This window comes from Apteryx mantelli, chromosome 21 (genome assembly GCF_036417845.1).
Source record: "Apteryx mantelli isolate bAptMan1 chromosome 21, bAptMan1.hap1, whole genome shotgun sequence".
NCBI classification, from domain to species: Eukaryota; Metazoa; Chordata; class Aves; order Apterygiformes; family Apterygidae; genus Apteryx; species Apteryx mantelli.
Window position 1 is genome coordinate 6,372,074 of NC_089998.1, and position 283,320 is coordinate 6,655,393.

General features: G+C 45.3%; 9 protein-coding genes across 27 annotated transcripts; 4 read left to right on the plus strand and 5 right to left on the minus strand.

Annotated features, from left to right (window-relative positions):
• Positions 1 to 8,682: 8,682 nt before the first annotated feature.
• GPR107 (G protein-coupled receptor 107) lies at positions 8,683 to 51,357 on the minus strand. The gene is made up of 18 exons (XM_067309334.1): positions 51,247 to 51,357; positions 45,629 to 45,754; positions 44,718 to 44,768; positions 44,399 to 44,487; positions 43,311 to 43,474; positions 41,509 to 41,543; positions 41,254 to 41,310; positions 40,283 to 40,393; positions 38,629 to 38,762; positions 37,651 to 37,726; positions 36,543 to 36,616; positions 35,847 to 35,964; positions 34,700 to 34,830; positions 32,230 to 32,273; positions 23,863 to 23,912; positions 23,034 to 23,117; positions 22,100 to 22,224; positions 8,683 to 14,354 (listed from the first exon to the last, which is right to left on the minus strand). The coding sequence occupies exons 1-18, from the start codon at positions 51,355 to 51,357 to the stop codon at positions 14,258 to 14,260; spliced, it is 1,677 nt and encodes a 558-aa protein (XP_067165435.1). The 3' UTR covers positions 8,683 to 14,257.
• A 5,678-nt stretch (positions 51,358 to 57,035) lies between these two features.
• FNBP1 (formin binding protein 1) lies at positions 57,036 to 165,817 on the plus strand. 14 transcript variants are annotated; one of them, XM_067309265.1, is made up of 18 exons: positions 57,045 to 57,105; positions 74,502 to 74,586; positions 91,027 to 91,142; positions 97,733 to 97,789; positions 100,419 to 100,566; positions 111,615 to 111,677; positions 112,509 to 112,613; positions 126,043 to 126,171; positions 127,975 to 128,121; positions 133,892 to 134,089; positions 135,483 to 135,665; positions 144,583 to 144,597; positions 148,592 to 148,701; positions 151,620 to 151,752; positions 152,902 to 153,023; positions 153,503 to 153,642; positions 154,516 to 154,674; positions 165,285 to 165,817. In XM_067309265.1, the coding sequence occupies exons 2-18, from the start codon at positions 74,542 to 74,544 to the stop codon at positions 165,353 to 165,355; spliced, it is 1,941 nt and encodes a 646-aa protein (XP_067165366.1). In that variant the 5' UTR covers positions 57,045 to 57,105; positions 74,502 to 74,541; the 3' UTR covers positions 165,356 to 165,817. The 14 variants fall into 14 exon arrangements, with proteins under 14 accessions (XP_067165371.1, XP_067165366.1, XP_067165368.1 ...); XM_067309267.1 differs by having other exon boundaries at positions 153,506 to 153,642; XM_067309271.1 differs by having other exon boundaries at positions 135,513 to 135,665.
• Positions 165,818 to 167,521: 1,704 nt separating this feature from the next.
• Positions 167,522 to 191,783, minus strand: USP20 (ubiquitin specific peptidase 20). 5 transcript variants are annotated; one of them, XM_067309021.1, is made up of 26 exons: positions 191,641 to 191,782; positions 189,626 to 189,667; positions 187,629 to 187,732; positions 187,103 to 187,216; positions 186,669 to 186,722; positions 184,553 to 184,615; positions 184,269 to 184,400; positions 183,586 to 183,682; positions 183,317 to 183,386; positions 182,594 to 182,707; positions 181,389 to 181,467; positions 179,627 to 180,068; positions 178,532 to 178,669; positions 177,172 to 177,284; positions 176,549 to 176,721; positions 175,969 to 176,063; positions 175,340 to 175,373; positions 174,840 to 174,885; positions 174,387 to 174,567; positions 173,767 to 173,893; positions 173,487 to 173,656; positions 172,735 to 172,816; positions 172,226 to 172,334; positions 171,725 to 171,827; positions 170,852 to 170,923; positions 167,522 to 169,800 (listed from the first exon to the last, which is right to left on the minus strand). In XM_067309021.1, exons 4-26 carry the CDS (start codon positions 187,181 to 187,183, stop codon positions 169,640 to 169,642), a joined length of 2,736 nt encoding a protein of 911 aa, XP_067165122.1. In that variant the 5' UTR covers positions 187,184 to 187,216; positions 187,629 to 187,732; positions 189,626 to 189,667; positions 191,641 to 191,782; the 3' UTR covers positions 167,522 to 169,639. The 5 variants fall into 5 exon arrangements, 4 of the variants coding, with proteins under 4 accessions (XP_067165122.1, XP_067165124.1, XP_067165126.1 ...); XR_010886137.1 differs by having other exon boundaries at positions 169,738 to 169,800; positions 170,477 to 170,923; positions 191,641 to 191,783; XM_067309023.1 differs by lacking the exons at positions 187,629 to 187,732; positions 189,626 to 189,667.
• Positions 191,784 to 191,828: 45 nt separating this feature from the next.
• Positions 191,829 to 199,001, plus strand: C21H9orf78 (chromosome 21 C9orf78 homolog). The gene is made up of 9 exons (XM_067309026.1): positions 191,829 to 191,955; positions 193,832 to 193,891; positions 194,622 to 194,673; positions 194,883 to 194,953; positions 195,241 to 195,318; positions 195,789 to 195,986; positions 196,491 to 196,627; positions 197,402 to 197,500; positions 197,999 to 199,001. Exons 1-9 carry the CDS (start codon positions 191,873 to 191,875, stop codon positions 198,088 to 198,090), a joined length of 870 nt encoding a protein of 289 aa, XP_067165127.1. The 5' UTR covers positions 191,829 to 191,872; the 3' UTR covers positions 198,091 to 199,001.
• Positions 199,002 to 199,572: 571 nt separating this feature from the next.
• Positions 199,573 to 205,334, plus strand: LOC106486066 (torsin-1A). The gene is made up of 5 exons (XM_067309010.1): positions 199,573 to 199,779; positions 200,205 to 200,470; positions 202,237 to 202,412; positions 202,504 to 202,631; positions 203,921 to 205,334. Exons 1-5 carry the CDS (start codon positions 199,575 to 199,577, stop codon positions 204,169 to 204,171), a joined length of 1,026 nt encoding a protein of 341 aa, XP_067165111.1. The 5' UTR covers positions 199,573 to 199,574; the 3' UTR covers positions 204,172 to 205,334.
• Positions 205,335 to 207,413: 2,079 nt separating this feature from the next.
• On the minus strand, positions 207,414 to 212,135 carry LOC106486073 (torsin-1B-like). The gene is made up of 5 exons (XM_067309015.1): positions 211,950 to 212,135; positions 211,558 to 211,823; positions 210,598 to 210,773; positions 210,002 to 210,129; positions 207,414 to 209,556 (listed from the first exon to the last, which is right to left on the minus strand). Exons 1-5 carry the CDS (start codon positions 212,128 to 212,130, stop codon positions 209,279 to 209,281), a joined length of 1,029 nt encoding a protein of 342 aa, XP_067165116.1. The 5' UTR covers positions 212,131 to 212,135; the 3' UTR covers positions 207,414 to 209,278.
• A 1,247-nt stretch (positions 212,136 to 213,382) lies between these two features.
• LOC106486074 (torsin-1A-like) lies at positions 213,383 to 217,689 on the minus strand. The gene is made up of 5 exons (XM_013944608.2): positions 216,962 to 217,689; positions 215,521 to 215,789; positions 215,259 to 215,434; positions 214,144 to 214,271; positions 213,383 to 214,009 (listed from the first exon to the last, which is right to left on the minus strand). The coding sequence occupies exons 1-5, from the start codon at positions 217,146 to 217,148 to the stop codon at positions 213,765 to 213,767; spliced, it is 1,005 nt and encodes a 334-aa protein (XP_013800062.2). The 5' UTR covers positions 217,149 to 217,689; the 3' UTR covers positions 213,383 to 213,764.
• Positions 217,690 to 233,938: 16,249 nt separating this feature from the next.
• PTGES (prostaglandin E synthase) lies at positions 233,939 to 243,603 on the plus strand. Of its 2 annotated transcripts, XM_013944609.2 has the most exons (4): positions 233,939 to 234,106; positions 234,876 to 235,062; positions 237,053 to 237,135; positions 241,050 to 243,603. In XM_013944609.2, exons 2-4 carry the CDS (start codon positions 234,955 to 234,957, stop codon positions 241,297 to 241,299), a joined length of 441 nt encoding a protein of 146 aa, XP_013800063.2. In that variant the 5' UTR covers positions 233,939 to 234,106; positions 234,876 to 234,954; the 3' UTR covers positions 241,300 to 243,603. The 2 variants fall into 2 exon arrangements, with proteins under 2 accessions (XP_013800063.2, XP_013800064.2); XM_013944610.2 differs by lacking the exon at positions 233,939 to 234,106 and having other exon boundaries at positions 234,831 to 235,062.
• Positions 243,604 to 251,891: 8,288 nt separating this feature from the next.
• On the minus strand, positions 251,892 to 276,062 carry PRRX2 (paired related homeobox 2). The gene is given in 5 exon segments (XM_067309167.1): positions 251,892 to 255,012; positions 255,731 to 255,909; positions 256,124 to 256,308; positions 275,818 to 275,896; positions 275,898 to 276,062. Coding segments are annotated over 5 exon segments (744 nt in total). The 3' UTR covers positions 251,892 to 254,876.
• Positions 276,063 to 283,320: the final 7,258 nt, after the last annotated feature.

The following is a 283,320-nucleotide window of genomic DNA, read 5'->3' on the forward strand; positions in this document are numbered from 1 at the left end:
ACCCGTCTGTAACAGCACAAAGAGCGCAGCGCGAACCGCAGGCGGCTGTTTGCGAGGGGGGACGAGGAGCGGCGACGGCGGTGCTGCCTCTGCACGCAGCCCAGGGCTGCCTCGTTCTCCGTTCTCCCGGGAGATGCTCCCACAGGAGACGTTTCTAAAACACATAATCCTCTATTATCGAACCTTCCACAAACGAGCTCATTAAGGCAGCAGAGTTTAGAAACAGCAGCTTGGGCAAACGACAGCTAGCGGTGGCGCACCCCTGCCCGAATTCGCAGCTCCTCTGCTGTGCTATAAACAGCAGTAACTCCGCCGAGCTACGCGGGACTTGCAGCCTATAAGCAGGGGAATTTAGCAAGGCTCCTATCGCCCCTCCAGCATCCTTCTCCGTCAGCACCCATCTCTGTCCGGCCTTTAGAGAGAAATGGCCGTGGGCAATTCAGGCATGGGCCTCCAGCACACTGCGGTTCAGTCCCCAAGGCTGCTGCAAAATGCCCTGTGCAGCCCTGGTGAAGTCATTTCCTTAGCTGCCTGCCAGCAAAATACGAATTTTTAGCAATATTTCCCTTCTTCTGTGGTCACTCGCACTGTGATCACGTTGCAGCAGGGGTGTCTGTGTGTGTGCAGAGCGCAACTGAGCATGACGCGTCCTGAGCCCGGCCGGGGCCTGGAGAAGTTTCCATAATAAGCAAGGATAACATCCCAAACCTTCCCCTCGTAGCCTAGGCATTTTAGCACAAAGCTCTTCTGATGCAAAAGCGATGTTAAAAGGGATTTATTTCTATTTAAAACCCTCCCCTGCCTCCACCACGAAGAATGCTGAGGAGAGAGCTCAGATCACACGAGGAGAGGATGAAAGTAATCGGAAACTGTGCAAGCCAGTCAGTTCCTCTGCCTAATTATTGGCTTTAACCCCGTTATTGCTCAAGTAACAAGACTAGCGGCATTTTCTGGGACGCAGTGACATTTCCGCAGCTAGCAAAACACAGCCCCAGCCTGGAAAGATTCCTGAGGCTGGCGGACTCAAAACTCGGGCAGCAGCTGGGGCCTGCAGTGATTCTGTCTGACCGAGCGGGAAGCGCTCGGAGGGGATCCATGCGCCGGCGAGCTAGCCGGGGGATCCGCTTAAGGAGGACGTTTCACGCGGGGCCAGCCCCCAAAAGCGGCCGCGCTTTGCAAACTCCCCCGCGTGTCTCTTCGCAGCGCCCGCAGCGCGCTCTCGCAGCCTCAGCAGCGCCGCCGGGCTCGCCGGGCCCCGGCAGCCCCCCGCGCCGGCCTGGGTTTTCCTTAAGCGGCTGCGTGCGCTGGGAGCGCGTCCACCGCCTGTTCACCATATTGCAGCGCGCTGCCACGGAAACGATCGCTCGCTCAGCGACAGTCCTTCGCTGCCGCCGCCACTCGGAGCAGCTTCTCGCCGACGGGGAAGCCGGCGCCTCTCCCACACCGAAGGCCCCGCGCACGCTCCCGGGGCTGGGGCAAGGGCTGGGAGCTGCGTGGCCTGCGCAGCCGCGGCCGCAGAAAGCTCTTCCTTCCTCGGGCGGTTACTTAGAAAGCGTTTGGTAAAATCACCGAGGTCTTCCTCCCCGGGACGCAGCGAGGCTGCTGGGCGCCGCCGCGCAGCCGCTGCTCCACGTGGGCTCACCGCGCTGCATTCGCTTAACGAGCGTCCTCAGGCGCCATCGCGGGGGTTTTCCAACGCACCCACGTTGATTTAATTGTTGGAAGCGCAGTCATCGGAATAGCACTGCGTGCAGGCCCCCCTGCCTGGAGCAGCCGCTCTCTGTGCTTCCCCGCCGAAGGCCTTTCCCCCTGCTCTTCCCGCCGCGGCTGCGCGCAGGCCTGGACGGCAGCGGCTGCGGGGGGCCCCGCGCCCTGAGGACCTGCACCGGGCACCGCCGGGGGCCACCAGAGCAGCTGCTGCTTGGGGATGGGCAACACCCTGCACCGCGACAGCGCCGGGAGCCTCTGAGCTGCACGGCGCTGGGCGCTGCGCACCGTGCAAGGCGCTGTGCACCCTGCCGGCCCCGCGCGTTGTGCAAGGCGCTGCGCCTCGTGCCAGGCCGCGTGCGGTGCTACGCACCCGCCTAGCTGCTGCGTGTTGCCTTAGGCCCTGCGCGTCGCGCTAGGTGCCGTGTGCGGTGCTGCACGCTGCGTTGGGCACCGCACGCTGTGCCGCGCCAGGCTAAGCGCTGCGCACCCTCCTAGGCGCTGCGCACCGTGCAGGCCCTGCGCATTGCAGCACCCTGCGCACCCTGCCCGGCCCCGCGCACCGCGCTCGGCGCTGCCGCCCGGGGCCGAGGGGGCGGCGGCGGCGGCGGCTGCCTCCCTCCGCCGAGCCCCGGGAAGCGCCACGTGGAAGCGGCACCGGCGCAGCCTCGGCCGCCCCCGGCCGGGCCCCGCTACTCACCGCGGGCGCGGGCAGCTCCGCCGCCGCCGCCTCTCTCCTCCCCTTCCCGGGGCCGGGCGCCGCCGCGCTCCCACCCCCCCCCCGGGCCGCGCTGCGGGCAGGACGGCGCACGGCTGCCGCTGCGGCTCGGAGCCTGGGCTCGGCGGCTTTCCCTTTTTTTCCTTCCCTTCCCCCTTTTTTTCCCCTTTCCCTTTTTTTCCTTTTTTCCCCTTTCCCTTTTTTCCTCTTTCCCTTTTTTCTTTTCCCCTTTTTTCTTTCCCTTTTCGATTGCACTGCAGTTCAGAGCAGGGTAAAGCCATGCTCCGGTAAGTTTGTTACTGCAGTCTTGGCAGAGCCCCCCCATGGCCTACATTACCCCCCCAGACCCGCAGGCCTGTGCGTTGGCTTGCACCCATCCCTTTCACAACCCTCCCTGCACCCAAAGGTGCTCCAGGAACAACCGAAGCCACGAGCGAGAGATGCGGCGCCGGAGCCATCAGCTGCGAAGCCAAACCCCCTCGGCCCGGCAGCAAAGACACCGCGCAGGGCCCAGAGCCCGGTCCGTACTACGCCTTGCCGAGGGAGGCCAATTTGGGTGAGAGCTTTCCTGGACCTGAGGCACATCAGGAATTGGCCAGGAGCAGGGTGGCAAAGGCTCAAGGCCTAGGATGGGAAGGAACACACACACACACGCGCACAAAATTAATTATGTCAGCTACAAAAATAGCAGCTATTTTAGGATTAATATTTAGCAATCTGATTCAGTCAGAGAAAAAGCCAAAGAAATCATTGGCATCAGCGTTGGCCGCTCCACCAGACAAGCTATGGTCATCGCTGGCCCAGAGAGCAAACGCCGGCGTTGTTCCTGGAAGCGGTCCTTCCCTGGGGGTACCACCCCGCCGCGCCACCACGCACGGGACGCTGGGCTCCGCCGTCCTGCTGGATGCACCGCAGAGGCCACTTCCAGCCTCCCTTCTCCCCACCAGGAGCTTCACGGAGAGCAGCCTGCATCGCGTCTCATACAGACACAGGGACAAATTCGCCCTCCGAGAGGCTTGGTGGGAGGTAAAAGTCTCAGCACTTTGCATTTGAATTAGAGTCACGAAAATGGTCACTTTTTGAGGAGTTTTGAAAAAATTCCTGCAGAGCGAGTCCAATTGCCTGGCGCAACAGCCACAAGCAGGGAATGCAGGAATGCGTGAGCGGGTCTCGGTGATGTCCTTGCCTGGGCCTCGGCATCCCAGGGATCGCCCTCATCTCCGATTACGGCAATTTTACGTATGTGCATGAGTTCAAGAAAAGGGTGGATTAAGGGGACAGTGGTCAGGTTTATGTAGGACTCCACCACGTTGAACTTGCCAAGCTTCAAGAGGCCACCGGCTGATAAGGTAAAACGGTGCTGTTCTTGCTCGGCCCCCAAATTTCACACCCGGCCACGTCAAATGCCAAACACTACAGAAAGTCCTGGCAGCCAGTTAGCATCGTGATTGCTTTGCTAACAGAGCTATATACGAGTAAGTAACAAAGCTCTCAGAAATCAAAATTTATAACCCAAAACACTGAGACTTGAACTGTAGCAGCCCTACTGGCTCTCGCCATTATAAATTAATTTTAGGTAGTAGAGCATTTTAGCGCCAATACATAGCATTGCTTTAGACAAAACACAACAGAAACAAGACATACCAGTGCGTCATGTAAATGGCAGCAGGCTGGTGTCCTGCCGGCTCTCTTTTCCAAGGAAATGGAATTGCAGATGTTGAAACCATGGCCAAGCACAGAGGAAGGTCTGGAAGTCAGCACGATGGTACAAAAGCTCCATGCACAGCTGTCTTCCAAGACCGACATGCAGGCGCTGTGCCAAGTGCTACAATTTGTTATGCTGTTAATTTCTCTGATAAATTCTAGTGTATTTTTTTTAAAGACTGCATTCTCTTTACAGCCTCCAGGGCTCTAATTATTATGCTAATGTGGAAACCCGGAACCGGTGGCTGTGGTGAACTAATCAGCTCTTCTCTGCTTTGCCCGTCTTGCAAAGCCAAGCAGAAGGAGGCGGTGTGAGCTCCATGGCGCACCACAAATCACAGCTGGCAACTGAGAAACCACCTTCCTTCCTGCTTCTGCCGCACTCATCCTGCAGAAAGGAACCGCAGCCCATCCTACCTGCCTTGAGCTTCAAATAAGGCTCGATACTAGAGCCAGGCAGCACGTTCGTGAAGATAGAAAATGAAAGGCTCCTTGTAATGACAACAAATATGTGCTGTGCAGGTGTGTCTGCAGGAGATAAGATCACTGTTGTACAGGTAGCCGCAGTTTTGGGGGGCAAAGAGAGCCTGAACCGTTCACCGGGACAGTCAGGGCTGACAGAGGTTGGGAGAGGTTGTTCCCCACGCAGCGCATCTCAGCAGGTGATGTGCTGTGAGAGGCTACTTGAGCATTGGTTGTACTGTCCAGCTTCAGTAGATGCTTTTACTCAAAAAAATCTCTTAAGTGTCCCTAAAACTGCAAAATTGGGATTCAGAGCAGAGCAAAGCTTCTTTAAAAAAAAAAAAAAGCCTTCAGCCTACAGGGAAGATGCAAATCTGCCAGCTGTCTGCTTTCCTGCCCAAATCTCCACTCTGAAGGTAGTTCAGGTCCTTGTCCATTAAATCCCTAGTTGAGAGCATTCGCAGACAGCGCAGGGGAGCAGTTGTGGTGGTTCCCATGCCCTGAACCAGACAGAAGTCAGCTTCTTTCAAAGATTACTTATGAGTCATATTAGAAGAGCAGCTTTCTCGGACCGAGGAGCCTGCCTACTGCACATGCACCCCACAGCCCCAAAAGCTGCTCGCAGCACAGCCATGCAACAGCCTGACGGGCAGCCGCCAGGTTTGGTCACTACTGACCTGGTCTGGTTTTAAGATGACCTCCTTAGCAAGCTTTGTGAGCAAAGTGCACTGGCAGCAGTGACTTTCGCCTACCCAAAGCTTTCCTCCTTCCAAGCCCCACCCTACAAAAGTTGAATAAAAAAAAGAAAATCTACTTGTGCCTATTTTTCAGTGCCATAACAGGTTGCACTGTTGCTTCCAAGACTGCTCTGATTCATGGCAATCCGCAGACATTGGGGATTGGTAACTCTCAGCAGATACTCCTGCTCAGCTTTTGCAACAGTTAAAGCCCTGACTTACCAGGAACACCGATTAGGGAACACACATACCAGCTTCATTTTAATGTATCGCGTTTATGTCCTGCCTAGGTAGCAGCTGACTCAAGGCATGTGCAAAGTTTAACAGTAAAGCAAAAATGAACCCCCAAACCAGAAGTTATGCATACAACACACTTCACGCAGAGATAAGCAAATGCAAAAAGACCAAGGCAGACGCTTAGTCCAGCTCACGGCCGATGCAGGATTGTTCCCTACAGTGTATTTAGTAGGGATTTGTCCAGTCTAGCCTTCATTACCTGAAACAACACAGAGCTTCTTCCATTCCTCCAGGGAGGTTGTTTTGCAGCCAAACCAATTGCACTGGCAGAAGGCTTCTCCTGACATCTTGTTTTCCTCCTCTTTCATTTCATCTCACCTCTCCACATCTTAGGCCTTGAACCACACTTAATTCCCCACCCATTTTCCGCTGTTCCCCCATGTGCGGCCATTTTGCAGAATGTTACATCTTCTTGGCTCTTTTTAAGCATCACTTAGTCAAGCTTACAGCTTTAGTTCTTGTAATCTTCTTTCATAGCCCAGTTCTCTTGCCTCGGTCACTGCAGCTGTTCTTTGTAGTCCCTCTGATTTGGCTACGGCCTCCATGTGTGAGACCCATCCCACCATGAACAAGTCTGGCTTCTGCCAGGAGATGCAGATCGATACTTACTGCAGCCATGCCAGGTGTGGGATTTCTTCAGCCCTCACAAAGCTCGTGCAGAACAAAGCGATCCAGAGGAGCTCTAGAGGAAGAGAGGTTGCCAACGGGATATTGGGCCACCCTACAAAAATAGCTTACAACTGAAGATGGTATAGAAGATCAGCAACTCAGTGCAGTCTCCTCTGGGAGAAAAACCCTATTCATGCAGGGGATGCATGCCATGAACAGCTCCTCTCACTGAGGATGCTGGAAGTCTCTTGCCCAACTCAGCACTATCATCCCAAGGGGGAGCAGGAAAAGGAGTTTTAAACCTTCCCCTCCATTTTGATTCTCACCTATGCTCACTTAACACCACTGTAACAGCCCTGCCTTGCATGCCTGTTTATTTTTTTCCCCTGCAATACGAGTCATCTCATGCACTGTGTCTCAGACATCTCACAGGACAGTAAAGACAAAGCAAGGTCACCCCAAGTTACATTATTGACCACGGAGGGGAGGGGGGAGAACAAATGGATGACATGCATTTGTTACAACCTAAGCACAGGAAAGCCTTTGGCTCCTACCCGAGGAGCCAAGCATCAGGATCAGCTGTGCCTATACAAGCTGCGTTATTACCTCTTCTGTACAAAGCAATTTGGTTTTTATTGACCATTCACTATATAGGGCACTACAGCACGCTCCTGCTCATTAGAGTTTGTCAGTCAGAAGCTAAAAGAAGGTACAGGCAAGATTTAAAGAGAAGGCAGTTCTTTGCAGTCATGAAGATAATCTTGCTAGAGCAAGAGAGCTGACAGCACACAGGCTAGACTGCAACGAGGAGCAGCAAGCGATCAAGACTCTTCAGAATTTCAGACACAAGGCGACAAATCCCTCAAGCAGGTGGAACGTTACCTCCTGTGAACATACAAATTTACATCCAAACATAGCACATCCAGGAAAGGTTTGTTAGGGTTCTTTGGGATTTTTATTTGCTGTGCAAGTCTACTAGATGATCTCTGCTTGCAATACACATTAACTCTTAGGATTGTTGCAGTTAATTTCCCCCACACACACCCTTCAGTGAGGGCAGACAGGGAAACCACGGTTCTTCTCTCATAACCTACACCAGGTCTTGAGCTCAAGGGACTCCTTCCACAGTTTAGTCCCATTTTACACACCCCAACCCTAACATTTTGTCTTTCATTATGTCCGAGTGATTTTTGGCCTAGTGCAACTAACTCTGCTGGAGCTCTGCGTGCTTGCGGCAGGGATGAGCTTGGCTGCCACCACTTTAGGTGGGTTTGTTTTAAGGCCAATTATACAAGAGACAAGAGTCAGTGGATGTTCAAGTTTGGAGAAACTGGATATTCAAGAACTACCTACATAAAGTAGATGCAGACTACCACAATGGAGTAACTGGCCATCACCTTCACCACATGAGGTTTATTTTATTCTAAAGCAAAATGTTTAGGTTATTACTAAGTCCAAAAACCGTGTACTTTTTATAGCTCAGTTTCATGGCAAAAACACCACCCACCTAAAGGCTCCAGGCAATGCAGAACTGGCTGCTTCGGTTTTCAGAGTAGAGAAGTCAGTCCATTTTTAGCATTAGCTCTCTGTGGTAAGTTAAAAACTATAAGTTAAAATGCAAGAAACATTTTATTTTAAAGGCCTACATTTTGTGACAAAGGGCACATGCTTCAGGGGAAGGGGTATTAAGAAAAGCACTTTACAGAAATACTCCAAAATCCTTCATCCCTGCCATCACAACCAGTTTGCAGAACTGAAATGCATGGTTAGGTTGTGACACCTCAGGAAGACAACACTTACAAAAGCTCCAAATCGCCCTCAGTCTAGCCTAAAACAAACAGATCAAGGACTGCCTCTTTCACTAAGGCAGTACTTTAGATTTCCATGGAGATAGTGCGCCAGATCCACAGAGGGCATTACCTAAAACACAAGCTTCTACCCTTAATTTGCACCTGGTCCCCAAAGCTCAAAGTGCTGGCTCCTTGTCCTTGCATGGCAAGTCAACACCAAGCCTTGTGGAACGAGGAGACCCCAATGCCGGCTAGTGGCAGGGAGCCCTGGATGTGTCTGCCTTCCTGCCTACCCAGGACTGCAAGGCTGTGCAAAACAAGGCTATGAGAAATGCCTCTATTCATCTGAGAGCTCAGAAACCACTGCTGAAGTTTGACTTACAAAACTAAGAGGAGCTAGGTACCTACAAGTACAGCTATAGCACTGGAGGTCTCGCAGCTCACAAAAAGGCACCTCAGTGAACTCAAGTGGGTCACTGAAAGGAAGGTTTTTTGTAAATGACAGGTACACAGAACTTTCATGATTTGGCCCTGGAATTCAGGATGCAGATGTTAACAGCTAATGGAAATCAGGCATAGGGAAATACAGACTTTGGAGTCCACGGGGCAACTTGGTCACTAGTAATTCAGAAGCAGAAAACAACAAGATGCATTAAAATTCTTTCTAGTCAATCTTTATTTTACACATTTGCATCACAGCAGGGAGACCAAGCTATACAGACCATCCTGATTTGCATCTACCTTGCTTTTCTTCAAATACTGTTTGCTGTTCATTTAATAAAGATAAAAAAATACTGAAAAAATCCATTTGTGCATCTGAACATGAACTAAAGAATAGGATATTTACAGGCCACCAAAAACCCTAGAACAGGACCTGGCTGTACAGAAAAGTCTTTTCGAGTTCTTTTGGAGGTCATTTACTAAATGAATCCAGAGCTACATTGTACAAGGTGCCCTAAAGCTGCTTAATGACACAAAAGGATCTAAAATTAATTATTAATAGGTATTGAGGGGAAAGGGAAGCCATTCAAACCCATCCTCTGTTTTAACAGAACAGGTACCACCCCAATGCTCCAGTATCCTAGCTACCGGAGGAAGTGCCTCTGATAATGTGGAGGTCAGGCTCTACTTCATTATACAGAGAGCAGAACACCAAGTGAAATCCCACAGGGAAATATTTATTAAGAATTGTCTTTTCTACAGGATTGCTGCAGTCAAAACATAAATGGGTTCTTGAGCCAGTCAACATACAAGGAGTGACTCTTTTCTCAGCCACTTTCTTCTGGTACCTTCACTTTACATGTAAAGTGAGTATCTCAACAGTGTATTTTTCTTAAATCCTGTTTCAGCCACCTGAAGTACATACCATGTGGAGTTCTTAGAGGACCATTGCTATATCCAGGCAAGAAACTACAAGGAAGAAAATGCACAGCTTTCAATATTGCTAGGTAAAAGTGATAAATAAGCCAAAACAGCATCATACCCAGTGGCTACAAGAAAAGCCAGATTAATCCATTTTAGAAGAGTATTTTCCAGCAATCAGCCCCAGGGAACACAATGAAACAGTGGTCAAGCACCTCTGGGGAGCACCACCTCAGTTTTCATGAAATGTTCAGGTTACTGAAGTTACACACGAGGTTTCAGATTTTAGAGAGTGTGTAGGTCCAGTAAAGTCTCAAATGTCCCTGTATCTTCCAGCTACTGTAGACCACATCACCACGCTCTTTTTATAAAAGTGAAAAATGGGGAAACATTTTATGATTGAGATGGAGGTCACAATGCAGAACCAATAAAATACATTTGCTTTAACTGCAGTCTGCTAGCTATTGTTACAGGTCAAGCTGAAGGAGAAAAACCATGTAGACTGAAGGAGTAAGGGTTTCTTTCCTTCAATACCTGCACTTTTATCTGATTTTTTTTTCTTTTTTAAAGAGCTATGCAACTTCAGCTCTCATTGAGCTCAACAGAACCTACAAATACCCAGTATTTGCTTCAAACGCAGCCAATCAGTTCTCAAATGGACAACAAAAGATTTCTTGTCCATCTGGAAGTCCCTGGCCAGACTGCATTCCTCTTCCCTATGAGGAGTGTACCAGAAGGAAAGAGAAGAGTTAATAAGTTAAAAATCTGCCACTGGCCTCTACATGTGCACACAGGAGCTGGTCAAGATGTGCCCTTTCATGGTCAGAAGGAATGTTGCAGTGCTTAAGGATACTTGGTGGATGCACACTCACTTTACAGAGTCCACCTAGCTTAGAAAAATACATCTTCCATGCTACTAGCTCCAAGACAAAATACTGCAATGCAGCAAATTTTTACAACATGCTCCCAGGGTATGCCAGAATGGAAATCCAGGAACAGGGCACTCAGCTGGAGAGAAACACTGAACAATGCGCTGCACAGATCACGACATGCTGCGTTAGATGGCAACATGAAAGAATATCTTAATAGGACAGCATGTGTCTTCTTCAGCTAGAACGGCTGCATTCTGAGGAAGCAGCAGCAATGTTCTGGATGACCCCATTATGTCTTGTTTTCTTTTAATATGTCTCTTGATAAACCATCAAGGAAAATATTCTCAAGCCTGAAGAATGCAAGAGCCTGGCATTTGCACTGCAAGGAGGTTTCCTGTGGAAGACAGCTTGCTGAACAGTTACAGCAGTAAGGAGGAGTGTATCAGTGGCATTTGCATGTCATCAGTGGGGATTTATTGGGGCATAAACTGCATTGCAACTAAGAGCGAACTGATGTCATTCTAGTCTGCAGAGGGTGCTGAATACTCCACAGCAGCAACGCGTGTAACTGCATTCACAACCATTTATTCTGAATTGCACCAAACCTGCCTTTCCCGGACTCCTGTCGGTTATACTGCTGTATACTTGCAGCGATTGTTTTGGTCGCTCATCTCAGTAAAAAGCAAAGACAGCAGAGCTTGACAGCCTGTATCCTAGAGTGATCTGTACAGCCACAAGCAGCTCTTCTACCTTCCCTCCCCATGAAAGGCAAAGCTTCCTATGAGATATACAGCAGTCAGCATTTGAAAGGCAAGCACTGCGATTATCCTGTCTGGTGAGCTCCTAAACTGCTGCTGTTCACTAGCAATAGAAATAGCCATGCGCTCGCAAGTCATGCAGACGTGGGCTTGCCTCGGGAGGAAGAGGGAGGGAGCAGCCCTCCCTTTGGTGCTTCCTGGTGCAGCGCGTGCTCCACATCGTGCAAGCAGAGCAACTGCAGCCATCCTCTCCATCCTCCAACATCCCAGCCACCACCCAACCCTAAAGACCACTTTTTTTTTTTAAACCTGCACCAAGGACTGCTATACAAGAGAAAGGGGAATTTCTTTTGAAAAGGCTGCAGTAAGAACCTGTCACTTTTTTCACCCCAACACCCATATTTTGTTTCCCTTACTAATACTTAGGCCCAACTTGTTACTGCTGTACTGCTGGTTAGCATCCAGCACCAAGTGCCAGCTGAAGTTGGTTGTATAGTTGACTGTTTAACCTCAGGTCTGAACATGGAAACACCTCTTCTAAAAATGCTTTTGAAGTCCTACGATGGCTTTTCATGACAAGATAACAGAAAACACTCATTCCTTGGCCTTTGACTAAGGAGCCAGGGACTCAATAGGTAAACCTACACTGTACACAAATTTAGCAAAAAATCGCATATAAAAAAGAAACCTGAGACTAAGGTATAAAGCACTGACCACCTCAGCAGCTCCACTGATGCTGAGGTACAGAATAGCCAGCTGTTTGGAACCACTCAGTGGCACATGCTGGGATCCCAGTACAACCACTGATGTTTTGGGGGTGAAGAGCTGCACCCATCAGAATTTCACATCTCATTCATAAAATGTATTAACAGTTTCTATGACAGCATCTTGTCTAGATTAAGAATGTGTTATTGCACTTCTGTTCCTGACAGAAAATCCTTATGCCTTACCTGACTGCCAGACTTCAAGTCTCTAGTAGACTACTCCAAACAGAGTTTACAGCCTGTATGAGTAGCCCTTTGGATGCAGGTAATGACATTTTCCATGGGGACAGAGTAACTGCACAAAGAACATGAGGATCAGTTTTTCAGGTATTATATTTAAGTGTATGATGAGCTGGGACTACCTACATGTTTGTTTACACTACAGTTCCTCACATCTCGACCATTTAATATGCAGAAGAATTCTTCATATGAAAGGTCTAAAAGCCTCATAGATCACATAACAGCCTTTCTAGTAGCGTAGGCACTCTATTTCCACTAAAGCTGTGTCTTTGCAAGACAAGGACACCAAAAGTCAAACCATCACTGCTGACTATTATGCCATTACAGCTGAAAAGGAAAATAAAGAGGATTTTGTATTGGGAGAAGAGGGCTATTCTCATATTTTTTTCTGAAGAGAAACCAATTCCAGGTACCAAAGCAAATAGTTTCACTTCTAGCATTTCCACAATCAGTAGAATCAACACCAGGGAAGAGAAGTGGCAAAAGGAGAATGCAAAGCTGCTCTTAAAACAGTAAGCCTTGAACAAGTACAGACTGCTCGCTTAAGAGTTTTACAATCCCTGCTCAAGACTGAGAAAGCAGCGGTTCAGCGTTCCAAAGAGATAAACCCTCTTCTAAACTTACTAAAGCAATGAGAAATCCTCTGATCAGTTACTCAGATATCTAGTCCCTTCAGACAAAAAGAACAATTCCTAATGAGCTAGTAAGAGATGTTGGCACATCTGGAAGCTATTTGATGCTGTCTATCCCTGTCACACTGACAGAAGCACTTTGCTTGACAGCACCATATATGTCTAATGTTTCTACATGAAGATTAAGGCTTCAGTGGGTCAATGAGTCATACTTGATTTTTCTTTTTTCCTTAAAGCTTATCCCCTGTTACATCAGTGAACAACTCCAACCCCCCCCAAAATTAATCACTTGCTATGCCTCACTGCTATAGCTAGAGGCACCATTTTGCCTTACTAGCAAAACCAGAGCACTAGAGGTAAAATGTACATGACATTTTAACATGTCTCTGAAGACTCCACTGCAAATTTGCAGCTAATCATTAAGACTTCCATATTGCCGGATATTGAGAGTGCTCTGGTCATAACCCTCTCCTTTCCTGACAAAACCATTTATGACTGGGAGTTGCAGTCTCCTGGTTTTGACAGCAATTCCATTTTGACCAATTCAGCTCATCTCGGACAGCAATATCACTAATCTTACATAGCCAGAGAGGTACAAGTAGCCATCCAGAGAGGCCGAGATGAAAGTGAACCAAAGATTTATGCTGCAGTAGGTTCGCCAGACAGAATTCCAGTGGAGATTTTGGCACTGTTTACACAGTGCCAGAAAGGAGTGTGCCTTTTGAAATACCTTGAAAATATTTCATAACGCAGATCAAAGTGCTCTGAGCCACAGCTTGAAATTCAATGTTTAAGATAGCATGGCAGACCCCTAAAAAGCAAGCAATCTTACACCCCTTGTGTATTTCTTGTCAGGTGGGTGTGAATCAAGAGCAACTCCATTAACAGTGGAGAATTCATACTAACACTTATTGCACTATGGGCTAGTGCTTTTTAATGGAGAACAGCTGCTTGCTTCCTGTATAGCAACACATTTGAAAACCTGACGCATTCAAGTGGATACCTGCACAGATTAGACAAGACACTTACCAACCTTCCCACTGATATGAGGAGTGGCAAAAGCCATCTGATCCAATACTCCATTTAGTCTCTCTGCAGTTGTTTCTATTAATTTGTTTTTCAACGTTTTGTCCAAGCCAAAAGGAAAGTTCATAAAAAAAGAAAAACTTACATCTCGTTTTCCTATCTTCTGTGACACTTTGTAATTCCCAGCATACATGTTACATAGCATGTGTGTATATATATGCGTTATATAAAATATATACTTTACATACACACTAAAGGTCTCTCTTCACATTAGTATAACACATTCTGAAGAATGCAATTGCAAACAATTTAGAATATCTAACTGATCCAGAAAGGGAGGGGGGAAAAGAATAAGCTACCCAAAATCCCTAGGAAAGCTTCGCACTCCTTGCAGGTACCAAGAGATCCCATTTTCTTATGATCAGAGGAATAGTTAGATTTTTGCACTGCTTTGCTCCCCCTAGACATACCCCACTCTGCAGTTTCAGTGTTGGGAAGTGCTAGTTGCTCCCTTTCCACTGAGAGTAATATTAATAAATTAAAAAAGTTTCTCTGAAAGTGCTGCCTTAGTCCGGTCCATCATGCCGTGCTCTCCCACTCGCCCCGTGTCTCTGCTGAACCATTCACCACTTTCTTGACCTTCTTCATGCCCTCCATTACTCCAGAAGTTGTCACCCTAGAGAAGAAAGAAACACCATTTCAGAGAACAGAACTTCAACTATGACATCCATTTCACCAATATCCCAGGCTTGTGTTCTTGCATATGTCCATAACACTTTCTTCAAGTGTCTCTTTACACAGACCTAGCAGTCTTCATGTTCTCTCTTTTCCACTGCTACCATTTTGCAGGCCAGGTATCATCTTGGACACAACGCTGATGGGAGCTGGGAGCAAGGCAGCTGTCCTTGAGAGCCTCAAGCACCTCCTCATCTGTCATTAAAACTAAGATGGACCTATGTAGACTGGCTTGTCACTCCCTGTTCACAGACACAGCAGTGATATAGGGCCAACCCTTCATGCCTGGTAATGGGAAAAGAGTAATGTCCTGAGACACTGGGTGTGCCAGGCTCTGGTATAGCTGCCTAGGCAGTGAGAACTACCACCAGGACTGGCTGATCTAGTTGCCAAGTTTCACCAAGACTGTTGTTAATCCATTCAGGCTTTACAGGATTCGGATCACAATGAACTACAGCATATTTTTTTAAAAAAGGCTCATGCTTATTGACCCGTATGCCCAGAGCAACCATGCCACGCTGCTTTAACCTCCAGCTGCCTCCAGAAGTAATCACCCACAACCCATCCAACAGACCTAAAAAAGCAAAAGTAGCAGGCTGCATAGGAGGATCAGGACAAGAAGAAACTATAGCATCAAAACAAATGTTTACAAGATTAAAACATTTGTATCTCTACAGTGAATGTGGCTCCTTAGTTAAAGCCTCTTATCATGGTGGTGGTGGTGAAGAGACCAAGATGGACTGCTAATAGACAAGGTCTAAACTGCACTCAGCTTGGAAGTTTCTTCACATGAAACCACTGCATGCTTCAGTTTCCTTCTCTAATGCTAGGGAAAGCATTAGCAGCAGAGCATTAGAAAGTCTGCAGCAGAATAAGCATTATCATTACTCGTACTTGAGAGAAAAGAGCAGGCAGGGCTGGTTAAACTGACACCAGCCGGCTTTTACTGAAGTTTGAGCAGCTTGCTTAAAAACATTTTCCTATACAACTGAACACCCTTAGTTCTGTGCATTAAACGTTTTCTTCTGCATTTGCTATGCTTTTAATAGGTCTAACTTATTACACAAATACACACACAGTGGACACTGTCCCAAATGAACTTTATTAACTTAATGCACACTGAGTCCTGTTAATAGCAACACTAGTCAATGAACAGCAAGATAACAGAATAGAGGTCATCCCTACTAATCCAAGCCTGGATTTGTCATGGCAATCTGACCATTGAACTATAAAGCCTCATAATACTGTTCAAACATTAGACAGACTGATCTGTTTATCCAGCCAGAACAGTATCACTACTCTCAGAACTACCCAGACTACCCAGAAAGCTCTTCAGCCCAGTATCTTTCTCTGCTGCTGTATAAAACAGATTATCTGCATGTATAACCCATTTGTTTTCATTCTTTTGCACAATATGATTCTCATTGCATACTAGTATTTTTTCATACAAACGTGCTGCAGAGGTTATTTTGGATGCTGAAAGCCAGGTAAGAGTGCCAATAGCACAATGCAGTCACAAGGGATGCCTGGAAGCATAAATAAAACTGTCTAGTTTGAAGATGCAGCCTTCAGTCTGGGTACGCTTTCACCTGCTGTTCCCATGTAAGACTACTTTACTTGATCACACTAGCTAGCAGCATCTTCACAGCATCACTCAAGAGTGATATCTCAGGATAGTATCTTCAGATACACTCTTCTGATAATGCCTTTAGTTCCACATCAGATATCAGCTTGTGTTCACCTACTGTAGAAATACTTTATCCAACAACAACAAAAAAAAATCAGTATATCCAATGGCTCTAGCGGTGGCACTATTGGGATGGCCAGTAGTTCAGACAAATCAGAGTGGGTCTAGATGATCTAATGTTTAAGGGAAGAGAGAAAGCAGCAGAAAAGTGTAGATCAAGTAGTAACTTTATTCCCCATCAAAATTAAAAAAGAGAAGAATAAGGAAGCAGGCTGCTTAAAGGAGAAAGAAGTAGCAAACAGTAAATGGATTTGCCAGGAAGAAAACATGTCAAGTCTTCTAGGAGAGAAAGCATGTAGTAGATCTCTAAGTCTTCCCTCTTCACAGAAGTTTTCCCACTGTCACATATGACACTTTCCTAAGTAATCTAGGGAAGCATGGGCTAGATGAAAGTGTCATAAGTGGATGCATAACTAATTGGAAAAGCATACATTGAGATGTACTTAATGGTTTACTATCAAAATGAAAGAACATTAAGCATTGTTCCAGAGAGGTCTGTCCTGGGTTCACTTCTGCTCAACATTTTCAGTAATTGTCTGGGTAATGGAATAGAGAGCTTGCTTATTAAATCTGCAGAAGATATTAAGAGCTACATATTTGAGAACAGGACTAGAATGCAGAAAGATCCTGGCAAACTGGAGTAATGGTCTGAAAAAAATATGGGACAATTCAGAAAGACAACTACAAAGTTTACTCTTCAGAAATAATTAACTTCATAATTACAGAATAGAATAAAGGGCTAAGTATCAATTCTTCAGAAAAGATGTGAAGATTACAATGGACTACAAACCAAAAGTGAGCCACTACCATACCATTGAAACAGCAGACATACTGGGATATATTAATAGGTGTTTTGCATAACACCAAAGTAGTCCTAACACTTGACTCATAGCTAGTAAGATCCCACCTGGCACATGGTCTAGAATTTAGCACTGCACATTAGTACAACTACAAACCCATTACACATCCAGAAGAAAATGATCAGAGGTTACTGCAGTAAAAGAAATGATCTGCCCACAGCAGGACAGGATGAACAGCTATCTACTGAAATTGCAGCCAGGTAAAGTCAGATCATTTGTTATCAGAGAGTCCGCAATGACAGCAAAGCACTGGGAAAGACTTCTTGGAGGAGGTGGATTTCTCAACAGTGAAAGCTGAAGACCATCTGTCTAACGAGCACTGATCTTGTCTCATGACAAGCAGTGTAGCTCTTGAGGCCCCGTTTCCTAAGACTGCTCACATACAACGGGCAATTCCTTTCCCTCTCAAAATCAGTTCAGACAACATTAGTGCCCAGTAAAGATAACAGCACTATCAAGCACTCTGCAATTCTCATTCTAGTCCTCTGAGCAGTTTCAGAACTTCAGTTCTGACCTGCAACACTGCAAGTAAATATTCCTTAACTGCAGTTTGCCAACCTGCATTTCTAGCCCATAAATTAATGACAGCTAAAATACAATGAATCCTTCTCACTAATTTTGTCTCTCTCTAGAGAGAATTTTTATGACTGTCAAAGTGGTAAAGAACCTGTCACAAATGAGGCAGAAAAGCAGTCCCCTGAACACCCCATTGTACAGGCTATGGAAATTCAGTGTTTTTGACTGTTCTTCATTATATACAAGGTATCAAGGGATTGCTAAATATCCAGAAGCATTTTCAGTCTTCCACAGTGGTGCCTTTCAACTGTCTTTTTTCTCCTATTTTATAATCCAGCTGGAAAGCAGACAGCAGCCAACCTTCACAAGTTAAGTCTCCGATACTGCAAACTGGAGTGAAAACTGATCTGCTATTGAACAAAGCAGCTGATCTCAGCATGGGAAAGTTGTGTTAGGTGAAGAAAATCACTTCCAGTGGAGAACATCATGAATCAGTCTGCCATGAAGCACAACCTGAGAGAAAGTACAGAAAAGCAACCAACCAGGACCTCGAGTCTCAGTACAGAATAGGCTGCCTCATAATGCAAAGAGAAACTCCAGATCCCAAGACATAAAGCAAACGTAGGTCAGTGTCACCACATCAGTAACTATGTTGGTGCTGCTCTGAGTGTTAAGAAAAAATAAAAAAACCCACAGTCTCCATGCACTTAGTAAGATTTACTGAATCAAAAACATAACCATTAATGGCTTTTCTTGTAATTCCTCCTCCAGTGAGGATATCCTCACCCTACAAGCATTTCTGAACATCATCTCCAGACCTGTAGCAGAACACTCTGGTACCTGACATTTAAAGTAACACTCATTGAGCTAATGGAATAATTCCTGCAGAAGTAAAAGAACAAAACTGCTTCCTTTTCCCCTTTCCTCACCCATCTCATCTACTGCACTGTTTATATTTTAGTGTTCATGCCCCAGAAGTGACATTAGGGCTGGAAGCCCGGCAACCCTTTCTGCCAAGTGTGGCTGCACCTTTTCAAGCAGAGCACTTTAATCTAACAAAGTGTCAGTGATGTGCCCACATACTGACAGACCAGGCTCGCGAGGCTGCCCAGCACAGGATACACAGAAAGCCACTTTGTTGATGCTGAACGGCTATTGACCCTACTTGAAAAAGAACAGACTGGTCCTTAGTTCAAGTTTAGTCATACTCTCCTCTCCACCAGGGCAATTTCTATAGAGGCTGGTATAACTGGGAAGAGCGACCTATAACAGCTGTGGATGTTTTACACTAACCAGCCTCTGTCTTACAAGAAAGCAAACAAAAAACTTTGCAAACTTGTTACAAGTTACTTTCACTGATCTTAATATATATTTTATTTTTGAGAGTTTTATGAGTTGACAGAGGGAAGATTTGTACCTTATGTTGCCTTTGTCACAGACATCTAGTCTTTGGATTTTTTTTAAACAGATTTCCACACTTTCCTTACCAATATTTACAGTTACTGCTAGACAGAGCTTTGTATAGTTTGTACTCTGAAAGCAGTTATAAACTAGAGCTGTGCTTAAAACACCCTATTTTTGCTAGGAAATTTAAGCAAGCCTGAATAACAGGCTTGATGACCTCAGCTCTCCCTTCCACTGGCTCATAGAAGTGTTGAGTCTAAAGAAAATGAATGCTTCTGCAGCAAGTGTTTTAAAAAACCCTGATTTTAACAAAAACCCTCTGGGAGAGGAAAACAACCATAAAGCAAAGTGCTTTGCATTTCACCTGTAAAACACCAACCTGGAAATCAGACATAGCAGAATACCATGAAGTTTGAAATTTGCAAGCTTTTAATTTCTGCCATAGCCTCTGAAAACAAGTGGGTATTTTATAACATGAAAAACAAAACATACACTCAAACAATTGTTAGTCGGGATGCCGTCAGGCACTTAGTCACTTGCTCAAATAAGCCTTGATATTTTTCCCCACAAAAACAACAGTTAATATCTATAAAAGCAAAAATAGGACCAGCAAGACCAAGTCAACAAGAAATTTAATACTCTAACTGCAGTGCTTCACCTATCACAGAATGTGTATACACCATGATTTTTAAATATGTGTAAACTTAACCTCCCTGATGCAGCTGGGGAAGGGAGAACAGGACTCTTCCACAGATGACCCCCTGCCAAGTGTCCAAATGGAGTAAAACTGACAGTGAATCAGATGAGAAGAATCCCAGCAAGGCTATGGGGAACAAACCACAAGGCACAACAACGGGAACTCCCACGGCAAAGAGCAAAATGCCTTACTAGGAAAAAAGCTCACAAAGAGTTCTGATCCTCCAGTTTCGAGTAAGGTCTCTTTTGCTATGGCAAGATGACAATCACTTAATTAGTTCATTACACTTTCTCCGGGTTATTCCTAGCAGATTCTCTTAAATCTAGCAGCTTCTCCAGCTTAGTGAATTCACCACATCTGAAAGTTGCCAGATTAATAGCCCTAAAAAAATTACACGAGTAAAAATTCATTGAGTATACAATGCAGAGTTGAAATGCACTCTACTAGGCAATCTAAGGAGAAAAGCTCACTTTTGTGCAATCACAAATCCCGCTACATCTTCTAGTTCAGACAGCACCTTCCTAATGTGGATGTTTGTTTACCAGCACCCAAACTGAAACCAATTTCTTACATAAACCATCTAAACACCTTTAAGTGATAGTGATTTTAAAGTCATTGCCTACTAGTTGGATTCAACTTGTGACAACAACAGATTAGTTTATGGACCCAAAACAAATAAAAATCAAGCACTCGGAAAGAAGATCTTGGTTTCTAAAGACATTTCTGAGAATTAAACTCCTCACATAACACTTCAGGCTGGATTCTACCCCATAAACCTCCTTGTAGCAATTCCCCAATAAGCTCTATTTCCTGAGCTGTGTCAACTATGAGGTTAGCAAATAAACACATTCTGCCTTTTTTCAAAGGAAAATTGGAATGTTGACTTGTCTTACCCAAAACTGGGTAAGAAAGGAGAATTGCCAAATTGGAAGCAAACTCTTAGGAAGAGATTTCTGAGCCTGTATGCGAATTGCAATTATGCATGAAATACATAACTGCTAAAGAGATTAGGTTAGCTCTATTCCTACTAAGGCAACAGAGTCTGCAGTAATTAAAACTGTATTCAATACTTCCAGCATGCTGAATTTCTTAGGGCAGCTTCCACTACAGAAAGTGAGTAGCATTTCTGAACCTAAGTCCTCAGAAAAAAATCACTGCAAAGAAAAGGACAGGGGATTGGCTTGAGCCCCACTTTATAATTTTTCCAGACTAACTCAGCTCTTACTGCTTGTGGTACCTTATTGTTTAGCAGCAAGGAATGGAACAGTAAGGAGTATTAGTAAAAATTTGTCTGCTCAGCTCAACATTGCTTAAGATAGCTTCTGCAAAGCTACAGGCTCAGCTTCAAGGGGGAAAGGACCTTACATCGCATTCTAGTTGCTCTGCAGATGAACAGAGCAGAGCTTAGTGGCTGCAGTGAAACATATACCCGTACAAAATTCTCAGGACATTATGCCAGCTGGAACCCCAAAAAGCTCCTACCACTGATCACACAGAAAACACCAGTGAGAAGCGCAGCAACCCAGGCCAGCTCATCTTGGTCTTCTTGTTGGAGATTAAGCAACTCTACATCCACTAGAATTAGGGATCTCTCAAGAACCGTCTGAAGCTATTCCTCATTCTGGGCAACAGCTGGAGGCAGTGGGCTAGCTTTTAAAACCCTCTTCAGCCAGCCTCAAACCCCTTCTCTACATAAGCATCAAGAAACAATCAGATATAAAAAGGGCAGAGTGACTTACTGGGGTTCTTACAACATAAGGCAATTTCCCACAAAAAGGCAAGTGTGACACCACACTGCATGAGTCCTACTATTACCCTGACGATCAAACAGTCTTAAGGGTAGCCAGCATGTATCATTAGCATGACACAAACCCATAAGCAAGCACACAGCAAATCAAGAATAATGTAAGGGTGCCTATATTCATCCTCTGGTCAAGTCCACAAGATCCCAGCAAAAACACTGGTGAAGTACTGACCTTAATGTGCTGCTCACATTTAAAAGGTCTGTTTTTAAAACAAAACACACTAGAACACATATTCTGTAGATTGTTATGTTGTCTGGGTTTTTTTTGGGTTTTGGTTTTTTTAAAGCATGAGGACTTATTTTCAGGCATGACAAACATACAGCACTAATGACAATTCACAAGACTTACTGATGATCAATACCACAGATTAAACAGAGAAGCTGTTTAACTTGGCATTTCCATGGGCATCTTCTTGCCCTGTGAAATGCTTCATCAGCTTATTCCACACCACTGCAATACCCAGCTCAGGTTTTCCTATGCATATCACAAGCCTCTCGTTGTTTAACAGATGCCTCGATCTTTAAACATGATAGCAGATCTTAATCTTTTTGGAAGAAAGACTTCTTAGAGACATGAAGTAAGCTGTTTTTAAGCATTACTTTTCTCAAAGCAAGTGAAGAGGTAAGAAAAAGTGTGTTTGTGGTGGGGTGCTCTTACACAGCTTCCATCTCCAAATCATCCTCATCATCTTGAGAGAGCTGTAGATAAGGGTTGTCTGATGCTGGACGGAACTTGTACCCAGTGAGGACAAAGAACACAAGTGTGGCCATTTCATCTAGCAACTGCAAGTAAAAACACAAAATTGAAGTTTATTCTTGTAATCCTTCACAGTCAAAGCATTTCTCCTCATTCATAAGGTTCAAGATTTAATGGCCAAGAAGCCTGTACCATGGCAGAAACGAACAAAGCAATTCCCATCCTGTTATCATTAATCCCAGGTTAAAGGCTGTCAAAGCTCTTTGTTCTTTCAGCTTTCCTTGTCACTTTAAATATAGTTACAATTCTAGCCATCATTCCAGTGCTTTTAAATAACTAAGGCAAAGCTTGGCTTTTAAATGAGAAAAAAATATATACATCCCTAAGTTTTTTGGTACTTCCAACAGTTAATGTATTCCAAAGACTCCCTGCACAGTTACTTGGATTATACGTTAAGAAACCAAGTATTTAAAAGTCACTAGGCAAATAAAGCCTGTAAATGGAAAAGCGAAAGCCTATTTCACTGGCTCCTGGGGACTTGATTACACAGGGCAAACCTGACTAATTTTTTTCTCCTTTGTATGTGCTTGATTAATTTCCTTCAGACGTTTTTAAATTGAAAGACTAAAATCAATAATGCAATTACTTTCAGACATCTCATGTATAATCCAGTAGCCTTGCTGGACAAACACGAAACTAAAAATATATTCCTGCCACCCTATGGGCATTAGTGCTAAAAAAAATCAGGAGGAGCCAGAGCACAGCACTGCACTTTTAGAAATTCTATTACAACGTGTAGAACAAATTATGGAAATTTTTTTGTGCAGTTACACTTAAAGATTAAAGAGGGATTAAAATTCAAGGGATGGATGTATTTTCCTTTACTGGCAAATACCTGGTACAGCCATTTCCACTGGAATGGAACAGCAATCTTTATGAGAATTGCAATGATCCGTGTGAAGTAAATGTAACACACAATCTGTGGGAGGGAAAAGGACAAAGCATGAGTGAGATCAATAGCATCATCCTTGTAGAGCCTCTTTTCCCAGAGAAATAGCTCAAACAATTCCCAGACAACTCATCATGTCAGATTAGCCTTATTATACTTCTTGATAAACATGGAAGATATAGACCGAGGGCTCTGCTGCTTGTTGAACATCCAAATGACTCAAGCTATTACTAATATTTAAAGTGCTTTCCTGCTCTAAGTATTAGGATTTTATAGAACTCAAGAATCAGGATTGTAATTTATTACTCTTACCACTTATAAGAGTCTGAAATGAGGCTGCTGGAAACCATTAAGAAGGTTATGCTCTCTTGGGAAGTATGCTCACAGCTCCCACTGACTTCATCAGAAACTGCATGCCTGCATCTCAAGGCACCATTTGATCCCAAGTTTAATTTTTAGCAAGTTTATAGTACGTTATTCAAGCCCATCAATTCAGGTGGCAGCTCAAGCTGTCTCCAGAGGAAATTAATTAGCATTACAAATAGTTGAAACCAATTTAAGGACAGCCAGAAGGATGCAACCACTAGATATAGAAGGGAAGTTACTTTGAGAATTGTAAGCCAGTCGACCAAGATACCAAAGCACAGCACTACCACTGAACTAGGAACATCTCCACCCCATCCACCAATTACAGCAGCTTCCAACAACTAATCCATCAAAGTGCTTGAAAGGCTTATAAGTGTTCTGTATACATATGTACAAGTTTCTTACTTACCATAACATAGTAATGCCTGAAAAGCTTCAGCTTTGCTAGGTTAATGGCAGCTGCCAAGAGAACACAAAAGTCCATTAGGAAATTTGTTAAAATTAGACAGTTTCTGTTGATGCTTGTCTACAACGTAGACAAGTGGTCAGAATTAGAACTCAAGTAATCCCAAGTTAGAAGCTTTGTCCCACAAACTGTTGGATGCTCTGAGAAATGTCAGCCTGGCTTATTTTCATAGTGGACAGTTCCTACACTGGTGTGAATTCCCTCTTAAAAGGCAACTCAATGAGATCACCTTTATGCTAAGTTTTACATGCATACGCTCTGCAATAGACAACTTTTATCTAATGCTTATCTGTATACAGCCAACTACATACTGTTGCCTCACTCCTGCCACAAGCCCTGGCACTTCACTTTACCTCAGAGTCATTCAGAGCAGCTAAAGACACAGAAGGGGTCAGGAAGTACTCAACAGAAGACAGCAATTTTCTAGGCGGTAATCAGGGTTCGGAGAACTATTGCACCTTGTTGAACAGCGGCAGAAGTATTTCAGCACCTAAGCTGTGTCCTCTATCATTCATGGCTCAGTCACAATTTACAAGTGAAACAGAAACGCATACGAAACAGTTCTTATGACAAATGCATGCATTTGAGTCAAACCATGTAAGCTCAGGCCCCAGGCTAACCTACACTTATTGGACAGATTACATCAGCTCTTGAGGAACACAGCATATACTGATGGGAATGAGCAGAGGTCAACAGATGGAACAGCTGTCAACTCTGGTTTGAGAGTCAGGTTTTATAGGTGCAGCAGGATTACAAGCGTGGACCCCTGGTGTTTCTGTGACAACAGGAGAGGCAAAGAGTCCAAGATATGTTGACAGCATACACAGATGCAATATATTTAGAGCCAGTGAATACAAGTTGTCAGTCAGACAATACTGGCACATAATTACTGGTATTCCCTCCAAACCCTCCTTATGCTTTTAACATGTGTAGAAGTGCAACACATTGTGCTTAAGTTTACCTGCACTCCCTCAAAGAAACCACCCACTACAAAAAGCAGATTCGTAAAAGGCTCTGTGTATTTTCACATAAGATCTTCCAGGTTCCCAATAGGGCAAAACATAGTATTATGCATCAGGATGAGGAGGGCTAACAGCTACGAGATGCTTCATTTCCTGTGACAAGAACATTGAAACTTTTCCTATGAAAAGGCAATGTAAAATGCACCACTTGCAAGAGAAGTTGTGCTACAGATTCCCACTACATAAATTACAGCAAATAGAAACACCACTATTATAAAACTATTTTGTGTTATCTAAAGATCAAGAGAGTGACTTCCCCAAACAGTTACCACAGACGGTAAGCTACGGACACCATGAAATAGATATAAACCCTCCTCCAGTAGACACAACATAACAACAGCACCTGACTAACACAAGGCATAGATAACTGACAGGTAGATAGAAGTAAACTAGTTAAGAGTGGCTTTGATTTAGGAATAGGTAGAGGCTTCTACACTTCCTTGTCAAATGGTACGTTTAACCTCTGACAGAGTGCATAGCACATCAGTAAAAGAAAGCAGCACCAGAGCCCAAGAAGAAAAGACAACCTTTTCTGTGCAAGACCACCAAACGCGCATGCGAGTAAATGCATATGTGTGTAAATCTTATGGCACAAACAACATGTCAGAGTAACACTGGTTCTTCATTTTGAGAGGGTACTACGTTTTGGACTGCTATATGAAACACTAAATATAGAATAGTATCTACTATGCAGTACACAGTTCTGGACTCCAGAAAACACTGCCCAAGCTCTAGTCTTGCATTTGTGGAGTACCAGCAGTCAAGTTCTAAGAGCTCTACGCTAGGCAACAGATGCCAAGACCTGTAATTGCAAGAACAATAATCTAACCAAATCCTTAGTAGTTAAGCCAGCTCTGAGACATTGGTTTAGCTACTTCTCCCTCATTTTCCCACATCCCAGAAGCTAGTTTCTCATATTTAAATAGCAGAAACTTAGGGATTTTCATGGGTCTAATCTCCTATCAGACAACTGAATGTTGAAAGTTCTTCATAATATAGTTGAAGAAAGACTAAAGCATATATATATGCAAGATAAATTCATTAGATCTTGAAGCAGAAAAAGCAATGTTGTCTTATTTAAAGAGCAACTACACACAGTGTGATCACAAAGATCCTGGGATTTACCACATACAGGATTGTACATAGAAGGATCTATTTTAAACTCAATGCATTCATTTTCTGAAGGACCACCACCAACTGGTGCAGTAACAGGCCATGAGGATTTCCAGGCTTTGTAGTTAAAGGAGCATCAACTCAACAGCTATGATTCAAACTGCCAGTCCACCAGTGCTTTACAGCCAACAACTAAGTGAACTGGGGAGTCATTTCTTTCTGATTCATGCAGTGCATAGGAGGAAAGGATAGTGAAGCCAAAGATCTGGCTGCCAACCGAAGTGCCACAATGCCACCTCTCAGCTGACTGAGCACAGCTCAGAAATCTCACCTACTCATCACGATAATCAATACAGAAGAGTCATAGGTTGGCAATTCTACACCTAGATATCTAGAATGGCTCAGTGTGGAGGAGGAAAAGGGTAAGGGGAGGAAAAGGGACAGAAAAACATCAAGTAGAAAGACTGAAGAGCCAGTTCCAGAAGCTGGCTTACTCAGTTACCTCAGCTAGGTGCCTTCCTCCAGCTGCCTCAGTTTCAGCAATACTTCACCCCACTGTCAGACATTAGCATCAGTGCTAACGTACATCTACAAAATTCTGTTTCTCTGAACACCTCAAAGCTACAGCACACAGTTCTGGAGAGAGTCTAAAATCATCGTTGCTTGGCATCAGCAGCTCATGACTTGCCTTTTCACAGGCTAAATGTGCCCCAAACAGCAACAGCTGAGTCTTGCTATGTTGGACACTTTAAAACTTAGGTTCACCTAGCCTGGCAGTTCAGACAGAGCAACACTCAAGGGGAGAGGCTAGGCCAGCAGCTGTCATTTACAACTTGAATCACTTGCAGACTCAATCTGTAAAGCTGTGATAACACAGCAGCAATCACAGCATGTAGTAAAGGCTGGGTAAATTTGTTATGCATATGATAACCCTTCTTTAAAGGACCAGTACTTAACTGTAGGGTAGAAAGTAGAGACTCTCTACTAAAAGTTTCAAACACAAATGCTTACTTGTGCTCCACCTCTTTCACAGGGTAATTAAAAAGATAAAAGCCATCTTCTGAGGAAGGTTCGATTCTTTGGTTTGTAATAGCATTTATACCTTGTTTCTCTCAGTTGCCCTCTCCATCACCATTTACTTAAACAGCCTGTATTTGCAGCAGTCTGACCTGCATTAATCAAAACATGGCATACCACAAAGTTTTGGAAGTCAGTCTCTCTTTGTCAGATTGCCGACTATGCCAATTTAAAATGCTGAGACAGCTTAGAAGATGGGTAAAAAGAAGGTCAGACCAACTACACCCCTGCCCACCAGAAGACAGTATTTTTTTGATGGATAAATCTGACCTTTTCAGAATATATATGTAATAACAATAAGAGGACTGCAGCTGAGGGCACAGGGAGCTCAAATCCAGACAATACAGTATGTAAGGACAAACCATAATACATCTGGAGTGAACACCCTAAAATACAACTAAAAATATTCCTGCAGTGCACTGCTTGCTATACTGATTGGCACATTTGAGATGCAAACCTTGCCATTACCAATTAATAAACGAAAGTTTTCCAAAAAAAACCCTTTAAGAATGAAGACATATGCAGATTTAGACCTCAAAAGGCAACTACAAGAGTAGCCCAAAAAAGTATGGCCTATAATCTCTACAAGCACTCTTCTTAAAAGCATTCCTGTGCCATAAAGAAGAGGTCGAGCCAACAGATAACAGCAGCTCTCCTACTCTGTGCAAGTAAGATCTCACACTTTCTCATGTGCAAGAGGATGGCAGACTGGTTAACCCTGAATCTTCTGAAACACATTAGCCATTTGGCACAGAAGTTCCCCATCACAGCCAAAAGAAATTAAGTGCAGAATTATCAATAGCAATTGCTATGTCAACTCTGTATAGTTATCTGAGATACCTAGAAGCAATACACTGGAACATAATAGGCCTCCTTCATTTCTCAATTTGCATCTTCCCAGTGCAATCTACTGAGGTCTGGATACTTAAATCACTAAGTTTTATCTCAAGGTTTGAGATGTCCATGTACTGCCTGGAGCACTCTTACCCCTGCACTACTTCCTCCTCCTCAGTGGAGGGCTACAGAGGTGTTTTAGCACTGGTCTCCACAAAGTCATCACCTCCAGTATCTGCTGAGCTCAGCTACACAGAGGGTGTTTCTGCACCACACAGGACTGGGCTCTTTGTTCACAGTGCTTTCATGGTGCAGAAGCAGGAAGACACTGAATACAGAGCATGATTTTTCCTGACATGGGGGCCAGCATGAAAGTATTAATCATCATTTGCCCACCGTACAGCACACAGAGAACGTTGCCTGGGAGCTACACGCTGCAGTGTATTTCCCCTAATACTGCTGCCAACTATGACGTGCTACAGTGCTTCAGGAGAATCGCTAACCATTCGTGACCAGGCTGCACCAAGTTTCATCTCTCTCCTCATATACAGAGGTATGGCCAGAACAAACACTGCGGTGGTGCTTCCAGCTTTCTACTCCTCCCTCAAGCAGCAGATGACATTATATGTAAGAGGAGGTTACTTGAATTGAGAGGTACAGTGATCAGGAATCCGAGTTTCAAACAACAGTAAGTTTACTAAACCGTATTCCCTCTCCTCCTTTTCCCATGACACCTTTAGATCAGATTTAGCAGCCTTCCAACCAAACACTTCTATCTCAGTTTGCAAGGCTGATTTTCTTAAATCTGTAAGCAAGACATTTGTAATGCAGATCTAGAAACGGACAGACGACATGTTCCTCTCTGAAAGGAGATATAGTGACAGACCAGAAGAGGTGTAGCTAGGCACTTGTTTAAGTCTGAAGGTGGCTAGTTAAAAAAAATTGGAATGGGATATTTACACCCTTTGCTATACAGGACAAGGAGCCTGTAGAGATCAGAGATTTTACCTACGCTAAACATCATCTTCAAAGAAAAAAAGCAAACAACCAGGCAGATCAAACACAGTTGTATCAACACTATGGCATGCCTACTCTTCACTAGCAATCCAAAATACCTGTGCATGTAAGGTCTTCCTGGATAAGTTATGGCTCTAGGTCCATTCCTCTACCTTTCCCACTTTAGAAAATCATCTAAAATCAAGTTTAAATGAACATTAGCTAGTGACACCAAATCACTGCTACCTTTAACAAGCCTTTTAAATAACTGCACATAGCGAGTTCAAGAGCCTACAGCAAGCACAGCTATAACAGATTAAAAGACTAGTAGTCAGGCCAGCCTATTACTTCATTTCTATTCTAGTCAGACTGCAGTCATGGCTGCACTTAACCTGGGAGGGGGGGCTGCCTAATAGACAGGTTGTGGAGTAGCTGAAAGAGGACAAGACAAATAGACAGTCAGGAGACACCACCAGGATACTGAGCTGTAAAGTTCTGGAGCTGATAGTTCTGAAGGACACAAGGAAGCCATTTTCCTTAGTCTTCCTCACCAGTGAAGAGGTCACCAGAAGACCCAGTGCCAGGAAAAACAGCTACTGAATTTATAGTATATAATTCCCTAGGACACCCTATAAGTTAATGAAGTCTGTGTGAGAGAAATTGAAAAGCAGCCTCTGAGGTAATAACAGACAATAAATCCTGGCAAGCAATAGGCAGTCTGACCAGGACCACGTTTGTAGATGCAAGATTCAGTCAGCTCTAATCACAGGGTAGGCAGTGCAGCAATTAAGCTGCATGTGAAAGGATCCACTAGCTTTCACCACTTAAAGAGAAAACCATTGTCATTTGTGGAAAAAAAATAAATGCTGGTGAGCTTAAGCGTTTCTGCTAGTCATATTTTCCTTGTGAAAAGGTAAGACATTGAGCAGCACCCACTGCAGAATAGGGCCTCCAAAAGAAGTCTACAGAATTAAGAGCATATGCATCCAGTCAAAACTATCCATTTATAAACCTAACATGAATGATTTTACCCTATTACAGTGCAAACCAAACCATCTTCAGTTTTCTCAGCCAGGCACACTAGCAGGGTGACACCATCAGGCAACTTTCTGCTTCTCTTATCACATTCTTGTTTGCTTGCTCTCCACAGGCTCCTATCAGCAGCCTCTAAATACCTTAAGAACATTGTATCTGACAAGCTAGCCCCATTTTTACGGCTGTCCTGGCCACAATTTGATGCCAGTCTACATACTATTTTCCCTGGAACACTTATTTTCCTTAGTTATTCTTTTATTATTAGTGCAGCATAAGGTTGCTGCAAAGTCCCTCTCAACAATTATCGAACTTGCAGGGTCTCCGCAATCAAGCATGCAAACAGCACTGAGCTACACATGACATTCATGGTGAAGAGCACCATTATCCATGCAAAACAGGCATCTACCAAAACAAAGGATTAGGGAACAGTCCTACAGACAAATGTATATAACTGACTAGCTATAAAGATACATCCATTTCTTCTCAGACCACCTTTTTCTTTTACCATTATACACTACAATACGTCCTTCAGAATGAGAGGGCAGCAGCAGGCTTGGGTTTACTCAGATCTGGATTCTGCCCATCACAACAAACAGTGGATAGATCAAGCACCTTTAATGTTGAACATCCTTGCTGTTGGCAACCTCACTTTTCTTTCAGTCAGTATGCTTTGAAATTATGCAAACTCCATAGCACCATCTTGTGATAAGAACCATCAAGTGCAAGGCTATATGATCACCATAAGGCCACAGAGATCCAGTGGTTTTCTGTCTTAGTTATATGCACTAGCCACTGAATACTCAGCACTGGGAAGAGGCACAGAACCCATTGCCACACAGCAGTTCTACCTTAGTTACATGAAGACTGACCCATTTGTATTGTAGTTGCACACAGTGGCTTTAGCCAAGAATCAGGCCTTACATATGTGAAATCCTCAGCTTGGAAGAAAGTGACCCTGCTTCAAAGAAGCTTCATGTTTAAGCAGACATTGTGACAGTAAGTGTAAATGTACTCCAGGATAGCAGAGGTGGACAAGGTAAAACAAATTAATCAGTGAAAATCACTGGATCAGTAAAAGCATGTTGATCAGAAAACTATCAGTAACAACAGTCATGTTAGATTATCAATAGTAACCTCTTTCACATCAGTATCTAGTAGTAATTAATACTTAACTTTTTTCCAGTCTTGAAGCTCAGAAATGTTGGGCTCATCTTTAAGTATTGTCTAGTTTTACAGCTGGGAAAAAGAGACCTAATCTGTGTTCTGTACAGAGCTGAGCTCTGTAAACAACCTGACACTTCATCCAATAGATCAGAGAGGTAACCTGCACTAAAATGCAAGTGTCTCACCAGAAGCCAAGGAATGGCTGGAAGAAGCATCTAGACCTACGAGAACATCTCCAGGAAGGAGAGACAAAAGTTAAAGGATAAGACTGGGTTTGAACAGACAGGATGAGCCAACAAAGGTCCTTCTCCAAATAAAGCTTTCAAGAACAGTTAGCCATCAAATGACAGAATACCAAAAAGGCTGCTCACTTCCAAGGAAGTCAGCGCTATACTTCATGGATTGAATCTGCAGCCAACTGCAAACCAACAGCTGATGAACTATTTCAGAAGAAGTGAGAGGACGAGGCAGAAAAGCAGACACTATAGAAGCTGTATTAGGCTTGACTTTCCACCCATCATGTCATTTTACTGCTACATTAAACATAATTCACTGGTACACAAGCAATCCCTTAAGCTGCTGTACAAACATACAAGCTGAGGAGTGTGCCAATTTATGTTTTGTTTCATAGTAAGGCTTAATTCCCTCCTTCCCGGTAGGGACAGATTTCTGAAGAAATTGAAATAAGGTGGTCTGGTTTGACTAGTAAATAGCAATTCTGAAATTCATTTCTGGTTCTGCTTCTGAACATTTGAGTCTGAGAACAGAAGCAAGGCTGTCAGATGATTTGCTCTAGATGTCATGTCTAGCTCAAGAGTATTGAGAGCTGTGCAAATACCAGAGACTGATTTCTATGTATGAGTTACAACAGTCAAGGCAATGCATGAAAAGGGTCATTTTCCAAAAGCCATTCATACAAGCCCACTGAGGAAAATAAGTAAGGTAACAATAATACAGTATAGATTTATAATTTTAGTTTACATATTTTAAATCAACATCATGTGTTTGAAATTTTGGCAACATTTCATGGCATGTAGCATAAAACATCACAGAAAATTAGATTACTTGCCTTTTCCATCTGTTGCTGAAGCCTCCTGTAAGTGTCTTATTGACCTAAAAAATCAAAAAGGGGTAGATTAACTATAATTTTAGCACTCCCTTTTCACTGCAAGCCTCTAGAATTCTGACAGTTTTGTTAGCTCGTTGTGCTTGGGTTTTGTTCCTAATTAAATGCACTTAGCACTGCATATATATCACCCCCATCTCCTCAAGTCAGGCAGTTAGTTCAAGTATCTGCATCTCCATGTGATTAAAAAAGCAGAGTGCTAAAGCCTACTTCAGCCTACAGAAAGCTCTGTGGGAGGCAGGGAGCAGAGTGAAAAACTGGGGCATTTTCCAGCATAATAATTTCCACTAGTTCAAGTAAGCTGAGCTACTATTCAAAGTTCTACCAAGCATTTGGCATCTTACTGCTCTTTTAAGCTCTTTTCATTTAAATAGTTGATTACAGCTTGCATGTCTACATAGGCAGCTTATGTAACAGAAGCTACCCTGCAGGAATGGATTTTCAAGGGCCAAGTCTTAGTCACCTTGCTCACATGAGTCATCCCACCAGCTGTAGCAAGACTATCCAGATGAAAAAGGGTCAAGATTTATGTCCTAGGCTTAAGTTCAGTTTATGTAGGTATCCTGACAATGCAGGAACACTGGCTGCACGCTATAAACAGTTACACGACAGTTTGCCCAAATGCATTTGTCCTTCAGATATAGCTGCTTTCTGGAAGGCAAGTTTGCACCAGCTTATCACTAGACAGGACATTCGGGGCATTACGCAGTAAGAATTATCACTGGAACATCACCTTTATCACAGGAAAGAAAGGCTCTCTATAATGAAAATTAGTATTCCTGTAGTTATTTATTATACCCAAATGTTCTCAGTCTCAGAAGAGCTGCAGTGTTTTCATGGGAGCAGGGGAAGAGGCAAGTGGGTACTGATACACAAATGTCTTGGAAGGCATTTCACAACCTTGGCAGAAGGCCACTAAGGCTTTGTGTAGTTTGATCTTCACACAGAGGACAAATGGGAAGGCAAGTCCAGCTGAATCCACCCTACTAAGCCAATCTGAAGCTTCCTGCTACCTACTGAGCAATATATACATGTTTATATACATATACACATGCATATATAAACAGAGATAACTATATACTTGATATAACACATTGCATTGTAGTATATGATATATGCAAATATAATAAAATATATAGGAGATGTGAATTTATAAGTATATAACAAATATATATTGCTCTGTATTTTTATATATTTGTATGAGCATATATATATTTGCATTGTTATGTGTGTGTATATATACACACATATATATGCATTATGAAACAGTACCATGCTAGAGTGATGACTTGTTTACTAGATGCACATTTATATTTCCTCTGCATTACTGAGAAAATGAGACGGAAAGTAAAATAAGAATATCCTGTTTTTATGAACTAAAGCAGCCAGAAGCTCCTTCATTGCCTCCTTTAAATCCAGCTGTTTATCCAATTAAGACTAAAAATGAATTTAGAAGATAAATGTTCTGACTACCTGGCAAGAACTAACAATAGCATTTATCTGAGTTATCTGTTTTAGTGGAGTTTTATATAACCAACGTTTTTTCTTGCCAAATATAGTGGAAGGAAGGGCAGGGAAGTGTTCCCTCTGGGATTATTTCTTCTAACAGTCAAGTAAATATGCAGCTACTCTGGTTGAAGGCAGCATTGGTCATAGACAGCACTATTGTTTCAGTACTTAGTAGCTAAGTTTCAAAACTCACTCAGCAAAGCAAAACCCCAGTTCTCAATGCAAGAGATTCAGCATTTCTGAAAAGTTCCAATTTTCAAAAGCACCTATAGTCTGTTTGCACTGCCTTATCCACACTTTTTAAATCAGCCACTCTAACTTATCAATTCCATGTCTGTTTTTTCAGTTCTGTTTCCACTTTCAAAGGCTTAGAATTTTTTCCTATATTGCTCCACTGATACTCCTCAACCTTAATTTGCCAGGAGCCTCTAAGCTAGAGAGGATAACCAACTTCAGTGTTTGTATGCTTTTAGCCTTTATTGCCCCCTTTAGCATCCTAACAGAATCAATAAGCACCACTGAGTGATGAAAAAGAATAGAAAATCAGGTTATTTCTCAGAAGCCATCACATGGTTGCCTACTAGCCTTGATGAAACTTGCACATAAGCACAAAGGTTTGATGCCCATTATTAGCTCTCCATACAATTTTTAACTGAAGATGACAGCCTGCTCATTTCCAAACGAACTGTCTTCCACAACATAGGATTAAAAAAAAAAAAGGGGGGGGGGTTAAGACCAATACATTTTTTTTAGGAGGTTAATGGAATACTTAACTCCACAAAGGACTGAGATTTTCTTTGCTTCGGCAGTTCCTTAACCTCTAACTAGCAGCCAATACCCATCAGTTCAGGAACAGCCCTAGCCATCAGGGCTCAGCAACCACGCATCATATACAGCGACTCACCATACCACTGGAAACAGAATGGCTCCACAACATAGCAAGTCTACCAGGAACAGAATTTCTTTCCACAGTCCATATTCAGTTGTTCCCTCTTCTGTAGACTCTATGATAATGTACGCCACATTTGCCAGTACCTACAGGACAAGAGGTGTTTAATGGTTCCAGAAGCTTTCCAAGAAGAGACTAGATATGGGCTGCCAATTCAGCAAAAGCTGCCTTGTACTTGCAAGAGCCCATTAAGTAACATCAGTAATAATTCTGTATCTCTATGTCAAAATCACATGTTCAGCAGCATCTTCACAGGTTTTACAGAAAAAAACTGATTGGAATTTATTTCTGCTGACATTAAAAAAGTAGTCCTTTCTGCTATATACTATGCTGAATCTACCGTACCAGTAGAGATAAAAGGAACAAAAGCTATTTATTAATACACAGAAATAGGACTCTGCATATACACAGATAGTAAACACAGACTAAACGCATTATTCTAAATTGAGCAAATAATTCAGTTTGGTCATTGACAGTGTTCTGTACTCCATACCCCAGCTCTATAGGGACCCCGAACACTTAAGTATATACTTCTGTTTTTGCAGGTGGGAACGAGACTCCATTCTGAAAGGCAGAAATTCTGTTCCATGTACAACAGCAAATACAAGTGCCATCCTCCTATTTACCTCAGGTCCTGGAGTAGGAGACAGGCACTGATCATTTGAGCATCCTGGGAATATTTCCCTCAGACACAATGGGCCTGCAAGTCTGTTTTTTCCTTTAAGCCCACTGAGCAAGCATTTCAGAAACAACAACTTTCATCTAATGTCTCTGCTTAGTACCTCAGGACTATTTTGCAGCCCAAGTTTTGCCCCAGCATGAATATATCTACCTTACAGCTACTTGTTGATTTGCTGACACTATTTGACCACTATTATCACATAGTCAATATGGGGAGAAGAGCGGGACAATTATACGAGTAGCTTCTGGCCCTTTCACTGCTCCCCAAGAAATTCTAACTTAACTTATGCAGTAGAGGCTAACCGATAGGTTTTATGAAGGCAGTAACTGTATGGCATATTGTTTCAGGTTCACTGCTTTTACAGTTTCCACAAGCAGTTCTCCCACAAGAAAGCAAGTATTGACACAGCTTGGTCCTCACCTGAAGTGGGATGACAATCATGAAAATTTTTTTGTCTTTATCTGAAAGGATGTGCTTAATGAAAGCCCAGCCTGTGCCAATGAGGGCAATAGTAATGAACAGAAGAGCACCCTTCAGTCTGAAAGAGAAGCAGATACCACAGTGAGAGACTTATGTCATCATACTCCTTCCTCTGCCCAGGTCATCTAAAGCCACTAACCCAAACAACTGCACTGCAGTCCACAACTCTGACAAGTGCCTGTCCTACAACAGTGAGGCAGATGTAGTGCTTACAACTGTGCATCACAGCAAGATTAGATTTCATTCACAACTGTCAATACATGCAATCTTTTCCTGGAGAAGTCATCCATTTACCACAGTGAAAGAGAGAAAACACTGGCAGCTGCACCCTCTCACCATTCACACCATAAACAAATCAGATACTTGAATATTAGTATGAACAAAGAAAAGCAAAGTATTTCTTCTCCTTTTACTCCTCCACCCACATAAGCACCAATTGTCTGCAGCTGCCCTCTACAAGTAGAGCTTTCCCCTTTTCACAGGGCTGATTGTTGTCTTGTCACTCAGACCATAGTGCCAAAGAATCAGCAATTTCCCAGTTTGTTAGAAGGGGCGGGGGGGGGGGGGAGGGGTGTCAGGGGGATAAATTCAGTTTCATTCTTTGAATCTATCAAAACAATCTTTTGACATACTTACAGGTGAGTGATGTAATAGACAACAGCCCAGCCTTCAATAGGAAATCCCTGAGAAGAAATGTAGTGATAGTCGATCTGGAAGCAGAAAATAGAATGTTGCACCTTATAAAAAACTTTTCATGAGCATCCCACCCATTATTATAAAATAAGTCTGCTCTGACCGCCATCTCAAGTTTCAGTTTCCATCAGTGTGCACAAATTCAGCTCTGTTACATCTCAGAGTACTTCCTCCCAACCTGTTCTAATTTTGTTTAGCAGCAATGAGGTAGTTTCCATTTGTTTTATTTCCAAAGTGTTAGTGAATGTACCTTTTATACAATCTACATCCTTCCTACACAGCTCCCACACTTAACTATAGTTGATCACCTGCATTCAACTTATTCATATCAACTTTATTCATTCATTTTTCAAACTCACTTGCATTAGGTGTCTAGAGGCTTTCTACTTTTACCTTCACTGGAAACCAGATTCAAAAATGTTAGCTACTTCAAGTTTGTGGCAATTATCCCAGCATGAACTTGATGGTGGAGATCATGGTTGGCATGAACATGGTAGGATTAAACACTTGCCATTATCATATGAGATCTTTCAAGTAGAAAGGCAGAGTAAATACAATTCAATAGAGACTTTGGGTAGTGAATGTGTTAAACCTTGTAATGTTAGGTCTGTTACGGTATGGCATAGTACGTCATCTAAGGTAATAACCTTGAATTTCAGACATTCATCAAGGTTTCCATTCACTAGTACTTACCATAAGCCATGTAGCTGCAGCAGCACCATAACTCAAGTCTTCAGGCGGCCTCAGATGGCTGAAGCATTAGAATTCATGGAACTCATTCAACCCTCACATATACGCTTGCTGCCACACCACTTCAGGCCATTTCACTTGTATTTCAGAATGTGAATTTGTATTTCAGAGTCAGAATTTGCTGATGAAAACTGAATCATTTCCACCAGACATCTGCAGTTCAGTACCAAAGCTTCAACAGGGAAGATACTACACACACACACACTCCCGCTATGATACAGATTTCTCTATAACAGCATGCCCTGGATTCCACTTTTCTACTTTCCAGCTGAGCAACTTGAGGCAGAGAATATATACATACCGCATGGAACACTAAGGACAGAGATTTTGTGAAAGGAAGGGCTGCCATTAGCCAGTGAATCTTAAACACATCATTTCTGGGAAGAAAAAAAAGCATCAACTAAGCCAGCATGAAAATATCTTAGTTCCACAAGGGTATTTCTTTGTCATCTATAAATGCCAAACAGTAACTCCCAGGCTGAGCTAACTATTAGAGGAAAGGGATTTTCTTTACTGAATGCTACAGTGTGAATTTTTCCTACACCCTGAACATTTCAACTAGATGTTCTACAAGACTAACATCTGGGTTAACTAAAAAGAGCAATTCATAAAAATATCCTATACATTTAGATCATAACTGTTTTTAGAAAACTTATAGACATAATTCAGATGGGTAATTTTTTCCTAAATCACTATATCAGGCCACCAGCCAAACTTCAGATCACCAAATAACCAGATCTCAAAGTGAACTCCAGACTAAGTCAGAGGTAAAGTTAAAATGGAATCGTAGGAGTTTCTGGCTTCTGATGCTATGTTTTAAACTATTAAAAAGTGCAGTTTTCAATTAGAAATTGCTATTGCTTTCAACTATAATCATTCTTTATGACTCCCCACTGCTGTAAGCTACCATCCCCCTTAAGAATTTGATTAAGTTTTCCTTGTTACTTAGCACTACTTTCAAACAACATTCTCCTCTTGTCACTGATTACAGGAGTTCCCTGTTCAGTTTTCTCCATAAGATATTTGAATATGTACACCACAATTTCTTTAACATTAGACTTGCTAACTTTGTAAAAACGTTCTGCAAAAATGATACTGATGGAAGTCTTTTTTTTTTTTAAACTAGAAGCTGCATGGATTAGACATACAAGACTGAGCCAGATTTGGAGTTTCAAGTAATTTAGTCTGACAGTGAATTGTGTACAATAAAAGAAGGACCAAAAAAAAAGTCTAATGAACTAAGTTCATACTTTTACTCACACAGAACTAGTTTGTTTACCTGCGTTTACGAAGTATGTGGATCCACACAGTCCCAGACAGGAAAAAGAAGAGAGCCATAGAAATGTAAAGTTTTGGCAGTGGGATCTCACCCGCTGAGAGGTAGCTTTCAGGATTCTTTTCCGTAATTTCTATCTGAATATTAAAGATGTTATGTGTACAGTTGAAAAATATTTTGCTAAAGCACCAAGTTAACAATTACAGTTCACAGTCAAATTCACTCTTTTAAAATTAACTTTCCTGAAGCTGTAACTTACGAGACTCTTAAAAAAAAAAAAAAAAAGCAGTTTTTCATCCTGAAGAATCTCAAAACATTTTGCAAGTTACTCCTACAACAATAATTTCCTTGAAAAGCAGAAAAGGACAGAGGTTCCTTCTGGTACTTGAGTTATGGAACAATTTAGAAAGCCAAAGTGATATTTCCCAAATAACAGTTGGTCTGTATCCTGAACTTCAGAGTTTGCCCACATTTGATTCAGAAATGTCATCTACAACTTGCATAAACAAGCAGGTTTTTTTATCATAGTTCTGATTTTTGATGTGGAGAGAGCCTACACAGCTGTAAGAACTCACTCTTAGGTTGACTACAGTGGATTTCTTCACTTGTCAAGAGAAAGGAAACACTCTGCTGCAAGCCTGTTACCCTGTGACTTAAAAACCAGAAGCTTTATTTAACATTTCATGTATGCCCCTAAACTGCTTGGTTGTACATGCTAAGATTTCATTAAAACAATCTATCAAGATCAACTTTCAGCAATGAAACTATTCTTTAGATAAAACCAAACAGGCTGGTTATCCAGGTTCTCTTTTCTTTTCCATTTCTTCAATGGGTCAAAGCAACAAAACAGCAAATGAAACAAACTTAGCCTTTTCAATACACAACCTTAGGGAGCAACTGTACAATAGTTTAGGCTGAGGTAAGCTAGGGCTGCAAAATTCTACCCCCTACACATTCCCTCACCTTTCCTTTGCACTAGCATCAGCACAACCACGTAATGAGCAGTTCGGGGGGCTGAAAGTTACCTTGGTCAATGAGAGATTCATTTCAGAATAGCTCACTACCCAGCAGCACGAATGCTGGTATGAGCACAAGGAAGTGAAAGCAAGAGCTGTTCTAATGTACTGCGGCTTAAGATGGCATAGAACTGAACCCTTGGACTCCTCTCAAGCTGCTTCAAAAAAGATGGGATGCATGCTGTAATGCATAGCTTTTAAAAGGCTGCATTTAACACTGTACAAACGCATCTTAAATTAGACCAGAAAAAGCAATGACAATGAATTCATGAAGACCAATAATTTAGATTGAAGCAGCAGGCTGAATATCAGCAATTATGTAAAGGAAACGAAAATGTTTATTATAAGAGCAGCAAAACACGAAGAGCTGTTTTAGATCTAAAATCATTACAGCATGAAGTCATAACTGTGTAGACTGAACCCAGCCTACATGCAGGCTTCAAATTTCCACACATTTCTCTAAAACTAGTATCTTAATTCTTCTTACTGTAGTTGCTTCCTTCAGAAATGCTACTGCAGAGATTAAATGCACAGCTCCGAATCATTTCCTATTCCATATATACTCATCTGCATACTGTGTTCTGCATACAAGCTGGAACTGAAAACGAATGAGTTAATTATACCTTAGAAGCTATACTCACATCAAGACTAAATAGCTGGTGATCATTAGTCTGCCCATCTCTGCCAACACATTTATGAAAATACAGGCTGTAGAGACCTTCTTGGTTATCAGAACTGATGTTGAAAAAAAACTGAAAATAAGGAAGAGGAAAGTCAGTATTTTTATCATTCACAAGGGGGTTGCCTTGATAAGCAGCCATCTCCACTGGAGCATGAAAAGGTCAGTCATTTTGTGTCAGTTGGTTCCTTTCAGCAACAATACTGTTTTGAGGCTACCAGCATACCTGCTGGTATGTCTCAACATTTCAGATGTAGGGTCATTACATCTAACTCTGATTGCACAAGCTGGTAATCCAAGACCTTTAGGCATTGGTGTTTTAATTACTTCACCATAGACAAAAGATAACAAGAAGTGTCCTATATTTAACATGGTGAAGCATAAAATTATTTTGATCATAATACTTGCCCTAAAACATAAGCAGCTATTCTGCTCCTTCCCCAAATATACAAGCATTCAGAGCTATGTGAACTCCCATGTGACACACAACACATTCAAAATACATTTGTCTCGTGTTAACCAAATATCCCAACTGAACCAGCACGCTGAAGCAAAGCATTAGTCTGGTTTCCCACAGAAGAGAATCACCCCTTAAGTGAATCATCAGTTCAGGCTATTGTTGTTAGAATTCTGTATACACTAGTTGCATCACAGTAAACTTTAATACACTGAGGGTCACAGATTACGATGTTTGGTGGGACTGCACCATATGACAGGCAATCTAAAACAGCCCCTGCACTTCATAAGGAGTGAGCTTTCTAGCATTTATTCTCACAAGGTTCCATCTGAAAAGCTTACTGAACTATCAAAGACACATCTGTACTAAGAAAACAGGGATTACAGTAGGGAGCAGCAGACTTCTGCTTTTTGGTAAGCAGTACAGTGAGGGAACTGTCTGTACATGTTGAGACTAGACATTGACAGAAATCATACCTGAAATGAAAAAGTGCCTCTGTCATTGTGAACAGGATGTGCTTGTTCTACTATGCTCTGGGAAAAGGAGGAGACAAGCTTTTAGATTTTTAAGCAGGTAATACTACATTTGACTACATCATCCAGACAACCAAAACTATTTTGCACATTTACAGTGGAGGTGAGAGCAAGGAGTGGCATGGCCACTTCCCGGCCATGATTGCATTGGAATACTCCCCCAGGTTTTCTGAGAGAAAAGCAGATAATTTCTCTTACCTGAGAGGATGTTGTACTTCGTTTGGACTTCTTATCTAGAGATAAAAGCATTCATGGCACATTTAGAGTGTTTGTGCTTAGACATTCTCACAGACTACCAGCTTTTGCACATTACTAATACCTTACCCAAGCCCTCCTACTCTTGTCTGCATGGCAGTTTCCTAGACAATCATTAACAGCAATTCTCCCCCAATCCCTCCTTACTCTCCCAGGACTCTTCCCTCAACTGCATTTGAGGATTAATTCAGAATGAATGCTAAAATGGGCTTCCCTATTATTATACTTTCTACAAATCCTTACCCAAGGAATCTTTCCATCCCATTCAACCACAATAAATGCAACACGAAGGTGACCTACATCAGATGCAGGCTGCCACTTTGTTTCAGTCTACAGCTATATGACTTTTAATGTTACTACTGAGAAACATTAATCTGCACATTAATACATGGCCTGACAAACACATGGAAGCCCTTGGGAAGGAAAAAGTTAGCTCTTTACTAGGCAAGGTCCCAGTAATAATTAAAAAAAAAAGTGACTTGCTCAGTCAAGATCTGTTCTGAACTTGAAGAATTTAGGTTGATGGGTAGACTGATTGAGCAGCACATCAAGTTCACAGCCTCACTTCAATAAACCCTATAAGAAGCTTTCCAGACATCAGGTTATTCCATCCCACCGAGATGCAAAAGTTCAAGACTTAAGCTTTGCTTTTGGCTCTTGTATGTCAGCACACTGTCAATGTGAATGCTACACTTCCTAATGCATGAAAAAGCAAAACTAGACCTGTCAGATTTGCAAACCAATTATCTTCAGTGACAAACAACTTTAGCTCTTAATTTGTTAGAACAGCTGTACAAAATGAGGAAAGCATACTCTACTTTCCCTTATATCAAAGTTTGTGAACACAACACAGCAAGAGAGACGTATCAAACCCCACTTCAGATCAGATTGCTACATTTCTGAACTCTTCCAGGAAGGGATAACACGAACTGTTTAGAGCTAATCCCATCACAGCAAAGATTATCAAATTGTTTCCCCTGCTCGTCTAGAAGCCAAAGATACACGTCTCCACAAAAGGTTACTGGTATAGTTGCTTTTCCCTCCCCATAACTTCTAAGTGATGGACTGGATTTTGACTCTCTTTAGACAGCGAAGATCAGACTCAAATGTTGGTTGAAAAGGACCTGTACAGGTCTTTAATCCAACCTCCCACTCAAAGCAGGACTATTGTCAATACTAGATCAGGCTGGTCCTGGCTTTGTTTAGCCAAGTGTTTAAAACCTCCAAAGATGGAGATTCTACAACTCCCGTATGTGACCTGCTACAGTGCTGCAATAACCACCTAGGAAGGAGGTTTTTCCTAACATCCTGAGTTGCCCAAAACCTAACAAGGTGGCAACAGTCACAAGCAGCAGCTCGGCACTACTAAAAAGAGCTTGGCTCCACTGCCCTTCTAACTCTCTTTTTGAGTAGTTGTAGGCTGCTATAAAATTCCCCCTTAGCCTTCTCTTCATCAGAGGAAGGACAACCAGCTGTCTCAATCCCCTCCTCATAGGTCATATGCTGTAGGTCTCTGACCATCTTCTTAGGCCTCCATTGAATGAACAGAACTAGATATATGCATGGCGCTTCACCGAATATGAGAGACCAGCCCAAAGAGTAACTCTATGCACAGGTATATACACAGGGCTGCATGTCAAACCATAGCCTAAAGGGACCCTGGAATCTGACCACAGCACACTTGGATGCACATCAACCAGAAACTAGCAGTGAGAGAACATACAGGTCGGGTTTAGCAGGCTTACCTTTGCTGGCTGGATTTTGTTTGGTCTCAGAAGTTTTGCTAGAATCACTGCTCTGTTCAGAAGTTTTTGGAGCCTTGGTAATCAAGGCAGTAACATTTTCCTCAGACACGAATGAAATTTTAGGTAACAGGGCAGCAGCTTCTGCAGAGAACCGTACTTTCACACTAAACGAACAAAGAGTTTTTGAACAAAATGAAAGCAAATCATCATTCCTAAAGAGGCTATCTGTCATAGTCCACAAATCCTCAGTAAAGGAAAAACCAATTTCTTATCAAAATACTACCTTGGGAAAAAAAAGGAAGCTGCTAGGAAAAAAAAGTTTGAGCATTTCCACTCCTGAGTACCATTAAGACAGATATCTTGCAAGATCTGTTAGATCAGTGTAAAAACTAAGCAGTCTCTAGGGAGTGATTTCAAGTCTGGAATTAGGAGCCCAATTTCTCCTATTGCCCACATAGGAAAGTTAAATGTAAGCAGTGCAAATATTACCCTGCTTAGTTTTCAGAACAATACAATTCTGCGTGTCTTGACTTGCTCTTTTACCACTGAGAACAGGAAAAGCACCAGACCATGACTTAGAGCAGCCTGGTGTTCAACAGACCACTGTAGGAGAAGTGACACTACACAATTATGTCAAATATGTGCAAAGCCAAAGAAAAATAAGTTTCTCCACCTTCGATAATTAGGGGCATTGTTTTCACACAAACACAATTAAAGTTGCTCTTGTAAAAGGAAGGGATATAGCCTTGAAGGTACTTCCATAAAAGAAGCAACCCAAGACAAAGAATCAGACAGCACGTTCACAAGAGCTGCAAACACAACCTGGGACTTCAACTTCATGTCTTCAGCAGTAACTGTTAGGGCATGCTCGTGTCCTATGTCCCCTTATACCTCCAACATACAACAAGGATTCTTGAATCACTTTATATCTCAGATTTTCTTTCACTGTCATCTCCACCCTACTCTCACGTAACCCATTAAGAATAAGACTACATGCACAGCAGCTTTCCAAGCCCCTAAAGAAACCTCATGAATCTTAAACTTCAGCTACAGAAATAACCTAAAAATAGTGTACATCATTTACTCACACTTCATTTTTGAAGTCCAGAAGTAAGATTACAACTGAAACATCTTGCTCTGGTTTCTTTTTCAAAATACAGTAATCCACTTCTTCATCCTGGCAACGTAACCAAAACATTTTTTGAGTGCCCTCCTGTTAATAAGAAACGAGGCATGCTCGCCCCCTGGTAGAGGTTACTGTTCTTAGTCTAGCAAGCTGTAAAACTGAATCATCCTTAACAAATTGCCCGTGTTTACAGCCCTTTTTTCTTCCTACCATTCCTGGAGTAAGGCAGACTATGAGACGTCTCCAGTTTAGCAAAGAAAGTCCACATGCCTTATTCTTACCAGGTAAGTGGAGAACCCATCATTCCTTGTTCGATCCAAACTGAACCCCACCTAAAAGACAAATTAAGACGAATCTATCAAATTAAAACAGCTCAGGTCCTCCCAATACCAGAAGTCAAGCCATCATTGAAAGAGTTGAAGATACTGCTCTTGAAATAAATTAACTTATGTTTAAGGCAGAATCCAGGCATTTGTCTCATTACTTAGACAGAGAACATTATTCCAATGCAACAAAGGTGCTGCTTCATCCAACCACTAAAAATAAAAAATATATTTGGCTCAAACCCAAACTAATCTAGAGCTCAGCTCAGACCAGTCCAGGTCCCTCCTGGCACCGGTCCCTTGTAACTTTGTTATTTTATTTCCTTTCCTAATGTTTTTGCATGAGGAAAATAATTAGTAATAAAGAGGTAAAAATAGGCATAGGAATAAGAATACAGATCTGTTTTTTACCCTGGTATTCCAATATCTCTATTAAAATCACTAATATAATGTGCTACATACTCGATAATGTGAAAGTTGTCTGAAAATCAGAAGACAGTCACTGTACTGGGAACCCGTTAATATAATGGTTACAAGTTGTATTGGAACACAACAGGACAAGAGTGTGATCATCCCACATGAGAGGCCTGTTTAGGAAACCTATGTTTGATACAGGTTATATATACACAGACTCCTCAGGTGAGTTCAGTAGAGGATCTGATAAATTAAAGATTCTCCTTAAAATAGAACAGGTAGCACCCAAGGATAAATCTGACAATATACATATCCTAGCAAATGGCTGACAATGGGAAACAAAGCCAACTGCAGCACCGGTTAAGAGCTAACACCTCAAATAAGTTAAAGAAACCAGTGCAAAGGCAATTTTACAGGAAGCTCACTACAGTCTTTGGGCTTACAAAGTAACTTACTGCTGAGCTACTCTTGTCATCAGAGCCCACAGGTGGCTTCAGTGAAAGATTGCTGACACTGACTTTCATGAAACCATCCTTGAAGAAGCCAAAGGTATTCAGGTGCACTTTCTGCCTCACATCATCCTAAGAGAAAGAAAAAATAGTTTACAACAGTTTCATATACAGTCATCTGCAGCAGCAATTAAGGAGGAAGAGGGGATAACACAGATTGACATTTAAGTATTCACTTAAAGCATCTATCTGAGCACCCCAAGAGCAAATTTCTTTAGAATACTGTCAGACATATCCAACTACTTCACAGGAAGCAATCAACTCTTCCAGTAATTTGGACAAGAATTTTAAACAAACACATCTTTGTTAATTATCTGGCCATACTCCCGACAGAGATGAAAAAAGTCTGAAGGAAGTTAAGCTTCTGGCATCACTGATTAAATAGAATATTGCTACAAAAAAGAGGAAACTGTAGAGGAATCAAGACAACCACTCTTTGAACCCTAGCTACCATCATTGTGACAGACTGAAGAGGAAATAGGAGACTACAATGCACTTATCTAATTGACAGCTGGATTTTGGCTAGGTGTGTAATAAATATCACAGTGTATTATCATCCCATGAGATCTCATATTCTAGGCAGGGTCAATGCTTGGACTGTTAAGAACCTAACATGCTGGAAAACTGTGCACAGCGTGGAAGAAAAATTCCTTATGTAGCCAGTTTCCTTCAAAGGATTTTGAGCAAGACCTTTACTTACCACTTGAATGTAACTGAGCGCACTCTTGTAAGTAGGCTAAATAAAGAATATGGTGTATATATGGGGACAAACAATCCCAAGGTACCTTCAGAGCCTGGGTTAGTTCCTCTATAATATCAGAAATCCAGCTCTCACCCCTACTCCCTGTTTTAGTTGTGGTGTAATTTCCCTCTTTTCTTAACCAGAAATGGAAACACTGTAGAAATTGATCCCTTTTCATACCTTGTGCAGCTGATAAAGGGTCAAGTACACTGGGCTTTTAAAAAGAGAAACAAAAAACCCCACCCACTGCACAGGTCATGAGGGACCTCACATGAAAAGCACTGAAGCTTACACACAGAGCTGCCACATCAGATGAGGAAAGGTCATATCCTTGTTACTTGGCATTCATACAATCAATAACTAGGTACACAGTTGGGCCCTCAATTCTACAGGATCTTTAATTGGAAGAAAAGGAGTAGAACAACAAAAATTAAAAAGTATATTTAAAACCTGATTTAAAGCACTTTTACGAGTCACTAAAACTTGTTTCCTCCATTTCTCACATCATAAGTGAAAAAGAAGAGATTTTTTCCTCCACCAGAAAGAATACACTGAATACATGCAGTGTAAAGTTTGTCAAGTATCATAATTTTTATAAAGGAAAAGATATTTGGATTGCAGAATATCCTAAGCAAAGAAGACAACTGCTAAACGCAATCAGACTATTCTGGACCAGGTACTGGAAGACTGAGCTAATAATCCCAAAAGGATAGTAAGTTGTATCTTCTTTCCTCATCCCCAATATTAATTTTGATATCTCTCCATCAAACATTCCCTACACATAAACATCACAGACCTTAACAGCAGAACACTAATCCTGACACAACTAACCTGTAGTCTAGCTGTAATAAGAGATAGTCCTAATAGAATTAAGTTAACCTTGTAAATAACCAGATGGTTCCCTTAATGCTCAGAGGAGAAAAAAAGTTAGTGACACATGGCTCACAGCAGATGCTTTGTTTAACAGAGTATTATAGCTGCGCTCTCTTTGGGTTCTGGGTCATTTACATCCTTGAAACAAGAGTCCATCTGGTTCATTTAGTAGTGCTATCAATACAATTTCTTGTTCAAAACAGAATTAATACTAGCTCTTCAGCTATTACAGCACGTATATATTAATCACATCTGGACAAATAAGCATCTGCCTGGCTGATGGAGGCTGGGGGGATTTAGCACTATCCAGCTGGTTAGTGTTTTACACCTTGTAAACATAACCAGACACAGCTGCTTAACTCAGAGTACTTGCAAAAGCTATACAGTTTAATTCAAGTTCATTTACTCCACTGGTTCACTAATGCTCCCCACCAAAAGATATTCAATACACAATTCACACACTTTCCTCCCTGGTTTTATCTCAGCTTTAAGTGCTTAGAGTTTACAGATTTAGTTCACAAATCCTTCAGCTTTACATGATCCCGCACACAGCCGCTGGTTGCAGACAAGCACCAACACGCCCTCCAAGAGCATCTATTGCTCCACATATTGACAGCCTAAAGATGTTGGCTTACTAATAATTGTCTCACCTCTCACAAGAGGTTTAACAGGTTGGAAAAAATCTGGCTTTTATTTACAATCACTCAGCTTCTCACTTCAGAAATATTTGATCTACATTTACAACAAAGAGGTGAACCGGTACAAGTAAGTAGAAATACTTAAGTGTCTGAGTTGTTAGCATATGCTGAATTTTAATTTATGTAGGATGCATTCAACAGTTAAGCCTGCCTCTATAAGAACAGGCGATCTGGGACTCATCACTAACAGGTTACATTCAGACCCATACAGGAAGCAGTCAGCTATTTTCCATAAAAATCTTCCCAGACTCTTTTGCTCCTTTAGGATGAAAAGTGATCCTACACTATCTGAATGAGATTAAAGGAAAGTAGTATCCCAGATCCATAGTCCAGGATGGACAGAGAAATCACCTTCTTTGACATTTTAGCCAAGATCCAACTGGGATCATGCTGCCAGTACCATGAAAGCTTTAACTGATAATGCTTATTACATGGACTGAATTTTCTGCATACTAGAAACAAGCCAGGATTTTATGACGTATTTGTCTAAGACCTGTATAGATGATTTTAAAAGTCTTTCAGACTTGAGCAATTGAAGCCTGAGACCTACCAACATAAAAAGGCCAGAAGTATTTATGAGCAGAAACAAAACACAACACATAACTGAAAAATAACATCCTTCAAATAATAATTTAACATGAGATGGCGATCTTGGCAATGTCACAAAATAAGAGAGGTTTTACTTCTCCCTCTTGGAAGCCAATGAATAACAAAGATAACTGACTTCAGTCAGAAGCTAACGCCACAAACTGCTACACAGCTTTGTCACTTGGGTTGCTCCTCTTGACAAATCACTGGAAACCTGCAAGTTCAACTGCTCACGAGCATTAAACTTAACTGCTTGCCTGACAAAGGCCTCATTTAGACCAACTTCCCCATTCTCTGAAGCAGTTTGTCCCTGCAATCATGCAAAACATAAGGCCCCAATATTGTATCATTCAACTGTTAAGACATTAATAAAGTCGCTGCTTGGTTAAGCGACTCCTGCTCATGCAGGGCAAGGCACTGGCATTACCAAGCAGTTCAATAATGTAAGAGTGAAACACTTCACAGCACAGGAAAATCCAAAATGCTCAGCAAGCCTGAAGATCATAATCAGAATCAGCATACACTGTATTTTCGGCTAACAGAAACATTCCAAGTGTCAGTTATTTCTGGAAACCTCTGAAAATTATTACCCTGAGTCTTCTAAAACTCCAATTTTTGAAGAGTCTCTTTTATTCATTTATTTTAAACATACCACATTAAGTTAATGATAACATTAAGTTAATGATAACACTGATAACACAGGCTACACAGGAAAAGTCTCTCTGATGACATGTTAGTCTAATGGCAAGATTCAAAGAAATCATTTTTCCCCCTTGAAAGAAAAAAAAAATCATTTTCCATGTTTATCAAAACATACAAAGAAGTTATTTTTAGAACAGGAAGCCACTCAAACCACTCAGACTTTGGCTTGCTTTTTGACAGCAGAAAAAAATTCACCTTAGCATGCTAATTACAAAGACTCAAGAACAAGGCTTTTCTAACTAACTTAAACAATAACAGCTTGTTTGAGGAAGCCCAATATCAAACATTCACTCAAAACTGAGGCCTTTAGCTTGGCACAGTGTCAAAACATACTTACAAGGAAGGAGCCAATAGCAAGAACAGTGGAATGGAGATTTCATTGTGAAAGTGCACTGTTGTTGGAGCCTGATGTTTACACAAATGCTATAAACCAGCAGATGAAGTAGAAATGGAGAGACTGTACTCTGACAATTAAACTCATGTTTATACAGGAGGTTGACAAAGGCATTAAGCACTTACTTTCTTCAGTGTTTGTTAAGGCAGTGCTATAACTAAATCCATATCCCAATTCCACCGATTACAGAAATTGGTAAACTAGATTTAGCAATTAATTTAGGTAGTTTGGAGATACCATGACAGGAACTAGAAGCCACATTTGCTGCTGAGATTTGCTCAAGGCCAGTTGGAAAGCTTTTTGTTTTGTTTTAATGGAAGGGAAAGGTATCGCCCCAGGAGAAATTCTTCCAGCATCCAGCTGTTGGTCACAAATTCCTCAAAACAATAATGTAACTAGCACAAGTCCCTTAATTTATTGCTTCAGAGAAAAGTTTTCTTTTCTTGAAGCAGAACAATGTTCATGCAGCTGTGCATTAGGCAACTACATACTTTGGAAATTTCCCTAGAGATAAATAATGAATGTTTTCCTGTTGGTCACGGTATTCCAAAGGCTGAAGAGGGGCTCCTGGAAAGTTTTCGCACCCTCCCTAAACTGCTAGAAAGACACATACAATTTTATTAATTTCTGGTGTTTCTATTGACAAAATAACTCACACTGGTGATAACAAAAACAAAATTAACACTCTTATGCTAAAGGATCACAGAGTGCTTCATGAACCAGACAGAAACTCTTGAAAAGCCTCACCCCAAAGGGCTCGGTTTCACCATCACATAACCAGGGCACAGCTTTTTGTCAAAAACACAACAGGCAGCAGCAGCCCAGAGTTACAGGTCTTTGCCACTATCTGGACCACTACACATCCAGCACCTTGAATAACTACTTTTCCTCAAACATAGATGCAAGACCACCACGTTCAAGGTGCAGCCAAACACCTATTAAATTTTAACAGAGAGCTGTCAACATCAACACGTTCTTCTGCCTCCAATTACCGTTTGATTACCACAAAGAAAGTACTTCAGTAAAACAAGTTATTTCGCCCTTCAGGGCTGTGTGACCGGTATCAAGACAGAAAGACAACTACAGGACGCAGATTCAAAGCAAGCCCAAAACCCGTCCAGAAGCCTCCCTCCACCCTCCCCAGTAAGCGCTATGCCTTCCTCATCGCACCGAGCTTTCCCTCTCGCTATTGACAGGACGGGAAGGATCTGCGCCCTCGAACCGCTGCGTTTTTGGGGGCCCTCCACGCTTTTTCCTCAGGACTAAGAAACAAATGGGCACAAAAGCGGGGGGGGGGGGGGGGGGGGAATAAGAGGATGCGAGGGGGAGGGATAACGGCAGAAACAGAACCAAACGGCGGGGCGGCCTAAGGGGCAGGGGGCAGCGAGCAGCAGGGGGAGCCGGGCCCCAGAGGGAGGCGGCGGGTGAAGCCAGAGGCCCCGGCCCGGGCGAAGGGCGGCCTGGCCTCGCCGCTCTCCGCAGCCGGCCCGGGGCGGGGTGGGGCGGAGGGGAAAGCCCGCGCTGCCGGGGGCCGAGGCGGCGGGGCCGGAGGCGGCGCAGGCCTTACTTTGAGGGTGAGGTGATGGACGCGGGCGGCGGCGCGGCCCGCCCAGAGCAGCGCCAGCCCCAGCACGGCCGCGGCCCGCCACAGCGGAGCGCGGGCGCCGCGGGCCGCCATGTTTATTCCAGCATCAGCATCCTCTTCCGCCTCACTTCCGGGGTCAAGGGGCGGCGGGGGCACGTGACCCGCGGCCGGGGCGGGGGGCGGGGCCGCCCCGTCGGCCCTGTCACCGCCGGTTTGGACCTGTCACCGCCGGTTTGGGGCCTTCCAGCCCCTTTCCTTTCCTCCGGGGCCACGCTCGATGCTGGGCTCTGCTGCGGTGCCCCGCTGCCCGGGGGCTGCCCCCAGGGTCCACTGTCACCTCAGGGGGTGGCCAGGGCCATGGAGGCCGCCCTCCCTGTCCCTGATCCCCCACACCCCCGGGTGGCCCTCCCTGTCCCCGGTCCCCCAAGCCTCCCTCCTCGCAAGGGGACACCAGTCTATAGACACCCCCCCCCCCCAAGCCTCCACCAGGCTGCCCTTTGTGGAGGCTCCGGCGGGGCCTCAGTCCACCTGGAGGCACTTGCAGGGCTGGTCCAGGTCCAGCCGAAGGCCACAGCCCTCCCCTCTTTAGTCTTTTGCCATGCAGCGCCTGATATTTTATAGGTAGGTCTGGGTTGGTCGCTTCTAGGTCAGTGGTGGATAAGCCGGCCTGTTTGGGCTTCTTGCTGGGAGCTTTGGTGAGAGCAGATGTCTGAGAGTCGGGTAGTCCACACAACTGAAGAAACACCACCTTTCTGTTTAAAGCTGGATTTATAATACTAATTTTAAATATGATAAAAAAAAAGTCATAAAATGAAAGGGTTTTCTGCTTCCTTACTAGAATGGTTTTGAAAGTATTGGACTGTTTGAAAACTATTTGCAGCTGGTAACTATAGTCCCATTTGAAATTAAAGGATAAACAAATTGAGCCTGCCTTCAGTAACTTCTTTGTTGCTCAAATTGAGGGTAATGCAAGAAGCAAACAGGGCAGGAACAGGGGCGATTAAAATGTTTTTTAAGCTAAGACATTGCTAAACAATTTTTGAAATAATTTACAATTTCTTCCTTATAGGAAGCCACCAATGTAAATAAATATAATTCTTCAAAAGAAAGTCCTGTAGGACGTGTCAGCTCTTGAAACTCAAGGATTCTGATTTTCCCCTTTAGCGTATGGAGTAGCAACTGTGCAAATTTCTCCATATAGATCCTAGTGAACAACTAGACTGGAATGGGTGAGTAGTAAAATGGAAGAGAGGGTGAATAGGTAGAGAAAAATCGGTAGTCTTGATCTTTATAATAGAAAGATCGTGCAAAATGTCACATCTTTGTACAGAGATGTTATCTCTTACAGTTTCGTTTCCCTGTTTTCCTTTGATACACTTGATAAAGACACAAATCTTGCCAAGAAACCTGAACTGATACCGAAAATATCTGGAAGCAACAAAAACATAACGTGTTTTTTTCTAATAGGATTTTGTCACCAGGTAGTAACTTTTAGCGGCCGCTAGATGTCCTTTCAGCATCAAGCCTTGTAGTGAACTTATCTTCACTGCGCAGATTGTATGAAGTCTACCTAATTATGAAGATCAGGTAATTTAATTTGAAAAGATATCTCTGATCCAGATATTTTCTTGCAATTAATATTTTTCATGTTGTAATTAGTATAATTATTGTGCACAGACCAGCCTGGGAGCCCCTACAGGCTTATGACTCCTGTGGAATAGTTGCTTGCAGACACAGCAGCAGTGCAGGTTTTCATGCCTTGCTCCACTACTGTTTCAGTCCCACTTTAGTGGTCAAATAGCATGAGGCTTTCTCCTATAACTTGGGGGACTGGCTCAGTTGAAGAGCTTCTCTGAGTCTGAATATGCTTGCTAATAATGATCCGGAGTTTCATGCCACAGACTCAAAACTGTCTGAACACCTTTTTTTTTTTTCATGTAACTCCCCACCAACTATTAAGATAGTGTAGTGACTTGTAGACCCTACTTACTTAGGCTAGATGACCTGGAAGTTAGAATTTGCAACGTTTACTTTCTTTGCCTATGCATTTTTCTAAATATATATGTTAAAAGATATCTATACATAAATTTACATCCCTACCAATATACAAACTGGTCTATGAATGTAACAAGCATGTTATATCAGCAGCTCTCATGTTTACCTTGATATGATTTATTGTAGCTTCCAGACAAGCTTCACCTTGCTCTAAATAGGCTTCCCAGCAGGTACAGTTATTTGCAGCTGTGGTTAGACATATTTAACCTGGATGTCTTTCTTTTACTCCTCCATTGTTTTTTTCCATGTATAACTGAGCATCTCATTAGGACCCCTCACAGAATTGTTGGAAGCGTATCATAGGCAGATGGGAAGCTCAACTATTAAGATTGGGTGGAAGGCATCAGAAGTGTTGGGAAAATCTTGGCACGCATATAGTCTACCGGTATAGCTCAGTAAAAAGTGAAGTAGATTGAATATCAAAATACTGATGTACTCCACGAGCCAAGATATAATCATGTTACAGAGCAACAAGAGCCGGTTGCTCTGTAAGGGACAGGTAACTGAGCACTGTGACACAGCTGGCAGGGCCCAGTCCCACAGCCTGGCAGCAAGGCAAGTGGGGCAGAGATGCAGCAAGGGTCAGCTAAGAGCCTAGATCATCAGGCAAGGTCATGGTGATGAGGCAGGTCCAAGGCTGAGCTAAGAAGTCAGCCCACAGATCAGGGTCAAGCCTGCTGAAAGCAACCAGGATTAGACGCAGTCTAGCAATTACCAGGCAGGTCTGTTGTTGTGATGAGGCAGGTCTAGGGTCTTCCTAGGAAGTCAGCCTGTGGATCAGAGTCCAGACCAACAGGGCCCAGAGCTAGGCAGGGGCACAGCTACAGCTAAGCCAGGGAGCGGTACTCTTACAACATAGCCCAGACAAGGACTTAAGGCTCAGGCCTGAGCTCAAATGGGGCTCCTGGGTGGGTGGAGGCTCCGGGTGAGGCTGGTCAGGGCCATTAAAGCCTATTAGCACCTTCAGGGCCCTGAAAGGGCATATCGAGAGAATTGGGGTTCCCTGCTGTGTATGTGAATGACCTGGGTGGTATTAAAACAGCAGAAAGGAAGCAGCTGTAATGGTGGTGGCCTTAGGGAAAGGTGTGTTCTCTTCCTTTCCTAGTGCTGTTTTAGTCCCACTGCATGAGAGGTTATTAGTAAAGCCTATGTTCCTTGTCTTGGACATGGATAATCTGGGCGAAATTATAAAAGGGAAGCAGCTGTAAGGGTGATGACTCTGGGGGAAAGGTGTGTCCCCTTCCTCTTGTATCCTGGAAGCTGGAAATGTTTGTAGTGTTTTTGAAAGTTTGGATTTTTTTTTTTTGCCTTGTATACTGAGAAAACTAGCCCAGAGAAAAATGGGTTAGCTTGAACTATAATTCAGAGATTTATTTTACCTTCCCTGGCTGCTAAATTATTTAGAAAGCATTCTATGAGATAAACAGAGAATTTATGGTAATAGGCGCATACCTGGGTAACAGATCCAAATGGTCCTGTTCTCATTGCATTTGAGGGAAAACTCCTGCTACCTTCTGTACTGCTCTGATTTGGATTCTGCAAATTAAGTAATGGAGTGACAGATAATCTGTTTTCTAAGTGCCATTTTGAACTGCTCTTTTGGGGCTGGGACCTACTAAGACTTCCAGCTTTATATTTCAGCATAAAGGGCTCATAATGCTCCCATCATCCTTAATTATACTTGTAATTAAGGACTCACCAAGCAGCAGGCCCTGCTGGTTTTGGCACTGTACAAATGAAAGTAATAATGTAGGTAGCAGTCACTGTCTTTGAGAGTTTCAGGCTAAGTAATAAAGACAAAGATAGTGAAAAGTCTCTTTCCAGAAATATTTGGATTTTATTTGGTTTGTGTCTTGAAAAATAGTAAGGCCTGACCACACAAATTTTAATAGCTTTTTTTCTTTTTTTTTTTCTGACGGCTGAGGCTGATTCTAATGTGCCATCATCATTAAGACTGTTGCATTTCTGGCCTTTATCTTTCCATAACTAGTTAAGTGTTTTTTATCTTCTTTCAGTGTGGACAGGTTTCCCTGCCCATGCTGGTGTAACAGGTTTGCCTTGTTCCCCTCCCAGCTCTTTGTGCAAAAGGAAATTCCAGAGCAAATTTGCTTCAGATGATACTGTGTTTCATCTCCATATCCTCTTTTTGTTCAAGTATTTATGGATTAAGTTCTCAAAATGTTCCAATACCACTATGTTGTCTGGTTTTGCAATGAGTTCTGGATGGACATAAGTCAGTGGGCTTTGGCATTGCTTCTCTGAAAGTCTGTGAAGGTATAAGGCCTTGGAAGACTCTGGTTGTGCTTAAGGCAGCATGGCAGGCTCAGATATTTAAATGTGTTGGCAATAGCAGGAAGGAGTACTGCACAAAAATAAATTGAACAACGTGTCTTTAAATTGTTATGAAGTCAGTCCTTAAAAGTAATAACTTTCAAGGATGAACAAAAGCATTGCCTGCTCTCTGCCTCCTTCCAAAGGCAACTGTGTGAGGAGCAGCATTCTACTCTTATGTTCAAATCAATTGAACTAACTAGGATAAAAATAAATGCAGTGCAGTAATTAACATAACATTTGCTTTCACTGTTGTTCTAAATGTTGGAATCGCTTCCTAAGTCAGTCTCTTCTCGTTCTTTCTCATGTGGGTTTATATCCAAGCGTTAAGAGAGTGAAAGGAGAACTGCATTAATCTAAAGTTTAAATCTAAGAATTGACCAGCTGCTACAGCAAGGGCTGTCTTCTGACATCATCACGGGGATCCCAGCCCTCCATAAGCAGATAGTTTTGTTCCTCAGGTGAATACATGGGTTTTTTTTCCTACTGTGAATCTTTCATGAACAGATGCAGCAATAAATATAAGATAGCAATCTAAAGCCCTTTTTACATTTATTGTAGCTGAAAAGCAGGAACATAAAATTAGATTAAGTGACCCAGCTCAAATAAATGGTGTTACAGAGGAAGACGAGCACAAAGTAAATCTCACGTCTCTGGCAAGGAAATGAACCCTTTTCTGCAAGGCCCACACAATTGCTACAATATCCCACACCGATGTAAAGACAGATAATTTGATTATTTTTCTGCGTGCTTGTTGACTGCATTGGTGACAGACGGTGGATTTAACATCGCTGGATTTGGGTTATTTTCTAGTTTGAAGGACCAACTAGATTCCTGCAGTCAGTTTTAAGGGTGGGGTGTTTTGTTCCCCCCCCGCCCCCGGGCAGTTGCCTCCCTCTAAATGGTGAAAACATGAACATTTGTTTAAAAAAAAAGGAAGAAAAATAATAATAAAAGGAACAATCGCAGTGGGGAGCAGCTGTGAGAGAGCGGTAAGAAAGGGGGAGGCCGGACAGCGGGAGGGGCTGCACGGGGGGAGCCGCCGCCGCCGCCGCCGCTCCCGGTGCGCGGCCCCGCCGCGCCTGCGCACTGCGCTCCCTCCCCCCCTCCCCAGCCTCGGGCCGCGCCTGCGCACTGCGCGGGAGCTGTCAAGCGCCCCCCCGCCCCTACCCCGCCTCTCCGCGCGGCGCTGCTCGGGCCATTTTGCGGCGCGATGAGGCGGGAGCGGCGGTGAGCAGCGCCCGGCCCCGTCGCGCTGCGCTCCGCACCGCCCCGCCGGGGCCCGGCTCGGCACTCCCTGCGCGGGGAGCGAAGGGGAAGGAAGCCCAGCCGCGGGGAGAGGAGAGCGAAAGAGCGAGACCCCGAGCGCCCCCCGCCCGCCCGCCCGCCCTTGCCTCAGCGCCGGCGCTCGGCGGCGGCGCCGCGGGAGCCATGAGCTGGGGCACGGAGCTGTGGGTGAGCGAGCGAGCGAGCGCGCGCGCGCGGGGGGCCGCGCTGAGGGGGCGCCGCCGCGGGGGAGCCGTTGCGGCCGTTGCCGCGCAGCGCCGCGCCCGCCCCGTGTCATAACGGTCCGCGCGGCGGGGCGGCGGCGGCACCGCGGGAAGGCGCCCGGTGCGGCGGCGGCGGCGCCCGGGGCCGCTGCCCTGGCGGCGCGGTGCGGGAGGCTCTCCGCGAGGTCTGCCCTTCCCAGAAAGTTTTAACGTGCGGCGGCTGCAGGGAGTTCTCACCCGGGGTTTATTTATTTTCTTCAGCGAAATAAATACTCAGGCGCGCAAAAACAAAGCGTTGCAATTCTAGACCGGAGAGAGGCTTTCAAGCAACGACTGTTCTGTGTGTGTGTGTGTGTGTGTGTGTGTGTGTGGCTTCGGCAAGAGGCTGGAGGAGAGGCTCAGAGGTGCATTTATATACAAGGGGGTCCAATTTCAGGAGAGGGAGCTGCAGGGAAGAGAAGCCATATGATAAAATTTCCTTTTGCTGCTGTGGGCTTTTTTTTTTTTTTTCACACTTCTTTTGTAGGAAGGACATTTTTATTAGTTTTCTGTTGTGTGTAAATAAATATGTTTTCAAGGTGAAGAGGGTTTAGATGTGTAGGCTCCTTGGTCGTTTTTGAAGTGAACCTGGAAAGTGGGAAGTAAAAATGTGTTCAGTTTGCACTGAAACATTACTGTAAAATGTCTAACTGTTAAAAGGGATGAGAAGTAGAACGATAATAGTAATTTTTAAATGGTCTCTTGCTAATCTGAGAAAACCGGGGTAGGCAGATAAAAGTCCTAAAAGGCAAAAGAGAAATACATACTCAATCACAAAGAGGACATGATGCAGCCATGTTTGGCAGCATGATGGTGGAGCATGGAGCAAAACCTATTATCGAGGGCTTGTAATAACGGATTGGAAACTGTGCACGTGGCCAATAAATGAGGGAGGGGTGTTAAAATTCTTTGGACAAATCTGTGATTTGGGGGAAAGGGGGAAACGGAAATAGTGTTTTGAATGGGGAAGTCAAAAATGAGTGATGGAGTGTCATCTGGATTGCAAGGTACTGCAGGTTTTCAGTCCTGTATTCAGGTATTTATAACTGGTATTCAGTGCAATTTAAGATGTAAACACATTTAAGCTTCTAAACTGTCTCAGTATAAAAATGGTTATTTTAGGTGTGCTAATTGCTGTCTTTCATGGATGTGTTACTGGTCTGTTCTGACAAAGAGTTAAGTAGGCATCCCAATTTGATGTGACATTGTACTCATGTTGTAGCTAGAGTTGGTGAGAACTGGACAGTAAATTAAGGAGCAAATCCTGTATGTTCCAGAGAAAGAGAGATGATATAGATTGTTACAATATTGCAGTGATGCTACATTGATTCATCAGTGTTTAAACACCTCTACACACCTCTACTGCATGGAAATTTTTATGGGAAAATCTGCTGTTGCCTCCTTTTTCTGTATCTTGGTTGTTTGGAAGGGGGCAGATTAAATAATCTAAATGGAATTAAAGTAATGAGTATGAGTTCTTATAATGCTTTTTAATAGAAAAATAAGTTCTGAATTCTTAAAAAGGACTTAAAAGTTATTTTTACATTCTTAAGAGTGTGCAAACAATACTGAAATGGTTTTGCACAAGAACAAATGGGCAGAGTAGTGCTTATAAATAGACATTTCTATTCTATGTAATCTATGCAGGTGTCTCTGCAGTCATATATTTGTATTCTGTAACAGTTATGAACTGCTTTTGTAACAGTTTCTTTTTTCAGAGGTTTTGTTGGTGAAATACTGCCTTTGGTGTCTTCAGCAGAACCAAAATGCCGTTGTTCATGTCTTCAATGTACTTTGAAAAGTGTAGCAGGTTACCAGGGAAAAGGATTGAGCATCCAGATTGAGTGATTCTAGATGCAAAATTGGTAGGAGTTGCATTATTTTAAATTGGGCAGAGCTTCAAAAATCTGTCGGTTTCCAGTGCTTTGGGTATCTAGGCCAAAGTACTGATTTCTCTCTCCATATTCTCCCCTTCACAGGGAAAGAAACCACACAGACAACCTCTATTTAATATATACCACTGCTGTTCATTAATGATAGTGCTCTTTAAACAAAATTAAGTTTATATTTACCTTAAAACTTATTTAAGTAGTCAGGGAATGGACATTTAAAAGCAGGAATTGTAAAGGACAAATACTTATTTTATGATGTTACAGGTATGTGATTTTATGCAACCATTTGATGGATTGAAAGTTGAGGTAGTAACAAGTGTTTCCAACTGTAGTTTAGAAACTTGAAATCTACTGGAAAGGTGAGCATTGCTTGTGCTGGTCTACCAGACTGGATACATGTTTGTGGTTCACCCCTTTAAAGTTAACAAAGGAAACGTAAAATCGAGCTTGTTCTTTAAAGCGTATAGAATGTTAATGCACATGGATCTATGTAGAATTTCTGCTCCTTCCTGCAAAAAAAGCTGATTGCTGAAAGCCTAACACTTCAGAAGAAATAAAATCTCTTCAGCAATACGTAAGCTATTCCCAAGACAGATCTTTAGCTGTGTGCTATGATGTGAGCATATTCTGTTCCTCTGCTTTGCAAATCTGAAGTTCCTATAGAGATTTTACTTGAATCACAACTTCCATTCTGAGTTTCGTCTGAGGATTAGCCCTGTGAGTGTAAATGGACCCAAACCACTAAATGTATTAGAGATACTGTTGCTGCACTTATATCCAGTATCAGGTTAAATGCTCAGGATAATGAGATCATCCGGGGCCTCCAAGCAATCCAGTGTTACAGAGCAAAACCTGAAGGTCTCATGTAACCGTCTGTTTGCGAGGTTACTGTATGTAAGTGTGTAAGGGTTGTACAGGATAGCAGTGGCTGCTCTGTGTGCTGCGCTGTTTGTGCAGTCTGCCTAGCCCCTGCAAAAGTCTCTCTGCCTACTGTACTTGAAACCTGCTGGAGGGGAAGGGTGGTGAGTGAAGAACAAAGTACAGTCATAGGACCCACCCGCTTTGTTTTTCACCCCAGTTCAAGAGTAGCTGTCAGCTGTAGGGGCTAACGGGTAGGATATCATAGGTACTTATTTCATATTTGATTCTTGAAATTGGTAATAATATGCTGCTTGAAACTGATTGTTTTCTAAATGCTTCTATTAATGTAAGTGGTAGGTAAAGATTATGTATACCACTATACAGACCCCACTCATAACTTCAGTTAACTATTCTTTTGGGACAAGAGGCTATAGAAGCATCTCCTTGACCTGTTCCTCCATTAGGTAATGAGGAAAAACATGGGTATGAGTATGACACATCCAACTGTTCTGACTGGTCCTTCAGCTAGTAAAACATTAGTATGTTTTCACGGACTTCCTACCAGTATCCTTTAGTGTGGGATCAAGCCCTTGAATAGTAAGTGGTAGGAACTGCATGGCAAACTAAACTGAAACTAACCTCAGCACTTCAGTCCTTGTCTCTTGAATGGAAAAGGCTGTGGCTGTGTAGTTGGTATATTGAAGGGAATGAGCTTTCTTGGTGATGACTTTTGGTACTTCGTGTAGTTTGAGGGAGCCACATATAAATTTGTGGTTAAGTGGTCCTTCTTTCTCTGTGGAAAAACTCTTGCTCTCCAGAACACTATCCCACAGCATTACAGGTGCAGTCAGTAAAGTGATTACATGTGGGGAGATTCATCTTTTTGTTATAAATGTTTCAGAGGTGCAGATGCTGTGGGATTTTTTGTTTGTTTTGTTTTTTTAACTCTGAATGTGAAGAAGAGGTCAAGAGTTTGGGGGACGGGACGGGACATGATTTAATCAAAATCTCCTTTGAGCTTTGTAAAAGGCTGGATGCCTGCTACCAGCTGTCCTTTCAACCAGTTTAGAAGGTGAGTATTCTGTATTTGCAAAGGACTTAATCTGCCACCTTAAGCAAAGGGCACAGCTGGCTAGCTCTTCACATGACTGATATTTTGAAGGCTGTGTCTTGTGTTTGTAGAGTGTTCAGAGACGCTTTATTATGAAAAATGCAATTTGTGGGTATGTTTATATTGTTATATGAAGTTCACTTCCATTTATAAATGTGAGTTGTTTCTAAACCGTGAAAAGTTTAGAGAGTATTTTCAGTGTTAGTAATTTCTTAATTCACAGTATTAAAACGAATGGGATTCTTGTAGACCATGTTCTGTTAACTATGCGCTCATTGTCAGACAATGAAACATTGGTGCAACTGAGAACTTGAAGGCCCACTTCCTATCTTAACTGGTATTGTTTCCTCTTTCAGTACTTACGTCTCTATTTCATCAACAGAATTTGCCTTTAAGCAGCTGTAATCATAAATTTCCTAAATTTGCTTGAATGTACTGTTGTTCTTTAATAATACTTAAAATGTATGGGTATTACATATAGTGATGATTCACATTCTGAACTGTCTGGAGTACATAGGTGGTTTTGACCTTGATGGTATTGCATAGTGTTGTTATCTGGGCACTGTAGTCAAAAGTGATCTTCAAGGAAAGCTGCTCTTGTCAGCTTGTTCCCTCTAAGAAGATCTGCAGAGCTGGATCTAGGTTTGATGTATTGATTCTTTTCTTAAGCCAACATCTACTTTTATTGTATGCACCACTGTAGTTCATTACATCAAATTAAATCTTTGTTCCGTGTTCTCCCCCTGACGCACACACTCACATAGACGCACATACATGCAATTCTTGTTTTAGGATGTTATCTGTTGCACTCCATGAGTGAAAGGAGAAGAAACTGATTTCTGATGGGACAAGGACACAGATTAGAAGTATTCAATTTTGTATGCTGAATCACAGCTTAACTCTGATTATAAGTGGTGAGAGGGTTTTCTTTATATAAGGTGGTGGGCCTAATCTTGAAAAGATGATTGGATGAACTGTTTGCTATCTAGAAAATCCTCTTCTAAGTGGTGTCAAATGCTCTTCGAAAAAGTGAGTTTTATTACAAATTGTCTCTAAATTGTTACAACTTATTTGGCATCATTCAGACAAGTCTTAGAGGCAGAATTTTGCATCCCTGACTCCTTTCCCTCTGCATTTGATAGAATCTTGTTTTCTACTTAGTAACATGTTAAAATTTTTGTGTGTTTCAAAGGGGTTATAGTTTCACCCACAAAAGTATACTCCCAGAGTAAGGTACCCGAAAAACAAATACAGTGAGAGGTTGAAAAAAATGGAGGCCAGGATTAAATGCATCATATTTATAGTTTTGTCTTTCTTGTTTATTCTAAGGCCCTTTGTAAAAGTCATATACAGAATGCCAGAGATGTGTACTTCAAAGCAAAATAAACTTTTCATTAGCTAAGTACTCTGCGTAGTTATTTGGACAGTTTTGAGGTGACAAAAATGTCTGACACTAACATCTTGCTCTTATTCTGCAGTGGATCACACACTGTTTTAAGTGGTCAACCAGTATAAGCACATTACTACTGAGTGAGAGTATATTATTTATAGAAATGATGAATCATTATACAGTATCTTAATTCTGCGGTGCACACCTTCATGTATTTGCCCAGCTCAGGGTGGTATTTCAGGCTGTAGCATCTAGTATCTATGTATGTTTTAGAATTTAAGCTAAGGAAAAGGACTATGACAGCATTAAAGCAGTTAATTTTTAAAATTAAAAAAAAAAGACCTATTGTGTGGAAAACTGCCCTGCTGCTCTTAGAAGTGGGAGCTGGGCTGTAAGAGAACCAGGTTATGTGTGTGAGTCCCCTGGATACACCCCCTTGGTAATTCCAGACCCTGAGTAGAAAGATTCCCTTCTTGTTTCTAAAGGAGTTGCTGTGTCTTTAATGCATGAATGTCTGAGCAATTTCATTTACCAGTTTGCTTTGCTTTTAAGAAAGAGGATTTCTATAATACTGTCACTGGCCTATTCTTGTATTTTCTACCTATTCATTAAAGAACAGGGGATTTACGATCTTTCAGCATGAGTCAAGACTGCAGAATACTTTTTTTCCCTTTTCAGTCTCAAACTCTTCCCGTTTGTATTGTGGCTGCCCAAGATCCCCCACTTTTGTGAACCATGTGGGAAGGCAGTCAAACATGAGATGATGTTTTTTTGGACTCTTTGCAGGTCGTTAGTGTTACTCACGTTGTGAAACATTCTTTTAAAGCAGAATTTCAAAAGCCACACTCCACATGAAGAGCAGCCATTTCTGCTCTGTAGCTTAACAACCTGCTTTACATTATTGTCTTGGTTGATTGCTGGAAAGGTAACCTGCTAATGAATTTTTGGAAATTCACTTTCAACCTGTTTGAAATAATGTTTGTCAGATTGGTTATACATTGTATCTAATTCAGCTATCAATCCAACCCTCTGTTGAGAGTTTTCTTAGCATTCATATAAATATTTTAAAGTAACTTCCCCCTTGAAACAGTCTTTTGCTTTTCAGATGAAATTTCTCCTCCTTCCTCCCTCAGAAACTCTGCTTTCCTATTTTGTACGTTAATTTTTTACAGTGAAGTAGTTAAATTGGCAAAAGTAAAGGAGCTGTTGTCTCTCAACATATTGCAATCGTTATTTTCAAACAATGGTTTTGGCTCTAAAGTGCAAAAAGAGAAATAGTACTATGTATGTTGTGCCTATATGCTGTACATGTATATGTAGTGTATGACAGGATTAGTCTTTCTGCTTCTCAAGCAGGTACATTAGGGGCGATTTGGAACCTTTTGGGATTTTGCATGAGTGCTTTTTCTCGGTGTTGTTTGGATAGTCTTATTCACCTAGTTGATATCTTCTTTCGATTAAGTTTATTAAGAATGATTTGTTGGTATTTTTCAAAGGTTTCTCTTTGGGTCCAGCAATGAAAAAATCTAGGTGGGAGTTCTAGATTATTTACAATATGGAGTGGTATAATTAAAATGGTCATCCAGACAGTCCATAATCTTGAGGAAATGCTGTAGTGGATTATTACTATTGTTGCTGAAATGACACGGAGGGGGTTGTATTAAATGTGTGTCATTTGGACATCTCTACTTAGTATTTGTCAAGTGTTTCTGCTTTGTAACTAAAAAGAAAGTTTTAAAGCATAAGAATTTACATGATAGGAATGTAAAATAGTTCTTTCCAGCGTTTCCATACTGTATTAAGGTTAAATTCTGCCATTGCTTAATAGTGGTGCAGGCATGAGTGCTGCTAATAGCATTAATATATCTGAATGGGAAAGGTGGTTTGTAGTGTTTACACTTGCTCCTCTCTGAGCAACAGGTACAGTTTCTCTGATATAAATTATTTATTTTATAATTTGAAAATTTTACTTGCTTTGCACTGGGTCTGCGGATATACAGATAAGAGTACTATCTATATGACAGGAGAATGATAGTCGTCTTAGAGATACTTTTTATTAATTGAACTCTTGGATATTTTGTTGCTCAGCTCCCATCAACTCTGAGAAATAGCTTATTGAGTGCCTTGGACAGTTTTCTCAGTCTCAGCCTGTATTCTAGACAGAGCTGGTAGTTCTACTTATGAAGGTCATTTAACACTTTCTGTTGAAGTTTTCTATTTTATACAGCTTAAAATTTTTTCCAAGTTGGAGTGCTCAGGCTACAGTTTTCCTTTTTCTGTGCATGCCTCACGTCTTTTGCGTTTCAGTTAGTCAGGATTATTCAGTTGTTATCAAGAACAGTGTCTTGCACACACTAAATGCTTATGCGTCTCTTCTTGGAAAGCTGTAGCGCTCCCATTGATTGGAGCAAGGTTTTGAAATTTGGCAGGCAATGGCTCTTGAACAGGGTTATGCCTTTTGCCATTCCTCAGAAAATCTGCCCAAATTAGGCAAACTTGTAAGCCTTTGGAAAAATACCACTTTGCACGTACTCAGTGGAGATGTTAGTGCTGAAATCCTCAGAGGTTCCAGTGTGTGCTAAGTACATTTTGGCCTTGGAGGTTTTTGTGTGGGACCAGGCTATGTAGTCACCCAGAGAGTAATTGAACATGATTCAGTCCAGTCCTTGCAAGAGTGAAGCCAGACTTTTCATATAATGGCTGCTCGAGGCCAGGGTGGAGTCCGGCAACTCTTGTGCTCTCACAGATGACTTTACTGGCACCCAGCTGTGTGGAGGAGGAAGCTGGTTAGAGCACATTGGCACAGAAGTAGGACTGAGGCTATGTAAAGGAGGAATAGTGTGGGTCAGAGAGTTGGGAGAAAGTGGACTACAAGGGAGAAGAAGAGGGGGTCAAAAGCACAGCTGCACTGAGTCATGCTAAAGGTCCATCTGGCCAATTATGCTTCTGTGTCAGTGGCCAACAAGGGAAGAGTGTAGGAACTGAGCAAACTAGGAGCGGTTCTTCTCCTGTTAGGTGTACCCAAAGGTGACAAACTGGGGAGGAGGTGCTAGGAGCAGATAGGGAACTAGCTGATTCAGGAGTCTGAACGTGGTGGGGAAGGAGGAGTAGAGCTCAGACTAGAATCTAGTTTCAGAGACGTGGAGCTGGTTGTCTAGAATCCATTCCTGAGATTGGAGCGACGTGCCAGGAATGATCGGAGTGGGGGGTCATTTGAGGAGAGACAACTGGCATTGGCAAGGGATATGGTCCTGATAGTGAACTCAGGGAGGATGAGAGAACTGGGACTAACTGAGCAAAGGAAATTGTGGAAATGAGTTCAGGAAGAGAAAGGGAGTTTAGGCCCAAAAGTCAGGGAACCAGTAATGAAGAGACAGCATAGCTGGAAGTATGTGGGGAGAGTGGGATTGGGTTCTGGGTAGGGCAGAAGAGTTAGGTGAGATTGTGACTTGCTGGCAGACAGGATGTGCAATAGGGTTAGGGCATTCGGAGTGCCAAGTCAAGAATATGATGGGATCAGGAGGCAGTGCAATGGGTGCACAAGAGGAAGGAAGTGTGGGGCAAAGGATGAAGATTAGATAAGAAACAGAAGAGACAAGTAGTGAAGGGACTTAGCTGTCCTTTTGCATGCTTGGCTTTGTAGCCTATTTTTATGCAGCTCTCTCTCTCTGTAATATTTAAGTAGAGTTGATTTACTGGTTTGAATGTATGCACATTGATTTCTGTGGTTGCAATTTGCATCTTTACTCGCTGTGGAAGAGTATTGGACCAAATCCCAAAATGAGAACTTTATCCAGCAGCATGTGCACTGCTGTTTTACATCCACTCATTCTATGCACAAAGCTTTGAGGAACTGTCTAGCAAATAGATTTAAAATACACTTAGATAGAAAACATAATTCAGAGTGAAAAATATTCATATGCAAAAAAGCTGCTTTAACACATTTATCTTTTATTTATAAAAAGAAAAAAAATGATTGGCATGCAGCAGCGAGTGAATGAAGGTGTGTGTTTTATCAAACAAAAGTTAAATGAGGAAGGGAAATATTTCATACCCTCATGAGGGCTGTTGATTTGTCACATTTGGGGCTTATAGGAGTGGCATTCATTAAAGAATGTGTAACTAAGATTTTGCTGTAGTGAAAGGAAAACTGGCAGTGGGTGAACCAAGAGCTGTGATACAGCACTGCATATATGTCTTTTCACCTATCCTGCCTGTCTCTTGCAACTATAACAGTCTGAGATATTCTTGCCCGTGTGTTGTTATGGGAAAGGCCTAAAGAGAAGGGTTAGAGGAAAGGGCTTTGTGTATGCTGGTCAACAACCTTTACTTCCTTACAGCTCTGTTTAAAGTGAGACACATTTGTGTTTCACAGAAAGTACTTTCTGGCATATGGTCTTAACATATCATTATAGCTGAGAAACTCTGTAGCAAAGCTTTACTTCAGTTTTTGGTGTGTGAAAAATTCTAAGCAAACTCTTCAGTAGTGCATATATTGGTTGATGATTTCACTGCTGCTTTGCTCAAAGCTGCTGTCATCAGCTGGTCAAGAAGGCTACAAAAGATCCTCTTGGAGAACAGTCTACTCACAATGATCCTGCCATTCAACATGTAGAGAAGAGATTACTGTTGCATGCTTTACCTGAAAACCAAAATCATAAGCTGGGCAAATGCACCAGTCTATCCTTTAGGTAATGAGAGTGCATATCACATGATATGTATGACTTGGTTCCTATTTAAATCAGTGCCCCAGGGATTTACAGCCTTATTTTTGGAATGGGGGGATAAGCTTGGAACCTAGCTATTTAAAGACAAAATAATATTCCTGCGCCTGTGTGGCTGCGTGAAGCTTGTGAGATGCAAAGTAGTAGCCCAGCAAACAATCCTGGAAGGGCAGAAGCATTCATCCATTCCTGGTACAGCACAGTAGGAATTACGAGCACCAACTATGCCTCGTCTGCATGACCCTGGGCTATTTTCCTTTTCCCATTCTGGCTTTTGCTCTGATTTTTGTCTGCCTTATCCTAATACTTCTCTTATGTATAAAATTGTTGAAATGTCTTTTCTAGAGGTTCAGTATAATTGGTATGAAACTATTTTTGAAATAGGAAAGTTGTACTGGTTGGAAGAAGACAATTTTCTGCAAGAGGTATGCTGTTGTGAAACACGTGCACCTAATTTGGGCATTTTTGGAGAGTGGTTCTGAGTATTTGTTGATGATCCTTGAAGATACTTTGTCCTAAATAGAAAGCTCAGATGTAGTGACAACATGTAATATTTGTAGGAGTCTGTCAAATTGTTCTGGCTAACAAGCCTTGTCTGCGCTATGCTTTACAATATAAAATATTTTATTTAGTTATTAGCAGCTCAGTTGAAATACTTGATGGTTAGGAACAATGTGACAAAGTAGTGCATTCCGTTCACACAAAGATCAAAAGACTTTTTTGTGATGTACTTTTTTTATGCATATGGGCATAGAAATTTACATTGACTTGAATGTCAAATCTGGTGTTGGCTTGGTGTAATGGTATCTTTGTGGTTTGTTTGTGGGTTAACCTCTGGGAACAAAAAAGCCTGGAATATTGACAGGGTAGTAAAAAGCTTGAGAAGAATCCATGCTTCTGGAAGAGTTGAGCAAGTTAAAAAATCAAAGAAGGGGAAATTCAGAATGATATTTTAAAATTAGAATACAAGAATTAAGTGCTTTTTTTTTTTCTTTGTTCATTATAATGTGCTCTGTTTGGAAGTTGCTGGTCAGTGGAGCAACATGGATTTCCCTCTGGGGGCAAGTCATTCATCTAACCTTCTCAGCTGGGAGTGGGACTGATTCCTTAATCAGAATAGCAACAATCCATCCTGAAGCTTCCTTAAGGTATTAGGGTTAAATTAAACAGTCTGGGACTAGTGTGTAAGCCCTAATGCACTTTGAGAGGCTTTCCCAGATATGGAGAATTTTAAAAATAATCAGAAAATGAACCCAAAACAAAGAAAAAAGCCATAGGCACAAATCACCCTTACAGAAGAGGACTAATACATCTTCTTTGTGTGTTGCAGTGCTTAATGCTCAGATTCTCTAAGGGAAGAAAAGAAGATATGTATGAACTACATAGTTCTATTCATGGCATTGCATTAATAACTTGTTTTCCATCCTTTGTATGTGTGTTCCATTTCCAAAAATAGATAGGGACACAAATACTAAATTTGCAGAATTAAGCTTCTTGAAAAGCCAGGAAATACACCTTTTTTACAACAGTTGCTACTGTGGAAGTCGAGGCTCCTACGCATATTGTATTATGGCTTAATTTTGCAAAATTTTAAGGTTGTGTCTGCTTGTGTGCATTTAGAGTCTACAATTACAGATGAGTCTCTTGAGGATAAAAATGTCATAGTTGCATGCAGCTTTTTTGGAAATCCTTTCATTAACTTTTCAATGAGGAATGAAACAGTATGGCTGAGTTGCATATGAGCACTTAATATACAGAATACAAGAATTAACTATAATATTCAAGTAGTCTTATTGGATATGCTTACTGATTATTATGACTATCATTCATATACAGGAGTACTCAAAAAAAAAAAAAAAAAAAAAAAAGGGAGGGTGACTGTGTGCCATTTATTCTGTCTTGCTCTTTGGTCTTAACCACTTTGCCTCATTCCACCTCAGTCTGCACAAACCAGGTAAGCAGTATTTTTCCATCTTACAGCATATTGGGATTCTTTCCATAAAAGAACAATATATCCAAAAAGCCTGAGGACTTTATGAAAGTTGAAATAGTTGAGGGTGACTCTTTATTAATAGTGTTTGTGAAGACATACTTAATGTCCCTCATGGAAATTGGCAGATGCTTCACCTTGAAGAAATATGTACGTGCTTGTCTTCTATTGACCTCTGGTTTTGGAGGTGCCTCTGCTAAAGTATTGTAACATAATAAACTTCCTTGGCTCTACAGGTTCACAGCCCACCAGTTTATGGTGGGTGAAATTCCAGCCGTATAGGGCTGGAACTCAGTCAAAACTTTGTTTTAGGGAGAGATAGGTTTAAACTTTAGTGTTTGTGGAAAAATAGGCTCTTTACTTTCCCTTTCTTGGCTGACGGCAATAGCAGTTTCAAGTCAACCTTTGGACCAGATGTATAGGTTTCCAAAGACTATTTTAAGTGGCAGGTTCTGTCACTATGGCAGTTTGAGAGCACTGAATGGACCTCATTGTCCTTGCTGTGGGAGGGGATGCTCTTGTCAAGTTATGAGAAATTCCCTTTCTTTCCCTTGCCCTCTGTATACGTAGGTAAACATGCGTTTGTTTTCTTCTTTTTCCTCTCCCTTGTATCAGTCTGGTTCAGGGGGCAAGCTTTCTTTCTCTGCTTGGCAGATAAAGCATCTGGTAGATTCAAGTCAATATCCTCTTTCATATTTTTTGGATGACACAACTGTTCATCAAGCAAATGGTCTGTCTCTCGGTTATAAAATAGTTGGGGAGTCATGGGACATTCAGGGAACTGTGCCTAGATGCTCTGGTTGCTGTATGAAGATCAGTAACTCTAATCCATGCAAGGCAAAGGATGGACAGGAGATTCCAGTTTATTCTTCTTCAAACAAGGACTTTTTTTCTGTGTTCAGAGTGCTCTTTAATCCAACAAAGTTGCAGCAAAATGTAGTGGATGAAAACTGAAGTAAGTGAAGCACAGATAAGAGGAAGAGTGAAAGGAGAAGAGGAAGAAGGCAGAGTCACTTTTTTTTTAATAGTAAGTTGAAATGGATTACCAAGGAACTGATAGACTTTCCATCACAGAACATCTGTATTTCAAGGTTGGATTCTCTAGGTCTACCATAAGCTTTGGAGATCTTTGAGCCTGTTGTGCCACAAGTCACATGGATTTGCTGTAGCTGTCACCCTTTGGTTATGGGCTTTTCCTTTCACCAAGCTTACAAATATCGAAGTTGCCATCGGTCAGTGGTCCTGCAGAGGAGTTTAATCTGCAAATGACTGCTTTGAATGGCTGGTGCTAAATGCTTGTGATAGTGACTCGATTCATTTTGCCTAGGTTAGATGCTCTTATTTCTTGAAATGGCTTTCAGGTAAGCATTTCTGAGATGAACGTTTTGAAGATTTACGTTTTATGTCTTGTATGTTTATGTCTTGGAACATTTGATTTTAAAATTGGCAAACCATGTATTTTTCTTCAACCTAAACAGAAAAGCACAATGGAATAGGAATGATAAAGGTGGAAAGAAGCAGTCAAAGACGTGAAAAATATATTTACCTTTTGGGATTTTATCTGTAGTGAATCTTAGCTATTATTATTATTATTATTATTATTATGTACCATGGTTCAGTTAAAGCACATTTATAAAAGGGGTCTGGAACTTGTTCTTTAGCCCTTACTCCTGTGAATAATCTCAATTATTTGAGGGCAGATAAGAGAGAGGTGCATAGTCTCTAAACAAAAAGCTTAGCCCTTTATTTTGTCTGTTTGCATTGTGGGTCTTTGGCTGTGTTTTTTTCTTTTGTTTTGTTTGTGTTTTTTGAGTTTAATTAGAAATTTAGATCATTGTGCTTAATTTAGTAATGCTGACTCTGCTCTCTCTGAACATGTGTCACTCTGTTTGCATCAGTATCTGCAAGGCAGGGCAATGTTCAGAACCTTAAGCCTAATTTCAAGCACGTTCTTCCAAAGCGTTTGTGTGTTCAGTGTCCTTACTATGAAACCGTTCTCCTCCAATTCTTTGTGTAGATGCCTTACGCTTCAGTCTTGAATTCTGGGAGAACTGATTCCTTTTTCTGGTGTTCTGCAGCAGGACCAGTTGTTTGTTAATATCCCATCATCTTCCATTGTTGTCTCCCCTGCTTATGTTTTGCCTTCCATCAGTAGGTTATTTATACTCAAGGCATTGTTCTTTTTTGTGCATCTTTTGCATTACTCAAAAGGTTATCTCAAGTCACCATGTACTTTAGAATTTGAAAGTTATGTTTCCAAAAATGCCAACAAATTGTAGTGCAATGACCTCTTGCAGGCTTGAGGCCCCAGTCAGGAAAAGTCACATTTAACTAAGGAAGCTTCCTAAGGATTGATTGGATATTGCAAGTGCCATAGACGTAGAAATAATTTCTTTGAATCTGAGGCTGTAGAGCTTTGGTAGGAAACTTGCTAATAGTAACTTGCCTGAATCTGCTGTTGGATCATTTTGGGGAGACTTAAGCAGGAATTGCTGAGGTTTCTGTTTTATTAGATACTTGTAATGATGATGAAATCCCTGTGAGCGAGAAACCACGTGTATTTCTCCTCAGAAAACATGCAGTAGTTTTAATGATGGTTCTGCAGAAAAGCAGTGATGAAAACAATTATTTTAGGCTCCTCTGATACTTTGTTTTTATCAGTTGGGCTTAAACAGATAAATGTATTTCATAGACAAAGATGTTTCTGTTGACATAATATGGATTAAATTGAGATTTTTTTTAAGAGACTTCGGAGTTCATGTTATGGGGTTATCTCATTGCAATCAGCTGTTTGAATTCAATGTTAATTTTTAGGAAATGTTATTTTAGCAAATATTTATTTTGATTCTTTAGTTAAAGACAACTTTATTGCGTGTCCTTCCTGACAAGAGACTGTATTTAAAAAGTACTCAATACTTTTGGAAGTTTGGCAATGTGAATAGAAATTGTCCTCAGCTTATATATATGAAATAATAAAAGAACAACCCCCTGACTTACTCCCCTTAATGGTAAGTTTTATTGTGAAATACATGTGAGATGATTTCCTTCCCTCTCCCTCCACCCTTGTTATGATCCAAAGTAAAATTATGAGAACTCACAGAGAAGCTGAATTTTCTGGTGCTTCAGTGTTCAGATACATGATTGGAGGACAAAATTAAGACAGGAGTAAAATATCTTAAAGAGCTAAATTTGCATAGTGCTACAGGCATTGTTGTGTGAGGGAGGTGGGTGGCACGCTGCATCGAGTGAATGCTAGCAAAATTACTTTTAAGTTTATGCTTTATGTTTAACTTAAAAACAAGTGACAAGCAGTTATGTGCTACTCCAGGAACTAGTACATGAAGATGGAAACAAAAGTGGGAATGGAAAGCCTCAAGAATTTTTTTTAGGTGAGACAGTGAGTATTGCAAATTGTCACTTTTGTTGTTGTTGTTTTCTGTTGTTGATTTGTGGTTTGGAGTATTTTAATATAATGGAAAGACTAAAAAGGTGATTTTTTTCTTCTTCTTTTTGTCCAGGTTTTGTTTGTTGGAATGAACTGTAATAGTCAAAGTCAGACACCTCTTATGCAAGAGATGAGAACACTTTGCCTTTGATATCTTCTACTATGATGCTAAATACTCTAATACAACCTTATTGCCATAGTAAATGAATTTGAAGTGCGTTTAGCAACACTTTCGAGCAGTGCTTCTCAGTGTAATTTACAGGATGTCAATGCTTGTAGCATTTAGACATCTGTTTTAGTAAGTGCATTGCTGAAATAGGATTTATTTTACTGTCAAAATTGGGCTCACCCTGCCATACATTCATGTGCAAACTTGTAGAAGTATATTTACTTGTATTGCCTAGCTCAGTGGTGCTCAGCCTTTTGTCCCAGGTGGGTCACACGGACAAGGCATTTGAGTATGCTGTGTTCCCATCCCTTCCTTAACATGTCACTGGAATTATATAGCACTCATGACAACTGCCAGCGGTTCTCTTTACTTCAGGAATGCATTTCTGCTCATGCAATGACTTTGCATGTTGCAGATCTGGCCACTTCACAGGATGTGCACCCACCACATGGTCAAAAAGCAGGCATGCAAAAAGCTAAATAATATGGTGGGACATGCATGCCACCTCTGTGATAGTGATATGCATGTTTACTGTGTTCCTGTGGCAGGCACTTGTCTTCTGTTGAGTGTGCCTTTATTCTGGTCATGCAAGTGATGCACTTGTCATGACAGAAGATAGCAATGGGACTTCCAGCTTAATAGGGGTGTCATGGAGAAGCCGTGGAGCAGATGATTTGTTCTTGTTTGGACCCTGGCTGCAGGTCAGGTATTCTTGTCATAGCCTCTAGGACTCAACCTTTCTTAGCTGTTAAATGTGCTTTGTGCAGGAGAACTTGCTAAAGGGTTGTGCTGTTCCAGAAGTCCCACTTCCTTTTGTTACGAACCTGGGAGTTGTTGTCATAGTAGTTGTGGCTGGAGATAAAATTCTTGTTGTGCTAGGCAATGTGTAATCCAAACATTGATGAGCCCTGTCTTACAGACTGTGTGATCTGAGTTAAAGACAAGCAAGATTGGAAGGATGCAACACATTTCTCACACAGATATGGAACTAGTACACAGGTCTCAGACCTCTCATATCCCTCTCATAACTCTTCCAGTCTGGGGGAAAAATAATAATATGCTCTTGCAAATACATTTGTTAAAAAGTTCTCACTTGTTGTAACATCCTAAGCTTGTGAATAGTTGTACTGCGTCAAAGTTAAAAATTAAAATAGAGGGTATCTATTTTATTGTATCTTCTTAAATTGAAAATCAATATAGTATGCTGATAGATACCCCAAATAGCTTCTCTTTAGCAGAATGGCTGCATTACTTAATGCTATTAAAAGCATTTCAAAGAATTAGTTGTCCAATATACTAATTCATTCCCTTCAGATAAATAACCATGGAAAAATGAAATATAACATCAATATGTAATGGCATCTGCCTAAAACTCTCCAGGTCTAGACTTTCAAAGTTGTGTGTGGGCAATACTCATGCATCCCTGATAGAGGATAGAATTTTTTTTTTTCTTTCTTTTTTTCATTTAAGGAGTTAATTACCTACTCCTTAAAGGCATAATTGTGAGAGACCCTACATGATCATGCTCAAAAATAGTGGATTGTAGGAAATGGCTTCATCCCTCTTCATAGGCTGTTGCATTGCGAATAGACATTCGGACATTACCAGAAAGCCAGTTTGTTTCCTGCCCAGGTGAATGGGATGAGCTGAGCTCCACCTTTCAGCCCTCGGGCTCCTCTGGTTGAACCAAATGTGCACAAGTAATACTGAAAATGGGCTGTTATTTTTCTCTTGCTTCAGGAAAGGGCTAGTCCAAGTGACTGAAATCTTAACTCTGCTCATGACGCTGTTTCCTGGTCTGCTTCTGGAACAGTGCAGCTACAAGGTGACCCATATTTATGCTTCTCTTGCAAGGTGCCAGTCTACTCTTGAGCTATTTGCAGTATTTTTATAAGTGAACTGGCTGTATTCATCATTATTGCTATGTTATCAGCTGCTTGTTTTGAATAGCAGGCTTATGGGGAAGTGAATTTGTAACGGATTTGCACATAATTTGTGGGCACTGTTTGTTCCAAATAGACTTTTAGAGTTAGAGAATCCATTACATTTTGGAAGTAAAGCGAACATTTGTTAGATTTCCTCCCACAATACTGGTTGGAAAAGAGCAGCACTGTGCTTGTCTTCCTTTTTGATACATTATGGTTTGTTATTGCTATGATAGGAAAACACAAACAGCACATTATAGTGTAGGCATTCCCTTTCTGTTTGTTGTTGTTGTTGTTGTGATAGTCGTCTATACTTGATCTTACTAGAACGTGAGAAGAGTGGAAACCAGGATTGTGTAGCTGTGTAGTTTTTATTCATGAAATTTCACCACAAGTATTCTGTGCACAGCAGCAGGTACAAGTGATGCTGCTCTGGTTCTGACTCTTTTCTATGGCATTGTCTTAGTAAAGCATTTCATTAATAAATATTTCTGTAGAACATGTTGTGCTGTGATCCTGACTGAAAACTTGATCAGCAGCTCTCCATTACTTTTATTATGAAGCTTTTATTAACATTGAACCCTAGTTCATGTTATTACTTTAACTAATAACATCGTGGTTTATGTGGTGGTCTTTGTTTTTCTTTGTCTTTAAGAGGAAATGCTTTTTATCATTGTCCCCGTAAGCAGTCCAAAGTACAGCAAGCTGCTTTACGCTTGAGAAACTGTAGCACCCTTTCAGAAAACGTCTGTGGCGCCTCAGATTTTTTCAGCCTGCTAACACATTCAGAACACAGGACAAGCAGCTTAAGATCTGAATGAGATTGTTCACCAAATGAGTTGGTGCAGCATATTAATTTGCTAGCACTTCTAAATGCCTTCAGTGTTGCAAGAGTCTGCAATGTCACTAAAATACCAAGAGCTTTGTTAGTTCTAAACTCCTTAAAAGAGAGTTTTAAATTCTTGTCTGCCTGCCGTAGCCTTGCCAGCTTTATAAAGAATTTCAAGATCTGTGTTTGAAAAATGTTGTGCATCCCATGCTTAGCAAAGTTAGTAAGAATCTTTTCCTGGGAGTATTAGTGGTCTTGGAGTTTCACTGTGCTCTAGATTTCATTGTGTAGCTTATTATATGAGGCTCCTATTAATGCTTTTTACCTAAATGGCAATGGCATTACATTGCAATGGCATTACGTTTGTGTGTTTTTAATATGTATTTAATCTCAGTGGACCATCTAGGATTCATGTTGAAAACACAGTTCTCTTTATGGTTAGGTTGACTAATATAACATCATTTTAGTGAGACTGAATACATCAACCTGATGTTTTAATATGTACTTTCCATTGCTCCATCTGATATTTTAGATTTGTAAATTGGTATTTAAATGCCAGAGTGGATCCGATACGAAACTAAATTATTTTTCCTCTTTGTGTATTAAACCAAAAGAATTTGAAAACAATACTCTATGTGGCAGTTTTTGGAGAAGAGGGATATGAACAGATTTTTCAAACTTCAAAAAGCTTTAAACTTTTTAGAAGGGTTGGGTTTTTTTTGGGGGGGGGGTCTTGAAGACGGATGTTTTTATTGAGAGACTGAGCCCAGACATTTCAGTGAAAGCTGTCTAGATGGGTGAAGTATTATTTTGTTATCTGTTGCATCAGAACTTCAGTCCGAGTTTTATGAAGCAATAGCAATGACAGTCTGTTCAAAATTGAGAAGTGAATGTAAAGCTGTTGCAGCTGCATGTGCGCTGATGTTTAGGAATGGGATTTTTTTTAAAAAACACTTAGTGCTGTCCCTTGTTTCAATGATATTGGACTTGGGCCAATGTGCAGTACCAGGAGATGAGACAGGGGAAAGAAATGGTCAGACTGGTGAAACAGAAATATGTGGCTTTTACTATGAGCTCTGATAAGCGCTCTCTTAAATTATTTAGAGGTTTTTCTTTCATGTCTGTCTAAACATTAGATTAATAATAATAATAAAGAAAAGTTTGTTTGCTGATGTCATTCCCACTGGTATTGTGAAGATGCACATTTATTCAAGCATTGTGAAGGCATGGAGTCTGTATCATGGTATCATTATTGTTATTATAGCATGTGTTATAAAATATTCACATGGTTTGTTTTGGAACCTGAGAACACAAGATTATTGTTAACAATAGCAAGCAAACTGAATTATTTTGCTCAGCTAGACTTGCCTGTCTAGAATATGAGCAGAATATCCCTGCAGAGGGAAGCAGTCCTTATCTGAAGGATGAAAGGATGTTGTATGGCTTGTTTAGGATGGTGAAACTTTTTTTTTTTCCCCCTGATGCTGAGGTTCCCAAGTCCTTCTGTACTGGTCACAAGAGAATTTCATTGTTGGTTTGCTCTCATAAAACTTTCCGACTATCGTACTTTGAGAGGCTGGAGGTAATGCAGAGAGCCAAGCTAGAAGGCTTTTACAGTTAGTAGATGCCCTACTTACTTTCTAGAAACTGTAGTTCAGTTTATCTTTTTATTAACATACTGAACTGGAACTTTGTCTGTTGAGACTCAGTGTGGCCTTTCTACAGAATCTCTGTGACATTCAGCAAACCATTTTGTCTCACTCACTGTGCTGCGGTTCCCCACTTCTGCCTGGTTCGTCTAATGTAGTAGGGACTGCTCAGAGTAGGACCCTGAAGTAGGGAATCCTTGCTTCAGAGTAGGGGATCTTTTTATTAGGTGCATAGGCAGCATCTCCCACGAAGGGGGGCTACTGCTTAGACCTGAAGTATCTTTGCTGCTGCTGTCACTTGCTTCGAATGGGTTAGTGGGCATTTCAGATTTACAGATGGTAGAGATAATTGCATTGTAAAACTCTGTAGTTCTGTTTCAATGTCATGTTTATAGTATGGAAACCATTTCTTTCTTTCTCCTGTTTTACAAAGCTCAGTGACACATGATCTCTTTACTGTGTTTGTATGAATGTGTGTTTAGTGTAATGGAGTTTACCTTTTTCTCTTTAGATGCTTATAATTTTCTCATGTCTCTTAGAGAATCTCAGATAGTGTTGAATGAGTAGCTCAGATGGCTCAGTCATAATCCACAGAACATCGTGGCTTGGCTGTATGAATGCTATTCTATTGACTCCATTGCAAACATGAAATGTGTGTGGGAGAACTTTCTTTTGTATTGCAGCATGTAATTTAATTGTTTGTTTGGTAATTTGCCTCAGATTAAATTATTCGTTGTCACTGCTGAACAAATGCTTTGTGTACTTCTGGTGGGTCAGCATTTTGTACAGTATTTCCCCTCCTATATTCCACCTACTTCACCGCATTCATTTATTCTTGCTGGGATCTTATTAGTGAGAGCTGAGAGGGGCTTCTGTTCCAAAAAAGAGGCTTTATGCAGTGGTCATTTGGTTAAGGGAAATGCAATTACTTTCCTCAGATTTAAACTTTGATTTAACACGAGTTCACATTAGAGTTAGTGGAAGTTGTACCACAGTACCTGAGGACAAACTGGATAGAAACAGAACAGAACTAAGCATATAACAATGAGTATATGGTCTCTTACTCCAAAAGAAAAGATCCTGGCACTTAAGTTACCAGGGAGTCTTTATTTGACAGTAGTGTGTTCTTTGACATGCAGATGGATGTTTCCAACCTCTGGCAAGAGATGTCAATGATAAATCTGCAGATTAGTTTCTGTTTGACCCTATTTTAGTTTGTTACTCACAAATTAAGTAAAGACAAAAGGCCCCACTGTAAAAAGTACTGCAGAGCTGTGCAAATCCAGCACAAAAAAGTTAGTCCCTTTTCTGAAGAATTTATCAGTTAAGCTGAGATGGGAAATGATAATAGACAGGTAACAGGAAAATGCTTAACAAAACGTTAGCTGAATGACTTTGTTGCTGTTTTCATAGCTGTAGAGAGGATTGAGTCATACTGAATTAAAAAATAAAAAAAAGCTGTGTGGCAAACCCCAGTAGATGGATTTAAGAAATAGTCTCTCTTTAGCTACTCTTTAACTCTTTGCTTATTTTTTACTTCTGGCCTAATTCCAGAATTCACCTCTTTTTTTTTTTTTTCCCCCCCCCCTTTCTTTCTTTTTTTCCCCTATGCTTCTTGCTCTCATATAGAGCATATAAGTGGATAATACTGAGTTATGAAATGCATTTTTGAGTAGGCTTTGATAAGAAATTTTGAAGAGATCAACTTTGTGCTTAAAATTTAAGTTGGAATTATGCCTATGTTTGCAGACATTCAAAATGCTATGTACTTGGAATTCCTTCTTGCAAGAAGGGAAACTGTCTTTCTACTTATTGCATTAGATTTCCTGAATCATTCATGTCTCTGATTAAAAAAAAAAAAAAAAAAAAAGGGAGTCTGAGATGTCTCCTGTTTCAGGAACAAACTAGTTCTTGGATCAGAGCAGAAGCACCAAATCTGATTTCTGGGTTATAAACAGAATGTAGTGGCAGATAGAAATACTTCAGGCATACAGTAATCTTATTTGGTCCTGAGTGTGAAGTGGCCCTTTAAAAATCTATGACTGTATTTGTGATGTCATGGTATTTAAGATATTAAATGCTTTTTTGAACCCCATCTGCAAAGGAATACTTTATTCTTTATCAGCTGCTAGTTCCATTTAATTTAGAGGGGGGAAAAAAAAAGAAAGGTCAGCTTGAGAGATTTTCACTTTTGATTTGAACTTTAGGGAAGCGCTGTGGGGACACATGATGGCGGGGGGAATCTTACTTTTTTGACTCTAGGTATTGCCATTGCTCCAATTTAAACAGAATTTAAAAATGCAGAAAGCATTTAATGATTCTAGGAGGCAGTCTCCTGCTTAAGCAAAATCATATAATTAATTTTACAACATTTTTATTTTCCAGCCTTGTGCATAAACATTCTGTAAGGACATCATGCCTGCAATGGAGGTTGGTAGTCCGTCCTCAGATCGCTTGACAACCAAAAAAAGTGGCAAAGTTGAGTCAAAGGAATAAGGGCTGCTATCTCTTATTTAAAACACAAAAGAAACAAAAACCCCCAAAACCAAACCACTTTGATGCATTAGCAGCTATATAGAAAGGAGAATCACACATGCTGAATTCCATGCTGAGTTATCTGACAGGTCATTTATTTAACGGAGATTATTGAAAATATGAGGCATGCATTGTTAAACCATTAATTTCTTTTTAAAGGTAGGCCACATGCATTACAATTAAAGAGAGAGATCAAAGACTTTATTTTGCAAGGTTTAACATGGTCACTGATTTTTAGGGGTTTTTTTAATATATAAAATCTATTTATATAGAAATAAATGTGTGTCTGTAGTCAAATAACTCCTCTAAAGACAGTGAATGGAATGGGATTGAAATTCAGGCATTCTTAAACTGTATGCTTAGAGCAGCCTTCATATTTGAAAAGATTTGATATCAGATTATTAACAAAATCATCTACTTTGACGATGCATAGAACCACTTAGATATTATAAATGATGTATCCAGTATGACACTGGTTCACCAAGAAGTTGGGCAAAAAGCCAGTTTGCCCAGAATACATTACCACAGACAACTACATTTTGAAGTGTTGTTCTTGTGGATAGTTATATTCCACTATTGTAACTCAGTATGATATTGTATAAGAGGCAGAATTGCTTTTTTTGGTCAGCAGGCTTGTTTATTTTTCCTATTCTAGTTATTTGTGCAATGAGCAGGAACTCTCTGCAGTTCATTCTTAATAATTAGTACACAGATGCCCAAAGGGAAAACTGCGTGGGCAAGAGATCTTGTTGATCTTTGTTTTAACAGCTGGTATTATTAAGGGAGAGCTTCACAGAATGGAAAAAAAGAGGATGAAAATCAGTCAACACTTAGTCCAATATATAGCCAGGCACCAAAAGATTTACTGGGAGTTGGTTTGAAAATTGCATCTGTCCAAATTATTTCAGAATAAAAGAATGGCTGAGTATTAAATCAGGGAAGTGGGATGGTGCTAGGCAGCAGTGAAAAGTTGCAACACTGTCAACTGAAAACATCTTAGTGGAACAACAACAACATATATTTAGCATTGTTACCATGCTGCAACTCCTGCAGGAGCAGCTCAGATGTGGAGCTCAGTTTCTGGTCATGATTTATACCATCCTGGCAGCAGAGTGATACACACCAGAATCTGCTCATTTTCAAAGCTCTTGTTTATAACACAGAACAGAACAGTGAATACCTCTATGTCATTGCAGTTTTCAGTCTGCTGCTCTGGATACTGTCAGCAAAAACTGAATCTCTTTCCCACTCCTATTCCCCCAGGATGAGCAGAAGAAGAGGCTAGCATTGTTTTTCATTTTGTTTTGTTTCTTTGTTTTTTAAATGAGCTTTGTGGGTGTGGGTATCATTAATACTAATGAGAGAGTTGGAGGGATCCTCTCCCTGGGGCCCAGTAGGTTTCAGCAGTTATCAGCCTTTGCTTAGCTAACGACTCTGAGGAAAGTTATCTGGATTTTGAGGTCTAGATTCTGCTTTCTGTTTATCCCCGTGTCTATTAGGAATAGGTCCATTTAAGTCAATGAAATTGTGCTAGTATGAAAAGGAGAAGCAGCATCTGCATGTTTGTCTTCAATTTAAATAACATGTAGGAAGAGATTGGAATGCAGTTATTTAATCAAGGTAGTTGGTATTTCTGACCTTACTTCTGGCATTAGTTGAGTTTTCTTTATTATTTTCATCATTAAGAGCTTTCTAATATCCTTCACTTCTGAGTTGTAGTTTGTACGTTATAATGTACTTTAAAACAAAACCCTAACCCATTCTGGGATTTCTTGTGTGAATTTTATAAGCAGAATTGTATGCTTGAAAAGGAGTGTTCATTTCTGAACAGTCCGCTTCTGACACATGGTTCTCATTGTGGTGAAATCATGCAGTGCCTCAAACCTCAAAACGTATAAGCTTATTTGAGGGAAATGAATTGCTGCCGCAGCATGGTGATCTATGAAAAGTATCTTTTGGATATTGAGAACAATGTATTTTTTGTGAGCCTTACCTTTTTTTCTAAGAAAAATAAAACATTCCTTCTCAACAGTGTGGCGTTTTGACATCTAAGATGAACATTTCCTCATGTAGGAGATGTATGCAACTTTCTTTGAAGCATCTCCCACTGATACCAAGAGGTGCCTTGTGTGACGTCTGTAACACCTCTGTACAACCTTTTCAGGAAATCATTGGTTTGAATGAAAATGAAATACCGCCCATAAATCCATCTAGTGAATTGCATTACATGTTCACCCACCCAGGCCAACCAGGGTGTGTAACCAGAGAATTTTACATCAGAATCTTCTCTGTTCTAGGAAAGCCAGGCTTCCTGCTAGTCTGGTGTATGCAAAAGGACAGCCTTGTTGTCCAAAACTATCTAGTGACCTTTGATTCAGTTTCTGTTTCTTTTAGTCACCTATGGCTCATCAGCTCTGTCCTACTGCAATTCGGGTATTCACTTCCTCCTGCCTTCCTGCTCCCCAGAATTAATCATTCCCCTGTGTTGTCTCGCCTCTCGTAGCACCCATTGAAAGCCACTGCAGTACCAGCAACCACATCCCCTCTCAGATGGCAGGTTTCGCACCTTCCTTCCTGGCTGCTGTGTTAGCATTGTTATTTGCCCAGTTGCTATGGAGGGACCACAAGTTCTGCTTCACCACATCCTTTGCAGGATATATCAGGCTAAGGGGGAGGTTCTCCTCAGGCTCAGTTTGACTGCAGGATGGCAGAGGGTTTGGGGTCTAACATGATTTGGGCTGTGGTGGGGAAGGCTGTGTTTGCTGTTGTGGTAAGAGCAGCCCTGGAGCACAGACGAGGCTGCTGCCGGCCTCCTGCCCCTGCCTCGCGCAGCTGCTGCATTGAGGCAATCTCTGCCCGCACCCGCGGCCCAGCAGCAGGAGTGACTCAGGCTCCCGCCTGCTGCAGGAAGCAGTACAGCTCACGGTTTGAGCTTTCAACCGAGAGCTAAACATCCCGTGTGTGTGTGTGAAAACCTGGCAGCTGATGACACTGGTTGTACTCACACAGGGACGCTTCCTCCTGTGAACTGTGTGTGTCAGGTTTGCAAGGCTTCCGTAATAGGTGTTAAAGTGGGTCACAAATGCCAATGGTTGGGCTGTGCTCCCAGTGACCTGCCAAGCAGGCGGAGGTGTCCCGTTGCTGAACTGAGATACCTGTGCTGTTTCTGTGGGAGTCGCTCTCCCTTTCTCCCCTTCCCTCCTTTCAAAACTTGGTCTTTCTCGTTTTGCAGTGCTGTTCCTTGTCAGGAGCTCTGCAACCTACTACTGGGTTTTAGGGACTGTTGTGAATTGCCTTCTCTAGCGAGGCTGTAAGCTGCACTAGCATGAAGACAAACTCAGCGTTTTAGTTAGTGGATGATGGACCTGTGTGGCTTTACTGTAGGTGGGAGAACAACTGACCTCGCTCAGCATGTCTGCGAATTTCGTTTTGGTCTCCTAAAGCTGCTCTCTGAGCTGTATGCTCAGGTTGCTTTCTTTTCCGGAGTACTTCTTGTTTGTCATGAGTGGAGTTTCTGTCAGGACAGGATTAGGGTATGGCCGAAACCTGCGTGTGAGATAGCACTTCTGCGTAATCGGCAGGAGGGGTCACTCTTGAGTTTGTGGAAGGTGGCTTTTTGGGTGGGGATGAGTGTGTTTGGTCTCAGGAGCAATTAAGCAGGGTTGGTCTGTGTGCTGCACTTTGCTGTGCAAATGGCCTTGCTGTTGTACTGGGGCAGCGTTATTTTAAATCCAAATTAAAATTGACATAAAAATTAGAGAACTTGGTTTGCTTTACAGCTTCGGCAAAGTGCTAAAAAGAGAATGATTTCATGGTTGAAATGTAGATCAGAAACTGCTTAATTCCAAATGTTTATTGGGATAAGTAGGACAACTAAAGGTGAGTTTGTCTAGTGCAATAAAAGATAATTCAACATAAAACAGTCTGTTTCCACTCTTGATTGAAATGCACTTGGTTGCCCAGTGGTGTAGCAGAGAATCTTGGTTTTATTTTATTTTCTTGTGTCCAGATCAAGTCCTGAGGTGAATCTGAAAAGATAAAAGAATAGTTAAACATATTTCAGGCTTTAGGGAGAATGACTTTAAAGGATGGAGATTAAGAGGAAGTGGAGGTGGGAGAGTAGGATGGATTTTTCTGAGGTATTGATTTAACTCAAGCTGAAATATTATGCCCGTTTAAGGTGAGAGGTCAGGAAGAATTTATTCAGTACTTACAGGATAAAATGAAGTGGAGCATGCAGATGAATGGGAGAATCTACAGGAAAAACATATGTGATAAATAGTTTTGTGAATGAGAACTGGATGTAGTAATCCATCCTTCCACTGCCCCTGTAAAACAACCATTAAAACCACAGCAGCATTTGAATGTAGAACAAAAAGGAATGGTCTCCCCTTCTCATCCTTAGGTATTCTATGGTGCTATTAGTTCTTCTTATCTGTGCTGCATGAAGCAAAAGGTTAGTGTCCTGTACTCCATTTCATGCTTAACATGCTTAACATGTGTAAACACAGATGTTTGTTTAGTTGTCATTAACTGAGGATTTCACTAACTTTAACCGACAAATTTTGTGTGGGAAGTTGCCTTTCATCAGGAGTAGGTGAGTCAACAGATGCTGAAGTGCTTTTGTATTTTCTTCTCATCTCTGCTTTCTGGAAGGCTCTTGCAGTAGTATTCTACAGTTTATAAATTTTTCTTTATTATTAATTTGCCTGAAGACTAATGTATTTGCATATAGCTTCATTGCAAGTCTCAGTATCTGTGCATCTAAATTTTGTTGTATCCTGCTAGCACTCTAGTGCCATATGGGACTTAACTGAGCCTGTGAAGAATTACCATCTTGATAATTCCTTTTTTTTAATTTTAAGTTTTTAAACCATAGAATTTAAAAGCAAAAGAAAACTAGGATTCAAACACTAATATATTTTTGATCTTCACTGTAATTCTCCTTTTTTCCTGGGGAAATGGGTGAGAGAGTTTAAGAAAAAAAAAAAAAGGAGGGGGAGTGAGGGAGGAAGGCATGAAACAGGTGAAAATTAATGTTTAATTCCCCTATTTTAAATCGTATTTTTAGGAGGGTGGATAAACAGTTTTTTTCAGAGGAAAGAGAATGAAATTCCCCGCAGGGAGACAGTATAATGTCCTCAAATATTCTTAACCTTTAGTAAACACGGGTCTTTTATAATATTGCTGGATTAAAAATGTAGAAGGATTATGCTAAATATAAAGGCTTTGTTCTTCTGTTATTAGCATATGAATTTGCAGCATACTATCTTCCCTGCTTGTGTCTGTACTAACATGCTTAATTCCCTACTCCTGCACTGCTACCTGTGAAAGCAGCAGCAAGAATGACAGTGCAGCCTGGTTCCTGGTATATTAGTCTGCCACCTGCATCTGACCTGAGCAGGTTTGCACAGATGACGACATGGTTAAAATTCCAGCAGTTACTGACAGTGTCCCAGGAGCTAACGTTTTGTTCACAATAGAAACCAAATTGCAGTCGCAGAACTTCTGCTCTGGCTGTATGGTGAAGTTCGACTCCAAGTCATTAGCCTTTCTGTTGATGAGTAATGCTTACCAAACATGAAGAGCACAGCAACGCATAAGCGAATGCTGTCTCACTGCAGGGAGCCTGCAAGTATAACTGAAGGGAAGAGCGAGCCCCACCACCTTTGTTTCAGTAGATAGTAATGCTGAAGCCTGCTGGTGACAAATTAAGGTCCCATCCATCATAGGATTTGTATGAGCCTTGAGTTGAACTATTTCACAATAGATGAAAGCATTCTTGAAAGAATAAGCATCAGCTCTTTGAGCTCATCTTCAAAAACCAAATAAATTACATTTTCTTTCTTTTTCTTTATTGTTCAGTAATTGGTTGTACTTCATGTTATGTGGCTTAGAAGCAGGAGGAAAGCTTTCTTTTGATGGCTAACTTTCTTCTTCCCGAAATGCTTTGCTTCCTTCGCTGGGGAATGCGATTTCAGCAGAACAGTGGAGAAGTGAGAGAATTTGCCAGTTTTAAGTAGCAGTTACAATAAAATGAGTAAAAACAAATAGGCATGGCTGTTTCCATTCCAAGCATTGTCAGTGTAGAAAGCTTGCAGTAGAGTTTCAAAAGGAATGCGTGCATGTGAAGTTCTGGGGGCCGTGGTAAAATACTGGGAGAGAATTAATGGAAATAGAAGTGAAGTTAGAAACACACACAGCCTTAGGGATGAAGCTTTCAAAGCCCTCCGGGTATTTGGATGTCCGGTTCCCATTCAAATTAATGACTGAAGTTCTTTCTTCTTTTGAGCTTCATTTTTTTAATACCTGCTCAAGAATGTGTTAAGCAGTGAACAAGTGTGAATGCACTGGGGGGGGGGGGGGGGTTGTTTTGTTTCCAAAGTGCTTGCAGTCAGAAACTCTGGTTTTCCACCCACACATGGGTCAGCTTACACATTCAGACTCCTCCATCGTTTGGGGAAGGCAGGAAGCGTTCGTACTGGCTAGCATAGCTGTCCGGGGAAGCCAGGGAGTCTGAGGAAGAAGAATACATTACAGCTCTGTGAGCAGTTTAGTTACCTGCCCATCTTGATTGTCAATCAAAAGTCTACTTCTCCTTTTAATAAGCTGTTGATAGCACAACGAGTGAGTCAGTACAAAGACTTGGGAGCAGGAAATGTTGAGGTTTGGCAGACCGGAAGGCCAAACGATATAGACAATAACATGAAAGCTATGGTGGGAGCTTGCTCTGATACAGGGCTCCGTTGTCAGTGCAGTATTTAGCTCAAGAGAGTTTCTGTGTGTAAGCCAGGCTCTGATTCAGAGGAAAGCAGAGAATGCTTCTAGAAAAGACTTCAGTGTTTCTGTTTTAAACAAAACAAATGCAAGGTGACCTTCCCCCCCACCTCCCCCATCCCCACATGCATAGCATGGGGTCTGGTGGGAGTGTTCTCCCTGACCACTGCGTCATGCTTCCTGCCTTGTTTTCTTGTTCTTCTCAAAGCACGTAAAAGCCTTGTGGAATTTGTTTTCTAATGCCATTCCTAACTGGAGGGATGAGGAGGCTGCACAAACAAACAGGAGAATGTGCAGATTGAAATCCAAAGCTGAGACAGCAGTTCTTGAAGGCACCTGAGCCAGCTTCCAGCTGGTGCCTGACCCTGTGTAGCTGTAGTGGCACACTTTACTTGCTGAATGTGTATCCAGCCTTTGGCAAGGATGGTGCACTGTGTGCTGCTGTGATTAGACTGCTCCTGATTTCAGAGCAAGCTCCTTCAGAGCTAGGACAGAGAAATCTTCAAGTTGCGCTCTTACTCCTTTTTTAAGGTAGATGCATCCCTAGCCATCAGCCTCTTACTGGTCCTCAGTGGGACATTGATACTTTATTGATCTTTGTTTTTGAAAATCCTCCTGGAGTTTTACAGTTTGAGTACAAAAAGCTTATTGCACGCAGTGCTGCAAGTGCTTAGGTTAACCAAGGTGCTGATTTACCTGCTAGTGTTGCCCTCGTCATGATTTCTTTTCTGCTGGGATTAATATCAATTAAGAAATTGTTTTGAGCTATGAAATGATTCTGGAGTTCAGTGAAAATTTCAATGAAACATAGTACTGGAGTATAGGGGGTTTGAAGAACTTCACTCAGTTTTCTAGTAGGCTGCTTTTAAGAAATTTTGGATGCATAGAACAGTCTGTTGTGCAAACAGATGAAAGTGCTATTGTTTGGGCAACTAAAACTAGACCAAATTGCTACGAAGAAGCTAAGTTGTTTGTTTGTTTTAACTTTCAGATTCCAAATGATAACACATTTCCATAATAAACTTTGCTGGAAATTTTAAAGATTTTTTTAAAAATGACTTTAATATGTTGATTGCTTCAAGGTATTGTTGCTAACTGCTCTTCAAATCTCCTTTTTCACAAGCTCAGTTTCTGCATTTACTGTGTGTACCACAGACTCTGGGATTGCATGATTTAAAGGTTACGCTTTTCGATCAAAGCGTTCCGTACTCTCTTTTGTCCCATGCCTCATTAGCTTTAACATACAGCCTTTGCCTGCCTTCAGCTATGAAATTTGGGCATGTGAGTGTTGGGGCCCTCTCTCTGGCTGCAGTGTCTTTCCCTTAGAATCTCATGCTCAGCAAGCAAAGCTGTTCCCAGTTTTACTGACCTCTGTTTATCCACAGTGCATCCTTAAGAAACATGAAAAAGAGAACCGAAAACAGAGAACTGACCCCAATATAAAAACATCAACTGTGGGGCGTTGGCTGTTTAGTGAAATGGCACTCTGGACAAAACCGTTCAATGCCCAGAAAATGGCAGAAACTCCTATATTTAGCAAAAACTACAGAAAGGAGCTAAATTCCGACTCATCTTTGTGATAGTGGAGGTCAGTGCTTGCATTTTATGTAGTTAAGGTTCTTCTGGTTACTGCTCAGTGCAGGGCAAGTGTCTTTGTTCACTTTTATAAATAGAAAGTTAGCATCTTCTCATGGTTAGTCTGTCAGACAGCTGCACCACTGTGCATTCACCTCTGCACTGCACATCATGGAGTTTTCTTTCTCCAAACTTGACTTTGTCAGGCCGCTGAAACAGCCCTGCAGACTGATCTATGGGATAACAGATCAAACCGAGTCAGCCACCTGGGGCCATTTTCAGGTTTTTTTTCATATTCTGATCTAAATAATGCTCTGAAAATACAGGCAGGGGTGGTGGGTGGTGGTGAGAGAGATTTGTACTTTTAGAGATTTTTGTTTAACAAATAGAACCATAGGCAAGCCATCACCAAGACTGCTTTTTAAGGATGAATCTGCTCTATCTTTCTGTACAGTCAGCACGGTTTTAGTTCTTTCAAAGGGCAAAATCTCCCTGAAAGGCATTCAACCCTAATGGGAAACTCTGACCTTTCCCCTTTGGATAGGGTTACAGAAAGATGCTAAGTTACTTTCTTGCTATTAGTGTGGTGTATCTGATAAGGGTGGTGCAACTTGCTTAGAGGAACGAAGGGAGTTGATTTCCCTCTCTGAGACTTTTCTTCACAAAGTTGGGGCAGGTGGAGGTGTGAATACATGTAAAGGGGGGTAATTGGCTGCCTGGTGGGGTATTTATTTTGTGTGCATATGTTTATGTTAAATAATGTAGGTTGCGGAAGGGAAGGTTTTTGGATTAACTATGAGTCCTCTTTATCAGAAATCTTAAAGGCCATCTGTGCACTGCTTGCTTGACGCCAGCACAATCTGAGAGATTTAGAGGTTGTATATTTGAAACTGGGAGCAGAAGGTGACTCTTTGTGCTGGAATTGTACTACAGACAGCACACCGTGTTTCTTCACAGATTTCTCCTCTTCCCAGACGATTCAGATCAGGATGTTACCGTGTCATCTTTGTATTCTTCCCAGCTGTGAAATTGTCTGAAATAAGGGTTTGTCTATATGCAAATACGTACGGGCTTAGTATGCATCTTCCCTTTCTGCAGAAGGCATACATCCTCTTTATATCTGAAAGATGTTACTTTGGTTTAAGGGTGACTTATTTTGCTGGACGTCAGGATTTTATTTGGTGTACTTTGAATCTTTTCCAGTTGGCCTTAACTTTTTTCTTAGTTCCTGGCGCATGGGTCTTAGAAGTTCTTTACTATTTCTGTAACTTTACGCTATTGCCCTTTTGCTGTACTCCCCCCAGTGCCTCTTTAGTTGACTAAAGCTAACTTCATTTAAACTGAAGCCTGGTCTGGTTTGCTTGAACTGGTTTAAAATCGTCCTTGTGTTAAACCAGGGCAAACTTGCAGATGCACAAACCCTGTGTGTCCTATTCCTTGCATTCTGCCTGCTGTTTTAACTCGCTTCGTGGTAGAATTTTGCAAGTTTTCCTTCAATGTGGTTCTGATTTCTTCCCATCAAAATACAGCTAGGACAGTTCCGTTAGCAAGTAGCAGCTTCTGTATGCGTGATTATTTTGTCTTGTGCTGGTAGGATCTCTCCTGATAGCAATCTGGTTTACATTCAGAGACAGATCTGTTACAACGCGCAAAGTGGTGTTTGCTTAGAGGCAACAGATTCATGTACTAGGCTTTGTAGTTGTCTTCTCTGTATTTCTGTTCTGTGAATCTGAGGAAGTGGGTTTATACTGGTTTGATGATATTTGATGATAGCTCTACAGACTGAAAGTCGCAGCACCAAATCTTTGGCCGATGGAAAGAAGCATCACATCTGTCAGAAGCTTGAGTTAGAGCAGCTAAGCATCTGCCCGAATCTATTGCTGTGTACAGATTTTGGAAGACATTGTAAATCTAACCTCTGTACTGCAGATGTACAAAGCTATATTTAACATTCCACGTGAAACAAAGTGACCTGATGCAAAATAAGTCAGGCTGATAGTAAAGACCTAGTTTACATCATGCTTCTGTCAAGATAAGTATTTGGTATATCACAATTTAACACATTTCAAATATTGTAGAAACCTGAACTTTGGAAATGCTGTATGGTATAGATGAATGTGGAATTTGAGTGCTGTTGAAGTAACTAAATTGAAAAAAGTAAGATAATCTTAAGTAATTCTACTACTAATAAGTAGTTGGCTTGGATAATTAATCTGGATTTTAGGGTTGCTTAATTTCTTCTGGCATTTGGAAATCCCAAACTGACTTGTGGAATGCTCTTGATTGAAGAAGATTTCAATGAAAGCATGTGTGACTGTTTTTGAGGGCAGCAATATTTTGAAGAACAAAGTAGCATCTGTATATAAATGGAGATAGACAAGAAGACTTACTGTAAACATAGCTAACATCATTTTTTGTGATATCATTTGTTAGCATGTTTTCTATTTTAGAAACAAACATGAGGCTGTAGGGGAAGTAAATTCTGTTCTGTGGAAAGATGTTTAGCTGTTCTAAACAATATTTTAAAGCATGACGCTGACAAGTCTTAAGTATAAATCTATATTTTTCAGCCTAAAATCAGAATTATTAAGTAGGAGTAGACCTCAAATTCATGGGATTTATATTATCTTTTCAGAATAAAATAAAATGCTGGTGAGAGTTTCCATTTCTTATCTTCTGTTTAAGTATGTCTTTATATTAGAAATATTGCATTCGGTGGAATTGCCAGGATTTCTGAAATGAAATTGGTTCAGAAATGAGGAATGAAGAATGTTGCTGAATTGGTCTCATATTGAAAGATAGACTTCAGTTGATTAAAAAAACCTATGCTTCAAAAAGTTCTAACTATAATAGTGGAAAATATTAGCACATTCTTTATGGTGATGTGCACTTTGGAAAATTTTTAAGTTATCTCTAAGCTCAGTGAGACTAAACTTTTTTTTTTTTTTTTTTTTTTTTTTTTTGATTCATTGCAGGACCAGTTTGACAACTTAGAAAAACACACGCAGTGGGGTATTGATGTTCTGGAAAAATACGTCAAGTTTGTAAAAGAAAGAACAGAGATTGAACTCAGCTATGCAAAACAGCTTAGGTAAGTTGAAATAAAAAGTTCAGGACTGTGAATTGTATCTGTTTAGTCCCTAAATCTACTCAGGCCCATCTGTAAGCTCCCCATTTCTTTGATGGCAATTCATTTGGTTTATAAAGATTGCTTTTAGCTGGAGAATAACTTTCATTTAGAGAATAGAAAGCTAAAATTAATTAAAGATACTGTTCTTTTATTATCCCTGCTAACAAATCATACGCTTTGTAAAAGAAACTTATTTAGGTGACTGAGTAGCATACTAGGGCTTATTCATGATTTGCTCATGGTTAATGGCTAAGGTTTTGAGGGTTCTTTTTCATTGCAACTTTTTCCATGAAATTGGGACTGCACAAAGGAGCCAAGGGGTTTAGGAATTCAACAGAATATTTAACAGCAAATTATCTTAAAGTTTAGGGTTTGCATTCATAAGAGAGGCTCTTGTTGTACAGGTGCTGGAGAAACTGCAGGTCAAAAAGTCAGTCTCCGCCCTTAGAAACTTAGTCAATATAATTAGCCAGATTGCAGCATATGATTTGATTTTTGACAGCTGTGTAATCTTGCTACTGTTGTTGTGATGTGTCTACTGAACAGAGCAGAGATCCTGTGTGTTTATCTCAAGTAGCTAAATTACTGGAAATTCCCGATAGGTATTTTCTACTTTTTTGGTTGGACCATCAAGCTCAAGGTAAGAATACAAATAATGTGATCCAGACCCCAAAAATGAATGACTCGAGGTCAGATCCAGTGTAAATGGGGAAGGAGGGGGAGGGAAGAGGAGCTAAGAACGCTCCCACAGCGGGTAGTCCTGCCCTACTTTCCCAAGCGGGGTGGAAGAAATGGGGCCTGAACAGGGATTAGGACTGCGTATTGTGGCCTCTCCTGCTGCTGTGGAGAGAGGCCATGGTGCAATACGGCTGGCAGTTGCTAGTTCCAGGGTGATAAGGCAGAAGTGATGGAGGAGGAGATGGATGGTAACTGGGGAGGGGAGTGCAGGGCTAAAGCTTCTTAGCCCCTCCTGTACCTTTTTCTACTTGATTGTATACACAGAGCTCCTCCCTTCTTCCCAGTATTTATAGAGATTGAGACTTGAGATTCCAGTTGATCTCTGTATACCTAAACACAATGTCCATGGAGGGGAAAAAAGATCGGACAGAATTTTTGATGCTTCTGTTAGAGTTGCTTTTGAGATGCACAGTGACCTATTATTTACACAGAGCTGGTATGTTGCTAAACCCCTGCTTTTATGGTTATATGCTTTCTCGGGGGAATGCCCCAAGGATTCCCCGGGGGGTTCTGCTACAGACAAGCAGGAAATAGAAGATGAGTTGTATAGGAACAAATCACTCACATCCTATGGCAATGAGAAGAGATTGAATTACAGAGGCAGAGTGAACTGAAATAGTTTGAGTGGATTGGGAAACTCCAACAGAGTATCTGTGTGATTTGGTCTATCTAATGAAACATATCTTAGACCCACTGAATTTATTGAGATGGTGGATTTTAAGTGTGAAGAGTTTAATTAAGGAAGACCCCCCAAAAAATTTAAGGAAAGTGGGAGATAGTCCCAGATACAGGAAGGTATCCTGAGACTCCAAACTGCTGAGTTGTGTTCCTTATTCTGTACCAGACTTCCAAAACAAACTTGGTCAATTTGTTTCTTCTCTTTGTATTTTAATTCCCCATGCATAGTTGCATTTCTCCCTTCAACCATGAGTATGATTTGAGGATGAATACATTCATCCCTGAGGAGCCATTTGATACAATGGCATTTGGAGCCATGTAAGAAGTTAGAGATGTCAAAGAAAAACAAAAATGTAGACCTGTCAAATATTGAGATAAAACAGTCCTGGCCATTTAAAAAAAAAGCATGTGCTTTTAATATATCTTCCCCAGCCTGTGGCAAACCTTTCTTGTTTGTATCACATCTATTTAGTGTGAAGGGACTGCAGCATATCACTGCACGTCATAACATGCAGGCATACTATTAAAAGGGACAAGCTAACACAAGATACACTGGTGGTGAACTTAACTCAAAGTTTTATTTTTAATGTAAGAAAAAGTGCTGAACTTCTTCAGTTTCTTGTGAAATTCGTGTTTTTTGTTTGGTCTCTGGACTCCCTAGCTAGCTATTCTTCATATCTGACTATCAATATCTCAACCTGCTCATATATTGGAGCCTAACTGGCTTCTGTTTTAAAATTTTTCTGTGCTTTGTCTTTATAGTTCTGCAGATATTTATGTAAGACTTTGTTTACATCTAAGTATTTTCAGGATACCTCAGATATATTTAGTTATACCAGTGGAAAAAATTCCCCAATGTCACCTCCTTATGCAGTGTGCATGCACTATTCAAGTCCTGCTTGTACCATTTACAGTTAGTCCTGATTTGATAGTCCACTTCAAATTCGTCATGATTGTTTTCTTACAAATGGTTTTATGTTACAATTGTTGACTCACCCAACCAGATTGGGAAGGAAGGGATGCAAAAACTATGATATAGTGTTCATTTGTTTCTGCATTTTGTTTTGACCTTCAGTTGAATCTTGACATGTTGGATGCTGTGCTTGGAGTGTTGAAGCAGTGTTGCATTGTCCTCCTGCCCTCATCACTTATTACTTTATAGCGTACAGACTCTGCATGTCAGCAGGCCAGCGTGTCAAAAGCCTGGCCTAATACGAGGCTGACTGATTGCCTTGACAAAGGCATTCTAAGAAGTGCTTAAGATACCAAGATAATCTGAGAGTCAAGAACCTCTGATTGATAATAAATTGTGAAAAAGAGAGAGGGAGAGATATGAAAGAAGTGGAAACGAGGGAGCAGAGGAAACAAGCTGGAAAGACAGAAAAAAATGATGCAGAGCAAAAGGCAAATAGAAATGTGAATCGGAAACAGGTGCAGCGGCTAGCACAGAATCTTCTCAGAACTGCTCTTTTATTCCTGATCTTTGTTCTTATGTATTAGTTGCCTCTTTGATAGCTGTTAGATTTGAAGGTGTCATGGCTTCATGAGCTTGAACCTGGGAAGTGCCAGTGTTCTGGTTCTGACACTGCATAGTTGCATGCCTGTCTTCAATAGGTGAGAGTCTTATTGGCTCTTACTGGATTCAGTATCACTCCTGTGTGTGTGTGTATCCTGGTTAAAACCCTACACTTTTTTATTTTAGATTAAAAATAAAAGTTGGGGGAAAAAATCTGAAGAACCCAAATATATTTATTTTATATGTACATTATAAAGTACATAGAGAATCAAATATGTTTAACCCTGTTGCTAATCCTTGTCGTATGCTTTCTGAATCCTTTTTCTGTGAAAGCATACTGTTTCATTTGTTTTGTTTTGGTTTTTTTTTTTGCCTGAACCCAGAGGCGTTTCTGTACTTGAGAGGTTCACAAGACTACAGTAGTTGTGCATGTCAGGATTAATTGGGCAGCACAGTATTGGCAATGCAGGGAGATGTACATTTTGAGTGTGTGTGAAAATGTCTTACTAGTTTAGTCTTTTTGTACTTTTTCTTTTTCTTTCCTCTTTAGCAGGTATGTGCAGGCATTCCTATGGTGTATCAAGAAGGCTATAAAACTTACCTTAATCATTCAGAACAGTTTCCAGAATTATTGCCACACTGATACTTTTTGGTTGAAACTGCTGTATGCAGAAGAAGATAAGTTCGTTGTTTCAGAGAATGGAATGGGCATGCTTATTTGGAGGCATTCTAGTAGGGATAAATGTTAAGAAACACATACCTGTCTTTGCAAATTTGCTGTGATTTTTGCTAGAACGCCATTTGGGCAGATGCTTCTTACTTCCCTTGCAAGAATAAAAGGAATAGGAAAGGTGAGACAAGAGGCCCTGCTGTCTCCCTGTTAACTGTAAAACCAACATGCAATAGGAAGTGACTTATATCTCTGGAAAAAAGACAGTTTATTTTCAAGTGGACACGTTCTGGGAACCTTCTGAAGACTTCTGTATAGACAGATCAATGAAAATTCATAGCACTTGTATGTTTTTCTTAATGATTAAAACAACCTTGTAAAGCTAAAATAAATGGTTTCCATTTCACAGCAGTGCAACAGAGAGGGGCTAGCGGACTGCAGGAAGGCACAGAATAATAGGGCTGAGTTTAGGGTGTGGGAGATCCTGGTACCGCAGCACAGAAAAGGTCCGTGCTCATTTTGCCAGTTATTTCAGTGTCTGTCTTTCTCCCTTTCCTGTTCTCTTGCTTCCTCATAAGCATCACGCAGATATTGTTAGTTTACTTACTAGCAGCCTGAAAGACATTGCGCTAGAATTATTCTGACTTCAGAGGTATTCTTCATAAACCCTGCCACAGATCTATCAATAGTCTTGTCATCTATATGTCCGATATGATTGGTTTTCATCTATATGTCCGATATGATTGGGGCCAGACTCTTTTCAGTGGTGCCGAGCGACAGGACGCGAGGCAATGGGCACAAACTGAAACACAGACACTTCCATCTTAACATGAGGAAAAACTTTTTCACTGTGAGGGTGACAGAGCACTGGAACAGGTTGCCCCGAGAGGTGGTGGAGTCTCCTTCTCTGGAGATATTCAAAATGCGCCTGGATGCAATCCTGTGCAATGTGCTCTAGGTGACCCTGGTGGAGCAGGGGGGTTGGACTAGATGATCTCCAGAGGTCCCTTCCAACCTCAGTGATTCTGTGATTCTGTGATTCTGTGGTTTTATCATTACTACATAGATACTGCTGTTAATAAAGCGCCCTTGCTCTTTATGAATTTCAGTGTGCTGTAGTTAAAATCTGTCTGAAATCAGAATTAAAGGAGCAGTTCTGTTGTGATCACCTCTAGCTGAAGAACAAATTCTAGGAAATATGGTGGTTAGATAAAACAGGAACATAGGTAAAAGTGAGTACTTTTTTAGTTGTCTTTTGAGCTGTGAAACACTCCTTGGCCAGGTTTTGCTTTCATTTACAGTGGTGTTGATGAACGTGACCTCATTAATTTTAATAGGTAAGCATGACTGCAAATGATAACACAGCTTGCCCAACTAATTTTGACAGAAGCTGTTTCTGTAGGAAGTGGCTAAGAGAGCTGAGACAAAATGGGCCAATTTCTCCATGGCATTTTACTATTGAAAACCTATGTGGTAGGAGCAGCAGCAGCCAGTCACTTCAGAACTTACTGATAGTCAGGATACCTCCTTAAATTTGGTGTATTTCATACCTTAGCTTTCTGTCCACTGTATTGAAAATACACGTTTTCCTCTTAAATGTAAAAGCTTCAGTCCAGACCATTCAATAGATGACATTTTTCATAGTCTTTTTCATTAAGAAATGTCTGAATAGCTACAGTAAAATATCTGTCCTAACATACTGGTTATTCTTCCCAAATAAAAGAGAGAGTGGATATAATCTTGTAGAAGTTGAGTTGATTCTGATTGATATCCTTGGTTAGAGCTGAACTCTGCTCTTAAGTAAAGGCGCAAGTAGGTAAAGAAAAGAAAATGGTATTTATTGTAGGAACCATGGCTGTTTATTTCTGTGGAACTGATGGGGCAATGCTCCTGGTTTGTGTCAAGAGATCTATTTAACTTGTATTTTACCTACGGTTTCGCACTGGTTTCCTTAAAATTGCCAAATAAGATTTATTTCAGCTATCAGGTTTGTGTTACGTAAAAGGTGTGTGGTGTCACACTGTGCTACACTGCAAATATATGTCATAATTTTGAATTTTAAGTATAAGCAAAGTACATTGAGGGTCTGCTGGACAGTTAATTAAATCATTAATTAAATTCATTAAATCCTTAATTTGCCACTGGTTTGGTGTGTTTAGTTCCTGTTTTCAAGAAAGGAAAACGCTGTAACAATGCTCAGATGTGCTGAGTTATATTCAACCTCCTTATTTGAGATATGGTCAGTTGAATAACACATCAGTAGTTTAAAATGGAATCATTAGTTTGATAAGCAGTAATAAGAATTAGTCATTTGTGGTAACTGGGCTAATCAAATTTAACATTTCTCCCAGTATCAGTTGATAATCACAAAATGATCCCCCTTTTATTATCCTAGTGCAGCCTCCCACAGCTTTGCCAAGATTGTTCCTCTTGCTTGGAAACACCCTGCAAAAGGCAGCCAAACTTCATGAGTGTCATCTGCTGCGGCAAATCACACTTCAGTGAGCTGTCTGGTCTCTGAGTATGGAGTAGCACCTTCTGCTGGGTGGAGTTTGTACAGCTTGTCTATGCGCCTAAGACACAGTATTGATAAGGATTGTAAAAGGTCTCTGCCTTAGATCAAGTGGAGGGGACTTGTGCATCAGGAGAACCAGAACTCAGGTTTATTGATTTTTATAGCCTTAATTTATGAACTGTTCAGCTTCAGAATCTGTTACTTTATTGCAGTTATACAGACTGAAGCACAGTGGGGCCTGGTGCTCTGGGTGCTGCTACAACATAAATCAAAACCTAATCATACTGAAGAATCATACTTCTGACAAGGTATCTAGTCACTGCAAATAAAACTGAAGCTCCACAGTATTTGAAAGTATGTGCATGCAAAGACTGTCCAGTTATCTTGAGGGAGTTTTCTTTTTAATTTATATATGTGTGTATTTTTGATTTTAGGAACCTTTCAAAGAAATATCAGCCCAAAAAGAACTCCAAAGAAGAGGAAGAATACAGGTAGGTTCATGATCTACCACTAGGTGAGCATGCATTGATGGAGGAAGGGGAAAAAGGTTAGGTCACCAACTAGGATTTGAGTTGTAAACCAAAGGCTCTGTAAATGATAATTAGTAAGGATGTAAAAGAAATCATACATGCAGAAGAGGGCTTATTAGGTAGATATTAAGGAATGGATTTTCAAAGAAGTTTGTATTTGGTCTGTTAACTACTCAGTTTTCTTTAAATGTCAGAGTTGCTAGATGCATTGGGGCTTTTTTTTAGGTACGTTAAAAAATTTCCAGCCAGACTGGATGATCCTGATCCTTTGAAGTGAATGACCAGACTCTAATCAGCTTCAGCAGGACTAGAAACACTTGTTAATACTAGCATAAACCTTGAGCACTCTGTATAAGTATTAAATCACTCAAATGGACCGACAGCACAGACGAGCAACTTGCTAAAGGGATAAGTTATGACACCTCAGGAGAAATTGCTGATTCCTGAAGAATAAGGTGAAGGGACTTAGTTGCACTTCCAGAATCCTGGAATGGGTCGCCACATGACTTGCTGCTGTTGGAGGATATTGTGTTGCCTCAGCTATCTGCCGTTCACTTAAGTATTCAGAGTGGATTTCCCTGGTGGAAGGGGACTAATGTAGTGCTTACAGATAGCGACAGCAGCGTCAAAGCACAGCTCCTTCACTGCCGGACACTAGGGAAATGCATACGGAGGATGATGGATCACATGTCGTAAGGAACGTACCTGCCCTTGCCTAGAGCAAAGATGGTCTTTAGGACAGCTTTTTAGAGGAGAAGCCTTCCAAAGGACAGTCCCTTAGCTGGAGTTGTAACCTTTTCCTTAGAGCACTCTGACTTCTTTAAAGTTACTCAACTTCAGCGTTTGGTAACGCATCAGCTTGGAAGAAGGCATTGCAGAAGATTCCAACTCTGGAGCCTTATATTGTGGGAGGCTGCTCTGTATCTTTAGAGCCTGACAGCACACTTGAGCCCTTTACCCCAAAATTAAAAAAAAAAATCAAACGAGTTTGAATTTGGATCCAACTGTATGATTATATTAATTTAGACTTTTGGGTCAGACCCCCCAGCTGCTGTATACAGCTACTCTAGTGATTCATATTAACTAAGATAACAACTTAGCTTTTTTTTTTTTTTAATTTATTTTTAGTAACATTGTTTGGAATTAGCTATTTAGGTCATTGTTTCCTGAGACATTGCCACTTACATGAGGAAGCTTATATATTACAGGGATATGGGTCCAAATAAAGACTGTTGTGAGAATGGTTATTTAGGAAGAATGGGTATTTTGAGTTTACTGCAATCTTTTTTGACACATCTGTCGTGGCTGGAAAAAGGATATTGGAGTTAAATGGTCCATGTGATGTAGCACAGCAGATCCTGTGTATCCTTTGCCCTTTTAAAGATATTGTTCACCTCATATTTTCCACAGTGCCTCTAAATAATGGCTGGTGGTTTGTCATGTGACCTTTGGGTACCTTGGAACACTGTCTACATTTAGATTGTCTAAAAATGATGCATTTTCAAGCTTATTGTTCAATCTGTACTTCAGTGGCATTTATCCCATATTTTTTGCAGCTGGAGATTTCTCTTGAGACAGCATAACTTGACTATGAATGTGGCTGCTTATATTGGATTAGATTTTTGGTCTTGTCTCTTGGTTTCTTTTTTGTCTGTTTTGCTCTTCTCTGATGCCTTTGTCCATCCGCACTCATACCACTCTATTTGCTCTACATCTCTCTGCTTTTGCTTTGCATTTTCTCCTTTAGGTGCTGCTAATGGTGCAGACTGCTACCATCTAATATTAATAGTTTTTCTAGTATGTGCAAGTGCAGTGCTTCAAAGCTGCTCTCTTCCAATTGACCCACACAACAAGCTGTCCTGGGGTATTTAAATGCAGTTCTGTTGGGTCAGTGCTGTGTATGCCAGTAGTGTAATCTGCTGTCTTTGAAATTGTGTGTGCAGATGTTTATTTCCTCCTTTTAATCTCCAATATATCATTCCATGTATTATTATTTTATATGAAAAATAATCTTGCAATGGAAGATACTAAAATACATGGATTGACAATGATGAACACCCAGCTGACATATCATATCTTTTTGAAAACGTTATCATAAGTTGTAGCTAATCTAAATCCAAATAACACTTTGAAAAGTTTTCTTCTCTGTGCTATACTAGCCAAATGTTGTTGTGGTTTTTTGTTTGTGTGGGAGTTTTTTGTCTGTTTTTTGTTTTGTTAAGATCAGGGTACACTGACTCTGTGCACTGAATTGTAGGTCTTGAAAAAGTGCAACTAGAAAATATTTGGTGAATAGAGTTTAGAATAGTGAAGTCCCAGAGCTGTGCTGATAAAACACCCGAAACTCTAAACTATGGTATTTTAGTAGCCAATATCAAACTGTGTCTATATAAAGATTAATTTATCAGAGAACTGTCAGTGTATGAGGTAGGTTTCCTTTTGGGAGATTCCTTCAAGTCAGTGTATGCTAATCCATGTTCAGTCTCGCGCAGCAATACTAAATGCTTAAGAAGGACGCAATGTCCCTTTGCAGTGTGCATGTCCTGAAAACAAAGGGATTAAAAGCAAAATGCGTTTTTGTCCTCTGCAGGTACACATCAACTAGAGCCTTCCTAGCCACTTTAAATGAAATGAATGACTATGCCGGACAGCATGAAGTCATTTCAGAGAACATGACCTCTCTTATCACTGGAGAGTTAACACGCTATGTGCAGGAGCTGAAACAAGAGAGGAAATCGGTAACTGATTGTTTTTTATTATTCAAAATTAATTCCTATTTAAGACAGATAATTAGTGATAGGGGAGTTCAATATTATGTAGATTTAGTATGCAGTTAATAAACACGAGCTTTGCTAATGAACCGAGCATTGAGGAAAATGGGTTACATGTTCCGGCCAAGTCACCGAACCATTTGAATCATATGTTATAAAATCAGACAGCGATGCCTTCGGAGAATGCCTGCTAAATAAGGTCAGAGATCCATCTGTGCTTAAGGCTCTGTTAGCCAAAAGCTTGTTTAGGGAAGAGTCCAGTATTACTGTGTAGAGCATGACATAAACAGAAAAGCTCTATTTCTGAAACTGGTTGAAAGAATTATTAGGAACTTGAATCACATTTTCCTACTTTTCAGCCAGATGTAGTCAACAAAACTGTCAAAAATTATTTCTAATGAGAAATATGGGGTCCTTCTAGTTTTGCGGTGGTAGGGTATCTGTTTTTCAGCCTGTTGTCCTCCAAGACTGCTAGAATTAAGAGTTTTATGCTAGCATTCCATTTTAGGTAGCAGTTTATGAACTCACGTGCCTTCTATGGTATGTTTTCAAAGCTGGTTAATTTACATGTCACCAGCTCTGAAAGGCATATAGCTGAAACATGATTCTTCCCTGCCTTGAACCTTTTTATCCCTGGGATGAGCAGGCATAAAATAGACTTCAAGTGTTACTGGCACAAATACTCATAACTCAGGTATAAATGACTAAGCAAAGTGCAACAAGGCAAGGGGGAGTCAGTCCACTGTATTCCATTTCCAGACAGAAGCCAAACTGTCAGTCCATTATGGAGAGTGCAAAGTTCTCTTGCTCAGTTCAGCAGAACTTACGCATTTATGTATAGTTCCACTAAATGTTAAACAAGTGTTAAAGTGGTGTGCAGGACCAGAGCCTGAAATAGAGGTAGTAGGATAGCAAGTCTGTCAGCAGGAGAACTAATTTCATTTGCAGAGTGGCGTGTAATCTTTTAGGGACGTTATATTTGGGCAGCAGCACAGAAGGCTATTTTACATGTAGCTCTGAGCAATATTTTCTCAACTATTTCCATGGCCTTTTATTCAGCATGGATTCTGTAGCATTGCTGTCTGCCGGTTCTAGTCTTACTGGTAGGCACAATCATAAGGGTTTTGCTAATGGTTGAAAAGAGAGGAGAGGACAGGGCAAAAGGAACAGCAAGAAAAGACTGCAAAGCCAAAAAAAAAAAAAAGGGGGGGGAGGGGAAGGGGGCATTCTAGTACAGCATTCTTCTGTCACTTGTAATGTTTTATTTGCAATTGTAAAAGTATATAAACCCATGTCAGTTAATGCCAATAAGGTGACTGGAATATCTATTAGACTTTTAAAGTAAAATGAAGAGAGACTTGGTATCTTTCTTGTAAAGAATGCAAGCAGTAACTGTATCGGGTTTTTTTGTTGTTGTTTGTGGACTTTTGTAGTAAATATGGCTCATGTAAATATCTAATGGGTAAATGACAGACAAATTATTGACACCCAACATATAACACCCAACATATAACAAGCTGTGACACCCAACATATAACAAGCTTCAAATAATATATGGACTCTATGGATAGTAGCCAGTGACAAGGGAACAGCAAAAAACAAATGATGGTAAATTTACCTGCTGTTCCTGATAACTTAGCCTTTATCAGAAGACAGTTGTCAGTCACAGTGGCTGGTTTTGTGGTTGTAACATGAATATAAACTACATATACTATGAATCCTTGTCTGATTCCCATAGATTTCTCATCTGTGAGCAAGTGGTGTTGAAAAGAAAACTGCTTTTGCCTTCAGGCTTTTTTTTGTACATAGTCTCTCTTACTTCATACTGTAAAACACAAAGAATACATCGATCATGCTGGTATCTGCAGGAGGGGAAGGTGGTTGTTGTGTAAATATCACAGAGGTTTGATACTCTTGCAAAACCTCTGATGTTACAAATTGATGAATGACTTGGGATTTCCAGAAGTTCTGCAGACTCACTGCTTTGTATGTAATCAGCTGGCATGCTAGAAGTTGCTATCAGCTATGAGTAAAAATGATCATACCTGGGACTAGCGCCACAGGTAGGAATGGGGAGATCTACATTGTTGTTCACAGGCTCTTGTGTCATCTGGATTGAGTCATTCAGGTGTCTTAATACTTTTAAAGTGGTATGAACTTCCAGTTGTTTCAGTATGACTGAGACAGATAGGGACTCTTGCTCTTTTTGCCATAATTCTCCACCTGGGAGATAGGAATGATATACAGAGGTGTCATAAACATGTAAAAGGTGTACTTGGGCATGATGGCAGAAAGTGGTCAGGCAAATCTATCAGTCTTCAGAGGTTCCATTTCCAACGGGAACTTCTTTGAGATACAACAGGGATTATGTGTTTAATAGAGGGCATGGGAGTTGAGGGTAGTGATTTTTAAACATGTGGACTTTGATGCATGACTGTGTTACTCCATTTCCATGCTCATTTAGCTCTATTGATTAAAGTGGAATTACACCAGCAGATGATAGGAGTCACAAACAATGAATCATACTACTTTGTTTTCCCCCTTGACCAGTACGAGCCATAACCTGTAAGTAGGCAACACAGAACCTACTAGTTGTATAAAGCCTTATATTGGTTCTGTGCTGGGTAAAATTCATCTCATATCCAGTTTTCAGGTATGTTGGGTTTGTTTGAGTGCTGTGAAAGGTGTAACTGATGGCTGCCTGTATAATGTTTTCCATATATGATAGTTGCTAATGGTGATAATATGGGAGGAAGCAGCTCATCAATATCCGGCAGGACACTTTGGAGGTTGGACAAGTGGGACAGTTTGCAAATTCATGATGGTTTGGCACTGCTGTTGAAAAGACAGATACCTCCTTTTTCTCTGGCGTAGTTTGGAGCTTGGGACAGTTCTGGGTTGCCTTTATGCTATGACGGATCACATGCTTTGTTGCATGATGTTGTTTTGATCATCAGAAGGCTGTAAGAAAAATCAGTCAAAGACTATTTTTGTGAAATTTAAATATCTTTAGCAGCAAAGGTCAATCAGTGTTCCCAGTTTTATCACATTATGCATCTTTCTTCCATAGGATAGTCCACCTAAATATTTACAGTTACAGATGGTTTTTTGCCCTTGCAGTCACTGTGGAGCTATGCTTACATCCTGCTTGTTTTTCATGTGCAGTGTGAGAGCATGTAGGAGGGAGAACTCCTTGCGCTGTTTCAGTTCTTCCCAGATGTCCAGTGAAGTGAAACTCATCATAGTATAGGTTCCTCACTTTCACTTCTTCTTGCGCTCTCTTGATCTTAGTGTGTCTGTGCCCTCGCGTGAGTAATTCTCATCTTCAACCAGGATCTTGATAGCTGCCTCAAAGATGACCTTTTGGTCCTAAGCTACATATGAAGGTCATGTCCCATCTACCTTCCTCTTGAGGCCGGATGTGCATGATTGAATTCCACGTCACTGTGGCGAGACCTCCATCACCAAACAACACAAATGATCTTTGAAAGACTGTTTTGGGATGAAAAAAAAGGAAGTGTTTATTATCAAAGTTTTCCAAACATTTTTGGGTGGGAAACTAATAGGAAGATCCAGTCCAGCTGAAAGGTACAATGTGAACTTTAAATTGTTAGCAGGGTTAAAGTTTAAAGCACTGGAATTAACATAGGTTTTTCCCCATTTTGAAGGCCTTGAAGTCCTTTAAATTAACTCCTATTTATTGCAAGAAGGATTCTCATCATGAAAACAAAATGTAGTTGATATAGCTTACATTTTCTGTGAATTAAGCTGAACATTGTACCGCACAGCAACAACCTGTTAGAGATGAGATGAAAGTTACCTTCTATACACAGTAACACTTCCTGCTCAGTGCGTAACTGAAAAACCTGAGGGAGAAAGAGATTGAGTATAGGCAGTGTACGTGGTTTTCCCTTTGTGCTTTATCCGGACAGACATTGGGATGGGCCTTTAATGAGAGTGAAAGAGCAAAGATAAAACTGTGGTAGTAGTACGTACCCTAATTGTGTGAAAATGCTGTTTATCTGATGCCTCAGATGCATGTGATATGTGGACATGTTAACTAAAACCCCAGCTAAACATTCAGTATTTTTTATACCTGATGCAGGTCTTAATACACATGTGTGGGTGTACTTGTACATTAGCACTATATGAAAACATCTAAAAGGTGGAAGCTCTCTAAAGAATTATCAGGTATTTCTTTGCCTGTTGGGGCATCAGTTGTACATCATCTAGTTTTCTTATCACTGCAAGGCTTGCACAGAATTGTCACAGATACCATCTTTACGGAGGGTGGAGACATTTGGTTTTGATGGCATCTCTTGGTTTTGGATCAGTGGAAAAGAAACTTGTTGGCAAGATCTGGAAGGCAGTGTTTACTAGGAACTAGAAGAACTAGAGGCCAATACTGTGTTCCTTTATTCCAGCCCTTGTTGAAGGATTTAAAAACCAAACATCATCTCTTCTTCCTCCCTAGTTTTTAGTATTAACAATGGATCACCCTTTGAGAAGCCCATGGGTTAGATCTCTTACAGCTGAGTGCACAGCTTTTAAGGACATGATTAGTCCCATAGAAAGGATTTGAGGGTGGGGGACACACTCTCCAAATGAACTGGCATGCTTGTATTTGAGCTCACAGAATCCATTGCCAGCCCTTCTGGCCTGCTGCCTTGAAGCCAGATGGTTCAGCAGAACCACTCAAAGAGCGGGCCAGCCTCGCAGGCTCCTGCCAGCATCCCTGTAGCTTTGCTCCCGCGGAGTTGTTTGGCAGTGCTGCTCTGCTGAGAATAAGAGTGCAATGCATAGTTGCCTCCATACTTTAGAAGAAATTACTCAGAACTGAGTAAAGATTTCCAGCAAAATTTCTATATAAGGACTTAAGCTGTCATATGTAGCATGAAACAGCAAGTTATCATAAATATTACTGCCAGGAAGTATCTTTTAGCTTTATGATTGTTTTCTTATTACTGTTCCTGTTGGCCTATCTCCTAGTAGGCATGAGCAGCTAGTTCTGTTTGTCCTGTGCAGCTGATAGAGTCTTTGTCTGAAGCCTGAGAAACTTTGGTCTTAGTGGTCTATAACTGTGGTTCCTTTGAAATGTGTCACTTCAGGAGGAGACAGTTCTGGTCCAATTAACATCAATTTTGATTAGATATTCATATAATCTGTGTCATGGTAGACCTAGTTGATGGTGGCATATTACAAAGAGTAATACTTGCTTTGAAGATGGCCCAGGAGAGTGGGGTTATACCATAATATTAAGAATTAAAGCGTGCAAATATAGTCATGTATTTCATGTCACTGTTCACGGGACTGTGTCTTGCTTATGCTACTGTTATAAATGAGAGAGATAAGACCTCAAGAGCATATTGCTATTCTTGGAAACAAAGATTTCTTCTCTAGAGGCAGTTTCCTGTCTTTGCAGGTCAGAAGAAAAACATTTAACAAGGTTTATTGCAAAATTTAAACAAACTGGGAAAATGGAGGAAAAATAAGTGTTCTCTAATTTCAGTCTCCGTATATGCTTTAATCACTGGTCATTATTTTAGGAATCACTTGTAACAAAAATAGAGTTTAGATTGAAGGAGGAATTGCCACATTAATAGTACTAAACTCCACTGACTATTGATATAAACTGAGAGTGCCAGTTATAAGTCAAAGGCAACTGGTTTTTCAGTATGATCTAGTTTGAACACAGAAAAAAGGAAATAAAGAAAATGAAGAGGCTTTGTTCCATATCTCTTTTGAAAATTCACAGATAGGATGTAGTCAAATGAACCATGTGCTGTGCATATAAATTAACAAAGATTATTTTTTCTGTCTACTTCTAATATAAACAGACTGTAGATGCACAAATCTTAAATTTAATCCATGGGGTCAATTGCTATTTACTTCCCTGGGAAAAACAAGGCTGCTTTGTTATAGCCTTTCATAAATAAAATGTTTCAGATGGTCAGTTTTTGATATGGCATAAGCATCCCTGTCGTCTTGCTGGTGTTCTGTGTGACTTGGGCAATCCTTTCATTTAAAATTGGACAACAGTTCCTCAGCAAAATCATCGGACTGTAATATCCTTCATAAGATACTTTTAGCTGCATCTTGCTTTTCTACTAATGTGCTCAAAAGGTCGGAAAGAAGCTAAGAGGCATCTTCTACCAAGCTTTTGTTGCCAGCTCTTGTGAATAGTGCGGTTATGTATACCCTTTTGTGTAGCAAGGAAGTTTAGCAAAAATATCCCACTGCTCCTTATTGTAACAGTGTTGGCAGTGACAGGCGCTGTGTTGTAGGTAACTCACTAGCTGCTCTCAGCGTTTTGATCACCATGGATGAAATCTGAGCCCAGCAAAAGTCAATGAGAGTTTTGTTTTTGATTGCGCTGCAGCCACGATTTCTCCACAGCTGTTACAAACCCAGTCAGCGTGGCAATGGAAGGAGCATACAGACTCGTATGATTTGATTTAAAAATAAAAAGGAATTAAGCATACAGTGTGCCTTTACATGGGTTCCCTGTTCCTCCTAAAACTCTTCTTCCTTTCCTTCAAATCAGTACTGCAACTATTTCTTGAGCTAAGAGATTTTTAAAAAATATTCTTTATATTCTGAAAAGTTGATCTAATCCACAGTCTTTTCATATGAGCAACTTAATAGTGTGCTGAAAATCTCTCAAGTCTTCACAGCTCTTGTGAGATCACCCAAAACCTAGATTATTGGGCCTTACCCTGTGAGCTCAGTCATGGATGGAGAGATCCAGTGAAAATGTGGCCAAATATGGATGGTTGAGAGCAACCTGCAATGTCTTAGTTATGTTGTGTTTTAACTCACAGAAAAGGAGGACAGCAGTGGTCGTGCAGCCAGTATGGTCTGGTTTTGGATAGTGCTATGTTTTAAGCTATTTAGTAGGTCTAATGCTTGGATAAAGTATTTTTCAGAGAAATCTTAAAGTTGGTATGGTGATTGCTAGCCTATTTAGATGCCCTAAATATAGGTTAAAAGGGGATTTGGGGAAATGGAGCAATGAACATTCATGAAAATAAAACTTTCACTTTAGTGTACACAGAATTTACCTGCTTGTGGTTTTTCGTGTGAGCTAAGGTTGTAGCATGGGCCTCATAACATCTGAAAATTGTGCACTTTGTTTGGGGGAACAGTGCTTTTAAAAAGAACATTTTTCTTGTTACGTGTTCCCCTTGTATTTTCTTCTGTTAAAGGACTTTGTTTTTCATAGTCTGTTTCACTGTTTTTTGTTTTTTTAATCTGCAGCAGAGCTAAGAACATATATTTTTGCACTGCTCTTTTACATGTGCTTTGATTGGGGTGGATATAGAAAAAAGGAGTCTGGAGGAAATCATGGTCCATAAACCACCACCACCACTGTTGCAGATGTCTTTCTGGCATGTTTGAAGTGTGATGCATTCATTTAGTGTCTTGCTTGTAATCTGAGTGTTTTTAAATAGAAAGCCTGATTAGGGTGCAGTTTGAGCATTCAATTTGGAAAGAAAGGCAATATTCTTTACTTTATCAACTGCTGTAAGCACATCACTGCAACTGTGCTGCTGAAATGTGTATGACTAATTAGGGATGGTAGTTTTCCATATGACTTACTAAATCATTTGTCATGTTTCAATTTTCTGAATCACCAAGTGTAGATTAACCAATTAATCTTTTATTTGATTAGAAAAAAAATCTTTAGAACTTCTATTTTGAAACCTCATCAAGAAAAAATTCTTAAATCTTAAAAAAAAATCTTCAAGTTATTTTTACTAAACACCAAAACAGAGAGCAGGAAGACTTTCGCTGCATCAGAAGATTTTCAAGTCTGTTAAAGGAAGTGAGTTTGCAGAAGTTGAGGATAGTACAGGGTCTGCGGAAACAGGAGGCTTCCTGTATGACTTTAAGCAGATCGCTTAATCGTACTGTCTTGATTCTCTTATCTATAAAATGGGGGTACTGAAGAAATATAGGTAGCTGGAAGGTACTAGCTACTATCACTTAGATGCTTTATTTAAAAATGAATTTTCGGAAGACAGAGATTGTTCTTTGAGGATAAAGGATTTGCAGAAATAAAAGTACACTCAATACATATGACTATTATCACATGTGGCTGTCTCTCTTGTAGCGAGGATGTATATGTGATAACACAAAAAGAATTTTGGGTTGTAAATATATTTAGAAAATAGTTGAAATAATACCAGTATTTCAGTGAAATCCTAAAAATGTGATGCACCTGTATACATCAGACTGTCACTCCACATCATAAGACATTTTCCTCAGTTTTACTCTTCAATAATCCTCAGTAATGCCCATTTTACGTCTTCTTGCTCCATTCCTGTAAAGGAGTTTCTCAAGAAAGTAGCAAAATCTGAAAAGAACGGAGTCTTACTGCCCAGGCTCACTGCTGCTTTCCCATGTAATTTAAGCAGTTTGTAGAGTTTGGTTTGCAGAGAAAGTAAATTTGGAAATAGGATGAATGGCTTATGCAAGATTAAAACTACGTTGTTGATTAGCTTGAAAGTGGTTTAAAAATATGAACTCAAGTTAGTTTTATCTGGTATGCTTTTGATTTCAGGTTTATCATCCCACCCAGGGGAGATAAATTTAACAGTTGCGTTCTGTTAAATTAACCTGGCATGTTGGGGCGCGCGCGTGTGTGTGTATCTGTCTGTCCGTCCGTCCCCAAGGCTTATGGATCAATGACAGGACTAGGTTTCAAGCAGGCCGGCTGTTCCCGAATCAAGTCCCTTCATACTCTCCAGCAAAGTCAGAGACAGAGAACAGGGAAGCACGCAAAGGAGGATGGCGGCTGGAGGCGGGAAGTGCAGTCTGAAGACAGCCGAGTAATTTTACTTGCAGCTTCACTGTTAAAAATTTCCACATATTCCATGCTCACTAGCAAAGTGTTTAAAAATGCAGTGTTAAATTGCAGTTGTTCCTTGGGACTGTTTTCATTGCGCATTTGGACCGTTTTCTGAAACGCTTAATTACAAAGGCAGGCCTGAAATTAGGAGCGTTTCAAAGCCCTTTAGCAAGGAAGATGCAGTATCTCAGTCACATGCAGACTTTAAAGGAAATGAGAATTTACAAAAGGAACCAAATTCCACTTGGAGTCGTGTTTCCCCCCCCCCCCCCCAGCAGTTTTACAGTTACATACTTTTTATCACATCACAAAGCAGTGAATGAGTTTTTGGAGAAGCCTGGGATGGAGGTAGAGGTCTGAACTGCCCAAGCGTCTCCAGGGTTAATGGCGAAGGACGGCTCTGCAGCGCTGCCAGCCTTTCCGCTGTGCTGCCTTTTATGGCCTGGCTGCTTCGCACGCAGCGTTTCCCATAGGTAGGAGCACGGCAGGCAGAGCCCAGCGCTCCTTGTACCCATAATTAAGTGTTGCTGACATCGTGCCTCTCTTCTGCGCGCCAAGAATTTTTACATAAACACTCGCCCCTAAAGCTGTAGCGTGCCCCCACGTTCAGCAGTAGGTAAGTGTCCCTGCTCGCCGAGCTTTGGCACTGCAGGTGGTGGTGTCTGGAGCACCCAGAATGGTGTGCTGCTCTCCTGCTCGCACAGCTAAGCTGAAGGTTATTGTGATTTTAAGGCAATAGAAGTCTATTGGACATTGCATGAGACAGAATTATGGTTTTCAGCCTGTGAAAGTTTACTTCTCGTATGTGTTAGGGCTGGCTTGTCTGGTGGGGTCAGAAAGGCTGCTAGGAAATGTCACTAGCACGTTTACTCAAGAATCCTGCCTCTGATGCAGGCAAATACCAGTTGCTTTAGTGGAAGATGCAGGAAACCCAGTAGCAGCCAACTAAAATGCTTGCAGGCACTTCTAATCTTGGCAGTTTGTGGCAGGTTACTGTTCTGAAGCTAAAACTTTTTTAATATAATATTTGCATAAAATATATGTAATGGTGGTTGATGCATGGGCCAGACGATGTATCAATTTTGGTGAGTTGTAGTGGCCATGTGAGACCTATAGCTTTTAAGCTTACTGGGTGAAACTGTTTGTATTTGAATAAAACATCCTGGTTGCCAGTAAATAATACAGTGGAAAGGCCTCTCTCTCTTCCTATTAATAGTTTTTCTGTATTATTTATTTTGAAAGATGTTTTGTAAGGAGAGCAACCTGTTCTAGCAGTCAGTTGGGGACTACATTAGAATTCATGATCTCTATTTACAGCTTTCATTGACTCACACAGTGATCTTGAACAAATCGCTTCTCTTCAGGAAAAGCGAGGCAAACAAGATAGAGGGAATAATAATACCTAAATAAAGAGTATTGTGTAAGGGCTAAGAGTTGTTATTTAAACTGACTAACTAAAAGATTCTTGCTGCAAAAGGCAGCTGTGCACTGTTCATGTAAGAAGTTCCTATGTTTTGAAGAACATTATCGTTTAGTATGTAGCTGACATTTCAGAACTTCTCTAGCACGTTAATGCGCGTGCGCGCGCACACGCACACCCAAATGTATGGGAGAGGAAGGTATCTGGAGGGACGCAAAGTGTTGAACACCTCTCAAAAGCAACAAACAGCTGGCTTCTCAAACACAGCCAGTAACTAGGAAGAAAAGATTTTCATGTTGAGATTTAATGAAAATCAGGGCAAACATCAGTTGCTAGAATATGTCAATCAGTGGCGTCTTGGTAAATTCCATGTAGAGAGAAATTTTAATTCAGCTCTAGTGTTCAGTCAGTAACCAAAGAGATCCTCTTCAGATAAAAGTACTTAAGATTTCATAGTATAGGAAACCAATAATTACAAGTTACAGTGAACAATGCAAGGTAGAATTGCTAAAGGGATTAATTAGACTTTGTCTAAATAACCACTATAATTGATGCAAATATACATCTGCAGCCTGCTGAGACATTAGATAGTCATCGTACACCTGCTCAATTTTCCAGAGCTGCAGAACACAGCTGTCAGAATCATTTCTGTTTTTTTCTCTAGAGCTTCTTGAACATAATTGGCTGTTTGTTCTTTTGTTGTTCAAAATGTTTTCTTTTTCTTTTCTTTCTTTTTCTAAACAGCACTTCCATGATGGCCGAAAGGCACAACAGCATATTGAAACTTGCTGGAAACAACTTGAAGCAGTAAGTGGAAACTTCTGAGATGTGACATTTAAGCCATTTTTATACTGTTTTCATAGACATTGTTCCAAACGTGACATTTGAAAAAGGAGGGTATATGAATAAAAGCTCTGAAAACTGAAGAAATGTGATATTTTAAACCCTGCTGTCTTAAATACACTGGGAGGCATGAGAGAGTCTGATTTAATGGTACATTTGGCTTTCCCTGGGATCTGTGTGTATCATGAGTAGCATTTCATTTGATATGACTGGAAAAGTGTGTTAAGTGTTCCTGGAAACTCAGAGTCCCTAAGGTTCTCTTTAGATATTCCTCTATAAGCTGAATAGCTTCCTACTGCCTGAATACCTTGAATAGGACCATCTCTTGATTAAGGTGCTGCTCCTCAAAAGTAAATACATCTGAATTTGGGCCTCAGCATTTGTTGTATGAACATGTGAGAAACTAAGTAGAGAAGAGGATAAGGAAAGGAGACAGTAGTAACTAAAAGTCCCACTTGCAAATGCGTGCATCTTAGTAGCTTGCTTGTGTATTCTAAAAATGAGGGAGTTAAATGTAGGAAAGGAGTGATTTGGAAGACTAGAGCAGAAGAGATGTTGGTGTTAATAGGGAAAACATTGAAATACCTATGATGTGTGAAGATTGGAGCAAAAAATGTATTTATGGCAACTTTGTTTTTGCAGTTCTTTAATGTGGAAGTATATGCCAATGTCAACAAGCTAGTCCTAAAATCTCCTTGCAATAGTTACAGCAAATCAGTTTAGGGGCAGGATTTTAGGTTGATTTTCAAATCGTGTTTCTTTTTCAGAGCAAAGGCTTCTATTTTTCTTTTTCAGAGTAAAAGGCGGTTTGAACGTGATTGCAAAGAAGCTGATAGAGCACAGCAGTATTTTGAGAAAATGGATGCTGACATCAATGTTACAAAAGCAGATGTTGAAAAGGTAAGCCAGAGGGAGGAGAGCCTATCTGTAAGCAAGGATGTGGTAGGATCAATTCCTTAATCCTGCTGGTAGTATAAACCCTCTGAGGCTTAATACCTTGCTTAAGTCAGTTCATAGGCTGATAAAAATAGAGATATCTCTGCAGGGGCCTGCATTTGCATAAAAATTGTAAACAGATACAGTCAAATTTCTTCAGTGTAATGGTATCTCAGTTTAACATAGCTGATGTGGCTCCAAATAAGTTTATGCAAAATGAGTTTTAACTAAAAGCCCAGATTCTGTGACAGATAAGCTTTCGAGGACTCCCCAAAGACAACAGGTGCTTGCAGTTACCCACATGTTGTGCGATTCAGGTAGAACCAGACTTCATGTGTTGTTGAGCAACGCTTCAGATGTCCTGATGTCGTCGGTTGCAGTGAAATATTGCCAGGATGGCTGTTCTGATGCTAGGTTTACAGCAGGACAGCTTTTCATGTTGTGGAGAATCCTGGAATTCTTGTTTGTCACAGATGGCATGTAGCTTTTATTTTTATTTCACATTTGCTGTCTGGTTGCAGAGCTGTTTGTGGCTTTCTCACATTGACCCCAATTCAGCAAAGCTTCTGAGCTGATACTTAACTTTGAACATACATTTAAATGTTTCAGTGCTGTTTAGTGTTTTCTCTCTTTAGTTAGATATTTGAACACTGTACATCCTTCTGCACATCCAATTCTGAATCAAAGTCCAGTGATGCCCCTGTAACTTAAGAAAGCAGCGGGGAGGGAGAAGGCACGTTTAAATTGCTTCTGTTCTTGGTGTTGCACATCTGCTCAGATGATATAATGTGGTATTTCTGATTAAGATTGCTGCAATGTGTAGGGGTAGTTTTGTCTTCTATGAAAGTTTGATTCACATAGGTAGAAAACAGGACATTTGAGCAGGTCAAAACATGGTATGATATGCACGTTTCAATTGTGTACCCTGAAATAGTGTAGAACTTAGCACCTGTGGAAAATCAGACCAGAAGTGTTCTGTCTTCATTTTACTCTTTGCTGAAATTAAATTCTTGTGTAAAGTTCAGACCATAGTGTCAGAGGCACTACTGTTTTATGTGAAGATCTCTAGCATTGAAATCTGAGTTTACAAAGGATTCCTTTAATGAGAAAAGGAAAAGGGGGGGTGGGCCCTCAAGTTAAATATACCAAGCCTTTTGCTGCAGGAGCAGGAAAGGAAACTAAATTATACATAAGGAATGATTTATAGCCCAAAATTTCCATTGTAACATGTAGGTTTTGCTCTTCAAAAAGTCCACTTCATTCCACTCTGTTAATTCAATTCTGCAAAACTATCAAGTGCAAGTTTTCCTTAGATCTGTGTAATCTTAAAATGTTCCCAGTATGCTGAGCATCATGGAAGTTGGGTAGCAGATAGCATCAAGGATGCATATATTAGAAGTAAGGACAATAAATGAAAAACAAGCTCGGAAAATTTCCTCGGAAGTGTTATTGAATATCAAAGAAAAGAATACGCCTGTCATCTTATCTTTTTTTAATTCCGTATCACCTTCTGGGTTTACCAGGGTACTTTACGGATGAATGCGTATACAGGGACGTTGAAAATGTAATGCCACATGCACTTTTTCTGCCAGGGAAAGATCATCTCTGCTTTATCTGTATGAAGTGATTCTCTTAGTTCTACATCTGTTTCTAATGCTGGCTTTTTTTGGCCAGAGTGAAAGGCTACGTAATGGTTACATATCAGAGAATGTTAGGTAAATTCCAGGAGGCAATCTTTGCCCTTACGTCCTTTCCCTGTAGAATGGAGCAGAGGGACTTCCCTTCTGAATTTCCTTAGCTCTGTGTTGTATGTATTTGTAATTTATTTATTGCAAAGTAGGCTCAGTGGCATCTTGAAGGCAAAAAAAAAAAAAAAAGAGTCTGCTAGGGCAGTGATGTGTGTTGGCTAATCTCTGGAGAAGGCATTAGTCGACTTCCCAGTTATGCTGTCAGTCAGTGGGGTAGATGGAGAAGGAAAAGGTTATCAAAACGAGTGGAATGTGAAATAATATTACTGAACAGAGAGAACAGTGTTTTCTAAGTGCATGTGTTAAACTGGGTTCATCCCTGTCAGGCTGAATAATGCCCTTTCTTTGCTGCCCCTTGCCCATGTGACTGGGGCTGCTGTTACATAACTCCCAAGTGCAAAATAGGATATTGTTTAACCAAGCACTGCTGTTGGGGGCAGCTCTCACTGACTTGCTCCAGGGAGATGCAGAAACTGCTCAGCTTCAAATAAAGCAAGATGATGACTTTTTCTTTCCTCCTCCTATTGCAGTGCTTCTGATTTCACTTGCCCCTTATGGCTTGGTTGCTGCAGTCTTGCTCCCAGAAATCCTTCTGGCCAGAGAAGCAGACAATTTGGCTGTGTTCAAAGCCAGTGCTATTCACTTGTCGGCCGAACAAGGCGCTCTTCAAGCAATGTGATCAGTTGCCCTCATTTCTTAGGCTTGAGATTGACACCTTGGCTACTTTAGCTTGTACCTGCAAATATGAGAAAACACTAGAGCTATTTTTTGCATCACGCATTACAGAGTAATGGAATTAAAATTCTGCAGTGATCATAATGACAGGTATCTATCTATATAAAACTGCAACTCCCTAATGCACGTAATGCTTTGAGGCAGGAGAACCATATGAGGCTCTGAACTGCTAGCGCTTCTGCCTTTCAATCGCAGTAGCCTTTGAGAAGTGCAGCAGGAAATTCTATGATAGAGCTGCCGCTTACCAGCACTTAAAATGGCCTTGCCGAAGGGATAGCTCTTGGTATTACAACTTGCTAGGATTAAGTAACCAGAATAGTGGTAGAGAAGCAAATTCAGAGTTACTTTCCTCCTTGTTTCTTCAGGCTCCAGGACTGTTTAACCAAAGGATGGTGAAGGGCCTCAACTTTGTACTTAGAGGCAGAGCTGGGTGGGCAGTACAGGTGTTGTGTGTGGAGATCCAAGCTGCTCATGCAGAACCAGCTCAGGTTTGATGCATGTAGGGTACGTGCCATTTCTGCCGCTTCTATGGCCATTATGGGTTTGTTCAGCTTTGCAGCCAGCCCGTTTGGTAGTTGATATAAAAGATAGCAGGGCATTTAGCTTTGCTTCCTCCCATCTCCTTTTTTGGTGCTGGTTACACAGAGCAAAAGACTGTTCAGATCTTGGTGATGGTCACAGTCTTTATGCAGGAATCAAAAAAGGGGAGTAGATTTAGGACCCTTGAGTCCCCTTTCCCGTGTTTGCACTGAGCCTTTAAATTACAAGCAGCCGACATCCGCAGAGAGGATGCGCAAGTGTGAGCGCACAGTGCAGGTTGGCACAAACATTGTCAGTTCAGTTTAGCAGAGTGAGAGTAGAAAACCGTGTTGCAAAAAGCCGTACTGTGAAAGTACATAAACTAAGTAAACTGCGTAACATGTTGATGCTAGCAGTGGGAAAGCTTATAGGTATCACTGCAGGCTTTAGCTTCATTTGGATGGGGGTGGCATGGATGCTTTTAAAGGAGTTCTCTTTCAAAAACCACAGCGGAGTTGCTTTAATTTTTTGACCATTTGGGGAAACAGTGCCTGTCACCAGTGTCGAGTCAGTGTACATATAAGGAAGCGCTCTAGTGTTTGTTCCTTCGCTTTGGAGCTGCAATCGCTAAAATGCTGACATCTTTATGGGATAACGGGGCACCCAGTGGGGTCTTTGCAGACTTCACGCAATTAAAAAAAAAAATAAATTAGTCAACTGGTTTTTCTAAAGGTTTCTTTTCAAAGTACGTTTTACAGAATCTGCTTTTAAAGAGGAAGTGGTTGAGGCCGACCGTGGGAGGGGATGAGCGCTTTTGCCGCTTTTGATTTGCATAGCAATTGAAGGGGAGGATGACACTTTGCAGGAGATACTCAGTATTGGGCAGGGTCTGCCCATTTGCTGATGAGTAGCACAGCCATGTGTTGGGGTCCTAGCTAATAATCGTTTTGCCAGAAAATAACATTCACTTCAGCTTTGAGCAGCATAAACTGAGCTCCGTGTGAGTTCCCAGCACTGCAATCCTGAAGTCAGGGCTAATCACCTAGTTTCACCTAGTTTTTGTTTCTGTTGTGTTAGGAGGCTTCGACCTCAAGCAGTTTTGAGATTAATATAAATGTTTTGTGGATTTAGGAGGTAGTAAAAGACTTGAAGAGCAAACTTGACCTTAACTCTCACCTACTGAGAAGCTCCTGGCTTTGCTATTATAAACTTGTGTGGTTTGTTTTGTTTTATTTTTTTTCTGGAGTGTTTTTTGTTTGTTTCAACTGGTTCATATTCAGCAAGTCTCTGACCCGCACCCCGAAAGGTTGAGTTTGTTTTAAGATTTTATTCATATCCTGTGATGTTCTGACATCTCTTCTGGTGCTGTGGGATTTTCCTGTTCAGTTTGCTTCCTTACATTCTTATAGCTGCTTGAGCTTTTGGAGCTGTCAGTTTGAAATCAAACTTACTCCAAAATACAGAATTATTGTACCCTTCCTTTTTTAGAAAATGATGCTGCTGCTTTCCTCTCTTCTTTCTCATACTGTGTCATATCTGAAAACAGAGGAAAAAACTTTATGGTTTTATTCCTGTTCTGCCTCTGAGACATTTAGGAGTTTATTAATAATCACAAGTTAAGACGTACTGGCTCCCCCCCCTTTTTTTTTTCTTTGAAATGGAGAAACTGAGGCAAAGGGAAGTAATTTCAAGTTTATTGAAAACTCTGGGAACTTTCCCCATTGCTCTCTATGGCTTTCAGATGAGGTTATGCCTGCCTTGTCCAAGACTCTTTGAGTCCCAGAGTGGTATAATATTTGCATAAAGCCATAAAACCTCATAAAGTAGTATCACTGTGACATTAATTTTCTAGTTGGTAAATATAAGTACAGAAAGACACTGACACTTGACAGCTGAGGCTTCATTCTCTTCTCTTTTCTGACCCCATGTTCCCCAGGTGCTTGTTATCAATTTTAATGCAATATAGAGTCTGTATCTCCCCCCTTGCCCATAGAAGACACGTCCACTTACACAGCACTGGGCAGACATGAGCTGAATCACTGACAAGGTCTTATTGAACATAAATGTAGAAATACTGCTATTTAGAAAGATTCTTGGAATAAGCTGATCTTCCTGCCTTGGCAAATGGAGTTATGCTGTCGTGTTAAACTATTCTCCCAGCCTGTAGGTTGCTGCTGCCCTTCAGGACACAAATCTTTTCATTAAGAATTTACCCGTCCTTACAATGAAGGATACCCGAGCTGTTTTTACTTAGGCCCCAGAGAAATCTCTGATCTGCGCTTCAGCGCTGTCCTTCATACACCATTTACAGTATGCTTTTTCAGAGTAGCAGACAGGTCACAGTACAGCAAGATACAGTGTGCATCACTGAAACCTTTCAGGCAAGCCATAGAGAAACATTTTTAGCCCAGAGCCAAATTACGGCAGTGTACGTCACCGAGGTTTTGATCAGTTAAGACTGTCAGCATTAAACTCTGCAGTACAGCCAGAGATTTTGGGTGCCTTCCTTGTGCACACCAGAACTGCTTAATGGGCTTAATTTTTCAGGAGGCGCTGAGTTATCTGCCCTGTGACAATTGGGCTTGTCTTATTCCCTCCTTCTCTGGCCCAACTCAGTGCATACTGGCATACTGAATTTCTCAGCACTTTAGAAAATGTAGTGCTATGCGAAGATGATGTTAGAAGCTGGAAGAGCTCCGCAGTATTTTTGTCATTAATACAGTGAATATTCTTTCACGTATTGCAGTGAATAATTCCAGGGGCTTTGCTTCTCCTTGCCTGCTGTGACTTTACGAAAGCGCGTCAGCAATGTCTCAGTGCAATCTGCAGGCTTAGGTGAATAAGGCTCAGTCCAGCACATAGTTCAAGAGGGCCTGGCCTCTGCATTTCTTATTTGAGAGGCAGGTGTTGCATACGATTTCCCCCATGTTCTCTGCATAGTGAGTTTTGCATGTATTGATTAGGCAGCTGCTTTTCTCTTGCTCTGCAGATGGAACTGGCTAAACCCTTCTGCGGCTCTGCTTGTGACTTGGGCCAAATTCCCCATCAATTCAAGAGCAGTCTTGCCTTGGTAACATGATTTAAGACCATTAGTTTACGCTAACATAGTTTTTATGGGTTTTGCAGCCATCTGATGATCTCCTTTTGGAACTGCTTCCTTCCTAATGGGCAATGTAGTGTGAATGCAGGGAGTCCCTCAGGACAGTCATTTGCATTTCTGGGATAGTAAGCCTTGTTTACAACTTGTCATTAGTGACACTCAGTGACGATACAGCAGCTGTTTTCCTTTTAGACTCGTGACTAATGTATGAGTTTTGATTTCTAGTAAATAAAGAGTTAATGACTGTAGCAGGATAATTTAATATCCTTATGTATCCTATGCAGATACTGTGTTTGGTGGTAAGAGATGAAGGAACACAAGTATCAGTTTTAGCATAAGATAAGGGAAACGCATCCAAACCTACATTTCCTCTTAGCAGTGCTCTCAGTAATGCCCTACATAGCCATTTGACTGAGTTTCATAGAAACGCAGCCTTATTGGGAGGGGGATTACGTTGTGGAGCAAACATGTTAAGGAGGGAAAGGAGGTGCTTCTGAATTAAGGATCAACTCTAGTTGAATCAAAAGTGTAATATAAGAAGCATTCTTCTTAGGTAATACAAAGCAATTAGTTTATGCTTAGATGCTTGGAAAACTAATTTGTAGTCATTCTTACTCTGTCAAAATATTAGAATAGCTTATTTTACCTGTGTAAGAACCAAGTGAAAATGAAGCAAAAACATCAGGATTTACCTTATTTTCTGTAAGCTGTTCGATGTAACAGTGAATGTATTGTAGCTCTAAAGTTAGGCTTTAAGCTAGCGAATTCATATCAGCAACTGTCTTCAGCCCTGACTATGCATTGTGCATTGCCTGTATTTGTAAAATCTTCCCCCAAGAAAGATGATTAGAACTGTGTCCAGTATTCCAAGTGTGAACTAAGCAATCTGTTATACAGTCTTGGGATAATTTCCATTATTTATATTCAATACGTATGTTTACACACTGCAGAATTTAATTTGCTTATGTTAGTACAACTAAACAGCTTTCCAGAAATCATTTAACCTTTATCATGCCCTGTCCCAGCTACCTCTCTTCTTGTCACCTCCTCCCTCCATTCCTCATGTCCTTCCCCCCACTGCGCGACTGCCCCTTTCTTTGGTAATAACTCAGACTTTCCTTAATTATCCTGAAGGAAGTGGATTTCTCCAGACTGCAGGCTGACTACTGCACGGAAACAAGGATTTCCCTATCAGCAGCCTGGTCACCAAGGCAATTTGCGTATTTAATCTTTGTGGCATTAGAACTGCTGTGCAAGAAGACAAACTTCTGGTTTCAGGACATAATTAATTCATTAGGGCCTTAAAACAGCATATTTGAGTGGTGGTACTTTTCTGGTGTATGCCACAGTGGCACTTGCTGCTGTTCTTATTTCTTAGGTGATGGTCCTCCTCTTATATAGCCTTTAGACTACACTGAACATTTTGCAAACACAATTGACGAGATAAATTGGACATGATGGAAAAGAAATATCTATGCCCTTGCTTTTTACGTGGGAAATGAAGCACTCGGAAATTTGTGCAAGGGAGTCTGTGGCAGAACTGAGATCTAAAGCCAACCATCCCAAGTCTTGGGCTGCCTCACTTAAGTAAGTGTTCAAGTTAACCTGCAGCTGTCAGACCCCGTTAATCAGCCAGCTACTGCATTTGCAATCATGCTGCAGAACTGGTTGGATGAGTATAGGACTGACACAGTTAGGTGAGTCCTTGTTGCAATATATATATATCTATATTTTAATAGTGCAGATAGGACCACAACAGTTTAAGAGCTGTGTTAGGGCCTTGCACAGTGTCTTACTGTGCTGCTCGCCCAGCTCTGTAAATTTGGTCCACCTTTCTCATTAGAGCTTCAGTGATGTTTTATTACTCCAGCATTTCTCTTGTTAGTGTGCACTTATAATCTGGCAGAATTACGTGGAATGCTAATGCAATAGATAATGTTTCCTGAGGTTTGATCATGAAGGTTTTCCATTCCCTGTCGGCTGTTTGCTCATTTGTGTATTATATTCAGCCGAGGGATTTCAGGAATACACAGACTGTCAGACTTTTTTTTCCATCCTTTCTAGTGTTGAAAGTAATGATCTTTCATTTTCCTTTTTCCTTTTTGCTCCTTCTGCCTGTTCTTTTGCCCTCCCCATTCTACCTCCTCACTTTCCTTGCTTTTAGGAAAATGGATTTTGAAACCTTTTTTTGCTTGCCAACTCAGAGAGATCAGACTGATTCTTGCAAGATAGTAAACAATGGAGCTTGATTTGGAGGCTATGCAAATCAGAGCCTGAAATCCTGGCCCTGTTTTGAAGTCCATGGCAGAATTCCCACTATTCTTAATGATTCTGCAAACACTGCCAGTGTTGCTGCTACCAGGAGGCGCCCCGCTGCCTTTGGTGATAATTCCTACTCGTGGCAGAGAGCAGCTATGTGAGAGTGTCTGTGTAGGCAGGACCAGAGGCTGCAGCTGAAAAAATCTGGGAGCAATTGAAAGCATTCCTGAAATTGGTGAAGTGTTTCCGAGTCTGCCTTTATCATTAACTTATTTTGAAAGATTTGGGTGGGTTTTTTGAGGGGGGATGTCTTTTTTTTTTTGTGTTTGCGTTTTAGTCTGTCTTTGGTAAATCCAAGATCAGGTCTATTTTGGCAGGCAGTGTGTGTGATCTATCTCACATGCTTCCAAGCACTGTTATTTTTTTAAGGGGAGGGGGCAGGGAGAAAAGAAGAAAGCAAGTCTCACCAAAGTTTCATCTGGAAACTCTGCCACTCTGGATAAGAGTAACTGCTGAGGAGTTGAACTGTTCCACTCAGTGTGGATCAGCTGAATAGTAGCCAAAGCTTTTTTTCTGCCCTTTTCAGTTATTCATATCACTCCCACCACAACAGCCTTGAGGAGTTGCATTTTTTGTCTGTGTAAACCGAAAAGACAGTGTGTCTATTGACCCTGCTGCTGTTTCTGGAATGTGTCTTAGAAAATTGTTCTCAGCAAAAAATATCCCTCATTCTTTACCGTTGCTGCAGACTGAAATGGCAGAAAGTGTACCTCTGTCCTCCTCCCCCCCCCCCCAATTTCTCCTACACTTAAATACCAGTTTTCTTTCACATAGAACCTAACTTTGGGGGGATAAGGTGTATGCAGGTAACACAGTACAGGAATTTGTTTGTTTTTTAATTCTGTGAAGCATCATGTTATGCCTGGCAGTGTCCTAGCATTTTCTCACTCCTCCAAGATTGGCAATGCCAGTCATAAATGTGTGAATATCCTCTTTCTCTAATTTGTTAACTTTTCCTTTTGTGAGCTCTGGTCAAAGGCAAAGTAACTAGTTTTGATTTCAGGTCAGTATATAAGGCTTTTATAGTACTGTATGTTTGCAAGGACTGTTGAGAACTTTCCCTGTCAATAATTCTTCTCTCACATTCTCTCACGTACAGTGACTGTCCCTGCAAAGTTGCATCATGTTGCCAAACTGCCGAATTTTTCAAGCATATGTCTTACAAGTGACAAGTAGGTTCAGGCTAAATATGAAATTTGAAAGTAAATTGCCTTTCTTCTTCTTCTTCTTCTTCTTCTTCCCCCAAATCCCTTGAATGTATATGCTGTTCTCTGATTTTTCGTGATGCAGAAAGGTAACCTCATCCTTTCCCCCTTTAAAAGGGGGAGCAGATGTTTTTTGTTGCCTTACAAGTACCTAGTCTTGACATCTCCCTTACGGCTGAGAGAAATCTGGCGGTCTGTGGAAGATCTGGACTGTGGTTTCACATGTGGCGCCGGAAACCCGAGCGCTTGCTCAGTCATCCCTGCCCGCTTAAAAGGAGAGAGGATGTTGACTGAAAGCTGCATGACAATATCATCCTCTCATATCTGAAGTCATGGTCTAGTTCTCTAGAAACTGGCTATTCCAAGCCTTGTTCCAGAAAATAGCATTCAGATCAAATATTTTAAGGTTAATTCCAAGAAGCCTGAAAAATACCCTCTCTGAAGCCATCTGTGTGCAGTAAAGAGCAGTAAAGAAGACAAAATTGTATTTGGTGTTTATTTTCTGTGAAGCTTAACTAGAAATTGCTCCTAAAATATTCTGTTCCCTCCATAAAGCTCCTGTGACTCCAGGCAGCTCCAGGCCGCTGCATCCGTTCCTCTCAATGTTGGAACTTAACGTCACCATCTCATTTCTATCATTCTGTGCTTCCAACAGAGTGCAGGAGCCTAGCTATAAAATAAATTCTGTTAATACTAAAAGTGATGATGTTCGAGTAAGTGACACATTCAATGAAGTAATAGAAAAAAATTCCAGGCTTTTTTATATTTTTATTTTAAGATCAAAATATCTCACTGGAAAAACATTTAAGCTGTTTCAAGCTTGCCAAATGCATAAAATGGCCAGGAGAAACAAAACATCACTGGGGCTCTCATACAAAAAGTCTTGTTTTTTGGAATGTACCCAATCATACTTACTCATCTGCTGCCCCTTTTATTTGAGGCCAGTTAAGATAGTTTTGGAAACTGAGAGTCTACTCCTGTATACATTTAGCTCCGAATTACTTTGCTCATATCCAGCTAATGAGCTTGCTCATGAGAATGAACTCTGATAGCTTAATGCTTGCAGGGTCTGGCTTGAAATGTGCAATAATGGATTTCTTGTTTTTCTGTTTCAACAATAGAGTCGAGGGACAAATTCCTGAGTTGTGCTATTTCAAAAAAAAAAAAAAAAAAAAAAAGCAGCTGGTATAAGTGGGCTTGGGCCTTCTGGAGAAGTCGGCTCGAACAATGGGTCGCTCTTAGGTAGCTGGAGAGAATGGGCCTCACAAATGAATATTGATCTGTAGCAGCTGGCTCCTGAGCGAGGGGTTGGGAGATAACTGTACATTACTCTTACAGCTGTCAGACTTTCCATGGCTGACTTTGTTTTGCTGGTATATTTGTGTTTGTTGTACAAGGCTGTATTGTTTTCCACTCATGTTCAATGTAGCTCATATGAGTGTGTGGATGAGAAAATTTAATAAATTATGTAGCACTCAGGCACAAAAAAAATATACAGCTTCTTGGAATTTCATTGCTGCAGGTAAATTTTCTGAGGTTTTATGTGTTCCCTTTACAGGAGTTAGTGGTCAGTTAAAAATCCTAGCGGGACTTTTTTTGGTTCATTTATTTGGTTATAGTCACAGTCTTTTCCATTTGATGCTACTGTTTCATCTCCTGTTATGCACCCTGTACCCAGAATTTTCTCGCTGTGCTTGAATTATTCTCTTTGTAAAAAGAATATGAAGGGGATCTAGGAAATTCCTACAACTGACTGCACTTGCAAAAACAATAGCTGAATTGAGGTGAAAGAAATTATTAGGTGAGATGTGTGAGCTGGACAAATGGGAGGGAAACCTATTTCTTTGAAATTGAGATTTGAAGCCTTCTGGCAGAATTTGCTACCTTCCAGTTCTGGTTACTAAAATGTTCCATGATTTGGTATTTCAAGGATTTATTGTCAGGAAACTATTGTCTGCTTGGAACAGTTCAAATGATAACCTGATTCTGAACCGTTTTTAGTGGTAGCCCCCTTCTTAGAGTATGTTAACACCATTTGTTGAACTATTTTCCCTGAAACACCCAAGAATGCTTTAAATGATTTCTAAAGCAGTCTCTCCTTCTCCTTTCTTAAAGGGATTATTCTGGAATGAGGAAGCGATTGAAACACAGCGTTCAAGGAGTGTTCTCAGCACTGGTCCAGGGTTAGGTAGACAGTGGTAGGTGAGGAGACTTCACGACTGCCTGAAAAACTAATGTGAGCAGGAGGGCTTAGATTTACAAGGCCACATCCCAGGCCCACTTAAATCGATGGCAAAACACTTAAAACGATGGCAAAACTCCCACTGACTTCCCTGGAGCAAGCGTTTGGTCCATGGCCCTGGAACAGGCTCTGCTGGGACAGGTGGGAGCGTGTCAGGTGGAGAAGGGCCGCATGAGTGCAAAACGAGCCACAGCGCTCTGGCTGGCTGAACGCAGGCTCTGTGAACGAGTGGGAGAGAGCTTCAACAAGTGAGCACGGGATGGGGAATGAAGGCATTTGGGTGCCGGGAGCTGGGCAGAAAGGAAAGAGAAGGAAGAGCTGCTGTCTGGAGGCCAGCAGCAAGGAAGGAGAAGGCAGCTAAAATAAACAGATGGGATAGACAGCAAAGGAATAATATGGGGCAGTGAAACATGACAGAAGGCCTCAGGAAGAAGAATTATAAAGAGAGAGATCTGAAAATATGAAAGGGTCACACAGGGACAGATTGTACCAGGGAAAGAAGTGAGGTTAATTGCCTGCTGCTCTGCTAGGTTAAGCTGGGTAGCAAAGCAAATCATCTGCATGGGTAAAAAAAATAGGAAGGGAGTTGCATCTCGGCTGCTGCTCAGGCTCCCCTTTCCTTGTGCGGTTCGTGCCAGCCCTGCTCAGGGAAGCGTAGACACAGGAGCTTTGCAGTGAGCCCTGTGGGAGCCTGAATTAAGGTGTTCTGTCTTGGTGATGTGACTAAAGAATGGGAAATAAGACAAACGCAACCTCCTCGTCCTTCTCCCCTCCCTTTCCCCAAAAGATGCTGCTAGCCAGCAGGCAAGTAGTTCATTAGAAAAAAGCAGGTGCCATCCAACAAGGCATTAAGTGGAGCAGGAAGAGTATCCATAAATGTACAGAAAAAGTTTGTGCCCCTAAGCAGGCTGCTAGTGGGGCAATTTTTTACAGTGTTTTAGGTGCGGTAGGAGGAGAGGTGGTTCATGGAATGCAAAATGGCTCATGGAAATAACACGTTGTAACAAAAGCAAAGATCAGTCGATCCAAGAATAATATGAGACATGCTAGTTGGGGAAATGGGCTGTTTTCTGTTGCAGGTCTAGCAGAAAGACTTGCTCTTTGTTTAATGTAGATGGAAAATGACGGGAGATGTTCATTTTGAGGGTACATCTGAGCTGTGAGAACTGTTACTTGTTAGGCAAACTAGGAACACAGGTTTTCCATATGCCACACTTTCACTGATTTAACTGAAAATTCTGAATTTTAAAGACAGATGTATATGCCAGTTCAACAGAGGGCAAAGCCATGCCCCATTTGACAGAAGAACGAGGACTGAAGTCCAGCAGTGCACACTGGATCCTTAAGCTTGAAGTAGATGAAATAATTACAGGAGATAGCAATAAACCAAAAGTGGAAGTGTTCAGAGCCCCGTATGCTAATGTTTCTGTACTGCCTGTTGACAAGGATAGCAACACTAGAAGCAGTGCAATGCAATTTATTTCCATATAATACAAATTCTAAATTTCTTTTGGCATTTCTTTAGGCAAGACAGCAAGCCCAGCTGCGACATCAAATGGCAGAAGACAGCAAAGCGGAATACTCTTCCACTCTACAGAAGTTCAACAGTGAGCAGCATGATCATTACTACACACACATACCAAATATCTTCCAGGTGAGGGCTTTTGGCACTAATCTAGAGTAGGCCATATTCTTTTTGTGATAAGAAGAGAGGGATGTATTGCACATTGGTTCAATTCTATGACCCTGTCTTTTACTCTGTGTCGATCTTGTCTCTGTTAGCAAATTTTATTTGCAATTTACCAATCCAAGAGCTGGAGAGCTTGGTGTGATAAATTGTCTCCATCTCTTAAACTAGGTACCAGGTGATCAGTAATGTATGAAGTACGAGACATTGGATTGTTGTGACAGATTACAGTAGTCTTTGGAGTTGCTCACAGCCTCGTTCCATTAAACTCTTGTGTCCGTGCAGCTGGGGAATGAGACCGTCATTTGCATTGTTGGGAAAGAAGTCAGCTGGGTGTCCTTACATCTGTAAAGCCTCACAGTCCTTTCTAACCTCTTTTCAAACCAGACTTTACAGATGTTTAGATTTAAACCACAATAACTCTTGTGATGGTGAATGTCAGGGCTTAAGTAAGTTTGCTGATTATGTCTTAGGATGCTTAGGACAGACTGCAGAGAAAGAACAAAAAAGTCATCAGATTTATACTGACTGAAGATCTGAGTTTGTGCTTGAACAAAGAGAGAGTAATGTAGTGGAACAGAGGTCCTAAATGACTGTTCCATTGTAACGGGTCATAAAAACCAAGAAGTGGAAAATATAACCTCTCCAGGAGAGAGGTTCTCACATGTTTATCATCTGATCAGAAATAACTGATGTTTGCATAGCAAATAGACATTTTCTTATTCATAACTTCAACTTCTGGTTAAATATGCATCTATTTATTCGCTTGATGATCTTTCAAACCAGAATTTTGAGATAAATTATTCCTGGCATCACATACAGACTTCTTGCAATATTTTTGTATTTAATACTAAATCTGATAAGCACTCTGATTTGTGGGTAAGCATGCCTAAAGTTCTGCAGAAGTATCCTTTTCACTACCAGTACACCAGAAAGCTCCAGTATTTTAAGTGTTGAAATAATGGTTGCTTTTTAGAAAATTGTCTGTTGTTTCCTTTAATTGTAGCTTTTTATTGTTTTTGTTGGCTTGTGGATCAGTCAAGATTATGCAGATTTTTTTTTTTTAATTTGACAACGTTCCATTAGATTCCTGCAGTCTAATGTGAAACAGGCAGTTCTTGTTCATGCCCTTCTGCACCCTGTTATAATCTGTCATAATAGTGTTGCGCCACATCCGCTTTCCCCCTGTTCTAAAGCACAAGTCTGTGGAACAGGTACTGGAGACCACAGCACTGAATCTAGTGACCAACAGGGAGTGTATGTTGAGGAGGTTTGGCGTAAATAATACTTGATATATAGGACTACCTGCAAAGCAAGAACTCTCCTCTTGGGTGGTGGTGGTGGTGGGGAATGTCAAGTTTTTTGATTGTTTGGATTCTCTATTGGAATGAAAATAAGATCTTTCAGAACATGTCACAAAACATGAAAAAGCATTCAGCTTTCCAGGAATTACATGAAAAGCCTTAGGAGCCATCCTTACAAAAGTCTAAGGCTGGGGTTTTGACAGATCAGCATTTTCTAACATTGAAATTTAATTGAAAAATTCCTAGTTACAGTAATGCAAAGAATACTTTTAGAATAGCATTTTGATTTTTGAGGGAACAATGTAAATTGCTGCTTTCATGAGATCAGCTGTCCTAGTTTGGCTGTTTTTATAAAATGTATTTAAATCATAAATTTAAAAGGAGCTGGTATATGCTAGGGAGAGAAATTCTTTGAAACTGTGAAGTTACTTTTGATATTTGATCAAAATCAAATGTGATGTTCTAGAAAATACAAGAAATGGAAGAAAGAAGAATCGTGAGGATAGGTGAATCCATGAAAACTTTTGCAGAGGTCGACCGCCAAGTGATCCCCATCATTGGAAAGTGTCTGGATGAAATAACAAAGGCAGCAGAATCGATCGATCACAAGAATGTAAGTGTTGCGTTGTTTGAATTGTTGATTGCCGTCTTTACTACTGATTGCTTTGTATGGAGACTTAAATCCTGGGTCTGGGCCACAGTGTGAGGGCTCCGTAATCACACAACTAAAACAAGGAACACGTTCTTGTTCCAAGTTGCTTTATGTCTCATGCAGTGTTAGCATATGCTCAGATTATTTTCCAGATCTACTTAACATGCAGAAATGCATCTATTGCCATATTATTTTTTTTTCCAAATTTTTTTTAGAAATATTCTCTCCTTTTGGTAGGATTACTACTTTTTGAGATACTGTTATTGAAAAATAGGCTTCTTCCTAGAACAAGAAGAATGGTGGACATCATTCCAGATATCTAATCATCACCAATTCTCATACAGATGGGTTTTCTTTATAATGGTCAGACAATTGAATGCTGCAGAAACATCTTTATCTCAGCTTTTCTTATAATAATGGAAGTACTTACAATGTTGGCTACATAAATAATTGAATACAACTTTGGCATAATTTGCTGCTTTACTTTAAATTCTTTCTTTGAAGATTTGAGACTTACTGAACATTATTGTAGGAGTTAAAAATAATAATAATAATACCTTATTGGCTGATGAAGAGTTTCCTGATGTACAGTCAACAAACACAAGGGCAAGTATGTTTTCTGTTCAGTTTTCAAAATGGTCTGCTCCATTTGTAAATGAAGTCTCCGCCTGTTCTTTCAACCCTTCTCATGGATCACATTAGTGCTTCAAATACAAACAGCATGTGTCTTGCTGGCTGTTTGAATTTCCCATACGTCTTTTTCACTGGAATCCTTTCTGTGCTATTCATTGCCCAGAGCCTGGAGACTGCACTTAATTGGCGGCATAAGCCTTAGGCTGAGGTTTTGAAATGAATCCACTACTTTCTGCTCAGCAGTTGCTCTCGCACAGAGCAGCATGGGAATAGTATGCCAAGGAATATGAAAGTTACTGTTTCTTTTGGGGATGGGAGAAGGGTGAGACAAGACACTGAAATCCATGTTAGAAAAGTGTACCCCTTTGGGGTACCGTTCTTGGTGCTGCATGTTGAAAATCATGTTAGGGCGAGATTCATACCTAGACCTATGCTCTGCTCAAAACCTTTAGGGAGACCTTCAGTGAAACACCCAAGGTTTAAGCTAGATTTTTGAATGAAGATGAATTTTACATTCAAGTCAGTCCTTTTCCCTCCCTTGCAGATATGTCAGATGATTGATGGTTTGTGTGCACAAGTGACATTAGGACAAGATGGTTTTGAGCATCGATAACAACTCAGGGATATCATGTAAACACTGTGCTAACAAAAATAAATTTAACAAAACTTGTCCCATCTGAACATTTAAGAGTTTAGCATATTCTATCTGGAAAACACTTTATGACCACAAAGGGTTCTTTTTGCTGAAATATCATCAAGGATTTTTCATCTACTGGACCAGCAGGTCCTAACCTACTTGGATCCTATAGAAGTGATATGCCTATTTCTGCCCTTTTGCAGATCCTGCTACTTGGTAGAAGTGGTCATAGATGCACACTGTAGCATCTGCAATGTAGCAATTTACATCTGTCACCTTCTCTATTTCCAGATCATATCCTACTTTATCCAGCCATGCAGCCTGTCCCATCTCACCTCTTAAAATTTTAAGAAGCAAGTTTTGGTACTCTCAGCCTAACAGGAGAGTTTCTCCTTCTCCTGAAAAGATTCAAATTGAAGGTTGTCTTCTTTACTCATCTTTTTCAAGTCTGAAAGAATTTGGATAGGAAAGTCTAACTAGATCTGAGCTGTAGTCCACTTTGAATATGAGGTCACTTTCCAGGAAAGCTGAATGCAAGGACAGCTGGTGATAATACAGCTAGCACAACAGTGAGTAAAACCAAGAGCCTGCTGAGCAGGAAACACTTTGTGTGAAACTCTGGGCCCACACAGATGTGTGTTTCCCAGCTGGGAAATCTCCAGGATCTGGTAATCATAAAAACACCACTACAGTATCACCAAACTTGAAATGTATGAGTTACCTTACAAACCATGAAACTGATACAAGGCAATGACTTATCTGAAGTTCTTTTTTAGCTCTTGACTGGCGTTCTTTGTTTTTGTTTTCACTTTTTCTACCCAGAAAAATCGCATTCAGAATTACTGAAGAAGGGGAGAGGATAAATGAAAGCTCTGCTCCTTATGCATTAACTCCAGTTCAGAATCCAGGGCTTTAGATGGAATAACAAATACAGGAGATGTATTGGTCAGAAAGAAAACAGTTGCAGAGAAAACTCTAGTTCTAGCACTTTATCACTTTACCTTTTGTACTGAACTATGAGTAAACTCTAGCTGGAAGGATTTAAAAACCTAAGTTCTGCAATGTTTTTCACTGCCAGTAAAACATTGCCAGCCGATGCTAAGGGGTTACTGTTTAAAAAAAAAAAAAAAAAAAGAAAAGAAAAGAAAGGCAGTACTTTTACTTTGCACTTCATCTGGGCATCTTTGAGCTTTTTGGTATTCAGTTTTCAGCTTCACGTAGGTGGGTTTTCTACTGCATCCATGAACTCCAGTGATCTATAGCATCAGAACTGTGTAGTACAATAGCAAGTAAGAATGAAGTTATATAGCTGTATTAAAGCTTTGGAAGTGCTGGCTCCTAACAGGCCTCTTCCACTGCCAGCTGTGTGTTCCCTCCCTCTATTGGTACTAGCAAGAACTTGGAAATCACTTCTTTCCAGAGCCCCTATTTCATTGGATGGTGTTAGAACCAAAATGATAAATGGAATAGATTAATATTTTGTAATATTTAAGCTACAAAGAGGATAAAGTCTTGCCTCATGCCCAACTTGCAAAACAGCCAAACTTTTAGGCTTAGTTACTCCATTTGTAACGGTTTAAATAGGATTGCTTTATGCCCTCTCTGAAGCACGTAAAACTCCCACTAATACTGGTGGAAGCTGTCAGAATTTAGCTGGGAGTACTGGTTAGCTCTGTTTCTAATATGCTGCTTTTCCATCTCCCCTTTTTATAACAACTCAGGCAAAGCAGAGGTCATGTTTCAAGGGTAAGCTGTAGTGACTGCTAAGTGAACCAATGCAGAATTTGCTTCTGAAAGCTCTAGCAGCAGATAGAATTAATTTGTTACGGTCTTCAAAGTTCCTGTTATGACATTATCTCTTTCTGATAATGTATAACCAGTGCATGCCGGTTATTTTTAGCCCTATTGTAGTGGAAGGATGTTTTGACTAAATGGAAGGAACACTGTACAATTAAAAGAGGAAAAAAGAAAGGCTCTAAGCATAGGATAAAATACCAGTAGAGTATTTAATGTAACCTTGTATTTATTTATTTATAGTCTCTTCTCTCTTCCTTCTTGGCCTTGTTTTCATGATTAGTATTAAAAAGCTCTACAAATGTTTAGAATTAAGGAAATTTTAATGTCAGACTAGGATGAAATAATTGAAAGTGGTGTACTTCCCTTAAAAGTTGTTTGTGAGTTTTACAGTGTACCTGATAGATTGAGGATATCAAGCCTTAATTTGCTTCACAATCCCCTGGATGCTTTTACAAAACTTTTCCTGTATCTGTTTTGCTTAATTGAGCCAGGCCTTTGGATATGTTTATAATCACACTCAACTTTTCATGAATGCTGTTTTACCTACAGACACATTCAGTCTTTCAAAGCAGCAAGTTCACCCTTTTTCTCTGAACAGCATGGTGGTGGTCTTCTCTAGTGGCTCATGAGATATCTGCCTGTTGTAGCACAATTTCTCTAATGATCTTTGAGTGAAAACTCTTAAAACAGTGTAATATAAAAAGCTCCCTTCCCAGGAAGTCAAATAGGTCATAAGTGTGTTAAAAAATTTTTTTCCCTGGGGCCATTAGATTTAAATGCATTTTCTGAGCTGAAGTCTGAGTCTGAACTTATGTATAATTAATTGTGTTTGTAGATCTCGTTAGGAAAAATATAATATATTGCTCTTGTTTTCCTTGATATCTGCCAAAAAAAGAGCAAAACCACTGCATGTAGTGTATGGCTGACTTGCCTCTAGTGCTCCTAATAAAACCAAAAGGGTAAGTGGCTTTAATCGCAGAGCAATTGGAGTTGGAAGGGACCTCTGAAGACCACCTGGTCCAGCCCTCCCTGCTCAAACAGGGTCAGCTAGAGCAGGTTGCCCAGAACCGAGCCCAGTTGGGTTTTGAGCGTCTCCAAGGATGGAGACTCCACAACCTCTCTGGGCAACCTCCAGTTCCAGTGTTCAGCCACCTCACAGTGAAGAAGTGTTTTTTCTTGTGTTCAGATGGAATTGCCCGTGCTTCAGTTTGTGCCCGTTACCTCTTGTCCTGTCACTGGGCACCACTGAGTCTGGCCTCGTTCCTCTCTACACCCTCCCATCGGATATTTATAAACATTGATAAGATCCCCCCAAGCCTTTGCTTGTCAAGACTGAACGCTCCCAGCTCTCTCAGCCACTCCTCGTACGAGAGATGCTCCAGTCCCTTAGTTGTCGTCGTGGCCCCTATGACAGCGTAGAGTTACTAACCGCTACCTGCCCCAAGGTGCCTGGCTGCTTGCGTCACCTTGGATTGCTCCAGTTGTGAGGTTAAGTTCACAAGATAAACTGCTGTCGTTTACCATAGCTAAGTTCCCAAGCGCTAACTTCCTGACTTATGGCAACGTGATTACTCGAGAGCTGCTTAATATCAGAGTATTTATTGGGGCTTTCCAGCAGCTTGCTTACAGCTGCTAGACATGCCAAACAATTCTGTACCTCAAATTTTTGTTATGAGTCTCTTGATTTAATGAGTCTCTATTTAGTTACTGAAGTGTGATTTCTTTTCTAATAAATAAATTAAAAATAATAAGCTCTTAGTCACTTTCACCAGCAAACATCAAAAAGCCTTTAAAAGGTGATTGTATAATAATATTGATGTTTGTGTGGGAAACCAAAACAAAGGGAAGCAAAATCGCTATGTTGTTGTCAGATGACCACTCAGTAAAAGACTGGAATGAGGAGACCTGAGTTTACCCTTCTTCAGTATCCTCTCCCGTTAACTACAATGACTCATCCTCTGATGATGGTTATGTACTTTTTATGTCCTTAGAGTTTAGTCCTCTGCCTCATTAACTATTGGTATTTTAAGTAATGATTGGTCTCAGTGATGCCTTTGCAAAATGGACTAGGGTTTCATAACAGGAATAATGGGCTATTTGAGAGCAAAGCTCACCATCTTCATTTTGGTAGGAGATTTTATTTAGAGAGGTATTATGAAACTGAGATTGCAGCCATATTTGCTCCCAATTGCAATATATTCTGACTGACATAATTTTGAGGCTTTGTTCTGTTCGGGGGTGTTGGGTGGTGGGTGATGTGTGTGTGGTGTGGTTTTGGGTTGGTTTTTTTTTGTGTGTGTTTTGGGGTTTTTGTTTTGTTTTTTAATTGCATTCATCCCTGTAGTATCTGGCAGTATTAAGCTCCACACAGTGGAGTGCCTTGCTTCAGTAAGATGATATGCTCTGCATAATTTTTAAAGTACATCATGGTAGTGAAAACGGGTCCAAAAAAAGTGCCTTAAACTTGGAGCAGAAGGTGGAGAGTTTTGTCTCGATTCTGAGCTCTGGAAGGGTGCTCATTCCCCAGAACGAGACTGCTCTCTGGAAAGGTTGTTTCCAGCATAAGCGAACGTTATCGTCCTTGTACTGTTCTCTTATGCCACCAGTCTGGTGACAGCTTTCATTTGAAATGTTTACACTTATACTGGTTCTCTCCCATTTTAGGATTCACAGTTGGTAATAGAAGCCTTTAAATCAGGGTTTGAGCCTCCAGGAGATATTGAATTTGAGGACTTCACTCAGCCAATGAAGCGGACTGTCTCCGAATCCAGCCTTTCAAATTCCAGAGGGGATGGAAAATCTGAGCCGAAGTTTGGTGGCAAATCCAAGGGCAAGTTATGGCCATTCATCAAGAAAAATAAGGTACTGACTTGCAAACTTCAGCTTGGTGCTAGTATACTTAGTCAATAACCTCTGCCTTGTTTAGTAATCCTGGCAATTACAATTTTTTTTAAGAGAATTTTAGTTTCAGAAAGTTAATAACTAATGTCTTAATATGGTGTTTTGTTGTAGTCTTTGGTTACTTAAGGATTTTTTTTATATTTTTAATTTTTTTTTCTTGTACAATTTCTTTAATTATGTTGCTGTTTGTATATTTATTTACCTTTAGTTGTCATGTCTTTGCCATGGTCCATTTCTGTTCCTAACTTGGAGAAGGAATTGTATACCACTTACATAGTGCCATGTGTGCTAACTAACATTGTTACTTTTGGGCAGCTTTAATGTGGCATTACTGTCTCGACACTTCTAAAACTCTCCTTGGCTTTTCATTTGCGTTGTCTTTTCAGTCTTTGTAGTGGGTTCAGCAGTTGGGTGGCTGGGAACGAGGAATTGCTGTGATTCATTCTTAATTTAGCATAACTAACTGAGCATAACTAACTAAGCAGTTGACTTCTTCAAAAAGAAATGTATTAACTTATGTGTCCATTTTTTTGACCATTTCATTGTCATACTTTACACCATAATGCATGGCAGCCTTTACCTGGGGTTACCAGAATGTATCAGGTTGACTGGACTAAATCTGTTCTCAGTAACACTGATGCAAGCCTAGAGTAGCTTCACTGTTTTAATCTCACCCTTGTTGCTCTGACCCTTATCAAGCTGCTTGCACTAATCACAGAGTGAGTACAAAAATCTACCTGATCAAAATGGGTCATCCTGTTGGGATAATATGAGAGAACTCGTCTCTCTGGTGCTTACATCAGTGTAGCCAGAAGCAAAAACCAGGGCTAACAACTCCTGAGCAAATTCATAGAATAATTTTTAAAAGTGAAGTTTGATGCACATTAGAGGTATGATTTGAAAGCAGGAAGGAATGTGGTTTGTTGTTTTCCAGATAATAGAAACGCTACTGGGCACTAAGGTACCTTCCTTATCTGATCCATTTAAATTCAGGTATTTGAAAGCTCTATCCATATGCATTATTCTGAGCCGTCCACAGAGCGAGGACAGGGCAATTTATGGGGATAGCGTTGCATGGAAAAGTCTGCATGAGCTTCCTGTCAAAATACTTCATGTTACTCTTCTGTTGCATCATTTACTAAAAACTCCCATTTATCACATTCTTCATTTAACACAACTCTTAAATACTGCTTTCCTCCCTCTTTTGAACCATGGCCTTTAATATTTAATTATTTGTTTAATTGTTTTTTTTTCCTCTGGATTTCAAATATTGTTTTTGATGCTTATTTTCGTTTTGTGTTTTATCTTTTTATTTTGGTTTTTATTCTGTCACTTCTCCATCTCTTATACGTAGCTTATGTCCCTTTTAACATCCCCCCATCAGCCCCCTCCTCCTCCCCCTGCCTCTGCCTCACCCTCTGCTGTTCCCAACGGCCCCCAGTCTCCCAAGCAGCAAAAGGAACCCCTCTCCCATCGCTTCAACGAGTTCATGACCTCCAAACCTAAAATCCACTGCTTCAGGAGCCTAAAGCGCGGGGTAAGTTCTCCTCTGGATACCTCTCTCTCTCTCTTTCTCTTTTCTTTCTTTCTTGCGCTTTTATTGCACGTTCTGTTATGTAAAAACTTGTTTTGTTTTGTGAATGAACCCATTGTGTTTTATCATAACATGCAGACAAATCCAAGGAATCCCAAAGTAGAAAGTCATTTGTAGTCAAAAACGCCACAATGAAACCACAAAAAATACACTTCCCAATTGAAATTACCTATTTTTTTTTGAGGGGGAAGGTTGTCCAAAGTACGGACGGAGCAGCTCAACATTAAGTGATACTCACATGAAAATCCAAAGATAAACTAAATCATTAATTTAGTAGCCCTGCCTATATCTGCAGCAGAGCTGGTTTGGGGGAGTGCCATTGAGAAGTTTCGTACAGTCCTGATGTTGCATGTTTCCTCCCTTACTGTGAGAAACCACCTTCTCTTCAGGGTGGATTCAGCTCAGCATCTGTGTCAAAAGGAGGAAAGTAAATTAGGAGGGGTTCTAGGGAATAATCCTTCTGACTTCAGTTGGGCAAGTTCAGGCACTTCACTGAAAAGATCTGACGTCTCTTGCTGGAGCGGTGGGAACAGCACTTCCCTGTATTTTACAGTTAGGGATGCTTCTGTGCAGAATTTCTGGCTGCGACTCAGCCTTAGAGACGGTGCTCAAGGGCTGGAGTCTTTGCTTGTTCAGTAAGTCCGACTCTTAAAACAGGTGAGACATGAAACCTGAAATGATTTTAGGTGGCAATAAAGTAGCTTTAGCTTATAAGGTATGGGTTTCCTTTAAATCAAGACAGTCATGTTGGTGACACTAGGGAACTGGATTTAATGTTCTCTGCATCTTCTTACCTACATTGATTACAGTTGGCTCTCAACTTTTGGGGCTGATACTTCCCAAGGGCCTTAACTGCATCCTGGAGAGTGGCGTTTCAGTAAGAGGAGAAGGTTTGACTTGATTCCAGACTAACAAGCATATATGCGCACACATCCTGATGTTTACAGGGCTTAATCCCAAATTAGCAGTTAGTCACACACCTATGGAAAAAGAAATACATAGAAGCAGCTGACGAACTGCGGAGAAGAGGACGTGAGAGCATCTGTCCAATCCTTCCTTGAGTCAGCAGTCCTGACTCACGTGCTTTCAGTGGCTTCCTTTGGGCACTTGGGGTTCTGTTAGTGAGCTGACATTAAGGTGTTTGTGTTGAAGTAAGTTAAATTAGACCACCATTAGTGGTCTTTGTATGTTGTAGTTGTTAAGTAAATAATAGCTGAGATGGAACTTCTCTTTCCTCAAAGAGAACAGTTTTTCTTCCAACAAGCTCTCACACAGCACTGAGAAGCCGCTAGCATCATATGGCTTCGGCTCCTAGGTTAGGATAATAGAATTATTTCCTCTTACAAAAATTATGCCAAGCAGACACAACTGTTCAATATTTAAAATATTTTTTAGAGCAGGCTGCAATGACAGGAAATAACTACTTTCAAAGGCCCAAATTCTGCTCCAGGGACTGCACTGGCATTTAGGCTTAGAGGCTGCAGTTATATAAAAGTAGAGATGATTTCACTAGGGAACTTCAGTGTTGGTTAGCTACAGAGAACTGAGACCAACGCTGTAAACAGTATTTTAATTGTATCATCTGGTTACAGAAAGTACATTAAGAAAACAGACAATTTTCTTACGTAAAAGTTTCTAGTTCTTTCCTAGGGAATTGCCATTTAATGGGGGTATGATTCAGACTAGAACCCAAAGAATTGCATTTCTGGTGCTTTTTGATGGGGAAGCCAAAAGTTTCTAAGCTGTCAGAAGGTGTATTCTGTAAATATGCCTCCTTCCCTCCCCTCAGTTGCACAGTTTGGCTCATAGCATCTTTTCTCAATGGCTCTTAAGGGGGAAAGCAGTCTTTCAGTTCCGCTTCTTAACAGCAGATTTGGAGGATGTGCTGCTTGTGGGTCTCTTGAAGGCAGCTGTTAGGTGGGCTGGCTTCTGCAAGGCTTGTCCGTACCGCATTGCAACGCGGCGCTTGGAGAGCGAAGGCGCTGCTGAAGGGGAGCGGTTGTATTGCGGTCTAATGCTTCAAGAGTGCCGCTCGCTGAACGGAGTGCTCAGAACAGTGCTGAAGGTTTTTAACTCAATCTAAAAATATTTATACTAGTTTATAGTTCTCTGGGCACTTCACGAGTTTGTATTTCAAATGTACAAATTCTTATTTAGTGAGTATTTGGCTGTATAAGCAATTATGACTAATTGCTTTTAATATTGCCTGAAGAGGGGCCATTCTATTACGTATTACTTATTGGAGAAGTCTAAGTGAGCCTTTTGTAAGGTTTTCTCACCTCTTCATATAAATTCACTTACTAATGCTGCATACCCTATTGTTTTTAACTGATTTGTGTGAAAGGTGAAATAATGAGGAGAAGTCTCCTGTAGTTTTCCCTGGAGTCTCCTCTAATTTCTGCTGACACATTCATTAAAATGCGAAAGGAAAGGCTCTTGCTAAATCTTCATTTAAACCTTTCACTGTTCTTTTTCTATTTCATTTCCTTCCCCTGTTAGCCACCAGGATGTTTGTGTGTAAATAGTTTTCCTGCCTGAGTCATCCGGCAGAGTTGGAAGCCAGTGTTCAGATTATCACATCTTTTTCCAGAGGGGCAAATTCAGGCCATTTAGTTCATCTAGAAATACAGAGCAGGAGAGGCTGCTAAGCTCTGGCAGCTTGCTCGGCCTGTTTTGAGAACTTGGAAAGGTCACGTTTCATAGGTCCTCGGTGGCCGGAGCTAATGGGTGAAATGCTGTGGTTTGTGTTGTACACGGGGTCAGACTGAAAGGTCGCGGAAGTGCCTTATGGCCTTAAAAAACAAAATAATAAGTTAAAAATTCTATCCAGGCCAAAAAAAAAAAGGAAATCCCATCCCAAAATCCTGTTAGTTTGTCAGATAACAAAGGAGTGGTTAGCATTAGTTTCAGCTGATATAATCTGATATGGCCCCCGTATATAAATTACAGCTAGGTAACACTGTTAATTCTGCTCTTACCATATCAGTTTTCTTTATAAGAGTTCCAGTTCAAGTCCTCTCTATTGCAAAATCCTAAAGGATATGAATTTTGCACTTGAGGATGAGTTATAATGTTGCAAATACTGGGTTGCGATTTTTACCGAAGAAATTAGGCAGGAGGAAGTAGGGAGAAGCTGTCTAGCAGAAGAACATTTGATCTGTGCAGAGATGCGTAAGTGTGAAGCAACCCTTGGAAAGGAAACTTGGGGAGCCAGCAGGACAGTACAGTGAAATGGATGTTTGGCTCTGCGCGCTGAAGAATTTCATTTGATCTGAATATCGTCTCTGCACCACTGCTTTTGTTCAGACAGAAATCCCACTCCAGCCAGACACCTTGCCGTGAAGATAGCCACAAGAGATTTTAAATATTATTTTAGATTATGCAACGAAGTTGTCCGGAGGCAGATCCTTCCCAGCTCTATGGATGAACTGAGCTGTTAACTCCAGCTAAAGTCAGTGTAACAATTTATTTCACTGCAAACTGGATCATACTCCTTTTCTGCATTAGCTTCCAAGGGAGAAGTGCAGGAAAAGGAACTACTTACTGTGAACAAGTCTAGTAGATGTCAAGACCTTAACAGGATAAAATCAATGGGAGCAAAACTGCACATTGTACTTGATCCTTGAAACATAAGCGAGTGAATAGATTCCCATACAATTCCTCCACAAAACCTTTGAGATCAAAACGTGTCTGGATAGGTAGTATGTTTTAGTAATTTCCATATGAAATTTTGGTTTAGCGTGTTATATTGCATTTGGAAAGAGAAATTAGTACATTTAAAAAAGCAGAAAAATCACTGGTGACTGCTTAAAAATTAATTTTATAACTACTAATGATATGTCCTGTGCCCAGTCTGGTTTTAATTTTGCTTCCAAACCAAAAATCCTATGAATCTTATTTTTGTAGAAGGAAACAGATGCCTGAACAATTAATTTACAACAGATGCAAGGTTAATGTAGAAGAGCCAATACGAATATCAGTGGTCACTGCCAATATGAAATCCTAGTCAGGTTTAAAAAAAAAAAAAAAGTTTTAGGTGCTGACTCTTGTCAGTGTCTATGGTTTTCTAATCACATTTTCCTATTTTCCTCAAGTTTTCTTTTTTCTAGCCCTAGCAGCAGCAGAAATGTCCATTATAGAGAGTGCTGCAGAACTGCTCTAGTACTTATCATAGATCAAAACTAGAAAAGGAGGGGAAAAAAGTGTTTCTTGCACATAATTTTGGGGAGTGCTGTTTCTAATAACTCTTTAGAAGGACAGTATAAAAAAGAAATACACGTAAATCAACTTGTCTCTTTAGGGAAGTTAAAGCCAGAAGAGCACAAAAAATGAGGAACCGCTTACATAAGTCATGGCTTCATTTATGCTTGCTCTGCTTTTTCTAATTCCATTTAGAGGACAAAGAAAACTCAGTACTCTGCTACTTGATATTAATTTTGTGTTCTTTTGTTTTATTGCTATAGTGGCAATAACATCAGCTCCTTTTTTTTTTTTTTTTGAAGAGCCGTACTTCTACACGAAAAAAAATCCAGGGGTAGAACTTACTGCTTTGAATTACGCTGTGTGGCTTTACACAGACCTGCTTTGCCTCCCTCAGCTCAGACGGGGCCGCGGTTAGGCAGAGGGAAGGTGGGTTTGGGAGCGGGGACGTGGCTCCCGCTGTCGTTACCCAGGCTCCAGCCTCCAGGCTGTCCTGTTGCACACGGCAGAGGAGGGATTTTTGTGGTTTCCTTTCTAGTGGAAATTGTTGACTTCATTACAATGTAAAACTTTGTTTCCATGCACCGGTTAATGTTTCCCGTACCATCTCGTCTTGCCTCTGTGCGTGCTGTGTTCCCTCTTCCCCGGGCGCGCGGCTTGTGGTCTGCCCGAGCGATTCGTACTTCGTTAGTCTGTGATCGCGCAACATCAGCAAACAAAAACCAACCTCTCTCTTGCTCCATCTGTTCCCTGGCCGTGGGAATACTTGTTCTTTTAATATATATAAATATATCTATGCCAAGACGAGGGTTTTCTGGAGGGTTGGGGTGGTTAAAGCCTTGGTTTATGCCAGCCTGGATGATGATGTTTTCTGATCTGGTGTGTTTAAGCTAGCCTTTAAAAGCATGGCACTTAGTTACTTTTCTTGTGAAAATACTGAACTCCCTGACGCTCGCCTAGTTGCCAGCACGTTTCCCCTTTGCACTTAAAGGCTAGTTAAGCACCAAGCTATCTTTTGCTGTAGAAGCAGTAAACGCAGAGGTACTTTGCTCGTCTCCACTGTAACAGATGTGTTTTCTCTTGCTGACTCGCCAGCAGACACAGTCTTTGTATTTTCACAAAGAACTCATGAAGAGGACTTTAGGGACCCCCACGTGTGCCATTGAGGCTAGGGAATACGTTGTAAGTCTGTGTATGGTGTGATCAGCCCATACCGTCGCTGCACAGTCGCTAACCCCACTTACAACGCCCTCGGAGTGTGCTGTGGAAAGGTGCTTTGTAAACGATGAAACCACGAGTTTGGTGAGCGGCGAGCTGCAGCTCACCGCGCGATGTGCAGGCAACATCTATCTGCTAGTCGCAGAAATGCTGAAATTGGCACAGTTAACGGTTGGACTGGGGAAATTCGGGCTCCAGTGTGGAACCTGCTTAAAGTGCCCTTGGCTGCACAGCAAGGGTAAGAGTGGAGAAGTCCTAAGTCATTTCTGTGTTCTGGTACGCTCTAAATTAATTGGAATTGTAGGCTGAGCCAACTTCTGCTTTTACAGCAAAGTTGCTCTCTGTAAAAAGTAACTACAGGTGGGTTCCATGCATTTATCCGAAATCATTTGTGTGGGTTTTTTGTGAATATGGTCTTGACCATCATTAACCAAACCTCCGAATTTATGGCAGTGCAATGGCGCATGGAGCGTTTTGTGCCCTGGTGGCAGAGCACTGTGGCGCTTCTGAAGATTCCCTGAACTTTCTGTAACGATGATAGTTCATGGAATCAAGATTTGTGACTTCTAAATCTGATATTTGGAGAAAGCAGAATAGAGGGGAGATTGCTACAGGACCACTAAGAAAGAAATTTACCTCCTGGCCGTGTGGAAGCCTCGGGGGTTATTGCAATCCCGTCCTCTGTAAGTGAGGTTAGTGTCTGTGACTGTCCAATAACACATGGACTTGCTGCCTTTCATGCTCTCTCATGTGTTATTGAAGCTTGTGGCTCTTAGGCTCTTCGTTCCTTCCCTGCAAGACTAGGCTAGATTTGATTTAAATTGATGGCTTGAAACAGATTTGCTCGTTTTATAGAAATGAGGTTACTTGATTGTTCGGGGGGAGGAGGGGGGAAATGCTGCTGCTCTCCCAAGAGCTGAGCAAGCTGCTAGCTGTGAAAACCCATCAGAATCGGCAAAAATAGTTATTTAGTGAATGCTTAATGCAGATTTATTTTCAGTCTGCTTATATTTGTTTATAGAAATTGAATTACTGACATATAACATTATCGATACATTTCAGAAACTGAAAACTGTGAATATGATTTGTTTCAGCATTTCGTTGTTTTCAATCTATGATCTGCATTACTGGTACTGGTTATAACAATCCCTGATGTACTATTTGGATGGAAATGCTATTAATAAGCTTTTTATTTTTATCATACTTAACAATGTAAGAATTTGGCAATGCGGTGTCTGTAAACCCTTTGAAATTTGCTGAATTTACAGCAAAAGAATAGTCTCAATGCAGATGGTTCTTTGCAGTAGTGTAGTGGCTTTAGAGTGAGTAGTGTTTAGAAAGTAGCGCATGTAGCATACATTTGTGCCTTTTATAGAGTGCTTTTGTAGGTAAATATTTTTTCTGCACCGTGAATGTTGTCTGTATAAATGTACAAGAATCTTAATTTGTGCTGATCATGTCTCTGCTAAAGTTCACAGGAATGCTAAAGCAATTGTGCAAATAAAGGCTGCCGAGACCAAATTCCTTCAGCAACATGTTTTAGCTCATTCTTTTCCCTTCTTGTATGATTATTCCTCTTTCAAAAATTGATTGTTTTTGTTTGGTTTTTCAATGGCCTCTTAGCTGAGAAAGTTAATTTGTCTATTGCTCTGTGGTTATCACTGTGTATTTATTTACTAATGGGCTGAACCTCAGAGGGAAGCTGAATTGCTGCATTGTCACAATGGATCGCTTCAAATGGAATATTTCACTATTTATTTCACAGCCATATTTTTTCATTTGATGGTTGTACTATCTTATTGTATAAATTCTGCTGAGTAATGCTAATGCTTATATTTGAAAATTTTCATACTTCTTAAACCTGTTATCAAACACATTGATGGAGCTACCTTTATTTTAAAACCAATCCTAAAGAACTGTGTTTTGGCTAAAAATAGAGCATCAGGAAGTGTGAGAGCACTGTATCCGGGAGCTGTTCATGTTAAAATTGCAGCAAAATCTTGAATGGAAAGATGTGCAGAAGAAGTCTGACGATACAGATTATTGCCTACAGTGGGAGGTGTTTTCTAACTTTCATTTTTTGTTTGTCTGTAGCACAGAGCAAATCCAGTTATGCATTTACAAGTTCATTGCCTAGGTTGAGCATTTCACAGTTATTCCCCAAGAGGTGGTAACACAGCCACAGCGCAGATCGCTGGAGGAGGAGGAGGCCGGTTACAGTTTTGATTCTCCCTTTAGACACTGGTTTCATGCCTTGAACAGCAGCTAACTTAGGCTCCTTGGCACACAACAGAAAGGCGCTGTAATGCTGTTAGTCTCCCTGTCTCATGGAAAACCTCCTGAGCTAGTTTGCAGCACTGGAAGAGGGTTTGGGTAAGTCAGGTGGTCAGCTGCCCATGCGCATTTGTTCACCTGTTGGTTTGAGGCCCTACAGCACTGTTGAGAGCTGCGTGTGTAAGTGAGGTAGGACAGAGGCAAACCATGCTAGTGTGCAAGATTTGGGGGGTTTTTTAAACACACACCTCCCTTTTTACAGTCTCCTACTTTCCCAGAGTAGCTAGAAGATAGTGTTTTGGCTCTGTACCAGGAAATGTGGAAGTCTTTAAAGAACTAGGCAATGTCAGTCATTTAAGAGCACGGATAGCGGCTTAGGATGCTGTCATAGAATCAACTGGATATAAAAAGAGGCTTTTTTTTTTCCTTCTTTGTCCTGACATTGTCTGACCACATAGCAAAGGGAAGTTTGGTTCACTGAGTATTTCTTAATGAATCCTTCAAGAACATAAAACATCTGAAGTAACTACCCAGAGGACATTGTACGCAGCGCTCATGGATAGTTCGGGGATATTGTCCTTTGGACACAGGCCTGAGAACTAGGGTCTGTCTGCCTGAAATCACTGCCGATCCCATAGTGCTTTTTGCAGCAGGAGTCCAAGTGTAGTACCTTACCTCTTTGCTAAATTCTGGCTAGGTGTTATTGCACCCTTCACCTAAGACCTTGCATAATGTGGCTGATACTTGTGACTGCATTTCAGCACATTTTTGATCTTGAGTGACTTGCATATATGTGCAAATCCTGAGGTTTTTTTTTCCTACATCAAAGATGTTACCTTAATGAGAGAAGCACTGTTGTTGTCATAGCAGCTGTAAATAAATCAACCCAGGCCACGTATTCACCTGCAGTACCAAAGCACATCTGCAGAGGTACAACGCTTTTCCTTTTCTGCTTGCACCAAGGAAATGGCAGCTGATTGCTGATGCTGGCCCATCTTGTGAACTTTTGCACAGATCTGTTAGTGTTACCCATTTCGCGTTCCAACAGCGAGGGGGATGTGTGTCATTTTATTGTAACGTCGGTCTGAAAAAGTTCCTCTTCTACTGATGCACTGTTGTTTTTTCTCTTTTTTTTTTCCCCCTGTATCTCTCCAATTTTTACATGAAGCTTTCTCTCAAGCTGGTAAGCACATTTACAGCATGCATGTCCTGTGTTTTAATCACGATTTTCTGTGTGTTTTAATGTGCACTGTGCCACATGTGACATGACACTGAAATTAATTGTTAAATTTGTTTCTTCTTTGTGTTTTGCTTTTTTTGCTATTTATCAGATAACTCTGAATACACAGGTCTGGAGTCTATTAGAGGTGATCAGAATTCAATCTTTCTAATAAGCTGCTAAAACATTAACTCTAATATATAGTTTAGTTTTTATTTTTATAATCTAGGGCTATGAAAATGTAGAAAAATATCATCATAATTCTGCTACAGTATGAATATACCTTAAGGCATTTAAAAACTAAAGGTCTCGGTGTGTTTGTGGGACCATTTATAGAGAGAAATGCAAGTCTTTTGTGTAACTGAAAATAGCTGCAAAGTTGCTTTCCGTGTCCAGGTATTACTGGAAGTTGGCATCATTGTCACCTACATTTTACAGCCCTATGTAGTCCTCCAAAATAACTAATAATTATATTAAAAGTTCTGTAAACCTTAACCAAGAAGGTTAACTCAGTCTGATTTGAATTTGCCAATGATGATGTATATACGAATCCTAAATTCTGTCTTGGATGCAGCTGGGAAGGTATCTTGAGCTACGGTAAGCAAATATGCTACTGAGTTGGAAAGGGAAGGGGGGAACACATATGGGAAAGCAAATGCCGTGCTGAACTTTACACTCAAGGTACTGTACTGCTTGAGTAGAGATATTCCACACCTTGATATGTTTGTGATAGCTTGCCTACGTTCCTTTGCCCTAACCGAGTCCCGTCACAAGAACGCGACTATTGCTGACCCACTTCACGCAAGCATGCAAGGGGCGCGAGTGACTGATTGCAACTTCAAGAGCTTCAGGGATTCGGCAGTAGCTCATTAATTGCATTAGCTCGAAGGTTTTCTTTGTCCTTGTCAGTCAGTGCCTTTGGGGCCTCTCTCCCTGTTGTTTCTCTCCTGACACGTACATTGATCCTGGGTACACCGTTTTGGACCTGTTCTGTCATAGCAGCTTATTCTGAGGCTGTGTGTTGCCACTAAAGCTACCTAATGTGGCTCTGATACGTCTTTGTGGGTGTTTCAGGCCCTGCTGTTGCACTGTACAACACAGTGACTTGCTCCAGCTGCATTAGCTGTGTTGCTTCTTAATGAAGACCTGCGATAGACCTGAGGATTAAAGTCATAGAAATCTCCAGCTTACTCACAACTTGTTTTTCAGCTGTTACCAAGCCACTGGCCTGGTAGTCTAAAGTGTTTATACCAAGGGTTTCCATTTGCTGTTTTGCTGGTCACAATGCTGGTGTGTTGTGCCGCTGAGTCAAGCCTTCATATGTAGGAATACATCCTCCCAAGTAAATGGCTGACCTGGCCTTTCCCCCAAAACTTCACCAATCCCAAAGATGTGCAGAGAGAGCTGAGACCTGTGAGTGCCTTGGGAGGAGGAAATTGGCTTGTTGGTAACCTTTTATTGGCTCCTAGCTGTAGAAGAGCCAAAACTAGAGCTGATAAAGCACTCTCTCTTTCTCTCTCTTTATGTAGCTTCACCCAGAAGCTGGTCCAGACGTGGCCGCTTTTTTCACATGGTCCTTCACTTTGTGACCACAGTTTACAATTTGCATCCTAAATCCCAGTACTTTCATGCGAGGATATCTAGTGAGCACTGTCTCTGCTGTTCCTGTGACAGCACATCAAAAATATCACAGATTCCCCCGGCCGCACTGTAAAGCGTTTTTAGGAAAGTACAGGCAACCTTCACTACTTGAAAGTCCCTGGGGTGTTTTGCTTGAGAGCATGAAATGTACCCAGCATGTGCAAGAAGAGCTCCTTGACTCCTCCTTTTGGAGGAGGAACTGTAGCCTCTGTTATGACGAGAAATTATTGAGCATGGAATAAAACCTCGGTGAGATCACCTTTAGTCTCAGGCATGCCTTTCTATGCAACAGGAGTGCTTTGGTCTGAAGCATTGTGAACAAAGATACAGAACTTAGTGCAGGCTTAGGCTTTTGAATGAACTGGAGTTGCAGAATCAAAACTGAGTTTGAAGAAGGCTTTTCCAGGTTTGACTACATCTGTCACATACAGCTAAGATATGACTGGGGCAATTATCTAGCATCTGTCTCCTTCAGTTAGAAGCAGAAAAGAACATGTTATATAGTCTTTCTTGTAACTACTTATTTTTCTATCTACAAAGCTGAATCCAGATGTTTTGCCTTACAAAGATATGTATGGTTTTAATGTGTATATTATCTGTAAAATATATTTAATTGTCCTAATGCCTAACATGATATGGGAGTTAGTACCGAGCAGAATATTATCATCATTACAGAATGAGTTAGAATAGAGCTTACCTGTACCATGCACAGCTAATATAATACAAGCAGTAATTCAGAAGTGTTAGGACTTTGTGCCTAAAGTTTTAGAATGTGAGTATGATTGATTTAGTTATTTCCCTCATTCTTCTTAAATTTACTTTCTGGTTATCTTATAAAATGGAACTAAGTGTACTACTATGCAAAAAAACAAGCCTTGGCTAGATGCAGTTGCTGTCTTTTAACGCAAATCAATATGGCAGCAATCTCAATTTGCCCGTTCTCCTGCCTTTTTGAAATTGCTGGCCAGAGGAAGAAACGATGACCTGTCTGTGGTTGCCCTCCATCCCCTTGACACCTGCGTGCTTTCTCTCTAAGCTGCATGTTCTGCGAATGCAGAAGAAAGTGCCCTGTCTCAGGGGCACATTCAGTGGAGAGTCGAAGGGATCTGACAGGTGGCTTTTTGTGGCAAAGTGTCCACTAGATCACACTCCTCTGAGAAAGATACTCAGCATTTTAGTAAGGCGAGCGTTGCAGTTTTGATCACAAGTTTTCAGTAAGCTGCTGGGCCACTGAATTGGGTCACTTGGTTTTGTATTTGTTCCCCTTCTTTCTCCCATACGCCCATATCCCCTCTTAGAAATGACATGTAGAAGGAGCAGAAACCAAACCAAGAAAAATCTATACAAATTGGGGATTATATATGTGGACTTGATTCTTTTATGGTGAAGCTAATTAGCATTGAAATGTCTTCAGCATAACCCACCAAAACCATCCTTCTTGTCCTCTTGCCAGCCAAACGTAGGTAGTACTTTGAAGAAAATAGTATAGACGTGTTATATATGTCTTCTGTCTGCTATACAAGGCTGGAGCAATCGGGAAGAGGCATAGCGGTTTGAAGGCAGAAAGGGATTTTAGTTCAAGCAGAATCCCACAGGAGTAACCACTGTAGTCCTGAAAGCTTTTCTTCAGTTACGATTTCAAATGAACTGATTCTGTGGCTTTGATAGCAGTCCTGGTTTTATGCTGGTATAAGTGAGAGGAGAGGAAAGGCTAAGAGCCTTTGGCATGGGGCATGGATCCTGGAAAGTGTGCGACATGCTTTTAAATTGCAGAGGCCCAGAGAAAGCACTTCCATTACACACGTGTGTTCAGCAGAGTCTGACATTAAAGTAACTGTATTGGACCAGCACCCCCAACCACTGTACTGGCAGAGCAGGCTGTGCTTGGACTATGCAGAGTGAGTCTGCGATTAGTAGTGTATAGGTGAAGCACGACTGACACAGGAGTAAAAGCAGCAACTGCTTTTATGGCGTTGCCTGCAGCAGAGCTGGGGAAAGTGTGAAAGATTGGTTCCTGATGTTAAATCAGGATAGAAATAGATTCTCAGCTTTGCCATTGAATTCTGGCATTCTTTAGTTAGTGGTCTCCCATTATCCATTTGTTATGGAAGTGGGATATGGTCCTGGGATTACTTCTAAAGCATCCAGTTTCCAAACCATTCCAGGACTGAGTGCTCTCAAGACAAACAGTGACAATGCTTCAGACCATAGTGATTTTGCACAGATTTTTCTGTGTACTGTTTTCAAAATGCAGTTCTGACAGGTTCTTTCAGGCTCTCACTTTTCCTCTTTTTTTCCTCCATTCCACTCTGTGCAGGGAGCAGGGCCAGAAGATTTCAGCAATCTCCCACCTGAGCAAAGAAGAAAGAAACTTCAACAAAAAGTTGATGAACTAAACAAAGACATTCAGAAGGAGATGGATCAAAGGTAAGCCAGCCCCCTGCAATGAAGAATGAAAAAGGTAGCCTTGTTTAGGAGAATAGAAACAACTAAAATACAAGAAAGATCAAATACAAACAAGGTTCTAGGTTTGTTTGAGGTGCTGTTCCGAGAAGAGAAGACACAGAGGGTGCTATATGAGTCAAAACATCTAAGAGAGTTGCAATGCGCTGCACAACTCAAGTTCTGGTATCAATTATTTAATTTTGGCTGATGTAGGGGTCAGAGCTGGAGGAAGAGTTGGCTTTCTGCTTATTCCACTCTCCCCCCTGGGTGTAATGCATATCCTGTCTTTGCAGTTGTGAGATGAGAAGATCCTTGTATAAAGATGGGAATGATAGAAGTGAAGCAACTGGAGAGTTTTTCCTTCTTCCTGGAGCTGCTTTCTTGGGCCTTTGGAGGCACTAGCAGTTTAATTGCGAGCCAGACAAGGATCAGTGTGGATGTACTAGCTAGGCTTCTTGATGTGAGCAGCTCCTGAGGTTTTTGAAGGAAGTACAGGATCTAAATACTCTCAGTCAAAAGTGTAATCATAGACCTCTCAGCACTAAACAGATCATGTCTTAATGTGACAGGCAAAATTGGGCGTGGGTAGATCCCAATGAGAGAGGTGGTTATGAGCATGATAACATCAGAAGTGCTGACTGAACGCTACATGTCTTAGGGCTCTCTGATCTGTAGCATATGTTTCCTGGAAACAGAAGAGATGATGAGTCCTGTACTTTTGTTGGATGTGTTTTTTGCGAGGCTTCATTTATCGTTCTGATTGAGAACAAGGCCCTTTTAGCTACACGCTTTTTATTGATTCTGGCAGCCTGTATTTGCTGCTTCCAGTGTTTGTTCACATTCTGGCTTCTGCAGTTACGTTAAAGATTCAGCATGTTGTGTTTGCAGGAGACAGAACTTTTCTTTCCTGAAGGATTTCAGGACTCAGCCTCTCTCTGATACTAGTCTGTCCCTAAACATTGCTGATATTTTGTGTTTGCACAGATGTGCCTATATTTTCTGCTCGTTTGCTTTGCAAATACCTGCTTATTTTGGTCTGATAACCCAAATTTTCATCTTTATATTTTATATCATGAATAAGAAAGGAAGACAGCACATAGGTGTATCGCTTTTCTTTACATATGCCTTTTTTTTTTTTTTTTTTTTTTTTTTTTTTACTGTGGTACCTTGTATTTGTCTCTATACAGGTTTTTCCTTTATGTTCTTTATTGATTCCAAGGTAACCTAATGTTAAAATCTGGTACAAAATCAGAGCAGAATGAGGTTATTTTAAATAAACATAGCATATAATTGAGTAAGGAATTAGCATCAGCAGTTAAATATAGAGTTTTAAAAAAATCATGACTCATATATTTGAAATATTGTCCCCTGGGGCTCCAACCACAGAGCAGTCCCACTTCCTTGCCACCCACACTTCTTTCCCAGTTTTTCTTCACACAAAGCAAAAGCAGGCACAGGACTGCAATTGTCAAGAGTTTGGTGGGAAACTCTAAAATATAAAGATTGTTAACTTGAGTCGTGGGACCAACATTAACCTTTTTCCCCCCTCAAATAATGCCTAGAGAAAAGCCGAATAGTTCTGTCAGAAATACAGGAAATCAGCTCATAAGTCCACCCATTTCTAAGCTCTAAAATATTCATCATCATGCTTGGCTTAATTTATTTTGTTTTTAAATTTAAGCCTCAAGCTGCCCCAGGTCAAAGGTAGCACATTGCTTCGGTGACAGCTCCACAGGCTTCCCTAACTGATCTCCTGAAGGCATGTACTACATTAACGTTGCCCTTATGATACCACATTCCTCATAGTAAGCCCTAAAATTAAAATCTCTGAAATCCTAGGCATTTGGCAGCTGAGTTGATATGATATAGCCCCCCTAAAAAACAGTCTAATAAAAAATGCTGCATAACTTAATAGGATGCAGGGTCACATTATGTAGCCCGCGGTCCATCTGTTGCTGCCCTGTGACAAATACAAACCATCTGGGTTTAGCTTCATTTTAAGCAGTGGGAAATAAGTATCTTACAAACGATTTGCAGTGCAAAAGATAAATAAAATGCAACAGGCAGGGTGAGAATTTCTAGTTAGCACTCCATTTTATTACTAATAGGTTCACATCCAGTTCTTTGTCCCAGTTTCTAAACTGGAATTCAGCGTGGTATGGAGAAGAATGATGCAACCATTTGTCTATGCCCCAAAAACTGGAAAGATATTCATCTAAAAAGTTGGAGTTGTCATTCCTTGCAATGATTGCAAGATTTCCCATCCTCCCCCCCACCCCAGGGTGAGCAAGTGGAAATCCTAGTACTAAATAAAATAGCATGTGAGGCTAAAAGTCAATACCATGCTTTAAATTCCTTCTTTTGCCTTGCAAAAGGCCGTTGTTGAGGAATTTGGTCAGTTTGCTGCTGAGATTCTTAAAGCGGGGCATTTAGAGCTCAAATCCTTTGATCTAAATATGCTGCGGTTTGTACCAGCACAGCACATCTCTGTGGCTTAACAAGTCATAGGTAGGGCTCGTTCAGCCGATGTCACTCGCAGTGAAGAACCCCCAGCTGCCTGTGGAGTAAAGAGCCCCTTTTAATGTAAGGGGTGAAGAAGTTTGGCCTGTGCACAGTGTGTCTCATATCACATTGTAGGTAAAGGCTTCACTCCGTTTTTTCATCTCTTGATGTATAACTCTCCTCTGGCAAGCAATTTTACCATTACCGTTTATAAATGGCTGGCTCTATACAGAACAAAAATCCCTGTCTGGATGTTGTTACCTTTGTGACAGCGAAGGCTTTAACCATAGACTAAGAAAAGGCAGTTTATTATACTTTCATTTTCCCTCATTTAGAGAATGGGATTTGCCCCCAGCTGCGTCAACATTTACGTGTTTTATTTTTCTTCTGTCTGTCAGAGATGCCTTAACGAAAATGAAAGATGTGTACATCAAGAATCCACAGATGGGAGATGCAGCGAGCGTGGACCACAGATTAGCAGAACTTGGACAGAACATTGAAAAGTTACGAATAGAAGTTCAGAAATTTGAGGTATGGGAAGTACAGAAGAGCAAATGTACTTTTGTGATGCTGATCTCAACAACTATGCCCTGCTTCAGTACAAAGTAGTTCAGCATTTGCTTAATTGTAAGTGGGTGCTTCGGTGCTTTTGCAGGTAGAGGTATATTGAAGCATTTTCTTACTATGTATGGGTAAGTGCTGTTTAAGCACTTGTATTAATTGAGATCTTTGAGCCTGTTTGTGTAACATAGATATGCACCAGCCCTTGTGATTGTCAGCCAACAACCCTGCTGTTTAATTTGCCACAGAAAGCAAATTATGCTAAGTAGAGGATGAGGAAAAAATACAGTGTTCTCTGAACTGCCCAGAAGAATTTGGATGCTTATTTAAGGAATAACATCACATTACAGCTGTCTGTGGAAAATATGATGAATGTTAATGAAAAGTACCATTTAAAGTCTATCAGCAAGATAGAAGCCGTCAGATGAAGTGTGTTTTAAGGAACAGTCTGCCATTAACAGGAAGCTTCTTGGAGATGCAAAATCTCAGGAGCGTAAGAAGTATTTGAAATGACTGAAGCCATTAGAAGTGTCTACCATTATAATTACTCTAGAAGGATTATAGAGTTGAGGAAAGACTTCACTAAGTTGCGCTATGGACATAAATGGATATGGCCAATTAATTTTAGATGCTTCGTACAATTGCTTGCTTTATTATCCATTGCTTGCTTCTCCTTTTGAAAATGACCAGCTCTTTCTGTGCCCCAGCTTTAGGCCTCTTGCACTCAGCAGTCACTGAGATTGCCGTGTTTCTGATGTTATTGAGACTACTATAAACTGCCACAGATCTTTTTTTACTTTATTGTGACTAGAGCAGCAACATCACAACAGCTGTCATTAACTGCTGCTCTTAAGTCACAGTGCTTTCAGCACCCTGCGCTGAAAAAGAACTAAGTTTTCAGCAAGTGTGTGGGTTTTTTGCAAGACTGGTGTTTTTAATATGCACTTAGAATACAAATTGTATACCCTCTAACAACTGCAATTCAAAGGCAAATTTAAATGTTTACACTGTTTTTAGTTTCGCAGTCTGAATGTCAAATATAACACAGCAAAATAAAGCAACGTGTATCCCCTTGCAAGTCGAAACATCAGAGGCATGGAACGTGCTTTCCCTTTGCAGGGCTGGCTGGCTGAGGTGGAGGGCAGGTTGCCCATGCGGACTGAACAGGCCCGACGACAGAGTGGACTGTATGAAGCCCAGAACACTTCAGCAGTAAACAGCTGCGCACAGGACCGGGAGAGGTACAGTATCTGTATAGAGCTGTCCTGTTTAGACTGACAACCTGCTTTCCTTAGCTTGTTAATGAAATGTTTTCTGTAAGGGAAACTGTAGCTCTGCAGCATTCAGAAGCTGATTCCATGACCAGACTAAAGGCAAGCAGTCCATGAACTTAATTTAGCATACTAATTTTAGCGTGTAGAAGGTACCAAGCTTAAGAGCTGCTTTTCTGCATATGATGAAATGTATAATAGCCCCCTGCACTCACTACTCTGAAGGTGAGAGAGGTGCTTTTTGCAGGTCTTAATGGGGAAAAATGAGCTGTCTCTCCCATCGCGTTGTGATAGCGGCTCCTGATAACAGCCCATTCTGAACATGCTTTGGAATTGCTGAGCTGCTCCAGCTGCAGTGGCTCACCTGGCCTTGAGTGTCTGGTAACCAAGTCATTCCCTTTGCTCCTGAGGCTGGTTGCTATAGTTGCTGTGTATTTTCCTCTCTTGAGCAGCCCGGATGGCAGTTACACAGAAGAGCAAAGTCAGGAGACTGAGATGAAAGTACCTGCAACAGATTTTGATGATGAATTTGACGATGAAGAACCACTACCCACTATAGGAACATGTAAAGCTCTATATACATTTGAAGGTATCATTCAACCTTTACTCTTACTTCATTTGTTGTTCTGCTTAGTTCATATCACAAGTACAACTAGGAAACGCTCGTTTAACCCCTGCAGTGCTTAAATAGACAAAGGGCAAGAGGCTTTGTTGCTATTCCGTGTTGTAGAGGGGCACTAAGTGATTTGTCCCACCTTATATGGGGACTCTGAGCAACAAGAGAATCATGAAAGAGAGAATATAACTGGTTTCCGTTTTATGCATTTCATTCCCTCCATGTGATTCATCCCATATTTACTGAAGGTCCCCCTGAGAATTTTTTCACTGGGATTGCTTGCTGGGGACAAGCTTCAGATCATGTCATCATCCAAGCACTTTATGAGCTGCTGTTACCAATGGAAAAATCTCTTATGTTCTGTGTTTAAGAGTTCCACTGTGAGGAGGAGCGTTTATGTGCAGATTATGTAATTTAGGGGTATGGTACTCAGCTGAAGATGAGTGAATAAATTTTTTATTAATGCTTTATGTGGTAACTTGTAATTTTATCTTGCCTATGGCAAATAACCACTCTAGCCTTTAATCACTGCTTCCTAACAAAATAGTTGTAAAAGCAGGCAATTGGTTACAAGGAATAGTTTGTGAGGAGAGGCTCAAGTTCATGATATGCGAGTGCCACCTTTCTCCTGATGGCATTGGTATTTCTTATGGCAGCTCTGATGTCACGATCGCGTTTTTCTGGCTCTTTGAGCACACGTTGTCTCCAGAGTCATGTGTCCTTGTTCATGCTGCTAGTAATATACCGAAAGTTGTGCCAGCACATTGTCAGTGTGCTGTGAGCATCTACCTCTGCACCTGTTTCCCCTTTGAACCCCCCTAAACTGCATGTTACTGTGTCTTTCAGGTCAGAATGAAGGAACAATTTCTGTAGCAGAAGGAGAAATGCTCTATGTAATAGAGGAAGACAAAGGTGATGGGTGGACACGAATCCGAAGGAATGAAGATGAGGAGGGTTATGTCCCTACGTCATATGTTGAAGTCTATTTGGACAAAAATGCCAAAGGTGCTATGACTTATATTTAATACTACTATTACTACTTTATTTGCTTTCAGAGAAATCCAGCCCTGTAACTGCTCTATGTTGCAGATAGAGCCTTTTAAAGGATTGCACAATGCCACAAAGTGCATTATTTTGTACACGGACTAATATGACTTGCTGTACTGCAAAACATGCTTTTTATTGGTCAGAGAAGAAAGGATAGTGTAAAATTAGAGGGGAAATGCAGCCTTTCCTAGAGAGTGCTTGTTCAACAGTAACTGCCGTTGCACATCCATCTTAGTGCAAGAAACACAAGGCCATTTTGAACAGTTACAGGCTCTCTCTATATGTCTGAGTGATATCTTATAGCTACATCTCAGCCATATTCACAACTGTTTGTCCCAAACTGATTCAGTGGAAAGTTATATATGAAATATTTAGACTGCTGTTTTGTGTCACAGTGTGGTAGCTTTTCAGAGCCTAATGTACTCCGTGGACTTTTTGAATTGAAACCTGGTCTTCATTTGGTTTGTTAGTGTGTTTGATAGGGGAAAAAGAGATCTTGCCAAAACCTGTCTACACAGCACTCTGTGATCCTTGATAAATCAGTGAAACAATGACGTTAAGGAAGATTCCGTATTCTTTCCCTCCTTGACACATTTCAAAAAATGGTCTTTGGGATGTATTTGCCATTTCAGTTTAAATACACTTATTTCAGATGAACCACAAGTAATGGTTTCATCTTCTGCTCACGTACAATCAGTGGAGACATTCTGAGCCTATGCTCACATATCTTCTGTTTCTCTTTGCTGCTTTTAACACCTCACAAATAAGGTGTGTTGTGTGAGCAAGCAGTGCACATAGGGGAATCCTGGTTAGAATATGTGCTAGCATCATGAGCACCTGGTAACGTGATACACTGAGAAATCAAAAGATTTTAGTCCTCTTTCAAATCAGGAAGTGTTTGAAGTTTGCTGTTAAATAGTGTATGGGTTTTTCAGTCATTTAATCCTTCAGGTGGTTGTTGTCTTTCATAGATCCTAAAAATTCTTAGTGTGAAACAAGCTGCCTCATCCAATTTAAAAGAAAGCTGAAGCATTCTCATTGGGGATTATGGACAATAGGAAGAGAGCAGTGAGTAGGCTTTCTCTGTGGACAACATCATAACATGATCAGCTGTTTCTGGATTCAGTATTAAACAGTGCAGTGCCATGTCTGTGGCAGATGAAAGCCTGGGGTCTTGTTTTATTTTGCATAATCCAGTAGTCTTATATTTGTGTTGGCAAAAAGAGGGTCAGCTGAGATGCAAAAGAGTGCAAAAAGCTCACCCCCACCTCTGTCTGCTTTTATTAATCTTGGAAAGAGGGATGTGGGTTGTACATTTTGCTTGCTTCATTCTCAGAACAAGGCAGAAAGCACAGAATGAGAGATCGCACTGATCATCTCTGGGTTCTCTTCTATGGAGATTAAATGCACTGCATGTGGCAGTAGTTGCAAGCAACATTATTGTTCTGCTGCAAAAATTGTTGGTCAGCACTGGGGCTGCTTGAAACAGCTACGCTCGTGTGCCATCTAAATCTACCTTAGGTAACAAGTGTGGCTTTCTTGGCCTCAGATACGCAGCACGGTACACAGCAGTGGAACGTTATCGCAAATCACCTGTTTGAGCAAAACAGCAGCTTGGATGGGAAATGAAGCAAAGCGTATCCCTGGGTGGGGTGAGAACTCCTGACACGGTGCTGTTAACTGGAACTAGCAAAACTTTGTCTTTAACTCATCCTACTGGAGAGAAGCATCACAGCACCAGCCAGCAAATCATATTAGTACATTAATGGTATTAGGTAAATTATAGGATTATGCTCAATGACTGTAAACATGCAGGCTGTGCTGATACAGTTGCAGCCATTTCTGTACCAACTCTGGGGGATTTTTTCAATCCTTTTAAGTTTTTCTATTAATTTTGCTGGACTTTGGCAACAAAACCAAATGCGTGTGTGAGTATCTAATGTAAAGGGGCTTTAATATTTAGGTGTTTGGGGTTTTTTTTGTTTGTTTGTTTTTTACTTCTTTCTAAGAAGAAAATCTAAAAGAGGATTTCCCATAAGATGTCACAGTAGCAGTGTAAAGATTTGGGGAAAATGCTGCTGTGTTTAAAAGACAAATCTTGTTGCAAGTTGCAGATTTCTCATTTGATTTTAATATATCAGAGGAAGTGTTTCTATTTAGCCTTGAATATTTAAAATTGAAACAGTGGCTTTCTTGAAAATGAAACTAAGTGCTAAAGCATTTACAAACTTTGATAGTTCTTTCCTATTTTTGGAAAGAAGCTTGGCAGCTGGTTATCTCTAAATGTTAGCTGAGATGAAATGCAAGGGCATCCACACCAACACTGAGTAAATTCATGACTCCTCTAGCCAGCACAATCAATATTGGCTCAGGCCTGCTCATGTGGCTCATTGTGCCTGTGTCACGAGCCTGACGTAGCTTTGCTCGAGAAATGTGACACTTGAATGCTTTGTGAAAGCCCCCCTGGGACCTGGTGTGCTTTTCCAATCAGCTCAGCCTGTGTTGTCAGGGGTTCAGTGCTGCTGTACCTGAGATGGTTGGCAAAGGTAAGTCGTGTGCCGCAGTCACCCTTCTGATTGTAGCCTGCAGACCTAGCTTGGCTCATGTGAATGTTCCTGCGAATGCTTGTGTAAGGGCTGTTTGCGAAGTTTTCAGGGATACCTCTGGTGAGAGGGTTTTAGCAAACCCTATCGCAGAAAGAACAGTAGTGTCTATCCTGTTTTGCCTTTTTTTTTTTTTTCTAGATATGTACAAATCACTTCAGAAAATATCTGAGTAGGTTTGCATAGGCCTGTTCACCTTTTATTCCACTGGTTTGCTGCTACGATTGTTTTAAGAGATCTGTTGCAGAAGGTTTTCTTTAGAAGATGAATGCACATGTCGTATCTCCATCAGTGAAAGACTCTGTTAGGTGCAGTTCACTCAGCTGATGCATGTATAGGTTCTCGTCTTAAGTTTAAATGTGCATCACTACCAATGAAAATCCTGGCCCAGTTGTATGAATTTAGTTACAAACAGCATTCTTGTCCTTCCTAATAAAAATGAGAGGCAACACAGTGGGTTCATTCTCTTTGTGACACATGCAAGAAACAACCATAAATGCTAGAAATGTATAGACTAAGAACTGGATCTCTTGGGTACAAACTCTCATGTTTTTGGGCTTATGCCAACCTATAACTGCTAGAGGATGAGGAACAAAATTTCCGTGTGCACACATTGCCATAGCTTGTTGCAGGGCTTTTCTGCACCACTGCCCTACTCCCGTCCTCTTGGTATCTGGTGCTCAACTAATCCTGGAACTAGTTGGACCTTCAGTTTGCTCAAGTCTGACCGTGCTGTGTTATTAGATATGGTACCTCATAATCTTCTTGGGAACAAAACTCTCTTTCACTAAGTGAAATTGTGAAATAAAGCTTGATACGCAAAAGAACTTGCATAGAATAACCATCTTTATATAAACTCCCTGTTTCGCCCCAAAAAAATGCCGTGTTTGCTTCCACTAGAGGGACCGGCTGTTTGGGTGACATGGCACGAATAGAGACTGTTTTGTGAAGTTCTGTTTCCCGAAACAAATGTTGGAGCCGTGGGCTGCTTAGCGTTTCAGCTCCTTCGCCGCTGTGGGTCTGCTCCTCTCCACCCCGTGCAATTATATAAATAAATCCGTGTAGATAGCTCAGAGTCTCAGCGTTGCAGCTCTGCTCTTTGTTTGCTGTAACCATTATGCAGGGCCTTGACTTAAATAAGTTAACCATGCTGACGCACTTTTTATCTAGGATATATCTGATTATTTAATGCTTGCCAAATGATTTAGGAGATGGTAATTATAAACTGGACTGTGGCTTTTTTAAATCCCTTTTGTTAAATACTTGTCCTTGTTTCTCCTAGTTTAAAAAAAATGTATATAACATAACTTAAAAACTAAAGTTACTTGAATTTCAATTGTTTTTATTCTTTTTTTATATATATAAATGGTTTTATTGGCTGTTCTTCTACTTAATCATTTTGATAACTGCTCAGTCCCTCTTATGTTGATAAGCTTTTTTGGTTACTCAACTGTCTGCATCTGGTTGGACTTGTATAGAAACTTCTGTTTTGTGTTAGTTTGTTAAATCTGGCCAATGTGGTTGTTCATTTTCTTTTTTTTTCTTTTTTTTCTTTTTTCTTTCTTTTTTTTTAATCATCATCTGTCAGGTCTCTCCTTATAGCTTGCTGTACCATGGTGTCATCTTCTAATAAACATTTTATTTTCTCATTCCTGTGAGGTTTTTTTTAATGGGTATTCATTTAAGTTTACTGATGCAAAGCAAGTGTCCTAGAGCTTCTTTTCACCTGGTTCCCCCACAGAGAACCTCTCTAAGTATAAATGCAGTTCCTTTCCAGGAAAATTATTTTGCTGTGGCTCCATGAAAACGTTTTTTCTGTTACCTTTTGGGGGATTTTTTTTCTTTTGTTCTTGTTATAGAAGTGGGTGCAAAGGAGATCAGAAGGTTCCACTGCCCTCCTAAACGTGAGGGGGGGAGTTTGGACTCATATCTGATACTCCCTTTGATACAGCAGTCGTTTTGGCCAAATCAAACTGCTGGATCCTAGCTTCATTTGGCCACAGAGAACACTTACCCTGGATCAAAAATCTGTGGCTACACAAATGTGACGTTACTGTAGGTTTAGAGGCTAAGACTGCTTTCACTTACCTGTTCATTTCAGAACTTTCCTTAAGAAGGAAGGGTCTTCGCAGCCTCTTGTGTAGTGGGCAGCTACTGTGGATCCATCTGCAGAATTTCTTGTGTGTTAGCTGCTTGTTATTCTTCACTATCATTCGTGCTCTTCGGCGCAGTCACTTGAACAGATACACTACTCCTCCTTTGCAGGTTGAAAAGAAAAAAGCCATTTTTCTTCTCTGCTGTTGCAGTGGGAAAGTGCTGGCAGGGTCCTGCTCCTAGGTTTGCATCCTCCTTGTGGGAGGGCAGTGCTCCCAGTGATGCTCTTCTCCCATGCTGGAGGGAAGGGCTGAGGAAGAATGATTAACTGTTTTGAGTGCTGGCAATTTAAGCCTGAGTTTAGGAGCTTTTCTTAACTCTTGGTAACCTGATAGATGCTTGGGTGCTGTATTTCCCTTTAACCTCCTGCAGGCAATGCTTACTCTTAAGGGATCCCTTTTTCCCAAGTCTCTTTCTAATCCAGTCTCTTTCTTTTTGTCTTTCTTATGTTTTAGATTCCTAAAGGTGTTTGTGCTGGTGCAAGAACCTCGGGGCGAGCTTGTCACAGAAGGAGAAACAAAATGGTCTGTTTACCCTGCAGGCAGTTAAAACATACCTATGGAAAACCAGACTCAGTCTTGTCTGGAGTTCCCACTTGAAAAATTCAGATCTAAATTCCATCCCAATATCATTCAGATGCTTGCTCTTTTTTATGGCATGCTACTTGTGGCTCAGATTAACGTGTCAGCCTTCCCCACTCTTCTGCTGGCTTGGTATGGCCTTTCTGTAAAACATAACCAACACTTTCCCCAGCCAGTTCCTCCCAACACAGTCAAAGAACTGCTGGCTGCCCTTTGATGCAAAGGGTAACCAGAGAGTCCCAGGCATGTACTGGTCTATCTTCTATCCTCCCTTGTCCCTCAGTCCATCTGAATGCATGCACTGGTCCATCAGCTTTTCATGTGGTGCCTTTAGTGCTAATCTTGTGGGTAGTCTCATCAGATAGGTGGGGAAGGAGGTGCATACACGTGAAAAGCCACCCTTGGGAGAAGTGTTACAGCAGCTGGACTGGGCTCTGAATTTGCGGATGTTAAATTTTATGCACATGCTTTCCCCAAAAGGTCGCTAATACTTGTCAGCCTTTATTTTTTTTAATTTAGGCTGATGCTTGTTCTGAGTATTAAATACCCATGACCTTGCTGTTTCTTGCAAGTCTTCAAGTTCATGTATGTATGCTTGCTTTCCTGCTTGCGCTCTCTGCCCCTGCTTCTCTCTCTCTCTCTTTCTCTCTCTCTGTCTCTCTCTTTCTTCGTCCCTCCCTTCCTCTTTCTCTCACACACACACAGACACACACACAGGCACACAGAGACACTGGCATTTTGGTTTGAAGCCCCATCTTGCTCGTCACAAAGACCTCCGTTTTGCTCTTGTTTCAGTCTGCATGCTCGCCCTGTTGCCTTGCCTGTGCCCACCTTCCTGAGGGCCACGTTATTTGGTGGCTCATTGTTGATAATCTCTTTGCAGATTTTTTTTTTGTTGGTTTGTTTTTTAGCATTTCAGACCTGCCTTCTCCTTTTGCATGACCTCTTGTGCGTTCTTATCAGTTAATGTTTGAATAACAGAATTTTTTTAGAAAAAGGAAAAAGAAAAAAGAACCTGCACTCTCTTTCATTCTCCCACCTTGCCTTGGACTGGACCTCAACCCAGCAGCCAGACAGGAATTGCGACTTACTCATCAGCCATCCTGTTCTCACATGATTTTATTTGAAGCAGAAGTAGCATGATAAGTGATGCTGCACCTTATGTCATGCAGTGGAGAGAAAGCTGTAATACCTCCAAATATCACATGATCTGGACTTAAACTGCCTAAAAAGGGGTTGATTTGTTTTTCTAAGCTTCCATGCTGTAAATGTATTGTTTTCCCCTTAGTCTTTGCCATTACTATTACAGTAATCCTGTACCTGTTTGAGGCCTGTAAGAGTCAGTTGTCACTGATAGTTCCTGGGGGCCTAACTTATTCATAGATCAACAAATCTTTTGGGGAAATCCACTTATCTTAGGAGACTTCAGCATCTTTTGTAATATCCCCAGAATTAGAAAAAAATTAATACAAAGCCACTATGGCCAGTCACCCTAAAATGAAGCCTCTCAGGTTTAGTTTGCAGACAGATGTGTGTGTTACTTTGCTGCCTGCTGTGTTTTTAGGCAGGGTCAGCATGTAAAAATGTGTCCAAGAATCATATACTTTTCATGTCGGGGATTGCTTAGGTCTTCCTCACTCAGGATGAAGTTACTTTGGATTTAAGTTACATGTTGTGTTCATAACTTTGTCCCTTTCTCTCCCTTCATAATACCAATCTTTATTTTTGATAACAAGGGCCCTCATTCCTGCTGTTACAACTGTAGCTGTTATATTATGGTGCTTAATATCTGCAAGCATCAGTCGGCAAAAGGGTTTTTTTTTAATCTAACCGAAATGGCTCAGGAGCCTGCATTGTCGAGCAGATGATGCCAACACCGAGGCTGTTCAGCTGCGGTGTTACCGGAGTCGGAAGGATCATAATCAGCTGAATTACCATCCTTATCATTGCTGCTACTGTGTTCACTTAACTGTTTAGATCCATGAGCCTCTGATAGCAGCATGTGATTGTGATCTACATGGTTGGCACTTGTAGCTTTGCACAACAATTTGTGACGTACCTGTGCAAAGGCTTTGTTGCACTGCAAAGCAGCATGTCTCTATCAGGGGATCTAAATGGTTAAGCAGTTAACAGGTGTGCAAAAATATCTTTTGAATATTTTTAGCTGCAGTATTTTTATTCTCTTGTGTCTGATGCACTGTTGAATCAGCAGCTGGAATAGTTCATTTTCACCTATTATTGTGCCATCTATGTAAAAATTAGATAAAAGTTTGCTTTTATATATTTAATCTAGGTGGACAGTATATTATTGTCAGCCTCTGTGGAACATTTGAACAATTGCAATGTCTGTGTTGCTAAATAGCGCTTTAGAAAGAGCATTAGCTTTAGCCGACTGATTTTCTTCAAAAGAGTTTTATTAAAAGACCATGTATGGAGTTTTTATAAACTTGGTAACTAGTTCCCAAAAGCCTGGATCTTAAAACTTATTACAAGAAAAATTAGCAACAGTCATATATTGTGGCCTATACATCTTTATTCTGCTGCCTTTATTCAGGGTAAAGAATGGGTAATTTTTGTAGAATTTACCTTTTACAAAATCTAAAGGACTAAATATGTGACTGGTTTATAAAAACTCTGCTTGAATTTACTAATCTCACCCAGAAGTGTGGACTGTACATTCTACAAAATGAAATCTCATCCCCTGCAAAAGTCTCTAATGCCCTTTCTTAACATCTGTAAATAGAGAAGAAACATATTTACTGATACTGAAAGTTGTGTTTAATGCTGAGTATTTTTCAGAAGTTCATTTAGTTTGATGCATATTGTTCTTTGTTTTTGTTTTCCTGCCTGAAGTGTCAAAAGACCTAAAAGAAGCCAAATTCTATTTTAACATGACGACGTCGAGCACTTTTTTATTTGTATATGTGTGTGTATGTGTGTTTGAGCACTGAACTTTAGATTTTGGTGGCATCTCAGTGTTGTGATTTCATTGCCAATGTACAAGGTTCTGGTGTTGCCCATTCATTTCTGGAGACAGAATTCAACCAAATAAAGTGCTTCCATTTGAAAGCGAATATTGACCTTGTAACAATGAAAGGAAAGTCATCCACATATTTAAATAAACATTTAATTCCAGAAATATAACTTCACTGGACCCTTTTGATCATCCAGAGAAGAAGAAAAGCGGTTTTGTTGTTTATTTCCCAGTCAAAAAAGGCTTGTGCCTCTTTGCTGGGGCTGCTTCTCTGATTTGTTGAGGTAATATATCCATTGCTCTCCAGCGACCTTTTTGCCTTACCACAAATATTTCCAGCTGGGAATTTAGCTGTGGCTTATTGTTTTAGCCAGATACAAAATTTATAGCCTGAAACTCCCCTCGGCTTCTCTCATATTCCTCAGCATTCTCCTTGAACTATGGAATGGATTTTGGTTTCACGTCCAGCTGTAAAATTCTCAGTAAATAAGCAGAAACAGCCAATTCCAGTGCTGTGCTTGTGTATAGCTGCTGTTTTGTGAAGAATGATGAAAAATTCTTACTCGTAGTATTTTTTTTTTTTTTTTTAATTTCATACCTGATTTTTCTGGCACTTGGGGTATTCATTTGGGTCTGCACTAGGAAGGATAGTGCCCTGAGTAATTATGTCCCACATATCTAGTTCCCAACAGGGCACTTTGAGATATTGCAATTTTACCAAACTTTTACCTTTCCAGCTGGCACTGAACACGGAACGAAGTGTTTTCTGGAAGCTTTATCAGAAACAATGTAGTCATTTGAGAAGAAAGAAAAATGCATTGTTCTGGTTGTAGTTGTTGGGTACTTGGGAAAGACAGGTGGTTCTTGGGTTGTTGGGGTTTTTTTTTGTTGTTTTTTTTTTTAACTTCCCCACTTTAGTAGGAGGCCACAGGAACTGGAAGTTTGGGGGAAGCAATTCCTCTTAAGACAGAGCTGTACCTTGTAATACCCATAGTGGGTGTGTTGGTTTAATCAGAAGGGGCTCAGCAGATTTTTTGATACTAGTTGTTTATGCATTAAATGCGTTGTGCCCCTAGCAAGTAATGCGTTCATGCATGTGTATGCATACATGTGCGCACACATGAATGAACTACAGTAGTATTTCCCTTCTCTGAATAATCTGCAAGTCTGGATAAGATTATTTGCAATTCAGTTTTAATATGCAGGGGGTGGGGAATAGTGGATGGAAGGGCTCCAAAGAAATGTTTTGCCGGGCTGCAGGTGCTAGGGGTACTGTGCACATAGTGTGCTGGAGCTGGCTGTCTTGAGCTGTGATTTATTTTCCTTTAGAGGAAGGGGAAAAAAACCCAACAGATTGCATTCTGAATGTCTGATGCTTGTCGCAGCCCCAGAGAGGGGAATCTGAAATGAGTACTGAGGTGCTGCCCTGCTCCCCGAGCCTGTGCACATGCTTTTGAGCATTTGCACGCACGTATCCCCCTTCTCAGTCCAGGTTTGGGGGAAGGTGGATAATCAGAAGGGAGAGGAATGTGTCTTCCTACCAAGCACCTTGATGGTGCAAAATGAACAAGATGGAAGGAAACAGCTAAACGCAGCAGTCAGTGGGTTTCCACTGAGGGGACCGCGGCAGGACAGGGGTATTGAGACAGCTCCTACCTGCCTGTATCTTACCGGCTGTAGGAGGTGTGGTGGGGGAAGGAGCCAGACAGCGTTTGTGGATAGGGCTGTGCGCACGCTTAAGGCACGTGGTTCAGGGCTCATGCAACTTGTGAACTTCCTTTGGCAACCTTAATTTTGCTTTGGTGTTTTTGTCCAGCATTAACAACACAAAATAACTGTGGCTGTGGCTGGACAAAATTTTCTTTCCTCTTTTTGGAAGAAAGAAACAGCTTCCGCCAAAGAGGAAGAGATCCTCAACTGACAGATGGAGGGTTCCCTTAAAAGCTCCCTCAAATGCTGTGTCAGGAAAGCCGTTGCTGTATAAAACAGCATGTGATGGAAGTACAGAGAAACTGGGCAGGTAGCTCAAGGACAACACAACTTCCCTACTCCATGGAGAGCAACACATCCTACTACCTCTGCTTGGATGCAGGGCTATAGCAGTGTGCTGGGTTTGTGGATGGTGCTGTCTGCTGCTGTATTGCACTGTGCTGCTCTGCTGATACACAGGCCTTGCTATTTAGCTCTATATTGACCTAAAATTGCTTCTCTGTCCTTAAGAGCATTAATCTAAAAATTTCTTCTTCCTCTCTCTAGCTGAGACAAAAAGTCTGACTAGCTTCTGGACAGCTTCTCCGTCACCTGTTAGTCCAGTACATTGGAAATAGCCTCATCTAGGAGCCAAGAGGATTTGCAGTTGTGCAGCTCATAGTAGGTGGTACTGAGTAATATCTGACTGTCAAATATGGACTAATGAGGCTTCATCTGAAGCAGCTATATAGAGATTTTTTCTAACGTCAGATTCCCATTTATTTTAATAGAACTTTAGTTGTTCTTTGCCAGCACTAATTATCATCCCTGTCAATTCAGGGCAAATCAGTATTGTTTATGAAACAGTCTGCCAGAAAGAATGCTCAAGAGTACAGAGAAAACAAGGCTGAGACATATGTGCTTCATGTCTTTGCATTTTTTGGAAACAATGAACAGCAGGGGGTGTCCGTCTGGCTCTAACTTTGATTTATCTTAAACAGTATTAGCATTGCTAGCTTTAAATAGAAACAGAGGAATGAAATTAGTGACTGAAGGCTGGAAGCTGAAGCCAAGCTGAGCAATAACTAGGAAGAAAATAAAATGAGCTTTAAATACATGTCACTGAACATGTCACAGTATACAGAATGCTATTTATTTTGGTCATTCAAAAGGAGGGTGGAGAGGTGCCACTGGCAGCTGTGGGCTGCAGAGTAAGGCTGTGGCTGCATGACCATGGAGGGTCAGCTGTGGGGTAGATTTATAATATGTTGGCCTCCATCCCTGAAGGAAGAGCTATCTAGCTCCATCTTCCATGGGTTGAGACATGATGCGTATGCATTGTAAGGTAAGAGTACTTGTCATTCTGTGTATCACAGCTTCAGCTGTATCAAACTGATGTGTTCATGAGACCATAGTCTAGGTCTTGAGAATATTCAGCAGAAAAGCAGGACCTCCTGTAAACTGAATTTATGTATCTGTAAACTTCCCAATACTCACAGAAGACTGTGGGGGAGGGAGAGCAACTAATACAAATAGAGTGAGGTTTGCTCAATCAGTTCAATGCATGAACAATTCTCTCATCTCCCCATTTTTGCAATCAGCAAGGGACCTGATAAAATAAGGAAAAAACAAAGTGTTTATGCAAAAGGAAATGATCTAGCTTGGCCATAAAATCTAGCTCACAATGGCTCCCACAGCTAGCTGTGTTCAGGATAGGTGCTCAGAAATACCATAGCTACCTGCTACCAGAGTTGGAGAAAAGCAGCACTACAATCAGATTTCAAATCTAAAATGAAGCAGGGATGCACAACAAAGCTTTGAGTGTTTAACAGAGGATAACAAAAAGTACAATTAGGGTTTTGCCAGTGTAATACTAAAGCTGTTTGTCTAGACACTATATAATCCCATCCCTAGGGGAAAGGAGTTTGTTAATGTCTTCAGGAATGTTACAAACTGTTCTGCAGTTGCTGAGGTTACAGAGTTTGTTTGCTAGATGAAAGTTTTGAAGGATGACTTAAAGTCGCTAGAGTACAAGCTGTATGTTCTTATTAACTGAACTCCAGCCCTGTTTCTTGTGATGTTTTGGGCTTCAGCTAATAAGTAAGTGGTGAGGAGGAGAGAACCCTTCTTAACTTCCAGCCCCTCAAATGTGAGGAGCTGCCATTCATATCATCTACCTGTTTTAGCTACTCTGTTTTTCACAGTGGTAAAGCTTGGTAACAGGCTGGCAAGAGCACAGTGGTTCCTGGGGCCTCAGGAGCAACAGGGCCTACTGTCTGCATCATGCCCCTGAGCAAAGCTTCTCTCACATAAGTGTTGCTAAGGGAAGTGGACTATTGCAGTAGAAAGATCTTCAGCCAGACAACAGTCAGACTGACACACAACTTCATGGGCTCTATTCTAGAAACCTAGAACAGCTCAATGAAACTTCAAGCTGCTCCATGTGCAAGTTACTTTCCTAGCACTGATGGTCACGAACAGCACATGCTTTCCAGATGACATGGGCTTTCTGAGACAAACCCAGCTGAAACTGTACCAGACCTGAGTAAATGAAACACAAAGACTTCCTGTTCATCCTAAGACGCTGAAAGGAGCAGGTGCCCTTGTCTGAATGACTGCAGTATGATTTAGTGGACTGCACTACTAAAGCTTGCTGCTGCTCAGAAAGATCTGTTTTGGAAGGCCACTTAGCAGCAGCAGGATGTTTGTTGGGTTTTTTTTTTTCTTTTTTCATTTTCTTTTCATGCTGTAAGTTCCATGGAAGCTCTGGCCACGCAGACAGGCAGCAGTCATGCAACTTGTTGAATGCACATGTATTTATTGTGACACATTTTCAGCACAAAATAACACTTAAGCACAGGAGTGTTATTACAATCTGTACAGCATCCTCTGAGGGGCACAGACACAACACAGACATGCAGCCATACAGGCTCTGCAGCAGAATCCAAGAAGGCTGCAGCAGTGAACAAAGACAGCTTAAAACAATGAGAAATCCCAACAGTGGCTCATTCTCTGACCTCCCCTTGGGCCTGGCTGGGTATATACAAGCATCCAATAAACAGGATAGTAAAATTAACATGCTGAACCATTTACAGAGACTTTTTTAAAGAAGAATTTGCTGTTTGCAGCAAACATTTGGTCTAAAAAAATCTGAAGGCCACATTTTTCATTTCAGAAACTTTTCTCCCACACCCTTTCCACTTCCTATCTGTGAGTCAAAGAGCAGCTTTCCTCTCCCCCTCCCTCCCTTTCTCTTCTACGGGAAGAGCACAGTGTGTGGGAGGTCATAGCCCCATGCTGGAATCTGGTACCAAGGCCAGACTGATGCTGAGGAATCATGAAGGTACCAGCACCATTATGAACATACAGTTTGGTTTTTCAGCCCAAGAGTTTGCTTAGGCCCAAGGGAGAGGCTACCTTCACCTTTTCCAACTTTGCCTTGCTCTCCTTCCATCAAATCTTACTCAAGGGTTTGCAGAGTCACATGGGATTTACTATTGCCTTACTGGCTTAAAGATGAATGAAGAGGAGTTTTGAATAGCCCTGTTGAGAAAAGTAGTGTTTAGCCTTTTTCATCTTCATTCCTCTCTCCTCTGCCTGTTAATTGGACACTCTGTGGCTGCATTAGCAGCAGTAGATGATTGGGGAGCAAGTTACTTCTTCTCATTAAATGAGCCACTGTATACACAAATGAGATCTGTGTTGAGAAGCTAGAATGAGCTCAGCACACACATGGGAACTTGTTTGCAGAAAACAAGGTTAAGAGGCTGCTTCAACAGCCTGAGGCCTGCTCAGCTGGGCACCTTCCTGTCCAGGTGACCCATCTGTACAGAACAAATGCCTCAGAGGGTCCTCCTCATCCTTCATGCACCACCCATTGCTTCTCATAAAAGGTGTGAAGATAGAAGGACCCTGCTGTAAGCCTAGACCTGAGAATGGGGTCTGGACAAGCAGATGGGGGAATTTCATATGAACCAGAACAGGAGCCCTAAAGTCTGCATCAGAGCCATCTTGTGTCCAGCTCTGGTGAAGTCTGCCCATCTAACAAACAGCTTTGCATTGAAGCTGTTCATGTACCACCCCTGTGAGCTTAATACCTAGAACGCTGCATCTGTGTATCTGTGTCTACAAAGCTGCCAGGAGCTTTAGAGGAAACAGTACAGTGGGAAGCCATTGTGAAGGAGAACTCGTCTTGCAGCTTTGTTCTCTGAAAACATGCTGAACACATGATACCAGATACAAGGAGGAAAGAATTCTGCAGGATCATGAAGGTGTAGCTATGGCCGGTGGGGGGAGAAACAGCCTCTTTCAAGATTTCTTAGTTGCAACTGAAGTTGCAAGAATTAGATAAGGAGCAAAACTAGGAAGTTGTGTCAGCTCTGCACCACCAGCACAAAACTATCAGGAGACCTTGTGGCTGTAGTCAGCTTCAGATAAACAGGTTTCTCTAGTTGCAACATTGCACACTGGAAACATAAATGACATTTCATCTTTATACATTGGATTAAAAAAAAAAAGGTGCCAGAAGCAAAACCTGCAAAGGAGCAGAGAGATTCAATTCACTGGGGGCAGGCTGGGACCACTGGCTTCTTGTAAGCAAACAAAAGGGAGAGGGATCAAGTCAAAACATTTCCTAGTGAAGTTTGGCTGCAGCCTCCCCACCATGGCTTTATCCACTGGGGCTGCACAGATGAATTACAGAAAAGTTGATTTCTCCTGGTCTTTTCCCACACTGTGCCTATAGTCAAAACCACATGAAAGGATGGTGGAGGAAACCTGCCTTCCCCAGAAGTGGTGGTCAGCACTGCACACACCTTTGAGTACCAGACAGAGGAAGAGGTTTGACTCCTCAGGATTCCCCAGCCTTTCAGCCCCACATGGACATATTTATGCCATACCTTCCCTGCCCCATCCCGCACTGTTCACACAGCCCGGGTCTCCGCTTCAATCTTCTGCTCCCCATGTAGGTTCTCCAGTTCCTGGGCCTGGGCCACATTCTGTCTGATAGCAATTTCTGGGCCCCCTCCATATAGTGTGCTTAAATAAATCCACGTCTCCTCAGAAATCTGGCCATAATCAGCACCTGAAAAGGACAACAGCAGTAATCAGACATGCAGCCAGGTCCCCAGTGCGGGTGCTTGTTCTGTGCAGCCATGATGCAGAAAGGCTGGTCTGTCACAGCATGGAAGACATCCTCTCCAACCACCTCTCCCTACTCAGGCCCATGACCAGGAAAAGTGAGGCACTGGAAGGCACGAGTGGTACCTGCAACTTGCACTGTCCAAATGCAACCCGAACATCCCCCCCTCCAGTGGCAGCTCTGCACTATGCAGCTGTAGCGACAGCGGTCCTGGCCAGCTCTCTGCAGTGCCACCTGCTGCTAGAAGCCACTGAGGCTCCATCGCAGTTTAGCCCACTGCTCTGGGTGCCTGCTGCAGTCATGTCTTCATTCTCCACAAGAGGAACTAAGCAGCAACAGCCCACGATTCAAGGGCCTACCTGACCCCCTCTCTCATGCACAGCACTGAACAAGCTCTGACAGCCCAAGGGGCCTACAAAAATGCACTCAGACACATCAGCCCCAGGCAGTTTGGCTTCCGCTGCCAGAAGAGACTGAAAAAACACCTGGGAAGGACAGCTTAAAGTAGTCAAAGCACCAAGTGGGGAAAGTAGAGAACTTTGCTATGAAGGTTACAGGAAAGGAGGAAAGCAGAAACAGTTGTTTTGAGAGAGAACCAAGGTATATATGCAATCTTTACCTGTTTGGCAGGAGAGGTCAGCATAGCATAAACAGTTATTTCACAGGCTGAACCACAGCAGATGCTGAAGTCAAGGGCAACACAAAGACTGAAGCTCCATGCTGGGCAAAGATGATGATGGTGGAAAGGGCTTGGGGAACAGCAACAACAGCAGATGGGGGACTGCAGGTTTTACTAGTAAGACACATCAGCAAGTGGGTCATGCAGGAGCTGCCAATCGGAGAGTTGAGATGGCTCACTCAGGGCAGTCAGCACAGAGATGTGCAGAGAACTGCCATCCTCTACAAAACCATCTTGCTGTGTTCCTGCTTTATGACGGACAGATGGATGTTTTAGGAACAAAACTTCAAAGTCAGCAAACACAACAAGCCTTACCCTGTTTAACTTGCACGTGGCCACCTGCTTTTGTAAGTGCAATCTTGCTGTTGTCTATTGGTCCAGGAGGCTCTGTAAGAGGAGAACAGACATGTTAGAAAACCATTCTGCTTTCCACACTTTCCACCCATCTTCTGACCATCTGTCATAGAGGCAGCAGAGCCAGTGAAGACTGAGAAGAGGCTTTTGCTAGACTGTATAATAGTCATATTAGAGAAATAATAAGTTCAGGGGGCTTTGTAAGTGGCTGATGCCAACTGGTGTGTGGGGAAGGCATCATTCATGGAGGAAAAAGCTCAACATTAACACTAACAATATACAGAATCAATACACTGCCATCAGGTATGGAGGGCTCTAGTTACAGAAAGTGATATTAAACACAAAACCCTACAGAAAAGGAATTTCCAAACAGATAGGGAACTCTGACCTGCCAAAAAAGGCAGTAAGAACAGCAACAGTACTCGGGGGAATCTGTCTGGAGCAGTAAAGTCCAGACCATCCAGGGCAAAGACATCCACTTCCATTACATGGGAACTGAAAAACAAAAGGCTGCCGTTGTTACTGCTGATGTGCTCCCTGACTGTACATTTATGCTGTAAGAAGCTGCTCAGAAATGAGATCTGACACCCATGTGACAGAGCCTGGCAGGCTCCATTTCCACCAGATTCAGCTTACTTCCAAGCTACATCTCGTTATCTCTGCCTTGCCCTTAGGGATCTGCAGGCAGTCCGAGTGGCTGGTCACTGAGCTCCATTCAGCATCAAATCATACCAGTCAGGTACAATGCTCACTGAAGTGCACCCAGCAAGTAACATCCTTATTTTCATTCCGCCTCTCACCACTGACAGACTCCAGAGGTCTCTGGTTTCTTACCATTATCCTTCCCCTTGACAAAGGCTTCCCACTCACGGAACCACTGCATGCTAATACAGTAGATGACACTTGGAGACTCCTCTGCCTGGAAAGCCTTGTTCAGCTGAGAGAGCAGAGAACAGAGAAAGGAGGGAAGGATTTAGTCACTGCTGAGATCGGGGGAGACTCTTCCATTAACTGTAAGGCAGCCCTGCCATTCTTCAAACTATCCCCTGTAATCCTACGACCTTCCTCACAACCTGTTCCTGCTTACTAGAGCAGGCAAGAGACCAGGATGGTTTCAAACTACATGTCTCCATGCAGCTACACACAGCATTATCATGTTCCAGCTGCCCCTCTCCATTCTGTTAGCACTGGGGAACCCCATGATCAATGTCCTGGCCATGCTGTAGATTGCATTCTGGAAGGCAGGGGCAAGAGTTTTTCACTAAATGTCTGCGACAAGGTCTCCATTTCCACCTCCATCCCTTGCCATTACCTCCAGACTCTTCCCATACGAACCTTGATGAAGGTGTCGATTTCAATTCTCCTGCGTTTGGCAAGTGCTTCAATCTCCACTTGGCAAATCGAGCACACGTACAGATGGTTCACAGCAGGGCCACCCCCAAACCTGAGTCCAGGAAGAGAGGGAAGGGAATGGAGAACTGCAGCAGAATGGAAGCATTTCCCAAAACCCTGAATCCTACAGAGATGGATTTTTATACTGCTCTAGGCACTGGTGAAGAGGGGTATCTGCAGCTGTTTTCTGAATGGATGAGACTGACTTTACACAGCAAGGGTCACAGCAGTATTGCTCAGGAACAGTGCACTGATACAGCTCATTCTGGTCTAAATTAGGAGGCTCTACCAAATACCACGTTTGCCTGTCCACACCAAGTACCGTATACCTGTAAGGTGCCATGGGAAGGCATCACATCTCGGTCACTGCTGAGTTGGGAAGATCCCAGGATGGCAGACTAGTCTAGCTAAACAGAACACAGTGGGGGGAGGAATGAAATGGACATCCTCACCTGTTGTAGAGATATTCCCACACATTCTGGGGTAGAATCACCACCAGGTCATCAATGTAATGATATTTATTAGGAGGGATTCCTATGAACGAAAGGCAAGAGAGAGTTAACCAGGAAACTGGTTATTGCTGGGTAAAGACAAAAATAGCAAAAAGGCAGATCTCTCCCACTGAAAGCTTCCTGATTCTGGAATCTGCTTCCTCTAGTGAAAGAAAACAGTCAAGAGTTCATTAATTTTGGAGGTTTCTCAATTAGTGGCCTCAATTTCTAATCAAGTGCTTCATTTTCAAATGGAGATTTATAAACACATGAGGGCTTCCCAGCATGACAGCTCAAGAAGCAGAACAGTAAAACGTGTCTGATATCAGCTCTCTTTGTTTGGAGAATGGAGCGTGTGCTCCATTCTCCAAACAAATACTGACAGCCAACCTTGCTGATAGGGTAACACAGATAAATGCTGCCTTATCTGCTTTCCACAGGTTTGCTTTTAAAAACAACCAGAGAACTGAAAATTGTTGTTTCCCAGCACTACACATCCCTCTGGGCCTCTGATCAGCAGTACAATGGGGTAATTGTCTTATCTCTCCCTGAGCAAGCTGGAGTTTCTGCCAGTTAAGTGGATCCTACTGCAGCATACATTGTATCAGGACTACAGCTGGAGCTTCCACCCCCAGATTTGTTAATGTATCAGGCAGCAAAAGGGTGCAGCTGAAAGTCAGATGCTATTCCCAGGTCCAGCAGCAGTTTCTTACCTCCATGAGAGCACAAAAAGGTGTGATTGGTGATAGGACCAGGCTCAGCAAAGGTGTTGAATTTATTGAGCCACTCTCGAGAGATGTAGAACTGGAGCAAACTGTGCTCCTTCATGCTGGCAAGGGACACAACTTTCTGACGTTCTCGTACAGCCTCTTCACTGCTTTTCCTTCAGTAGGGAAGAGAAAATGAAGCAATCCCTGAAATTTTAGTTTTCCAAAGACATTTCCAGGTATTCTGCCACCAGCAAGGGACTGCTGCATCCGGGGAACGGCTCACCTGTAGAACAAGACATAGGCTTCTGCATTCTGTACCACAGTCTCATGGACTTCAGTGACATACTGGTCATCAAACTCGTACCACTGGCCGTTGATCACATTCTGGCAGTAGGCTATATAATGCCCACCTGTAACAGAGGAAATGCAACAGAGTGCGGACAGAAGTCAGGCCTGGGATAATGTCAGCAGCCCAGCAAGGGTAAGCCATGAGCTGCTAGCAGATAAAGGAAGAAAAAAAAAAAGAAAAAAAAAGAAAAAAAAAAAGCAAGAGAGGCAGAATTCCCATTCAGGCAAACTTTGCAGGAGTAGGGGAGCCTGGCACTGTCACCCTGATCTGCGTTCCTTGGAAAGGGCTTCTTTAACGAGCATGAACCCCAGGAAAGGGTCTGAGCCAACCTAGCAGCAAGGCTGAAATAGCTGCAGGGGATCTGTCAATAGCTGCTCAGCTTCAAAGGGCAGAGGCTGAGCAAGCCTGGGAATGAGAGAGTGGGCCTTACACTGCAGAGAGCCCTCTTCATCCCAGAAGAGGTGTTGGCTAGCCCTGGAACACACTTCTGCTCTTCTCATACTCATCTCTTTCCTAATCACCTCTGGCATATACTCCCAGGAAGAAGGACTTACTGCCTGCAGTGCCATGATGGCAGATGACTGACAGGAGATCGTAGGTGGTGATCTGGGAGACACACTCCTTGGCTAGGAAAGGTCGCAGATCCAGCCCTTCCAAGGGGAAGGAGACATGACTGTTGATCTTGAAGGAATACATCACCTCATGCCGGAACCGTTTCAAGTGGATGCAAAGAATCTAAAAGAGCAGAGACAGAGAGCACCAAAGTGCAGTGTTGCTAATGGGTACTTTGATCCACCAGCATCTCTGTGCTTCCTCTGCTCTTTGCAAGGGTTCTTTGCCCTTCATTCATGAATTCTGCTGGCTCATCAGCTTAGAAATCTCTTCTGGTCTACATAAAGGACTTTGCTACCAAAACAGACTGCTATTTCCATTCTACCTCTAGCCTCCTTACTTCCTCAGGTAGTGGCAGCTGAGAGAGAACTAGGAAAAAACCTGCTTTTACTCACCTCTGGTAGCCGGAGGACTTTGCAGTACTTCACTCCATTCCGCAGTCTGAGGGAGAAAGAGAAATTAGCTGTGAGAAATCTCTAGAGGAAAGGGATGCCAAAAGGCAAGGCCATTCTCTGGCTGAGTTCTGCATCCAGTCTTGCTCACTCTGAAATCCAAGACAAAACCTGAATTTCGTCAGCAACAAATTCAGGCCCTTTGCAGTATCAAATGAAGCACAGCATGAGCAGTTTGTCATGCCTCTTCTTTCTAATACAATAGCGCCATTACTGCCAAGCCACATCCCTATTCATACCCCTCCTCTTCTTTTCCCACAGCCAGCACTTCTCCTACCCGAGATCAGCGATATCTGAAGATCAGAGCTCTAGCTTAAGGCAAGGCAGATTTTACATGCCAGTTAGCAGAAGTGTTCAGGCAGAAGACTTAGCAAAATGTTTGACAGCTGGACAGAGAAATGACGTTGCAGAAATATAACACAATACAGATAATGCAAACTTACTTTTTACACCGTTCACAACTGTACATGTTGTCCCCTGTAGATGAAGAAAAGAGAGCCATTATGCAGTTACTCAGAGCCACAACTCCGATAATGATACACTTCCATCCAGTGCGGGGAAGCCAAGTTAAGTGGCCTCTCAGGGAAGCCAGGGTAAGAAGAGATCAAAACAAGCACTTCTCTCAAAAAGCGTAGGCATGAAGAGAATGCAATCAGCTAGCAGAAAAGTATACAATTGTCCACTGACACAAGTGTACATGTCAAATGGTTTAAGTCCTTTAGAGCTTAAATGGATGGAGAAAGCTAAGAACCTAAGGAGGTAAGGAACCATAGCACTAAAAAGAAAAAAAAATTAACACCCCCCCCCCCCCCTCCAGCAACAGCCATGTCTGCTCCTGCCTGAGAACACTCACACCCTGATTCATAATGAAAAAGAAGCACCCTTGAGCAGATCAGAAAACTCATTTCTGCCCAGAGAAGGTGAACTACGAGGTTTTGGTACTGCCAATCTCTGGGTGAAATACTGAGGCAGGCTTTCCAGGAGATTTACTCCACCTCCAGAATGCATGTGGAACATTCTTCCATGAATTTTTCTTGTTTCTTGCTGTCAGTCACCACTGACGCTAACTCACCCTTCAATTCATCTGCTGCAAAAAAGGCAGCAAGACAATCCTCCAGCGTCACAACAGGACCCCAAAACCAGCTAGGGATACAGGACACCACAAATCTGCAGAAGAGAGGGGATTGAGAGAAAGAATTGTACATAAACTAGCTGGACACTTTGGCTTACAAAATCCCAAATGGTTTAGTTTCCTTCAAGCTCGTAGGTCCTGAGTTGGCATTCTAGCCTCATTACAATGTCCCAGAGGTGCAGAGAAAGCAATGATATCTCCTCAGCTGAGGCTCCTACTGGGATTGCTCAAACTGGAAACAATTTGGGAAACTACGCTGGTAATTCATCTGCTCTGGAGGGCAGATGCAAGTGAAGGATTATCAGCTGCACAAGAGGTCTCAAGGGGAATGACAGAACAAGAGGAACGATAGCAGCTGGTTTATGTAAAAAGGCCAAAACAGACCTGTGAGATACTGCCCTCATCCAAGGAATGGTTACAATTGACATTTCTGCTGTAAGTACCACTGGTTACAGATAGCTGCCTTCCAGCCACAGCAGGGCAAACCCCAGGAGAAAGTGGCCCTGCATAGGGAACACACCTCCGGATATACTCCATGATGAAAGCAATCCAGCCTTGTGAGGCATAGTTGTCGCCACACGCTCCTGTTTTAGCTGGCACGTTTTGGTAGATGGCAGAGTGCAGCTTGGCCAAGTCCTCCTTCCCTGGGATGGGGAGTGACAGGTCCTGGAATGTCTCCACTGTTGTAGAAACCTGAAAATATCCAAGAGGAAGAGGCCTGGGTTTCCTGTGCACATAATGGAGCTGGGACCTGATCTTCATCACCTTTTATCACTGCTTTGACTCTGTCTAGACTAGAAGCCTGAGCTGGCATTAAGAGCAGCCCATTCCAGTTAATTGTTTTTAACTGCCATCAGCAGGAAGACTTTTGACATGTTTTTTGCAGTGCAGGAATCTGTTTTCTAATATAAATGTGACATTGCTAGGCCAACTCAGTAACACAGATAAGCAAACAGGCCCCTACAGAGACAGACTATTTCTTGGCACGGTAGGTTTCTCACACCTCACCCACCACCCACCTATCGTCATTTTAGCAAGTGTACTGCATCCCCCAGTATTTGGAAATAGGAGCGCCATTTCCCAAACAGAGATCTAAAAGCTACAAGATTGTGCTCCTTCATTGACAACCATGAGGAGACTCACTCTGTCACAGGTGAGGCACTGCACCAGGCTGAGAATGGAGCCATCAAAGATGTCAGAAATCACACTGCGATAACGAAGTTCTTTCTTCTTCTTCCCAGAAGCCTGCATCTGGGCTGAAAGAGAGACGAGGAAGCCCCATCATCTAGGAGCTCTTTTCCAGTCTCCTGTCTCAGCAGTCATGCAGCCACACAGCAAGAGCATAGGACAAGTGCTGTCCTGCATGTTCAGACACCACTTGCATGCCAACAAGACCACAGAGCCCGTTGTAAACTGACATGAAGAAACATGCTGCTTCAGATGGTACAAGGAAGGGGGAGGTAACCAACTGAACCAACACAAATGTAGCAGCTCTCAGCAGGCAGAAGTTGTGTTTCTGGAAATCCCATCTCCATCCTCTTACTATATGTTTAGAAGTCTCATTCTGTCACATAGACTCCCTGCTTTTCTGAGCCCTGCAACATTTTCTTCTAAGCTTTACACTTTATCTCCTCTCCCCCATCACCTGCTTGCGTACTTTGTCCTTTCCTTTCTGGCATTTACCATGTGTACCCCAGGTGTCTTATGCTGGGGAAGACTCTCAGCCAAGAACTGGCTGAACACGGCTGTTTTGTTTAATAACAAACCCTCCTTCCTATGCACGCATGCACACAGAGTGCTTTTATCAGGCCAGAACATCTGTGGCTGCGCTGACCTCAGCCAAGGGGCTAGTGCACAGTTTAGGAAAGAATGCTATTGTTGAACAGCTGTAGGGACAGCGGTATCAGCATGTCACTGTGTTTGCAGGCTGCGCAAGGACGGAGGATTTAGTTCTGCAGTTTGCTTGGGATGAAGAGACCAGTTTAACAGTAACAGAAGTCAGGCTCCATCCTGAAGCCTAACAATGCTCCCAGCACTGGATTGACATTTTTAGCCTTAATTCTATTATTGTGAGCCCAAAACATCTAAGAGCTAGGAGACTCTCAGTAACATCATCTTACAGTCCCTAGGCATGCTATGAAGTACAAGTCTGGCAGACAAAGTCTTGCAGACTCCACACTCCATAAAGGGACAGAGATCATAATTGGGACTTCATAGCTATTTTATTAATAACAAAGCACCCAGACACAGGGAAATCATTTCAGGCTCCAGTATATGAGCACACTAGAATATCTGTTGTGCGCAGAGCTTGACTTCAGCTGCAGGTTTACTGGATTCTTTGCATAACACTAATTTAGAAAGCACTGATGGCCAGGGGAATCAGCTTTTCTTACAACTGTTAATCAAGGATCATGATGGATTCTTTCTCTCTCCTGCAATGAACACCTCTTCCTCCACACGCTCCCCTTTGCCTCCCCGCACATGCCAGACATCTTTGCACTACCTTTCTTGAGTACATAGGAAGGTCCAAGCCTGGCAGGACTGGAGCGAGGGGGACTGCTAGAGAGCTTGGAGTGCATCTCATGATGGACTGGACTGCAGGGGCGTGAGGAGCAGCGCACGTAGGCATCGTTGTCAGGCTCTGCTTGGGAAACAGGCAGGGGGAAAAAACACTGCTGAAAATCTCAGTTATGCAAGCACAGCCTATTGCAGTCAGTCTCAGCCCAGCTCCCAGCCCTGAGTTCTAGCACAAAGTCTTGCCCAGCACATACAGTTCACTATCTGTTATCTCTCCTACTTGCACAGACTGGCAGATGACAGCCCCATCAGCGCATGGATAAGAATGGATACAGAGCTATACTGAACAGCTAATAGTTATATTCCCCCCCCTAAAAAAAAAACCACACAACACACACACAAATCACCATTTCTGTCACACTTGTGACTAATCAGGTTTTACAGCTTGCTCCTGTATCCTTAATCCACATAAACAGCACTGCTGTCTTCAGTGCCAGTTGGCACAGTAAGACTCTTACATAAAGAAGTGTTGAAAGATCGGGTATATTCAGCTGGAGGTGACTCCACACCTACGTCTTAACTGCTGTTCTTTTCCCCAACGCAAAAAACCACAAACCACGCATCTCCCTCTTCTCTGCACAAAGCCCACAGTCCAACATTAACAAATATCTTCTTCCACTTCTCTTTCACAGCCAACACTTTCCCAGGCCAGCCTATCAGCCAAAGCAATGTACACATTTAAAACCTCTCTCTTAAATTAGGAAGAGGCATTAATACAATGTCTACAGGTTTGACAGAGGCAGCTCTCACTGCCTTCAGGTGCAGTCCTCATTCAGCCCCATTGCACTTCAGCCCAGCTAAACACCTTTCTGGCTCAGCTATGTTTTCTTACAGCAGCAGTTTTGCACAAAGGCAGAACTACTACTAGGAATTCTGAGAAATGTCTTGGATGTAAAGTCTTTTTTGAAACCCACAGAAGGAGTAGTCACACTATGCACTGTTTGCCATTGTACTACAATGCTGTCCCACTGTAGGAAGATAACATCGTCTCACAAATAACATGACTGGAAGAGGTTTATACCTGGCGTCCTACATGGGCTGGCAGGACGAGGAGCAGGGAGCATCTCAGGGGAGGCTCTACCATCAACTGGCATCATGGTAGTATCAACGTCTGCATCCTCATCCACCTGCTCTGAGTTGCTGCGCCGATGGCCACAGGAGAACTTTCTGTCCTTCATTCTCTCCTTCTCAGAGATACCTCTCCCTGCTTCATCCTGGATCAACAACTCTGTCTCTGCCAGGGAGCTGTTGCCCATGCCCCCAGTGGTCCGGCTTTGACCATCTCCTTCACCCCTGTCACTGCTTGAGTCACAGGAGAGGAACTCATCCTCCGAAGGACTGCGGTCACCCTCTCGCTTGTCGTCCTGGTCACTGGTATCCAAATCCCTTGTCTCAGCAACAATTGGTTCCTTTAGTTCTTCGTGAAGCTGATCCATCAGGCAGCGCAGGAACTCCTGAGTGTCCTGAAAACCAGGAGCAATTCCGCATTAGTTAAGAGTCCATCCAGAAGTGGGAAAGGGGCAAAAGAACAAAGAGATAGGTCCATTCACAGCCTCTTTCAATGCTGCCCACAGAAGTCAGACACTTCCATAACACAAGGAGACCCTTCTAAAGCAGAGTACCCTGGAGATGTACCAGCAAGCCTGTCTCCTCAGCAAACAGCTTTAGCTCCTAATGATGAAAGGCCAACTTTTTATCTTAACATCTTCAGCTGAAGGACACTGAGAAGCTAGAGAGCAGCTGCAACATGCAAACCACGAGCTAATTTATCAGGGTATTACCACTGAGAAGAGGCGAGAGGCCAGGAGAAACTGAATGAAGACAGCAGATTCTTATCCACAGAACAAGTTTTCATGAACACTCTCTTCCACTCATGATGATCCCTCTCTTAGAGGGGGCAGATTAAAATCTTTAATAATCAGGAATGGAACCAAAGACTAAATGGTCAGGGTACAAGCTCCTAAATTTACAATACTTGGTAAAAGAGCTGATACAGTGGTGTCAAAGGACCTGCTGGAAAGCCACATGGTAATGTGACAACTCCAGGCAGTTAATTATGATGTTTCTGTTCTTTTAGGGAAGCTTGGCTTTTAGCCTGCCCTGCCTTGCTTTCAACTTTATCTCTTTACAGCTGAGAGTTTTCCAATTCAAAGTACTTTGCATCAAAGATAAATACAGAAGTTTTCATTAATCATTATTTTTATCCACTGTTTTGACTTGCTATCAGTATCACAGCTTAGATGTACTGTCACTTCTTTTGTAAATTTTCTAATCATAGTTTGATGTTTACATTTTATTCTAAAGAATAAACACTAGAGACTGCAGATAAAAAAACTTCAAAGAGAAAAGATATATCCAAGTAAGATTCATTTAGCTGTAATTCCCTAGAATATGAATATGGAACACTCATATTTTTAACATTTTAGTACAAATTTATTCAGGTTTTCCAGCTCTCATATAAACAAATAATACCTAACTCATATAGCACATATCGATACATTCCAAAGCCCTTTATAAAGGAGGTCACCATCATAATTTCATAGGTGAGAAAACAGACATAGAAAGATACACTGATTGGATACCAGCAAGCCAGAGGCAGGACCTGGAAGGGAACCCAGGTCTCCTGAATCCTACTGAAGGGCTGTATCTGATCACTAACACTGACACAAAGCAGGGGCATGACCCCGAGCACAATCTCCTGTTTCCAGACACAAGCACCATTGTTGTAGGAAGAAAAACCCCACCATCTTTGGAATAATGGAGTGGTTTTGTTGAGGCCCCACCTGCTGTGCATAGCCTCGGAACATGGGGTTGACAAGCTTAATTCCATGAGATAGACTGCTTGGAACAACATAACTCGGGCTGTTTAGATACAAAAAAACAAAAAAACAAAAAGAAAAGTTAGTTTGTTTATCAGGCCTGAAGCCAGTTTGTGTAATACGCAACAGAACAGGGAGTGGTAACTACTTAAAGAGGGCAGAAGATAATTATGCACCTGCAAAGCCTAGGCATATATTTCTTTATTAGCTGGATGACATACAAATTAAGAAGTAGAAAACATCTCTCAGGCATTTCAGTCTATCCTCCCAGAGAGGATCTTCCCTAGAGCACATTTCACTTAAAGCTCTGTCCGTACTTTGAATTGTCTCAATTGATGGATTCTTTCCAGGGCAGGGTTTTGCAATCAGTTACTTGGTTTGATTTCACAGCAGTGTATCTGTCTCAAAATCTGGGTGGGCTGGCCAGGGACCAGTAAATGAGGTAAATCAAAACCAATATTAAAATGACATTATACTGCTTCAAAGTCTACAGCCTGCTCCATAAAGACACAGTCTGCTTTTGCTCTTTATCTTACTTGCCCCATATGAACAACTAACACAAAACATGCAATGCCATGTAGATAACCTGGTTTAATTTTTTTTTTCAACTGATTACAGTTGCATAGGCCAGCCAGATTTTCAGATTTCAGAGCCACATTATCTTACACCACCCTTTGAACTGGTCTAGAGTTTGAACCAGTATCAAACATCTCCCCAAAAGTCACCTGCATTTTCCACTCTTATTTGTAATATGTCAGTGTCAGATGTGTACTGCTTTTTCCATCCAAATCCTCAATCCCTCTGCTAATCAGAAGTAGTGTCATTAAGTGCATGGAACATATCCAGAAATAGCCAAGAGTATTCCCTTAGCTCACCATTTTTTCTTCCCTGCTGATAGAGAAGCCATATAAACAAATCTCTTCCCTTCTAAAGCATTAACATTAAAAATGCATTCTTTTGATCATGGACATCAATATGCCCATGCATAAGGGATATGGGATCTTCTAGAGATGGAAGAATCCTTGCATACCATCTATGTAGGGTTTGAACTGACTTCCTTAGATGATGCACTTAGCAAAGAGGGAATTTGAGCTTCAGTGATGATGCCATATGCAGAACCAACAGAAGTATGGAACTCATCCAGATTAGACTGGGGGGTAACCACTCACCGTTTCTTATGCCAGACCTCAGACACCAATTTCTGATAACTTTTGCACAGTGCTGGTTTCTTATCTGTACGGACTAGTCCACCACACTCCAGAAAAAACTGTGTGAGAGGTGGGCTACAGGAAAAAAAAAGAAGAAAATTCAGTGGGTAGAAATTTCTCCTCTGCTTCCATTTAGGAATTTATCAAAACTTAAATGCATGACTTTTTGAAAGCATGCTTAAAATATTTTTTAAAAAATTGGGGAAGAAGCGATTCTAAATGCAGATTTGATTCCTAACTTGATCAAATTGAAAGGGCTGATCTGAATCTGTTCCCAGTGTACAGAAGAGATCCTAGAGTCAGTTTCTCAGCAGGATGTCTACTGAATATTTTAGGATACAGGTTGTTAGAATTATATCACTGGGAAAAATAAAAGAGATGTGGCATGCGTTCCCATGTGATAAATACATTTCTCTCACAATGGAAACTATGAAGTTTTACTTCCAGTGCTCATCTAAACATGAGTCTCATATGTAGTCCTAAGTCAGCTGTTTGCTCAGTTTCCTACTCTAAAACTTTTATTGCCCTAAACACGCACCATACTTTTCCATATTCCTGTTCTGCACCTAGCCTGGCTGATTTCTCTTTGCATGACTCATGAAGAAGGTATCAGAAGTGGCATTTCTGATCTGAGGTTTAGTGAAATCTAGTATAAAGACTCTACTGAAAGGCCCTAATGCCTACCAGTTAGAGAGAGCCTGAAGTGCTGCATTCATGTAGCAGGAGTTCCCAAGATTTTTCATTCCAGTAAGGCCTAAAGCACAAACAAGAGAGGTGTGAAAGACTTTCCAGAACTGCTGCTTTCTACAGTCCTCCCCAAAGGAGAGGGAATTTGGCCCTTTCTAGGCAGGCTCTGCGCTCTGTTCTTATTGAAACTAGGAACCTCTCAATGCAGGCTCTACAGATTGCAGAGCTACTCTCCCCACCCTTTCATCAGCTGGGTGCAGAGTTACCTCTTGGTTTCAAATCATCATCCTCTGATTCAGATTCAGCTTCATCAGCCACTGCAATTGGAACAGCTTTCAAAGGGTGAGCAGGTAACGGAGAGTCCTAGATTAAAGACACAGAAATAGAGCATCAGTGAGAGTCCTGCTCTAAAAGATGAGTTGTGAGGATATTATCTGTATACATACATCTAGCCAGCCTTTAAAGAAAGCACATTGTGAAGAGAAGGACCAATTGCACTGTCTACCCTTCTCACTAAGGCAAGGGAGTGGAAATAGTACCATTACTGCTTCTGCTACACATGACACAAGAGCCATCAGAAATATGCAGCAGTGTCACTAGTACATGTGTTTCTAATCTGACAGCTAAAAAAAATTTGATGGACCATGCAGTGAAAATAAAGAGGTGACAGCTGTTGTGGTTCCTCCCAGAAGCAGATGCTCCCTGGAAAGGGCTAGAAAATATTAAAAAAAAAAACCACACGCAAATAAAGAACATGGATATTCAAGTAATTTGGAAGTCTTTTCGCTGTGAGATCCTATATAAGGCAAGCCTATTGAACCTATCATAATAAAAGCCTGGACAATAGTGGAAAATTCTTGGCTAATTTTGCAACAAGTAAGCAAAAACCCGGCCAAGCGTTCAGGCCCATTGAGCCATGCTCTCCTGCAACGTTGTCATGCACACCTACCGGTTCAGTGAATTTTACTGGCGGTGACTGAGTGTGCGTTGCCAGCCGCTGGTCCAAGAAAACCTCCTTTTCACAAGCATAACACCAGACCCGGAAAGTGGTCAGGTTCACAGTCAGGTTGTGCTTTTTGGCCTAAAAATTAAAAGGTGAAACAATGAACACGATCTGTTGACAGCTAAACTCAAAGGGAAGTACAAAACTATCAGAATAGGACAGATTAGGGTTAGGTAATGGGAAGAATCCAGCTCTCTCTGTCTTAAGATGGACAACAGAAAAATGCTCACCTGTGCATGAAGTGTGCTGTGGTCAGCAAAGGATTCCCCACAACCAACATAAGGACAACCAACCTAGTGAGAGAAAAAAGCATAGGTACAACAGGCACACCAGTATCCAAACATCTAGACATTCCAGTGTAAAATCATATCACCCCCAGCATGCGATGAAATCCAGATCCTTTGATGAAAGACAACTGGCAATTCTACAGTCATCTTGTTACCCTCTTCTTCCCCAGCAAACCTGAGTTAAGCACCTTGGGGTTTTCTTCCTTCTTTTTTAAGAAGTATGTTTTTAAAAGGACTAGAAATGATATTTCCATGAATAATGAGTCTTTACAGTGTCATTAGCTAAAGCTTCTCTCAGTCTTCACATACTGAGGAATGCTCCCTGAAAGGCAGGCAGCACAAAACCTGTCAGTCCTCGACAGCTACAGGAAAGTGTTTTGCAAAATGAGGTCCTTGGGATGAGGGGGCGAGTCTAGTACAGGTAATATAGGTCCACTGCAGAATCTTCTACATTAGATGTCACATGAACATCTTCAAGAAAGGAAAGAGGGCACTGCAGCACAGAGACCTCCCCTGCTGCGCTGTACTCTCTCTGCTCCTGCTAAGAAAGGAAGGAAGTGGCAATACCTGAGCCGAAAGGGATGGTGGAGGAAGGTGAACAGCAGCAACAGAGCTACTGCCCATTCCATCCTCTTTGGAGGACAGATCACGAGTTCTGAAAAGTAGGAAGGATTGTCTACACCTATGTGGGAAGTGAAAAGGAGTCCCAAAAATTTAGCAAAACACCACAAGCCTGTGACAGAAAGTTTAGGAACCGCTGCTCTAGACCACACAGAACATCATACAAGAGTGATCTTTCCAAAACAGGGGAATCATCATAATAATGAGCTGGGATGAACAGCAACAGCTGTTTGGGAAAGAGATAAAGACACTGGACAATCCACAGCTGCTGCTTACAGTGTTTATGGATAAGAAAAAAAAGAAGAAAAAAAGATATTTTCCTTCCTTCTACCTCACAGCAGCTGTTCCAGGAGTACTGGTGGACTGTAGCAGTTACTGGGCAGAAAAGTCACCTAGAATATATCTAATAAAAGCAACAAAATGACACTGACAAGAACTGCAACTTCTTTAGCTAAGGGAATCTGGTCTTTATTGTTTAAAATTACCATATTTGCTTGTTATATAACAGGAGGGATCATAAATGTTATGATCGTAGTATCACACACGTGCTATCCAAAACTGCGTTACCCAACCAGCTGTACTGTCTATAACTTAGGCCCTTCTCAACTGTGCTGTTTATCATCCTTTTCACGTTAGTGATTCCTGTGAAACAACCTCAGGATCTACAGCCAGCATTTTTACTCTCACTTTTTAAGTGAACGACTTGGTAATGTTGTTGAAAACCTCTCCATCATCCATCTGTTTCAGAAGGCTGATAAGTCCCCTGCTTCAGAGCGGTTGCAGTGTGCAGGAACATGGAGATAGGAGCTTTTCAATCCTTTACCAATTCTGCTTGCATGGGGTTCACAAGCAACCGAGAAACACTTCTCTGCAGCCCCTGCTGACAGTCAGAGTGACAGGGATCAAGATAAAAACTGGCATATGTGAGTGAAGCTCTGCTATGGCCAAAAAGGGCACAATTACACCAGACCTGAACCTGGCCTGTTTCAAACAAGATGGCATACTGACTGCCTTCCAGGACAGCAACTCTGATTTTATTCAAGACAGCCCTTTGTCATTGCTTTCTGCCTCACTGCTCTGAGCAATGTCTTCCGAGTTGTCACACCTGCAGCCTCCTGTCACAGTTGCCAGCAGAGGCAGGACCCAGCCAACAGTCAGTGCTGGGCATTATGTTCAATCCTACTCGGACTACCAGAGGGAAATCACCTATGAGGAGAAAACTGTTACATCTTGGCATATTCTGACAGCATTAGTATTTAATCTAGGGAACCTTTTTCTCAGAATCCCATCAAAAACTGGTAGATACGTCTACTGTGAACCCCCCTTGGCTTCCAGCTTAAAAAAAAAAAAAAAAAGTACAACACATTTCTATGATGTTGAGAAATTTTAAAAGAGAAGTCCCAGCATATCATGCACCCAAATAGCAAGTTATTTTTACCTGAAGACAAGCCCAGAGATTTGGTCCCACAGCTCCACAAGACTGGCAAGTGCCCTGCAATCATGATAAAAGAAGGTTTGTTTGGCTTTTGTTTCTTTTTAAGTAATCTAGTCCTTCAAAAAAGTGAGAAACTTCTCTACAAGACAGTCCTCCCCAACCTCCACCTCAGTGTTTTGTTTCTTAAAACCACACCTCCAATTAAATATACACTTTGCAAGTGTGTTAGATAAGTGACACATTTGAGCAGGATAAAACGACAGTGAGAAATACACCAGATGGGATTGACGAAGGCACATGCAAGGTATATCTCTACCGGAGGAAGACTTTCCGTTTCTCACCTATGGAGACTGGCAGCATTTCCTTCCCAAAGCAAACATGCAGAGCCATTCACAGAAGCTAAAAAGGATCGAAACAACAGCCAGAACATCCTGTACCTTGGATTTGAGCAGCAGATCATCCCTAGTCACCTCTCCTATGGAATCCAGGTGAGGACAGATGTCTCTTGTATCCCCCATTCTCACCAAGGCACCCTTGGCAGCGGAAAGATTCTAGGACAGGAAAGGATAGTTCAGTTCAGTTACATGTCAGATTTGCTCTCACAGACTGTAAGAAGGTAAGACTGCTTCAAATATTAGTATATTAGAGGTTAAGAAATCCATCTTTAAGATTCAAAGAGGTCAAAACAAATCTAAACTTGGACCCAGTGAGGTCAGCTGGTGCAGCTCTGACCCACTGCTGAGCGGCAATATTATGATATCGTAGGTAAGGAGCAAGGCATTGGCGGGGGGAGAAGGAAACGCATGAATAGCGCTAGTAATTTCTAAAACATGGGATGGGCACTCAGAAATGTGGAAGGGTGCTAAATACACAGACATAACTTCAGGAGTACAGCTGCCAACTCAGTTTCAGGTATGCTATCAAGCCAAAGGGTTGGATTTGCTGTAAATGGTAAACTCACACCTCAAAATTAAAACAGCAGTACAGTGACACACTGTGCACTCTCTTCTTAATCTCAAAATCATAGACTGTCTGGATCAAATAGCATCTTTGAATGAGGAAGAGTCCTAAAGGGATAAATAAAAACTCCCATTAGTTCATACACGTTTTGCATAACTTCACTGGTCTTACACACCATGCACACACCATACTCCATTAAGCTGCAAGTAGGCTGATAAACTAGACTTTCCCCTCTAGAAACTGGGTTTTATATCCTAGCTCAGCAGGTAGGATGTGAAAACAAATGTGGTGATCTGAACTTACTTCCTGTTGTCAAACATTAACATGCAGCACAAAGAGATACAAATCTAATGAGCTTGTTTGCATGAAACTTGGATTAAAAATCAAAGGGACCTGCAGCTCAAGACACAAGTACCTTGGCATATGGTGTGTAGGGGCTCCATACTACCTATACTATGCTGATCCGAAGACAACATTTAGTTCTTTATTATGTTACTTTATCAATCACTAAAAATATGATTACTGTTTTAAATGAACCTGGGCAAGAGGGAATCAGACTTAAAACATCTATAATGCTGATAACCGATCTTCAGTCTCTGGGGAATTTGCCAATAAACAGATTCCTAACAATACGAGTCCCAAAATTCTCATATCTGCATGTTTATGAGCACAATAAACACTTTCATGGTGGTCCACGCACCTATGAAAAACTGTAAGCATATCTCAGTAACATGCAGTAATAAAAGGAGACAAAAAGAGTTTGTGCTTCATGAGCATAGTTTAGGGAACCTCAGTTGTGGCTGTCAAAAAAAAGTGATATTAACAATGCAGGCCAGGATCCAAAATATTACTATCGGCTGGAAACCAAGCAGATATAAAAAGCCTACATCATTAAAAAAAAAATTGAAAATTTCGATTAACTGTAAGTTAACAACAACTCCAGCAGCATGGTCACTGCTCTCTTTTGTTTTCACATTTTGAGGACATTTGAAAGAATTTCCAGTGTTATCTGCTCTGAATCACTGACAGTAACAAAACAATAAACAAATAAGTCATTTCAGCAATAGTTATCTTAGGAGCTGAAAAGCTCGCCTAGCACCTTACCCTGGCAGAACACAGGTCTCAAGGATAATTTTATAACAATATTTTTCCAGCACTCTTTGGAACTGAACAAACTGGAGTCGTGAAGCAAAACTGGAGGGGGAAGGAGTCATTGCAAGTACTAGGAAAGGCAACTGTGGTTGTAATGAGGAACTCTAATCTGTGAAGACGTGCTTAACAAACTACTGAACAATTTCCTGTAGCTTCACAGAGAAGCCAAATAGTGTCACGTAACATGCTGATTTAAAAGACAAGCGACAAAACCATAGTATCTTTGACTAACATATAAAACAGGGACACTTTCAGGCTCTGAGTCCCTTCATCAAAACTGCCCCCTTTTCCCAAATGCATCGGCTGGTCCAACTGAAAAAGAAAAGTAGTGCCATCTTTGCTATTTTGCCTTCCTTGATTTCTCATCCATTCCCTGGGGACACAGAAAGCCTAATGAACAGAATATTTTAAAATTAACTCCAGGCCCCTTAATCTGTACCAGTTTAAGCTAAATGGGAACTGTTTTTGGAGCACACTATGCTCAGTACAGTCTTGTGGATGTGGATGGTTTTACTGAATTCTATAGGACTGGTCACCTATTTAAAATTAAAAATATGCCTTAAAGTTTTCCAGCACTGAATGCTGATCTCCCCACTTAGAGCTTCTCTTTTTGAAGAAAACAGGAAAAAGGTCATTTTCACCTCTCAGCCCTGACTGAATGAAGCCGAGAAGGTTCAGAAACAATTATCAAATCCCCACCTCCCCGAGACTCTGCCTGCAGAGCTTCAGCTGGAACATCCAGCTCTTAAAGGTTGCTCAAGAAACCAGGAGTTTAATAATGAAAGCAAAGACAGAAAGCTTCACTTTGTTTGGCAGAATGTATTGTGTGTGATGGGAAAAGCAGTTACCTTAAAACAAGTCCTCCTTCGGCCTGCCTTTCTCAGGGAGCTCTGTGGAAAAACGGACCGGGAACGTCAGAACAATTCCACAGTAACTGCAACCTACTTTCAGTGGCTGAAATTGCTGCCAAAAAACAGTGTCTCTACCCTATACAATAACACATTTCTGTGGGTTTTTTGCTAAAAGCTGTGTGCTTTTGTTTTTTGCTTGCAGTCAGCTTTCAAGAATTTCTGATACATGCAGATTTACAAGGTACGGTCCATGGACTAAATATTTGTATGGATAAAAGGAAATCTTTGTACCACTCATCCGCAAAACAATTAACGTATCTGCTCGCTCATATTGCATAACCTTCCAAGACAAATAACCATCTGCAGCTCTTACTAGCGACATCTTCTATTTGAGATACTGAGGTAAGAAATATTTACTGAATTTTCCTACTGACAACAAAGAATCAGAAGAGGAGCATTTCCGATTTGTTTGACGCTTGCACCGTGTCACATCTGGAAACCCAGGTGTTTTATTTAGACTAGACAAAGGAAAGCACATTTTACTTCTGGAGGTCACCAAAAGATAAAAATAAAAAATAAAAGGACAGCATCTCTGCAGATTTAGCTTTAAGAAGAGGCAGCGTGGGGCATTTTCTCCCCACGGTACATAGCTCAGGTACAGCAGGCCCCCTCCCCACGCACCCGCGTTCCTCCTCTTTAGCAGCAGTCACAGCTTTCAGGCGTGAGCGCAAGGCGCCGCGGGGCCCCGGCACGTTCCCGCTCGGGGGCAGCGCCCAGGCCCGGCGCGGCCCTTCCCCGCGGCGCTGCTGCATCATCCCCGCCGCCCCCCCCCTCCCCGCGGGGCCGCAGCCCCGGCGCCCCCGAGCTCGGCGCGGCCGCCACTCACCTGCGCGACGCGACCCGCCTCGGGCCCGGCGGCGGCGGCGGCCCGAGCAGCGCGGGGAGGCGGCGGCGGCGGCGCGGAGCGAGCGCGGGGGAGGGGCCGGGCCGGGCCGGGAGGCGGCTCCCGGCGGCGGCTCCCCGCCCCGCACCGGCGGAGGAGCCGTGCGAGGCGCCGGCAGCCCTTCGCGGGGCACCCGGGGACTGTTTTAAGTCATTTCTTCCCCCCCCCCCCCAAATAGCGACTCCCCGTTTCTTGCCGCAGCCCCGCCGGGAGCCGCGTTTCTCTCCCCGGCTGCTGTTCAGAGCCGCGGCCCCGCCGCCACCCCGGCGTCGCGGCAGCGGCGAAGCTGCCCCCGCTCCAGCGCAACGACGGTTTGGGCCCAACTCAACGCGGTGCAGCTAAGCACGGGGGAAGAGACGTGTTGTGCAAAACGGGGGAGGCTTTTAAAAGACACGGGGTATGGGGCAACACGCGCTTCTCAATATTTCATCCAAGTCCCTGGCGTGCCATAAAGACGGTAATTATTATATTTTTGCCTAGCAAGGAGCCGCTCCCCCCGCGGGGAGCTGAGCTGGGTTTTAGCCGCTGAAATCCCATTGCGATGAACAAAGCAGCCCTTGCGACTTAGGCGGGGTTTCCTTATTAAGGATAATTTGTCCCTAATTCCCCTTTCTTTTCCCAGGCGGTGAAACATTCATTTTCGAGGCAAGATGGGCTTAAAAACCCGGAGGGAAGGCGAAAGACTGCGGCCACTGCAGGAGCCGCCCGAGGTGCATCTCGCACGGCGCCGGACCGGCCCAGACGACGTGACGGGGCACCCGCCGCTCCCGGGGGGCTCCGGCGCTCACCGTGGCTTCGCTGCCCGGACGAGCTCCGTTAAACGGAGCGCGCTTGGGGTCCCGTTACCTTTGCCACGGGAGCCGGGCCGGCAGCGCTGCAAGCGACCCGCGGAGGCGAGGCTGGAGGCCGGCGAAGCGCGGAGGCGGCTCCCCGCCGCGCCGAGCCGCGCTCGCACGCCGAAAACCGCCGCGTTCGGGCGGCCGAGGCGCCGGGCGGAGGCGCTGCCGGGGAGAGGCCGCGCCGCCCGCAGGGCCCCGAGCGGCGCCTCGCAGCTCGGGCGCGAGCTCACCTCTTAGAAAGCCTGTTAGCGGCGGGCGGAGAGCTGCTGAGGGCGAATATCGGGCTATACACGCGCGTGCGTGTGTGTACATATGTTTATATATCCATATCGCAAGAGGGGGAGGGCGCCCCTGCCCTCAGCGCCTCCGGGCAGGCGGCGGCCGCCGGCTTCGGCGCCGCCCTGTGACGCCATCGCGCCGCGCCCGGCGAGGGGGGGCCGGGGGGGGCAGCAGCGCAGCGCCATGCCGGCCACCAAGTCCTTCCGCCGCCGCCGGGCGGGCTCCGAGGAGGAGGAGGAGGACGAGCAGGTGGCCGAGGAGGTCAGGTGGGTCGGGGGCCCGCCGCGGCCGCGCCGGGGGGCCGGTAATATGGCGGCCGGGGCGCCGCCGGCGGGGGACGGGCGCCGCCACCCGCGGGGCTCCCCGGCCACGCAGCGCAGGCCGCCCGCCCCCGGGCTCCCCCTGGGCCAGCGCAGCTGCCTGGAAGGAGCTTGCGTCACGCCGTCCTGTCGTGTCGTCATGTCACATCATCGTGTCGCACTATCATCTCACGTCACACCAGCATGTCATGCTGTCGTGTCGCATCATCGCGTCGCGCTATCGTGTCACGTCACACCGTCCTGTTGTGTTGTCATGTTGCATCGTCGCCCTGTGTTATTGTGTCGCATCATCGCGTCACGCTGTCGTGTCGTGTCACACCGTCGTGTCGCGTCGCATCGTCACCCTATGCTGTTGTGCTGCGTCATCGCGTTGTTGTGTCGCGTTGTTGCCTCACGTAGCCGCGTCATGTTGTTGCGTCGCGTCGCCACGCTGTGCCATCGTGTCACACTGTTGCGTCCTGCCGTCGCGTCGCATCGTTGCGTCGTGTTATTGCGTCACATCGTGGTATCGTGTCGGGTCGTCGCGTGGCCTCACAGCGCGTCGGACCAGGGCACAGGCCCGCGGCTCCGCCGTCCCCTGCGTCGCTGCCGGAGCTGAGCCCTTTCGCCAGGGCGCGGGCAGGGCCTGGTCGCCCTCACGACGCTCCCTTTGCCCCGCGGCCGTAGAGGGGTGTCTGCGTACGGAGACGCGCTAGGCCCACTCTAGCAGATGTGTCACGGCTTTAATTCTTGTTTCCCAACCTTTGCTTTGCTGCCAGCTGTTCCCTTCTGTCTTCTCCCTTCCTTTGAGAGGTTCCAGCCCCCAAAAAGTTGCATTTGTAGTTTGTCAACCCCGTTAATCAAGACAATCTGGGAAGCCATATTTTAAGGGAACAAGAGCCAGCAAGAACAGCGTTCAGTCACTGTTGACTGTTCAGTCACACAGATTCTCCTGAGGCCTCCCTCTTGCCTTGGCACCAGCCCTCTTGCTGTCTTTGCGCCCGGTTTCTGCCCATTACTTCTCTTCCACTTCTGCCATTTGGAAATTGGCACTCACCAGTGTTTTATTTTCAGATCTTTGCATTCTAAGCAAGATTTTTCTTGTTGTTATTTTATCTCTGAAAAAATATTTTATGATGCATATTTCATGGCAGATATTGAAAGTATGCATAATTAAGGGAGATCTAAGTATCTGAAGAAAATAAGAATGCACGTAAATCCATATATAGAGACTTGATACCTAATAATACAACTTTTTTTCTGAGTCACTATTGTACTGTTCTATTTTGATGACCACTCAGTTTTTCTATATTCACTTGAAAGCTGCTGCTAGTTTTGCTCTAAATCAGCTGCTTCGTTAGTTCCCTCTTCCCCTGAGAAATGACTGTATTATTTTATTAGCTAATGTGAATTGCTGAAGGATTAAAAGTGTCCCACACTTACTTAATGAAATTCTTATTTAGTGACCTTCTTTATTTTACTCTGAGGAAAATACTGGCTGGAGGTCTTAACAGACTAAATACAGGAACAGAAATCCTTGGCTCTTTCTTCCCATATTGGCTTCAGATTAAAGTCTTTCAGTGTTTGGATGTTTCTTTCCTCAGCTGAGGGAAGATATGTTGAAAGGACATATCCCAGTAGATGCCATGTGGTTCTTCTGATTGCTTAAATAAAATCAATTGGAAAATATTTGTCGATCTAATCTGTAACCACAAAAGTAGACGCTCATATGCAGAGGTTTAGGGCAAAGTTTGTCTAGAAGTTCCTGTGTTAGTGCAGAAAATGTTGGTTCTTTATTAAACCCAAAGCATAAAGTCCTAAGCTGAATGTTTTTTTTCTTCAGGTTAAAACTTGAGGAAGCCAAAGAAGTTCAGAGCCTCAGAAAACGACCCAATGGGGTGAGGTAAGAGATATAGTACCAAGGAGGTGAACTCGTGTTTTGTCTGATGGTGTAATGTAACAGTAAACTTCTCTGTTGTCATTTGCCTTCTTTCATCAGAAAGAGATACATGTCCAATAGTACCAAAAGTGTGTTCTAGGTAGAGGAGTTTCTGTGTTAAAGCCTGAGGATGGAAAAGAGGGTATATTAGGTACAGTCACAGTGACACAGTGTGCCAGTCTGGTCTATATCCCAGCCCTGAAGAAAAAGATTAAAATTAGGATTTAACATGAATTGCCTTCTTATCAAATTGCCACATTGCTTTGCTTGTGCCCTCTAAGTTGTATCATATCATCAGAGATTTGCTGCATTGACCACTTCATCTGTACTGTACATATAACAGAAAGGTGGGTTTAAACTGAACTCTTTCACATCTCCTCCATCCTAAATTCCCGCTCCCCTCTCTCATCTAGTGCCATTGACTAGTGAGTTGAAATGTGCACCAGCAATGAGCTCTGTTCCTGATTCTGGTGACTCACTGTAAGTCACTTAAATGTGTCTGCCTTAACTTACCTCTCAGAAACAGTAATAGTTTCTCTATGCATGAAGAGGGATTAGGAAGACTGACAATTCTGTATTACTAAAGTGTTTGAGACTGTCTGATAGATTTAGAGAAGAGTAAAGAAACACAGTAGTGTTGGTAATACGTTTCCTTCTACTGAATTTTATTTACCTTCTGTATCTGGTTGACTAGTGCTGCAGCTCTGCTTGTGGGGGAGAAGCTGCAAGAAGAAACAACACTTGTGGTAAGTACTAGATTATTTTCATCACCTCAGTTTCACGTAGTGATGTGAAAACATCAGTGTGGTCCAGTGGATCACTGTGGGAGTCCAGTTGGGGGTAGAACTGATGTCACATCTTAAAACCTGTAAGTTTTCTGTGTTTTTATCCAGATTTTGAAGACTAGCATAAAACTAGAGGAAAGCTTCAAGATTTCTCATTTCATGTTTTACAGGATGACCCATTTAAGATAAAATCTGGTGGGATGGTGGACATGAAGAAGCTGAAAGAACGGGGCAAGGACAAGTGGGTATATATGAGCTCTGAAAATCTTTTTTGGACTAGTCACTAATCACAGCTACTAGTGATTCTACCATTCTACCAAATGATGTGTTATTTGAAGAATAATATACCTATATCAATTACATTATTATAATTTTTATTATAATTATGTGTTATATTATGCAATTATGTTAATTGCATATTGTTATTAGTTATGTTATTATTAATATAATGCAGCTTGGCTAGTTACCCTTATCGTAACGTGTCAAATTAGTTTAAAAAACAACTGTAAAATTGTGATTTCCATTTAGGATTAATGAAGAGGAAGACCTAAACTTGGGAACTTCCTTCTCAGCTGAAACCAACAGGCGGGATGAAGATGCTGACATGTAAGTTGTGCTGCATTGTGTCTGTGATGTTGAATTAGAGGCTGGGTGTCCTCTCACAGTTTGTTTGTTTGTTTGTTTTCTGTCCTGGATACTCAAGAGTTCCCAAAACATCTTCCTCATTCTTCCTGAAACTTTCATTTGCTGTTTTACCTTTTGGCTGCCAGACTGGAGAAGGCTGTTTCATGAACAAAGTTGGGAGGTGCCAACCAGCTAGCTGGTGTGGTGGCATTATATACCGGTGGCAGCCTTCCCTGCTGGTTGTGAAAGACCTTGGAGGATCTGATCCTTTCTTGGACAGAGTAGCAAATGTTTTACTTCTTGCAGTTTATATTAGCCAAGTGGTTTTGGAGAGATTATTCATTCCTCTCTCCTAGCCACTGGGATAGTGATGCAGCTGTGCTCAGCAGTGCTCGAACAGAATACAGAAAATATAACTGAATACTATGTGTCCCTTGTGTGCTGGTGTTCAGGATGAAGTACATTGAGACTGAGCTGAAGAAGAGGAAGGGGATTGTGGAGAATGAGGAACAGAAGGTGAAGCTTAAGAATGCCGAGGACTCTCTGTACGAGCTGCCAGAGAACATCCGCGTCTCCTCTGCCAAGAAAACTGAAGAGATGCTCTCCAACCAGATGCTGAGTGGCATTCCTGAAGTGGACCTGGGAATTGAGTACGTAGTTCCCAGATCCATTAGTTATGGCCTGAATTGCCAGGAAGAGTCCTGTGACTAGAAATCGTTGACTGGCAGGGCAGTGGCATGTCTGGATTCTACAGCCTCAGCTTGGCCCAGGGATGGGACTGAGCCTTGTTCTCGATTAGCACAATATCTAGAACAGGGTGTTCTACACAGTGACTAGGGCTGCTCCAGGGCAGGACCATAGCTGACTTATGGGAAGAAGCTCTTGATTTTTGTGACTGCTGTCTAGCAGCTTCTTGGAGGGTCAGTTTATGCCCTGCACTGAAAGAGGATATGCTAAAGATTTGAGTTTTCCTTTTCCCATTGAAACAAAGCACCTGTTTCTGTAGCGCCGCCTCCTCTCTTAAAAAAAAAAACGCATCAAGTGCAATAGCAGTGCTATTACTGTACCCAAATCTATCCACTTAGAACAACTTCTATGCCTGCCTCCCACCCTTTGTAACTATGAATGAGTATTTTTATTTTTTTTTCTTTTAGTGCAAAAATAAAAAACATCATCTCAACTGAAGAGGCCAAGGCCAAGCTGCTGGCAGAGCAACAGAACAAAAAGAAAGACAGTGAAACTTCCTTTGTTCCCACAAACATGGCTGTCAACTATGTCCAGCACAACAGATGTAAGTCTCACATAGCTCTGTTGACCCAGGTGTGACCTGCTCTTCTGCTGAAGAGAAGCAGTCAGTTGGGATGCAGTCGGATGCAGGAGAAATTAATTCATGTATCAGCACAAACAGCTGTCTGATTCCTTTTTCTGGGATGCTCATATAGACCCCATCTGTCTTGGCCTTTTTTTCCCATCCATCAGCAAGAAAGAGAAGGACATATTACTTATGGCTTAACCTTCTGCTCTTGAACTCCCTTGACAGTTTCTTGACTATGCCTCATAAATTTTAAGACTTTTTTTTTTTAAGTTACATCTTGAACATGTGCTGGAAAAGCCTGCCTAGTCTGTGATTATAAATGATGGTTTACAATGGAGAGAAGCCATTCTGTAAGTTGCCAAAGCAGACAGGTGGTCAAGCAAACATAGATCTTGCTAGACAGGACATGGGAATTAATTTCCTGGAGAGCCTCTCATGCCGCAGCCATCTGGAGGAAAGGCAGCCTTCTGCTGTGTCTAACCACACCTGCAGGGGTGATTTGGAGTCAGATCTGTGTGTTCCAAAGGAAATGAAGAGTCTTGCAACCACTTTTGATGAACTAGTGCTACTGAAGTTTGGTGGATCCCATCTTGCATGTATCGATTATTCATAGAAACTAATTACAAGAATGCTTGTTCTGAGGTTGTGTTGTTTCTGCTTAGTCGTAACAAATGACATAGAGGTATGTGCATTTGAATTACACTACTGAAAAACTGTAATATTCCATATATGATGTCTTCCTTTTCTCAGTTTATCATGAGGAGCTAAATGCACCAGTGAGAAGGAATAAAGAAGAACCAAAGCCCCGTCCACTGAGAGTGGGGGATACAGAGAGGCCAGAACCTGAGCGTGAGTTCCTAATCTGATATGTTTTTAAGTAGAGATACTGAAACTCTTCAGGAATCTTGCACAGAGTAATGATGTAGCTCTTCTTGCCTTCTCTTAAACATGAGTGTGCTGAGATAGTGGGGAAGTGGAGCAGTCTGTATTTGAAGTCCCATGGGAGGGTCTGGCACTTGATATACCCCTGCTAGGTCACACATGAAGCCGTCTGGATGGAAGATGTCTTTACAGATATCCAAGGCTGCAGTAGCACAAGGTCAGGATTGAAACATTGACAGATTTGATTGCTGAGGGTGTGATGAGAGAGCTGGAGTAGCTAGGGGCGCTGGGTTAAGGAGCATTGACTGCTAAGGGAATAACCAGATTTCACGCAGCAGGGGGCTGTTGGTTGTGTGGCTTTAGAGGAGTTCATAGGGGAGGTGGTAGTGTTAAGGAGACGTCTCCTCCTTTCTGTTACATATGTGAAAGGACCGGAAATAATATTTTCTTGTATTTCTTTTGAAGGGTCTCCTCCAAATCGCAAACGTCCACCCAATGAAAAAGCAACAGATGATTATCACTATGAGAAATTCAAGAAGATGAATAGGCGATACTGATGAGGAGCACGGTCTGAAGTCTTTGCAGGAGCTCTTATTTTCCATCAGCCCAGGATCTTGTGTCAGTGACTCATGGAGGGGGTGGGAATCACTACCTTCACGTGCTGGTGTTAACTACAAGGTTTTTCTTGTTGTGATCCTGTAGTGAATCAGTTTGCAGGTGATCGTGAACTCTTCAGTCAGTAAAATCTTTTGTATAACTTATTTTCAGTTATAAAACTTCTTTTGTAAGAACATGAGCTTTCTGTTGGGCATTTTTTAGTGGGAAATCAAGCTTGTTAACAGATTCTTACACGTTCTTAAAAAATACAAAGAAAGAGATCTTTTTAAAAGCAGCAATGCTGTTTGGCTTGTAAATATAAAGGGAAAGGTTAAAGCCAGTTTGCTAGAATTAACTTTCTAAGAGACTTCTTGTTTGTTCCCAAGGGCTTTTGCTGTGCAGAGCATGTAAGATACTGCAGCAATGTGTTCAGTGCTGCTGCTCCTCGGTCCAGCTTCCGAGTGCAGATGGATGCCAGGAGAAATCTCAGCATTAGCCGAGCTGTGCCTGGCCACAGTGTAGCTTGGGTCGTCTCATCTGTGCCAGGACTGACAGCAGATACTGAGCAATGGAGGTTACGCGTTTTTTATGGTGCACAGTGTTGTTTTGTATCTTTTCCTCCCTGTAGACTTATTTCGATAGCAGTTCATTGCATTTTATTTTAGTTGTAAAGAATAAGAAAGCTGAATCAGGTTGTAACTGTGTGAATGTGAGGAAAATCTGATTTTCAGCTGTCTTCAGATGAGGCCAGTGTGGCAGTAGGGGAAGAGGCCTGAGGCCCGTGCGAGCCACGTGTTCCTAGGAAATGTGATGTGAGGTAACCTGAGGGCAAGATTTTGAACTTAGAAATAATAAAGGTGTTTTTAAATTATCCTAAGCGACAGTTTTTCTTCCAGGGAAGCGTACGGATAGTTTCTTAGCGCTCGTGGTGGTGAGGGCCGGGCCGCCCTGTGGCAGTGAAGGTGTTGGCGTCTGTTCATCGAGGAGCGAAAAGGCCCCTGGGGGGTTGTGGCATAGACCCAAATTTTTCATTTGATCAAAAAAGGGGGTAAAACCCCAGGCCAGGTAAATCCGGCAAGTCTCCCCCTGCAGGGGCGTCCCCTGCGGGCGTGGGGTCACGTCTCTCCCCTTGCAGCGCCTGAGACCGTGCAAAGACATCGCTGCGAACTGTTCTAACGAGTTTAACGTCTGAATTCGAACAAACTGTCCGATCGGATCAAGCGCATCAGCCTCCCCGGCGGGCTGCGTTGCTGGGTCGAGCCGCGTCATGTCGCGACACGTGACGGCGGCGGGGAGGGGTGCCAACATGGCCGCCTGCCCTCAGCGACGGCCCCGCCTCTGCCCGAGCCCAAGATGGCGGCGGCGGAAGCGACGCGCGGCGGCGGCGGAAGCGAGCGCGCGGTGGCGGAAGCGGCGGCGGCGGCGGCGGTGGCCGGGCGGGGCCATGAAGCTGCGGCGGGGCGCGCTGCCCGCGGCGCTGGCGCTGCTGCCGCTGCTGGGGCCGGCGCGCGCCGTGGAGCCCATCAGCCTGGGGCTGGCCATCGCCGGCGCCGCCGCCTCGGCCCTCACCGGCTTCATCTCCTACCCGCGCCTCTACTGCTACTTCAGGGAGTGCTGCCTCCAGCGCCACGACAAGCGCGCCGCCGCCGGTGCGGGCCGGGCTGGGCGGGCGGGCGGCCGCGGGCATGGCCGGGGCGGGCGGCGGGGGCAGCTGCGGCCCCCGCGGGGTCCCTCCGCGCCGTGGCTGGGCAGGGGGAGCCCACGGGGGGCGGCGCCCCGGGGGGCGGCGGGGCTGCTGGGCGCTGCCGCCCCGCGGAGGCCCCGGCGGCGGGGTGGGGCGGGGGGAGGCCGGAGGACCAGCCGGTCCCGCGGGTTCCCCGCCGGGATGCGCCGCGCCGCGGGGCGCCTTGTGCTCCAGCCTGGCCAGCCCTTTGCTCCCTTGCTTCAGGGTGGCAGAGTTCGCGCTGGGGCTGGCGCTGCTGCGGGGCCCTCCCTAAAGGAGCTTAGAAACAGGCGGGACTTAAAACTTGTTGTCTCTTTTCTTGTTTTTCATGGCGTTGCCTCCCCTGCCCAGGCCTTGAGGAGAGCCTAGACAGAAAGCTGTTTGGACAGCACCTAGTGAACAAGGTGGTGGTAAAGGCCGTGAAGGGCTTCTTGAATAACACAAATCCCAAAAAGCCTCTTGCCCTGTCCTTGCACGGATGGACTGGAACAGGCAAAAACTTTGTCAGTAAGATAATTGCTGAAAGCATTTATAAAAGAGGCCTGAAGAGTAAATACGTCCATCAGTTTGTGGCTACGTTACATTTTCCGCATGCTGACAGCATCAATCTGTACAAGGTAAGAATACGCTGTGGAAGTCATGGCAGTAGAGCACAGTTCTGCAGCAGCTGTTACAGTGATTTATAAGAGTTATGGCACAGTCAGCACTAGAAGCCTAGATGCTATTTTGCACTGCAAAATGTAGCCTGTGCCAGTTTTGGAATCCCCTGCATGGAATTGGATAAATCCTAACATACACCAGGACTGATTTCCCATGATTGTAAAGCTGTTTTCTGCATATGTTTTGAGCCTCTCTTTAGAGGAGAATGATACGGTTCATTTTCATTGCTGCATACTTTGTCTAGAGATGTAGATCTAGAGCTACTTAATGATAAAGGGTGTTCGGCAGGCTGCAGTGGATGGGTGATGTGCTGGTGGGCACTGCAAAAACAAATAATAATTTGTGACTCTGGAGAACCAGCTGACAGCTTTCAAGTATGTCAGGTACCAAGGGCATCTGAGAAGTGGGTGCACTTTTCTCCTTCATCACACACTGAGCAGATTATTTAATTTTTCTGTGTATCCATTTCCCAGCTGTGAAATAAAATTACAAAAGACTGTCTTCAGAAAGGTACAGATAGAAATATTTGGAACTGTTCTGCCAGTCTGGTAAAAGTGTCAGTGCAGTACTGTAGGCAGGTGGATATCGCGTGGGGCAGTACAGTTCAGATAAGTGTTTTCTGTGTTCTTGACTTCTTCTAATGTTGTTGGTAGCAGAGTTTGAGTAGTGCTGTATTCCATGTTTATCTTCAGTGTGTATATGTTGAAAACGGGAATAGAATAGTCTACAAACCCGCTTCCTCTATGGAGGAAATCTGTTTCCTCTTTTACAGCCTACTGTCGCCCTTTTTGCAACTGAGCTGTTTTAAAATAAAATGGATCCTTTTCTGCCTTTGTTATGAAGTGAATTCATTGCTTGGGAAACTTGCTGTCCGAGGCAGTAGGAGGAACTGTCACTTCTTATCTGCGGTACAGCCAAAGTCATCTTCCTGTGTGGCCTTAGTGTGGTTCAGGGACTGATTAAACAGGGAATCTCAGAAAGCAATGAGTCATTGAAAACGGTCAGAACAGTTACTACTCAGTCATCTGCCAAACAGATCAACCCCCACCTTTTTTTTTTTTTTTTTGCTTACTATTTCATTATTAATCTTAAATGTAACGCTTAAGTGAGAGAATCTTTAAATCATAACAAAGCATTCGCCTTTCTGAACAATGCTGTGTTTTAAGAAGGGTTTGCAATCACCTTCACTTAACTTCTGGATGATTAAGACTCAGGACTGAGAGTTTAATTCCGTTTGTACTTATGCTAGTGGCTTGCTCTATAAATGTAATTTCACACTGGTGCTCTTCAGGTAGCAAATTGATATTATTTGTTGTTTTGACACCTAAAGACATTTAGACCGAAGTGCTGCTAAATGCAATCAACCTGCCTGACAGGGCTTAGCTTTGCGTTGTCTTCCTTGGTGGTGCCCATCCTTTGTCCTGGTGTTCAGTCTTTCCTTTTTGCTATGTTTACAGGAATATCTTTTCCCTGAGGAGATTTCACGCTTGCCCCATCCTGTTTCTTGGTATCTTGTGTTTTGAATCTTAACTTTTCAGAACCAGTATGGCATTTTGTTACAGTGTTATTTACAGCTTTTAACACCTTTGGCTTCTTAACTAAAACATGGTTAAGATGACATAATTGAAATGACACTTTCAGTACAAAAGTCAATAAGCACAAGGCTTGTTTTCTGTCTTTTCAAATGAACTTTTTCAATGACTTTTATTTTTATGCCTCCCAGGACCAGCTGCAATCGTGGATTCGGGGAAACGTGAGTGTCTGTCCCAGATCACTCTTCATATTTGATGAAATGGATAAAATGCATGCAGGACTCATCGACTCCATCAAACCGTTTTTGGACTACTACGAGCTTCTTAATGGAGTGTCTTACCGGAAAGCCATCTTCATATTCCTCAGGTAAGAAGTGGCCTCTCAGGTTTGCGGTTCTGTACACTCAGTGCACTGTAAAACTGCCTCCAGCCACAATCTTTGTTTTTCCTTTACTTAGCAATGCAGGAGCTGAAAAAATAACAGAGGTGGCACTAGATTTCTGGAGAAAAGGAAGGACAAGGGAAGATATACAGCTCACAGATATGCAAAACGCGCTCTCTGTGTCTGTCTTCAATAACAAGAATAGTGAGTAGAACTTTGATTACTTTTGAGGTTGTAAATCCCTGTCTGGATTGACAGCTCCTTGGCTATTTCCAGTGTTGCACAAAGATATGTATGCTGCTTATTGCATGCTTCTTCCGTGCTTTTGGGAGCCACCACATCTAGTACAAAGATTCTCAGAGGAGTTGGGGCTTCTGCAAGATGCTGGATGAAGTCTAGAGATGTCTGCCAGATCATCCTGCTAACATTAATGTATAGTGGTGGATTTATCAGCTGTTGACGGTGCCCCTGTGAGCAGCTGTAGTGTAAAAAATGTAAATCATATCTTTGTTCTAGAACAGTAGAGAGATTTATTTGCTGGGGAACAGGAATATAAACAAAAATGATGCTATGTTTAGTGCACGACCTGCATTTGTACAGCTGTGGCTTCCGCTTGACACGGGCTCCAGTTTTCAGCTAGTGAGGAGCCATGGTGCAGTTTTGAGGCCTACAGACTGCTATTGAGATGAAGTGGAGGTTAGGAACTGTGTGTGTGACTTGGCTACCGGCATGTTTGCTGGGTGACTGTTGGGTTTACATATGTTGGGGGATGTCTACTGTGTGCATTTATTGACATTTTAATGGGTTGCAGGGAAAACAAGCAGAAAAGAAGTCTGGACAGTAAGACTAGGTATGGTGTTAGCTGATAACCACAGAGCATTTTATTATGGAGAAGACGGTTGCTTGACTCCAGCCCAGTTAGATCACCTGTCTTGCTGAGGCTGGAAAAGCCTTCAGGCAGCTTTTAGGAGCTGTTTGTGGGGAACATGCTGACCCTGCTATGGGGAGTCCAATGCTTCCTGGGTTTTCCTGCATGGGATTTCCAGTGAAAAAGGTTTTTAAGATAATTATGCTTTAGTATTAGCAGGAGAAGCAAACCTACTGTATTTTTTTTTTTTAATTGCATGCTTGCTGCATGCAAGCTCCAAAAAAGGAGCAAAGCAAGCTAGTCTGGGGAGCTGATAAAAGAGACTGAAAATCTGGGCTCCCGTAGGTGAGAGATGTGAAGGTACGAGACCAGCAGCTGGGGAGCAATGTACTCGTGCAGTAGAGCTCCGGAAGATGGCATCCGTGAGTCTGTCCCAGACTTTATGCACAAAGTACTATGAGAATGGGCTTGTATTTGGGCTTTCTTGCCTGTCACAGGGCTCTAATTCACAAGTGAACTCTTACTGTGGTTTGTAATGGAGGGATGTGATAGTGCTCCCTTTTAACTCATGGAACTGTTTAACTAGAGGAATACTAACAACTCTCCCTTCTCCTTCCCTTCGTAGGTGGTTTTTGGCACAGCACCTTGATTGATAGAAATCTCATTGACTACTTTGTTCCCTTCCTGCCTCTGGAATACAAACACGTGAAAATGTGTGTCAGGGTTGAGATCGAATCACGTGGCTATGCTGTGGATGAAGACATTTTAACCAGAATAGCCGATGAGATGACCTACTTCCCCAGAGAAGAGAGAATTTATTCGGATAAAGGATGTAAAACTGTGTATGCCAAACTGGATTATTACTATGACTTCTAATACTTTATTGCTGCAATCTGCAAAGAAGCAAATTAACTTAATCACAAAGTGGAGAAACCGGGACATTTCATTTTTAAGCACTTTTTTTTAAAAAAAAAGGAATGTTATTTTTAACTGGTGTGTAAATAAGTGGCAGTGCGTCTTGCATTTTTATTCTGTCAGTAGTCACGGCTCCCAAGTACTTTGATCTTGTGCTGTCAAGGTAAGAGAAACTGTTTCATGAAGGTGAGAGCTCTTTGTCTATCAGTGCCCCAGACTTACCTCAGATTGTGTGTTGTCAGAACTGCTTAGCAGACCATTGGCACGTATAGTAGGACTGAGATTATGACCTAATTTTAATTGGTTTTTGGTTTGATGCGAGTGATCTTTAGACAATATTGATAATCTTAATCAGAGTCACTGTGTCTATGAAAGGCTTCACTGGGCTCGGGTGGGAAGCTTCGTATAACCACATTAAGTAGGATGTGTGTATTTTCTCCTCGAACAGCTTCGCTCTGGTAAAGATGAGGGGGAATTGTGTCATTAAAAAGTCCACGGTCTTCTGCCTAGCATTATGAAGTACCATTGTCTTTCTCAAAACTGTGGTATATATTGGCCTCCTTTGTGTAAACCACGTTAAGAATGTGAACTTCTCTTTGGTGTGAAAAGCATTCAAAAGGGAGGACTTTAATAACATTAAGTAGAAAGAGGAAGCAAGTCCAAGTCCTTAACTACCACTTTGAGTTGGTTTCTATTTGGTTATTTTCTTGTGGGTGAAATTGCCCGCAGTGTGCTCCCCTAGGAACGATTTTCTCGGGTAGGAAGGAAAAAAGTGCGCCGACTGCCGAGCTGGTTTCATGGGATGGGTGTAACTTAATGGGAGACATGCATGTGTGGTAAATCTTACACCAAGAAAACAGAAAAGAGGTTCTCCTCTTCATCTAAATATAAAACTAAAAGGTTAGCTTGCAGGGTTTTCCCTTTATCCCATTTTTGCAGTGCTAGGTGCCTGTGAGGCAGGCAGGCATGAAGACAGATCCAGAGGCATTTGAAAAAACAAAAAAAAGTGGAATGTGTCAACTGAAGTTACTGCAAACAGTCTGTCAGACTTGTTTCTAAATGTGAGCACTGCTGAGGCTTTTTTCATTCCAGTTTCTATTCAAAATAAACGTTTCTCACTAGAAGTGTGTTTCTTAACTACCTTCTTGTGTTTATTTGCATTGAGTGATTTGATGTTAATTTTGCACAAACTTACCACCTGTTGAGGAAGAGCATACTACCTTTTTGGCTGGAGTGCTCAGCTGTGCTTGAGCACAGATCTCTCCCTTTTTGTATGCAAAGGGAATAATATGGGAAGGAGATGTGATTCTTTGTTACTGGGTGAAAGGGAGACAGACGGAGTTTGTAGTGGAAACTGCGCTTCTCAAGCATTGGTACTAATTGCATTCGCGCGCTTTTTGCAGAGGAGGACTTCAGCAGAATCTAGTTTTAGATGCGCTCGTCTGAACAGTATCATAAAAATGAATTTGCCTTCTAGAGAGCAGATAACGCCCTGCTTGTTGTCTCTTCCTCCCACCGTGATACTGCTGTCTAAATAGTAACTCTGAAAATGCTGTAGTCTGTGATTTAAGCTGCGCATGTTTGTAGTAGCAGCATCTTGAACTATGCTCTGCAGGAGAAAAGTGGGCCAGTAAGATGGGCAACTGTCCAGTTCTGCTCTGAAGCTGTATAATATGCTAATTAACTTATCAGTCCTATTTGTCAGCAAAGGGGTGCTTTGAACTTGGTTATGTAGTGGTTTCTTTGACATACTGATTATAGCGAATGACTTGCTATAACCGGGTAATGGAAAAATGCAGACGTGAAAACAATAAACTTTTACTACTGTCTGGTAACTTATCATCAAAAGACACAGTTCAATGAAACAGTACTGTGGCTCTTCCAGCATTAATACACTGTTAGTTCTGCTTTATGTGCCACTGCAGTATCTACACTAGCAAGTATTATCCAGGGGATGTAGGAATGGTGGTCAGACTGAGGGCTGCCTCTCTGCTGAATCTCTTCTGTTCCTGAAAACAGCAGACCTGGCTAGGAGCATTCCCAGCATCTGGGTAAAAGGAATAGGTGTGCCTGAAATCACTCCAACATTTGATCCTGCAGTTCTCTCTCCTCTTTAGATTGTATGGTTTCAAAACAGATCCGGACTGTTTCTTGCTGTGACTGGATAACTTTGGCCGTTACTCTTTAACATTTCGTTTGAAATGGGAGCAGACTACTTCAGGGAAAATGTTGAACGGGGGAAAAGGTCTGAGCCTTAGAGAAACAGTTCATTGGCTGGATGAGGGCAGCTGAGCTGTTACTGAGACTGAATTTTGTTTGTTTTTGCCAAAGTCCACTACAAGCAACTGCTGCTTTAATTCAAGTTTTTCTATAGGGTAGGTTCTCAGCTCTCTTGCTGATAAACTATAGATAAAATGCAGGCTGACCTGAACCTGTTGTAGTAAGTGCTGCTTTCTTGATAGAAAGAGGCCATCTGCCCCTAACGACTCATCTGTTTGGCCCCTACTGTCAAACGCCCAAGTTGTTGTGCGTGCGGAGTGGTGCAGGCCCAGGGCTCAGCTTCTGTGACAAAGTCCTGATGAATAAAACCACTATGGTTCTGATACGTACCCCTTAATGAGTTTTTGTGCAGTGTTAGAAACAGCACAACACGTGGTCTGCAACAACATAAACAACTAACTGCTCAGGGAGGTGTAAGCTGATGCCAATAGCTGTAACCTTACTTGAATTAAGCTGTGATTTGCACACTGGGTCTTTTTCAGTGCTAGGGAGGCTGTAGATGCTCCAGCCAGTGGAGCTAGGATGAAAGCCTGTAGTCCTATCCTGCCTTTCCCAGCTAGATGCAAGGCAGAGAACTGTCTTGAATACCAGCTTTCCTGACAGAGCACAGAAGAGAAATAGTTAAACAAGCTACCTGAGGCTTATTGGCCTGGCAGTAGGGCTAGTAATGATAAAGCAGAACAGAGATGAAGGCTTTTTCATAGGTGCTCATTTCCTACATGCACATCTCCTGAACTGTATTTAACTACTGAAATTATTATCGTGTTCTTGGATGACCTGGTAGGTTTTAATCTGCTTATCTAACTATTCTTATGAACAAATTTTTAAGAATAAAGGAAGCTTAACAGAAAGCTGCAAGGTAGCTGGCTGGAAATGGCATAAAGTAGTACTTTTCTGTAGCTGATAATGACTCAAACAAGAGGGAAGAGTGACAAGATTTATTCCAACTGCAATACAGTAGTAATATTTAGTGTTTTTAGATTGCACAAGTATTTTGCATTCAGAGTAACTGAAACTAGTTGCAGCATTTACGCCCATGAATAAGTCATTAATAGGCAAAACATTATATATCAAAAGCAACAGTCCAATATCCCAAGGTTAATAGCTAGTTAGCATTTGGCTTTGAAGGTTGCATCAGTGCAAACAGTTTGCTAACATCTGACAAACTCCACATGAGATTGTAAAAGAAAACTGACACTTAACTTAGAGGTTAACATAAGCATTAAGCTCTCAGTTGTAGTTTGCATTAACATAAGTGTTGAGACCTACAAGTTCTGCATCACTTCTTAAAGCAAGTTGGAGTATGAGTGAGTTGATTCTGCAGCACAAAAATAGCCCACTGCCTCAAGTCAGTTTAAGACACATTACCATCCACCTGCCTAAGTGAGAGGCACTTCTATCTTGCACTAAGCTATTTGATCCACAAATGATGGATGATAAGAGTTAAAGCTTGCCACATCCTAAGTGGGTACCTTACCAAGTGGGTGGAGGTTATTTTTTTCCTAGCTTCCTAAACTTTCAAATTCCAATTTCGTCTTACCCCTTGGGCAAGCAGTGCCACTCACCTTGCCACACAGACCTCCTTTAACTTTAAAAGCTACTTTAAAAATACCTCTCTCGTGAGGTATGGGAACGTTGTTCTGTGATCCAGTTTCCCATACTCCCTTCTCTATGATGCTCTAAGAAGGGCTTTGTATTTCTATTGCTTACACTTCAGTAAAAAAAAAATACACTATTAAAAAAAATGACCTCTGCCATGAAAGTGTCTTCCAGCAAGGGGAGAGGAGGATTACCCATCCCTGGTCTATTGGGTGCAACTGGAAGGGACTGTTAAAGATCTGGTAGACTTCAGGCCCAGGAGCCTGCAGGCAGACTAACCTGACAAGCTGTAACAGTCAAATCCTCATGAGAGATTTCCTGCTGAAGAACAGCCTGGCCTAGTAGGTTTTAACAGTCAAATCCCTCAAATGATTCCCTGTGCTCAGGCAGAATAACACCCTAGAGTTTCCACACAAATGCACTTAGCCCCCTTAGTTAGAAAAATATAAAGAGAGAAAAGATCACAATTTCTTTTCCTCCAAAAGGAGGAGAGGGGCAAACAATTACTTTCTCCCTTTTTCTGCTGTTTAGTAACAGACATCCCTGAGCTCATCATGACTTTCCACATCACTGGAGGAGGAGACATGATGTGATGCCAGTCAGACATGTGCTGTAATTCTGCCCCTCTGTCCCTGAATAGCTGACTCCACCTGTAGGAGCCACAGTAGCATCCATCCGCTCTAAAGAGCAAGGAGTCTTCTAGCACGCCAGCTTCTTACTGGCAACGCATCAAGGAATTTACCCTTGCAGGCACTACTGTAGGCCTAAATACGCCACACCACCGTTGATTTCACTGGCCCATGAACTAGACCCTCCACATACAAGGAAGGGAGTATAGCTGCCTGGAAGAATTCCTTTGTTTTACTCCTTTGCTCTAGTCTAGACTTTTTGTGGAAGGGAAATGAAATATTTAATAATCCCAGCACTTAGGAGAACAAAGCGGGAGAGGCTGTATCCAGCGTTATATATACTCTGCTCAGAAATTTTCTATGAGGGAGGGGGAGAAGGCAACATTTGGATACCTGCCAGTTCAGAGATGAGCAATGGGATTTCAAGTTTCAAAAAAAATAAAAAGCCCACACAGCTCACTCCGGGATTTTCACCACACTCCTTACAATAGTAAAAAGCCTAAATGCAGATATACAAATTGCAGAAAGCTCCGAAAGTGCTTTGGAGAGGTGAAGGCTAATCAACCCTCAGCCTTTGTATCTCTCATCACAGTGTCCCAGTGAAAATTCAGCTTGGCCTGTACAGTCTTGCAGCCTTTATCAGAGTAGATTTTCTCCTCTTTTGGGAAGAACGTCATCTCGTCCATCACCACTTCAACCACCTTCTCATTGACAGCATGGCCACGGGATATCATTTCAGCCCTGATGCACATCTTCACGTGCTTGTGCTCCAGGGGCAGGAAGGGAACAAAGTAGTCAATGAGGTTTCTGTCAATGAGGCTGCTGTGCCACAGACCACCTGGAGGAATTGGGAGAAAGGAGGGGGAAAAAAAAAAAAAAAAAAAAAAAAAGATCTATGGGAAGGAGTTTCTCTAGAATCAGGCCCACATAAGGTAGGATCTGCAGGATGCCAAATTCATAAAGCAGGTCATCTCAACCGCTGCCCAAGGAAGCAAGGAGTGCCAGTCAGCTGGAAGGATCAGGGATCACTTGTTAGCTGGATGGATTAGTTGTCACTGCACCCCTTAGCGTGCCTGCAGAGCAACTTCTGCACCGACAACTTTCTTGTGAGGACATGGCCCTGGAGCAAAGGGACTGAGGGGAATGGGCCAGGGCACTGTTGTACAGAGGTGGGGGACACAGAAAGCAGAGCAATCTCAAGGCAGGTTGAGGTACAGATTGCAGAGACGAACCCTGCATTTAGGAAGTTAGAGAGTGAAGTAAGTCTGGGGAACCTGACTTACTATTCTTGTTATTGAAGACTCCTACAGAAAGCACTGGCTCCAGGTCTTTCAGCTGAATCTCTTCCCTCTGCTTTCCACTCCTCCAGAAGTCAAGAGCCACTTTATTAATTAGATTTGCACCTGCATTGCTATCATGAAAGAAAAAGTTACAACCATTAATAGAGACAGACTGAGCAAGAGTTTCTTTTTAATTGGTTACATGTATTGCTCATCTTCTTGAAGACAAATCACCAAAACAGAAACCCATAACCCAAAGCTTATGGCAAGTCTCAAATCTTATGAATTGCCATCACTGCAACCATCCCAAAGAACTTCCCCAAAATCTGAACTCTCATGTGATCTGCACTCTGGGCCAGTCTCCCGAGCTCAGCACACTGCAGCTGTCTGCCACGCTGCATCAGACTTGCTCCACTGTAGCCCCAGGCCCTCCTGTTCAAGGGCTCATAGTGCTCCCCTCTATGTTTATACTCAGGGTCTTTGCTCTGGAGCAGTTCTTCTGCTGTACTTTGAATCAGGTCACATAGGAGCATCATTGTCATCAGATACACACAGATTTCTTTCAGTACCTTGAAACAACTGGAAAAGGTGCTACAGACCTGAGGAAAATGAAGATAGCTTTCCTGTAAGACACCCCATTAACCTGCTCGTAATAATCTAAGAATGGCTTGATGGCATCAATGAGGCCTGGGTGCAATTTGTCCATCTCATCAAAAATGAAGACAGAGTGGGGACAGGCACTGACATTGCCCTGGATCCATTTCTGCAGTTGCTCCTGGAAAAAAAGAGGTCAAGAAACACTGAAAACCCCTGTCTCGTGTGGATTTACTGCAGGAGGTTTGTATGTAACAGCCCCTAAGGACTCCCTTTCAGAGGCTGGTGTCACACACTCACTGATTATATTATTTTACCCCTGAAGAGAGGGCCATAAACACCATGATCCCTTTAACATGTGGCACTGAATTTACCCGTGAATTCTCTTCCTGCTCACAGATGAGACTTTCTCAGTCTTTCTCCTCGGTGAATGGATAAGGCATGAAAACCAGATGGAGATGGGAAATCTTAGAAATGAAAGACTTTTTTTTTTTTAATCAATGTTTCTTCCTTCATACAAACCCCAGTCTTCCAACACAGCAGACATTAAAGTACAGAGATCAGAAATCTGATTTCTAGGAATAAAGTCACTCAAAAATTGCTTGCATCAGTTACACTTCCCCGTTACTTAGCTGTAAAGCAGGGTTTCTTTCCTAACACTGAGTGTCACAGAAATCGGCAGATGGCATCAGTGAGAGGAAAGCGCTGGGAAAACCCGCTCTCACTTTTGATTTCCTGGCGTTTCGGGGCATTGCTGTTTCACTTTCTGAACACACGAAGAACTGGTTCAACCTCCATCGCGGAAGCTTGGCGCCAACTTTAGAAACAGGCGGTTGCGCGTAAAGCTGTGGCGCTGCTAGGCCGGAGGTACCCGGGGACCTTCCGCAACATGGTCAATGGTTCCCCCCAAAGCAGTGGCTCCTACGCACACACCCCCCAGGAGGGTTTGGGGGGTCCCGGGTTACCTGGTAGAGCTTGACCTGGTGCTCGTGGGGGAAGTGCAGCGTGGCCAGGAAGAGGTGGACGAACTTGCTGCGCAGCCCGGCGGGGTGCAGGTGCTCGGCGATGATCTGGCTGAGGAGGTTCTTGCCGGTGCCGCCCCAGCCGTGCAGCGACAGCGCCAGCGGCTTCTTGGGGCTGCGGTTGCGGCTGAAGCCGGCCACCGCCTTCAGCACCACCTCCTTGGCCAGGTGCTGCCCGAAGAGCCGCGCGTCCAGCTGCGCCCTCAGCGCTGCGGGCAGAGGCGCGAGCTCAGCGCGGCCCCGCCGCCGGCGGGCAACCGTTAACGGTCAACGGCTACCGCGCTCGGCGCGGCCCCTCCCCCCCCCGCCCGCCCGCCGCCCCCCCCGCGCGGTACCGGTGGCGTTGAGGCGGTGCCCGTCGCCGGGGCAGCACTCCACGTAGCTGCAGTAGAAGCTGGGGTAGGAGAGGTAGCCGGTGAGCGCCGAGGCGGCGCCGATGGCGATGCCCACGCTGAGGGGCTCCAGCGCCGCCAGCCCCGGCAGCAGCAGCCACAGCAGCGCCGGCGCCCGCGGCATGGCGGCTCCGGCGGCCCCGCCCCGCCGCCATCTTGGGGCGGGCGCCCCCGCGCGGGCCCCGCCCCCGCCCCGCGCGCCGCTGCCGCCATCTTTGAGCGGGGCGGGGGGCGCCGGTCTCGCCCTGCGCTGATGACGTCGGCGGGCCGTGACGCGAGGGTGGGGGGAATGACGTCAGGGGGAGCAAGGTGATGAGGCGCTGGGGAGGCCCTCCGTGGGCAGGGGAGAAGAGGCTGCCGTGCCACAGTGCCCCGTCTCCCTCGGAGGGAGCCAGGTCCCCTCCTCAGGGCCCTGCTCTCTCTCAGAGCAAGCCAGGCCCTGTCCTCCACAGCTCTGGCCCCCTCGGAGCAAGCCAGGCCCCATCCTCTGTACCCTGCTCCCTGTCAGAGTGAGCCAGGCCCCATCCTCTGTGCCGCCATCCCTCTCGGAGCAAGCCAGGCCTCGTCTTCCTCGTCCCATTCCCCTCAGAGCAAGCCAGGCCCTGTCCTTGGTGCCTTCATGTAGGCACTCAGCATCCATCCCTCCCCTCCACCCCAGCAGGTCGCTCCTAGAGGACAACGATGCTAACACCTTTCCTCATCCCGTGTCACAAGACTGTGAACCTTCTCTCTTTTTTTGACCAGCGCACCTGGGAGTGACGTGTCAGCATCGTGATCTGCAGTGTGCCGTCAGGCATAGGGGACCGTTGCTGGTGATTGCATCAGACAGTGAGCAAACCACAGAGGGGCTGCGGTTAGTGCTGAACTCTGCAACCTCCAGAAGAAATGCTACCCCAGAAAGAACCTGCTGGATGCTTTAATTTAAAATACTGTCCCTCGGAAGTGTGGCTATTCAAGGAGAGGCATTTCCCTGTGTCTGTGTCACAGCAGGTGGTTGTAACAGAAGAAGACTGTATAACAGTCAAGGTGAGCCAACACTGATGTCTAGATATCCGGAGAAATGGTGTTGAGATATGAAGGGTTTCTCTGCATCCTTCTGATTTGCTGATCAGAGGCAATGGCGCACAGTGTTCTCCGATGCAAACAGCTCAGGTGGTATGGGATAACTAGATACATCAAGGTGAAGCAGCAGTGCCTAGTAGAGAGAACACCGAACTAGGACTACTGCCTCTGACCCAGGCCTGTTGGATGATTTGGGAAACTCACTCTCCTCCTTTGTGCTTCAGTTTCCATACCTGTAAAGCAGGAACAGTGTTCCTGATCTCCTTGTGATTTCTTTGAGATAGGTGGGTGAAAATCAGTATAAAACAAAGCAAATACGATTACTGAGAATGATTATTTATGAATAGCTCTTATTAATTAGGGCAGTGCTAGGACTTAAGGTACAAACAGTCTTGCAACAGAAGTGGGAGGTTGTCCCCTTGAAAATACTTTTTTGGGGAGTATTTCTGGGTCAAGAAGAGCAAATCTCATCACCCACATATGTCCCTCTTCTGCTTACTCTATACCACGATTGTCACATTGTCCCATGTACTTATTTAAGGGCTCTTGAATAAGACTGCCTCTGGTATGCAAGAGCCCAAATATCTTCAAGGAAGAATGTGTAGATTGGGCTGCAGGGAGGGGAAAGGGAGTTATTGTTTCTTCCATCTGCTGTATTCTTGTAGCAAGAACACAAGGCATTTGGCTTTGTAATGTCTAGATGCTCAGAGTCACTCTGGGGGCCACAGACTTGCAGCCTTTGCTAGAGTAGAGTCTTTCTTTGCTGGGGTAGTCAGTCATTGCCAAGGCGATTTCTGTCATGAGGTCTTCGTCCTCGAGGTGGCCTTGCAAGCGCAGCTCCTCCCGGACACACTCTCTCACGTGTTTATATTCAAGAGGAAGGAAAGGAATGAAATAGTCAATCAGGTTCTTCTGTATCAGTTGACTGTGGAAGAAACCACCTACAAGAGAGAATTGGGGGGCTTTACTGTTGAGTGCTGTGGAGGCCAGTGTGTCTCTGTGCACTTCCATGGTCACTCTACAGGAGACCGTGCACATCAGCAGTCTTGGGACCTGGGAGCCCAGAGATACTCACTGTTCACGTTGCTGAAAATTTCCTCAGACATCAGAGACTGCAGCTCCTTTAGAGGAATTTCTTCTCTTCTCTTCTGCCTCCTCCAGTGATCAAGAGCAATCTCTGTTATCTTATCTCCTCCGGCATTGCTGTGAGGAAAGAGATTCACTGGATCATTAGAATTGTATCTTTGCCATCTTTATTACTTGTCTGAGCAATGGTTTAAGTTGTTCTGTGTGTTGTTCTGCACTAGAATGGAGGTGGCACACTTATACAGATGAGTGTTGCTCAGAGGTGGGAAGTGACAAAGACCACACTGTCTTCCAGATGAAAGCAGTGTCAGATGGGTGAGCACTCCTCCGGGACAGTGGTTTAAACTACTGAGTTTGACTTTTCAGCAGAGCGGGGGGATTGGTCACACTATCAGGTGTCACTGAAAGGCTCTCTAACAAGCTGTTACTCATCTCGTTAATAACTGCCTTGCACTGAAATAGGTTGCGTTTTGTTTGTAGGCCATGTGTTTGAACATAACAGCAAGCCAAGAGTTACACTAGCCCAAGGCTCAGGGTTTGGACTCTAATCGGTCATGTGACATGGACATAGCTGAGATGACCTTCAGCAAACGGATTTTCCAGGAATAATACATGGAGGAATCATGCCTCCCTGATCTCTGTATGCAAGGAGCCTTCAATAGGTGAGTCCTCCCCTCTCTGTGTGTACGGAGCTGCCAAGCCTCCTTAGGTGAGTCCCACCCATCCTATAAAGACCTGTCTGCCTAGTGCTGATGTTACAGAGCAGGATAAAACATATTTACTGACCACTGGAGAAGTTGGTGGGTCCAGGACTTTTGGAAGCCAACATGGATACCTGTCCATATCCCATTCACTTGAGGAGTGGGAACCTGTTCAGCCCTAGGACAACTCGTTTCTCCTTATGGTGTAGCATAACTCAGACGTTCTGGCTGACACGATGGCTGGGCATGTTCATTGATAACATGCTGTAAAGACAGACAGCAAGGGACCTTGAGCTGCTCAGCCATGCTTGCAGCCAGCTGCAAACCTATTAGCAATTGCTTCTCCATTTGCCCCTGCTGATTCTGTGGAACTAATTCTTTTGTGGCCTTTGGATTTCCTTACTTCAGGAAGAGGAAGATTGCCTTGCCATAATAAACACCATCAATCTCTTCACGGTAGCCAAGGAATGGCATGATAGAGTCTATCAGGCCATGTGGCATCTGATCCATTTCAGAGAAGATAAAAAGGGACCTTGGACAAGCACTGACATTCCCCTGGATCCAATTCTGCAGCTGCTCCTGTGAGAAGAGGCAAAATTATCTGGGATTTACATTCAGAATTGCAGATAAATTGTTTCAAGAAAGTAAGATGAAGTTGGAAATACCTTATACAGATGGACATGTGAAGCATGTGGGAAATGCAGTACTGTGCTGAAGTGGTGCACAAACCTCCTTCTTGGTATATTAAGCTGATAGAGGTTCTCTGCAATGATACTGCTGACAAATGATTTGCCTGTTCCTGTCCAGCCATGGAAAGACATCACCAAAGGCTTCTTGGGCCATTTGGAATAAACATTTGCTCTCAGAGCTCTCAGAACTATTTGGACAGCAAGATGCTGGCCAAAGACTTTCTGCTCCAAATCCATCTTCAAAACTAAAAGAATGAGGGGAGAAAAGAGTCAGTAAATGTCGTATTATTCCTCTTCTTTTTTTGTTACTGCTGAATGACCAGTGGGGAGAACAAATATTCACTGCCTTTAGTCCATGGTGAGATTGTGAATCAGTAGAGAATCAAATTCACAGACAGACTCTTGAATTACTCTTGAGGGCCTTTTTGAGAACCAAGTAGTTTGCAGGAGTTAGGCAGAAATCCTGGTAGTATTATAGCTGCTGCCTCCTATAAAGACTTGGGATAGGATTGATTGTATTTGCAGAGACATGTTCACTGCATGTTGTAAATTGTCATTAACTATTTTTGTGGCATCTGACATTCCTCACATTTATAGAAAAGTGTGCTTCTGTTGCCACATCATGTCCCCTTATAATAAGTACTGCAAATGGTGTCTCGGTGGCTAAAATACTCCCAAGAAAACTGCTGGTTTGTAAGCAGCCAAATCCAGAGCTGATACTAAGTGGCCTATAAAGTAGCTGGAGGTACACAGGTCTCCAGCAGTTGAGGGTTTGTTTTGAAATCTGCAGCCCAGCCCTGAAATGAAACATTATTTGTAGTCCCATGACAAAGGGAAGGGGGATTTCCAGATGGCAAAATCAGGAATTTATGGTTAAAAGATTGTGTAACCTTTTCTGGACCGTTTACTAGTTCCCTTCAGGCAGGGAACTGCCCAGCTTCCCCTTTCACTGAGGACTGTTTGATATTCAGCCTGTTCGTCTCAGGGAAAAGCAGCAGTATGTTTTGAATCTTAGAGCTACCACTAATTGCTGCTCATCTGACATACATTACAAGCAACCACTGATTGGGGTGTGGAATACCACTGGGGTGTCCATCTCATGAAGACATGGGATTATTTCATTAGCTCTTAACCTTAAACTCCACTCCAGAATTTTGCCTGCTTCTGCCAAGGTAAACCAAGACATCAACAAGGAAAATGCTCCAGTGCTTCAGTGACAGCTAAGGTACATGAATACACGTAAGATAAGCTATTTTAGCTTTTGCCTTCTTGAGGTGCTGTGGGCAGTAACTCTTCTCTTTCCCACAAACACCCCAAAGAAGATTGGCATTAAGAAGGAAGCCCTCACTCCCCAGGGAAGGACCACCAGCCAGTCCCACCGATGACCTGGCTCATGATGCCCTTGCCACTGCCTTACCTGACAAGTTCAGCGTGTCCTTCATATTGCAGCACTCCAGGAGACTGCACTTGAGCCAGGAGTGAGGGGAGAGGAGCTGCCAAGCAACAGCAGCCCCTCCCATGAAGATTGAGGTGCTGAGGGGGTCCAGAGCTAGCATGAAAGTGGGCACGAGAATAAGGAATCCAGCAGCATTCAGAAGCTTCATGGTAGGAACTGAATGCCGGCCTGGCTCGGCAGAAAAGGAAAGCAAAACGGAAAGAGGCAGAATAACTTCCTGGAGTGTGTGGCTTTAGGCTATTCAAGCAGACGGAAGCCAGTTCTCCTGTAAGCTGTGTATGTTACTGCTTTAATGTCAAAAACAGAGTTATCACACTATTCCTTAAGAACAGAAATTGTCGTGAGCATGGTGTTGCTGCACTGGTAGAGAGTTTTATCAGAACACTTCCCTACTTTGAGATGAACAGGACTGAAACCTCATAGCATCTTGAGCAAGGTGCTAATTGATCTGGTGATTAACCAAGAACAGAGCAGTATTTGTTTTGGGCTTAGTTCCCAGTGGGCTGCACACCTAGCATCACAGAGCCCAAAGATTTCTGTAGAAGTGGCTGGAGCTCTGCATCTCACAGGACTGAATGATTCAAAAAGCTACTGTTTAAAATCAATTTTTCCAAGCTGATATTTTGTTCTGCTGACTTTATGGTGTTCCTCCTGCCCCAAAAAATGCATTCGCAAAAGGGAAAAGACACTGAAATAGCCTTTGTTTTCTCAAAGAATTTTTTTTCTCTTTTGAATATCTCTCATTTTATTCTTAAAATCTCATTAGAAAGAATGCTGACTGCACTGTTTAGTATTCAAGACATGTTCAAGGTTTGACGTCTCCCTTGAAACAATCAGTGCCTCTGAAAGGACATCCAGGTTTCCAAGTGCCCTGTGGTGCTTACTGCTGAGTGCCCGGAAAGCCCCCTTGTTACCCATTTTGGACAGTTCTCTCTGTCAGCTGCCCTTGAGTCTTGAGTTGGGCATGGCTTAGGGTCTTGGCCCCTTATTCCAAGGTGGTCTACGTAGATGACTAACCTGCAGTGGGGTGTCCTCAAAGCCCCCAGTCTTTGGGGTGCCAAGGAGCTACACACCTGAGAAGTGGGGCTTGTCAGGCTTTCAGGCTGCACTCTCTCCCTTAGTATACATGGAGGCTGCAGAGGCCAGAGGAAGGAATTGGCAATAGGTTTGTTGTGCAGGTTTCCATTTTGCCTGGGCTCTCTCAGAACTCTGTTGAAGTCAACTCAAATGTCGATGTTTTCACAAAAGTGGTTAATTTTGCTGAAAAAATGCTGTTTTTTTTTCAGTCAACTCTATTTTGTTGAGACACTGCATTTGTCTTTTCTGAACACTAGATGGGGTGTCAGCAAAAGGTTTTAGACTATAACTTACAGGGTAGAGCAACTTTCACAAAAAAACAGAAAGTCCTGCCTGAGCAAAATAAAAGAAAGAGGAGCACAGATCTGCAAAAAAAAAAAAAAAAAACAGAGCTGACCATTTGTGTTATGAAATGTGATTTTTTGGGATACCAGACAACCCAGCCCTTATGGCTGCTCAGGCTTCATGGGGGACAAGAACTTCGTGGACAATTTCAGCAGGGGACCTGAGACCACCAGAGTCATCTTTTAGATGAAGATGGAGAGTTTGAATAAAGAAATGAGGCTATTTAGCTGCGACCTGTAGATTCTTTTGGCTCTGCATCTGAATTAAGGGTGCAAGCAGGTTGCATTGCTCACCTCACAGACTTAAGCAGATGTTTCACCGTCCGGCTGTTGAAATGCAGTTAGAACCTGTGAACTCTGAAATGGATTGTCAGCTCTGAATCTCTAGGGTAAAGTGTTGTTCTCTCTTGCAAAGGGTGAATTTGCTTCACAGTAGTAAATTCTTCACTGTGGTTCTGTGTCTTTCCATGAGATGCCACCAGCCTGGAAGGGACTGCATCTCCCAAAACACAGATATGAAATGCACAGCAGCGTGTTAGAAACAACACAGAGAAGGAGAATTACCTCATCTATGCATAGAAAATGGATAGGATGGGACTCATCTATAGATCTTCTCCTTTCCGTATGGGAGGGAGGTGGCATATATTTCCTATACAACAATAGGATGCATGCTGCCTAACAGGTACCAGATGGGTATTTAAATAACCTTCAGCTGCAATGTATCATGCTGTTATCTCATTATCCCTTACAAGTTAAATGGATTCAAGCTGGGCCCAGACATGGATGAGATGTCTAATAGCAATAGTGAGGTTGACACTGATGGCAATTTCCTTGAACAGCTGTCTGGAAGCTCCAAGTGGAGCACAGACCCCTCAACACACAGTCCTCAGTGCATGTCTTGTTGCCTGTTGTGTTGTGCTGGTAAGAGCATCAACTCTGCCCTGGACTCACTGCCCTTTTGTGCCCTGGGCACAAAAATGGCATAGTGTCATGTATTCCGACTGCTTCCCACCCCCCACTCCCCCAATTCAGCATGGGAGGTGGTGGCAGCTCAGCCAGCAGTGAGCCATCTTCAGTCGGCTGCCACAGGCTGAAGTTAGTGAAGATTCATAGCTGAGAGGAAAACACTTCAAAAAGCATTAAAAAACTTCAAAAAGCATTCACTGTTGATTTGACGTATTGGTGATCTGCACTGTTGATGAGAAGTGGAAGTGCTGTGGTGGGAAGGTGAGGGTGCGGGAGAGGTGAGGGTGCGGGTGAATTACAGGAGGAGGGAAGGCAGAGGATGTGGGATGGGGGTGTGGTGGCATGAGGTGGAGGATGTGGGAGGTTTGCAGTGAGTAGGTAGGAGTGATAGGGCTATTGTGACAGGGGAGGTGGTGGACACGGGATGGGTGTATTGCAAAGGGAGAGATCAGGAATGCAGAGGTAGAGCACTTAAGGCCAGGGATGTGGAGAGAAGAAGATCCTGGATGGGAGCTTTACTCTGATTTTGGTATGTTGAAATTTTCTGTCACCCACTCACAAATTGATTTGTTCATTGCTGCTTTAAAATCAGTGCTCTCAGGACTGTGGGCTCACAACTCCATGGCAGAGAGCCTGGAGAAGTTGGGGTACAGCTGGTTAGCGTGGCTCCCTGCTCATGAGGCAGCATACCTAGCAGTTCTGTCCTTGAGTTGGAGATCCAAGACACCTAATGTCTCCAGCCATGGGGCAGCATGCCGGGAATCTGTGTTTCAGCTCTGCCTTGTCTCCATGGAGGGCAAAAGGTTTACAGGTAGGAATTGTAGGGTCACTGAACCAATGTTTTTCCCGGAAAAAGTCTTCATTTTTGTGGGAGAATGCATAAGCTCCTCTATATTTCTAAGTGCTTTATGAAAGAGGTTTGGTAACATGAGTATCATGAGTAAGAGGGATGAGATGCTGAACTGGCAAGAGGTTCTCACTGAAGGTTTCTAATTGGAGGGGGGGAAAAAAGTGGCAAATTCTGTCTTTCCTATGTTCAGTTTAATTTTTACTCGAACACACCTCTGTCCACCACAGCTTCTCTCCCTGTCTTCAGCTGTGTCTAGACACTCTCTAGTGTTTGGAGTTTTTCTGAGAGGAGTGTGATTTATTTTTGAGTTTTTAGAGTCTTTTTTTTTTTTTTCCTGTATACGTGGCTTGGGTTTGTTTTCCTCTCCTGCTTTAATTTCAGCATCATCTTCCAAATGTTCCTCATCTCTAAACACAGAGATGAGGCAGATACAGGAAAAGGCTGTCACTGACGTACATTGGGCTCTTTTAAGGGGGGCAATTGTGGTGGGCTTTATCCAAATACAGAGCCTGGCTGCACTCTGAGGATGACACTAAGCGCTGTGGGAAGGCTCTGACTCACTGGACTGTGTTCATTGACCTTTCTATAATGTGATGGTAGTAATAACACTGGACACCAAAATCTACATTAATGTTGAGCAAACATTGTCTAATTCTAGCAACACCCAGGGAGTCAAGAGACTGTCATCCTTCTGTCACAGGTAGGGTAGCTGAGGTTTGAAGAAGATGAAAGTTCTTCTTAACACGGTAGTTTATAGCAAAAGGATTAGCAACTCTATTCTCTCTTTAAAATCTTTACTCAAGAACTTAAGCCACGATTTGCCTTGGGCAGGTTTAAAAATCGTTGTCTGTGGTACAGAATCACAGAGTCCCTTGTATCACTGTGCACTGCTGTGCTGTGGGAGGAAGGATCATCTGACAAGGAAAAGAGATGGGTGAACCTGGGATTTGGGTGAGGGGAAAAACATACACGTGTTCAAATAAATCTGCCTGGGTGAAATCATTCCTGTGATCATGTCTGATTATCTGTGCAACTTTGATGCACTTACAGGGATGCTGTTTCTAGAAAATGCAACTGAGAAGTCCTTCTCTGCAACAACCTTAAAGTCCTTTTGTCTGAGCTTGTAATGCAGTTGTAGACCAGAGTCTCATTGTGCTCAGTGCTGTGCAAGCAGGATGAGTAACTAGTCCTAGAGACCTTATACCTTTGGGTGCAATGGTGACCTGGACCAGAGCTTCACCTGGTCTATGCTGGTACAGTACCTACCTACCTACCCAGGACAACATACAGCAGCCGAAAGGTTTATTAATGATAATTTTGCTATTTGGCCACAGTGAATGCTGACAGTCTCTGCAAAGAGAGACAAATGTGATTTTTATTTAGATAACAGGCGGTTTTCAGCAGATGGAGCTATGCAGATAGGGTTGATATAGGAATGAAAGGTAGGGGAGAGGAGGGGAGCCTCTCTTAAAGCCATGCTTGATCTATGGCACAGGTGAGGGAAGCTGTTGGCTCACATTTCTTGCCTACTGTAGGAACTTCCTTGAAAATTAAGATTTTATAGATGAGTGCAAGGTGACGAGCTGACAGGGTACTTCCTTGCCCTTTATAGGTTGAGACCTGCTGCTGAAACCTCTGTTTGATCTTTCAGTCATACCCAACCCAATCAAGAAATGAGATAGGAGATGGATGGAGAAGGGCTCTCTCAGAACAAATATAAGGAGCTTTTTAAGTGCCACAGCAGGCGGACTGGCTCTATTCCTCCTTAAGCACTGAGTGCTTTACCTATTGTCCTCCAGAGAAAGAATACATAGGAGAGGCAGTTCTTTGGCTTTAGAAAAACCAGGAAGTTTCTTTTCACCTAAACAGGAGAAGCCAGAACTGTTACGGTGAGAGGCTTTGAAGGTACCGACTTTTTTAAATCCGTAGTTGGGTAATCTTAACAGGTGCCCATTTTTAGAATGGATTTTCATGCCATAGACACACTGCAGGGTCTTGGAGTTTTGGTGCCAGGAGTTAAGCAGTTCAGGTATAGCTTGGAGAAAGTTACCAATAAGAGTTTAAGTACTAGTGCTTTAAGGAAAACAGGACTGGGAAATGGGCATGCACCTACAACCAGCATGTGTTGTGAGAGAGAAACAGACAGACATGGTGGAAGTTGGAGCCGCAAGCACATGTGTGTGTATCTGTGTATTAGCATGAATCCTTGTAGATTTGTAGGAGTGTGTAGGCAGGAAGCAGGTAATGCTAGAAGATGACCCGTGCCTTCCTGCCATCTGCAAAGCTGAACTGGATGCCTGGGATGGGGATCCTAGAGCTTGTACTACTAGAGCTTGTACCAGTACCTTTCAGCATGGCCAGATTACATTTTCTACAGCACCAGAGTTTAGAAGGCCTTTGCTGAACTCTGATTAGCTCAGACGACTATTTTGTGTGCTGGCTTGGAGGTCTCCTGGTGCACAGCAAGATGATACAGCAGCTCAGGCTCTAATGGTGTCACCCTGATCCAGGTGCAAATAAACAATAGCCACCTGTGGACCGTGCAAATCCGTCTGGGTTGGTGACTGAGGGGAGCACCCACTGGGCAGGAACTGAACAAAGCAAATCAGGATGCGGGCCCCCCCACGGTGTATTACCAGCCTGGCCTTTTCACCCCTTGCTGCCGCAGAGCTGGCTCCGCTCCTCCACAATCATAATTGCCTCTGGGTTCTGATTTCAAGGTCTGTGTTGTGCAAGATGAATAATGTACAAAGTGGAAGTGATAAAGCTGGTATACGGGCTATCAGGTTGCACATGGATGCTGGGAGTTAGACTCTGTTTTGACGTGTAAACTAAACACTCATGATGCAGGCATCCTCTGTGGTTTAGTGATTAGATCTGGGGACTACATTTGGACTTCAGGGGTCTGGCGAAATGCTGTCACCCAGTTCTGAGCAACATGGGGTAAGTCACATTATCTGTGCTTTAGGTTCCTCATCGGTAAAATGGGGTTGTGGTGAGACTTGGATTTCACCCGTCTCAATCTTGCCTTTGTTTTTTTTCCTTCTTTTTTAAATTGAGCCCAGAATCTGAAACTGGAGACTGTTCCTGTTTGGCTTTGACTGGGCTCCAGTCTCGGGCTGGGATCTGCCTTATGGTTTTGTTCTCCAGGCTGCCTTTGAAGCAGCTGGAGTAGAATAGCTCTCACGTGAGCCTGTCTAGTTTATGTGACAATAGCTCTTATTGAGAGAACAAGAAATAATAGGTAAAACTCTAGCCCATATTTACTTCTTTCTTAAAACTTGATTTGTGTTGCAAATAATAGCTTAGGGGTGAAAATTGGTGAAGGGGATGAAATCTAAATTTGATTAAATATGGAAACACTGTGCTTAACATGGTAGGGCAGGATTGCTACAGGAAAAAGTGTTATAGGACATGAGTAACACTGCCCTTACTCCAGTCATGGGCTCTCTGATGTGGCAAGTGGCTTGTATTTCAGCCAATGTACATAAGGTGGTGGTGGTGGTATTAACCAGGCATCCTCATCCCATGCTTTGGGACCCTTAGGTGAAAGAGGATTTAAAAGTGTTCAATAGTTTTTGGGTTGGACTAGAATCAGATGCTGTGTTTGGCTTGAGGTTTGCAAAACTAAACGCCCTGCTCTTTCCCCCATCTCCTGTGGAAGAGCAGTAAATACAGGTCACTAAAATTAGTCTTGCACGGCAGCTATTCTGAGTGGCGCCTCTGTTATTCCTGCTCCTCTGGCTCCAACTCATGCCTGAATAAAGACCTCTGCCTGGTTTTAATCAGCTCAAGCAGTTGGCTTTGAGGAACAAGTAGATTCAACAGGAGAAAGGAACCATTTGCTGTTGTAACAGGTTTGTCCTCACAGGCCAAGCCTGACTGCCCTTGGAGGGTCGTGGAGGTTACAGAGCTGAGCTCTGTGCTTGTGAGCTGGTCACAAGGCAAGAGAAGAGCACCAGGCGGCTTGCCAGCAAAGGCTAACAGACAGGAATGCCTCCTCAGGCCCTTGGTTTGTTATAAGCCTCTGAGGGGATCTGTAACCAGAGAACAACAGGCGCCAGGAGCCAGCAAACCTTGGCACCAGCAGTGAGATCTCCTGATCTGAGCTCTGTGCTGGGGTGAGAGAAGGGATGTGGTGGTTCAGCCCTCTAGAGACCGCAGTGAGGAGGCTTCCCAGAAATTGCCCAAGGCCCATCCATCTCTGTGGTTTGGAGGCTCTCGGCAGAGGACAGCTCAGGCGTCTCCTGTTTGGTGACTAGCTGTGGGGAGTGCAGTGTGCTCCTTGTTGGTGGAGGTCTGGAATGTGACAACCACACAGCCTGGCATCTCCTCCCTGGAGCTCTCCATCCTCCCCCAGGCTGAGGATCAAGCTTTCCAGCCCATCTCTGACCTGTGTGCTGTCTCTTCTGCCTCTGATGCTGAGGACAACTGTGAAGAAACCACCCTGGGTAACATCTCTTCAGACAAGGACTCCAATCCAGAGTGAAACCCTGAAACAAGCTATTGTGCAGCTGTTTCAGCTAAACAATGGAGGACTTAGCAGCCAGCTGGAAAAACCTGTTATGTAGGGCCTGAGCTGGTCCCACTGCATGTAGCCTTTTGGAGTTGACAGTCTCAGGCTCATTTTCCAAGGAGGACAATGTTCTCTGCAGCCTGCCTGTGTTTATCATTACAGAAGTGTCACCCAGGGGTAAAACTCTGCCCTGCCAAGGTTGGTCACTCCTTTACTGGGGATGTCACTTTGATTCCACACTAACCTTATGCAAAATGAATTCACTGAACTATTCCTGACTGCTCTCCCTTTTGCTGGTAGAAAAAGTGGCATCCTGGATTTTTCCAGGTTCTTGCTGGATTGGTTGGTTTGTTTTACTGCAAAAAACCTGAACTGAAGAATCCAGCAGCAAGTTTTAAAATCATCTACATTTATAAGAGTTTGGGGAGGATCTTCTTGTAGGTTATGAGCATGAACCTGAGTGGCTGCAAACATACACTTCAGTCAAAACCTACTTGAGCACTGCTGTGCAAGGGAAAAACATCACACTACAGGAGCTCCTTTTTGGCTCCAGCGTGGTTCTGTAGATTGGACATTAAAGAGCTCTTAGAAATTGGCAGATAAATTGTCCTAGGAAGGCTGTAGGCACCAGCCCTGCTCCCGTCCCTGCGTGGTGAGCACTGCCCCAGCAGGCACGCTCGGGGGCTTTCCCAGTCCCCTCGCTCCAGTTCCCAGGCTCTGCTGGCCGCATACGGGCTGTTTCTCCTGTGCGCTGGGAGATGCATGTTTGTATTTGTTTCTGTGGAGGGATGAGGGACACTTTTATTGACAACAGATCAGTAAACAGTTGTTACTAGGTCTAAGTGTTGGGAAATGTGTCCCTCTGTTTTATGCAGGACCAGATGAATAGTGATGAGTTGTATTTAATTATATTTAGTTATTTCAATTCTGCAATGTCCGGCCGAACTGCTCTGTGAGGACCTGTTAATTTATGCCCCACATCTGAACAAATAGGTGAGTGTCATTCCCATACATGAGATACAGAGACAGATTCATCAGTGTTGTATAAGGATGGAGGGTCGGGAAGGGGTATGAAAATGTTGGATTCTTTTTCCAGGAGATACGTTGTCTAACAGGGAGAAAAATGGACTCTGCTGTGAATAGGAGATTGCGTGCAGGACTTTAGTTTCCAGGTATTGTTAAGATGTGTATTTGAGAGCTGGGAACCCTGTGGCTAGCAGTGATTTGGAAAGACTTGAAAACAGGGAAATGGAAGTGCTCTAAAAAGACTAATGTTAGACCTGTGATAATAGCATAACAAGAGAGGATACCATGTTGGAGAATTCAGAAAGACCCCGAAGGAATAGAGGTGAGCTAGCCAGATCTATGGCCAGATGGCTATAGAGTGAGTGTCCCTGGTCTGTCTTCTGTAAGAACATAGCTGGAATTCCTTCAGTTTGGGAATAGCCCCTCTGGAGTACTAAATAACTCAGTGTGGAGTCATCCTAGACCCCTCAGTGAGGACTGGTTTGCCCAGGATGCATCAGTGTTTTAAAGACAAATGAGCTATTAGGATGCCAAAGGACAGTTGGAGAATAAGGGGCGAAATCAGTTGGGAGTCACGGGCTGGTCATCTGCTTGCTTCAGCATTGGAGGGAAATAAGAAAGTATGACTAGAATAACCAAAAACGTGGAAGAAATTGCCTTTGAAGAGAGATGAAAGGGAATGGGACTGTGATAAGGCTGAGTAAGAGGTGATTTCACAGCCGTGTATCGAACAAGGAGTGGACTAAACCGAGTTGAGCAAGAACTGCTGTTCTTCCTGAGCCCCAGTTTCTCTCTCCATGAAATGAGCAAGAGGGGAAGCAGATCCTGTAAAAATATTATTATTATTATATATTGTGCTCTTAATTTGTGTTTCATTGTGAAACTCATTGTCCCAGGAAATAATTTAATTTTAACTGTTTGGAAAGTGACTTGACACATATAATTATCAGGAGTTAGATCACCTATGACAGCAGCTTCTCAGGAAAGGGAATTAAACTTTGTAATTCAGAGCTTAAATTAATCCCTGACTTCTGAAGACTCGATGAACCAGGTTGTGTATGGGGCCAGGGAGCCTCAGTCCATCGCTAACTACCACAGGGGCTTGTACCACTTTGAAACCACGGTCACCCCGCATCCGATATGGCCGGGCAGGCTCCCTGCTCCTGTTGAAGATGCTTTGCAACAGAGCTCAGAGGAGACAAGAATTAATGCTTCCCGCTCCCTTCCACCAGCGAATGCACACCCAAACCTTCCCAGAGGGTAGTGCTGTGTAGTGCTGTTCCCTACGCCTTTCTGTCCTGACTCTCCTTGTGGGATGGCTCTACTCCTGCTAATGTGCCTGGAGCATCCTGCAGCCTCCTCTCTCTACCCCCTGCCACGGCTGCCTTCCTACCCAGATGCTGCTTCTCTCCTGCTTATAGGGGAGCACTTCTTGTTCAATTTTGGCTGAATTGGCTGCACTGTCAACAGAAATGTGTTGTGCTAGACAGATGCGTTCTGTTGCTCTGTAAATATTTGTAACAAGAACGTATCTCCTCAGAGAGGATTGCACAGCTCAGTCATGGTTGCATAAACACAGGGTGAAGCAGATTTCTGAGCACACGTCATGGACATGCGGACATAGCCTGCAAGTCAGGAGTCTAATTGAAGTCTGGGGCCCAGGCAGGTTCCTAAGGAGTCTTGCTGGTGGAACATTTGGATGGGGAAGAAATCTTAGAACAGCTAGTCCAAGCATCACTGCTTGTGGAGTAGCTTAGAGAGGCCTCTCTACTTCTTTGCTCCATCATTCAGGCCAAATTCTGGTCTTGACAGAGTCAGGGGAATTGCTCTGGGGGGTAATATGGTCCTACGTTTCCTTCCCTTTCCTCGCTGTGGGTTTGGAAAATATACACTGACTGTATTTAACTTCCAAGTGCAATGCACACGGCACTGCACAGGGCATCTGATCCCTGTTCTGAAATCCTGATGTCCAGGCATGAGCCTTGTGGCTTCATTCCCTTCTCTTTGTCTCCCACTCTCTCTTGGGACATGACTCCAGCCTGGATCATGCTCTTTGGTCCCACCACTGTGAGCAAGAAGGCAGCTGAGAGGACAGAGCAATAAAAAAACTTCCAGGCAATAGTACTGTAAATAACGAAACTGAATTGCTCCCTCCTTTGCATGCTAATTAAGGTGAGGATGTATTTAGCATTGAATATGAGAGGGTGTTTATTAATAATGTCAGAGTTGCTACATGGACCACCCTTTTCCTGGCTGCCCAGATGTAATCAATGTAGTTGGTGCTGCTGGAGCAAGTCCAAAAGACACACTGGGTGTCTCCTGGCAAAGGGAAGAAAAAGGGAAAGTTTCAAAATGCATTTCGATCATAACTCTGGGTTCACAAGTGACTTCATCCAAACTGTAGGAAACCTCAAACCACTGAGAAGCTCTGACTTCTGAGTCAAGCCTCGTTAGTACGAGGGCCCTGTTTGTTGCTCTTGGTTAAAGAAGCAGCAGGGCCAGAGCAAGGATTGAAAGTGGTGGTGAGGGCCTGGTAGTTTGGCATCTGCTGGTAAAGCTGCCCTTGAACAGAGCCTGGGGGAGTGCTAGACCTTAGTTCAGTGGGAGAACAGACCATCCAGCTAAGGTGATACAAAAGCAGCCCATTTACGAAGAGTAACCCAACCAGTCTGCTTTCCTCTTTGACAGGGTAACTGGGCACATGGACAGGAGGAAAGAAAAGTGGAGGAGGAACAGGTACAGTTTTAATTTTGACTTGAGCATTTCATGGTGTCTGTCACGCAATTCTTAGTGAGCAACCTGGGAAGACACTGTAGATGAAAGTTGATGAGCTGGGAGTGCAGATGTCCTTGGGTGGTTTGTGTTGGCTCACTGTCAAAGGAGGACTGCCCAGCTAGTGTCCCTTGTCTCCTGCTGGTACCTTGCTGTGAGAGTGGAGAGCATTTAGCGGAGATCAGTATGATAAGAAGTTTAGAAAACATGACCTATGAGGAAGGGTGGGAGGAATTGGTGCTGTTTAGTCTAGGGGTGATTGAGGGTAGACATAAGGCTCAAGATTTTAAAAATAAGCTCTGTGTTTTGGAAGTCTTTATGGTGGGTGAAGTCCTACAGCAGGCCATGAAGGAAGGCTCCCCTTAGAGTTGCTCTGTCCAGGATGGGGTTGCTGCGCGCAGTGAAGCACTGACCTTTCCATTTCCTCTTGTGCTGGGTTTCCATGATGCTTAAAAATGTCTTTCTATTGAAAAGGGGACTTACAATGATTTAAAATGGGCAAGCTCTGAAGCCTGCTGTTCTTCCTGGACTTCAGGGCTGGGTTAATGGCCCAGGAACTGGGAGGTACCCACCTGCCAAAAAAAGTCCCTGTTCTTAAGGTGGACACCTCTTACCGCTTCTGAGGGCAAGCAGAGACCTGAGGATCAGCACAGCAGCAAATCGCAGTCCTTGGTCAGGCACTGAAGAAGGGAAAGGCTGTCTGGATTTGTTTTCTCCTTTCCTCTTTGGAGCTGCTAATTGCTCTTGAATGTCAAGTCTCCATAAGGCTGAAATCTGGGACTGCAGCTGCGTTCTCTCCCAGCCCTGTTAGCAAGCCAGTGGTCTTTATGCTATAAAACATTTTCCAATTCCCATTCCTTCACAGCACAGCATGTGGAGACAGGACTATGCAGTATCCTTTACCTTTGCTCTCCCTCAAGAGCATCCCACCAGGGCATCTGTAATTACTTTGTAGGTTTCCAGATGCTTGGAAATGCTTGGTTTCCCAATTTTGAAATTTTTGGCAGCAGGATTTGTTTCTCTTCCCTCCCAGCCTGGCTAGGAAACTCCCTGTTTTGGGGCAGTAACGTAAGTGGTTTTTGCCTGTTGTTTACAGCTGATGGGATCCAGTTCTTAGGAAGAGAAACACATCGGGAGTTGCTGCAATGTGACTAAGTGAGAGTGATGCTGGCTTCGCATGCCCCCGCAAGCCCTCTCCTTCCGTGTCTCCCACCTTCGTTCCATGGCAGGAGCGGCAGCTGTGGCTCTGCTTAAAGCCGGCTTTTAAACTAGCTGGGTCGCTAGGAGAAAGCAGGGAAGAGGAGAAGCAAATTTCCTCTGCCCTTCTCCTCCAGCTGGGTTGCATCCCCGAACACACAAGTGCAGTGTAGCCAAGGAATTCTTTCCTCTAAGAGAAAGCCCATGGATGAATCCGTGTGAGGCTCAGAATAAGAAGAAATAGTATGCCTCCCACATGCTCACAGCGTAATGGCCTCTCTTTCAGCAAGCATCTCCTTGCTGGCGCACCAAAGAGGGACGTAGTGACTCCCCTGCCAGCTATGTGATTATGGCAGTTGGGGGCAGCCCCTAAGTATGGTGGGGAGGGAAGGAGAGTAGTGCATCCTAGCTTGGCTGGGAGCAGGGCAGCAGCCTGGGGAGGCAGGAGGTACTAGTGGATGGAGCTGGAGGGAGGAGGCAGGAGAATGTGCCGCTGCCTCCCTCACTTGTTCCTGGGCCTGGTCCCTGACCTGGGGCTGGCTGAGGAGCGGCAGCTTCCTCTGCTCCTGTTCTCTGCCTTAGACCTGGAGCCTCTGCAGCCCTGTGCCTTCCCCAGGTCTTCTCCTGCTCCAGACACCATACACCTGGTCTTCCTGGGTACGAAGGACTAATCAGGAGAGATTAATCATATATTCCTCATTTCTGAGGCCGCTCAGATAAATAGCTCCAGCCGGGAGAGTTGCAGGAAAATGCTTTAAAATGCAACACAAACAAAATCTGTCTGAGTTTGCAGATAGGCTGAACCAGCCTGTTTATTTCAGGAGATGCTAATGCCAATGCTTTTGTTGTTGAGTCACTTTGCAGGCTGTGACCTCCTCCTCTCCTACGTGCTGCAAAGAGCAGCAAAGAGCCCAGGAGTCTGGGGGATGGGGATTTGCACGTGGAGCAATGGGATTTCTTTCTCTCAACGGGGGGGGGGAGGATCGTGCGTCATGGGTAGGGTTAAATCACCATCGTGTTGATGTGACCTTCTGTGCAGGCTTAAGAGTACATAGGTAGAGCACCTCTCTCTTTAATAAATAGCTGAACAGCTCATGCCTTTACTTGAAAACATAGCTGTGTTTGATGAGCCAGAGCAGCGCCCGTGGGCCGACAGGTTTCCGAGGGCTGGGCGCAGTAAAGGGCAAGCGATCACTGGAGCAGGGCATGTCTGCAGGCAGGTAACAAGGGCACCAGCACTCACAGCAGCATCAGAACAGGCCAGGAATGCGCTAAGCACCGCCTGAAGCCGTGGGCTGAGCTGCAGGCTTGGGGCAAGTAAAATCCCAGCTGTGTTCAGGAAAGGGCTCTGCATCTTCTCCACTAACAAGATGGAGCACATTGGAGAAGTGCCGCCCGCCTGCCTGTCTCCTCCAGGCTGGAACAGTCCCTCAGGCTCTTTACTGGCTGGGATGTGAGATGTAATTGCTCATTTGGGAAAATTTTTGGGAATCAGAGCTGTAATTGCCCAAGACATCCGCTGCCCTTTGAGATCAGGTTGGAGCCCAGGTCACACCACCCTGGCGTACGTGTCCATACCCCATTGCCAAGGATTTATGGCCCAACCAGCCCTATCATGTAGGTCCTGCTGCCACTAGGAAATTCCCCCTGCATAGTAATAGTGAAAAAAAATACTGCTCTGGCTGTTATGATACTGTAGTATAAGTCAGCTGGTTGAATAAATGACTCCCCATGTGGGAGTGGAGAGTGATTTTTATTCCAGAATTCTTCCAAATAATCCTTTCAAAGCAGGTTCATTATTAAGGGCTTCTATTTTTAAGTACTTTTCTCACGCATCTCCCATGAATTTTTCATTCCTTCTGCCTGCCAATGTTCAGTTCCTCCGTCAGCAAAACCCTTCATCCTCTCCCCAAAATTCTTGGGGTCATTCTAACCTGATGACTAAATCTTCAACCCTCTCAAAGCCTGACTGTGATTCTTATTAGTCACTTATACATAGTTTAAAGACATACTGCTCTTAGGACCCAGTCTTGTTCAAGTAAATGGCTCTGTCCTAGCAGAATATGATCCTTGTAGGAGGATCAAATTGTTAAAGTAACAGCCTACTTCCACATGAATTAATGGGATGGTTCAACATGTTCCTGGGAGCCAGCATTACCCTATGTCAAGGAAGCCAGGAGAGTGAAACTCTGCAGTGGAAATGTGTCTGACAGCACACAAGGCCCCTAAATTTGAGAAATCAAGTGGGATTTGTGATCCCAGGAGTGTTGCATCTGCCTTCTGCTCCTTGTCCCTATCCACCTAGGTGCTGTGTTGATAGACACCAGCCCTCCCCTCTGGGGTTCAGCTCTGCATCACAGTGAAGGGGGCTGAAATACGTGAATATATGGAAGAAACAATTTCCTTTGCCCACTGCAGGTTTTTGTACACGATGGAGCCCAAACATCACACACAACACACATGTCTGGGTCTGCTCCAAGGGCTTATGTCTAAAAAAACTCTGTCTCTTGATCACTCCATTTGATTTAAATTTGTGCCGGTTGCTGGTGCAAATTGTCCAGGGATTCCTGTCAAAACTTGAATAAGGCTGAGGAGGACAAAGTCTGTCAGTGTGTTTCCGGCTAGCAGGAGAAGTCCTGGCTTGTCTGCAGGTGGTACCAAGCTTGCACGTATTCCTGCTGCTCAGTGAGGCATGCAGGCTGCTTTGGGAGAAGAAGACAGCAGAAGAAGGGAAAAAGGACTCTGTATTGAAGAGCCTCTGGGCTGGATCCTCAGCTGGCAAAAACTGGAGTGGCTCCGGAGAGGGCATGATGTGTTGGTGAAGGGTCCAACTGCCTGCCTTGGCTCTAGGCTCCCAGGAGAGCCAAATAAGGGGCTACTGAGTGGGACTTGGAGGCAGTCTGGTGGGGATGCAGGGCTGGGGTCCAGGGTGAATGCCCCAGCCCCTACTGCAGTATTTGAATCCATGTGGCTGTGAAGCTGCTGTGTCTCCTGGTACCTCCTTCTCACTCCCCCAGGGAAGCAGCCCATTGGAGGCATTCACTGCCTCCTTGCTGAGCATGACATTGGGCTCTGCTGAGACTTGTTCTGCAGCCTCTCTGACTCCAGGGTGACCAGCTGTGAGTATCTCGCCCTTGAAATTCTGCATTTGGGGGTTTCAAAGGCTCTCTGCACATTTGGGACCTTGTGGGTCTGAGCCAGCGCATCACAGTGAGAGGAACAGAATCTAAGGGTTTGCAGTGTTACCCCGTATGCCCCATGCAGAGCAACAATGGCAAATGTAAAGAATTTGCAGATCTCTGTGCCTGGAGAAAGATTGTGTGCTTGAAGAGTTCTTCTGGCTCTTAGCCCTGCCCTGCAGCAAAGGGTTGTGGAGGCTGGCAAGTTCACATGGAAGGAAGGAAGGAAGTCTGGGCTGGACGGGTACAGGAGAAGGTCTCCCTTTGGCTGAGGTGGCCAGAGCACGCAGCTCACATGTGAGGCTGACCATGGCACACAACAGTAAATGGCAGGAACAAAACCTCTTGCACAGCACTGATCTCAGGAGAAAACGAGGCAGCCTCAAATTCGCACCAGCACCCCAGACTAAAAGGCTCTCAAGCCTCCCCAGGCAGAGGGACTCCACCAGAGTCCCATTCCTCGGGACAGACCTGTCCTTGTGCGACAGAGTCGCACAGGACCTGAGTGCTGGTCCGGGGCTACATGTGATGTTTCCATTTGATTACTCTGGTCCCTCTTGGGATGGACGTGATTGATAATTTTTGCCCAATAGGCAGTTAAAAAAACCCTAAGGAACAAAAGCAGTCCTAGAAGTACCAACACTCTGACAGGTTGTTTTGCAAAGGGCAAACCATCCTACTCCGTAAGTTGTTTGGTTGAGAGATTTTCTGTGGCTTGAAACAACTTGTTTTTCCAAAGCGTCAGTTAATAAAAAAGCGGCTCAAATCCTCAAAATGTTCATTTTCCACTCAACCTCTAAAATTTTTCATATGCCTGAAATAAGCCTCTTTTTTTCTGTGTAAAGGAACCAAACCCCAAATCCAGCCCTTCAGTGTTAATAAATTTGGAGAGCTCGTATCTGCTCCTGCACTGCGGGCGTGCAGGGGGTTTGGTACTGCCAGCAGTCAGGCCAGGCCTGGGGAAGAAGGAGTTAAACCTTTGCATTCAAGGAGCAGCCTAGCTGCCATCTTCTGTGCGGAGACTTAGATCTTGCTTTCTTCACAAGTGTTCAATAGCTGGAAGAAGCCAGCTCCAAATTCAAATGCCACTTTCTAGACTGAGGATAAAGTTGTACCGGACTCGCTGATTCACCCCTTTCTTGGACAAAAGCAGCACAGTCCGTGTTTGGAGATGGACAGGTTGGTTTTTATTTCTGCGTGTGGGTTTGGGCTTTGCAGTTTGCTACCTGCCCGGCCGCGTTTCGAGGCAGGTCAGTGTGGGGGCTCTGCTTGCGGACGGGAGGTGCCCGAAGCAGCCTGGCAGAAGGGCTCTGCCCCCCCTTACTCAGCAGGTGACTGCGGAGGGAAGGGCAGCGCTGGGCGGCACTGGGGGGCACTGGGAGGGCTGGCGCAGAGGCGGGGGCTGCAGGAGCTGGGGACAGAAGGAGCAGAGAAACCCAGGGCTGGATGCGGCTTAGGTAGGTGCTTACCTTCCGCCTAACTCCTCCTCCTTCCAATCGCTGCACAATTAATCAACTCATTAGCTGGGGGGCAAGCAGTGCCCTCGCTGCTGATGGGCGACTGATGATGCTGATGATGCTCTTTGCAGCTCCATCCTGCTGGGTGCAAACAGAAGGGGAGCTGGGGCACCGGGGTATCGTGGTGGTGGGGTTTTTTTAGGGAGGGCAGGAGGTTGAGCTGTGGATGGGCTGCTGCTTTCTGGGCCCACAAGCAAGGGGGTTGTGGAGTTCGTTGCAGCAGACAGTGAGAAACAGAAGCAGTCTGCAGCAAGGATCGGTGCGAGCACGGTGCTCTCGGTTCCTCGATTTGTTTTTTGCTCGCTGGGAGCTCTGCCACATCATCTGCTGTCCGGCCTGAAGGGGAGTACTGGGGCCGTGGCTTTCCAAGAGAAAACAGTCGTAGCTTCTGCTGTGTTTAAACATTGCTGTTCCTTCCCCCTCTCCCACAGAGCCCTCTCGTAGCTGAAGCAAGATCTCCGCTGGCTGTAATTGCTACAGACGCCAGAGCGTCTCCCCATCTTCCCCAAAATGATGGAAAACAAAGTGTTTATGTCATTTATGTTCTACAGCACGATCTTGATTTTAAAAATGTATGTTGTTGCCATCATTACAGGACAAGTAAGGCTCAGAAAGAAGGTAAGTTCCAGTTTCCTTTTCCTTCCTCTCCTTTTCTGGCTTTTTCCATGGGTTTATGTTTGGCTTTTTTGCAAGTCCTTTCTGAATTTAATCCTGTAAAGGCTGACAAAGTTTACTGAAGCAAGTTGAGTTTTATTCGGCTTAAGTTGAAAGCAAAACTTGTTTTATAGCTGCAGCAGATAAATACCTCGCTTTTCTTTGGCTCTTTTTGTTTGTTTCTACCATCTGTAGCTTGATGTTTATCGTTTCTGAATCCTAATCTAAATAGTAATTTCAGATCTAAAATGTCATGCAGGTGAGCTGCTTCTGGAAACAGACTGTGTTTAAAGTTAATTTGCTGTGTCTGGAAGAAAAGGAGAAAAGTGAAAAAGGTTTAAGAACAAATCATTGAATTGTGAGAAAGAATTCCTGTAGCGTAGCAAAAAGCTTTTGTGCTTTCAGAGACTGAATCCCTGCCTGAATGCTCCAGGAGAACAGAAAGTTGTGGGAAATAAAAACAATAGCTGGAGGAAATAATTCTTGGACATGGGGGGGAATACAGTGAGGGTTGGGAACTCTGGCTGCAGTCAGTGTGCTGGGTTAATCGGACATCTTATCACCCACAACCCAAACTGAACTCGTAGCAAAACTCAGCTGTCTGCAAAAACTGCTTAAAAGTATTCAAGGAGTTTCCAGCTGTATCAGTGGAGTGGGAGGGAGATATTTGTGCTCTTGGACATAATGCAAAGATGGATACTTTTGTGCTGTAGCATCATCACTGACTGATTTGGCTTTTTCCCTTGGGTTTCTGAATGATGCCCAGTCCTGGGACAGTCTGGGCTTGTAGTGTGATTAAAGAAAGTGCTAGGGTCTTTTCCAGGCTGCAAAGGCAACCTGTTGCGTGTAGCCAGGTCCCTGTGGAACAGCTTCTCAACATAGGTGGGGAGCTTGTATAAATCAGTTTTATTTGTGAGTTTATTGGTTTTGGATCCAATTCCCCCAGGGCTTGTTTCCCTCACTAACTATTGCTGCCAAAAATCCAGCCAGGGAATTTTCTGTCTCAGTTGGGCGAGCTAATCTGTCACTTCTGATGGTCTTTAGGATGCTGCATTCAGCATCTGCAAGCTCTGTGCTCTGTTCCAGAAGTGATCTCATATGGTGGTTGGCAAAGTCTCCTTTAAGGGGGTTGTGCAGAGAGAACTGGACTGGGATCAGGCCTGCAAAGGAACCCCAAGAGCTCCCTTGAAGTCCCCGGTTTGGGGTCTGCTCTGTGAGCGGAGATGGATTTTTCAGAAGATAAGGAAAACACATTGGGACATGCTGGGTCTAACCCCCAAGAACTTGCATTTTGCCTCTGACATATTATGTAATTGCACTTGTGTTTGTGAAGGATGGTGAGAAGTAGTGGCTGAAATGTCTCCTTAGGCAGGGAGAAATTCCCAATGGTCTTAAAACATGAGGGCAAAACTTCAGCCTGTAAAGTTCCTGAAAACATAAACTATCAGAAGAGAGAGTAGGATGGATTAGAGTGGAAACTCACAGCTCTGGCTGCTGTTAGGGCCTCCTGCAATAAATATAATGGATGATACTATCCTGACATCTCCTTAACATTCATGCAACATACAAATCCCTCAGCAGCTCTGAATGCTGCAGCCAACGAGGCCTGAGCTTACAAACTGTATGTGGAAACCAGACGGGAACCAGCCTAGATGGTTATTCCCCCAAGTATGCTGTGGCTGGGCCAGCTGGACTGTGCTTCTGGCCTGGGAAGGGGTCTGACCATCTCATAAGGCACCAAAGCGATCTCTGTTGTGCCATGGGGTGTACTGGAGGAGTTACACCTGCAAGGGGTGCGTTAACTCTGCCCCTCCCATCTGGATTAGTACTTCATGAATTGTTTTTTAACTCTGCCGTTTTAAAGTTGCATGTAAAATTACCCAAATCAAGCTCCTGTGTCCTGCGTTGGAAACGTGTCCCCTCACAGCCCTCCCATGGCAACTCTGTCTTCCAGGCGTTTGCTAACCCAGAGGATGCACTGCGGAACGGAGGCCTGCAGTACTACCGCGAGGACCCTGACGTGGAGCGATGCCGCAGGTGAGTGGCGGTGCTGGAATTCCTCCTGTGCTGTGATGCAGTCCCTCAAAGCTGCTGGCAAAGAAGCAGTGAGAAGCTAAAAGGCTCATTAGTTAACTAATTACCTAGATGGGTTGAATGGCTGGAGCTCCAAGGCAGGACCCCATACACTGGGGCAGCTTAATGTTTAATGGGAGCATGGTGTGCGCTGAAGCAAAGAAACATGGAAGGATCCAGGTTTAGAGTCCGATGGCCAACCCTGACATGATTCAACTGTTCCTAGACACTGAGGCTCCCGCAGTCCCCTGGGGGCTTTGTCCTGTACCCACACCCCACGGCTCCTTGTGCCCTGCTCTGACAGGACCCCAGATCTCCCCAGCTTCTTGCACAGCTTGGACAGCACAACCGGGTTGTGACTGGGAACTGTGTGACTGGTCCCAGTGCTGTTTGGAGACCTGGGAAGAGACCAGACACGGTGGCAGTAATGTCTGCCTCACTAATTAGGTTACTCCCTCTCTTCCCTTTCTTCAGTGGGGCTCACAGTTCCTCAGGGTTGAAAGCTTGAGGGTGTTTGAGCCCTGAGCTTGCATTGCTGCCCCCACCCCCAGAAGGAGGTGCCCCCGGTATTGGAGTGGGTCGCATGCGTGGGCTGGTTATGCACAGGAAATCAGGTGTGGAACAGTGCCCTGTTGGTACCAAGCCCTCAGCTGCCAGCTCTTGCTGTGGGTGGGCAACAACACTGCTCACATCTAGGTGTTTCCAAGATTTGGTTTAAAAACAGCAAGTACCACGTAATCCCTGGCCTTTTAGAGGGAGAAGGAAAGCAAATGAGCTGTTCTCTTGCTAGGAAAAATAAAATAATAATGTTATTAGTAATAATAACAATCCTCTTTTCATTAGTCAGAAAAGACAAACTTCCAGGCAAATAAATTCTTGGAGCTCCAGCAAAGTCCTGAGGAAGGCTGGGATTTGCCTTGGCTAGTTAAAATACTCAGGGTGGGTCTTTGCTAACTTGTACACAACCCTGGTGAAGACAAATCAAAAGCCAGGTCTTTCTCCCAAACAAGGGTGAAGTAGGGTTTTCCTTTCAGGCATTAACAGGAAGGACGGGGGCCACAACACAGCTGTCGGGAGCTGCTGGGTCTGCGCAGGGTAGAAACAGAGCTGTGCACAGCGAGCAGGCAGCCGCGATGTTTCCCCCTCACCTTTTAAGGAGGCCCCTGGCTATGTGTCAGCCCTGGAACGACAAGCTGCCTTTTCTTTCTTTTCTCCTCCCCTTTCTTCCATTTCTCCTTCCAGCCCTGTTGAACCTCTGCCGTGGCTCGGTTCTTAGGGGTTTGTATTTGGTTGTAGTGGAGTGAGTCGGTGGGGTGGCTGATAGCTGCCATCTCCCAGGATAGCTGAAATCAGAAGAAAACCATGTTCATGACCCTCATTTTGGTGAAGACTGGGGTGCAGGGGGGGTTTGTGGCGTTACCGCAAGATGCGACATGTTTCCTTGCCACGGTGCCTTTTGTGGGGGCAATGGGGGTCTGAAAGGCCTTGAGGTAACTGTTCTGGCTACAAACAGCTGGTGCGTCTGTCTCATGGTCCAGCAGAGCTGGGGCTGGGAACAGCTAAGGTGAAACATTTACCCGCAGGTGCCCTGGCTCTGCTGACCTGGTGGTTAACCCAGGCCCTGGTGTGGGAATGGAGGCAGCGAGGTCTCTGCGCAGGGGTTACTGGAGCTCAGTGCACAGTTTGTTTCATGCAACGCGGTGATGGGAACCAGCTGCTGGGCCCAGAGCCTCCGCTCATGTCCTCAGGCATCACTATGTGCAGGAGAAGTCTGGGACCTGCTGGGTGACCTGGGCCTGCTGGGAAAGCCCTTCCCCGCGGCTCCTGGCACTGCTCTGTTGCCCTGGCCAGAGGTCAGTTGTGCTTGGGAAAAGAACCAGAGTGGTGGCGACAGAGTCAGCCAGAACCCTCCAAAAACGTGGGCACTTGGTGTTGAAAGTTTCTGATTGGCAAACCTTGGTCTGATGAAATTGGTGGGTTCTGACTCGGCTGTTGCCAGGACAGATGCTTGGGCATCTCCTCCATGATGAAGTTGACTCCAGGGACAGGAGGGGGGCTTAGAATATAACCCCCTCTCCCTTTTTTAAAGTCAATTTTCAGCCAGGTCTGTTCCAGCCTGTATTTGCACTAATGAGCTGTGACTGAGCATCATAAAACTTCACAGCCACTTCTCTTAGCTTGCACAGAAGAATAGCAAAGGCATCTTGGCCTGTAAGCAGTAAAAAGTATCTTTATTTCAGGGAAGAAATTGCTTAAAATTTTCTCTGGGCTCTGTGAACCCTTAAACATCCTGTGGCACAAGAGTCAGGCAGCAAAGGCGATTCTGATCAGGGCTTCATCCACCCCTCTCAAACCTTCAGAGATAGCAAGAGAAAGATACAAAGCAGATCCTCGTAAGTGGATGCCGAGGGCAGGTCTGTGCGGGGCAGTGCAGTGCCGTGCCAGCTTCCCCACAGCACGAGGGGACATAGCTCCGAGGTGGCAGCAGCCAGGCAGGTTGGCTCAGGCCTTTCCAGGTGTGCCAGGGCAGCGGTGCCTGGAGGGGCTCTGAGGAGGCCATGGCAAATTGACTTAGCCGCTGCTGCTGCGTGAGGTGGCTTCCTGCAGAAATCGACTCAAGCTGCTCCTTGTGTTCAGCTCCTGCTGGGCAGTGGTTTGGGGCTGGAGATGGTCTCTGCTGCAACTTGGAAGAGGGTGAGTGACAGGGGTGACAAGGGACTGTTCGGATGCTCCCAGGGCATGCAGCAGTGACCACATCAAACAGGGAGGAGCTTTGGATGCCTGCAGTGAAGCAACCGAGCCTTGTGCCTGTGTCACTCTCCAGGTTGGCCCTGTTTGTGCTGCCAGATCCACCCCCAGCGACCACAGCACAACGTTAGAGACCTCCAGTCAAGCCAAGGGGACAGGGCTCTTTTCTGCAGGCTGGAAAGAACCTCCTGCATTGTAAGGAAACAAAAGAAGGAAAGACAAAGACACTGGGAGCATGAGGAAAGCCACACTGCTTTGGGGACCAGTTTTCACTGGGATGAAGTGGGTGGTGGGCCCCCAGAGTCTCCTACCTCTCCATCCACACACACGACAGGCTGGGGACTGCTGTTGTAAAGAGCTGCTTTGAAGAAACCCTACTGATTTTACCTTGGGAGAGGAAGGAGCACAACCTAAGCAGACATCATGATCTACTCCTCTTATTTTGGTAGCAGCGATGTGCACACATATGCGCTGCCAGGCAGTACCATCACTCTCAAATGAGCGCTCAGAGCACGGCTTTGGCCCCATGTGTGTAAACAGGTCATTGCACAACCCATTCCACAGCTTTCACTCTCATGTCACTATTGTGCAGTTAAGTGATGCTAGCGCAGCGCATTGGCACAGAGGGGCCTTTGGGCCACCTCTTACCAGTCTCCTTTGGAAACACCTGCAAAGGGGGGCAAAACTCCTATCCTGGGAGTTTCTCCTTTGGAGAAACTGCAGCCTGGAGGCTGCCTTATTGTTGTGTAACACGGACACATCTGGAGCCATGTCGTGCTGGCGGCTTGCCAGCCTTGAGCTTTTCACAGCTTTGCAGGGTCTTTGTTTTGCTTTGTTTATTTAAAAACTCTAACCCTTAAGCTGTCATCCATTATGGCAAAGGCGTCTCAGACACGCAGGGCAGCTTACCGCAAGCTTTATGAGCACAGCATCCCCTCAAGAAAGACACTGGGTGTGCAATCTCACTGCTTGTGTGTGTAGGGGGAATCTAGCTCCTTTGGAGAGTGCTTCCATCCCATCCAGCGGAGGAGAGGGCTACCCGCGCTCCTTGGGCTGGGCATTTTGGCTAGAAAGGATGGGAGACAGCAGGGAGGCCTGGCGGGAAAGAACAAGCATGTCTCTCTTTTCAGGGCCCATCGCAACGACATGGAGAACATCTTTCCCTTCCTCTTCCTTGGAGCTGTCTACTCCTTGCTGGACCCTAGTCCCACAGTGGCCAGGATCCACTTCTTCATCTTCTGCGTGGGGCGCATTGTCCACACCGTGGCCTACCTTCTGCGGCTGAAAGCGCCCACCCGCTCTGTGGCCTACAGCGTGGCCCAGCTGCCCTGCTTTTCCATGGCTCTGCAGATCCTTGTTGCGGCGATCCCGTATTGGTAACGCTGAACAAAATTGGATGCCCAAACCTGAGTGGTGCTTTTTCAAGAGCAAGGGGCCCACTCATCCTGCTCTCTGCTGCTGCTTCAGCACAAAGATTTCCCCACCTGGGCCAGATGCTCTGTGTGTGCGTGTCTGCGCGTGCGTAGTAGGCTGCCGGTGAGGCAGCTTGCACTACAGGGATACACCGTGCAGTTCTTGATAAAATCCCAATGTCTGCATACTGCAGCTAGGCAGGGGAATCTACAGAGAGAAGGGGAAACTCTTCCTTTGGAGCAGGAAGGGGATGGTGGGGCAAATTTCTCTCAGTCTTGCTAGGAATGGGGAGGGTGAAAGCACATGTATGGGTCTCTAGAGAAAGAGGTTTAATCGAAAGAAAGAAGGCTCACTGAGTAATTGGCCCAGCCTCATTTGACAACTGGAAAGGGGAAGATGTGTCCTCTCCCCTTGGTTAATAATACCCCATGAATCAGGATGGAAGAGCCACAATGGTCCCAACTGCTCTGCAAAACTCTTGGTGCAGGGGTGAGTCAACAAACATGATAGTAACAGATGGAGGGTTATAAAACAAAACTACCTCCTCGTGCCTGGCTTTGGGGTCCTGATTTGACCTGCCTGGCAGTTTGGTTTTTAGGATGGTTTTGGTTTGCAGGGAAGAGGGGGGGTTTATTAGTCTTTCTATCCTTGTGAGAAGGTAAAAAGAGTCAGGGCAGGTGTCTGCCAGGAAGCGTAACATGGAAGTTTAAATCTCAGCGGTGGTGTTGTAAAGCCATAGAAGCATTCATTGCTTCCGGTTCATCCTCTTGTCTCATGCCAAGAAACGCAGCTTTGTTCCCGGAGGAGCCGGGGGAGTCTCACTGGAGGCAGGAACCTGCCCGTTACAGTGAAGCCACCCAGAGGACATGGCAGGGTTTTGGCAGGTCCCAGGAAGCAGCAGATGTGGTTCTGTTTGCCGTGGCTTGAGCTGTGATCATCAGTGGTCTGCAAATGAACTGTTCAAATGTACTTCTGCATGCAGCCCTGCTTGCAGACTGCCCACAAGGGAAAGAGGCTGCTCTGACCTTTTGGTCTCAGTCTCATTGTGGCAGGATGCAACCGTGTAATTTGCCTGAAGTAGCCAGCAGAAACTGCGTAACCTATAGAGAGCTGTACCCACATACAAAGCTGAAGGGACTCCTCCTGGAAAGATTGAGATGTTCACACAAAACAGAGGTTTTGCAATGTGCACACAGAGCTTACTCCCAAGAGTGATATGTACATCCACATGCCTGTCATGCTTGAAAATGCTTCTGGGTAGGTGAGGCGAGAGATTTTTTCCTCTTCTGTTTGCAGCATTTCTCTGGCTGCAGAATGGCCTGTTGCTATTCAGGGAATGTGCCGTGACCGCTTTGGGAGTGTTTTCTTTCAGCTGTTTCCTGCTGTCCACTGCTGCCGAGCCGTGCGCAACATGGATTAGTGGGTGTTTGCAGAAAGCTCTGGAAACGAGCAGAGTGGCTTTGAATGTTCTCCCAAAGCTGTACCCCTGCAGGAGGAGGATACTGCTGCTCTGCAGTGTCGTGTGAAAGCAGCTGTGTTGGAGAACAGAGGTTGGGACCAGAATATTGCAGGATGACAAACCCTCATAAGTTCTTCTGCTGTGCAGCTGTCCTGAAGTGCTAAGAGCTGGTCTGGCAAACAGCAGCACGCAATGGAGCACCCTTTTGAGGGACAAGGCAGTAGGAAGCCTCTGTCGTTCAATGTCTCCTCCCTCTGAGGGCAAGTCAGAAGGTTTTACTAAAATCACAGAGGAAAACCAGAACAAGCAGGAAATAGATTCCCCTTCCACCTGTCCTAAGCACTAAAGCTCTGCCCTTAAGCCAGCTCTCCTCTGAGATGCTCTTATCAAGATCTTACTAAGCGCCCGTCTGCACAAACCAAGGGGTGAAATGACAGCTCACACTGATGCTCTTGAACACTTGTCCAGCTTGGGTAGCAGCTTCTGTGCAATAACTCCTGATCACAGGGTAGATGGGGCCTCAAACTAAGCTCTTGAGTCATGTTTGGAGCTGAGTGCTTTGCTGTCCTCCATGGGAAGCTGGGTCCACCTTGCATTGAAGGTAAGGAGTGCTGCAGGCTCAGCAGTTTGCTTTTGGCCACTTCTCATTTACACTGTCTCAACTCAACAGATGTCTGGATAATACCCTTTTTAACAAGCCTTTTTTGCCTCACATGGTGAACAAGGTCTCAAACCCCTGTATATTTCTCTGCTGCTGCATATGCATCCTCGTGGCAGGAAGCAAATATTCTCAATAAAAACAAATTATTGTACTCTGATATATCCTTCCTTTGGGAGCAGCTGATGCAGCTGGGCAGCAGCTGGGGCCAGCCCCAGCCTCAGTGGGACAGCTGCAAAGTGCTTAGCTAAAACCTACTGCAGAGCCTAGAGAGCCCCAGGACTCCCAAAAGAGTCAGCACTTTCCTCTGGGCCCATCTGCCCTTCAGAGGAGCTCTTTTCCAGGTGTGCATGGCCTTACAGGTGTGCTGATCCTTTCAATTTAGCAGACCTGGGAACCGAGAATTGCAAAGCAGCCATGCTTGGCTTTGCTTTCCAGAGTAGCAGGTTGTCACAAAGTTTGGAGTTCACCTGACTCTCTCCTGTCCCAGTTCCCTAAAAGCAGGCTGCCAGCATGAGATGTTTTTCTCCGAGGGAGTGTTCTTCATGCCTTGCCCACGCTCAGCCAGGCATTTCTTCCCTGCAGAGCCAAGATGGTACTTAAACCCTGGAGGGCTGGAGAGGTTCAGGTAAGACATGGTTGCTCTCCTTCCTGCACTTGCAACTTGCAAAGGAGCCTCTCATATTTTCAAGGTCAGCAGTCCTGTCCTTTTCCTTGTAGAAACCTCATTTCCCTGGTTTCCCCCTATTTTTTTAAACCATTCGTGTTTGGGAGGTGCTGACCCATCTCTGTATGCATTAGCTGATTGAGATGGACAAAATGGCTCCACTTGGCAGATTTCTCTTTCCCTTAATGCTTTTTGCTTTCAAATAAGAAAGGAGGCAGCTTTATAAAATGGACTCTCTCCAGTACATGTTGCTGTGTTTAGAGGTGAAGCTGAGATTGAGACTTTGGGATGGAAAGAAAGAAGCTGGACTACAGAAAACTCCAGCCCACAGAGGTGCCAGTTCTTTCAGCCTCCTCAGAACTCCCTGTTCAGAGCCTGGGGCTGAAGCCCTGCTCAGGGAAGCTGAGATTACATGCAAAGCTCTGCTTTCTTCTTCTTTTTTTATTAAAAAAATAAACCCTGCTGTACTGGCTGCAGGGAAAAGCTTGGGAATGTGAACTCTCCCGGCTCCAAAAAAACAAACAGAAAAAGCCCACAAGGCAAACTTCAGAGAGGCCCAACCATTGCGCTTATTTTGAAATGTTGTGGAGGTTTGTGGGAGGCGGGATAGAGCCCGACCCTTAATTAGGCTGCCTGATCAGCCCCAAGCGTTATCAGGAGCTCTCCCAAGACAGAATCAGTTGGAGTCAGCTGGCTTTCCCCGTGGTACAGCTGGCAGTGGTGGTTGCGTTGTGTGCAGGTGGAAGTGATGAGCTAAAAGCATCCCCTGGAAAGCTGGGGCTGGCTTGGCAGGGGTGGCCAGAACATCTGATATCTAGGACCTGGTGAGAAGAGCAGAGATGGGTGATGGAGCTGGATAGCTTTCTTCCTCCCCCAAGGAGATTGGGCTTATTCACAAGTGCATGCCAAGCTCTTCTCCTCCAAAAAGAGCAGGATTCAAAGCAGCAAGGTGTTCCCTGTTTGCACCCCAAATCTCTTCCAGAGAGTGCCTTGACCCAGCAGTGTTTCCACGTGCTGTGCGTTGGGCCGTGCATAGCAGCTGTTATTAGCCTTCCTTGTCCATCTGTTTTTGTGCATCTGTGTCTCAGTACACTGTATTTTCCAAATAATACACAGCCTGGCGGAGCACCCAAATTCCTGCTCCGGCCCTTGTGCGGGGGAAGGATGTGCCTGGCATCTCTCGCAGCTCTCTCAGAGCAGGGGCAGTGGTTGCATCTGCCAGTCTGCACGAGTTCTGGTGTGTGCGTTACATGTCCCAGTAATTTGGTTTTCAAACTAAAATGGTAATACTGCAAAACCCACTGGAGACCACAGAACTAGAAAGTATGAGTGTGACTGACACTGCCTGTACGTGCCTTCCCTTCCACCCTCCCGAGCCAAAGGTCTCTGCAGTCGCTGGCTCCCTGCTGGCTTTTCCCCCTCCGAAACCCCCTTTCCCTCCCACTCACTTCCTGCCAGTTCAGCACCAGGATTCTTCCTACACCTCTCTTTTGGGCTTACCCCTGCCTATATGGCATACAGGGCTCCCCAGATCTATCCTCTTCATCCAGGCCTTTTCCCTCATAGGATCTGGGACCAAGATCCCCTCTTGGGCATTTCCCCATGGCACACCACACAGCCTTCTCTGCTCTCCAAGTATCTCCCATTTCCTCTAGCAAATGTGAGGCTTTTCCATTTTGTACTGCAGGATTTTGCCATGCAAATCCATTTATTCCTCTTCAGGAATCAGTATTCCTGTGAAATGTAGGTAGGGCAAGAAGGACCAACTCTTTGAGTATGGACATCCCAGAGGTTAGTTCCCTGGGCAAAAGAACAGTGTTTCCCTGCTTGTCTCCAGCCTTTACAAGGGTGAAGTTGGCACGTGGAAAACTTTGTCTGCTGGACTTTTCCCTACTTAGCTCTGGAGCTGGACTGTGAGATCTGCCCTGTTTGCGATGTGCCCCTCTGCCCGGCAGTGACGGAGGTGGCCTGGGATTGAAGCACCGCCAGCAGCTCCTCCCAGGGTGCGGGCTTGCTCGTGGGCTGAAACGCGGGCTGCGCCCTGCCATCCGTGTGCGCTCTCACGTCCCGTGGCGCTCAGGTCAGCGCCAAGCCCTGGCAGGCAGCGCCGGTCTGTGACTGAGCACGCAGCAGGGGTTTTCCTGGGGAAGGGAGGGCCGGACAGAGGAGCCCTGGCTCCTTGGGACGGATGTGGAGCAGGATGACATGATGGTCTGTGCACACTGGTGCTGGGGGGTCTCCAGGCGTTTGTGGCTGGTGGGATTAGGCCTGAGCTGGGGGGATCTCCCAAGCTTTGCTAGTTGGAAAGGGGGAATGAGGAAGGTTGTTCTTTTGGTTTTTTGCTTTTTTTCCCCCTAACCCTGCTGCTACCTGCATCTCTCCCCTTCCTTGGGAGGAAAAATAGGTAAAACAGAGTGAGAGTGTGTCTGAGCTCTGCACCCCCCGAGTCCCCAGCGATGCCTGCATCCCCATGAAGGCCTGCTGGAGGGACCGCAGCACCCCAGGTCTGCGAGACACCCTGCCGACATCCTGCTCCTGTACGTGATGTTGCAGCACCCTCGTGTGGCAGCGGGCCCGGCCGGGAGGGCCCACTGCATGGGGAGACCTGTCACCCTCCTCCTGCCCACAGCTGGCCTCTTCCATGGTGCTGAGGTGTCCTTCCCCCGTGATGACCCCATCACACCTGCATGCAATCAGCCTACGGGTTCAGGAGGGTTTGAGGTGGAAAGGTAGATGTTGAGGTCTGGTTCCTTGGGGAGCACGCTGAGGAAGAGGCACAGGGTGCTCGTGTTTGCCTCTGCTCCCAGCAGCCTCTGAGGAGCAGACAGACGTGATGCTTTCCCTTATCCCCAGCCACGCTGCGTGTCTGCATGCACTAATTCCTACTTGGCTTTTAACACCCACTACAAAGTGAACCTTGCCTCCTCCCTCCTTCCCAAATTATCGCACAGCACTATTCCGCCAGTGATAGCTGCTATCGAGCTGCTTCTTGTAGACTTCTCTTCTGACAGGTTGCTTCCTTTTGGGGTTTGAAGTGGCAATGAGCAAAATATTAATTGCAGGGTGGAGATGCTCATTACAAACGGAGCGTAGAGCTCGGGGTGACCATCACATCCCCCAGGACAGGAGGCAACCAGCTGCCGGCAGACAACATGTTCCTGTCATATGTGATATGTTTCTGTAGCATCTAAAAGTAGGTGGTGTCAGCAGGATTTGGGTCTATGGGCCTTCCCCTTGCCACCAGAGGGAGAAGGATTGAGCACAACAGTAGCGGGAAGGGAGGATGTTTTAACCGCTAGATGTCTGTATAATTCATTCTGGAGGAGAAAAAACGGGCTGGCATCCTTGTAGTTCCCTGCTAGCTGGAAAATGTGAGCTCTGTTTTGTCTTGCTGCCGTGGCAGCCAATGCTGATGACAATACAAAATTGTTTTCGTTTAAAATATTGCAGGGGCAAATTTCAACTTTTCATCAGTCCAAAAGCCACATGCAGATATTGGGCTGTGGGGTCAGAAACAAAGAAAGGGGGTGCTGGAAAGTCCCTCTGTCAGCTGAAATTTGCCATTTGGGAGTCAGCTGGTTGAAAAGTACATGTTGCAGGGAAGGAAACACAATTTGCAAACAATGTTCTTGCAACCCTCCCCCCAACCCCAACCAGAGCCATGGTGTGTGAATAGACACCAGCTCTCCTACAGAAAGTTTTTGGTCAGTTCTGGTGGTGGATGAGCCCATGAAAATCCACTTCATAGGAGGAAAAAATCCCTCTGTGCTGGAAAACCGGAGGAAGTAGCACAGTGCCCTTGAGCTCTTCTTCATTTGCAGCATCCTCGCCGCAAATCCCTCCCCTGTGGAGTGCAGACCCTGTTAGGTGAACTGCAGCTTTCTGTACCTGTCTGTCTTGGTTTGCAGAGCACTTAGAAGTAGTCTATCGAGTCAGGGGAGCCTGCAGCACATGGGTTGAAACCCACTGATCTAGCTGGAGCTGAAGTTGAAGCTTGGACAGTTCAAGCAGGAAATAAGGGACATGTTTCCAGCAGTTCATGGTAATGAGTCACTGGAGCAATCTGCCCTGGGATCTGCAAACCCTTCACTTCTAAGGGACTTTTAATTCAGGGCTAGATGTCCTCCAGAGAGATGCTCTGCAATGGCCACATGCTGAGGACATGAGGCTGCTGCTTGGGTGACATCCTCTGCCTGGGGTTAGGCAGGAGGCCAGGCAAGTGACCATCATGATCTATATGTCATTTACTAAATGAGTAAATAAGTGGTTATGAAACATGAGCAACATGAAGCAGTTGGCAACGGTTATGTTGCTGGTGCGTGGGGACCGTGGCTCATTGAGCCGACCAGGATGGCTTTAGGGGCCTTCTCTTCTGCACCCCAATTTTCTGGTCCTGCTTTCACATTGCAGGACACTGGTCTGTGATGGGAACTCTCGGGTGATCACCAAAGACAGCAGCAGAAATGGGGCAGTAACGGGAGGCTTGGGGACTGCAAGGAGCCAGGAGCTGGTGAGAGGGAGGCAGCAGCAGCTTCTCACCCAGGAGATCAGGTCTGTAACTCACATGTTAGGTACCCTGAGCCACACATCATGGCTTTGAGCACCAGCACAACTCCAAGCGCTGTGCTGAGATTTTTCCCCTTTCCTTTGGCTTTGGAGTTGCCCACTGCCCCCAGGGCTGCCCATCTGGCACCGGGAGGCCACAAAGAGCTTTGTGGCTGCAACGTGGAGATTCGTGCTCCTTTCAAGGTTTTTATAATGTGTCCATGCCCTGGTTTTCCTCCCCTTGAACTGAAGAATGGGGTGGAAAGATGTACGAAAGCGCAGGCCGTTAGTGGGCCTGGGATGATGCCCAATTGAGTGACTAGTTCCCTCTCTTCTGAGTGCTGGATTGAAGTGGCTGTGCCAGAAATAGCACATGGGATGAAACATGATGCGTCTTGGTCATCTCCGGGGGAAGCGGGGATGTGTCACTGTAAGGGTCCTTCTTCAACTGTGTGGCCCAATGGGGTCCACATGCCATGAAGACCATCAGCAAGTGGCAATATGGAGGCTACTGTTGGGAGGCATTGGACCCCACGAGCTCTCTGGGAGCAGAGCTCTCCTGGAAGTGTGGGAGAGGAGCTACAGTTATCCTGAGTCTCTAGAGGGAATTTAGGGTGGGTTGGGAGGAGGAGGGTGACGCAGGAGCCCTATAAGCAATACCCCAGAGGCTGGTTTGAGTGGGGTCTGCTGGCCACGCTGCCATTCAGCCACGCAGTAGCAGCTATGCTGGCACGTAGGGGGACAAAGCGGTGCCGGGGGCTGCGTGGCTGGGTTGTGGCTGAGGGGTGGAAGAGGCATGAAGCCAAATTCTCCCTGCAAATAGCTGGGAAGTGATGGAGGTGAGCTGGAGATGAGAAAATGCTTTTTTTTTTTTTAAGGTGGCTTTTGGGTTCAGTTCTGGGCTGCTCTGGACAACAGGAACATTATCACATAGGGATGCGCTGGCTTGGGACCTCTTAGCCTTCCGCCAGCAGCAAGGAGCAATGGAAAACTGAGGAAGGTATAAGAAACAAGGCAAATATAGGGTGTCCTTTTGCCACACGAATGCTCCCTGCTTCTGGAAATCAGCAGGACAGCGATTTTCTGCACATGTAGTTGAATCTCTGCCATTTTTCATTGACACAGAGATCCACCCACCATTAACTTTCTAACTTCTGTGAATCCACTTTATATCTTTGATCTCCACAACATCCTGGAGCAATGGATTTCAGCCTTTAGTCGTGCTGTGGGTTTCTATGGCAATTGTAAGGACACTTTCTGCCTAGTTTTCTCATCCTTTCCTCATAATTCCTGCCATTCAGTCTGCTGTTTGACAGCTGCTGAGCTCTGCAACAGCCCGATGGTCCATCCCGTTCCCCTGTGAGGAAACGGCAGCAGGGGTCAGGCAGTTTTTCCCCCGTGCACTTCTTCACACCTCTCGGCATTGCGTTTCCTCTGCTGTTTTATAGCTCAAGCACCGTGAGGTCCTGGAGCTCTTTGCAGGCAGCGTTGGCTTTGGCTGCCCTGACCTATTTGGTGTCGTCTTCACCTGGCCACCGCTTTCCTTCTGCATTGGCCGAATGCCCTGTGCCCGCTCTGCACTGCGGGCTTTGGCTCCCTGGGAAGCCCTTGCCAATCTAGAAGCTGATCAGTGATTCCTGTCCTTTTGTTTCTTACCTTTTAACTGGTCATTCATGCGGAATCTGACTTTCCTCCCTGTTTCCTGATAGCTTAGTTTCTGGAGAGACCTGGAGGATAAAACCTCCAAGGTGCCCAAGTATTACTTTGGTCCCCCTTCACATACCAAGCCCAGGAGCCTGATGTCAGTCCGACCGCCTGGATGGGGCCGCAGTGACAGCGCGGGAGACCCAACTGCTCGTTTCTCAGGCGCCTCCAGTTCCCATAGCAGGCTCAGGCCTCCGTGCTGCCTGTTCACAGCTCCCCAGGCCTTGCTGTAATTTTCTAGTGGTCTCTGCCGTGAGTGTTCATTCCAGGAGGAAGACACTCGTGTAACAGCCACCTGCCCTGATGTCTGTGAAGCCTCAGTCAGTGGTTGAAGAGTTCCACCCCCATTTATGATGCTGGATTTGACCTGGTAAAGTAGCAGTAAAGGGCTCTCCTGAGGGCAACCTGCTCCTGGCCCCGTCCCATCTCGACCCGTTCCCTTGCTGCTGGGACTTCACAGTATAAACTGGCCCAACAGCCTAAACCCCTCTGCTCCCAGAGACAGGGGGTGCTCAAATCCTGGTCTTGTCCTGGTGAATAGGTGCTGGGGCTAAAGCCGTTTGGATGGGTCTGTGCACCAGGAAGGGGGATGCTCTGGGTGGGCCTGGGAATGCTGCTCCCCAGGCGCTGGTCCCAGAGACGGTGTGCAAAGCTGGGCGCGTAGCAGCCCCCAGCGCGTGGGGCCCGTGTTAGCACAAGCTCCCTGGCCTTGTAGTGGGAGAGGCTGGGAATCGCGGCAGGGTGAGCACGGTGCTTTCCCCCATCGCGGGAGCTGGGCAGCCCCGTGCAGCTGGCGTGGGGCAGGCTCCGAACGCCAACGGTCCCTTCAGTCAGGGGGATTGCAAAGGGGCAAAGCAAACTGGGCCCTCTTCCCTAACGTCCCCTTCCCTCAATAGCCCACGCTCATGCCCCTGTAATGAAATCATACGGATCTGGCAAGGCCCTGCAATTAGCTGCTACGCAGGGGCCTTCGCCAGGCAGTTTTCTGCGCCCCTCGAGGCAAATTTCCGTCCCCTCTGAACGTCAGCTCCAGGTCTCTGAGCCTGAAGAATGCCCGTAAATTCGGCTGCGGCAATGTGGTCCCTCTGCTCCAGCCCAGCTCGGCTGGCAGAGGCTCAGCGCAGATCCCGGCTCACCCGGCCAGGGAACAGCGCTGGAGACAGGTCCTTAGGGCAGGCCCTTGGGAGCAGGGACAGGAACGATGTGAGGACCTGTATTTGCAAAGGCGCCTGGATCTCTCCTTCCCCTCCCCTCCAAGCCCTGCTAGAAGCTTTCCTCCGATGCAAGGAATAGCAGTCGGGGGGAAAGAAACCCTTGCCCGGACTCATCGCAGGCAGGAAGGTGGCTGGCTTCGTGGTTTTCATCTCCTTGCTAATCCTTGCCTGGGAGCAGTCGATCGCCCCTGCCCATGCCGCTTGCGCTCATCTAGGACAGGTGGGGAGACCATCCCAGCCGTGGCCAGCAAGGGAAAGGCTGCAGCTGGCAAGGGAAAGGCCACGTCCCCGTCGCGTGCGTGGACACGTCTCTACTCAGTAAAATATTTATTCCTTCATTATTTCACAAGAGTTGTTTTTACAAAAAACCTTACAAAAATTTCCAAAACATAGACATGCAAAAAAAAAGAAAAATCCACCGTGGATCTTGTTACAAGTAATTGCAATGTACAAATAAAAAAGGAGAGGGAGCGAGCTTAGATTACGATAATCCCTCCCTCCCGATATCCTTCCATGGGCGCAGTTTGTGTCTCGTCTCTGCGAGGCTTTGACACTGACTGGCAATCTGTGATAAATTGCCAAGAGCGTGGCAAAGGAGGGGCCCTAAGATTAGGCGTGAATGTTTTCAAATATATATATACATATAGATATTTAGTGAAGAAATATTTATTCCCTGCTTTTTTTAGGTTTACAGAAATGGCATCTGCAAACTATTAAATGGGTTTATTTTCATTAATGCTCTCAAAGAGGCAGCGACATTTATATCCCTGTGGTTTCATCTTGTATAACCGAAAAAAGAGCCCTGTGCTTTCCATGGGAATAGGAACCCCTGCATTCCCCTCCTCCTGCCCCAAGCGGAGTTTCTCATGGGGAATGTTTTGATCTGCAGCGACTCCGTTTCTTCCCCAGCCTGGCGCGTCTTGGCTGTTGCGAGGTCTCTGCGTCGTGTTTCTCTGCGGTCGTGGCTCTCTGGGGTCCTTCGTGCTCCCCGTGCCTCCCCATTGCACTCCAACTGGGTAAAGCCAGGAGAGTAACCAGCCCTGGAAAGAGGGGTGAGGGGCACGGGGTGGGTATTTAAGGAGATTTTTTGTCTACCTAGATCGGATGGGCAGTGTCCGTTGCATCCCCTCTGGCCGCAGTGCTTGGAGAGCAGGGCTCTGCTCCTGACCGCGATGGGTTTGCACTCGGCGGAGCAGCGAAGCCTGGCGTTGGGGGCTGCGCGTGACTGCAGAGGCACGGCTTCACCCCACGGTGGGGGGCCACGCGCTCCTCTCCCGCCTCTGCCCCCGGCCCCCCATGCTGGTGAGATGGGAGTGGAGGTCGGGGCAGCCCGGGGCAGTACTGCTGGCAGCATTGCCCCAAGGGGCCGGGTCCCTCGGCCGCTCAAACACGCGGGTCTCTGCGTCTTGGCTCAGCGAAATGGCCTCCGGTTGTGTGGTGTATTCCCCGCTCTGAGCGGGCGCTATTTGGGTGAAGCAGAGAGTCCTGGTGTCACTGCAGCTGCCAGATACCGCAATCAGCAGCAGCCAGAGCCCCAGTACAGTGGGATGCTTTTGGGAGGGCTGGGGAGGACATGGGATCTCTCCTGGGCAGGCACATGTGTAGTCTGGGCCCTCTCAGCCTTGCGTCCTGGAGGGTGTTTATCTGCAGGAAACAGCTCGGCAATTGCTGTATTGGCCCTCCAACTTACTGCTACGTTCCCTTGGTCGTTCCAGCTTCCCTGGCTCATCCAAGGCCCTTGTAGGAAAGCAGGGCTGATGCCTTTCCTTCCAGGCCACACCAGAGCTGGTAGTCTCCAAATGCTGGCGCTTGTTTGGTGGCTCTTTGCAGTAAGTGAGGAAAGGCTGGTCTGGTTTCCAGAGGACTTCTTGTCCATACGATAAAACCTCCCTTGCTTTGGCACCCGATTGTCTTGCGCTGTCGCAGCCTCAGCAGAAGGGCTGAGGATGGATGGAAGCTGAGGACTCTTCTCTCGGTGGCTGAGCCCTACGTATGCAGGATGTGGGACTGGGTGGTGTAAATGGGGTGAGGTTGCCCATGTGGTGGGAAACTCTCTCTCGAGGGCTCTCGGTCCAGCTCTCTTTCCCTAGCATGGCTATTTTAAACCTTTCCCACCAGAGCAGGACACCAAGGACTCTCCCAGGCCCTGTGCTGGTCCCATGTGCCCACATCCCACCTTGCAATCAAGAGCCCCTTCATTCAGCTACGTGGTGGGGTGGGGCGAGGGGGAAACCATTTCCTTTCTGCAAAAATAAAAAAAAAAACATGGAGTCGCCAGCCTCAGACTCCTAAACACATCTGCAGAGCTGCCGAAGGGGAGGCTGTGCCTCCGGAAGACGAAGCCTGCTTTGCCGTTGGCACGAAGCGCTGGGAGCCGCCTACTCAGCTGAAACCAACAGCTTTTTCCAATTTTCTCTTTCCCTGGGACGGTTCAATGACCTGGGGCTCTGCAGAATCGCTGGCAAATTCATCGACTCAGAGCAACAGGGTCTGTTTGGAGCACTATCGTGCCCCCCCCAGCTAGCGGGAGAACTCACAGGCTTGGAGTGAGTCTTTTGAGATGCTCCAGCCGTCCTCACCTCTCTGGGAATGGGTAAAGCCTGATAGCATCAATCTGTGCTGACACGGGCAGCTCCTAAATGTAGTCAGTGTGGTGCGGGGGGGCAGCCAAGGACGTATGCTGCATCATCGGCTTGCAAAAATCTCTCTCGAGCATTGCAGCCTGGTGATGTACAGATAGGCAAACGCACGGGTTGGCTTCAGCCGTGCTGTTGAGTAGCATGAGTCAGATTGCTGAACAGTCGCGGTGCAGCGACAGTCCGGAGGAAAGGGGGCTCTATGCAACGGCCTCATGCAGTGTTGTGATCCTCCCACCACTGAATGCTGTCCCTGCGGGAGGAGAAGACCCAATAACTCTTTGACTCTCCGGGCAGGATACCCAAATTGGTCAAAACCAATAGTCCAAGATCCTTCCATGTTTGGAAGCAAATTCTTGTTAACTTGGCAAGTCTGTTTATCCTCGAAGAGTGTGGGGGGTATGTGTGTGTATATATAGCCTTTATTATAAGGATGTGCGGAAAAGCAAGTTTCTAACCAAGTTTGCTCCATATGTGTCTATAATTATGTGCCACTTTGGACTGGGACTGACTCTACCTTCAAAAGGGAAGAGGAGAGGAGAGGTGTTGAGACATTGGATGAGTGGCACTTGGGTTTGGCAGGCGCTGGGTTCGTCCTAGACCGGCACAGGAGCTCCACACTGGTAGCTTGGATGAGGGCACCAGGGGTGTTTTGCCCCAGTCAGTTCACAGTTGGCACCTGGTTCTGATGCAGGCTGAACTCTTTGGCTTTGAGGCGTAGGCTGGCGATGCTGTTGGCCATATTCACCCCTTGGGTGGGCGTCGCGGTCCCACTTGAGCTGTAGGATGGCACAGTGCTGCAGGGAGAGAGAGAGGGGGAGGAATGAGATGCTGATGCCGCCCCTGGAGGAGCCCCAATGCCCATGGCAGCTAAAGAACTAGCTAAAGAGCTAAAGAACACCATTGGCTTCATTCATTTTGGGGTTGCTGGCAACCTGAGCTTTCTTGCCCTTTTCCCAGGCTGCATTGGCTGTTCTGTGTTAGTCAAGGTTTTAGCATTTTTATGTCACTGAATGCGTGTGGGAACCCCTCAAAAAATGTGGTAGGAGGCCCTGCCTCTAGCTTTTGGACAAGATGTCTGGACACCTAAAGCTGGGAACCAAAGAAGGGACCTGTTCCACTCTTCCTGTACCAATATGTGGGAAGGGTCAGCATGTCACCAAGTGAATCCCTCAGGAGGACTGTGCCCCCGGTCTGAAATGCATGGATGTAGGGAAAATCTGCAGAGGGAACTTCTGCAAAGCCTGTTCTGTGGTGGGCAGAGGCCACACAGCTGGGGGACCAGCACTGAAACAGGTTCCAAAATCAAAGCCAGACAGGCTTCTTGGCTGACCCATGTTCATTTCTAGCTCCTCCATCTTCCTTTCAGCCCCATAAAGCTCCCTGTGTCCTCACCAGCGGCACAGGGCTGTGTTCCCTCAGGGAACTGTCTTTAGACAGTTTGGCCCAAGACCACGTGTCCTCCCTCCCATCTTCCCTGTGCAAGGCATAGCTCCCTGCAAAACCTGGACTTACCTGTATGGAGAGGTGCTGGTCCAGGAGAGATATTCTGGGGTCAGAGCGGTGGGCCGTGGGGCCATGGGCTGTTCAATGGCTGCTTCTTGACTGTAGGATTTGAGGAGCGATGCTGATCTATTGGCCAACATCGCCCTCTCGTTACGGCGAAACTTGGCCCTCCGGTTCTGAAACCAGACCTGGGTGGGGAGTGAACGTGGTTAGCGTGGCTGGACACAGAGTGGGCCGTGTGGGCTGGTTTGTTGTGGCGCAGGAGCAAACAGGGATGTCTCCACATCCCATCTACCAGCCCTGATTTTGCTCGCATTGGTATGAGGGAGGGGATGGTCCCTATTCTTGCGTGGAGACAAGGGGCAGAGGGTTTTATCTTCTCCCACACAAACCTTTGCTCACCTGGACTCTTGCCTCACTGAGGTTCACCCTCCTCGCCAGCTCCTCTCGCACGAAGGCATCAGGGTAGTGTGTCCTCTCAAAGACTCTCTCCAGAGCCTGGAGCTGGCTGCTGTTGAATGTGGTGCGGTTCCTTCTCTGTTTCTTCTTCCTCTTGGTCGCCCCGCGGCTCGGGCTCAGGCTCTCGCCTGGGGAAACCACAAAGAGGCAGCTTGTGAATCAGACCTGTGCGCGAACCTGCCACCCCTCTGACTCCCTGCTCCGTGCGCGCACTGCACGACAGCCTGTGTTGCACTCCTTGGGCTCAGCAAGGCCAGGCTTGAGCCTTCCTTGAGAGGACTGCAATGGTTTGCTCAAATAACAGCAACACTACCCACTGGTATGTGTAATTTTGCGGGGAGCAGGGAGCAATGTGCATACAACCATATGGGTTCTGGCTGCAAGAATCAAAACCTGTTTCAGGATCTGCTGGAGTTAAGCGTTAAGATCAAAACTTGCAAAAATCTAAGGGTTTTTGGTGTCTGATTAAAACCACCCTGGGGCCTGATTTTGAATACTGGGCTTCCTGGACTTGGTTGGGACAGGGCAGCACTTGTCCTGAACTGCTGCAGTTGCATCCCACAGCCGTCCCCCATCATGGACGCTTCTGCAGTGGTACATCTTGGGCTTGGCTCTTCCTAAGGGTTTAGGTCAAGCTTTCCATGGGTGGCAAAAGAAGTTGGAAGCCAAAAGGTCTTTGAGATCTCGGTCTCAGCTCTCAAACTTCAGCAGCTTCTGAAATTCTAGCTGTGGCATGTCTATGCAAGGTGATACAGGACTGTAATCGGGCAGTTGCTCATGAAAAATCTCTTCTTCGTAGCTAGGAACAAATGCTACCACATTTCTTGGAGTCCAACTTCTACAGTGTTTATTTCTGACTTTGTTGGCTCACGGAAACGTGAAGCTGAGGGTGTAATTTGGTTTCTCAGTATTAATCTTGGGCTTTCAGCCAGTCTGAAATTAATCTTCTCTTTGTCACTATTATCAGATTAGGTAAATTTACGGAGTCTTCTTCTGAGATACCCAGTTAGTTGCCTGTAAAGCATTCATGGGGAATACATCTCGCTGGTTTTCTTCTGTATGGAGGTACTGCTTAATTATTCTTTCCCGTAATAAAGCATCTGGATCCCATCTGTACCTACTGGTGGGAAAGTATTTTTTGAATTTTTTGAAACGTTAATAGTTTTATGACATTGCTCTGATTCATAGCAAGGTTATATTGGGGTTTTCTGCTCTGTATCAAAACTAGAGGCTCTGGTGGCAGGAATTATTGTCCCCTGAATATGCTGAAGCTATAAGCTAATAAGCTATCTTGATACTTATTAAATAGATGTGCAGCATTTTCAGATGATACTTGAGCAAGTAACAAAATCTACTGGAAGGGATATTAGCTCTCCTGCTTCAAGACACTGTCTAACTGTTGAGTTAGGAGGAAACTTCAGATTCCAAGATCTTCAGGGCCAGAAAAACCTACTTGGGCCTTAATTCTGAATAACTGAAGCCATGAAAATGTCACCAACAAGTTCTCCATCAAGTTCTTAAGGTCCATTTATGCTAGAGCGTGTCAGTGTCGAGGGCTGTCCCATCCCGCTATAAGCCTTGAGCAGCAGAGAGACCCAGATGCCTGTGGGCAAGTTATCCTGGGGACTAATCACCCTTCTGCCAAAAGCAGGATCCAAATTTGTACCTACTGCAGAGTTTCTTGCACCTTTCTCTGAAAAATATGTTGCTGGCCAATGCCAATACCAGTGTCTCGGTGCCAAACACAAGCCGCTCCCAGGGATGTGGCAGCTGAAGTGGCAGAGAAGCAAGGGTTAAATTTATTTCCAGCATTGGCAGTGGACTCGTGGAAAGAGTAGATTGATTCTCTGGCACTGTGTTATAGCGAGGATCTGTGCCAGCGCCTGGGAGCGTTGGGTGCCTCGAACACCATGACCCATTAAGGGCCTAAGCATCAGGCGGGGAGGAGTCAATGGCCCACGCGGGGACCTGACAGCCCCATCTGGGTGCTGCCGTCTGCCCCATGCCCCATCCATGGGTGCCCACCTGGCCACTGCGTCATTTTAGCTGTGGTGGGGCCAAGCTGCTGGGACCGGGGTGCAAGGAGAGCATCCCGGGACTGGAAGAGATGGCTGGGAGGAAAAGCAGCTCTGTCTGGCTCCCGCAGCCTCATTTCAGCCACTGGAGCTGGGCAGAGCTTTTCCCGACCCTCTTTGGTCTTCGTACCCCGGCGCTTTTGATCCTTCGTTGGCCACCGCAGTCCCCCCGGACTGGTGACGGCCGGTGCTGTTGCATTTGGGACGTGGGCGCTCTTGGTGGGGGAAGGATGCCGTGAATGGCGCCAGGTCTGAAATACGTACGGGTTTGAGGCTGCCCGTTCCCTGCAGACCACAGGCTGCCCTTTGCCGCGGTTCGTGCCTAAAGGCTCACAAATAAAATTCCGCGAATTCCCTCCAGCCCGGGTTTCTGCAGCTTCAAATGTTCTGCCAGTCTCTGCTTTCCAGTTGCCCCTTTTAGTTAAGCTCCTTTTTTGGTTCTGTTTTCCTTCAGCGAGCTAACGAGCTGCTGGATTAAAATACAAAAGTCAAGTCATGGTTGTCCCTGAGACTTCTGGGAACCTGGGATCCAAACGGGAACCATCCGTGCTGGGAAAAGCCTGCAAAATTTAATAGGGCGAGAGAGGTTTCCTTGAGGGTTTATGATCGCCCTGTAGGGCTGCATGGGGAAACTGCAGCACAGGGCTTGGTTCAGGACAGGCTATCACCAGGGGCACCTTCTGCCCCCCACCGAACTCATTTATAGGAATTATTTCAACAGAACTCTATTAAATACATAAATAAAATTTATAACCCCCATTTGGTTTCACCCTGATTTAAAATCTGGCTATAGGACTTTTTCCATAAGCGATGGCTTCTCTCACCCACCCTAATTTGGCTGAAAGAAAGGAGGAGGCGAAAAGATTTTCTGAAATTAACTCAGACTGGCTCCGTAGGATCTGGCCCCGTCTCTGGCCGTATTTTATCTCCCCGAGTGGGCGAAGGCAGCGGCTAGAAGGACGTGGAAGGCGACAGGGGAAAGGCAGGCTGTGCGTCGGAGCAGCTGTGCCGAGCCGTTTCCGAGCCAAGCCGGCACGCACGTTGCGCTGGAGGTTTCAGAGCGGGAGCAGGATTGCATGTGGCGGGTCCCTGCTTGCTCCATCCGGGAGGCGGAAGAGCCGCGGCGCCGTGGGCTGCCCGGGTCCGTCGGGTTTTGTTGAGCCCCCACAGCGCGTTCGAGGGAGGTCTGCTCCCGAAGCACAAAACCACACGGGACCTTGCAGGGAACCTCTCAAGGGCTGCTGCCAGCTGCCGAAACCCTTCCCCAAATGCTCCCAGAAAGATAGCTGTGTCCCAGCGAAGCTCGGAGCAGGCCCTCATTCCCAGATCCCTGCATGGAAACCCTTTTTCCAGCTGAATTCTCTGCTACCTTTCCCCCCCGTCTCCATTTGTTTCTCGCCCGGAGGCAGCTCAGCACCCAGCTCTACCTGCCGGCTCCTCTCGTCTGCTCAAGGACGGGACGGGGTGATGAAGCCACATCTTTTCCCCATTAGCTCACGCATCAGCGCCCTTCCCACGCCGCGGGATTGCGGGACCAGATAAATGCCATCCTAATTGCCGGCGGCGTGCGCCTGACAGCTTTACAGCGTGCAAAGCTGAGGCTGCTCGCTTCTATAAAAAAGATGCCTTAATAAACTGAAATCAGCTTTGCGCAAATGAACATCGTCAAGCGCTCCGGCTCACCCGGCAAAGAGATGGGGAAGGGACCCGGGTCCGGGTCCCCTTGCAGCGTCACCCAACCCAGCCCCGTCCTCTCGCCAGGCCTGCGGGAGGCAATCGGGGTTGAGCCGCATTCGCTGCAGCTTTTCTCAGCAGAGGAATGGGAAAGCGTTTCCCCACCCCGATGGTTTTCCAAGAATAAGACTTCTTAATTGCCCAAAGTCAAAAATAGCTTGACACCGTGTTTCTTTTGCCCCCTGAAGGACCCGCTTGGGGCGGCTATGGAGAAAACTTGAACCTTTGCGTTTGTCAGTTATAATTCGGAGGGTTAACCCACAGCGTGGCTGGAGATGTTGACTTGATTGTCCAACCGGGAGGTCAGAGGGGACTTCTGAAAAATTCCCCCCAGCCACCTTTTCCTTCAGTGTATTTATCTTCCACTGATTACAATTTCCTCCGAAGGGAAAAGAAATGTAGGGGCGGGAGGGAGGGGGGATAACATAGCTGAATAACGAAGGATGACGTGGGGGGGACGACTGGAGGGAGCGCTCAGGGCTGTCCTCCGCGTCTCGCGCGCCGTCCCGCTTCCCGTGCCCCGTCCTTCCATGTCCCCTCGCCCGCAGGCAGGGCTGCTGCGGTGGACGCCCTCCAAAAACACTTCGGCAAGGTCTGCGGTGCCTCAAGAGCAGCCTTGAGGCCAAAATCTTCCCTTTATGTAGGGACCAAGCTCAGGGTTGGGCTGGGGATGACCCAGGTCTGTGCTTAAGACAAAGAAGCCTTAAATTTGCCCAGTGCGTTAGAAAAGATGCAAGTCTTTCTGCCCATGAGCCCTGGGGTGCTGGAGGTGGCTTGGACACCGCCTGGTCTCCTCTGCACCCCGCGGCGATGCCCGGCCTCGGGCGATGTTGCCTCCCTGGGGCTTGAGGGCGGGCAAGGGCCGTGCACCGAGTCCTGGGGGCCGCGTGGCACCTCGAACGCCCTCTCCGTGCCGGTTGGGGCCGGAGCGTCGATGCAATCAAATCCAGGCTGCGCTTTTGTAGGAAAACTGCCCTGTGTTGGGGGAAGCTGGGGGGAGCGACTGGTCTTGCACCATTTGCGAAGGCAATGGACCCAGCACCGCCGGGTCAAAGCCGTGTTGATTTAGCTGAGCGTGAACCGAGCCCACTTTTCCGGCTCTTGCCCTTTTTCTCCGTGCTTTGACTACTTTTCTCTAGGAATCGCTTGCTGGGCTGAGGCTCTTCTGCTTGCCAAGGGAGGCCCTCAAACTGGCAGGTCTTGGACGCCTCCCATGCAGTTAGCAGTCGAGTGCTGTAAATAGGTAATTTTCACTAGATTTCCACCGAGGCTTCGGATTTGACTTACGACCTCCATTAGCGAGCGGTAAACGACCTCCGTGCAGCTGCGGTCCAGACCTAATAGGCGTGCTGCTGTCATCTCAACGCCCAGCCGCCCGCACGCCCGAGCTCCCGGAGCGCGACGTCCCCCTCTCCCAAACGCGGCTCTCCCACCCCGCGTCCCGGGCGAGGCCGGTCCCGGCAGCGTGCCGGAGGGCGGCCGCTTTTCGCTGGCCGGACCCACGGCCCCGGGCGCTCAGCGTGCCGCCGCGGGGCGAGCTCCCCTCGCCCGGCCGTGCGCGGGGGCCGGCGTCTCGGGGGCTCCCGCGGTGGGAAAGCCTTCTCCTCCCCGGGCCGGGCTGCGGCCGATGCTGCAAAATCCCCCTGCGCCCACCGCCACGGCCCCTCGCGATTTTTGCTCGCGAGCGCCGGGCTGCAGCCCGGCTCCGCCTCGGCCGCGAGGATAATAAATATCCTCTTCCTCGCGCTGCCTCTCCCCCGCGGACTTTGCAGGGAGGGAAGCAATTTCAGATCTGTCTTGCAAAAAGCCAAGGCTACTTCCCTTCCAATTTGCTTCATTTTCCATTGCAGCACAGACCCAGAGCCACGGTTTTCTGCCGCTAAATTGTTTCACACGTTCCATTTATATGGGAGCAGTTTGCCAAAGACCTTTTAAGCTTTACATTTTCCCCCCTCCGCCCCAGCCAAATGATCAGATCTTCTGTACAAGTTACTTCCCTTCCCCTCCTGTAACAGCGGGTTTTTTTCTTCTTCTTCTTGGGTATAATTTAAGGGTTGAAATAGCCTGGAGGGAATTAGCTGTAAATTCTTCCTAAGACAAATAAATTCAGCCCTCTAACTTTCTACGTTTTTTCAAACTGTTGAGAGACGTTTTGGGTTTGTTTTACTTGAAATAATGATCATGGCGTATCTGACCCTCAGGCTGCGGCCAGCTCTAACCAAATAAATAGCTTTTATTAATTAAGGTTTATCCTTAACAAATAAAACCCCAATTTGATCTCGGCCGGCTGAATTAGCAAAAATAAACAACTGGTTCTCTGGGCACTTGATGTGGATTTAACAAATTAACGCTGGGCCTTCATCAGGGAAGCCGCAGGGTGGTGGAGGCCTTTTACAGCCAAGAAATCCTTTGGAAAAACAATGTCTTTCGTTTCTCCCATGGTCTCGCTCGGTAAACATGTGGACTCCCTTCATCCCCTTCTATACTCCGGGGAATCGGAGAGCGCTCCGGCGTCGACGTCCACGAGAGCGTCATGTGCAACTGTTTAACGTGGTCCTCTAAATCATGCGAGCGGGGGAAGCGTTTCCCTTCGGATTAATCGGCGCGGCGCTCCAGCAGAGCTTTATGGAGAATCCCCCCCTCCCCAGCGTTTCTCCCCCCGGCGCCGGCTCCGTTTTTCCCTCCAGCTCTCATCCGAGCCGCCCCGAGGCCGGTGCCACCAGCAAGCACCTCGGCCTCTCGCGCCGGGGCCGGGCCGGAGCGGGATGGCCCATTTTGGGTCGAGCCCGTGGGTAGCATTAAACCGGTTGCGCCCGTTCCGCGTGCGACCGCGAGCCGTGCTCCGAGCGGAGCCGCGGCGAGGAGCGATGCTCTGCGGCCGATGCCCCCGCGCGGCTCCCGGCCCGCCGCGAGCTTTCGAGCAAAAAAAGCGCCGAAAGCGGCCGCAGAGGCGGGACGGAGGCTCAGACGGGGCCGACGGGAGGGGAGAGGCCGGGGGGGTCCGAATGTGCTGAGTCCTAAGGAAACTTTCTCGGCTCGAGCGGCGCGCATGAAAAATTTAAGAGCGGGGCAAGTCTCGGCTACTGGGGAAACATTACAGCGAAATGTTTCCGAGGATGTTTCACCTCATTAATTGTGAAAAAACTGAAACGCTGACACGTTTTTAGAGGCTGCCAGTCACGCTGGGGGAAAAGCGGAGCAGCGAAAGCCCGTCCCAAGCGAGCGGCCAAGGCCGCCCGGGGGGGTCTTGCCTCCGCGCACCGACGGGCGGCCGCAGCCCCGTTCCCGGTTATGGAGCCGCCGGGACCTGCGCCGCGCCGCGCCGGTGTGCGGTGGCCTTTCGGGCAGGGTCCCTCCTCTAGGACCAAACTTTGCAGGTCGCCGAGAGAGCTTTTCCCACTGCATCCCTGGAAGCTGCCCTCGCTCCCGGAGATGACGGAGTGCAAGCGTGGTGGTGCCATCGGTGATGGGCACCGGCCCGTGCAGCCCCGATGCCCCGGTCCCACAAGCCGGCACGACCTTGAGAAGCAGCCGAAGCCAGCGGAGGGACCTCGTCCCCGCATCCCATCCCCGCCGGGACCCATCCCACGTGCGAACCCACCACCGACGGCGCCGCGGCCCAGCAGCACCGGGATTGCCAGGGAGGGTCGCGCCCCGGGTTGACGCCAGCTCTCCGGAAAGGGCAGCAAGGATTTGCCGCCCGCGAAACCCAAGCGCGCAGGAGGAGCGAGGTCTGGGGACGCCGCGGCGAGGAGCGGGTGACGAGAGGGCAGCCACGCGCTGGAGAAGCCGGCAGGGCTCCTGCCCGGGCGCATGGACGAGAGGACCCCGGCCGGCTGTGGAGCAGGGTGATTTGGAGAGGACGCCCCGGATGCTGGGACTCGTAGCTTCGCCCTGGCCGTTCCGTAGGTTTGCACAGGGATAAGGGCCTGATCCTGCCTTTCCTTTCTCCAGAATCACCCTCTTGGCGTCAGCAGGCCCCGCGGAGCAAGAAAAGGCGGACGCCGTGCCGTGGATTAGCAGTGACATGAAGGTCCTCGGGGCCAGGTTAATAGGAGGTGTAAATCCGCAGGGCTCTGACGACGTCCGTGGGGTCCGGTTGTTTGCGCCGGGTGAAGCCTGCGGCTTTTACGCGCCAAACGCTCCTGTAATCTCCGGGGCTTTCGGCCGTGCCGAGTTTCGCCTTGGCTCTGCGACGCTGCGGAGGGGGGGACGTGCGCGGCCGGGAGCGGCGATCCTCCGCATGAGGCTGGGGAACGGTGTTTTGGCACGGCCGGCTCTTGCGTCAGCGGAAACGTTTAATGAATTAATTGCAGGCACGTTCCCCGCAGGAGGAGGCAGAGCCGGGGGGATGCTTTCGGGCCTCGGGAAGGGGATGGGGAGCATCTCCGGCCACGAAGCTCCAGCGCGAGCGGGCTGAGCGACAGGAGAACAGGTGGCTTGGAGGGCCGGCACAGCGGGAAGGAGCCAACAAGTGGCAGGAGCGATGTCACCCTCCTTGTCACCTGGCATTGGGAACGGCCTTCCCATGGGGCCCTTTGGGGACGGGATCTGGAGAGACCCCGTCGCCGGGCTCACGGGAGCCCCAGGGTCCTGGTGGTGGCCCCGGCTTGTGAAGCTGAGGTGGGATCCAGCCCACGTGAGCCCCTGCGGCAGGGGGAAAAATGGGCTTTTCGGCCCTTTGCCAGCCTGGCGAATTGGGGTTTTTGCTTCGGGCCGATCCCAAGCGCTGAATCCGTCCCCAGCGCCCGTCCTCTCCCGCCGGCCGGGATCGCGCCGTCGCTCCGTGTGCGAGGGGCCGGGGCGAAGCGGGGTCCGCAGGGCCACGTCCCCCCAACACCGAGCCATGCGCGCGCGAATCCGCGCGGCAGCACCAGCTGCGGGCGGCTGCTCGGCGGCTTTGCGGGGGCGAACACCCCTCGCCCACGCGCTGCGTCGCCCGCGGCGCTGCCCTGAAGCCACTGCTCCCGAAACCGCCTCTAAAGGTGCGTCCGGCATCCGTGCGAACCCCCGTTTCCCGAGCAGTTCTCCTGCACCCGGCCCGGGGACCTTGCCGGTCCCTTCCCTCAGGGATGCTCCCATCGTTCCCGCGACACCGCCTGACATAACAGGTTACACGTTTTCCCGGCCGGGCACGGCACATGTGCAATTAATTAGTGCTAATGAGCCTCGCGCAGCTCCGGCACCAGGAGCAGCACCCGGCTGCTCGTGCAAAGCCCCGTTGAAAACGCCCTCGTGTTTAACGGCGCGGTGGTTTTAGCCCGGGGGCCGCGGGCGCCGGCCGAGGGCGCGGGGTGCCCCGACCCTTACGGCGTCGAGAGCTCGCGGCGATTTTTGCACAGTGCTTCAAAAACTAAAAAGCAACCAGCCCGCGCTGCATAGCAGGGAGGCGACGTAGAGGGCTGGCCCCCCGCCAGAGCCCCCTGGCACGGCAATCCCACGTCCCCCCCCCCCCCACACACACACACAGGCACTCAAAAAAAGGTGGTTTCTTGAAATTTAATAAGCAAAAGCCCAAAGCAAGCCAGTCCCGAATGGCATCTGGCTCTGAAACCCAACACCAGCCCTCCAGGTTAAAGCACAGGCCTAATTGCATTAGGGTCATTGCCAAGGCGGAGGCAAGAGGACGTGCTGAGGACCGGGGCGGACGGTACAAAACCCCACCACCCCCCTGGCCGGCTTGAACCCGCGGCCGGCTCCGGTGTGCGTCCCGACCTCCTCCTTCCCCCAAACCCACCGCTTTCCTCCTTTTTGAGGGCCAAACAGGGTTTTTCCACCGCCCCCGAGCGCCCCGTGCATCGGCAAGCACCCAGCGCCCGCACCTGCCGAAAACCAGGCTGGCCGCTGCGCCCCGGCGGGACCGGAGCGGCCCCGGGGGAGGCCGGGCGCGTTGCTCCGGCCGGGCTCCCGCCCCCGGTTCCCGCCGGGAAGCCCCCAGCGGGTGCACGGACACTCCGGAAAGCCTCGCCAGCAAGCAGGATTGTTGTCCTTCAGTCTGGTTTTCATTTGAGGTCGGTGGCCCCCGGCCAAATTTATTGTAAAACATTCATTTTAATAAGTGGCTCGTTTTTTTTTTTTTTTTTTTTTTTTTTTTGCACTTTAACCCGGCCCGTTTAACCGTTTCCACGTTAAGACGGAGCCTTGCTCCGCTCCCGCCGGGGCGCGGGAGGGGAAGGGAGCCCCGTTCCCGCGGCCGGAGCTCCCGCCAGCTGGAGGCACCGTCAGCTCCGCGCCAGCTCGTGGATGGAGCTGGGAGGACCACGGCGGCGGGTGCCTTCCCCACCCCCGGAGCTGCCCATCCCCAGGTCCCCCGTGCTGTCCCCGTCCCCGTTCCCAGCGCTGGTGCCGGCACCCGCCCTGGAGAGCTTCGTCCCGGACTCGCCGCACTCCTGGGGCCTCGCCATCCCGGGGCAGCACGCGGCGCGGCAAAGCTCCCCGGGCACACGGCGGAGCGACCTTTAACGCAAAACGGGGCCAGTCGGTCCAGCTCCTCCTTTCCCCGCTCTCGCGTCCCCCTGTCCGTCCCTCCCTCCACGGGCAAAATCGCAAAAGGCCAAAACCCGGCAAGGCGAAAGCCGGCAAACGCAACAGCACGAGCTTGCAGTGGAAAATACGCCGTTTTAACGCGCAGCCCACGTGAAGCCGGCACGTGTGTCCGTGGGGCTGGCGCGCGGGCCAGGGTCGGCCGGCACCTCCCGGCCGCTCCCCTGCGAATCCCGGTAGGATTTAAAGCCTGATCAGTAAATGAGTCATATTCAAGCAACCGTGCAAAGTGCTTTGCAAAGGGCCGGTGCCCGGCAGCTGCGTTCTGACATTTGCTTTACGTTGTATAAACCTCCAATACTAATTGCGGCGCCTCAGTTTCTTCTAATTTAAACGAAAACAGTTATATTTTTTTTAATTTAAAAATTCCCCCGGGGTATTTACAACCCCCAAATTACAGCCATGTGGCCGGTCCAGGCTGCAAAAGCGAAAACGGTGAGAAGCGAGTGTCCCGACAGCCTCTGCCTCCCCCGCAGCCCGGCTCGGCCCCGCTGCCGTGGCCCGCTCCCTCCCTGCGCGCGCCGCTGCTAGGCCGGTGGTGCAAGCGTTTGGGCCGGGCTCTTTGCCCCGCGGCACCTGCCCAGCGCTGCTCGCAGTCCCCTGCGGTGCTGCGTGCTCCCCCGCGGCATCGCTGCAAACCCCCCCCCCCCCCCCCGCTGCAATGCCCTGCACAGCTCGGGGCGCGATGCAGTTCTCCCCCTGCCCCAAGCCGCTGCAACGCCCTACACGTCTCCGGGCTCAGTGCAATTCCCTCCCCGCCCCGCTGTAATGCCCTGCCCGGTGCAACCAGTCCACCTCCGTCAGCGCCCCGTGTGACTTGGGGTGCAACATGTTCCACCCCTATCGATGCCCACTGATGCCTTGCGCAGCTTTGGGTGCATTGCAGTCCACCCCTACCCGCAGTGTAATGCCCTGCACGACTTAGGGTGCAATGCAATCCACCCGCCCCCCCCCCAGTGCAATGCCCCACACAGCTGGGGGTGCAGGGCAACCCCCCTGCCTGGCTGCAATGCCCTGCACAGCTCAGGGTGCAATGCAACCCCCCCCCCCCCCAAATCTGTGCCCTGCACAGCTTGGGACGCAACGCAACTCCCCCCCCCCAATCAGTGCAATGCACGGCTCGGGGTGCAATGCACAGCTTGGGGTGCAATGCACGGCTCGGGGTGCAATGCACAGCTCGGGGTGCAATGCACGGCTCGGGGTGCAATGCACAGCTCGGGGTGCAATGCACGGCTCGGGGAAGCACGGCCTGCTGCAGAGCTGCCTCTTGTTCCAGCTCCGCATCTCGGATGCTCCCCCCGCAGCCGAGGTTCGGCTGGGTTTTTCCCTGCCGGGAGGGCCAGGCCCGGAGCTCTGCCCACTCCCGCCGGCCGGGCTTGCTGGGGCTGCCATGTGCTCGCCGGCGCTCCCCCGGCTCCCCTGCCATGTGCACTCCAGTTTCCTTGCGTGTGAAGCCTGCAGCCGCTCGGATTCAGTGGCTGGAAAGGATGGCGCCTGCACACATCTGGTTCAGTGCGCGAGCCTGGCGCCTGGCTTAGCCACAGTCTCCATCCAGAGACACACAGGCTTTAATAGACTCATACAATTCTTCCTGATCTATCGCTGCAGCCGCAGCTGAAAAGCTGCTTTATTATATGCACTCCAAAGGGGGAAGAAGGAGGGAAGCGGGGAGGGGGGGGGAGGCGGCTGGCGCTGCCGCGCTCCCAAGGCCGGGGAGCGCCCGGCCCCGCGGGCGAGCGGCCCCCCGCCGCCCTCCCCGGAGCCAGGCGCCTCCGCGGCCTCGTTAAGCCTCCCGCTGAATTAACACCTCCGGCCCCCGGGGCCGCCGCGCGCAGCCGCCTTCCCGAGCCTCCCCCCCCCCCCCCGCATCCCACCCCCCTCCGCATCCCGCTGCTGGCCGCAGCCTCAGCAGTGCCACAATCCCCCCCCTTCCCTTCCCTCGCCGCCCCTCCGAAAGGAGCGTCGCCTTCGCCCCCCGCCTGGGAACCGCGCAGCCCCAGCGGCCGCTCACCGGGGGGGGGGGGGGGGGCGGATTTTATTTGGAAAAACAACATTTCCCCCCCCTCCATGGCCAGGAGAGCAGGACAGGGAGCCGGCGAGCGCGGGGCAGAGGGGGGGGGGCTGGAAAACGCCACCTCCTGCCCTGCATCCCGGGGGGTGTTTTGAAGGTGAGATTTTTATTTATTTATTTATTTATTTATTTATTTAAGGTCAGTAGGAATCTGGGGGTGTCCGGTGAAAAACGAGCCGCTTCCGCGGAGCCGCGCACCCTGCGCCTGCCACACGGGCGTCCGACAACTGCTTTGAAAACCCACATCAGGCCTTCTCTTATTTTTCACCCAAAGCGGCCGCTTCCCTGCCTCCCCGGCCCCGGGCGGCCACCGAGGCTGGGGAGGGGGACGGCTCCGGGCTCCAGCGCCCCGGCTCTGCCCGGCGCCCCTATTCCTCCCTATTCCCAGTTGCTTTTGCCAGCTGGGAAAATACCCATCAGAGATGAAGCTGATCTACCTCCCCCCCCCCCCCCCGGCATTTTAAAGGATGCTCGAGGTCTCCCGCTCGCCTCCACAGCCGAAGGATGCCGCCGGCGCGGCGCCGGGATGAGGCCCCGGGTACCAGTCTCATCCCGGCCCCTCCGGCTCCGCGGTGGCCCTAAGCAGCGGCCGAGCCCGGGAGCAGCCGCCCGTCCCCGGGGAGAAGCGGCCCCCGGCGCTCGGCCCCGCGCCGGAGGAAGGCTTTCGGATGAGGCAGCCTCGAAGCCCTAAATCATTTCATCAGCCTCCCAGCTACGGACACACGCCCCGGCGCTCTGAAAATGCTGATTCGTTGAAATTCGCCCATCTTGGCTGCGCGGAGTCGAAATTTCATATTTTTCCTGTGAATCAGCCCCGTTCCCTGAAATAACAGCCCAGGAGGAGAGGGAAATAAATACCCTTCCACTGAGCTGTTCCCGCGCGAGCACGACGCACCAGCCCGGGGAGGGCACGGACGAGGTGTCCGGCCGCCGGCTCACAAATTTGGTCCCATCTCACCAGCGGCAGCAGCCGAATTTGGGTGAATTTGAAGCGCTCTGGAGGCTCCCCGATGGTGCAGCGGAAACCCACATGCTCCTGCCACCCGTGGGAGCCGAGGTCTCCCCCCCCTCCCGGCTTCTCCTCCGGGCCGGGATCGGCACCGGGAGGCACCTTTTGCACCCTGCGCGCCTGCAGCGTGCCCCGTTGGAAAGGGGGGGGGCTGCATCTCCCCAGCCCCTTCATCCGGGTTTTCCCTCTTTCCCTTTTGAGGAGCCGGGCTGGCTCCTGCAGCCCTGCCCCGAACCGCAGGCCCCCGGTCCGACCGGATGGGAACCTGCCCGGCCCCGGCGTAGCGGCAGCCAGCCCCCATGCACCCAAAGATGGAGACACGCATATATATATATATATTTATATATTTTAAAGCTGCTTTGGCATTTGCGGCTGCAGGGGCCGAGGCGACCCTCCCCATGGCCCCCCTGCCGCCGCGACGCCGGGCTCCCTCCGAGCCGCGGGAAACGGGCCGGGAAGCGGGGCCGCGGCAGCCTGGCGATGCCTCGCGCTCAGCACGAACAAACGTGCGGGGCCGGGGCGCGGAGCTCTGCCGGCGGCCCGGCGGCCCGGATTAGTCGGCGATTACTCCGTACGCGCTGATGGATGCTCTGCCAGGGACCGGCAAGCATCAATCACCAGGCAAGGACAAGGCTCGGGCACGAGGCGGCCTGCATCGTCCCCTCCTCCCTGGGGACGGGCCGACGGGCCAGGCGCCCTCCCGCACGGAGCAAAGACCCTGGTCTTGAGGCTTTGCAGCCCTCGAGGCGCTCGGCGCAGCGGGGCGTCCCCAGCGCCTGCCGGGGGGGGGGGGCACCCTGCAGGTCGTGTCCGTGCAAGGGTCCCTGCCTGCGCCGGCCTCACGCACACCGACACCGGCTCGTCTCCCCCGTCCCCCCCACCGACGCCCCCGTTTCTGGCCCCGCTGCGCAGGGATCGTCCATCCCCTGCGAAAGGTTTGCCAGCACGGGAGGAACCGGCGGCCAGAAGATCCTGCACCCAGGCGCCCCCGCTGATGCCATTTGGGGGAGAGGTGAGGGACTGCGGATGCCATGGACCCTGAGCCCCCATACTCTGGCCCCCCCATGCTCTGGCCCCCCTGTGCTCCAGCCCTGGCTGCCCGACAGCCGGTTGTGTCCCAGCGCCGGTGCGCAGCTATTCCAGAGGCCAAAGCAATATTCCTCCCCCTGTTTCTGCAAACCTCGGCCCTTCCCCTAGGCTGGGGGCGCAGCGGCTGCTCCAGGCCTGTGCCTCTGCTCAGGGTGCCACCCCGGGTGCCACCGCAGCAGGGACCCATTTGCTTATTTTGGGGGGGCAAAACCCTGAGACCTTTTCCTTGGATGCAATGCTGTGCATCAAACACTTCTGCACAGGGCTCGAAGCCTCCCCCCTCCGCAGCCCCACGTTCAAGCGGTGCCCCAGCCCCGCGCTGCCACCCCAAGCCTGGGATTCACAAGGAGCAGCCGGGAAACCTCCGACGGCCTCCCCGGCGCGGGGGTACGGTGGATTGCCAGCACCGCTTTGGGGCTGAGACCAGCTGGATGGAGCACGTCCAGCTCCTCGGGAGAGCCTGATCTCACAGCTGAGGTTGCAGCTGCTGCCCCCAGGCCTCGGCCCCCACCTGCCACCGAGGCGCTGGTGGGGACGGCAGGATGCTGGGGCTACGGCGCTTGGAGGCGCAGTTATCCCTCCGTGCCGGCCAAGCACTGGCCAGATCGGTCCGGCGACGCTATCTCCCGTCCGCAGGGGCTCAGCCCCCCGCTGCCCCGTGCCGGGGTCGGCCGCGAGTTAATGCTGCTGCTTTTAATTGCAGCTGGGGCAGCCAGGCCGCGTGCCCGCTGAGCTGCACCTCCCTGCCCGGGGCGGTGGCAGCAGCGTTGGGGACGGCGGGAAAAGCACAGCCCAGTGCACCCTGCGAGCCGGGACCAGCACGGCCCCCCGGCCGGACAAAGCCACCAGCGGGCCACCAGCCGGCACGGCTCTCCCAGGGGGCTGCTTGGGGCGATCAGCCAGCGCTCGACCCCAAAATCAAGTCCCTTTTCACTTCTGCACGGGGCCCCAGCCCTCCCTCTGCGCTTGCATTCATCTATGGCTTCTCCCCAGCTTGCTTCACCCTTTTAATCTGCCCTCGTTTACATAATTAAGACCAATTTGCTGTAACATCATCTTAATTCCATCTGCCCCCTCTGACGAGGCCTCTCCTTTTGCAGGAGCCCACCCCGCGCTTCGCCGCGGGAGCAAGGCCGCCTCTCCGCTCGGCGTGCGTGCAGCGCCTAGCACACGGGGCGGCAGGGGAGCCCCGCGGGGCGCCCGGCCCAGGGCGCCGCTCTTGCAAACGGGGCGCCCGGCGGTGCCACCTCTGCCCGTCCCCGGGCGCCGGGTCCCATCTCACCAGTGGCAGCAGCCGAAACGCCGTGGCGGACGGGCGCTTTGTGCCTGCCCCGTCCCCCAGCCCGGAGGATCCCCCCGCGGGGGGCCGCACACCCTCCTCCAAGCCCAGCCGGGATGAAAAGTGGCTCTCGCTGAGTTTTCAGCCAGCCCCAAAGCGCCCGGCGGAGCCAGCGCCCGGCTCCCTCTCCCATCCCCGAGCAGCACCAAAAGTAGGTTCATTGTTTGAAAAGCCATCAGTCAAGGCCTGCTGGCTAAAATTACCCTCCTGCTTTATCATCTTGAGAACATTAAGGGCTGTTGTTAACAGATGTTTCGCGTTACACATTATTTGTTAGTCTAATGAAAGGAGGTGAACAAGCTTTCAAGACCTCAGAAGTTGTGCGGAAGGTCTGAGAGGGGCGGCTGCCGCGCGGCGCCGGGGGAGGACGACGGGGACGAGCCCTCGCCGCCCCCGCGGCACGTCCTCCGCCGCGCTCCTGCCCGGCTCGCAGCATTTCTGCCTCTCGGTTCTTGGGTGCCGCGGAAGAAGCGCTCCGTGCAGCCGGCACGCGTGCCCGTCCCCGGAGAGGACGCGCCGGGCTCCCTCGGAGCATCCAGGGCTCGAGCATCCCCCGGGAGAGAGGGAGGTGGGGACGGCTCCGGTCTGCGGGACCAGGGTGGTGGGTGAGGGCAGGCGGGGGCTAAATCCCCCTCGGCAAAGGGCAAAACCTTGCCCTGAGCTCCTTCGGATCCTCAGGATTGGGAGCCGGAGTATCCTCCTGCCATGGCATGGGGACAACCCTCCACGTGGGGAAGCAGAGAGGGTTTCAGGCCTGGGGGCAAAGGAGGAGTGAGCCCAGGGCTGGCAGCGTCCCCTCGGCACCCGGGACCGCAGACGTCCCCCCGGGGCCGCGGCAGCCCTGCGCAGAGCAGCGGGTGCGGGCAGCTCCGCGCCATCCTAGCTGCTGCTTTTCCTTCCCCCAGCCAGGGCGACGACCCCGGATACCGGCTCCTCGGCTGGACCGCAGAGCTCATCCTGCCTGCGGGGAGACGCTCAGGTAACAGGGTTCGTTTGCATTGATAATAAACCCATTTGCCAGCAGCTGGCGGGACTCAAAACGTGCATCTGGCGGGAGAAAAACTGGTGGTGAAGAGGAAAATGGATGAAAACGCCGAGGGCCTGTTTCGCTCTAGGATGCCAATAAAAGATAACGTTACCAGTAAAAGTTCCTTCGCTGTCATCACGCTGATGCTGAAAACATCGCAGATGTGGAGCAAAAGGCTGATGCTCGCAAAGGCAGGGCATTTGCGCAGTATTTCGAGCCTCCCCTTCTTGACTCGGGAAGCTGCGTCCCGGATTAGGCAGGATCGGTGGCTGAGGGATCTCACGAGCCCATGTTTGCACGTGCAGAGCTTTTCGCTCCTCATTTCCTTGTTCATCTTCCCACGGGCTGCTTTTAGCTCCCGTTGTCCAGGTATTTTCATCTCCAGGTGGGATTGCTGGGAGAAATACCTCCTCTCACAGGATGGCTTGTCGGAGCATCCCAGGTGCTGGCTGGCTCTGTCCCCATCCTGTGTCCTCGCGGAAACAGGTGCCACCAGGAAACATCCCCCGCAGTCCAGCGGTGCCGGGAGCAGCAGGACCATGCAGGGCCTCTGGCCTGGGAGGAATCAGCTTTTGGGGGTGAAAAATGGGCTTGCAGGGATCAGCCAGCCGCCATGCCGCCCTCTCTGGTACTCACATGACCCCCTGGGCCCCCACTGAGGGGTTTTGGGGTGCACCAGGATTTTGGGAGAGGGTTTTCTCTGCTGCTTTGCAAACAGCCCTGTGAGATGGGCTGGCTGCTGTGGGCCAGGCAGGATTCCTCGGAGCTGCCCTGATCCCGCGCAGCATACGGTCCCCCCATATGGTCCAAACGCCGGGCAAAAACCTCTCTGCTCTCCCCAAAGGCAATCCGAGAAGCACAAACAAAAACCGAGGGAAGGGGAGGGAGAATGGAAAATAACACCAGAAATACCAGATCCCATCCCAGAAATCGGTGCTGGGCTTCACCCTCAGCATCTCCAGCCCCAAGCAACGGGCAGAGTGAGGGGGGCCCAGAGGGGTCTCCTCTGTGGAGAGGGGGGATTGTGCAGGAAAGATGCTACAGACCCCACGCGCACGCAATGCAGGAGCTGCAGGAGGGAGCACCCGGCGGGAGCGGGGTTTCCAGCCGGGAGCCCCTCACTGCAGGCCGTGCAGCTCCCCGGGTGGCTGTGCGCCCCTCACCCACACGGGGGTCGGGCCCTCAGCGGGGCCGTCAGCACCCCAGAGCACGGCAGAAAATGAGTCTGGGGTCGATGCAGGAGCCTGGGCCGCCAAACGCCACTGCCTGGGTGGGGGCAGGTTTGGAGGATGCTCCCCCGGTCCCCTCGGGGCGGGCACCCCATGGAGACCCCCGCCGCAGGCACGGCCCCAGGCCGTGGGGCAAAGCAGTCACGCCGGGTCTGTGCCCCCATCCCCTGTGATGATCGTCCACCCCTCGCTCTTCACCGCCATCTCCCTCCTGCCATTGCCTCCGCTCCCATCAGCACCCCGAGCAGCACCCGGCTCTGGGGGTCTCCCGGTGCCCCCGCTCCGGGGCTTCACCTCGGGGACGGCCCGAGTCCTCCTCGCCCCCTGCCCCGAGCTCCGGCCGGGGCCGTGCACAGTGCGCGGGGGCCGGAGCGGAGCGCGGTGCACGGAGCACCGGGCCCGGCGGAGCGGAGCGCGGAGCACCGGGCCCGGCGGAGCGGAGCGCCCTGCACCGGAGCCCGCGGAGCGGTGAGCGATGCGCGGTGCGCGGAGCAGCGGAGCCGGCGGAGCGCAGCGCATCCCGGCGCGGGTCGCAGCCGCAGGGCCACCCCGGGCAGGCGGATTTGTCCCGTTAAAGACGCGCCTCCTGCCCGGAGCCAAACCCCGCAGAACCGGGGACTCCCGACTTTTACCGTCTCTTTCCCAGCCCCACGGTTGTGCCCGCGGGAAGGGCGAAGGCACGTCCCGGGAGCAGGATGGGACCCGCTCCCGGCTCCCTGAGCCCCGGCTGGGCACCGGGGGCCGGTCCGGCTCCTCCCGGCCCGGCTCCGTCCCGAGGGGAGCGCACGGACAACGGGCCGGCTCTGCCCCCGCTGCCCCGGCTCTGTCCCCGCTGCCCCGGCTCTGTCCCGCCGGCCCGGGTCGCTCCCCGGCGGCCGCGGACGTGCGTGCGGCGGCGCCGGGAGAGGATCCGCTCGGTCCCGGTTCCCCCGGCGCGGCCGTCGGCGCTTGCGGGGTGTCGGCGGCGCCGGTGCCCGCGGGCGCAACCGGAGCGCGCACCGACGGGGTGACGCCGAGTCGCAGCGCGGCGGCGGATCCGCGCCCCCCTCCCAGGCCCATCGCCCCCCCCCCCCCGCCCATCACCCAAAAGGGCCGGCGGCTCCGACACCCTTGGGTGCAACGCAAGGAGGGGGGGTAGCAAGGACCCCCGGGTTGCGCCCTTGTCACATCGCTGCGGGCCGGGGTGTGTCGGGGGTGCCCCAAAATATTGCCGGGCGAGTCGCACCCGGCAAACCCGCAGCTCGGTAAACCGGGGGGGTCCCAGGCTGCTCCAGCGCCTCCACCCGCCGAGGCCCGGGCGCCCCCGACCCCCGGGCCCCCGGCGCCGCCGCGGGGGGATGCTCAGCCCCGCCGGGCGCTGCCCTTTGTCCGCTGTGCTCGGCGCTGCGCACAGGCCGCCGGCTCTGCAGCCGCGCAGGCCGGCCCGGGGCACGGGGGGGGCACCCAAAACCGAGGTGTAGGGGGGCCGCTCATGCCCGGCTGCCGGAGCGCGGGGCGCCTCCCGGGGCCGGCGGGACTCACCGTCCTGGGGCGCTGCCTCGCTGCCGCTGCTGCCTCCCGACGGCTCCGGCATGGCCTTGCCGCCGCCGGCGGGCGGGGGGGCCGGCGGGGGGGGCCCCGTTCATGCCGGCCGCCACCTCCTCCAGGTCGAGGAGGTGGCTCACGCTGAAGTTTTTCCGGCTTTGGGGATTTTCGGGCGGCTCCGGGCCGCGCACGGCGCTGGGGGCGAACGGCTTGTCCATGGCGAAGGCTGGCGCCGAGTCCATGGCTCCCACCCCCAGCCCGCAGCCCACCCCGAGGTGCCGGGCCGCTCCCCGGCCCCCTTCCCCTTCTCCACCCCCCCCCCAAAAAATAATAATAATTAAAAAGGAAAAAAAAAAAGAAAAAAAAATCTCGGCTGCCCTGTGAGTCCGGCTCCCTCCCCAGCCCCTGTTCCGCCTTGTGCTGACGTCTGGGGAAAAAAACCACGCTCCCAGCCCAAACTTTCTTCCCTTGCTCTTTGCTCTGGAGCTGTTCAAACAAACGCCCCTGCTCGGAGCCGAGTGGGGCGGCCCCTCGCCCCCCGGCACGGCGACCTGCCCCCCTGCCAGGGGCCGAGCACCGCCGGCAGCCGACACGCAAAAAAAAAAAAGGGGGGGGCAGAGAGGGAGGAAAAACCGCTTTTCTTCCTTTTTTTTTTTTTTTTTTTTTTTTTTACCCCTTCCACATCCCCCCCCACCCGCCCCGGTTTAAGTGCTTCTATCAACAAGTGTAAGTGGCTGCGCCGCGGCGAGCCCCCGTGGGGAAGGACGTGGGGGCAGAGGCGCTGCCTTTCCCCAGCCCCAACCGGGGCTGGAGGCAGAGGTGACCCGCGGGTGAGCGGGGGACGTGGCCCCCCTCCACCTCCAGCCCCCCCGGGCCCCCATCAACCTCGCAGCAAGGTCACCTCTCCTGGGAAAAGCCTGGCTCTCTCGCCTTAATGAGATAATTACGTCCTGCACCACAGTTAAAAACTCATAGGCTGCTTCCCTTGGGGTTACAAAGAAACCTCCCTAATGAAAACCAGCCACCGGGAGAGGAAAAAGGAGTTTTTCCTCTTTAAAAATTAAACATATAGATATATATATGGAGGAGGTGGCAGGAGCGAGGGGGGGGGGGGGACAGAAACCAGTGGCTGGGGCTGGTTGCTGGTGTCCGGCGAGGGCTGGGCTCGGGGTGATGAGCAGAAATCGAAGAGGTTAATGATGATTATTTCTTCCTCTCGCTTGCCGCCTCCCCGGTGCCTGCCCGCGCGTGGCTGCAGGCGCGTCCGGACGGCGCTGCGTGCACGGGGGCTTCGGGGGCTTCGCTCCGAGCTCAGGAACATCTCTCCCGGCGTGGCCCAATGCAGCTGGGGAGGACAAGCCCCCGGCTGAGCTATTTTAGTGTTTGTCGAGAGCTTTTCTTGTGCTCTTTCTCCTTCGAGTCACGGGCTCACGGATTTCTAAGCGAGCTGGCGCTGCCAGATCTGATGGTCCTGCCGGGGCAGCGGCTTCCTGGAGCTCTGCTCACTGAAAGGGGCGAAGCCCAAGGCAGATTTTGGCGCTCTCCAAGCCTGCGGGGGCTCCTGGGTGTCCAAAGGAGCCAGTCCGACCTCCCCCCTCCCCTTTTATTCAGTCCGACTCTTGGTCCTATGGTCCAAAGCTTTGGCCCTGGCTATCTGAGGCCGATTCAGAAACTGGAGTCGGCTTGGGGCTAGCCCTCCTTCTCGCCATGTAAACCAGGGGTTGGAGTCACGCCGCTTTCTGATCCCACTGTGGCTCTGGGGCCGCTGCCGTAGGGGCACCGGATGAGCACGGCTGGGGCCTGCCAGTGCCAGCTGCGGGTGCCCTGCAGCAGCCGCCGCCGGCAGGGGCTGGATGGGCCCCTTCTGCGCGCGCTGCAAGGGGACGCTGAGCACGGAGCCAATGCCTCAGTGCACGTACTTAGGTAAAGCTCGAGGCATTTCCATCTCTTTTCCTAGCGGCGCCAGGCTTTCGGAGGGGGACGCCTGTGTCGCCCCACCAGGCGGGCCGGTAAAAGGCTGCTCCTTGCTCCCCGGGGACCCCATCGCGCCCCGCTCCCAGCCCCATGCTCGGCCCCGCAGCCGCGCCACCAGCCCTGGGGCCCGGGCAGCTTCATCCAGCTCGCTCTATCCTTCATCCTGCACCGCTTTATCCTTTTCTCTCCCCAGGGGCTGCCGGAGACAGACTTTTCCCGCGGACTAACCGGGAGCGACCCCTTCCCCGAGCCGCTTCGTCCCACCGGAACCACCCAGGCGGATGCTCGCCCCTCTGCAGACGGAGAAGTCCCTTGGGAGGACACCCAGGTATCCGCGGGGACCTGCCCGCTGCTCCCGGCAGCGCGGAGCCGGCGCCTCGGCTTCGCCCCCGGCTTTTCCCCCTTGGCCCAAGGTCTCCTCCGGGCTGGGGAACATCTTGCTGTGATTATTTCGCAGGGGGCTGCAGGGCGACGCGCCCCGGCCCGGCCCTGCCTCCCCCCTGCCTTGCGCGGCCGCATTTATAACCCTCTTCCTCCTCCTTGCCCTTGGCCAGACCTTATTCTTGAACCGTCTGGCTTTTCCAGGGGAGACTTCTTTTGCTCAGTTCATGGCATTAAATAATTAAACGGAGGGAATAATCGTCGGTGAAACCCCCTCGGGTTCGCACTTCCTCGGGCCCTGTGATTGCTGATATTTTTTTGGGTGAAATATGACCTTTTTTATGATCAAAGGGGATCAGAGTTCCAAAGGAAAGTTTTAAAAAAAAAAAAAAAAAGGCCAAGCATTTTCTTTTTCCCAATCCTAGCGGTCTGGTAAAGTTTCTTTAGACATGCAAAGATTTACACACCTTTCTGCAGGGTGCCTTAAATTACCCTCCGACTCTTTACACATTTCCATGAGCAGAGCAAGAACAGTAAGTCATTGAGAAATTAACTGGCCTTTCAGTAATATCCCCTGTCGGCCTTTCAGAAGGAGAATGTCTAATGACTTTTTTGAAGTAGAGGTCAGGGTTTGCTTTTTTTAAATAAAACAATCTGTATTAATGCAATTTCCTTTTTAGCTGTAGGATTTGCCTTTTTTTTTTTCCCAAGCATCATTTTTTTTAACTCCGCCAGCCACACAAGGCATCTAAAGCTAGACCCATTTGTTTGCAAACCCCTCTCCTGTCATTTCCTAGCTCTCCCGTGCAAGATCTTCTTTTAAAAAAAATGCATTTCAAGTGATTAAAACCGGACTGTGGAGCTGGCAAGGTGACTCCCGTCCGTGCTTAGCAATGCACCGGTGGTGGAAACTAAGCCAAAGACATTTGCTTCGCCTAAAATTGAGCGCGTGGGTTGTGCCGGATGGGGTTAGACTTAAGCGTGTGCTCAGGCACTGTGTTGGACTGGAGTTACTGGGCTGCTGAACCAAAGCGGCATCACCAAAGTGATGGGCCGTGCCGGCTGTCTGCAGCGAAGAGCGCTCTGCTCGGAGCCGGCCGTGTCCTTAAGAGGAATGTCTAGTTACCAGTCCTTCGGTTTCTTCTCTTAGAAAAAATAAAAAATAAAAATCACAGCTCTTGGTAATCTCAGCTTGTGTCCTCCAAGGGGTTTCCTGACGTGTCTTTCCTGCTGCGATACTCTCTCGTGCTGGCGCAGGGCTCCCCACCACGCAGAGCCGAGCGCGCTTTGCAAGTCCTCTGCCCTGCCGCGGAAACGGGGCTGCATAGGGGCGGCCGCGGCCTCGCTGCGCCCAGGCTCGCCGTCACCCCGCTCCTCGCATCCTCCCGGGCATGTCGCTGGGCAGAGGAGCGCAGCTGATGGCCGCGTCCTCTGCGGCTGTAAGGTAGCGCAGCGGCGTCTTGCCACAGAGCGGCACCTCCGCAGCTGCACCCGCCGCCGCTGCTCGGGGGCACGTGCCCAGGCGATGCTGGGGCGATGCTCTGTTGATGCTCGGGTGATGCTGGGTGATGCTCAGGCAATACTCAGGCAATACTCAGGCAATGCTCAGGCGATGATCAGGTGATGCTGGGGCAATGCTTGGGTGATGCTCAGGCAATACTCAGGCAATGCTCGTACGATGCTCGGGTGATGCTCGGGCAATGCTCGGGCGATGCTCGGGTGATGCTTGGGTGATGCTCAGGCAGTGCTCGGGCAATGCTCGTGCGATGCTCAGGTGATGCTGGGGCGATGCTGGGGCGATGCTGGGGCAATGCTCAGGCAATGCTCGGCCAGGCTGGGCCAGCAGCAGCCATCCTGCCCTCTGCCCGCCCCCAGCCAGCTCTACTGCCTGCATCCCACTGAATGAAGACCCCCCAGGGCCGGCATCTCCCCCTCCCGCCACCCACCCGCAGCATCTGCCAGCCCTAAGCGGACATCGGCCTCTTCTTCAAGCTCGCAGCGACGGAGATGCCGCCCTTTCCCCAAGGAAAAGCTCCTTTGACCCCACCAGGATTAACAGCTCGGGGTGCGGCTGAGCGGTGCTGCAGGCTTGCGGGGGGGGCACCACGTGCCCAGGTCTGGTGTGCAGTTTGCTTCAGCCCTAAACGCGCCAGCCCAGCGTGGCATCGTCCCCGGGGCCGAGGACGGCCGGGAGCCGAGGGCAGGGCTGCCGGGGACGGGCACCCAGCCTGCGGGCTCAGCAGGGTGACGAGGCATGGGGGGCTGCTGCGGGACTGCTTGCAAGCTTTGCGCGCTCTCTGCAAGCACTGCACTCCCCCCGCAACTGTTGTGCACCCCCTGCAAGTGTTGCGCACCCCGTGCAAGCATTGTGCACCTCCTGGAAGATTGCCCTCCCCCCTGCAAGCGTCGTGCACCCCCTGCAAGCATCACGCACCCCCTGCAAGCATCGCACTCCCCCTGCAAGCGTTGCATACCCCCCGAAAGCATTGCGCACCTCCCACAAGCATTGCACACTGCCTGCAAGCACTGCAGACCCCCCGCAAGCGTCACACCCCCCCGGTTGGACTGGAGGCAGCCTGGGCTTTGGGGGTGCTCAGCGCCAGGGAAGTTTTTCTCGGCCAGAGCGCCCCAGTGCCCAGCTTCTCACCCAGCATCCGCGGCTGGGCTGCAGCAAGAGCAGAGCGCTGCCCCTCGCCACCCGCAGCCGCAGTTTTGTCCCCAGATGCCCGTAACCGCCTGCTGCTGCCAAAGACACCCGTGCCCGGGGTTTGCCGGCAAGCGGTGCCGGAGCCGCTGGGGGCCCTGGGGCACCAGGCTGGGCTGGGCCGCGGTCCAGCGAGGCCAGACAGCGGGTTTTGGGGTGCAGGGGGGTCTCGCTGCCTCCCTTGTCTGCCCCACATGCTGTGGGAATGGCACGTGCTCGCGTGGGAATGGCATTTCTTTATCCACGGAGCAATTCCCATTTCTCCCTCCATCCCTCCCAGAAAGTGCAGTTTGTCCTGGGATAGATCCTTTCTTTTTCCTCCCCCCCCCCCGGGGTCTCCTAGCCCCCCCGTGCCCTAACAGCTACTTGTCTTAACAGTCGGAGGTGTTATAAAACACCGCGGCCAGGCCCTGGGTGAAGGTTTTTCTCCCACATTTCTTATCCCCTCTATTTCTGCTCCTTTCTTTCGCTCTGTCTTTCTTCCTCCCTCTCTCTCTTTCTTTCCCTGCCAGGAATCCCAGTCCCAGATGAACCAATACTCCGTGGCTCTGCTATTTCCCTTTTATTCCCCCCCACCTCCTTCGACAGCGAGATGGGAAAAGAGTGAACTAAAAAAAAAAAAAAAAAAAAGAAAGAAAGAAAGAAAGAAAAAAATCAAAGCTGCACATATTGGATCCAGATGTGCTTGCAGCCCTTTCCAGCAATTTAATTAAATTCCCCCAGACAGCCAGGAGGATTTCTTAATGATCAAATTTCCCTGGCTTTCCTCCTAAAATGCCCCTCTTTCTTCGGCTCGCTGTTGCTCTGTCTCCCTGATGGATAGCCAACTCGCATTCTTCCGAGTCCGCCCCGCCAAGGCGATGGGGAGGAAGGGGGCCGATCCCGCCGCTGTTATTCCAGGCGGGCACGCAGCGCTCGCGGCCCGCGACGCCAAGCGCCGTTTGGACGTGCAGCGCCGGCGCTGGTGGCTTCACGCAGGAACGCGGGCGCTCCCGCCTGCGGCGAAGCCCGGACGCCGCGGGAAAGGGGCTCCCGCGCGCCGGCGCCCCGGGCGGCCGCGGCCTCGGCAGCCCGCCGGGTGCTCGGAGTGGCCTAAATCTCCGCGGCTCGGGAGGGGGGTCAATCCCCCTGGGTCTCCGTGGGCTTGACACCTCCCAGGGCTGCTTTTGATGCGGCTTTTGGCACCGCTCCGGACCCCCAAAGCCTCCTCTCCAGCCGGGGGGGTTGTTTGGATGGGGGCGGAGCAGGGCAAATTTGCCAAATGTTTCTGTGCTGGAATGCGGTGCCGGCGCTTCCCGGCCCCGGAGCAGAGACGGTCCCGGCGGGCAGAGGCTCCGTGGGCTGGCAGGGCCCTTCGGGGCGTCCTGGGCTCCCCAGTCCCGGGGCTGGGCACCTGGACTGCTCCGGAGGGTTTGGGGTTCAGCCGGCCACTCCGGAGGGTCCAGGTTCAGCCAGCCACTGGTGCCAGCGAGGGGGTGTCTGGGAATGCAGGCTGGCCTCCGTTTCCTACCCCATCCGGTGGGCACAGCGCTGGCCCGGATGCAAGCTCCAGCCCGCATGCCCCGAGCTCCATTCCCAACGTCGGACGGCTCCGACGGGTGCAAAGCGCCTCCGCGCAGAGGGGGAACCGTCGGGCCTCTGGCGCTGCTGCTGCTGCTGCCGTGCCCCAGTGGTGCCCAGGGCGGCAGGACGGGGGCCCCAGCACCCTGCCGGATGATGCCCGCCAAAGCCCTTCCCGCGGGAGCTTCCCAGCTGCAGTGACCGTCCCTGCCGGCTGCAACCCCTCAGCTCCAGGGGGCTTGGGGGTGGCGGCACCGGGATGCTTCCTGCAGGGAGGGCAAGGGGCGCCGCGGGAGGCAGCGTGGCGGCATGTCGGAAAGACGCCCCGTGGCGCGGCCCCCCCCTCGCTCCTCTGCCCCCGGGTCGCAGCCACCCGGCGAAATTTGGAAGCGCTCCACCGGAATAAAATAAACACGCAAATAAGACCCCCGAGGTGGCTCCGCTCGTGGCTGTGGCTCCGCGGCGCTCCGTGCGCCCGGCCGTTCCGCTGCAGTAATAACAATAATAACGATGATGAGGATGATAATAGCAATAAATCCTGGGAGAACGGTTCCCCCAGCCACTCCGGCCGCCGGCTCGGCGAGGAATCCCTGTGCTCCTCCAGGCAGCAGAGCCGGGCGCCAGCGCTGGAGAAGGGAGAGAAGGGGAAGGGGAAGGGGAAGGGAAAGGGGGGGGCGCTGGCAGCCAGCAGCCACCCGCGGCGCCCGGGAGCATCTGGGGTCCCACGGCCAGGGCAGCGGCCATCGCCTGCTCCGAGGGGCAGGGATGCGGCCCAGCCTCCGCGTGGGGCCGGGCCCCAGGGAGGGCAGCTGGGCACCATCCTGGCCGCGGTGGGCGGGAGAGCAGCGAAACAGCTGAGAGGGGCCCGGAGGCAGCGACGC

Coding starts and splice junctions, on each gene's coding strand:
- FNBP1 (XM_067309265.1), top strand. CDS start 74,542: ATGACGCTGTTTCCTGGTCTGCTTCTGGAACAGTGCAGCTACAAG. Junction 91,143..97,732: donor AGCTATGCAAAACAGCTTAG/GTAAGTTGAAAT, acceptor TTTTGATTTTAG/GAACCTTTCAAAGAAATATC. Junction 112,614..126,042: donor CAAAAGCAGATGTTGAAAAG/GTAAGCCAGAGG, acceptor GCATTTCTTTAG/GCAAGACAGCAAGCCCAGCT.
- LOC106486066 (XM_067309010.1), top strand. CDS start 199,575: ATGAAGCTGCGGCGGGGCGCGCTGCCCGCGGCGCTGGCGCTGCTGCCG. Junction 199,780..200,204: donor CGACAAGCGCGCCGCCGCCG/GTGCGGGCCGGG, acceptor TCCCCTGCCCAG/GCCTTGAGGAGAGCCTAGAC. Junction 200,471..202,236: donor ACAGCATCAATCTGTACAAG/GTAAGAATACGC, acceptor TATGCCTCCCAG/GACCAGCTGCAATCGTGGAT.
- C21H9orf78 (XM_067309026.1), top strand. CDS start 191,873: ATGCCGGCCACCAAGTCCTTCCGCCGCCGCCGGGCGGGCTCCGAGGAG. Junction 195,319..195,788: donor CGGGATGAAGATGCTGACAT/GTAAGTTGTGCT, acceptor GCTGGTGTTCAG/GATGAAGTACATTGAGACTG. Junction 195,987..196,490: donor GAAGTGGACCTGGGAATTGA/GTACGTAGTTCC, acceptor TTTTTCTTTTAG/TGCAAAAATAAAAAACATCA.
- LOC106486073 (XM_067309015.1), bottom strand. CDS start 212,130: ATGCCGCGGGCGCCGGCGCTGCTGTGGCTGCTGCTGCCGGGGCTGGCG. Junction 210,130..210,597: donor GCTATCTTCATTTTCCTCAG/GTCTGTAGCACC, acceptor CTTTCATGATAG/CAATGCAGGTGCAAATCTAA. Junction 209,557..210,001: donor AGTCTTCAATAACAAGAATA/GTAAGTCAGGTT, acceptor CAATTCCTCCAG/GTGGTCTGTGGCACAGCAGC.
- LOC106486074 (XM_013944608.2), bottom strand. CDS start 217,148: ATGAAGCTTCTGAATGCTGCTGGATTCCTTATTCTCGTGCCCACTTTC. Junction 215,435..215,520: donor CACATGTCCATCTGTATAAG/GTATTTCCAACT, acceptor CTCTTCTCACAG/GAGCAGCTGCAGAATTGGAT. Junction 214,272..215,258: donor GCAATCTTCCTCTTCCTGAA/GTAAGGAAATCC, acceptor CTTTCCTCACAG/CAATGCCGGAGGAGATAAGA.
- GPR107 (XM_067309334.1), bottom strand. CDS start 51,357: ATGGCGGCCCGCGGCGCCCGCGCTCCGCTGTGGCGGGCCGCGGCCGTG. Junction 37,727..38,628: donor CACATACTTCGTAAACGCAG/GTAAACAAACTA, acceptor TTTTCTTCCCAG/AAATGATGTGTTTAAGATTC. Junction 34,831..35,846: donor TGATTGTCATCCCACTTCAG/GTGAGGACCAAG, acceptor CTTGTCCTGTAG/GTACTGGCAAATGTGGCGTA.
- USP20 (XM_067309023.1), bottom strand. CDS start 187,183: ATGGGGGATACAAGAGACATCTGTCCTCACCTGGATTCCATAGGAGAG. Junction 183,387..183,585: donor TGATGATTTGAAACCAAGAG/GTAACTCTGCAC, acceptor TTTGTGCTTTAG/GCCTTACTGGAATGAAAAAT. Junction 173,894..174,386: donor CCATCATGGCACTGCAGGCA/GTAAGTCCTTCT, acceptor CCTCTGTTACAG/GTGGGCATTATATAGCCTAC.
- PTGES (XM_013944609.2), top strand. CDS start 234,955: ATGATGGAAAACAAAGTGTTTATGTCATTTATGTTCTACAGCACGATC. Junction 235,063..237,052: donor AAGTAAGGCTCAGAAAGAAG/GTAAGTTCCAGT, acceptor TCTGTCTTCCAG/GCGTTTGCTAACCCAGAGGA. Junction 237,136..241,049: donor GACGTGGAGCGATGCCGCAG/GTGAGTGGCGGT, acceptor CTCTCTTTTCAG/GGCCCATCGCAACGACATGG.